Below are 288,358 nucleotides of genomic sequence, written 5' to 3'. Positions count from 1 at the left end.
AGACTGCAGGACGAGCCACATTTGGCTTCCTGTCCTGAATTTTCCTTGGCTTTCTCAGACCCTGTGTTTGAATATTTGAGGCTCCACATTAGGCCATATGTAATACGCTTTTTCCTCGAGACCACCAGCCCACAAATAAAGACACAAAGACTTATTATTAGCTAGGAAGGCCTTAGCTTAGGCTTGTCCCACAGTCTCTTATAACTTAAATTAACCAATATTTTTATTAATCTGTGTTCTACCACGTGACTTTTACTCCTCTCTTATTCTATGTGTCCAACTCATTCTGTGTCTCCATGGCATCTAGATTCTCCTCCTCTTCATTCTTCTCCCCAGAAATCCCACCTATACCTCTTGCCTAGTTATTGGTCATTCAGATTTTTGTTACACCAATCACCACAATCCACCTTCACACAGTGTACAAATATCCCACAACACCTTTGAAGATGTAATCAAGGTTAAATGAGATCACTGGGGTAGATCAGGCCCAAATCCAATACAAATGGTGTCCTTCTTAGAAAGGGGGGCAACTTTGTGAAGATAGGGAGAAGGGGCTTACTAGTCAAGGAGAAGAAACACAGACAGGACCAACTCTGCCACATCTTGACCTTGGACTCCTATCCTCTAGGACTGTAACAGAAGCTGTTTGTATTGTTGAAGCCACGGGGTCTGAGGCATTTACTCTGGCAGCCCGGGACTTTACCCCTCTGGTCTTCCTTTGAATAACCAGTAACTTAGGCCAGCTCAGGATTCTGTTCAGTGGTAGAACACTTACCTCCCATGCACAAGGCTCTACCTTCCATCCCTATACACAAAAGGTGTGTAGGGGAAGAGAGTGCTGAGGATTAACCTGGACCTGGTGTCCACATCTGCATCCCAGCACTTGGGAGATGGAATCTTGGAGGTCACACTGACTACCTAACCCATTCCAGGCCACTTAGGGCTGGGATACTGAAGACACTGCCTCAGAATGACACAAAATATCCTTGCTGTCCCCTCTATGATATTTTAAAATCTGCTGGTCTTATTCATAAGCCTCCATTTCCCCAGTTAGACAGTGAGTCTCCTAGGCAAAGGGATCAGGTCCTAGTATTTGTTGGGTTTTCTTATTTCCAGACTGAAACTCAGAAGTTGACAAATAAATGTTACCAGAATAGCTTTTAAGTTAAATGGGAAATGAGAAAAAGAAATAATTGGTAACATGGGGAAGAGCATTATCATACACCAAACTCCAATTTCTTGAAAGGAAATCATTCAAACACTCTTCAGCTCTTGAGAGAACATCTTCCTTCAGAGTTTGTTTGCCTGGTTTTTTTTGGGGGGGGGGGATCTGTAGTGATCTGTGATGTATTCTTTGTTTTAAATTTGTAATTTTGGGAGGGGGGGGGTTCGAGACAGGGTTTCTCTGTAGCTTTAGAGCCTGTCCTAGAACTAGCTCTTGTATACCAGGCTGGCCTCGAACTCCCAGAGATCCACCTGCCTCTGCCTCCCGAGTGCTGGGGTTAAAAGCGTGCGCCATCACCGCCTGGCCTTAAATTTGTAATTTTTAAAAAGTCTCTCAGGTTTGTGGAGATGGCTCAAGGGGTAGGTGCTTGCTCAAAAGGCATGAACATTTGTAATTCAGGTCACCCGTCCCCATTGGAAGGCACAACTTGCCTGTAATTCCAGCACCCAAGAGATGGCAGCGGGAGGGTCCCTGGGGCTTGCTAGCTGGCTGGACTAGCTCCACTGGGCAGCGCTGGTTCAAATGAGAGACCCTGCCTCAAAATATAAGGGGCAGCTCAGAGGAAGGCACCTGACACCAGCCTCCGGTTTCCAATGCATACAGAGTCGCACTTGTAACCCACACATATGTGTGCAAACACGAATACACATGAACACCACGAACACACACACACACACACACACAGAGGGAGAGAGAGAGAGAGTTAAAGCACAATAAATGAACACAATTCTCAGCAGAATGTGCTTCTTCTGGATTCCGGATGCTGCCGTATATCAGGATCCTTGATGTGAGATCTTGCTCCTGTCACACCATCATAGGAAATGCATTCCTTTCGATCTGTTTTGATGGATTTCTTGTATTTAGAAACAATGTGATTTTCTTTTTTTCTTTTCTTTCTTTCGCTTTTGTTTTCCAGAGACAGGATCGCTTGTCAGCAATGTAATTTTCTTGTCAATCAACAGTCCGCTGAAGCACAGCGTGAAGACTCTTCCAGATTGGTTTAACAGCGATTCTCAGCTGGCATGAGAGGAGGGGTCACCTGGAGCAGATGCCTTCAGGTGCCACCTGAAGGGAACCCACCCGTCACTGTGAGAAAGGTGAGACCTAGCCCCACCATCAGAAAGCCTATGCTCGCTCGCACCAGAGCGCACTCTCCCGACCCCAAGCTTCAAGACCCCAGCTCTGGACCCCCTCTCTAAATCCACGCCCCTTCTCCGGCACCAACTCCGAGACCCCGACCCCGCGTGCTGTTACGTCCCAGCCCCCCCCCCCCCCCAGGATCTCAGCTGGAGACCTCTGCCCCAAGACCCACGCTGGAGGGGACTCGGTGCTCTCGGGCGCCACCTAGCGCTGGCCATGTCGGCCGCCTGCGCTCTCGGATTCGCTGCCCCCACGCCCAGGAGCTGAGGCCGGAGCCCGCTGTGCTGGGACAGCTTTGGGACCCGCAGCCAGCGCTGGCAGCTAGAGACTGCTCCTGCCTTGGAATCCAGGCGTCTTTCTTTGGGGTCCCAGAGGCGCGGGGTGTGCAGAGGAGGGCACTGATGGGACAGGGGTATGGCCCAGGTCCCGCTTCAGTCCTTCCGCATCCGCTTGTCCCTGCCATGGGAGGGAGGCGCCCTGAGGCCGCGCTGGGCCAGCTTTGAAACCATCCCTGGAAGCTGCCCAGACTCCTGCAGTTTGTTAACCATGGCAGGTCGCTGGAACCTCTGGGAACTTTTAAGAATACAAGTATCTGGACCCCACCCCAGGCAGACTGACTTGGGGGTAGTAGTGCAGAAACGTGTGCATTTTTCACGCTCACCCAGTGAGTCCTAAGGCCCTCAGTGTTAAGAACACCTACTTAACTATGTGTGAGCTGCGGGTCTCTTTTGCACCAAGCCTTCTTAACTGCTTGTGCACACCCTCGCGTCCTTCTAAAGGCTTGTCTCTGCACTAACCTGACCTAGACAGCATAGGTCCTAGGTCTAGCCCGGGTGATCACCCTCACCCAGGAGGAGTGGGGGCTCTGTGTTCGGCACCAGAGGCCTACGAGGTGATTACCATTGTGCTTGCCTGGTTAAATCAGTCTCAAGACTAGAATCTGGATCCTTCCTTGAACTTCCTGTCCAGCTGGAGTTGCCAGGTCTAGCAAATAAAAGTGCAGAATGTTCAGTTAAATGTGTCTCTCAGATCAAATCATAAATGTTTTTTTTTTGTTTTTGGTTTTTTTTTTTTTTTTGGTTTTTCGAGACAGGGTTTCTCTGTGGTTTTGGAGCCTGTCCTGGAACTAGCTCTTGTAGACCAGGCTGGTCTCGAACTCACAGAGATCCGCCTGCCTCTGCCTCCCGAGTACTGGGATTAAAGGCGTGCGCCACCACCGCCCGGCTATAAATAATTTTTTTCATTTATCTCAAATATTGTGCAGGGAGGCCTGCGAATGCAGTATTTGTGAAGTGGGGGAAGAAAATTAGGAGTTCAGACCAGCTTTGGTGACCTAGTGAGTGTGAGGCCCGCTTGGGCTACAGGAGACCCCACATCTCAAAAAAGAAAAAAGAAAAAGAAAGCTCAAATATGCTAAATACTTGTTATAGATCTGGAATTAAGATGTAATAGGGTGTCCTGCATTTTGTCAGACACACTATGCCCAGGGGACATCCCCAGGAAATCCTAGCTGGGCCTACACAAGGCATATTTGTCTTCCGCCAAAGACTGAGAGCCCAGCTAGCCTGCCACAGGTTGCTTGCTAGAGACTTCCTCACCCAGCTTCAGTCCTTGCTTCCTGCTCCACCTTTAAGCTACAGGGTCATCGGGGAAACTTCCTGGTGGATGCAGAGCCGGGCAAGGTTGGTGTGTCTAACGCAGTGCCAAATATCTGAAAAATAGAATGGGCTTTGGCAACACCAAAACCCAGGTGTAGAGCTTTCCCTCAGCCTGGTCCTCTGGACTACCAAACCAATGTAGCAGGTGAGCTCCAGGTCCAGGGAGGGATCTAGTCTCAACAACAGCAACAACAAGACAAAGAAAAAGCTACAAAGTGGTGGGCTGAAAAGATGGCTCTGTGGTTAGAGTACTGACTGCTCTTCTGGGGGACCCGGCTCGGACTTCCGGCACCCATGCGGTGTCTCACTCCAGTGCTGGGGGTCTGACGTCCTGCTTCTGACCACCACGGTCACTGCATGCACACAGTGCACCACGCGCATAGAATGCAATGTCAAAGGTGAGACATGACTGACAAAGACGCCCAACATCAACGTCTGGCTCCCGTGAGAACTCACGCACCTTCGCTAGCTTAGGCGGGAACACGTTATATGCATTTTTAGGTCCCACAGATCTAAAAATGGCTTGCAAGCACGGCCAGTTCCTGGAGGATCCAACCGAACACTGGAAGTCTGGAACCCAATGCAATGACAGGTGTCACGAAGGTGAGCCGCTTCCTTCCTCCTTACCCTTTTGCGGATATTGGGAAACCTTATGGATATCTATATTGTGCCTTTCTTTTAGCTTATTATTTAATTTCATAAATTTACTTATTTCTTTATTGTTTTTCTTGAGCTATACATTTTTCTCCACTCCCTTCCCTTCTTTCCAAAATTTGTTTATTTTTATTTCATGTGTATGAATGTTTTGCCCGAATATATGTTTGTGTACTGCATGAGTGCCTGGTGTTCACAAAGGCCAGAGTACGATGTCAGATGCCCTGGAACTGGAGCTACAAGTGGCTGTGAGCTGCCGGTGAGTGCTAGGAAACAGACCCTGGTCAAACCAAAACAAAACCCAGAATTGCCAGCCTGGCCCGGTAGGTTTGCCTGTAATGCATGGGTGACTGAGGCAGGAGGATTGCTAAGAATCTGAGGCCGGTTGGAGATATAAAACAACACCTTGTGTTAAAAAAGCGAGGGAGGACTGGAAAGATGACTAGGCTTAAGCGCACGGGCTGCTCTTGCAGAGGGTTTTTGGTTTTTCGAGACCGGCTTTCTCTGTATAACAGCCTTGACTGTCCTAGAACTTGCTTGGTAGACCAGGCTAGGCTTGAACTTACAGAGATCCACCCGCCTCTGCCTCCTGGTGCTGGGATTAAAGGCGTGCACCACCACACCTGGCACATGCTGGTTTTAAAGGAAAAAAAGAGCTTCTAAATCAGGTACATAATTGCTTGCTGAAATTGCACATTTGTGTGTCCCAATTTGTGTTCTGTTGTTAGAGCTTGACAAAAAAAAAGTACCTAAGATGGGCACACCGACCACACTGAGAAGTTGTCACTCACTATGACAGGCACTGCCAGCCTAGACAGAAAGAGCCGCCATCCCAAGGCCATACAGGATAACACCTGACTCCCCCTCCCCATTTTCATGCCCAGGCTCTATTAGGGATAACAAGAAAAGGAAGCTGGTGGTGGTGTCCCAGGGTGAGAACAGGAAGGGGTACCTGGCCAAACCTAGAGAACCAGAGAATGGAGACCCCTCGAGATCAAGAGTTGTGGGCAGAGAAATCTCAGGTGTGCTGAGACCGCAAGCCCCCAGAGAATGCCACATCATCTCTTTCCTACAAAATGCAAGTTAGTAGCCGGGCAGGTGGCTCAGGTGGCAAGTGACTTGTCGTGCAGGTGTGAGAACCTGGGCTTGATCCACGGCACAGCCATGTAGCGGCAGCTCACAGCAGTGCCGTTAACCTATAACCCCAGAACTGGGGCAGCAGGAGAAGGGAAGGCAGAAACCCTGTCTCAAAAGATGAAATGAGACTAAGAATGACATTGAATGCCACCCTCCACGGGAACCCACATGTGTGAGCATCTGCACAAGTGTGTATTCAGGAACACACACGTACATTAACACACACACACGCACAAGGTTAAGACAGAAACATTAAGAGTTTGAGCTGGGGATAGCGGCTTTGAACAGGCAGCTGGCTTTGCTCAACTTGCAGATTGTTTAAGTCTGCCCAGGCCCAGCACAGTCCAGAATCTCTGCATTTAAAGAATTCCCAGGTTGACACTGCACATTCCGGAGACAGTGCTGAAGCCTCCAAACCTGACTAATCTTTAGATTCTGGCTCTAACCCCAAATTCCCACTTCTCTCCCCAATCCCAGGGAATTCCATTTTGGTTTTTGTTTGTTTTGTTTTGTTCTTTAGGAACATTCTACAGGGATTTAGTAAGCATCCCCTATGTGCCTTGCTTTGCTTATATGCAAAATGGGAGAATGGACTCTCTCCCTTGTGGACCCAGGTGAGTTACTTTACGCAGCATGCTTAGATGGTGTCCGATGCACCTCATGTGTGAAGCAGTGGTTGGTCCTTACTAAAAGCCGAGGTTCTGGGCCGTGTGCAAGAATGACTATTGCCTGCTTTGTTTTCAATTTGTTTTTAAATACAAATAAGGCCAGCTTCAGAAAAACCATAACAAAAAGAAAGAATTAAGCCCAACATGGCAGCACATACTCACTCAGGAGGCTGAGGCCGTGAGGCCTTCTCTAAAGCAGAGAAAAGCAGGGGAACGGGATGGGGGTTGGGGGTGCTGCTCTTGCAGAGGATTGGAGTCCTAGCACCTAGGGTAGCAGAGGTCCTTCCTCTTCTGGCCTCTGCAGCCCCCTTGTGCTCATTTGTGCATGCAAGCTCACACACACACACACACACACACACACACACACACACACATACATGAACTTGTGCACATCCCCCCACACACGAACTTTTAAAAATAAGTAAGATATTTGTAAAATATTAAAAATAAAAAGCTAAGTCGGGTGGTGGCGGCGCATGCCTTTAATCCTAACACTTGGGAGGCAGAGGCAGGTGGATCTCTGTGAGTTCAAGACCAGCCTGATCTACAAGAGCTAGTTCCAGGACAGGCTCCAAAGCCACAGAGAAACCCTGTCTCAAAATAAATAAATAAATAAATAAATAAATAAATAAATAAATATGCTAGCATGGTGGCAAATGCCTGTTATCAGCTATATGTTGAGTTCAGAGCCAGCATTACGTTCTTATGGCAACATAAGCCCATAGGAAAGCTCAAAAGGAAAACACACTGTCACCTGCTATGCCCAGGGAAGTGCTAGCCTCAGTAAGAGACTTTAAGCTGGGCATGATGGCAATACCTGTGATCCCAGCACTCAGGCAAGTGTGGGACAGGAAGACTTCCTGTTCGAGATTAGTCTAGGCCAGAGAGTGAGTTCAAGGCCTTACTGAGCCACTGAGTACTTTACCCAAGGCCAGGCAGCTAGAAGATAATGAATTGATAACCAAGCCGATCTCAGTCTAGTTCGCGCCAAGCTGCCTGTTCAGTCCCTTCAGAAGATCCCTCCCACTCCGCCTGCTCCACTCCGGGCAACCTCTGATCCCTGCTACCCCACCTGCTCTGGACAACCTCTGATCCTTCCTACTCTGCCAGCTCTGGGCAACCTCTGATCCCCTTCCTAGTGTCTGTTCCAGAGTCCGGATGACTGGAGTCGGTCTGCGAAGCCCTTTAAAGGTCTGGCTTCTTATTTTGTCCCATTTGGTTTTAGTTTTGAAGATAGGATCTTCAAGTGTAGCCCAGGCTGGCCTGATCCTCAAGGTCTTTCCCCTAGATCTCCGGGGAGCTAAGATCACAGGTGGCCTGGTTTTGCTCAATGTCACTCCAGACACGTGTTTTATGGATCAGCTCATCTTGTCCTTCTGATGGTGGCAAAGGATTCTGAGGAGCTCTTCGCCCCTCAGCAGGCATCTGGGTTGTTTTCAGTTTGGAGCAATCATGCTGTTGCTGTGATCATTCACGTCCCAGTCTCTCTGTGCAATAGATTCTCGCTTTCCATAGGTAAATTCCTAGAGGAGTTTCCGGTCAGAGAGAGGCATATGTTTTAGGTTCTGAGATGTTTTCCAGGGTGTTAGTAAATCACACTCTCGCAAGCAAATTTAATCATCTTGCCAGCTCCAAAACATCACCCACACTCAGTACTATTATTTTGGAGGGGTGCTCTTTATTTAACTTCTGCTACTCTTCTGGCTTTGCTGGATTTGGTTTAGGGGAACCAGGATTCCACTATATAGCCAGGCTAGCCTGGCGCTCTTGGAAAGCCTCCTCCCTCAGCCTCCAAGTGTTAGATTACAAGCACGTGGCACCACACCTGGTTTCCTTTACATTTTACTGTGCGTGCATGTGTGTGGGTGTGTGCATGTGTGCGCGTGTGTGTGCGTGTGTATGTATGCGCGTGCGTGTGTATGTGCGTGTGTGTATGTGTGTGTGGGGGTGCATACATGCGTGTGTGTATGTGCACGCGTGTGTATGTATGCGCGTGCGTGTGTATGTGCGTGTGTGTACGCGTGAGGGTGCATACACGCGTGTGTGTGCGTGTGCATATGTGTTTATGCACGTATGCGTATATGGGTACACAGATCTGTGTACATGTGCACAGAGGACAGAGAAGGATTATGGATGTCCTGATCTGCATTCTCAGCTGTATTCATGTGACCTGGGGTCTTGCCCTGAACCTGGGACTATAGCTAGGCTGGCGGCCAGCCCATCTCAGAAAACCTCTTGTCTGCCCCCACCATGCTGGACTTACATGCAGATTTGAGGCCATACGAACTCAGCTCTTCCTGACGTATGAGCTGGGATCTGAACTCAGCTCTTCCTGACGTATGAGCCGGGATCCGAACTCAGCTCTTCCTGACATATGAGCCGGGATCCGAACTCAGGTTCTCAAGCTTGTGCAGCCAGCACACTTCCCTATCCAGCAGTTTCTCCAGACCCTCTTTACGTTTTCTAAATGCTATCCTTTGCAGAGTAGACGACTCAAGATGATTCAAAATTTTCCTAAGAGGTGGTAGAGAGATGGCTTATGGGTGAAGAGCGCTTCCTGCCCTGGGGACCTGAGCTTGATGCCAGCCCTTACACTGGGCATCTCACAACCACCTATAACTCCAGCCCCAGGAGAGCCGATGCCTTCCTTTGGCCTCAGCAGATACCTGTACTTCTACAGAGGCACAGATACACAGACATAATTAAAAATAAAGATAAACCATTTTAAAAAACAAACAAACAAACATTAACCGTTTTAAATGGGAGGGTTGGTCTGGGATCCTCTACCAAGCCAAGACTTCCCCAGGCATGATTCCATTTCCAGATGTGTTGTAAGAAGTCGCCAGTGAGGATAAAACTCAGAGCTAAATTCCCCCCAGATCTCTCTCTCTCCCCCTCTCCCTCTCTCCTTCCTCTCTTCTCATACTGGGTACTGAACCTAGGTCCTGTCCATCCTAGCCGACCGCTCACCACCAACCCACATCTCCAGCAGCCCGGGTTTCTCTTAGCATGTAAGTTAGATGGGCAAAGTTGGTACCAGGGTCACTGAGCTGCAAGGATTCCCTGCTACACAGGGAGCAGCCCTTACCTAGGCAGGTGGACTGTTGTGTACAGGCCCAGAAACTAGAACATTAGTAAGAAGGCTCCTTCTCTGAGGCCTGTTTCCTTCTGGGCTCCAGTCATAGTCCTGGTCTCGGAACACTCAAGGTAACAAAACAGTCCTGAAAAATAGTCCTAGTGAGGCCAGGAGGGAGGACAATGCTGTGGATTTGTTTCGTTTGGTTTTGTCCTGTGGAAGTGGGACTTGGAGGTATCTCTGGTGGCCCTGTTCCTTGCCCTTCTGAATCAACAATGGCAAATTTGTGGCCTTTAGCAATCTTCTTGGGCTCAGTCCAGGCCACTCCCTTTCCTATGGCCTCTGTTAAGGTTTAGTTAAGCATCTGCTTATCTCGGCGAGGTGTGGTGGCACCTGCCGTGATCCAGCACAAAGAAGGCTGAGACCGAAGGATCTGGAGTTCCAGGCCAGCCTAGGCTACAAATTGAGACAAATTAGTAAGAGCAAAAAATAACAGAGACTAAAGAGATGGCTCAGTGATGAAGAACTTGCTACTCTTACTGAGGACCATGGTTTGGTTCCCATCACCCTTAGGGTGGCTCACAGCTGCTTGTGACTCCAGTTCTGGGAGACCCAACACCCTCTTCCAGCCTCCTCAGACACCACAGTCACATACATACATGCAAGCAGAACACTCGCTTATTTTATATATGGTCTTGCAGCACCTATGACAGTCTCATTCTGATAGGCGAGAAACATCCTAGATCACCGTTGTAAAAGATAGTCCATCTCTGGAAGATATACAAGATAGTTTACCATAAAGCAAATACTCGTCTAATCACTTCAGGCCCCAATGTGGTCAGTACCAGCTCACCAGAACCCACCGTGTGCCCTGTCTCATCACAGGCCTTCTCGACTCACATCCTAATTTGCATCCAATCCCTTCCTCGCCTAGATGTACAATTTTATGTACATATTTCTGAGCCCTCAGGCCGGCGTGGGTGGAAGCCCTGCTGGCTTGTCTGAACACTCTTGTCATTGCAGGCTGTCTGTCTGCCTCCTTCAGCCTCTGGACAGACCGCGGTTTGTTTATCCCTTCTCCTGGTGATGGGCTTTTGCATTGTTTTATTTTGTTGTAATTATTTTGTCACATTTATTTAGTTATATATTTTAAGTTATGGGGATTTTCACAGGGGGTCCATTCAGAGTGCAGACTAGTTTCAGTATGGATGTACTTACATAGTTGAGTCTCTTTGTCTATGAATGAATTATTTATTTAACTAATTTTTTTTTTTTTGGTCAGAGTTTTACTATGTAACCCTGTCTGGCCTGGCACTCACTATGCAGATCAGACTAGCTTCAAACTCATAACAATTCTCCTGCCTTGGTGCTGACATTGTAAGAATGTGTTACCAGGACCAAATAATTTTATTTTTTATTAACATGTACAAATCATGAGTGTATTATTATATTTCCTTCCTTATTTATTTTTAACTTTTCTTCTGACAAGGTCTTTTGGGGCCAAGACGGGTTTTGAACACTTCCTGATCATTCTCTCTCCATTTCCTAAATGCTGGGATGATAGGTGTGAGCCACCACCGTCTGGCCTCTAGTGGCTTAGCTCTGCACTCTGATCTTTGGGCAAGCTTTATTTGTTAAAACACAAATGAAATGTAACTACAAATTTCCTTCCTCTATTACCCAAGGAAAAAATGGCTTTTTAGTCTTTTCCTCCTTTCAACCCTTTGAGTCTTTTATATCTGTTTTTTTGTATTTGTTTGTTTATTTGTATGGGACGGGGTCAAATGCTATAGTCAAGGACAGTCTCTAAATCACTATGTAGCCCAGGCTGGACTCAAACTTAGAGGACCCTCTTGCTTCAGCCTCCCAAGTACTGAGCTTATGGGCATAAGCCATCTAAATCTTTTTCACCTAAGCAAGAGGCAAGTCAGTTAGCAATGGGCAACAGTGGGGTACCAGGGAGCAGTAGGGACTAGGGTGGCAATGAGTACTGGGGAGCAGTGGGGTACCAGGCAGCAGTGGGGTGCTGGGCATCGATGGGATACAGGGAGCAGTGGGGTACAAGAAACACACAGATATGTCACTGTCTGTTAGTTCTCGGCTCTGACCCCGGTTGACACCTGCCTGGTACATTGGGACTTCTACTGACAGTGCCCTGGGTCCCCCAGAAGTGCAGATTCATGGTCTCAGCGGTAGAGGTAGCGGAGATTTGATGCTAAAATGTCCACTAGGAAGCCAGAGGCTATGTCAACAGTGCATATCAACCATTGCGGTTTTTCATTTCCTCTAAGTTCTTCCCTCAAATCCAATCCACTACTAATTGTTCTTCATGTATAAATATGCTCTATTAAAAACATGGGTTCGCAGTCCTGACAGAATGCTCCTATAATACAGCTCATACCCAAGGCTCAGGGATCATTGTGGAAAGCTCGTGAGAGCCTAGGGTCAGGGAGCTTGCTGTGATTCTGTGTCTCCTAGGAATGTCAGATGCTACATAAAATCTCACCAACATGACTGCCTAAACATGAGCTTAACAGGAGAGCAATAAACATGCCAAAATTAACAAGGAAAAGCCCAGAAGGCCTCAGTCCTAATGAAAAACTCTAGGCAATGCTAAGAGTGGAATCTTCCTTAGGGATGAGCACACCAATCGCTACCCAATACCAAATGGTCAGTCCTGAAAACACATGGTGACATTACATAGACAGGGCAGACTATATTTATGTATTTAGGAGTACATATATACATGCATGCATGTAACAATGACTAATAAAAAAGAGGCCACGAATTTGAAAGAGAGCAAAGAGGGGTAGACAAGAGGGTTTGGCGGGAGGAAGGTAGAGGAAGCATGATGTAATTACATTATAATCTCAAAAAGTAGCTCTATCTTTTCTTAATTAATTAATTAATTAATTTTTGGTTTTGTTTTTTTTTTTAAAGCAGGGTCTCTCTATATAGCCCTGGCTGTCCTGGAACTCACCATGTAGACCAGACTGGCCTTAAACTCAGAGAGCCACCTTTGTCTGCCACCTCAGTGCTGGGATGAAAGGTATATGCCACCATGTCTGGCAGAATTTTTATTTTAAATGTGGGTTTTTCTGTTTGGTTTTGTTTTAACTGGATGTAGTGGCTCCTGCCTACAATCCCAGCACCTGGGAGGCTCAGGCAGGTAGAATGCCAAAAGTCAGAAACCAGGCTGGAGAAATGGCTCAGAACAGAGTTCTCTAGCAGGAACCCATGACAGGTAGCTCAAAAACACCTGTGATTCCAGCTCCCAGGAATCTGTTCCTCTCTTCTGCCCCCCCCCAAAAAAATTGGAGGCCAGCCTGAGCTATAGGCCAGCCTGGGCTACAGTATAATGCAACTGTTGCAAAAGACTACAACAACAAAAAGTTTCTTTTAAGAGAGTCACACTTCAGGAGCAGAAGAGGCTCTCTGTGAATTTGAGACCAGCTTCATCTACACAGTGAGTTCCAAGCCAGCCCAGGCTACATAGTGAGACTCCGAACAAGAGATCACAGCTGGAGAGGGTGCGGTGGTTAAGGGTGTGCACAGCTCTTACCAAGGACTGGAGTTTGATTCCCAGCACCCATGCTGGTGGCTCATACCTGCCCGTAACTCCGGCTCCAGGGGAATCCAATGCTTCTCACCTCTGAGGACGTAGACTCCCCCACATACACATCACTAAAAATAAACATTTAAATAAATAAATAGGATAGATAAAAAGAAAACTTTGAGTGCCACAGTTCAAAGCAAATTCAAAATTTTATGAAAAACAAAATATCTGGAGTATAATGGGGGTAAGGTAAAAGCTACGCTGTCAAGAGCATCCTTTTGCAGGAAAATATGTCCTTTCTTTACAAACAGACTGTGGTACCCAGCTTGGGGAGTGAAGACAAAAGGGCCAGGAGTTCAAGGCCAGCCTTGGCTACATAGTGAGTTTGAGGTCAGCGTGGACTATATGAAACCTGGACTCAAAAAGCAAAAGCTGGCTTGGGAAGATGGTTCTATAGGTAAAGTGTTCACTGTACAAGCATAAAGACCTGAGTTCAGATCTCCGGCACCCAAGTGGGAAGCCAGGTATGGTGGAGCACACTCTTAACTCAGTACTGGGGGCTGGAAATGGACAGACCCTGGGGCTGGCTAGTCTGCCAGTCTAGTTGAGACAGAAGGCTTCAGATTTAGTGTGAGGACCCTATCTCAAAACGTCAGGACAGCGGGGGCAATGGGGGTGCTGGGACGGGACAAAATGTATACAACAGACAGATGGACGGACTGGCTTAGGAGTTAAAAGCCCTTGTTGATCATTCAGAAGACCCAGGTTTGGTTCCCAGCACACACATGGTCACTCACAGCCTCCTGTAACTCCAATTCTAGATGATCCGATGTCCTCTTCTGGCCTCCCGGGGCTTCTGCACTCACATGGGGGAAGGGAAGGACACAGGAAGAAATGGAGGAAAAATACAATGTACCTGTACTTTGTGGACAACATGTTTGAGTGTGACCTCTCTCTTGGACAGAGTAATTGGAGTTTATCTTTATAGCTACACCTGGCTTCTCTTCAGCGCTCAACATACAGTGAAGAATTAGTTGTAGGAGGTTAGGATCCTGGGGTGACGGACGCTATTTTCCAGGGAGGATTTCTCTAGCTTTTTTTCGGGTGCCTGGTGACATCAGCCATCTGGCACCTCCTTTGTCAACATCTGGGCTACCCATGGGCTTGCAGCCAGGCTGTAGTCTTCCACAGCTGTGTTACTCCAGGGTACCCCTCCTCCTGAGGTGCTGCCCTTTGAAATCAGAGCCGGCAGGGAGAGCTGTGTTCAGCAGCCTGCGATTGTTGGCAGGCCTGGGATTCTAGTTCTCCCCTACAGCTCTGTGAAGTTATAGGTGGTGAGTGTCAGCCATCTCTTCAGATCAGCAAACAATCCCTAGACAGAAGCAGCTGCAGTGCTGGCAGGGGCGAGGGATGGGGAGGGTGGGAATGGCAGGCTACTTTGCTCTGTCTTGCTGACCCTTTCTGGGGGGGTTATATTGTGTCCAGGCTTTTTAACTGTTTTTGTTGGTCAAGTTGCTGCCAATTACATAGACTACTTTTATGATTCTACTTCTAGAAGCAGAAATAGCCACTATACCCAAATGTCTATTACTCCAACACTCAGGAAGCTGGGGTAGAAAGATAAAGAGTTCAAATCCAGCCTAGGTTACTTAGTGAGACAAAGCAAACACCCACAAATGTAGTGAAATCACCACCTTCTGTTTGTGTGTATGGGGGAGGGGGGGTGAATGTGTATGTGTTGGTTTGATTTAATCTGGGTTTGGTTTTGTTTGCTTTGATGCACATATTATATGCTCACTGTGTGTAAATTACTAGTTTAGAAACATAAAATATTGAAGATAAACAAGCAAGAGCTGTCTGTGTAGAAGCAGCTTGAAGCTTCTGGACAAGATACCCTTATATTCATCTTGCCCAGATAGAGCCTAGGACAGAGTTTCCAGTGGTAAGACTATGTGGCAGTGGGGAAGACTACATAGCTGTGGGGAAGACTACGTGGTCATGGGGAAGACCACGTGGCAAAGGTGGCTCAGTGAGTAACGCCTTGCTGTGCAAGCACACGAATGTGAGTCCGGCTCTCCAGCACCCAGGTAAAAACTAGTGCGCATGTAAATATCCATAACCCTGAGGAGAAGAAGCGGTCAGGTCCCCAGAGCTCATTGGCCAACCAGTCTGGCCAATGGTGAACCTCAGCTTTAGTTAAAGATGCTGTCCGGAAAGGTAAGGTAGAGGGTGATACCAGAAGAAACTTGACCTCGATCTCTGGTTTCCACATATCTGCTTTCATGCACACTCACGCACCTGCATATGAGTGTGCACACACACATGCATACACACGCGTGCACAAATGCACACAACACACACACACAGACTCCTGCTGAATGGGCCCCATGACAACCAGAACTTGACAGTTTCTTGTTTACTTATTTTAAGTTCATAGTGAAATTCAGCAGAAAGAAGACAGATGTGTGGGTAATCTCAGTGTGCTCCAGGTGACAGAGTGAGACCCTATCTCAAAAAGACAATAAACAAACAAATAAAAAGAAGGAAAATTAGAGAAAAAAACAGCATTAACAGCAGAAAAATAGAAAGACTCGAGGATGGAGTTGAGCTTGAGACACAAGCTGGTGATCTCAGATACTTGGAAGGTTGAGTCAAAAATTGCAAATTCCAGACAAGCATAGTCGAGTGTGTGTTCAAGGCAAACCAGGGCAGTTTAGTGAGACCCTTTCTTAAAAGAAAAGGAAAAGAAGTTGAGGGAGCACTAGGTTGTACCTCAGTGAGAGCCCTCTCACCTAGCGTGTGCAAGGAAGGCCATAGGTTCAGTCCTCAGCATGGCAAACTCCAAACAAGCCAAGCAAAATAAAGATCACAAAACCTAATTTTTCGTATACTTGGCTCTACTAGACAAGCCTCCCAGATGGTCCCAGAGCAGTGCATTTGTTCCAAAGGGCGAATCCATGTTGATGCATCGTTGTCTGTGGCCGCCGTCAAGTTACCTCTTGGTCATGTTGATGCATCGTTGTCTGTGTCTGTGGCCGCCGTCAGGTTACCTCTTGGTCATGTTGATGCATCGTTGTCTGTGGCTGTCGTTAGGTTACCTCTTGGTCATGTTGATGCATCGTTGTCTGTGGCTGCCGTCAGGTTACCTCTTGGTATTGTGTGGCTTTTGTCCCTGTGGTAGCATATTGAGAAGTTCACTGACCAAGCCCTCTCTGCTTCACCGATTCTCTCCCTTCCTCTGGCTCTGGTTAGCCTGAGCACTGTAACATCTCCAGATTGCTACAGCGTTTATCTTTGTCAGAAATTCTTGTCGTTGAAATCATCTCATCAGGCTTGGTAACAAACATTTTTACCCACTGAGCCATCCCACCAGCCATTTTGCTGTTTGTTTGTTTGTTTATTCTGTGACAGAGTCTCTCACTGTGTAGTTCTGACTGGGCTGTAACTCACAGAGATACACCTGCCAATGCCTCCCAACCTTTACTCATTGGGCTACTTATTAATTTTCTTACATGATTGCAAGCATATACCACCACACTCAGTTTCTTTTTTTATTTTCACGTGAGTTCTGGGATTGAACTCAGGTTCTTTTGGCACTTTACCAACTGAGCAATCACCTCAACTCTGTAAACTTTATCTTTTTTTTTCTTTTCAGAAAAAAAAACATAGTTTATAAATAATTTAAGTCTTTAAAGAAAAAATAAAATAACATAAAAAGGATAAGCCACGTAAAGCTGGAAAATGCACAGACAGTCTGGATCCTGTAAGGTGTTGTGCTTCTGGCTTTACATTTTTGATTGCTGATGAGCGCACAGTAGCTACCGAGAGACACTGAATTGTGAAAACCACTAAATTAAACCCTTGTTCTGTCTTGTAGTTGTTTCAAGTTTACTTCTTTCTGTCTGCAACTGGAATTTTCAGAGGGTCTTCCCTAGTCAGCTCTGATCTCTACTAACTTTGAAAGACTCCACAGCCTTTCATTTTCTGTGGAAACAAAAGCATAACCTCTTCCCCAATGTAATATATGTTTGAACATTCATCTTGAAGTTAAGACATTTGAAAAATGTATAAGTTGGCCAGGCGGTGGTGGTGCACGCCTTTAATCCCAGCACTCAGGAGGCAGAGGCAGGCGGATCTCTGGGAGTTCGAGGCCAGCCTGGTCTACAAGAGCTAGTTCCGGGACAGGCACCAAAGCTACAGAGAAACCCTGTCTCGAAAAACCAAAAAAAAAAAAAAAAAAAAATATATATATATATATATATATATATATATATATATATGTATGTATGTATAAGTTGGTGTACCCCTTATTTTAACAGTTATTTTAATAAGAAATTCCTAGCTGGGCAAGATAGCACATACCTGTAACCCCAGCACTTGGGAGGTAAAATCTGGAGGCCTACTAGTTTGACAGCCTTGGCTTCATAAGACCCCGGCTTAAAAAAGAAATTCATTACTTTTTTAAAAAAAATACTATTTTTTATTTCATGTATGGGTGATGTCGGATGACTCTCTGTATGCTGTGAATATGTCTTATTACCACTGGTTAAAAAGAATCTGATTTGGCCAGTAGTCAGGCAGAATCGAACCAGGTGGGAAACCCAAACAAAGACACAGGGAGAAAAAGGGTGGAGTCAAGGAGATGCCAGCATTTACCAGGGAAGCAAGATGTGATGTAAGAAACCACGAGCCTCATGGTAAAATATAGGATAATAAATATGGGTTAATTTAGGTTGTAAGAGCTAGTTAATAATAAGCCTGAGCTAATAAACCAAACAGTCTGTAATTAATATTAAGCCTCAGAGTTGTTATTTGAGAACTGGTGGGTGGAAGAGAAACCTGCAATTATAAATGGTGCCCAATGTCTGGCATGGATCAACTGAGACCTGAGGAAGCTTAAAATAGGTTCTGAATGCAAAGAAGTGGAGTCGCACTGGGCTTCCTAGTCTCACAGTCTCATGCCGGCAACAGTGCAGTGATGTGTCTCTCAACAACTGTGAGCCAACTGCCAGCCACCATGAGCTAAACTGCACACGGGTTTCTGCAGTCTCACACAGGCCTTGGTTCAGAGAGTCTAATCAGCCTCACACTGTGTGGCAGATTTAGCTTTTACTTATACAAACAAAAAGGGTTTATGGGCAGCATGCTACAAGCTGATTGGTGGCAGTATGGACCTGCTGCATCCCAGAGTTGGAGGGTAAGCATGGGTCCCAGAGCTGGCAGTGAACATACCTCTGCCATGTTGGAAAGCCAAATGGGGCAGAGTCAACAGCCGAATCTACCATGTTGGTCCTAGCCATGCCTGCTTAGCATTTTAAAAATTCTCCTGGTCAAAAAATAATTACAGATACACAATGAAAACAGATTCAGACAAAATAAAACGAAAACCTCTAAACAGGTCACAGTGTATATATAAAATGTACGTAGACTTGGGAGAGAAAGAAAAAAGAATAAAGACAGTTATATAAAGAAATAAATAGTTTTAAAACATAAAGCAAATTCTTTAAAGAGACAGTAAAAATAATATAAAAGAAAAAACACATAAAGATGGGAAATACACAGGGAGTCTGGATCCTGTATAATATTGTGTTGAATATGAATTTTTTTGATGGCTGATGGACAAAAAACAGATGCCGAGAGACATGGGATTAAAAGAGAGACTGATAAAATATACCAACCTAAATATTTTTAAAATGCTTTAGTTTGAAAACAGAACTCAAAAAAATATATTTGTAAAATGGAACTTAAAAGGTGTATTGCTTAGAAGAAGTGGTGTGGGAGAATTGTCTGTAATCTGCCAATCATGTTTTAAATAAACACTGATTGGCCAGGCAGGAAATATAGGCAGGAAAACCAGACAGGAAGTAGAAATGATGTAATGAGAACAGGAGAATTCTGGGAAGGAGGAAGTTGATTCCTCCCACTCCTGCCCAGATCACCGAAGCAGCAGGTTGTGATCTGCCCCACTGAAAAAAGGTACTGAGCCACATGGCTAACATAGATCAGAAAAATAGGTTAATCAAGATGTGAGAGTTATCCAGTGAGAGGCTAGAGCTAATGGGCCAATCAGCTTATAATTTATGGAGACCTATGTGTGATTTTCTTTGGGGCTAAACAGTTGTGGGGTACTGGGTGGGACAGAAACAAGCAGGCCTGGCCCTTCATGTTACAAAGAAGCATTTTTGCTTTTGTTTCCAAAGGAAACAAGAGGCTATGGATTTGTCAATTAGTATCTTTATCTCAGTTTGTGTGGTGCATGTCTTGTAATTCTCCAACTACTCTGAAATGATTGGTGTGGGCCAGGTAGAGTAACAAGAAAGAAATTTCTGGGCTGAAGAGGTGACTCCATGGTTAAGAGCACAGGTTCGTCTTCCAGAGGACCCAGGTTTGATCCCCAGAATCCATGTGTCCACTCACAGCAGAACCCATGGGCAGCTCACAACTGGCTGTAACTCCAGTTCCAGGGATCCAGTACTCTCTTCTAGACTCTGCTGGCACCAGTCACACAGATTACATTGACATACGTAATGGCAAAACACCCATATATAACTGGAGGTTTCTCTCCCACCCACCAGCTCCCAAATAACCACTCAGAGGCTTAATATTAATTAAAAACTGTTTGGCCTATTAGCTCAGATTATTATTAGCTAGATCATACAACTTAAATTAACCCAGTTTTATTATTCTATATTTTGTTGTGAGACTTGTGGCTTGTTACCTCACAGTTTGCTTCCCTAGTGACTACTGGCATCTCCCCCAACTCTGCCCTTTTTCTCCTTGTATCTGTTTGGATTTTCTGCCTGGCTATTGGCCTAATCAGCTTCTTTATTAACCAATGGTAAGAAAATACATTCACGGCATACAGAGAGACATCCCACATCATTTCCCCTTTCTGTCTAATCAAAAAGAAAGGCTTTAACTTTAACATAGTAAAATTATATATAACAAAACGGTTATCAAGCAGGAATTACAGTTACAATATCTAGTCTATTTGCATTTGACAAAATTAAAGAAAATACTCTATCATCTATTCTGTCTTTGTGAATCTAAAGTTTCATATCTAATTTACCTTTTATCATAACTAAGGAAAACTATAATTATAACTAGCTAGCCTTCAACTCCATCAAAAACCCCAGAAGGATATAATATTACCTGAGTAAACAGGAAGTGCATTGCCAGCAACTTCTACAACTCTAGAAATGAAAGTGACATCTGACTGCCCGGATAGTCACCTGTTCTATAATGTTGGGACTCCATCTTCAGCCCACAGGCCCATAGTATGTGTCAGAATTTTCAATGAAGCAGGAAATTTGAAAGACTTTCCTGCCTATATTAGCAGTTTGTTAGTTGCTTTCTTCTGTATCCTGCAGAATGTCTGGTAGTTTCTTCTGTGGAGCTGGAACCTGAAGGACCATCCCACCTTGTTTTGGCAAAGTTTAGTGGTAATTTTCCAGTGGGTCCTGTGTGTTCAGTTTATACAGATTATGGTCAAGCAGTCCAGGGAAGCAGTTTCTTGCCCAAATGGCTAGCCTTGACACATTGAAAGCAAACTCCATAAGGAGCTTCTCTGATGCTTTGAGCTTCAATTCCTCTTGAAGTAATTGGTGCTACCAGATGTGTCTCACAGTCGAGAAAATTTAAGTTCTTAAAACATTTTAAATACCTTATTCTGTAGGTCTTTGAAGTGTTTGAAGATTATCCATCTGAAATATGTCTCTGCATATCTAAAAAAAACTTAACTAACATGACTATAAGTTTGTCTATTACAGATGACTATTAATTTGTATTTCTTAACTATACATTAATTTTTAAATGAGATGTATAAACATAATACCTTAAACAATAGTATAAATATTCATATAACAAAAATCAACCTTAAATTTGTATCAATATACAAAAATCCTTTAAGCACAAATACAAAAATATATACAGTGTAACAAAATTAACTTAAATCTGTAACCACCACCATAATCAATTTTAGGATGTGTTTATTATGTTAGAAAAGTCCTCACTTTCCGAATCCTCTCACTCACCAGTCCCACCTCTCAACAGCCACTCCATGACTTCTCTATGACTCTCATCTTTCAATGAGCACATGTTCAACATTTATCCACATTGTATTGCCAATCAAAACTTCCTCTGTTTTTTATAGATGATTACTATTCAATTGTTTAGTGTGGTAGTTTGAATGTAGTTGGCCCCATAAGCTCATAGGAAATGGTACTACTAGGAAGTGTGGCTTTGTTGAAGGAAGTATGTGGGGGAGGGCTTTGAGGTCTCTTATGCTCAAGCTACACTCACTATAGACTCAGTTCACTTCCTGTTGTCTGCATATCAAGATGTAGAACTCTGAGCTCCTTCTCAGCACCATGTCTGCCTGAACGCTCCATGTCCAGCCATAGTAATAATAGAGTAAACCTCTGAAACTGTAAGTCACCCAATTAATGTTTTCCTTTATCAGAGTTGCCATGGTTATGGTGTCTCTTTATAGCACTAGAAACACTAAGACACAAATACACAATATTTTGTTAATTGAGCAGAGTAGAGACATGGGTTGTTTTACTCTGGGCTATAACAATGCTGCTGTGGATACTTACATACATGTTCATGTGCACAATCAGGTTTTTCATTCTTCTTTTCAAACAGGCAAGGACTTGTTGGGCCATGTCATAACCATTTTTGCACTTCTGAGACTATTTATCCACACATATTGCGCACTGTCACAGATCTGTATGAGGGTCTTCACATCCCCATCATCATTTCTTATTCTGTGCTCCTTTGATCATGATAATCCCAGTAAGTGTGAACTGGTGTCTTCCTGCAGGTCTTGTTTGCCTTTATAGTACTGGGATTTATTGAACCCAGCACCTCCTGCAAGTTAGGCACACATTCTACTACTGAACTATGTATTCATCCCTCTTTTTAGTTTTTATTTTGAGGCAAGATTTCAGCAAGTTGCCCCATTGGACAAAAATTTACTCTTGCCTCCAATTTGCAATCCTCCTACCTCAGTTTCCCAAGGAGCTGAGATCACTCACCTGCACCCTGAGCATGGCTCCCTGGGTGCCTTGCTTGCATCCCCCTGTTGAGTGGCACAGCCATATGCTGCCTTGCTGGCATAACAATGCCTTTTTATTTTTCTTTGGTCTGTTTTTTGCTCCTTTTATCACCCCATCCATTCACCAGGATGGAAGTGAATCCATGGAACTCATGCTGTAGAATGATGCTCCCAGCCTTTATCACCAAACCTGGCAAAGTTTCCAGGCATGTCCAACCTGTTGCCATGGGATATATGTACCCCACGGTACCTAATCAAGTAACCTAACACAATGTTGAAAACTTACTTAACATAGATTTAACTTTTAAGATGACATTTATTTAGTGGGGGGGCCTCATGTCATAACTGACATGTAGTCAGAGGACAACCGGCTTGAGTCAGCTCTCTCCTTCCACTGTGGGGATCACAAGGATCAAACTCAGGTCATCAGACATGATGACAAATGCCTTTACCCTGATGACCCCATTATGAGATTTTTTTTATTGATGTTGCTGATCATTAGATTGCACCATTTCTGGATGTGAACTCTGTAGATGACAACATCATGCTTCAGTATCAACAGACTGGACATTCCTGTGACTTACTCTTTGCTAGAATTTTCCCATTTTAGGTTTTCCATATGGGGTGCAAATTTTACAGATTGTTCAACACTTAAAGTCCCCGGTCTCATCTTTCCTCATCAAACATACACCCTACCCAAAGTGTATCATTTAATTTGAGGGTTCTTTTTCCTTTGAGACACATCACCTGGGCTGTCCTGTAACTATGTAGCACAGACTTCCTCAAATGTTTGACAGTCCTCCTAAAGTGGTCTTAAATGTTGAGATTACAGGGTGGACCAACATGTCTAGCTGTATACACACTTTTTTTTCCTGGAGAGATAGTACAGTAGCTAAGAGTCATATACAGGAGCTCAAACGCCAGCACCCACATCAGGTGGCTCACAGATGCCTGTCACTCCAGCTCCAAAGGATTCTATGCACTCTTTTGATCCAGGTTCAGTTCCCAGCACTTGCATGGTGGCTCACAACCATCTATAACTCCAGTTCCAGGGAGACCCAATGCCCTCTTCTGGTCTCCATGAGAACTACACACATGTAGTGCAGACATACACACAGGTAAAATACCCATAAAATATAATAACTAATTTTTAAAAATTTTAAACAAAGCAAAAATTTTCATTCCAAAGTGGTAAAAGACTACTCAAAATTATCAACAAAAACAATGACAACACACACATGCACACACACATGCACACAAAATGCCACCCTGGCACCTGCCTCTTGAGCTCCCACCTCAGCACAGGCTCTTGCCTAGTTCTGTAAGCCCACCTGCTTCTGGATTTTCCTAGTGGCTGCTCTTGGGGCATCCACACAGGGGGGCAAACCTGCCAGGGCTGATTGAGCTGCTTTCCTGTGTGCCAGCAGGAGTCCCAGCTAAGCCAGGAGAGTGAGCATCTCAGGGTTTCTTGAATCAGAGGCAAGGGTGTGCGTCCAGTCTGAACAGCGAGGGCCACTCGAACTGCTCTCCAAAGCAGAGGAGCAGCCATCCAGGACAAGCTGGCCAAAGCCTTCGGAGTTTCAACAACTGAAGAGCAGAAAAGGGAAGCGCTCCCACCCTTCCCTTTAACTGAGCCCTCAATGCATGCCCAGGAAGGGCTGAGAGTGCCTCGCCTTTATTTTCCCAGGCTTCTAATGAAATCCCTCTGGCTACTTTATTTAATCACCTTTCCACCTAGTTGTCAAAAGTTGAATATTTCCATGGCAGAAGGAAGAGTATAACAAAATAGAGGGAAAAAAAACCCACTTAGCGATTTGTTAGTTTTTTAATGGCAGTGCTCTCACCAGTTCACAAATACAGATCTCAGGCATGGGCTCAAAAGCAAGGGAAGGACTGGATAGCTGGCTCCGTGGTTAAGAGCACTGACTGCTCTTCTACTTTCTAGGGTTCAATTCCCAGCACCCACACGGCAGCTTACAACCAACTCTAATTCTGGTTCCAGGGACTATGATGTTCCCTTCTGGCATCCCTGGGCTCCGGGCATGCAGGTACGTAGACATGCATGCATGTAAAACACCTATACACATACAATAAAAAGAAATAAATCTTTAAAAAATTTACAAAACAAACCAAAAAATGGCAAAGAAAGGGGTGTCTGTGCCAAATAGGTCTCAGCCACCAAGGAGGCCTGAACACTTTGCAACTACATCAAGACAGTCAGTAGTCTTCACCGTGACAGGGGGGAGCCCTGAGCTCCCAGCATCATCACAACTCACAGTTCTGTACCTCGAGGGCGGGCTGGAGAGATGGCTCAGGACACATGCTGCTAGAGGAGCCGAGTTTGGTGCAGCACAGTCAAGCAGCTCACAATTGCCTGTGGCTCCAGCTCCTTCAGCCTCCCCACACCGTGTGCAAGTGCAGTGCGTGAGGGCCTGGTGCCTGTGGGGGCCAGAAAAGGGCAGCAGATGCCCCAGAACTAGAGTTGTCGACAGTTGTGGGCCACTGGAATTGAACCGAGGTCCTCTGGAAGAAGAGCCAGCACTCTTAACCACTGAGCTATCTCTCCAGCCCCCATCAGAGAAAGAGTCATTTCCTCAGACTCCCTTGTTCACACACCCCTAACAAGAACTCTCTGTGTCAGGGTGAATTAGGTTGGGTATGGTGGCTCACTATTGTAGTTCCATTGCCTGGAAAGCTGAAACAGGAGGATCACTGTGAGTTTGGAGTCAGTCTAGGCCCCAGAGTAAGATCTTTTCCAAAAGGAAAGAAAAGAAGGAAGGAGGAAGGAAGGGAAGGGAGGAAGGAAGGGGAGGGAGGGGGAGGGAGAATGGAAGGAAGACGGAAGAGAGGGAGGAAGGGGGAAGGGAGAGAAGGAGGAAGGGAGAGAGAGAAGTAGGGATGAGATGTATCCCTTGTAAGAAAGGTGGAAGGTCATTAATTTCCTTTCTTTCTTTTTTTACTTTTTTTTTAAATAACTTTTCAGGGGTTCCAGGCCTCCAGTTCTTTCAGAAGGGAACTGAAATGATAGCCATAGAGCTTCTTGGTCCCAAAACATTCACGGAGTGTTTGTGTGCCCAGCTCCCGTGGCAAGCATAAAGAACTCTGCTCCCATGTGTCTTTAATGCTGGTACTGGCTTCAAGCAAAGTACAACAACAAGATACTTTAGCTAGTAATAAAAATGATTCAATCATATGATAGACAGGACCCAGTGTGAGGTTCTTAGGTGGTAAGAGATTTGAACAATAGACAGGCCTTGAAGGCGTAAGTCACAAACAATGCCACACCAATTCGGGGTTATGATTATTAGGGTGGTATTTATTTAAAGGGGGAAAAAACTTACAGATCACTGTCCCAGGCAACAGCCCTCTTCGCAACCAGGAAAGGAGTCTAGTCGCAGGCGGAGCAGGAAGTGAAGAGAGGGAGGAGAGGGAAGTGGCCGCTTTTTTAAAGGGAGAGAAACCACGCCCCAGTGGGCTGGCACCTCAGCGGTGATAGGCTGGAGGAGTGGGAGGACCTCCTGCAACAAGGCCTGATGGGAAACTGTTTCACGTGGGAGAACATGTGATCTGACATGTTTAAGGGACATGGAGAGGATATGAAGGGGGTGTAGTGCATGGTCTTATAGCCATGTTAACTCGGATATTTTTACTCTATAAAAGGGGATTCTGTTGAACATTCGAGGAAGAAGTGGTATAAACTGGTTTTCATCTTGGACATCTCACTCATGTTCTGTATGGAAGATAAACATGAGTAGGGAGGTTGTACACAGAGTTGCCACTGGATCAGGTTAATTTCTTTGATCTTGTGTTTAAAAGAGAGAGCAGGCCTCCCCACCATGTACCAGGATGTTTGGTGGGCAAAGTCAAGAGCCATGCTGAGAACAAGGAGCCTTTCCATACACACAACCCACACCCAAACCTGCACCCTCAGGAGCAAGGGGTTTCTGAGACCTCAGAGTGGTAAGGCATTGATAAGTTGAGTCCCTTGTGCAGGTTAGCCCTGAGGTACTGATAAACACCCTGAGATGCATAAGTCAGTTGTCTGCTGCTGTGTAACAAATTCTTCCCCAAGATATGTTAATGTAGGATAATGAACTTTTAAAAAATTATAATTTTTTATTGATTCTCTAGGAACTCCACATCATGCACACAAATCCCACTCATTTCCTAGTTCCTCCATATCCACCCTTTATCCCTGTAGTGCCCCCAAAAGGAAAGCTTAAAAAGAGATAATAAAAATAAAAAATACAAATAAGAATATTAATTAAAAAAACAAAACAAAAAAGCAAGTAAACACTTTGCTCCTCCATCTTTCCCATCTCTCTGTCCCCTCTTCATTCATCTTGGTGGCACTGGGAGTGGTTGTGTGTCATGCAATAGACTTTTGTCCAAACAGCTTTACTTGCAAATGTTCATTGTGTAGTGTGTTGTTGGTTCAAGGCCTCTGGCTTGTGGTACAACGATCAATGCTGGACCCCTACTAAATCTCTTCTTCAGTATAAGATAATGAACTTTTATTATTTTATGGTTTTGCCGGAGCAGGAATTCCAAATCAGATTAGCTGGGGGGGTCCTGGCTCAGGGTTTTCTCAAGAGGCTGCTGTGAGGGGTGGTTGTTCTCAGGCTGGAATGGGGCTAGAGGAACCAAGCTGGCAGCCACACAGCTGTTGGTTGGGGTCTGTGGTTCTTCCCTTGCAGGTTCCTCCTCATGATGGCTCCTTGAGCAGGTGAGGGAAACAGCAGGAAGCCACAACACCCCTGTTGCAACGCTCAGAGCTCACACAGTGTCACTCTGATTTTATTCTATCTGTTGAGGACCGCGGCTGATTCTGGCCCACACTGAAGAGACAGGGAATTAGGCTCCACATCTTAGCAGGAGGAATATCAAAGAACTCGGGAATGTGTTTTGAAGTCCAGCAGGCAGCATCATTTACATCTAGGCCGAGTCTTTAATTAACTTGATGCTCATCACACTACCAGGAAATGACAGAAACAGGATTAGAACCCAAACTTCCAAAGTTGGAGTCTGAAACCATTGTACCTCTGTGGCAGGGGGGCAGTCACAGCCTGGTCAGTGAAGGCTTTGGCAGGGCCTCTGAGATGTTGTTCCCAAACACTGTCTCCACCTGGGCTCAAAGTGGCTGCCGCTGTCCCTGCAGGTCTTGCCCTTCCTCTCTGACAGCGCTGCTATCGTGGCCAGCACAGTGTTTGCACCCTGTTTTATGGGGTAAGTCAGCACCATTAGCTTTTATTTATAGCATGTCTGCCACCCCCTCTTTCCTTCAGCTCTCTGGAAATACCCAGCGAGTCTGCTGGGTGTCAAGTCATTCGACAAAGCCAACGATGCCAGTTTGACTCCCTGGTCTGACTTCTTTCTTGCTTAGCTGTTATTCTTTAGAATTCCTTTGGCCTCTACAATTAAGACCGAGGGTAGCCAAAGCTACCAGCTCAACATATGTCTCCCGAATGTCTGCATCCGCTCCTGGCCTGGCCTGGGCTTACACACTATGGTTTTCCCATTGGAAAATAGAAAGTGTAGCTGGGCAGTTTGTGCTTAGGACATTGAGGGGGTCTAAGGCAAAAACAGAGTTTAGAGACCACTAACTATGCTGTCGGGGCAAGAGACCTAGAGGGGGCCAGTTGACTATGGAGTCCCAGAGCACTTGACCAAATGGCCAGAAAATGGAGTCCACAGGCCTCTCCTGTCCTTCTCTCCCTGCCTTCAGCCCATTGCCAGGAAGTACTCGTGGCATCTTCAAAGAGCCAGGGGAGACTGGTTGTTGGTATGTGATAGAACTTGTCTGATCACTCCCAGCCATGCAATTAAGGGCAGATTCCCCACGCTGCGGGGATCCACCTTCCCAGCTGAGACAGTGCTGGGCCGCCATCTCAGCTGTGCTGTCTCTGGGAAGCTTCTGCGTGACGTGTGGTGAGACAGGACTCAGTGAGAGCATCACTTCATAGGATTACTGTGAGGCTTGAGCAGAGCAGGGATGGCGTGGGGGGTGGTGGTGAGGGAGAAGAAGCACGTGACTGGATCCTCCACACAGAGGCTCAATGGGGTGGCCCTGTTTCACTCATCCATTACCAGGGTGCTGGACATAGGACCGTCTCCATGGGGTGTGGCTATTCTGTTTCAGTGGGAGGGCACATCCTCACAAGTTCTGACCTCCACTGGTCCTAGCATGTGTTCTACAGTCAGACACAATGGGAGGGATGCGGCCGGAATTCTCGGGGGCAGCATGTTTCCACCTGCTTCCCATGGTAACGGATAGGAAGAGAAAAGGTTCCTTTGTGCTCATGGTTTTGGAGAGTTCAACCTCTGGTCAGCTGGTGTCCTACCTCTGGTGAGACAGCAAGCGGGTCACAGGACAGCCAGAGGACAGAAAGGGTAGAAGCATCCAGCAGTCCCACTGTTCTCTTCAAGGAAACACCCCCAATGACCCAAGGACTCCCCAACGGGCCCCACCTCTTAAAGGTTCCACCACCCTTTCATACCAAACTGGGCCAAGCCTCCCACACATGGGCCTGTGAAAAACAGTGACAATCCAAGCTATTAACAAGACTTGACCAGAACAACCATGGATCCAGAGGGCAGCCACTGACATCAGATTGTACCAAAGTCATTCATATGTCCCAGGAACTATTTCTATGCTCCAAGGAGGGTCTTGTAACTTATGGAGGCAAGGCAGCTTGTGTCCCTAGGAGTGTGTGTCTGTCCTGGGTACACCTGGACTGTTTAGAGCATTGAGAGTAATAAAGGTTTTATTTATTAAAATAAGTAAAAGCTCTCATCAAGGCTGGTGGTCAGATACAGGCATGAGCAAGCAGAGGAAGAGGGGAGAAACTGAGAGGCCATTAAGGAGCAGGCAACTGTGAGCCAAGGGATGCCAGTCCTGGACCCTGTCTCTGCATTCAGTGGGGAATCCAACATCCAGCGCGTTTAACTCTGGTAGTATTTGTGTACCACTCCAAGCAGGCAGCACGTCATTGCTATCCTTTCTCTCTCGACCACAATGAACAACTTGTCAACTTGTCTGAGGAAATCAAGTCTTGTACCCACTAGCATTCCCGGCCTCTGCTGTTAGGCACTGGCATTTAACTTTTTATCGCAAAGATTGAGGCGGTTCCACAGGTAAAGGCGCCTGCCACCAAGCCTGACAACCTGAGTTTGATCCCCAGAACCCACATGGCAGGAGGAGAGAACCAGATCCCTCAAGTTGGCCCCTGACCTTCACACACATGCTGTGGAACATCTAATCCCTCTCCCACATGCACACACAATTAAATAAAAATGTAAGGGGAAAACAAGAGGCCGGGCATGCTAGAGCGCACCTTTAATCTAAGCACCCAAGAAGCAGAACAGGAGGATCTCTGTGAATTCCAGGACAGCCTGGTCTATATAGAGTGACCCTGTCTCAAACAAAACAAGAATATACAAGGCTTGAGATAAATATTCAAACAGTCCCTGCATCTTTGCATGTGCAAAGGCTCAAGGCCTATGAGTGCAAATTAAGTGTTTCATGAGTCTGTGGATCAAGCATGACTTCACCCCTTATTAAACAGGACTCGCAGTTTTAGCTGGGGCTGGTCACAGACAAACCATTAAATGTTCTTGGTCCTCAAAGTAAATAAAAAGCATAAACGTTCAGTGAGCAGACGGGTGGTCAGAATCACTTCATAGATGCCGTCTTCACTGTGCCCTCCTGCCACCACCGTTACGACTGGTCCCCACTTCAGGATATTCAAAGTCCTGTCCCAGTCCCATGGCATCTTTCTGTGCCAACGGATAGTCAGTGACCCCACAGAAGGAGAAACATTCACACATGGACGTCCCCCAACATTCCAGGCACTGAGCTAGCTGCTTCGTGTGCTCTGGTGATCACCATTTTGTCAGCATAGCCATGTTCCTTGAACGGTCACTGTATCTGGTGTGTGTGGGGGGGAGATTCTGGGTTCTGAGATCCAGCTTGCCCAGAGTCACCCCATTTGTGGTGCCTCAGCTTACTACACTGTCTGTTGTGTAAAGACACTTTTCCTGGGAACACACAACATATATATTACTCTCCCCCAGATAGGGATCCCACGACAGATCAGTGGGGATACCTCCAAAGTTCAACGTGGTGAGCCAATGAGTTTTACTGGGGTTACTTACAGGAGTATGGGTGAGGGGTCACTTACAGAAGCCAAAATGACTCAAAGAAAGCTGCATCACCAAAGACCATCCAGCATGGGTGGTAGCTCAGAAAGTTGGGAACCTGAAGCACAGTGCGCAGCCTCCAAGCAGCTCAGCAGGTGGGAGAGTGTCCTCTTTGAGTGACTCAGGTGGTCTTCCAGCTGCTGATCTGGTTGCAGCTTTTATTACCTACTCTGGCAAGGAAAGGCCCAGAGGAACTTCCTGAAGCTGAGAGATTCAGGCACGGACAGACAGGCAGAGGCAGACAGAGAGAGCTATGCAAATCATATCCTCCCTTCCAAGGGCAAAACTTTTCTAGGACCCACCAACAGGTAGACCTGTATACCTGTATGCCGAAACATGTCTCTCCAGGCAGGGCATGTCCGCCAGTCATTGTCTTTGGTGAATCCCAACATATCAACTCTGTGGGCCCCCAGAAACATCTCTAGTTTCCCTGTAGTGTCCAGGGTCAAGAAGCTGCTGCTGGCTTCTCCCATCTTGCCCGAGGCTTTATTTGTTGCTTGTTGATGTTTTGGGTGGTTTTTTCTCTTTCTGTCAATATTTTGGGATCCCTAAAGCAGAGAGGAATATACAGAATCCAAATAGTGGTTCAAATGAGGTCCCATTTTATGATTTCAAAGTATAGATTGAAAGCCTGGTATAGTGGCACATGCCTGAAAACCTAGCCCTTCGGAGATGAAGGCAGGAGGATCAGGAGTTCAAAGTCATCCTCAGCTAATTTTGAGACACTGTCTCAAAACCAAACTAGATTAATAAGAAAGAATACTGCCGGGCGGTGGTGGCGCACACCTTTAATCCCAGCACTCGGGAGGCAGAGGCAGGTGGATCTCTGGGAGTTCAAGGCCAGCCTGGTCTACAAGAGCTAGTTCCAGGACAGGCACCAAAGCTACAGAGAAACTCTGTCTCGAAAAACAAAAAAACAAAAACAAAAAAAAAAAAAAGAAAGAATATTTGAGCACTTGGGATGCAGATGATGGGTTTGTTCTCAGCAGGCCCAGGCTCTGGGTTTGATCCCCTGTACCACAGAAGCAAAAGGGTCTCCAACAGCAGGGGGCTGAGGGCACAGCTCAGCCAGAAATAGCACTTGTCTGGCATACGGGAGGTCCTAGGTTTGACCCTTAGCACCAACAAACAAACACCCAACCAAAAACCCAAAAACATGTGGCCAACGATACTATTACTATGGTTGCTGTTTGCTTCTGTTTGAGTCAAGCTGACTAACTGCGTAGCCCAGGCTGGCCTCAAAGACAGGCCGTCTTCTGCCTCAGCCTCCTGAGTCCCGGAATTGTAGCCATGCCCTACCACGCCTGTTTGGTGTTTCCAGCTGTAACCTTAACAGCTTTGTGGATAGAAAAGAGTGATTCTCTCCTCTGTGGGAAGTTTCATAAAATGCTGGTCTTTCCCCTCCGTGGCCTTGTTAATGTCCTTTTACAGGTAGAATCTCCTGATGGCTACATATTTGGGGGTGTTGGCAGGGCTGTGGGCTGAGCCCCCTCTGTATATTCCATGGTGTTTTCAGCACCATCATTACTAGACAGCCTTTCCTGGTGGTGACAGATGGGGTTCTTCACGTTTTCACCCCATCTGAGGGACTCCGCAGGCCCAGAAACAACTGTAACCCAGATGCTGTCCCCACCTCCCTGGAAGCTCATTCTTAGCTATTCCTGCCGCTGTGGAAACAGAAGGGGGGCAGCGCTGGGGAGATGGCTCAAAACAAGCATAAGGGGGCCCAAGTTCGAATTTCCAGAACTCATGTAAAGTGCATTCCTAGTGTTCCTACGGGGAGGTGGGAGAGAGAGAGACTGAAGAGCCCCCAGAAGCTTCCAGCCAGCTAGCTTGACCTACCAAACACCAAAGGATCCTCTCTCCAACAAGATGGAAGATGAGGACCAACACCAGAGCTGCCCTCTGACCCCCACATTTAGGAATGGCATTTGTGCAGCCTCATTCATCCATGTAAACACACACACACACACACACACACACACACGTGTCACATATACACACAAGAGGAAAGAAAGAAGAAAGAGATAAAGGGAGAGAAAGGGAGGAAGGAGGAGGGGGAGTGAGCATTTGGACTGTTGCAGATGGAGTTTTGATCTCCCCAAAATTGCCCACTCTGGACCTCATACTGTGACCTTAGGCAGAGTAAGAGCCTTGGCAGATGAAATAGAGCTCCGGTGAATTATCCTGGAGGGAGGTGGGCTCTGGGCCCCAGGACCTGTCCTCATCGCAGGAGAGAAGACAAAAGAGACACAGAGGGGCCATGCAATGACGGAGATGGGTAGATTGGTGCAGCCACGAGCCGGGGAGCAAAGGTCTGGGGACCCCACAAGCTGTGGGAGCCAGAGGAGACCCTAGTTGGAGCCTGTGTACGGAGCTTATCGCTAGCTTGGGACTCTGGCCTCTAGAGCGGCGAGAAGAACTGCCTTCACTAGTAGGTTCCCGGTGGTGCTTGGCTGTGGCAGCCATAGAGAACCCACAGGAGTGCTGTAGCAGAAGATGCTCCAGGGGGAGATGTGGGTGTGACGTTTACTAGCAGAGAAGCATTTACAGGACAGGCTCCAGAGACAGGGATTGCAATGCCATCTCTCCAAACCTCACTGCCACTTGCTAGGATGGCCCTTGATGGCTGACCTCCCATCCCATATCATCTGCCTTGGGGACGGACCCCAGGAAGGAGATATGGGGTCAGAGAATTTTTCCTCCTCGGTTGAGGGCAATTCCTCACAGCGTTTCCGGCTATTGAGGTGTGGGAGGGATGGCAGCGGAGGGATGGCGGCAGAGTCCTGAAGGAGGGAAGCAGTGTCCAGCGGGAAGAGTCATTGAAGTTTCCCCATCTCTCCTAGGACTCTTAGGACAATAGATGCAGATGGTAGATGTTCCCCTACTGCAAGGCCCTGATACAAATGTGACCTGGAACTCAGTGTCCACTGTTTGCCACATTCCAGCTAGCCACCCCCAGCTCAGAGGCAGCCTCTTCCAGGCTCAGCTCACATCAGACAGTCACAGAGAACTAAGGTGTGTGTGTGCAGAGGGGCGCAATTTCCCGCCTCTCCCAGCCTCCCCTCCCCGGCAGCTGACTGCATATCCTTGCTCAACAAGACACCAAGATGGTTAATTACACGTGCTAGAGACAGACGCCTGACTGCCCAGTCACCCAGTGAACACCCTTCGGTCACCCCATAGAGGCCAGGAGGACCTTCTTGCAGACGGTCTCCCTCCTTCGGTGTATGGGAATCTGCTCTGAGCATCAAGCAAGAGAATGAAATGTGTTCCCTTCACCCCTTCCATGGCTCCCCAGGACTTGGGGAGTCCCTTCAGTGGCTGAACAGAGTTCAACCCCACCCTGGCACCTTTACTCAATCCATTGCTGGCCCAGCCCACAATGAGTCATTCCAAAGTGCCCAAGCGATGTCCAGGGGACTCCTCCAGTCTGTCCTTAGAGCCAACAGGGCTCTGTGGTAGGATTGGATCCTCACCTACAATGGCTGCCTGACTTACTGGAGTTTTCCTTGTGATTTTTAAAAACTACCTTTTTATTTGTAGCAATACAGAGAGAGAGAGAGAGAGAGAGAGAGAGAGAGAGAGAAACAGAGAGACAGAGACAGAGAGAGACAGAGACACACACAGAGACACAGAGAGAGACACAGAGAGACACACACACACAGACAGAGAGAGACACACACACACACAGAGACACAGAGAGAGAGAGAATAAAATTCCTGACCCTCACCATTTTAAGAGTTCCGTTTGCACGTGCCTTCATATCGTCATGCAAGCTCCGCCAGCCAGCACCTGTCATCAGATCTCGTTTCTTTTTTCTAAACTCAGTCTCTGTCCCAGTGGGCAATAACTCCCCATTCTCCCCTCCTCCTGCCACCCCCCCTTTCTCTCTCCATGTGTTTTCATCTTAGTGTGTGTCTGTGTGTGATATGCATGTTGAGGGCATGCTTGTAGCACGATATGCATGTAGAAGTCAGTCCTAACCTTCCACCTTGTCTGAGACCTTCACCGCTGCAAACACCAGGCTAACTGGCCTGCAAGCCTTCAGGGCTCTCCTCTCCGTGCTCCCCTCTCACCAGAGGAGCACTGGGATTACAGAGAGTTGCTAACTCGGGGGGCTCTAGCTGGGCTCTGAAGATTCTAACCCAGGTTCTCGATGTATGATGAGTGCCTTACCCACTGGAGCCTCTCCTCAGCCCCCAAACTTCTTTTGAAGTTTTTGTTTTTGTTTTTTTGAGGCAAGGTCTCATATATCCTAGGCTGGCTGCAAATGTATGTAGCCCAGAATAAAACTTATTCTTGATTCTCCTGCCTCCACCTCCCAGAGATTACAAGCATTCACTACTAGTCCATTGTGCGTGTATGTTTTCTTACCTTTGATCATTATTATTTTTTACGAAAAGGAAGAATAAGAGGCTTAAACCCGTGCTTGCTATTGCATGCTTATAATCCCAGCTGTTGGAGAAGGAGAGAGGGGAAGCGGAAGTTCAAGGTGATCCTCTGCTACACATCAAATCTAAAACCATCCTGGCTACTTGAGACCCTGTCTCAACTTTAATTATTATTACTATTGTTGTTGCTGCTGTTGTCATTGTCTTGTTTTGTTTTTCAAAGCAGGGTTTCTCTGTGTAGTCTGGGCTGTCCTGGAATTCACTCTATAGACCAAGCTGGTTTCAAACTCACAGAGACGTGCTGCTGCTGCTGCTAAACTAACCCCTCTGCACTGTGTGGCTAGAAATCCCTCAAAACAGGATCAGAAAGAGACAGACATGCATTTTCTAAATTGTCTTCTGTGCCCGTAGTAAAGGTGTTCTAGATAGCTTCAGTGGTCAACCTGATACAACCTAGAGTCGCCTGAGGGGGGAGCATCAGTTGAGGGGTTATCTAGATCAGCGTGACCTGTGGCCATGTCTGTGAGAGACTGCCTTAACTGGTGTGATGGCCCAGCTCCCTGTGGACAGTTTCCTCTCTGGCGTGGGGTCCTGAATAGCATGAGCCACAGAGCGAGGCAGTAAGCAGCATCCCTCCATGGTTTTGTTTCAGTTCCTGTCCTAACTTCTCTCAGGGGCTGACTGTGGCCCGAGAGAGCGAGCCCTAATCAAGCCTTTTTTCCTTCCTTTCTTGGTTCTGGTCAGTACTTATCACAGCACCAGAGAGAAAACCAGAAAAGGGGAACCACGTAGGACATTACAAACCTTTCGAGAGATGTATCCTCAAGCCCAAAGCAGATGATTTCACCGCGGACATTCAGTCCTCAGAGCACCACAGTGGCAGCCTCATTCCTACCAATGCAGGAGGCTGAGATCTAAACCAGGGCAGAGGGGGAGAGAGAGGCTAAGCTTGCGCTGCGTTATTTGAAAGCCTGTATTCAGGCTGCTGGCGCCAGAGCCTGCCACCATGCCTTCCCTGGTGCTGCTGACTGGACCCTCAAGCCATGAGCCAAAATAAACCTTTCCTTTCTGAAGTTGCTTTTCTTGGGGGTTTTGTTAGAGCAACAAGGATGGTAGCGAGGAGAGAGCTTTGTTATCTCACCTTGGGGAAGGCGCCCCTCTAGGCACTCAGCCACGGCGCTTCATCCTTTCTTCTGTGATCTGTGGAGAGGTGGCTCAGAGGTTAAGAGTATCAGCTGCTCTTCCAGAGGTCCTGGGTTCAATTCCCAGCACCCACATGGCAGCTCACACCTGTCTGTAACTCCAGTTCCAGAGGATTTGACACCTTTATACAGAAATACTTCCTGCAAAACACCATTACATATGAAATAAAGATAAATAAATCATTAAAAATGTGTTTGAAAGAGTCATTGACTAGGTACGTGGCTCTCTTGTCCCCGTAAAGCACTCGCCTAGGAGGGACAAGGCCCTGAGTTCCGTTCCTAGCGTCACAGGGGGAAATTGTGAGTAGAGAAGGGTGGCTAGGCCTGTAATCCCAGCATTCAGGAGGCAGAGGCAGGAGGATCACTTCCAGATGGTCTTTGACTGCATAGTGAGTTTGAAGTTAGCATGGGATACAGGAAGCCCTGTCTCAGAAACAAAGTTTAACTGTATATTATTGCTATAAATGTTACTGCTCATGCATGGCACATTTGCATGCGGAACGGCATGCGTGTCTGGCCGGAACAACAGAAACACCGCACTAAACTCACGCAAACTGGTTCTTCTTTACTAGTTCACTTGTTTGTTTTGTGGACTAATGCTGAACCTGGGACCATGTGTATTATATACAAGCATTCTACCACTGAGCTACATGGCAGGCGAGTTTTAGAATGTAATTCAAACTGGACGTGAACTCACTTTGTGGCCCAGGCTGGCCTTAAACTCACGGCAATGCTTCAGCCCCTCCTGCTGAGGGCTGGGATGGTAGGCATCTGTCACTGTGCTAGTTCAGATCTATTTTCATATCAGTCTGTGGGTTTCTATTGCTGTGACTGTACAGACACTAGCCCAGCCTCTGGGGTACGGGGCTGCAACGGCCTCTTTCTTTATAGAGTGTTGTTAAAAATCGGGGGTGGAGATTTGCTTTTCTTCTGCATATATTTAAGCTCATTTCTCTAGCAGATTTCATCTTGAAGGGGCATCCTCTAGGGTCCCCTAGTCTCCAGTTGTACTTAGGGACTGCTATGGCTTCATCATCTTCGATGTCCTTCACTCTTTTTGTGGCTGCATAATTCTCTGATAATCTCGTGGCTCTCGCCCTCCACCAAGCTTCTCTGGAGCATGGGCAGAGCCCCTAGCTCCAGGAAACAGATCCCCCACCCCCACCCCCACCCCACTCTCGGATCCATGTCGGAAGGAAGAACTATAGATGTGCCTGATGTTACTGATCAGTTGAGGTTTAGCTGAGATTTCTCCAGCCAGGCTGATCTAATCACAGGAACTCATTGCACATGGGGCTCTCCCCTGGCCCATGGTGGAAGTTGGGAGTCTGAAGTCACAGGTGGTAGCTGTAAGGGTGTTCTGCATAAGAAGGATGGGGGTAGCCTCCGGTCAGGGCCTGGGAGATGTGCCCACCATTGCTCTTCTGCAAGTGCAGGGAATAGCCTGAGGGTGCTGGGTGTGAGAAAGGAGCCTTCAAAGATTCCAAGTAGGGGACAGTGAGGTGGCTCAGCAGGTGATGGCACTTGTCACCTAGACTGACATCTGTGTTCCATTCCTAGGTCCCACATGGTAGGAGAAGAGTTGATATTTGCTCTTCCACGTGTCCCGCCAAGATTCACAATAAATATAATGTCAATTCTTTGTTTTGTTTTCTGAGACAGATCTCTATTATCCATCCCTGGCTATCCTGGAACTTGGTATGTAGACTAGGCTGGCCTTGCTATGTAGCCCAAGTTGGCCTTGAACTCACAGAGATCCACCTGTCTCTGTTGGGATTAAAAGGGTCCATAGCCATGCCCAGCAAAATATAATTTATTTTTAATTATGTACATATGTGTATACCTTTGTGAGTTTATGTGTAAGATGCGTATGCAGGGGACCAAGGAGGCCAGAAGAGGATGTCGGATCCTCTGGAACTAGAGTTGTAAGCAGTTTGAGCCACCTGACATGAGTGCCGAGAACTGAGCTTGTGTCCTCTACAAGAGCAGTACATGTCTTCAATCACAGGGCCATCTTTCTAGCTCCCTCCACCATATTTTAAAAGAGATCCCAAGTAGGGGACCTGTAACAAGTCTTTCTCTGTCCTGCCAACTCCCAAACAATGACACAGAGACTTCTTAGTAATTATGAAAGCTCAGTCTAGAATTTAGGCTTGAATCTAACTAGTTCTTAAAACTTAGATTAACCAATATTTTTAATCTGTGTTCTACTGCATGGCACTACCTCTCTTTCATCTTGCACCTCCTGTCTCTGCTCCATGTCTGGCTGGAGACTCTGCCTTTCTTCTTCCCAGAGTCCTCTCTGTCTCCAAAGTCCTGCCTATACCTCTTGCCTAGCTATTGGCCTTTCAGCTTTTTATTACACCAACCACAACAATACACCTTCACACAGTGTACAAACATCCCACAACAGGGACCCAGCCACTGCACGCTACTGATTTCTAATTTATGGAAGTAGGAGATTACTGTCCTGAACTTGCTACATAGACCAAGAGATCTTCTCTCCTCTACTTCCATAGCTCTGGGATTTAAGGCATGTGCCACCACGCCCAACTTGTTTTTTGGTTTCCTTCCTCCTTCCTTCTTTCCTTCCTTCCTCCTTTTTTGGGGACAAGGTGTCATGTACTCGAGGCTGTTCTGAAACTCTTGACCACAGTGGAGATGACCACCTTGAACTTCTGATCTTTTTCCCCAAGTGCTGGGACCTCAGGCACAGGTTACCAAGCTTGACTGTGGACAATGCTTTAAACTGAATTTGGGTTTTTTTGTTTGTTTGTTTTTTTAAAGTTATTTATTTATTTAAGGATTTCTGCCTCCTCCCTGCCACCGCCTCCCATTTCCCTCCCCCTCCCCCGATCAAGTTCCCCTCCCTCATCAGCTCGAAGAGCAATCAGGGTTCCCTGACCTGTGGGAAACCCAAGGACCTCCCACCTCTATCTAGGTCTAGTAAGGTGAGCATACAAACTGCCTAGGCTCCCCCAAAGCCAGTACGTGCAGTAGGATCAAAAACCCATTGCCATTGTTCTTGAGTTCTCAGTAGTCCTCATTGTCCGCTATGTTCAGCTAGTCCGGATTTATCCCATGCTTTTTCAGACCCAGGCCAGCTGGCCTTGGTGAGTTCCAGATAGAACATCCTGAATTTGGGGTTTTTGTTATGTAGCAGCAACCAGACAAACACAGCTGCGTGTGCTGACACATTCTTGAAATCCCAGCACTCAGGAGACTGAAGCAGGAAGAACCACAGTTTAAACAGTCTGGCTACAAACGCAGCAAGATCCTGTTTTTTTTTTTTTTTTGTTTGTTTGTTTTTTGCTTGTTTGTTTTTGCTTTTTGTTTTTTCAAGATAGGGTTTCCCTCTGCCTCCCTGGCTGTCTTGGAACTAGTTTTGTAGACCAGACTGGCCTCAAACTCAGAGATCCACCCAACTCTGCCTCCTAAGGGCTAGAATTAAAGGTGTGCACCACCACAGCAAGATCCTGTATTTGTCTTTTTGCTTCTAATCAAAATTCTCTGCTTCCTGACTGCCAGCCCTGTGGCCAGTCACCTCATGTTCTCACCGTCATGGACAGGAGCCTGTCTTACTGCTGTGTGGTCCCCGATGTGACAGACTGCTCCTTCTGAATTGTGAGTCAAAGTTAACCAACCACTGCTCTTTCTCAAAAAGCCAACGACGTTCTTTTGGGGATGGGGTGGGCTTCCATTCCTTCCCGGCCTCACCCAGTGCGCTGGGTTCTCTGCTGTCTTGGTCTCCTCCACTCAATGTAGCACGTCTTCTAGTAGCCTCTTGAGCCACATGGGTAGTCCAAGATTACAAGTCTGCCATGACCTTCCTTCTCCACCCACTCTGTGTTAGGCTGGGCTCTCTAAAGGGTCAGAACTGATAGAGTGTATGTTATAAGGGGGTTTCACTAGAGTGGCGCACAACCTATAGGCGTTGGTCCAACGGTGGCTGTCTACTCTGGAGGGGGTGCAGTGGAGTAGCTCCTCTGTCGTGAAAGCTGGATGCCTCAGTAGTCTCAGTCAGGTAGTGAAGGCCTGAAAGATTCCGTGAGAGCCACTGGTCTTCAGCCCGTGTCAGGCCTGGAGACACTGGTTTCTGATGTCGGTGAAGGGAAAGGGGGTAGCACAGACGCATGAGCAAGAAGCAAAGTTGGGCAGGCCAACAGCACTCCGCATCCTGGATCTCTCGGATAGGGGCCATCACTGGATTCTGCTCACTCTTGGGGAGCTTTCTCTCCTTAATCTTTCCAGACTTGCTCCATGCTTGCCTCTTAGCTTATTCCAGATCCTTCAAGTTGGAAATCAACATTTACCAACAGACCCGCTCAGCTGCGAGCGTGGCCTCTGCAGACAGGGTTCTAGGCTGTAAAGCATCTCCTTCTGGATTTGGAAGCATGGCTTTCTACCTTCGGCTCCAGCTCTGTGTTGGAAGAGTCTTGTCTGTTGTCATCCCGTTGTCACTCTGGCACTGACTCCCTAGATGACGCTATCTCCTGTCTGTCTGTCTGTCTCTCTCTCCCTTGCTTTCCCTTTCCAGGAAGTTTTTAGAACCTTCTCTTTGTCCCAGTGTTCTAAAAATTCACAATGATGAAACAGACCTCTTGGTATGGGTCTCTTTCATTCATCAACATGGAAGGTTCCCTGACACATGGGCAACAATGTCTACTGTGTTGGGCACCCCTCTTTAGGGAGAGCCCTGCTCATCCTCCAGCCAAAGACCCTTCCCACAGGACAAGGACTCCAGGACAGCTCCAAACAGGCCATGATAATAACCAAAGTATATACCTGGAGCCTAGAATCCATGGCACAGCTAAACCCTGGTTTCTAGGACCTGTGTTGGTATCTTTCATAGGTCTGTCCTCTGGAGGACAACAGATAACCCATACTGTTTATTCCTTTATCATATAGGGCTTTAATAACTGGCTGCTTATAGAAGATGTGACCAGAGCTAGCTGTGTGAAGTGGGATCCAGATCCATGCACATGGGCTCTTCATAATGTCAGCAGACCAGGACCTGGAGGAGAGAAGAAGAGGTACAGAGCTGTCAACCTATCTCTCACGGTGGAGCAGGACCGCAAGGAACATCCGTCTGTGTGTCTTTGTGTGTCTCTGTTTCTAGAGGAATTGGGGGTGTTCTTTCTGTCAAGACCCATGAGAGGGGTAGGAGGGCTGGAGGGAGCTCCTGTGTTCTCACCTGCTGGCAGTCAGCCTCACCAAGGCCTGGCTCAGGAGGGAAGTGCAGCTAAATTCAAACTCTAACAGAAAGGTCACCTGGGGGTAAGGGACGTGGATGGAATAATGATAAATTCTTCCTTGTGGATAAACCACAGAAGAACAAGCCCCTGCCTACCTCCTCCCCAGAATTTCCACGCCCGTGGACCCCAGACCCCACTTTGTTCTCATTGTGGGCCCATACTCACCTTGGCCCCCGCCTGGAAGACTGGATGGCCCACGATGCACACCCGGGCATGGGGGTGTCTCTGTCTCTCTGTATGCATGTGCATGCATGGGTGTATGTAGACACAAAATGTGCTTGGTTTCTTGATTTACTCTTCACCTTAATTTTTTATTTATTTAAAAAATTCCACTTTATTTATTTTATGTGTGAGTCTTTTTTTTGCATGTATGTCTGTGCACCAAGTGCATGCCTGTGCCCTCTTGTGCTCTTGGGAGCTGGAAGAGAGGACCAGGTCCTCTGGAACTGGAGTTACAGTTGTGAGCCTCCATGTGGGTGCTGGGAATACAGACCTGGATCCTCTGGAAGAATAGTGAGTATCCCTAACCAATGAGCCATCTTTCCAGTCCCTTATTGATTTGTGTTTGAGACACCATCTCCCTATGTAGTTCTAGCTAGCCTGGAACTTGATATGTAGACAGGCTGGCCTTGAATTCACCTGCCTCTGCCTCCTGGGTGCTGGGACTAAAAATATATGCCACCACTTTATTTTTTCACACCTTACGTTTTGACACAGGATTTCCAGCTGACCCTGGAGCTAATGGATTTACCAAGACTAGCTAGCCAGCAAGCTCCAGGGGTCCACCTGTCGCTATTTCCGCAGTGCTAGAATTACAGGTAGTTGTTATTGAACCTGTTTTTCTTCATGAATTCTGGAAATTTGAACTCACATTTGTACATCAAGCACTTTACTGACATCTGTCTCCCCAGCCCCAAGCCTGAGCATTCTCTCTGGAGTCTGGACCTGCAGGGAGTCAGGAAGGTTACTTGCTAAGGTAAGAAGATGACATGTATTTATTCGGTCATTGGTTAGATTCATTTGTGAAGTTTAAAGTTTCGTTGTAACAATGGTATCGCCATTGTTGTATATAGTCTGTTCTAGGATCCCCAAATGGCGAGGGCAGGCTTGAGGCTGAGAAGTGTCCTCCATCTGAAGTGTTCATATCATTTTTTTTTCTTTAGTTATTCTGGTTTCTCTGTAGCCTAGAAAGTTCTGGGACTTATTTTGAAGTCCAGATTGGCCTCCAGCTTTCTTCAGTCTTCCTGCCTCTGTCTCCCAAGTATTGGGATGATTACAGGCTTGCCTCACCATGCCTGGCCTGTTCAACTCTTTGTTACAAGCCAATGATTTTGACATATCCTCAGAGTTTCATAGCCATCACCACAATCAACTGGTTTGTTTGTTTGTTTATTTATTTATTCGAGCCAGAGTCTCATATAGACTAGGCTAGCCTCACATTTCCTCTGTATTCAAGGTTGGCTTTGAACCCCTGCTGCTCCTTTGCCTTCTAAGTGCTGGATTCACAGATGTGTGTTACACTGGCTAGAATCATGTCTTCAAATCACGTGATTCACAGGTGTATGCTGGCTAGAATCATGTTTTCAAGATTTATTCACGTTGTAGCAGTGAATTCATTCACTGTAGACAGTGCTCCATTCCTTTTTTGTGACTGAGTAATATTTATGAATTGTATGAATGATATACGTTTTTATTATTTTATTAATTAGCTAATGAACATGAGATATTTGGGCTTTTTAGACATTATGAATAATATCGCTAAACATATTTTTGTACAAGGGTTTTCATTTTTCTTGGTTAGAGAGCGAGGAGTGGAATTTGTGGAATTCAAAACTTAGCGTTTTTTTGTTTTGTTTTGTTTTGTTTTGTTTTGTTTTAAGACAGGGTCTCCTGTTCTCCAGGATGGCCTTGAACTTGCTAAGTATCAGAAATGACCTGAACTCCTAGTCCTCTACACCTCCCAAGGCTGGGGTTTTAGGCCTGTACCACCATGCTCGGGACTAACCATTTTAAGACATTTCTGACTATTTTCCCCAGAGACTGTACCAGCTCCCTTCCTCCCAGTGAAGTGGGAGAGTTCCAGTTTCTCATTGTTCTTGTCAACATTTTCTACTCTCTGTTTGAATATAGCCATCCTGAGGGCTGGGAAGTCTTAGCTCTCTGTGGTTTTGATTTGTATTTCTATGATGACCAATATTTCTTGTGTTTTCATAGGTTACTTGTTTGTTTTTACATCTTCTCTGAGGAAATCTCTACTTAGAACCATCTTTTTCTGATTTCAGAGCCAGGTCAGTGGCCTTCCTCCTATCGCTGTCCCGCACAGTGCTGGGTGACAGACACACCTGGCCAACCCAGCTTTTTGCAGTAATGATGGGGATTTGAACTCAGTTCCTCACGGGTTCGCATCAAGTGCTCTTGTCCACTGAACCAACTCCTCAGCTCTCTTTTTTCTTTTAGTTAGAGTGCTCAGCCTGTACATTGATAGAGTTGTTAAAATGGAGCAAGAATTAATAAAATAGAAGGCAAAGAGCCAATAAAGATCAATAAAAAACAAAGGTTTGTTTTATAAAAAAAAGAAAAACAAGATAGAGAAAGACCCTCTAGTAAGAAACAGTCTAAAGTAGAAAAAATAATTAAACAATACAGCAGCAGATGAATCAGACATGTTAACGATGCTGTGGGAATAACTCTCCCAGTGCTCTAATTGTATTGACTGTTTGTGCGGATGTGTATTGTATATGTTCGAGCACACTTTGGCCCACATGTGTAGAGGTCAGAGGACAACTTGATGGAATCGTTCAGTCCTGCCACCTTTATGTGGCTTCTGTGGCTGGGGCTCATTTAACCAGGCTTGTGTGACAAGCACTTTTAATGCTGAGTGTTTTTGTAGGCCCTATAACATAATGGTGTTTTTAAAGGAGATGGATTGGAACTGGGGATGTAGCTCAGTGATAGTGGGCTTGCTAAACTTGTGCAAGGCTCTGGGTTCCATCCTCAGCATTACTGAAAACAAAACAAAAAAGTCATTTTGAAAAATGACCCAATATACATATTCACTTATAACCATTCTGTCCTGTGAGACAAAATATGTATGGTAACAACACAAAACCAAACATAGAAGATGTGTCATAGGGCCGAGCACTACAGAGTTCAGGAGACCACTACAGCTTATCATATGCAAACTATCACAGAAAAAAAACAGTGCTGCTGGAAGGTGGTGGCGCACGCCTTTAATCTCAGCACTCGGGAGGCAGAGGCAGATGGATCTCTGTGAGTTCGAAGCCAGCCTGGTCTACATGAGCTAGTTCCAGGATAGGCTTCAAAACTGTAGAGAGAAATTCTGTCTCGAAAAACAAAACAAAACAAAACAGTGCAAAGCAACTCCTTCCTGTCAATTCAGGAGACAGGGGCAATTTGAACAGAGGAAATTACAAGGCAGTCTCATCTGTAAGAACAGAGGCAGAAATCCTAACTAAATATTAACCAACCAGACCCAGCAATATATTAAAATGATAACAACAGAAAAACAAACTCATAATCCAATTAAAATCACTGAAGGCTTTAACCCAAGAATAAAATGAAGGCTGAGAACGAAGTCTCTCAGGGAACCTCACTGCGTTGGCAGATTTGAGGAGAAAGAACTAGAGAAAATTCAGTGTCCTTTTTGACTGTTGTTACTGTTTTAGTTTCTTGAGACAGAGCCTCCTTTGGTCCAGGCTGGCTCCGAATTCCCTGTACAGCCAAAGGTAAACTCAGACTCCTGAGCTTGCTGCCCCCAGCCCGAGGATTGGGATTACAGTTTGTACCGATTCTTTTTTGTTTCAACTTTTTATTACATGGAGTGTGTGTGTGTGTGTGTGTGTGTGTGTGTGTGTGTGTGCATGCATTTACACATGTGTGATGGTGTGCATGTGGCAGGACACGCCTGGCAGAGATAACTTCCAGGAGTTGCTTTCTCCTTCCACTGTGTGGGTCCCGGGGATCAGTAAGCCTCTCAACACCCTTGCCCTCAACACTCTCTTAAATGACTTGCGGTAAACCAAGGCCAGAAAGGAGACCTCCCCTACCCTGAGAAACTGGATCTAGATTGGACCCTCGATTCCTGTGCCACCATCTGACCTCTAACCTTGCTTCCTAAATGCTTCATTTTGTCCTTTTTACCTCAGGGGACAACAGCTACGGTCTTCCACCTGCTTAGGTTAAACTCTGCTGCTTCCCTTGACTCCTGGCTTTTGCTTTCATCCATCCTATTTCTGATCCATCAGGAAATCTGAATGGCCCTTCCTTCAAGCTGTACCCGGCATCCAACCACATTTTCACACCTGCATGGCCACCCTGGTCCAAGACACTGCCACCTTCTCACTGTGGATGTCTCCTTCCTGAAGCTGCAGCGGGGATTGAATCCAGAGACTTAAATATGCTAAGCAATGGCTCTCCCACTGAGCTCCATCCCCAGACCCAAAGGAACTCTTTGTGTGCATACGTTCTTCAAGTGTAGGCTTGAACACATGTGGGTGAGTGCATCCATGAGTGTGTGTTGCTTGTAATGACCACAAGTCAGTCACAGGTTTGGTTCTTCACATTCTTTTTTGAAACAGGGTCTCTCACTGGCCCAGTGCTCACTAAGTAGGTGAGGCTGCATGGTTATCAAGCCCCGGGGATCTGCCTGTCTACCTCTCTGGTGTTGGGGTTAATCTCCCCAGTGTTGGAATTATAATTGCATACTATCATGCCTGGCTCTTTGATTGTCTGTTGATATGGAGATATGGCTATATATATATATATATATATATATATATATATATATATATCTTAGATACAAGTCCTCAGATAGATGGCTTATAGGTAAAGAAGTTAAATGTGTAATTTGAGCTGTGTGGTGATGTGCTCAGGTAGTCCCAGCTACTCAGGAGACTAAGGTAGAGGTCACTTGAGTCTAAGAGTTCAAGGTCAGTCTGGGCAACCTGGTGAGGTGGCTCCATTTCAAACCAAAACAAAACAAAAAACAAAGCAAAAAACCTAGATGTGCCAGTATATGCTTGTAATCCCAGAAGAGGCAGGAAGATTGTGAGTTCCTAGGCAGGAACTCGCTCTGTTGACCAGGCTGGTCTCAAACTCACAGAGATCTGCCTGCCTTGCCTCCCAAGCGCTGGGATTAAAGGCATGTGCCACCACCACTGCCTGGCTGCTCTGAAATGTCCTAATGGCTACCATCTCAAAAGAGTAAAAGGTAAACTCCATAATGTCTTACCTGGTTCTAGACCCATTGATCCATCCCCACTAATCTACCTCTCCCTCTCCCTTCAGCTCCCTCTGCTTTTCACCCTCCATCTTTCTGTTGTTTCTGGAGCAGGACTTTGTGACCTCCTTGACCTTGTCATTTTGCTCTGCCTGAGTTCCACCCTCGGGGTGCCTTACGCATCACATCTTTCCTTCTAGCCTGCTGAGACTTCACTTTTTGCTTTTTTGTTTGCTTGCTTGCTTGTTTTTGAGAAAGGTCTCTCTAAGTAGTCCCAGAACTCCCTAAGTAGATCAGGTTGGTTGAACTCACAGAGATTCTCCTGCCTCTGCCTCCCAAATGTTGGAATTAAAGACATGTGCCACCCTGCCTGGCTGACTTCACATTTTCAAGGTCCACCATTTTCTTTCTTTTTGAGACTGATCTGCTATGTAACCATGCTGGTCTCAAACCCCAAGCTGTCCTCTGCATCAGCATCCTGGATGCCAGAGTGACAGGCATGAGCCTTCTAGGCTGCTCTCTAAATCCTTCTGTAGCAAACGTTGACTATGAACTTCTGAGTCTCCTGCCCACACCTCCCAAGAGCCCAGCTTACAGTTCAGAGACACTGCCTGGTATGGTTTCTTTGCTCTCTTTCCCTCTCTGATTCCCTTCCTCCCTCCTTCCCTCCCTCCCTCTCTGGCTCCCTCCCTGCCTCCCTCCCTCTCTTCCTTCTTTGCTTTTATGTGGTACCAGGGATTGGACAAAAGATTTTACCCTAGTAGCCAGGAACTCTAAGCTCTACTCCCAGCCCTCTTTGAACTTTTTATTTTGAGACAGCATCTCATCAAGCTACCCAGGCTGGTGGTCTTGAACTCATTCTGCAACTCATGATCCTCCTGCCTTAGCTTCCTGAGCAGCCAGTATACAGGCTACACAACCAAGCCTGGCTCTGCCTTCTTTTTTTCTTTTTAACCATTCTCTGTGTCTTCGCAGCCACCACTTACCTTTCTCTCCCTTACTGTAGAATGTATTTGCTATAAGGATATTGATTAACTGTCACCCTAGGATCTCCCTACAAAGAATAAAGACTTTTTACTGTTCTGTTCACTGATGTATTGTAAGTTCCAAGAACAGTTCTGGGCTCAGGGAAGGCTCGTCATAAATAATTTTAAATGTAATATTTATGTGAATATTTTAGTGAGTGAATTGTTGTAAAAATTGGGGCCTTTGGCCTGACTTATATTTCTGAATACTCACTATGAGCACTGAGATGACAGACTGTACCAGGACAAGGTGGGGACAGGAGACAAATGGGGAGAATCCCTATAATCTAGATAAGATATGGCAGTCACTCAAACCAGAGAGAGTTACGAAGATGGGCTAGACTTATATGTATTTTTGAAATAGGGCCTTGGGATTTAAAATTTTTGTCTTTATTTTACTTTTTCAATGAGTTGCCAGGGTGACAGAAACAAAAGAACCAAGAATGTTGGCCTGGAAAGATGTACTTGTTCAGAGAGCCTGATTTCAGATCTGAGCTTAGGTTCCCAGAACTCACAGAGAGCCAGACACAATATCAAACATGTCTGTAATTCCTGCCCTCCTATGACAGGATAGGAGACAGAGGCAGGAGACTTCTTAGGAGCTTTGCAGCAGTGAGTGACAAGAGACCACGTCTCAAACAATGTGTAAGGTGAGGGCCAACACACATACACACACAACACACCCAGCACACACAAATGTACAACACATATATACATACATACAATATACATACACATATACACACATACACACACAACATATACAAGCATACCAAACACACCTACATACAAATGCATTCACAGAATACACCCATATACATACATACAACAATCATATACACTCAACACATACATACACATGCATATATACAATACACATACATACACACATATACCCAACACACACAAGCATACACACAACACACACATACACATCACACATAACCCAGACACATATACACATGCATACATATACCATACAAACACACACAACACATAAGTACACACAATGCACACACATACATACACATGTACACACATGACACAGAAGTGACATTGGAAACTGACATTCCACATTGATATTAAGTTGTGAGCCTTTAGATGCTGTTTAAAGATATGAAAGCCAGTGTCATGGTATAAGCCTATAATCCCAGCACTTGAAAGATAGAGTCAAGGTTGGCAACATATTCAAAGCCAGTCTGGTCTATATAGCAAGTTCCAGGCCTGTCAGGGCTTTATAGCAAGATTCTGTCTCAAAAGAGCCAAAATTAATTAAAGCTTTGAAGCCAGATAATATTGCCAAAGAGTCAGGCTTGCTGTCATATATCTGTAACCCCAGCATTTGAGAGGTGTATGCAGAACAAGCAGAGGTTCAGGATCATCCTTAGTGACATAGAAAGTTAAAAGCCAGCCTTAGATATATAAGATCATGGTAGGCTGGATAATAATGTCCCTCCCCCCAGAGTCATATATTTGAATATTCAGTTATCAGGGAACAGTATTATTTGAAAAGATTAGGTGATGTGGCCTTGTTAGAATAGGTGTGACCTTGTTGAAGGAAGTGTGTCACTGGGGGCAGGCTTTGAAGTTTCAAAGGCCCAACCCAGGCTCAGTGACTCTTCCTGCTGCCTGTGGATTCAAATGAAAAACTCTCAGCTACTTTTGCCTGGGTGCCACCTCCAGAGCTTAGACAATAATGGACTAAACCTCTGGAAACTGTAAGCCAGCCCCAATTAAATGTCTTCCTTTATAAGAGTGGCCATGGTCATGGTGTCTCTTCACAGCAATAGAACAGTGACTAAGACAGACACCCTGACTAAAACATGAGGCCAATGGTGAGGGGGCAGCTACCAAGGAAACCTGTATAGGAAGGGAAGGACTGAGCCCTGTGGTATCCCAGCATCCTGAGCTCAGAATGAAGGTGTGCATGTGTGTCTTGGGGGTGCTTGTAATCTAAGCTCTGGAGAGGCAGATCCAGGAAGATATGTGATAGCCTGCTGGATAGCTGGTCTAGCTGAATCAGTGAGCTCCAGGCTCAGTGAGAGACCCCGCTGCAAAAATAAGATGAAGAATGATTCAGGAGATGCTTGACATTGACCCCTGACTCCGAGGCATGTGCATGCAGGTGCAAATGCACCTGCACATACAAGTGTACCCATGCATAAAATTAGAAACAAGAGACTAGATGATTAACTACTGCAATTTGCAACTTTGTGGACACTGATGTCCTTACCAAGTACAGTTTTCAGTAGAACACTGAGAGTGGAATTCTTTCTAGAACTGGATTAAGAAAAAAAACTTGGACTTTCTACATCCTGCCATGATGGATCCTGAAAGAGTAGTGGCCTCCCTGAGATGAGGCAGGAGTAGTGTTCCCAACCTTGTATTAGGTGGAACACGTGGGGGTTGCACTGGGGAGGAAGAGGTTCTGGAGAGAGAAGACCCATGAATCTTGAAGGGTGAGAAATTCTACAAATCAATGACTGAAAGATGGGCTCTTCCTGGGTGGAATGGGATGTCCTCAGTCTTCCTAAAGAGTGCCTGTTGACTGAGGTTTCTATGTACCATCTGGTCCTTGTGCTGCCACGCCATTCTGTCCTGCCTGGTTTCTGTCCTCCCACCAGATCCCACAGCCATTTGGCCCCAAAGAAATTGGTCCACTAGCTCAGTCTTCTTATTAACTCTTATAACTTATATTAGCCCATTATTCTAGTATATGTTAGCCACATGGCTCGGTACCTTTTTCAGTGGGGACTATGCCCAAAGCAGGTGCCAGAAAGCCTTTCCTAAAAAGGCCGGTATTAAACACTTCAAGTTTTGTGGGTAATTTGCCTCTGCTGCAGTTTCTCAGCTCTGAGGTTGTAATATGAAAACAGTCATAGACATCCAAAATAAAATTGTGTGTCTGTGCCCTAGTACAATTTACTTTATATATTAAAACACCTCCCCCCAAAAAAATCCACAAGAAAACAAACCCAGCCATGGGCAGATTTGTGGTTTTCCAATATTTGTCCTAGAATAAGTTATCCTTTGTTTTGTAGTTGGAAATATTTCACAGTATGAAAATAGAGTTCATCACACCCGGAAGGCATGGCGGTAGAGCAGCAGGCTGCTGGTCACGCTGCATCTGCAGTCACAGGAAGCAGAGCGCAGGATGTTGATGCTTGGCTACCTCACTCTTCCAATTTTTCAGCCTAGGGTCCAGGCCATGAGATGGTGCCACCCATCTTCAAGGTAGGTCTTCCCTCCTCCAGTAAACCTCTCTGGCAATTTCTTCATAAATGCACCCAAAGGTGTGTCTCTTCCAAATCAAATCAGGTTGACAATGAGGGTTTCACGTTTTTAAAAACTGTATTTATTTTGTGTGATGTGTGCTCCGCTGTGTGCATATCTCCATATAGTCAGAGGACTCTTTTCAGGAACTGGTTCTCTTCTTTCACCACGTGGGTTCCAGGGATCAACTCAGACCATCAGGCTTGGTAGTAGGTGCCTTTACCAATGAGCTGTCTCACTTAACTCAAACACATCACTTTAAACCTGGTCCCCATAGGCTCGTGGGCATCTTAGAATTCAAAATGCACTAATTCCCACTCCAAAACTCCCAACAGCAAGCAGGAGAGCTGGCTCAGTAGTTAAGAGCATTTGTTGCTCTTGAAAGAGGACCCAGCACCACATGTAGGCGAATACTGTCTGTAACCCCTGTTTCAGGATATCTGATACCCTCTTGTGGACCTCCATGCATGTGGTACAAACACATACATGAAGCAAAATGCTCATACAGATAAAATTTTAAAAATTAAAAATCTTTAAAAAAACCCCTCCCAATAGACTAGTTTCTTTTTTCCAACTCCTATTTCTCCTTCTCTTATTTTAACATTACTATATTGAGGAGATTTATTTTATTTTTAATTACAAATATATCTGTGGATGTGGGGTGCCCTTGAAGGCTAAAAGAGGGTGTTGGATCAACTGGAGCTTGAGTTATAGGCTGTTATGAATCATCTGATGTGGGTGGGTCCTAGGAATGGAACTCAAGTCCTCTAGAAGAGCACCAAACTTTGTTTGTTTTGTTTTTGCTTTGTTTTGTTTTTCGAGACAGGGTTTCTCTATGTGTAGCCCTGACTGTCCTGGAACTTACTTAGTGGACCAGGCTGCCTCGAACTCAGAAACCCGCCTCCCAAGTGTTGGGATTAAAGGTGTGCACCATCACTGTCCAGCAAGCAGCAAATCTTCTTAGGCACTGACCCATCTCTTCAACTCTACTCATCTTTTTTTTTTTTTTTTTTTTTAGACAGAATCTCAGATAGAGCAGGCTCACTTTGAAGTTGCTATGTAGTTGAGGATGACTTTGAACTCCTGATTTTACTACCTTTGTCTCCTAAGTGCTGGGATTATAGGAACACGCCACTGTACCTGACTTTGTGTGGTGCTAGAGACTGAACCCAGGGCTTGGTGCTCGCTAGGCATGTGCTCTAGCAGCTGAGCTGCATCCCTCTTAACCCCTGTTCTTTTTATTGAGACAGGGTTTCGTACAGCCCAGGCTGATCTCGAACTTGCTAAGTCAGCAAAAGATGACCTTGAACTTCCAATCTTTGGGCTTTTACCTCTGAATGCTGTCACAATAATAAATAATAATCCTTCCCAGGAGGAGTCATAACACCTGTCCTTTCTCATAAGGTACCAGTGACAAACTGAGGCACAATTTCACCAAAGTTCATTTTGGGGAACCAGCGAATTTATTGGGCTTCCTTACAGAGCATAAGTGAGGGGTTCCGTGTGGGGCTGTGGGTGCTCTTCCCACAATAGCCAGTTAAATGGAACCTCCTTTTGCCAGTTCCTCAGTCTATGACTTTAGTCCCTCTCCATGGCCGCATAAATTTCGGGCAGAACAGCATCCAGCAGGTGTGGTAGAGAGAGACTGGGCACTCAGAGAGGGTCTCCTAACCCTCCCCACCTTCCACAAGGGCATGCAAACAGTGAACAAGTCCACTGGGGATGATTCTTCTGCAAAAGTATAACTGATCCCCCAGATGCCTGTTGCTTGGACCAGAGGATGGTTACTCACAACGCAGGTGTATACCACTGTGCCTGGAAGTTTTAATGGTTTCAACACCATTCAAAAGTCCAAAATCACTTCTGGGAGTCAAAACAGACTCTTAACTGTGAGCCTCTATAAAATTAAAACTTTACCCACTTCACTATCCAATGGCGTGAAATACACATTCTTATTCCAGAAGAGAGGAACAGGGCTATAGCAAGGAAAAACAAGGGCAAAGCAAAATCAAAACTCATCAGGACAAACTTCAAATCCCGTGCACCATGTCTGGCATCTGGAGCTCTGACTAGTATCATCTGGCTCCATTGGATTAGACAGCCTGCCCCTTCTGTTTTACTACTCTTACAGCACATGCAGCCTGTCTCTGGTTCCACTCTGTGTCTGCAACTTTTGTCAGTGGACAAACTCTGGTTCTGGTATCTCCAGCATCCTGGGATCTTCATTGCGAATTAAGCTTCTCTTTCACAGTAGTTTTTCAGGGCCTCCTTCCAGAGAATCCAACACTGCTATGCCTTGCCTAGCTTTCTGGACAGTTGTTGGTAGCTTTCTTCTTCCTGTAACTCTTGCATTTACCATGCTTGCAATACCACATGGATAATGCTGACGAGTTCTGCTGCCAACTTGAGATGTAGCCTGGCCCCATTTTGCCACAGCTCTAAGTGACTGGTACTCCTTAGCGACTGACCCTGTTAACTACTTCCCCATGCTTGTTTACAAGCTGGAAACCTGCTCAGTGACATTCTCAATTTAGTCTCTCTCCTTTGATGGGTGAACTCTGGACCTCAAGGAACCTTTCTGATTGTCCCAGAGCAAAGTGCGAGCTTTCTCCCAAGTTGCCCTGACCTCTTTAATAATTGCATCCATTTTCTCTGCATCCATTTGTTTGCATTTAAGCTTGCTCAGAAGCCTTTTCTCTCCAGATTGCTCACTTGAAGTCTTTCTGCTCCTTCTCACTGTAAAACTATCCAAGAGCAGTGAGCAGTAACCAGGCCACAGCCTAGATTTTATGCTGTCTTGAAATTTCTTCTACCAGTTCTTGGGGTCATCCACACATGCAATCCCAGCTCTTGCAGGATTCGGGGGTTGGGGTAGAGACAGGAGGATCAGGGTTATCCTCAACTACCCTATGAACTGAGCTATGTCCTCAGCCTGAGGCTTTGGGTTTTCAGAAGGCACAAGCAAGATGGGTAGAAATACGGGCACAGATGTGAATTCATAAGCAGATGCATTGTGGGAAACCGGTGAAAATTGTTTTGGTGTTCTCAGTTTACCCATTAAGGTAATCTAACCAAACCATGTGCTGAGAGTGCACATGAGGAAGGAGACACTGGAGGCTCCGGCAGAGAAGAGTAAGTGACCATGCAGCAGTAGGATTGTCCGGCAGTCAAATGTGTGACCCTTGGTGACACTGACGCCAATCAGATCTCCCACCTCCATTCAGACAGGGTCTTGCTATGTAGCTGAAGACAATCTGGAAATCACTATGTAGCCAAGGCCCACAGGAATCCTCCTGCCTCACCGTGCCAAGTAGTGGGATTACAGGAGTGTACCACCATATGTGACAATTGCTTATATTATTTTTATCCATGCATGGGTGAAAAGCAGCCAGATTTCACTTCAGTGTGGTTCTGCCAGGCAAGTATAATCACATCACGTGAATGAGGAAAAGGGAGTTAGTGTATAAGCAGACCATTATCTGTTATAGCATATAATGAAATTTAAACAAAAAGGCTAGACAAAGAGGTTAATATGAGAGAGCTGAAGATTCTTAGACAGTCAAAATACTGTTTAGGCCGGGATGCTATGGGGAATTAACAACAAAAGGAGGAAGTCAGGGATAGACTCTATACCTCCATTCTAGGCTTCCTGGGAGCTTATATTCTTGCTGTATTATAGTATGTAATATACATGTTATATATAACATATCTATATCTTTATATATCTTTATCGCTCAGTCTATGACCCTGAATTATAAAGAATATTTAAAAACGAGAGCCAGATGTGATGGTACACACTTGTAATCCCAGCAATAAGAAGGCAGAAACAATGGGATTGTGAAATGGAAGCCAGACTAGTTTACATAGTGGGACCGTGTGTGCGCGCGTGTGTGTGTGTGTGTGTGTGTGTGTGTGTGTGTGTGTGTGTTAGAGAGAGAGAAAGAATACTTCAGTAGAAGTTCAAGAAATTCTATGGAAAATGATTAGTAAGATTAGAATTAATTAATAAGTATATTCGTTAGATCGGACAAAGATGTACAGATTCCAGTGGGGGAAAAATCAAGACTAAAGAAAATTTAAAAATTTGATTAGTGATATGTTTGTGAGTAAAAATACTTATTCAACCAGTGAGATGGCTTAGCTGGTCGAAACAATTATCATCAAACCTGAGATCAATTCCTGGAACCAGCATAGTGGAAGGAGAGAACCAACGCGGACTTACACACACACACACACACACACACACACACACACACACACAGTGGAAGGACAGAACCAATGCTGACCTACACACACACACACACACACACACACACACACACACACCACTCATGTTGTTTGTTCCTGGCTTCCCAGAACCAAAATATTCACACAGAAACTATATTATTTAAATCACTGCTTTGCCAATCACTCAAGTGTATTGCTAGCTAGCTCTTTGGTTAACCCATTTTTATTATTTTATATTTTACCATGAGGCTTATGGCCTACCAGCAAGGTTCCTCTGGCAGCCTGCATCTTTCCCCCTCTTTTGGCTCCATGGCATCTCCCTGACTCCGCCTCCTTTCTCCCAACATTCAGTTTAGTCCCCTGCCCAGAGCTCTGTCTGCTTTGCTATAGGCTCAAAGTAGTTTCTTTATTCATTAACAAATAAAAGCAACATATACAGAGGGACTTCCCACACCATTTCCCCTTTTCTGTTTAAGTAAAAAGGAAGGCTTTAACTTTAACATAGTAAAATTACATATAACAAAACAGGTATCAAGCAAGAATTACAGTTACAACATTTATATATACTTTATCTTTTATCATAACTAAGGAACACTATAATTATAACTATCTATTCTTCAACTCCATCAAAGACTCCAGAAGGATATAATATTACTTAAGTAAACAGGAAGTGCATTGTAAGCAACTTCTAAAACTCTAGAAATGATAGAGACATCTCGCTTCCTGGACAGTCACCCAAAGTTCTGCTGTATCATTGGGGCATCCAATCTTCAGTCCACAGGCCCATAGTATCCAGCAGACATTTCCATGAAGCAGGAAATTTGAAGATCTGTTCTGCCTTGTTATGGCAAAGTCTATCAGTTGCTTTCTTCTGTGTCCTGCAGAATGTCTGGCAGACTCTTTCATGACTGTCTTACCTTCTTAAGGTAACTTCAGCAGTCATTTCTCTGTGGGTCCTGCATGTGCAGTTTATTCATCATAATATCAAGCAGTCCAGGCAAGAGAAGTTTCTTGCCCAAATGGCTAACCAATGCCATAAGGAGCCTCTTCGGTGCTCATCATCCTCTTGATTGGTAGTAGATTGGTGCTGCCAGGAGCAGATGTGTCTCACTGTCACAAAAAGTTCTAAATTCTTAAAACATTTTAAATGCCATATTCTGTTAGTCTTTGAAAGGTCTGAAGAATATCCATCTGAAATATATCTTTGTACATCTAGAAAACCTAACTAACATGACACAGGCTTGACTATTATAGATGACTACCTATTAACCTATACTTCTTAATTATACATTACACTTTTAAATGAGCTGCACAAACACATACCTTAACCAAGATCAGAAATTATATATACATGTAACAAAATTGATCTTAAATTTGTATCCATAAACCAAGATCCATACCAATGCAAATTATTTATATCTATTTCACACACAGTGTAAGGAGAGAACCAACACTGACCTACACACACACACACACACACACACACACACACACACAGACACACACAGTGTAAGGAGAGAGCCAACTCTGATCTACACACACACACACACACACACACACACACACACACACAGTGGAAGGAGAGAACCAACATTGACCTACAGACACACACACATAATAAAAATAAAAACCTTTAGTTATGGGGAATTTCATAATATACAAATGTACACGAAATTGAGTGGCAAATCTGCCTATGCATGCCATTGGGTTCAGTGACTAACTAGTTCCAATTGTGTGTGTGTGGGGGGGGGGTGCACCTGTAATGTGTATGCATATTCAAGCACGTGTGCTGGTGTGCATGCACATGGGTGGGGATGTGTGTGTAGGTCAGAGGCTGACATCAGGTCCTTTTCTCAAGCTTTCTTCACTTTGTTTAATGACGTCGAGTCTCCCACTAAGCCTGGAGCTCACTCATTTGGCCAGTCTAGCTAGTCAGTTTGATTCAGAGATTCCCCCCCCCCCCCATCTCAGCTTCCTGAGGCAGTGCCACATGACTGGCTTTTACGTGGGTTCTGGGGACCTAAACTCAAGTCTTCACCACTGAGCTCAATTCTTAGCCAATCTTATTTCATCTGTACTCCACCACATTATTATACTACATTATACATATTATACATTTTTATACATTATCAGATTGTAATATTTATAGATTGATAGATTTCTAAGGCTCAGTTATTGCTAGCATTGTTTAGCTGTTTTTGAGACAGGGTCTCACTTTGTAGCTCAATCCAGCTTGGGACTCATTGAGTAGCTCAAAAGTAAGCTCTGATTTGCTGTATATATCCTGGAACTTCTGATTCTCCTATCTCCCTTGAAGTTTTGGAATTATAGACATGTATCATCACACCTGATTGACTTGGTGTAATTTTGCCCTCATCCGTCTGTCTCCCCCTCTCCATTACCCATGGCTCTTGGGGGGACACCCACTAATGGGATCTTGTGTTCTTTCTTTTTGCATCACTGTTGGTGTTTATCTTCCTACTGCTCACTTGGCATTACTTAAAGACAAAGCCCAAATCTGATGTTTTCTTTTAACCTAGGCCTAAAAAGATATAATAAAGAACAAACTATACAAAATCTCATGTCTTAAACATTTTCTAACGCTCTTATGTCCCTTGAAAGATCTGCACCTCAACCTTAACCCCATCTTTCCTGTTGGTGCTTAAAGGAGTAGACTCCCAGTCAGGTCTAGAGTGGGGAAGTTCCAATGCCATCCCCACTAATTCCCTCCCACCTCCACTCCTAGTTTTACCAATTATATCTTGCTACTTTCCCAAGTGGATCTGGCTGGCCAATCTTGATGCTTTGCCTCATCCGTCATTTCATTCTTTCCAAGTAGATTTTTTTTAATAAGAAGCTTTATTAAAATACATATCCATTAAAAGTCTAAATTTGAAATAGCTCTATGGTTAAAGGTGTATGCTGCCAAGACTGAGGATCTCAGCTTGATCTCTGGGCCCCACATGGTAGGAAGAAGAGATCCAACTCCAGAATGCTATCCTTTGACATCAATACAACACCATTGCACATGTATGTCCACCCCACACATAATAAAATGTGATTTTATTTTACTTTTTAAGTATAATTATCAGCAGAACATGGTGGTGTATGGTTTTGAACCCAACACTTGGGAGGCTGAGACAGGCAGATCTCCATGAATTCAAGCCTAGCTTGGTCTACATAGTGAGTTTCACGCCAACAAATGTTATTTTAGTGAGATCCTGTCTCAAAAGCAAAACAAAACACAACAACAACAAAAGTGTAGCTGTCAGCCACGTGTGATGGTGCATGCCTGTAATCCTAGAACTCTAGAGGCTGCAGCAGGAGGATTACAGTGATCTTGGGCCCAACCTGAGCTACACATTGAGGTCAGTGCCAACCTGGGCTACGCACATACAAGAGAACTTGTCTCAAAACAAAACAAAATGTGTAGATGTCAACGGTTTTGAGTATATTTATAGAGAACCACGACTACCATTTTAATCACCAAGAGGAATCCCATGTCCTATCCGCCACCTCATAGAGCCCTTGGATACCATGAACCTATTTACTCTACTGATTTGCCATCCTGGACATATACATAAATGGACTCATACAACATGTGGCTTTTTGTGTCTGGCTTCTTTCTCTGAGCATGATTTTCTTTAAAAAAAATGTGTTCATTGAGCTATACGTTTTTTTCCCCTCTCATGACCCCCACGCCCCCAATTTACATAGGTGATCCTGTCTTTTTCACCTTCCTATGTAGATCTATGTATGTACCTCTTAGGGTCCTCTTTGTTGTCTAGGTTCTCTGGGGTTGTGGACTGTAGGCTAGTTTTTCTTTGCTTTATGTCTAAATGCCACTTATGACTGAGTACATATTATATTTGTCTTTCTGGGTCTGGGTTACTTCACTCAATATGGTTTTTCCTAGTTCCATCCATTTGCCTGCAAATTTCAAAATGTTATTTTTTACCACTATGTAGTACTCCATTGTGTAAATGTACCACATTTTTTATTGTTTCTTCAGTTGAGGGGCATCTAGGTTGTTTCCAGGTTCTGGCTATTACAAATAATGCTGCTATAAACATAGTTGAACACATGTCCTTATAGAATCATTGAGCATACTTTGGGTATATAGGCAAATAGTGGTGTTTCTGGGTCTTGAGGTAGGTTGTTTCCTAATTTTCTAAGAAATCACCACACTGATATCCAAAGCAGCTGTACCAATTTTCACTCTCAACAGCAATGGAGGAGTGTTCCCCTTACCCCACATCCCCTCCAGCATAAGTTGTCGTCAGTGTTTTTGATCTTGGCCATTCTTACAGGTGTAAGACGGAGTATCAGAGTTGTTTTGATTTACATTTCTCTGATGGCTAAGGATGCTGATAATTTCCTTAAGTGTCTTTCAGTCATTTGAGGTTTGTCTGTTGAGAGTTCTCTGTTTACGTCTGTACCCCATTTTTTGAAATTGGATTATCTGTTCTTTTGATGTCAAATTTCTTGAGTTCTTTGTATGTTTTGGAGATCAGTCCTCTGTCCGACGTGGGGTTGGTGAAGCCCAATCCCAGGCTGCTGTTTTGTCTTGTTGACTGCATCCTTTCTCAGCATATTTTTCACATTGTATCAGTGCCGGGATTCCTCTCTGTGACCAAATACTGTCACATGTGCCGTTTGGACAAACAGGTTTACACATCCACTAGAGGGTAAAGCAGATGAACTTTTCTCAGAAAACTGCCCTTGATTTATTCTGCACTTGTTACACTTCTGTGCCTCTGACCTGAGCTTTCTGTAAACAGGGACTCCTCCATCACTGAATGTGGTCTCTGGCACACAGAGGGTGAGGTTTGTGAGAAGAGGCAGCCATTTGGTGGCGTATCCCTTCTGGGCTTTTCCTTATCGTTAGGACTGTGGCAGGTAGAGGTGTGGCAATGGCCTGCCACACTCAAGACATTCTGAAATTGACAGTGGTGCCCAGCTAAAGGTAGGCAGGCGAGACCTGTTACTTGTTCTTTTACCCATGTTCCCCATCGAGTGTCCTCCGAGGAGACTCAGACTAAGGGAGAAACAGAAAGGAAACCAGATATTAACAAGACATCAACAGGGAACTGATAAATGACACAGGTCAGAATGGGTAGGGCAGGTGGTGCAGGGTTGGGCACAAAGGAGAAAGAGGAGTGAGGGGCTTGTGGCTAAGAGCTGTGACCCAGGTGCTGCCCTGCTGTGCTTACTCTGAATTGTGGGGACTGAGTTTCTCAGGATTCTTTGTAAATTGGAGTATGACCCAATACCAAAGTTGCCCACAAGCAGGGGAATGACTCAAGGTTAAGGACACACTAGTAGACAAAGTATTTACCAAGAGCTTCCTTTGGGGGAAGGCCTTGGATTTTCTAGGCGGCTAGACACCGTGTTCATGTTATGGAGTAGCAGCACGCTCATTCAGTTATAAAATCCACAAACTTACTTTTTGTTTGTTTTTGTTTTTTGAGACAGGGTTTCTGTGTGTTTCTGGTTGTCCTGGAACTCGCTTCTTGAACTCATGGAGAGCTGCCTGCCTCTGCCTCCCAAATGCTGCGATTAAAGGCACGACCACCAGCTGCCTAGCTACAATCCTACTTCTTAGTTGAAACCATAATTGTGATTGAGACACAACCACTGCCCTCCCTGAATACAATGCCTCATGATGAGACCAACAGCCAGGGCACTTCAGATGCAGTGATTCTGGCCCTGTCCCTCTGTGGCTCCACACACTTCCTCCTCTCCTATGAAGGTGGACTTTTCAACATTCTGGTTATGATTTCTCATGCTTGTTGCTTTAACTCCTCAAATAGAACTCACAGGAACTTCTTTATGTTTTTGCCCAGGGAATCAGTACAGCGGCAATACTCTGAAGAGTCTAAACAAACATCTGGTGAATAAAAAACACCATAAACGAACTGGACAAGAAACACCGAATGGTGTAATAATATCACGGCTTCTGATTTTGCCCAAAAGTGATCTCCAAGGACCTAAAGCGGGGTAGAAGGGTTTCCTGGAGCAAATGAGGTTTGGGCTAGGTTTGGCGGTGAATTTTGTGTTAGTGACAGGTGTTCACAGCACTGTGAATAGCATTGACAAAACTATAAAGTGTTTTATGATGAGAACTACCTAATGAATGAGTGGGTGTGGGATGCTGATGGGGACAGTGAGGGAAGAAGGGACAGATGAAGCAGGAGTTGTTTTGAATAGTGTAAGAAAAATGGACATCACTCTACCCTGGCCCAGTCACTGTTAGATGTGTGTGTTACACATGTATCATGTTTATTTTAGAAATGTTCTTAGTGTTTGTCCTTTTCTTTGTACAAGAGGAGCTAAATTATTTCAAATAGGTCTTCCTCTGGTTTTTTGAAGAAAGGTAATTTTGGTGCTATGTGGGGAAAAACGTGAAACCCAAGAAAAGCTTAGGTGAAAAGTTGCTTCCGTCACAGGATGGGCCCACGATGGACAACACACTGGGTGGCAGCGGTGTGGGAAGGAGGAGCCCATTCTTCAGGTAAAGACGAAGGAGACTGGCTGCGACATGGGTGGGTGGGAGGGAAGGGCCCATCTGACTCACAGGTTTCTGGCTTAGGAAACAGGTACTGGTGATTCCTTGAAGATAAGGAGGACTTCCGAGTCAAGCTGGCCGGTTGGGAGAGCTAGTTAACAGAGAAGGGAAAACTTTAGCTTTTGAGGTGTGAGACAGGGACTCCCTGCGATCCCATCCTTCTGGGCACCTGCCAGAGCCAGGGTCCTTGTCCGAGGTGGGGCACGCACCCCCACAGGGCACGCACCCCCAGGACACCGAAGCCCTTGGTCTTGGTACCAGGGCCCCTGTTCAGCGCCAGGAGAAAGCGCTCCCAGCCTCTTCCTTCAGGTGACAGCGTTGGACCTGGTCCCATCACGTTGGGCTTGAGAATGGGCGCTTAGGAACCTCGCGACGCCCTTGCTAAACTTGGGGAGAGCAAGGGCTCGAATCTCGACCTGTCATTTTCTTCCTCGGTGATCTTAAGAAAAGTTGCTTTGCCCCTTCCTGCCTCAGTTTCCCCATCTGCACACACTCTGGAACAGACCCGAGGACAGTCTGTAACCTGCAGACGCCACTTGGCCATCACTAGCGTGGAGCGAGGGGAAGAGGCACGAACTGCGCTGGCGTCTTCCTAGTCCGATGCCACCCCGCAGGCTCTCGAGCAAGGAGGCGAGGAGCCAGCAGCGAAGAGGCAGGGCTGTTGGGGCGGGACCGGACGGGCTGGGCCCGGACCAGCGCCGACTCCGAGCCTGGGGGCCCCAGCTCGAGCCCAGGGAGCCCTCCCGTCGCGTGCCGGGCCTCTGACGCCGTCAGAACAAAAGTGGCCGCCTGCTCTGCGCCCCCCACGTCCCGCAGGCCCGGCCCAGCGCCGCAGCCCTCCGCCTCACGCACGGCCGCCGCGCCTTCGACCCTTCCACCCGAGCGCGCTCGGCTCTTTCCGCCGCGGTCGGCGCAGGTGGAGGGGGCGGGGCGGGGGCCGTGCGTGGTGACGCCGCGGGGGGTGACGTACAGGCGTGCCCCGCCCCCTCCCCCTCCCCGTTCAGGCTCTGGAAAGAGAAGAAAAAAAACTTTCTTTTTTTTTTAATTGAGGAATCAACAGCCGCCATCTTGTCGCGGACCCGACCGGGGCTTCGAGCGCGATCTACTCGGCCCCGCCGGTCCCGGGCCCCACAACCGCCCGCGCACCCCGCTCCGCCTGGCCGGCCCGCTCCGCCCGGCCCTCGGCTCCCGCCCCGGCGGCCCCGCTCGCCTCTCGGCTCGGCCTCCCGGAGCCCGGCGGCCGCGGCGGCCGCGGCGGCGGCGGCACGGGGTGGGGGGGCCGCGGCGCGGCGGCGGCTCCGCTCGGCGCATTGTTTTTCCTCACGGCGGCGGCGGGCCGCGGGCGGGCGGCGGAGCCCGAAGTCTCCCGGTCGTCCGGCCGCGGGCGAATTCATTAAGTGGGGCGCGCGGGGGGGGGGGGGGGGGGCGAGGCGGCGGCGGCGGCACCACCATGTTCCCCGGCGCCGCCTGAGCCGCGGGGCCGGGCGCCGTCGCTGCCAGCCGGGCCCGCGGAGGCGGCCGGGCCGCTGGGGTGCCCGGGACGCGGAGTGTCGCGCTCGGGAGGCGGGCAGGGGATGAGGGGGCCGCGGCCGGCGGCGGCGGCGGCCGGGGGCGGGCGGTGAGCGCTGCGGGGCGCTGTTGCTGAGGCTGAGATTTGGCCGCCGCCTCCCCCACCCGGCCTGCGCCCTCCGCGGCCCGGCCCGCGCTCCTGCGCTCGCTCCTCGCTGGCTCGCCTGCTCGCAGCCGCCGGCCCGACCCCCCGTCCGGGCCGCGTCGCTCCGCCCGCGCTTAGGGCTGTTTCCGCGAGCAGGTGAAGATGGCTGAGAACTTGCTGGACGGACCGCCCAACCCCAAAAGAGCCAAACTCAGCTCCCCGGGCTTCTCCGCGAATGACAGCACAGGTGAGGCTAGGGCCAGGCGCGCTGTCAAGCGTCGGTGGCGGGGAGGGAGCTTGGGGGGTCGCAGTGGCGGGAGGTTCTGTCCCAGGCCCTGGACTGTGCTTCCCGGCCGGGGAGGAAAAGTAAAGCGGGGGCGCGGCCGGGTGTTCGCACGCGTGGCCGGTCGGGATGACAGCGGAGGGGACCTTGGAGGTTTGGAGGGAGAGAATGCTTCCGAGAAGTAATGAGGGCTTTCGGGATCGGACCCCCCACTCAAGGCGCTGCAGTCGCGGACACAGCTGCCACCGGCTTATGAGTTGCGACTAAGAAGTTTCTTGGAATGTGTTGCTTTGGAAAACGCTTAGTGGTTATTTTGAAACTCTTGATTCTTTCATTCCTTTTTTGATCACCTAGTCATTTTTTTCAAAACCCCAAACTTGATTTGCAAGATGTCATCAAAGTTGCTGTGGTGTTTTTCATTTACATACGTAACCTTAAAAAGAAGCTAGCAGGCTTTTAAAGTCCGTTTGGACTCTACTCTCCCTATGAGTTTGAGCTGGTTTTACCGTGGAGATGTAAAATTTAAAAAAAATTGAAGGACTGTAGGGCTTTCATGTTTTCAGAAATAAAAAGCAAGATACTGCTGAATCCCCTCCTCCCCCACTAAATAGTTTCCCTGCAAACTTTCTTAGGTGATCATATGCGCAGTTTTGTGTTGGTTAGTAATTCACACTTCTGGACAGCTCTCTGGTAGCATTTCTAGTTATTTGTATTTCCTCTTTTAAGCTGTCCTCTGCAATAAAAACTTAGGCGCTGCTGCGAACAATGCCGGCTCGCCGCAGCTAGCGTTCCTCCAGTACGGTTTGTAGTAGCGGCATCTGAAAATGAGTTTCTGATGAATGGGTCCAAATCAAATTACATTGCTGCCTGCAGATTGGCGCTAGACACAGCTGTTCAAGTTGTGGAAGTCTTTCTGTGACTTTACCAAGTGTATTAAAAAATATTTCTACTGTTGAAACAAAACCTAGATTTGTGGCTTCAGTTTGAATACGGTTCCTGGAATCCAATCACGAAAGGAGACGTGTAATATTAGTTAATGTAGAAACCAGAGGTGAGTGTTTTCCTCCCCCATCATTTTTCAGGAGATTTTTGTTTACTTAAAATTTGTTCAATAGTGGGAAGGAATAATTGATTGTCGGGGAGAGAAATCACTAATGGTACTTTTCATTTTAAATGACATATTGAGTTTGCCGTTTATTTTCATAAAAATCTACTTATTGGCGTGAGAAATGTGGAAACAGTGGTTTAAATGCCCTTCTGCAGAATAGAGCTCCCCTATTTTGGTAATCTTGCCATGTTTCAGCCAGAACACTGTAATCATGTGAAATATAGATCAGACTAGGCAAGTTTAGTCCTGAAACTTGTCCTCTGACACTGGTAACTTGAAGACTTTTCAGCTTTGCTGTTATTGAGTGAGGTTATTGTAGATTTTTTTCCCTTAAAAGTGGGGGCAAATTAACAGTAGGCCCACAAAAAGAATTAAAGTGTGGTACACATCCAGCTATTTACAAGTTGGAGTCCAAAAGATGGCTTTTCTTGTCGTAACTTCTGTTACTTAATGGTCAGATAATTTACTTAATGTTCTGCTAATCAGAGCAGAGCTTATCAGAAATGATTTTCTGAAATTAACCACTTTGTCCCCTTCCCTTTCCAGTTTCTATCCAGGAAAAGCAGGAGAGCACCGAAACATTTATTTCCAAATGTATGAAACAGAGATAGTTTCTAAGATTCTGACTTAAATGATGAAAAGGATAAAGATGACAGTTGTGTTTGAGTTGAGTGTGTGGTGACAGGAAATGCACCATTACATTGTCTTGAAAGGTGTATTGGGGTGGCTCCTAAGGAAGGGGCCATTAGTCAACACTTTAAACAAAGTGAAATCTTGTCAAGAATAACTATTAGTCTAAGATAGACAGATCTTAAAGATGTAAATTAAACAAATGGCTGAAATATTTACATTAAATATATTTAATGGAGTGATGGCTGGGATAGAGATGGAAAGATAACATTACTGAGAAATTCAATATTGTTTTAGTGAGGGGTTCATTCTTAAGGCTCCAAGAGAAAATCGGGCTAGGGTGGTCAAGATAAGTGTTCTGAGCATAAGATCAGATTTGAGGGAGGGGATGGAAGAAGAAGGAACAGAGAACCTTAGACCCTGAGAAACAGCAGCTACTTGAACTGTTGTGACACAGGCCACGTCTTTGGGAACTGTCTTGTGAAGTCATCAAGTGCATAGGTGTGTTTCTAGGGATGGTAGTGGGAGGAGAAGAGAGTACCCTTGAGCCTACCAAGCCTATAGAGTACTTGGAGTTCACCAAAGGGAGTGTCCATGTATGCATAATAAACCACTTCACTAGGGACCAGGCAGCATCTGAGTGATGTCCACCTTTATCACTTAAGATGGGGAAAGCATGTAGAGGAAGAGGGAAGGTGCCTGGAGGAGGGTAGCAAGAGGAAGGAGAAACCACTTCCACCCTACCATCTAGGCAGTTCTGAAGTGGCATAGAATCAAATGATATCAGATGTTGGCACAGTACTGTTTTCTTGTTCTATGTTGAATCGTTCAGCACTTTGTAAGAAGCTACCAATATATAGTTAGTTAGTGGTAGGAGAAAGAAATATTCAGTCAGGTAGTAGACTTTTTAAAAAAAACATTTATGAAAGTGTTTGTTTTAAGACAATATTGCTGGTTAGTTTAGTGTGGCTTAGAATTTGCTTTGTACCCAAAGCTGACTAAGAACTCTGGATCCTCTTGCCTCAGCCTTCCCAGTACTAGTATTATAGGCATACATCACCACACTTAGTGATTTGGGCAACTTTACGGCAAAATTTGTGTGTAACAAGCCATTTAAGAGGTATTAGGGCCAGAAAGATGGCTCAGTGGGTAGAGAGGTACTTGCCATGTAAGCCTGGTGATCTGGGTTCAATCCCCAGAATCCATATAAAAGTGGAAGGAGAGAACAGTCCACAGAGTTGTCCTCTGATCTTCAAGTGTGCCATGGCACGTACCACTCATCCCCATCTCCCTCTCTCTCAACACACACACACTTTGTAAAAAGTTTTAAATTTGTCTTTTGAAAAATCAAACACAGATGTTATGGCCATAAACCATCATGTTTGTATTTTATACCTGTGTCTTAAAAAATAACTTTTTCTCTTTCTTTTTACTTTGAGACAAGTGATGTTTTTAAGAATAGCATCAAATTGCCTCAAACCTGTGACTCTCCTGCCTCAGTCTCCTGAATGTTACTGGGATTACAGGAATGCTCTGTGATCACTAACAAAAAGTTAATTTTCCAAGAGGCATAGTCTCACTATGTTGTTTAGGCATCCCTCAACTCTTAGACTCCAGTGAACCTTCTTCTGTCTCCCCCTTCTTAAGTGGCTGTGAATCTGTCAGTGCAGTAGAGAAGTGTATTTAAAGAGAGCTTGTGGCGACTATGATCTGCCACCAACATCTTGTACTGCTAAATGGCACTCTTCATTGTGTGCAGCCCTTTCTGTATCAGACAGTGCTTTCCTCCAAGCCATCTTGGCAGCATTTGAAGAGAAGAAACATTTACTGCTGTTTTCTAAATGAGAACCTGTAACTTGAGTGGGATCTAGATTGGGTCAGATGGCTCAGCATGTAAAGGCCCTTGCCACCAAGCCCCTGAACTTAAGTTTGATCCCAGTCCTTCACAGTGGAAGGAGAGAAACTGACTCCTGCAAGTTCTGACCTTCATCCATGGATCATGACATATACATGCTCATGTACACACACACACTAAATATAAAATAGTATTTTTTTAAAAAAATGATCATTCTAGGCATTTTTATAAATTTGTTCCTCTAAAGAAGTTACTTGACTTGGGGACTAGAAAGATGGCTCAGTGGTTAAAATAGCACTGGTTGCTTCTCCAGAGGTCCCTGATTCAATTCCAGGCACCCACATGGTAGCTCATAACTCCCTGTAACTCCAGTTCTGGGGGATCTGAACTCTACAGACACTGCACACTCATGGTGCACGGACATAAATGCAGGGAAAACAACTACCCACATAAAATTTAAAAAGAGAGAATTTGCTTAACTCATGGGACAGTGATATTTGCCAGGTTTCAGCAGCATTCACTTGAGCTTGTGAGTTAAAGACCTGTGGAGGCCTATGGCACACACCTGTAATTCCAGCATTCTGGAGGCTACAGCAGGAGGGGGCTAGCCTAGACAACATTATGAGTTTTGGGCAAGCTTGTGCTACAAAGCAGGTTTCAGCCTCTCTGTCACTCTGTTTCTCTTCTTTTTCTCTCCCCCCCCCCCCAAACACACTCAAGCCATTCTTTTCAGAAAATTTATAATGTTTGGAGGTGGGGTGTAGGGTTTATAGCATGGAGTGTGCCGGGCCTTGTTTTCCTCTGCTTCTGGTGTTATTTACCCCATCTAACGATGGGCGCACATTCTTGTTTACTTTAGGGCATGATTGAGAAATGGTTCTTATTTTACCTTATTGTCTTGACCATAAAGGTAAGACTTTTGATTTTTATCATGTTTCGGGGTGTGAAGGGCTGCACTGGGAGCTCTTCAGAAGAGATGGTGTAAATGTGAAGCACACCAGTGCTGCCATAGTGGTGAAAGGTCGGGGTTCTATAATTGCTCTTATTTTTTATTTTCTTGAGACAGGATTTCATGTGGTTCATACTGGCCATGAATTCCTGATGCTTATGCCACCTCCTTAGTTGCTGGGATTACAGATATGCTCTATTGTACCCCACTTGATTTGGTAACCCTTAAAAATAATTGAAAATGGCTTATAAAGGAACAAGGCTGATTTCTGCTGTTGAGAATTGGTCCTAGGTTATAAGCTAGTAGTTTACTTCTGCCGCTGTGGTTGGCTCTCAGAGTACCTCATTACTTAGGGCTGTGCAAAGAAATGATCTTTTTCTTTAGTGTTTGAAAACAAAATAGCGGGGTAACTACCTGCCTTCCTTAGTGGGCTTGTAAAGATTAGGAAAGCTTGCTAGTTTAGTTCTTGGGGTTACATTAGCGTGGTTGTCACCTCTTTATCTTACATAAATCAGCACTTGGTGTGTATTTCAAGAGATTGCATGGGGTCTCAGTCGTCTGTGACTAGTTCCAGGAGATCTGTCACTCTTCTGGCCTTTGTGGGCACTAGGTACACACATGGTATACATATGAGCATGCAGGCAAATGCTCATAATACATAAAGTATAATTTTTTTAAGGCCAGGTGGTGGTGGCGCACACCTTTAATCCCAGCTCTTAGGAGACAGAGACAGGTGGATTTCTCTGAGTTTAAGACCAGCCTGGTCTACAGAGTGAGCTCCAGAACAGGCTTCAAAGCTACACAGAGAAACCCTGTCTTGAAAAACCGATATTGTTGTTATTATTATTATTTAAACAAAGTTTTGTGCTCCAGTAGGGTTAGTTTTAGTCAAGGAATTTTGGTGTCAGCCTCAGAGCATGTGTTGGTGGGCACTGTGGATCTTTAACTATTAGGACTGAACTTTGCACCATTCCCACAGCTCATTAGCACCAGGACCCCCTCCCCCCCACCCCCATGCAATGCTTAGATCAGTAAACAACTTCATAAAAGGCCAGAGAGGACATACTTCTGGCTCTGTGGGACATCTGGTCTCTTGTTCTAACCATTTGCCTTGGTCATTTTGGTAAAAACTCAGCCATAGACAGTATATGGACATGGCTGTCTCCTCTTAAACTTTAATGTAAAAATTGGCATCCAAAGAATTTTCTCTTGAGCCACAGCTTGATTTGAGTGGTATGGGACTCATGGTATAAGCACCCATTTGGGAATATTGGCCTACTGTGTCTGTTTCCAGTGGGGTACAACAGTAGCTCTGTAGTAATAGGGGCGGCGGGGCTGCATCCCCAGCACCCCGGCTGCCTGTTCGGCTAGCTTATGCCCGAAATAATTACACGGACACTGTATTCTTTTAAACACTGCTTGGCCCATTCTCTTCTAGGCTAATTCTCACATATTAATTTAGCCCATTTCTAATCATCTGTGTGTAGCACCCCAAGGTGCGCTTACCGGGAAGATTCTAGCCTATGTCCATCCTGGGTCGGAGCTTCATCCCGGGAGCAGGGCATGGTGTCTCTCTCAGGTGTCTGCTCCCGAGAGGAGAGCTGTCGAGACTGACTTCACTTCCTCTTCCTCCCAGCGTCCTGTTCTGTTTACTCCACCTACCTATGTCCTAACCAATAAAATGGGCCAAGGCAGTTCCTTTATTAGCCAATGACCTTCCTCCATCATTTCCCCTTTTTCGGTTTAAACAAAAAAAAAAAAGGCTTTAACTTTAACATAGCAAAATTACATGTAACAAAACAGTTATCAAGTAAAAGTTACAATAATATTTATCATAACTAAGGAAAACTATAACTATAACTAACTATTCTTAACTCCATCAAAGACTCCAGAAAGCTACAATACTACCTAAGCAAACAAGAAAAAAGCAACTTTTAAAACTCTAGAAATGACAGAGACATCTTGCTGCCTGGACAGTCACCCAAGGTTCCTCTGTACCGTTGGGGCATCCATCTTCAGCCTTCAGGCCCATGGTATCCAGCAGACATTTCCATAAAGCAGGAAAATTCAAAGTCAGTTCAGTCACTATCTGTTGTGTCCTGCAGAATGTCTCAGACTCTTTCATGAATCAGGAACCCCAAAAGATCATCTCACCTTAGGCAAGTTCAGTAGTCCTCTCTCTGCGGGTTCTCTGTGTCCAGTTTATGCAATAGTCCAGGCAAGAGCAGTTTCTTGCCCAAATGGCTATCAAACTCCATAAGGTGCCTCTTCGATGTCCATCTTCCTCTTGAAGTAGATTGGTGCTGCCAGGAGCAGAGTGTCTCATTGTCATGAAAAGTCCTAAGTTATTAAAACATTAAATGTCCTATTCTGTAATCTTTGAAAGACATGAAGAATGTCTATCTAAAATATATCTCTATATATCTAGAAAATCTAATTAACATGACTACAAGCTTTACTATTATCGATGATTATCCATTAACAACCTATATTTCTTAATTATACAGTACATATTTAAATGAACTACACAATCACAATACCTTAATCAAAATCAGAAACACTTATACATATAACAAAATTGACCTTAAATCTCTATCAATAAAGCAAAATCTATACTAATGTAAATTATTCATATCTATATCATATCCCCCTTTAAATGTAAAAGGACGTTTAGAAACCATATTTGGGAACATGGGCGCAGTTTTTTTCTCTCCAAACTGCTTCCTGCTGAATGGGGGCGTCGTTAATTAGGTCTTTCATGGTATAACCTGTGTGCTAGTTTCATCTCAGTTGGCAGTTGAGGGAAGCAATTTTCTGAAAATGTTCACTGCAACCCTTCAGGAGGGCGTGGTCCATCATACCAAATCGGAATGGAAGAAATGAACAGCGTCTCATCCTCTGTGAAAACAAAATAAGAAACTCTTTTCCAAAGTATCATATCCTTAGATCCAAATTCAAAATATCTATGTTGGATTAGTTCAGCAGCATTTATAAACAAATATCTTTTAGTAGCTTTTGCTCTTTCCTCAGCATTCAAACAATTCAAAGAGAGCATAATAGCATACAGTATCAAAATTCTCTGTGTATTTTCCATCTTTGTTCGTTTTATTTTAACCTCTATTTTGTTTATTTTTACTTTTACCTTTTTCTTTTTGATATAGGTTCTCTGTATCTTTGACCTGAAGTAACTCTGTAGACCAGGCTGTCCTTGAACTCTCAGAGATCTGCCTGTCTCTGCCTCCCAGGCATTGGGATTAAAGGCGTGTGCTACCACACCTTGAAGTCACAGAGGTCTATCTCCCTCTGCCTACCAAGTGTTGGGATTAAAGGTGTGTACCACACACAACAACTCTCTTCCTTTTTTTTTTGTTACTTTAAGAACTTTAAATTTTAGTCTGCATATATTTTTAACACACTTCAAACCATTTAGAAATTTTCTTTGTCTTTGAATCTCTCTTTACTGTATATCTTTTTCTGACCACACGAGCCTTTAAATTACTGAGCAATATGGGTAGGATTAAAGGCGTGGCTTTGCCAGCTAGATCCAGTCCATTCCTTAGGTTTCCAGCCTCATGGCTGAGGTACCGAGCTTCAGCAGCCTGTGCTTGCAAACCGCACGAACCGCCTGCGTAAAAGAGTCAGAGTTTGCCGTGGCAGGACAGCCCAGAAAGCTGGCATTTTTAAACGGTTCAGCTTTTTTCCTGCTATGGCTGAAAACCGAAAAGCATGCGTTCAGCTTTTCGTCAACACTGTTTAAGTGTTTCGTGGCAGGACCTCTTAATGAGCTGCAGGGTTTTGCAGCTAAAGCTGAGTCAGGAAGCCTCTCTTAGATGAGGTGCTTGCTTGCCTCTGGCAAGCAGAGTAGACCCTAGAACACAGCAAGTCTAGTTGCCATCAAACAAATCGTAGCACTTTACTCCAAATGCTCTATTCAAAAGCTCTGTCTCCCGCAGGAGCCAGACAGAGATTGTAATGGTGGCACAGCCCCAGGAAGTCGCGCTTTAAAATGACACAGCGTTTTTTCTGCTACTGTTGCTGAATCAGGAAATCTCTCTACAGCACGCCACCAACAAACAGCAAAAATCTGTGTTAAACTCTCTCTCCCTTATTTTTAAGCCTTCTCAGGTTTTTTAAGTGGGTTTAGTCCATCACGTTGGGTGCCAATCTGTAGTAATAGGGGCGGCGGGGCTGCATCCCCAGCACCCCGGCTGCCTGTTCGGCTAGCTTATGCCCGAAATAATTACACGGACACTGTATTCTTTTAAACACTGCTTGGCCCATTCTCTTCTAGGCTAATTCTCACATATTAATTTAGCCCATTTCTAATCATCTGTGTGTAGCACCCCAAGGTGCGCTTACCGGGAAGATTCTAGCCTATGTCCATCCTGGGTCGGAGCTTCATCCCGGGAGCAGGGCATGGTGTCTCTCTCAGGCGTCTGCTCCCGAGAGGAGAGATGTCAAGACTGACTTCACTTCCTCTTCCTCCCAGCGTCCTGTTCTGTTTACTCCACCTACCTATGTCCTAACCAATAAAATGGGCCAAGGCAGTTCCTTTATTAGCCAATGACCTTCCTCCATCATAGCCCAAGTTTTCTGAGACTGGTGTACCTGGCCTGCCCAGTGACCAGTAGCCAGGATGGGGTCAGCACTTCACAGTAGGAGGTGCTCGCTTACGTTTTTGTTGGTTTTTTTTCTGTAATAGTTTTATATACTGTATTTAAAATCAAATAAATTTAACAAATCCAGGTAAGGTGGCTTTGATCTTCTGCTGGCTATTTTACTTCTTGCTGACCCTAGTAGCCCGCAGCATTCTTTTCTCTGCTACTTTATCACCTTAGGTATTTTTTGTGAAACTAGATGCTGAGCGGTGCTTTTAGCTGGTATAGACTTGGTACAATTGCTGCACTGGCATTGAGCATAGCAGGAGGCTTACTTGCCCAGTAGGTACTTAGGAGATGTTGGAGACAAAAAGTGAGCAAATAAATATACAGATTTTGTCCTTGAAAATGCTTAGTTTTCTCCTAAGACTTTACTTTTAACACTTTGCCACTACTCTTTGTGTGTGTGTGTGTGTGTGTCCTGTTTTTGTTTGATTGTTTAAGACAGTGTTTCTCTTTGTAGTCCTGGTTGTTCTAAATTCTGTAGACCTGGAACTCTGTCCTGGAAACTCTGTAGACCAGGCTAGCCTTGAACTAACAGATCCACCTGCCTCTGCTTCCTGTGTGCTGGGATCAAAGGGGTGCATCACCACTGCCTGGCTTGCCCCCCCCCTTTTTTTCCTTCCTCCCTCCCTCCCTCCCTCCCTCCCTCCTTACCCTCCCTCCCCTCCCTCCTTCCTTCCTCCCCTCCCTCCCTCCCCCCTCTCTCCCTCCTTCACGCCCTCCCTCCTTCCTTACTTCTTTCCTTCCTTCTTTTTTGGTTTTTCAAGACAGGGTTTCTCTTAGCTTTGGAGCCTGTCCTGGAACTCACTCTGTTTACCAGTCTTGCCTCAAACTCATAGAGATTTGCCTGACTCTGCCTCTTGAGTGCTGGGATTAAAGGCGTGCACCACCACCACCTGGCATCCCCCTTTCTTAATTCTGATGTTTTCACCATTGATAACCTAGTTGGTGAGCTTTGGCTAGGTTTTAACTGTCTACATCAGTTTTTTCATCTGTAAAATGGGATGATTATTATATTATTACAGTATTATCTGAGGTGATGTCCGGGAAGTACCTGGCTTGTAGAAAATGCTCAATGAATAAGAGCTGGCAGTATAGCTACCAGGGCAAGTGGTTGTGGTTTGTCCTCTGAGGACTTCCTGGGAATGCTAATCTGATCAGACTCTGTTAATTGCTGAAAACAGCAGTAGCTGTGCACATGTTACCACAGAAACCCATGTGTAGTAGGGCTATGATGTACCCTCATGGATATAAAACAAGGAATTCTGTAATCAGCACTATTGATTTTTTTTTTTTTTTACAAATAGGATCTATTCATTTATTTTATGTGTTTTTTCCTGCATGTGTGTCTGTGCACCATGTTTATGCAGTGCCCTCAGATGCCAGAAGAGGGCATCAAAGCCCCTGTAATGGTTGTGAGCTGCCCTTTGGATGCTGGGAATCGAACCCAGGTCCTTTGGGAGAACAGCCAGTTCTCTTAACTACTAAGCCTTCTCTCCAGCCTCTTCTTTAAATTACAAAAATTTACATGCTCTGTAAACTCTTGATAATTTTGAAATGTAGTTCTTGGACTTAGTCTCAAATATGTGATTCTGTTTCTTACTACTGTGTATCTTAAACTTCAATCTGAAATGTCTTTTAGGCATTAACACTGTACAGAGATTTTGGTTGGTCCCTTTCAGAGGCTTAGAAATGTTCACACAACTCTGAAATAAAACTAAGAAAAGAATATAAAATACAGTTAAGTATGAAAATAACCTAAGAAGCAACCCAAAGAGATTGTATTTATTCCCTCCTGTTCTGAACATTTCAGTATGTAGAATCCCAGGGAGTTGAGGTGGGCCCGTGGTTAGGTGGTCTTCCCAACTCTGTTGTCTCCCTGGACTTTTCCTGCTATACCATAGTGCTTACCAGTCAGATGGGAAAGCCCACCTGTTTCCCAGTCTTTAGGGCTAGAAATAGGACCCTGGCCCTGAAAATCTTTTCTTCCTGGGTGTCACAGTACATAACAGCTCTTGTTAACTCCTCTTTTGGTTGTTTCCAGATGTCTCTCAGAAACCTTCATACTCCTGGGCATGCCCTCTGCCCTCTTATGTGATCTGATTTTAGTACTTATATTTTCACTGTTCACTCATTTCTGTTGCTGTTTTTGTTTGGAGACAGGGTCTCTACTTAGCCCTGGTTGTCTAGAATTTACTATATAGCCAGGGCAGAGTCTGCCTCCCACGTGCTGGGATTAAAGGTGTGTACTACAACATCTGGCCTCGTCTTTACCCACTCCCTCCCCCCTTATTGAAAATAGTTATTTTTTTCCTCACATAACTTATCTTAATTACGGCTTCCCTTACCTCTACTCCTCTCAGTCCCTTCTACCTCCCTGTCATCTGTACCCACCCCTTTTCCGTCTCATTAGAAAATAGGCTTCTAAGAGGTAAAATATAAAATAAAATAAGGTAACATAAAGCAAACACTAACATGTCAGAGTAGGACAAAACAAAAGGAAAAGAGCTCATGAAAAGGCAGAAGAAACAGACACAGACTCTCTGGTTTGCGCACTCAGGATTGCCATGAACGCACTAAACTGGAAGGCATAATATATATCCAAAGACTGGTGCAGACCCTGTGCATGTTGCCGCAGTCTTTATGAGTTCATATGTGCATTGATACTGTTTATTTAGAGGTCCTTGTTTCTGTGGTATCCTCCATCCCTTCTGGATCTTACACTCCCCCCCCCCCCCCCCCCAATCTTACACTCTTTATGTCACCTCTTTGACAGAGTTCTCTGAGCCCTGGGGGGAGGTATTTGATGGAGATAATCCCTTTTAGGGCATATTGCCTGCCTTCGGGTCTCTGTTGTTCACACTTGGTGGGCTGAAGCTTCACTGATGACTGAGCTAGGCACTGATCTTAGTATAGCACAATGGCCTTAGGAATCTTTTCATTGCTATATTCTTTTAGTAGAACAGTAGTATTTGTTTTTTACCCTAGGTCTCTGGGCTGTCTAGTCTCAGGTTCTTGGTCACCCAAGTAGTGTCAGATATGGGTTTTATCTTGTGGAGTGAACCTTAAGTCAAATCAGGTATTGGTTGGTGGCTCCCACAAGTTTAATGCCACCATTGCACTAGTGTACCCTTCAGTCAGTACACCATTGTAGAGCAGAGGGTTATAGCTGGGTTGGTGTTTACATTTCTCCTTTGGTAGCATGTAGAGTACCTTCCTGTGCCAAAGACACTAGCATATAGGAGTGAAGGCTCTGTTTAGGCACCAGCTCAACTTCTCCATGTTTAGTGAGTCATCTAAGTGTTGTTTTTAGCAATAGAACCTTGTTGTCAGTCTGTAGAGAACATCCTATAGTCTTGGCCTGGGGTTGTTTGGGGGTTCCCGTGGGACTCTTTTGGCCAATAACTCATTTAGATATATAACCCATTCCTGGTACTGGAAGCTTCATTTGGTAACAGATGTCCAGTTGGGGTTCTCTCTCCTCTATTATTTCATTCAGATCATGTGTGTGTGTGTGTGTGTGTGTGTGTGTGTGTGTGTATGTATATATGTATATGGAAGCCTCTATTGTGTTAGGTTTTCATACTACCCCTCAGATGGTTTTTAATTTTAGTTTTCTCCCTCATCTCCTTCCCTCCTCTTTTTCACTTGATTCTCCCTTTCCAGCTCTCCTTCCCCCATTCATTCATAACCATCTATTCTATTTAATTTCCCTAGGAAGATATATTTGTCCCCTCTAGTCTCTTACTCTACCTAACCTCTGTAGTTGGATTGGAGCTTAGCTATCATTAACTTAATGGTTAATATCCACATATACGTGAATACCTATCATATTTGTCTTTCTGGGCTTGGCTTACTTAGGATGCATTTTTCCTAGTTGCATTCATTTACCTGCAAATTTCATGATTTCATTTTTTTTTTTTTTACATCTCAAACAGATTTATTTTTAAAGGAATGGCCTAAGGGAGGGAAAAAAAGGGGGGAGGGTACAGAAGTATGGCATAGAAAATAAATACAAATGTAAGCTGTTTTACTAATTATTTTATAACCACAAACTCATACAGAGGATGATGCTCCGCACAAAACACAACAGATTCAAACGAGGTGTTCCCTTAGCAAAGCTAAAGAGTCAGTCTCTGGTATTTGGAATTTAGGATGCAGTCCTTGTTTTTGGATGGATCACTGGGTATTTGGCACAGTCCATGCTTTTAACCAGATTTGAACAGAAGAATGGCCACCTGACCCAGGTAGAAGTAGATGAAGTGTTTGGTTTCATGTGTCACATAACTACCGAAGTTCCGCCCCACAATGCAGTGCCAGGTGGGGTTGTACTTCTTGTCAAATTCCTTCTTGATATGGGCCGCAATATCCTTTTCTATGTTGTACTTCTCCAAAGCCTGAGTAGCGCACTCCACCGAGTCCTGTTGCATCTCTTCCGACATGTCTGCATTTTTGATCACCGCCTTCCGGTCGCACATGGTTGCCGTGGAGCAGGGGCCAGCAGGCTGCTGCGAGCTCCCGAGGAAGGTGCTGGCGCCGCTCAGGCAGCAAAGAAGAGCCGGTCGCTACCGAAGCCGCGGCGCATCTCTCATGATTTCATTTTTAAATGCTGTGTCATAGTCCATTGTGTAAATGTGCCACATTTTCTTTACCCATTCATCTGTTACTGGCCATCTGGGTTGTTTCTAGTTTCTGGCTACTAGGAATAGAGTAGTAGTGAACATGGTTGAGTAAATGTCTGCGTGGTAGGATGGAGCGTACTTTGCATATGTGCCCAAGAGTGGTATAGCTGGATCTTGAAGTATATAATTTCCCATCTTCCTGAGGAACCACCACACTGATTTCCATAGTGGCTGTACAAGTTTGTTGTCCTACCAGCCCCTTACATCCACATCCTTGACAGTATGAGCTGTCATTTATTTTATTGATCTTAGCTATTCTGACGGGTATAAGATGAAATCTCAGAATAGTTTTGATTTACATTTCCCTGATGACTAAAGATGTTGAACATTTCTTTAAGTGTTTCTCAGCCATTTGAGTCTCCTCTTAGGAGAATTTTCTGCTTAGATCTGTACCCCCTTTTTAATTGGGTTATTTGTTTTGTAATACATAGTTTTTTGAGTTCTTTATATATTTTGAGTATTACTTTTTTATATGTTTGGATATACATCAATTGGATCCATAGTTGGTATAAATCTTTTCCCATTCTGTAGGCTGCTACTTTGGCTGGCTGGCAGTGTCCTTTGTCATGCAGAAGCTTTTCAGTGTCAAAGGTTCCATTTATTAATTGTTGATCTTGGAGCTAATGATGTTCTGTTCAAAAAGTCTTTTCCTTTGCCAATGACTTCAAGGCTAATTCCCCACTTTGTAGTCTATCAATTTCAGTGTATCTCGTTTTATGTTGAGACCTTTGAGCTATTTGAAGTTGTTTTATGCAGGGTGATAAGTATGGATCTATTTGGATTTCTTCTACATTCAGCCATCCAGTTTGACCAGCACCATTTGATAAAGATAGTGCCTTTTTTCCCCAGTGTATATTTCTGGCTTCTTTTTGTTTTTGTTTTTGTTTTGTTTTGAATAAAAGGCAGGTGTCCATTGGTATGTGGATTTATGTTTGAGCCCTCAATTCAGTTCCAGTGATCAACATGTCTGTTTTTCTATCAGTAAGTACCATGCTGAGTTAGTTTGGGGTGTGTGTGTGTTTGAGAGACATGGTTTTTCTGTGTAACAGCCCTGACTGTCCTGGAAAACTCTTTGTAGACCAAACTGACCCTAAACTCACAGAGATTGCTTATCTCTGCCTCCCAAGCGCTGGGTTTAAAGGTGTTTGCTGCCACCACCACCCAGCCATGCTGTTTTGTTTTTGTTTGTTTGTTTGGTTTTTTTTTTTTTTTTTTTTTTTGGTTTTTCGAGACAGGGTTTCTCTGTGGCTTCTGTAATACAATTTGAGGTCGGGGATAGTCCTTACCCATCTTAAGCTTGCTTCTTGGAACATGGCCATCAGATCTGCTGTGTCCTGTTCACAGCTCTTGCGTTAGCTGGGAAAGGGATCTTGCTTTCCTAGTAATCTCAAGTTCACTTTGCTGAAATGTAAACCACTGTACTTTTGCATATTCTTTTTCTCTTGGGTAGTCCGCTTAGTGTCCTTCTTGCATGGGAGCTCTTAGACTTGAGCTTGAACTTTCTTGAAAGGTTCTGACCCAGGGCACTTCACACATGCACACAGATGCACATGTGCAGAAGGGGCCCTTTTAAAAGTTTCTAGGTAATATAAGAGGGACTCTTGTCTTTGAAAAACTGTTGAGATGTTTTCTGGTTCCCTTAGGTATCAAGACTATTTTTGAATTCTGTGTCTAAAAGTTGAATTCTTATTAAAACTTAATATTAAGAAATACTTGAATATTATCTCTAGTGACATTTCCCCCCGTGTTTTGTTTCTATTAATCAAAAAGAATATTTAGTTGAAGCTTTGCTAAGAATAGTAAAACCTAGCAATGAAAATCTTCTTCCAAATCTTAAGTGTCCCATCTGCTACTGTTTGGGAATCTCTTAATATGCCAGTCTTTACCTGTGTGTTGTTGTGTATGACAGGTATTTCTTGGAGCTGCACTTGAATTCAGTCTGTAGAACAGAGAATGATTTGCTTAATAGGGTTATATAATTCTCTTGTAATATAAATTATTTTTTTAATTAGAAAGCTTCCCCTCTTCCCAGTAGTTTTACGTTTTTCTTATGAGAACATTACCACCTATACATGTTTACTTATTTGATTACCTTGTGTGTGTTTGTGTGTGTCGGGGGGTGCATGTGTGCTATGGCACTTGTGTGGAGGTCAGAGGACACTGGAAGTTTTTTCTTCCCATGGTCCCATGGATTGAACCTGGGTTATCATATCATTTGTCAGCCTCCCCTTGTGTGTTTTAGCTTTATAGTTAGCACAGCTAATGAAATAGCAGAAAATTTAATTGTTCTTCATGATAACCAATGGAGAAGGCAGGGGTAACATTTAAATACGATAGATTTTGGTATTTGATTTTGAATTGAATGATGACACTCAGGAACTATAGAAATCTGTCTATAAGTAGGGTTTGCTTTGATAGTTATGGACTATGAAAGCTTGAGTGACCCAATTCTTTTGGATTAAAATACTTTGAGTATTTGCCACCTGATTAAAAGTAGAACCTTCTAAGCATGACTCAGAGTTGAAGGAAATGTCAGAATTTTTTATATTGGGAACCAGCCATGTGTGCACAGGAGAGAACCCTGGTTTTGTCTCAGTGGACATGAAGTCCAGTTTCCAGCTCAGCAGCTCTGTGACTGGGGCCATAGGCTTCACACGTTGGAGTCTTGGGGACAGAGGGGGGCGGTCAGAAATCTCTAAAAGGGAGTTTCCCCTTACAATAGTCTACTTTTGCTCAGTTTGATTAGCTTTTCATATATTAGGCTATTATGGAGCTTGGCATATAGCCAGTTGAGGCAGCTATTGTTTAAATAATTGAGAAACTAGCAAACATTACTTACCCCTAGGGCCAGTGAGGATTGGGTGATTGATGCACGGATGAGGCTCTGACCTAGACCTAAACCCATAGAAACTTCTCATTAGGACAGTGTGGGAAGTTGCTGTCTTTTCCTGTTTTACTTCCAGTACCATGGCCTAGGACAGTTTCAGCTCCAGTCACAGAAAGAATGAATTGAGAGCTAAGTACAGAAATCTTTTTTTTATTTTTATTTTTTTGGTTTTTTGAGACAGGGTTTCTCTGTGGTTTTGGAGCCTATCCTGGAACTAGCTCTTGTAGACCAGGCTGGTCTCGAACTCACAGAGATCCGCCTGCCTCTGCCTCCCGAGTGCTGGGATTAAAGGCATGTGCCACCACCAACCGGCTAAGATACAGAAATCTTACTAAACAAACAATTCTGTGACTCACTTTACTTGATCTGTGTTTGTTCTTTAGGAACAGTTGGGAAATGGAACTCTAAGTGTAGCTGGTCTCTAGTTGCAGTTTTAGAGCAAAGGCTTGTAATGGGTTAGGGTTTATAAAGTTAAAGGAAAAATGAGTACAGAGAAGTTGTAAAAGTTGTCTTTTATAGAAAGCATTAGCTGTACCGGGTGGTGGTGGCGCATGCCTCTTTTTAATCCCAGCACTCAGGAGACAGAAGCAGGCAGATCTCTGTGAGTTTGTGTCCAGCCTGGTCTATAAGAGCTAGTTCTAGGACAAGCTCCAAAGCTACAGAGAAACCCAGTCTCGAAAAACAAAAACAAACCAACAAACAAAAAAAAGAAAGAAGGAAAGAAAAAAGCAAGCAAGCAGTGTCTGGAGAGAGAGTGGCTGTAGGCTTTTTGAGAAGAGTGCCAGTGAGCCCTCATTCCCCTTTACCTCACTTATGGCTCTGAAGAGAGCCAGTTCGGTAATAGAGTTCAGTTTCTTCTTCCTGCACACTCTGTGATGGGAAGGTCTTTCATTGGAGGTCATGATTTTTTCCATTCTCTTTGATATTTTAACTATGGTTATTTATGGTTTTTTTTCTAGTAAAAATTGTCACATGGTGGACAAAGCATTTTCCTCTTAATTTGTGACTGTCATTACAAATGAGTCCTGTGACCTGGTAAACAGCTAATACTGAAAATAAAACCAAAGGTATAAACTATGGGTAGGGTCTTGTACTCTGGGGATCAGATGTTGTTTGTAGAGCATGACTTACCCACAGTTGACCTTTTCATGAAGCTTCCTCAGGGACCATTCAGATAAGAGGAAGAGAAACCAGTCTTGTTAGGATGGCCTTCTCTGTCTGAAGTGTGAGGAAAAGGGTTTTTTCTCAACAGAGAGTTTGGACGATATTGGTGATCTGGAGGTCAGTACTGTTCAGTAGGAGTTAATAGTCCACACATTCCATCAAGTACTTGAAATATGACAAATCTAATGTAAGAACTATTCAATTTAATTAAATTATTTATTTTTGTTTGTTTGAGACATGGTTTTTAGTAGCCTAGCCTTTTCTCAAACTCACTGTGTGGGTGAGCTTTATCTTGAACTTCTGGTTCTTCTGCCTCCATCTATCAAGTCCTTGGGATTACAGGCATAGGCCACCATGCCTGGCTAAATTTTAAATTTTTGCAAAAAATTAAGTAGATGATCTCTTTTAACTAGTAGTCATTGTTTTGAACAGTGCAGCTCTAAGTTCATTTGCTTCTTACATTTGTCTAGAGTTTTCCTTAAGATATTTATGACAAAGTCCTTTTAAAGATGCAAGATACTTTGAGAAATACTCATGGCTTAGGTTGCTTTTCCAGAGTTATTACTTGGTAAGACTTCTGCTTTTCCTTTTAAGGATTAAAGAATAATATAGTTTTTGAAAAATTGACCACTTCCAGAGTAATTAAGGGAAGACGTATTGCAATTTGGTTTTTTTTGCAAGTTTACATATTTTAGATCAAAACTTGTATCTGTGGAGTAGGCTTCTTTTATCTTAGCTCCACTTTGGTGAGGGAAAGTACCTACCCCCTTGAAAGCAGTATAAGAATTGGGACTAGGGATCTCTAAAAAATTCACATGCTAGGTCTTGAGTATGCATCTACACACACACACACACACACACACATATACACATACACACATATACACACACATCATATACAACATGGCCCATACTCGTGCACTAATACTACAGTAATTTAAAAAATTGAATGGGTAATTAATTCGTTCTATGTTTGAAAAGAATACTTGATGAAAGCCCTTCTTCTGTTTCTGAAATCACTTTTCTTTCCCACAGCCAGTCAGTTTTGACTGGTTCTTCTCTCTCATTTTAGAGCTATACTGTGTACCCATAAGCATATGTGGGTTCTTTACACACTACCCCAAGTGGCTCCTTTGTACATGCTGATCTATTGTAAGTGCATTTTGGACTGATGGATATCTTAGAATAATAGGAAGTATTAATATTACACGAGTAGGGCTCATTCTGTCTTTTTTTTTTTTAAAGATTTTTTTAAAAAAATATTATGTGTGTAGGGGGATGTGCATGTGAGTGCCACTGCCCAGAGGCCAAAGGCTATGGATCCCATTGGAGCTGTAGTTAGAGGTTGCTGTTAGCTGCCTAACTTGGGTTAGCTAACTTCACTTGGGTCCTCTGCAAGAACAGTGCATGCTCTTAACTGTTTGAGCCATCTCTCAGCTCTCTTTCCCTTTTTAAGGCTTATTTTATTTTTATTTATATGTGTGTATGGGTGCCTGAGGAGACTAGAAAAGGGTGGTAGATTTCTTGGAGTTGGGCTGTGAGCTACTTGACATTGGTGAACTTGGGTCCTCTGTAAGAGCTATAAGTAAGTACTGCTGAACCATCTTTTCAGCCCCCTCCGTTCTGTTGTCTTAGTTTAATAATGAAGTTTTGGTGCCATGCTTAGATAAATACCAATAATTTTAGTCTTTGCATTCTTAAATAAGAAGAACTGAAGTTTTAAGAAAATTTTTACCATCTCAGATATTAGGCATGTTACTGATATTAAAATGCATGCCATTTAGCCAGCATGCTCACGTTCTGTTTATGGTTTTTGGTTCCTAGAAAACTTTTTAAAACCTTTGGCTTTTGTTGCCTGCTTTATTAGGTGATGGATTAACTGCAGCTTATTAGCCACCTGCACTAAACAGAGTAAAAATCAATTTCTTACTTGGTTATCCTGAGAATACATATATTGGGTATTTTAATTAATTTTGAGATGATGAAAGACTGAAAATGACTCAGAAGTCTCTTAGGAAAGGGTTAAATCATTGAGATTCTCTGGAATATAGTTGAGCTCCTTGTCCTTCCAGATGTGCTGGAGAGTACTGGTTACCGCAGAGAGGGGTGGTTAATGCAGAAGGCAGCAATGTTTGAAAGTCATTAAATAAAAAGACAAAGATGAAAATTAAGACTCTTTTTAGGGATAAAAGATATATGAACATGTGTACGGTTTAAGTAGTCTCTGAAATTGTTTTCAGAAAATTGAAATAGGGATTTCTGAGGTCTTTCTTTCATTTTATATTCTTATAAATGCTTTTTAAAATAAATCAAAACCAGAATTTGCTATGTACCTTAGTGGTAGAGCACTGGTCAAGCATGTGCAAGGTCCTGGGATTGGCCCTCAGCACTGTGAACAGAATAAATAAAAAAATAAAGCAAAAAATGAAAAGCTAGTTAAAAACATAAGTCCAGATCAAAACATCTTATTTTGTTACTTGATTGATTCATTGGCTTCATTCCAGTAGACTGAGCCCAGGCCTTGTGTATACCAGGTACTGTACCACTGAACTACATCTGTATTTCAAAACATTCACTTCCTTAAAACAAAACAAAATCTCCACACAGGTCAGTGAGATGGCTCAGTAAGTAGAGTTTCCTGCTGCTAAGCCTGCCAACCTGGGTTTGATCCTTAAGATCTACATGTAAGAAGGAGAGAAACTGAAATTGAATCAGTATTAGCTTAAAATATTTTGTTTTCACATGGGTTTAAAATGATGGAAAAGGGGGAAAAATTAAAGATGACTTTTTTTTTCTTTTTTCTAAAGAAACGTGACAATCTACTTGTAACATTTTGTATCTAAAGTACAGAACTATAAAAATTGCTCGTGTCCAGAAATCTGACATTATTAAAAAAGTCAGACATTGATTCTTTCCAATAATGCATCAATCAGAAAATACTAATGCAAAGGCTATACAAGATTGAGATTGTAGCAAAGCAAGTGACAACCAAACCTATTGGCAGAGCACAATCACATCTTATCTCTGCCCCACATCTAATAGATTCTCCTAACTACAAATACCAAAATATGCGTGTGTGGATTTTTTATTTTTACTAGTTATGTATTTTGTGAATACATGTATGTGTGTGTATATATGCATGTAGGTGCATGTGTGGTGATCTGAGGTCAACTTGCAGCAGTTGGTTCTCTCCTCCTAAAGTATATATGCTAGTGAAGTCTTAAAGTCTTAAAAATATAGCGCATATGTGCTCAGTGTAAACGTCTCAAAGTGGTCTATATTTATTTGTTAACATAGTCTAGTAATTAATAATATTTTTTCTTTTTAGTTTTTTAGATACAGCTTTATTATGTTGCTCAGGCTGTCTTTGAACTTTTGGCGCTTCAGCCTCTAATTCCGAGATATTATGGGCATTAGCTAACACACATGGCTCAATACTCGGGTGCTTCAGCTGATGATTCTCCATTTTTTTTGTGCCTCTTAATTTTTTTTTGGGGGGGGGGACTTTTTTGAGACACAAGCTGATCTGGAACTTGTAACAGTCCTCCTGCCTCAACCTCCCAGGTGCTGGAATTACAGTCTTAAGACACCATACCCAATAATAGTTTCTTATGTACCCGTTTGTTATTGCTGTTAATATTTAGTATTGGGAATTGATCCCAAGGCCTTTCATATACTAGGCAGTCTCTATACCACAGAGACATTCCCTGTGTTTAATGGTTTATTTTTAAACCTAATGTATTGATTTCCTGTTTTGGACACTTAATAGCCCATATATATTTCTAAATTTGTTTGATTTCCAGAATATGCGCTTTGTCCTTTTCTCCTGACTTGATGCTGCTACCTGCTTGTTATGTTGATATGTAACTGCAGAGTCTGACATGGCCTGGGTCTCATTACTTGCTTCTTGGTCCAGTTCTGGCTGAGTACCCACATTCCTTTTCTTCCAGGATTGTTCTTGATAGGATAATCCTCTTCCCCCAGCAATTGGTTGAGTTGTAGCATGGCCAGGCAGCTGGTCGCATCCTCCTGGGATCTGAATCTCTTTCAGCCATGCTGGCAGAAAACAATGAACCCCTTCTTCCTACCCTTGTCCCAGACAATCATGGTAACCAGTAGGAGTTTCTAGGTTATACATGATAGATCTGGGGCCCTGCTCTTGTGACAGCTGCCTCCTGTACCATCCTTATATTTATGAAGGTTTTTCTCTATTCTGCAGGGCTGAGGGAGGTAGTGAACACACTGATGAAACAAACTTAAGCCACTTTAGTAATCTGGGGATGGCATTTCCCTTTGACTATTAAGTGTACAGAATTAACATAGCTAATGACTGTGTTACTAGGACTCAGTGGTTTAGGACATGATAAAGAACACTCAGATAAGTTGGTCTTGGGTTAAGTTTTGATTTGTTTTGTGCAAGTTCTTGTTAAATAGCCCAGTCTGGTCTAGAACTGAAGATTCTCTTGCCTCCATCTCCTTAGAGTGCTGCATTGTGGGCTTGTGTTACTGTCATACCTTGCTTGTCTTGAATTCCTCAAGTAGAAGTTAAAAAGTGTTCAGTGAAACAAGCTTTCTGCTATCTAGTGTGTAGTGGTCATGAAGTGTGTCTGTGGAAACAATAAAATGCTCACATTTTAGTAGAATCGTATGAAATAGTTTATCTTTTTCAGATCAGATAATTCTTGAAAATAGTATGATTTTCTTTTCTCCTTTTATTTTTACTTATTTTGAAACAGGGTATTACTTTCTAACCCAGGCTATCCTGGGACTTTGTGTGTAACCCAGACTGGCCTTAGCCTTTTTGGTAAGCCTCAGCCTCCCAGCTGGGATTTTAGCTATTAATCACTGTACCTGACCTTAAAGTGCATTAAAAATATTTTTTTACATTATTTATCTGTTTATTGTGTATGTGTTTGTACCATGTGGGTTCTGGGGAGCAAATTCAGTTTGTAAGGCTTGGCAGCAAACACTTTTACCCATACCGGTCCAGTTAGGAAGAAATAGTTTCTATGTTGGGGCGTATGGGCCCTGACAAGGAGCCATTTGCCAACCCCCTTAAAGCACTTCTTTTATTTGTTTGTTTGTTTGTTTATTTATTTATTTTAACCGGGTTTTTCTGTAGCTTTGGTACCTGTCCTGGAACTAGCTCTTGTAGGCCAGGCTGGCCCCGAACTCACAGAGATCCGCCTGTCTCTGCCTCCCAAGTGCTGGGATTAAAGGCGTGTGCCACCATCACACAGCTAAAAGTACATTTTTAAAGTTAGATATTTCTCTTTGATCTACATGATACTTTCTAAGGTTCTGCAGTTTTATTCAGTGGGTTTCAGTAAATACCTTGCTTGGTTTCCTTTTGTTTACTTCAAATAGTGCAGTGTGTCTAATGTAAATATTTTAAGTGCTCACTAGGTAGGTTTTTGCCTCAGAATGCCTTTGGATGAATGCTCCTGTAACATGACTTATTCAAGACTGAGATAAACCTGGCCAGTTTATTCTGCAAAGAGGGGCAGATGACTTCTCCACTTTAGAGGAGGGCTGGGGGAAGAGATGATTTTTTTTTACACAGATCACCACTATTCAGAATAAAAAGCTGGGCACGGTGGTGCATGTCTTTATTTAATGCCAGTACTTGGGAGACAGAGAACATGAATATCTGTGACTTCTAGGCTAGCCTGATCTACATAGTGAATTCCAGGACAGATTCAGAATTCTATTGTGAGACCCTGTCTTAAAACAAACAAACAAACAAAAAACCCAAATAAACTAAAAAGCAAACAACCCCCCCAAAACAACAAGCCAAATAAGCCAGAATGAATTAAAATATTAGTATTCTGTAGTAATTATATGGTAGTGTGTCTGCATAAAAGAAGCCAGAAATACACAAGATTTTAGAGAGACTTGCTTTAATTATGTCCTAACAATCACTGGGGGAAAAGTTCAGTATCTTTTGGGAACTCGTGTAATTGCATGGATAAACGTACACTGGCGTAGTTGCTAATAAAACTGCTCTTTCTCCTCACTCTGTCATTGGAGAACTAGTCCATTATATATTTTTATAATTGCTACAGATTTCCAAGGCTAAGTAAGCCTTTATTTCTTCCAAAATGGGCTTAAGTCATTCATGCTGATGTTATCGAGGCTGAGCTATAGAGAACATAGTAGTACCTAGGTCCTACAATGTGGGTGTGACATTGTCTTAAGTTGAGCTGTCAGCTTTTGAGTGACTGTGACAATAATAATGTTTATTGAGCTCTTATTACATGCGAGACTTGATGTATACAGTTTATTGTTGAGTTCCCTCAGCTATGATCCTGTGGATAGCCTGCCTGTATACTCTCAGGTCAGAAAGAGCAATGGTAATGACAGTTGTGATTTGAACTTGGAGTCACTGGTGCTCTTTCATTATCTCAGACAGCCCTTTATCTTTGTGTATCATTACTAATATTTGGATAAATAGATTGAGAAAGTATAGGATGGGTCCCAGTTCATTTAAAAATAGTAGCCCAATGAAAGTGTCTACCCAGATGTCTTTAAATGTGTTCTTTTCAGCATGTCTTGCCTCTGGTTTTTTGACAAAAAATTTTTTAATTGGGCTAAATGTATTGGCATATACCTTTAATTATAGCACCTGGAAGGCAGAGGCAGGAATATCTCTATGATTTTGAGGCTAACTTGGTCTCCATAGTGAGTTCCAAACCAGCCAGGGTCACACAGTAAAACCATGTCTCAGACAAACAGAAATCCAACAAACAAGCGCTACTTTGAAAAATTGACAAAAATCACATATTTTATCATATATAACATGATATCTTGATATAGGTATATTTATGTGTACGTGTGTGTGTGTGTGTGTGTGTAGTGGATTGTATTACCTCACATTGTATCTAGGAATGACTTGGGAATTAAAATTTTCTTTTTCTTAGTTTTTCCAAGGTAGTTGAAAAGAAGGGTTCAGCTTTTAAAAGATTTGAGAGGAACATTTGGGTAGTCAGTTATAGTACAAATGAATACCAAAGGGAAACCTAAAGGAAGATGTTTTTCACAGAGAGTAAAGGTGCTAGAAAGTGGTGGGAGGCAAAATACTCCAGGGAAGGGTGCTTCACTCTTGGAAATGGGGGAAATATGAATATAACAAAATAATATCTTGGGCTGGAGAGGTGGCTCAACAGTTAGGAACTTATGCTGCTTTTGTAGAGGACCACAGTTTGATTCCCAGAACTCATATTGGTTGGATTACAACCACATGTAACTTAGCTCTTAGATCCAGTACCCTTTTATGGCATCCAGAAGCACACACACTTGTGTGTACATACCTCACATACACATAATTAAAAATTCAACCCAGCATTTGTTTCTCCCAGTACCGTTTCTTCCTCTATGGCTAGCCTTTGTGTCAGCCTCTGGATCTGGGCTTAGGAATGCTGAGGTGTAGCCAGAGAGTGAAGGATTCTAGGATGCCAGAATCTCCCCTGGAACCTAGAGGGGATGTCCCCAGCTAGGTCCTTAGGCAGCAGAGGAGAGGGCGCCTGAATTGGCCTTCTCCCATAGCCACACTGATGAATATCTTAGAACCTTCATCATCATAGAACCTTCATCCGGTGATGGATGGAGATAGAGGCAGAGACCCACATTGGAGCACCGGACTGAGCTCCCAAGGTCCAGATGAAGAGCAGAAGGAGGGAGAACATGAGCAAGGAAGTCAGGACTGTGAGGGGTGCGTCCACCCACTGAGACGAGTGACTGATCTAATGGGAGCTCAACAAGGCCAGCTGGACTGGGACTGAACGAGCTTGTGACCAGATTGGACTCTCTGAATGTGGCTGACAATGAGGGCTGACTGAGAAGCCAATGATAATGGCACTGGGTTTTGATTCTACTGCATCTACTGGCTTTTTTTGGGGAGCCTAGTCTGTTTGGATGCACACCTTCCTAGACCTGGATGGAGGGAGGAGGACCTTGGACTTCCCACAGGGGCAGAGCACCCTGACTTCTCTTAGGACTGGAGACGGGGAGGAGTGGGAGGGAAATAGGAGGTGGAAATTTTTAATAAATAAATAAAAAAAAGTGGAACGAGAAAGATTAGTCAAAAAAATGTAACATTCCAAGAGAATTTATTAGTTTTTGTTCTGTTTTTAAATTGTAGTAATAAATGTTAAGGTTATTGTTTTATATATTTGACTAGATAAGAAGTTGCTAAAATTGGCTTTGTATAATTGATGCACTTATGCTGTTTATTGAATAACTGATCCTGGCATTTTACGCTAAGGCACTAATTTGACAGTGATGAGCCGGACATATAGCTTCTCAGTGCTTTCACAGAGCTTGTACCCGCCGGAGTAACAAAGTGAAGTTGGTAGTATAACTTTTTGGTTTTTTCGAGACAGGGTTTCTCTGTGGTTTTGGAGCCTGTCCTGGAACTAGCTCTTGTAGACCAGGCTGGTCTTGAACTCACAGAGATCCGCCTGCCTCTGCCTCCCGAGTGCTGGGATTAAAGGCGCGCGCCACCACCGCCCGGCTTGGTAGTATAACTTTTACAACTTGTTTGATACATCTGTAGAGCACAAGAATTCATTTTTTTCTAGAATTCATTGTGGCCAGTAGAAAATGGTTTGTCAACATGCTTTATACAGATGCCAGTTCTGTCAGTACAGAGAATTGGAGCCTCTAAATGTAAAAGGTACTTTATTTTTGATTTTTAAAGTTTGTATTGTGTTTGTGTATGTGTGTGAAGGCCAGGTATCAGGAGCTCTGTTCTCCCTGTTTTCGAAGACAGGAACTTTCTTTAGGCTCACTGACTTTATTTAGGCTGGCTGGCCAGTGAGCCCCAGATGTCTGCCTGTGCTCCTCAGTGCTAGGATTACTAGTATCTAACACTATACATACCTTCCTTTAAAAACAAACAAACAAACAAAACTTGAGTGCTAGGATTTGAACTTTTATAATTATCTGGCAAGTACTTTGCTGACTGAGCCATCTCCTTAATTTTTATTTATTATTTAATTTTGTTTTTTTGAGTTTTACAATAGTGTTTCAACAGAGTTGGCTGGCTTTGAACTCTAAATCATCCTGTCTTCACCTCCCAGGTGCAGGAATTATGTATGCCCTGCTTGTCAAGAAAAGAGGGTATTTTAGAAAATGCAAAGAAGGTGTGTTTTGTGTGTGATTTGTTGACTGGTGCGTATGAAACCTATGTCAGATATTATTGGCTGCACACATTGATTTAGCCACTTACTTGCTTTTTGTTGTTTGTTTGGGGTTCTAAGAATTTAATCCAGGACCTTGAATATGCTAGGCAAGTGTTCTACAGTTGAGCCTTAAGATTCCCCCATTATATTAATTTTAAATTTTGGTAAATTGCCCAGGCTGGTCTTGAGTCTTTGATTCTGTCTCAGCCTCCTGAAAAACTTGGATTACAGTTGTATATTTCTACACCTGGGACTTTTTAAGGACAGTCTTGATGCGTTGATAACTCTCTGGACTGTGCTTTCCAAGTGGCTAAGACTACAGTCACAGGTCTTTGTGCTTGGTTAATCCTGGTGATTGACTGTGTAAAATGATCTGCTCCCCCTCCCCCCTTAGTGTCTGTATTAGTATTAGTAGTTCATTGTTAAATTTGAGATACTGATGTTTCTATCTTGGTGTCTTCCTTTCCTTCCTTCACTCCTTTTCTCCTCTCCTTCCCTCCTACTTTCTCCTCTCCTTTTCTCCCCACCCCCTTAATATTTCTCCTTTTCTCTCTAGCCAGATCTAGATTTTTGTTCTGGCTCTTTTGTTTTGGCTCTTCTGTGTAGAATCTTGCTCTATAGCCCAGGCTATTCTGGAGCTTGCAACCTTGCATCAGCCTCTCGAGTGCTGTAATTACAGATGTCTACCCATCTCTTCTGGCTCACAGCTCGTGTGGGGTACCATTTATCTTTGAGCACTCAGAAGTGATTGGTTGGTACCTGAGCAAGTTTTGCAAACTGTTGATTTGAGTTTCTCAGCTAACAGTGAAGCATCCTTTGTTATTTTACTTGGTCTTCTGTCTTAAGTCCTTACACTTTCTATTTCCACATTTTACCTCCTTGACTTCACGGTGGTTCAGTGAAAATGGGGAAACTCATTTTCTAGCATATCAGCTTATTTAAAGATACGGATTTCAGGTTGGTAGACAGGAAACCTCAGTATTGGGAAGAAACATTCTTGTCTCAAGCCAGGAACTGTGATTGGAGGTGTTGGTAGATGTGTGACCTTGACTTCTATTGCTAAAGGCAAAGGCCCTTGATGGGCCTGTCTGCAGCTTCAGCTTTGTATTCTCCCAGGGCTCTGGTGTTTGGCAGAGAAAAAGAGGCTGCATGGGCTTTGAAGCTGAGCTGACCCTGTGGAACTTAAGATGGGTTAGATTATTGTTACTCAACACACTGTTGGGGTTTTATGGTGCACAGAAAGCCCAGGTGTGCTATGTCATGGTGTTCTGGCTTGTTGTCTTCACTTGCTTTTGAATTTTTAAATTAGAGAATAGGAAAACGTGGTGGAAACAGGAGTGATGGGTTGTTTGCAGACCATCTGTCTTTTAAAAGAGCCACACCCTGAGCCTGGTGTGGTGTCTCTTGCCTTTAGACCCAGTATATGGGAGGCTAAGACAGGCACATCTCTGTGAGTTAAGATTATCCTGGTCTACACATCTACGTTGTGAGTTCCAGGTGAGCCAGGACTACACAGTGAGAAGCTGTCTTAAAAAAACAAAACAACAAAAACAAAACACAAACAAAACAAACAGACAGAAAAAGCAGCACCTAAGACATTTGGTTGCGCTGGTTTCATGTATTTGAACTGGTAGATGAGGATGTAACAGTTGAACAGTTGATCAACTCTAGCTGCACCCAAACAGCTGTTAAGTGTGCTTGAATGGATGAGAAAAGTGATCAAGAAAGACAAAAGATAACAAGCTAGTAAAAGCTGAAACCAAAGTAATTATCATGGAAAACACCCTCTTGACAATTATAAAAGTGCTTGTGCATTTGATAAGAAGTAGAATACTATGTAAATGAAAACTGGTCCGATTGTTGAGTGGTAGAGTGATGGGCAAATATCAAAGGTAAATGGTCAAGTATTTATTTGTTTACTTTTTAGACAGGGCTTTGCTGTGTACCCTGGCTGCCCTGGAACTTACAGAGATCCATCTGCCTCTGCCTCCTGAGTGTGGTGTATTAAAGTGTGTGTCACCATACCTCGTTGTCTTCAGGTTGTTATAGATTAACCCCTATCTGTGGCACAGAATGTCGTAGTCCAGCTTTTATCATCATATATAATTCTTCCACGTGGTTATCTCTACTTTGTGGGTATGAGTTTTAGTATGAAGAAGAGTAGTTTGCCTAAAGGACATATGGCCAGGTGTTAAGTGGGGAATCTGAATTCCTGGGTTCCCCCTTTCCATTGTCCTCATCAAGGAGGGGTCCTGATATGGCCCAGTGAATTTACCTAAACATTTCCTTAGCCCCATTCTTTGACTCTGCCTTCCTCTTCAGGGAAGCGTGCTTGAGATGCTTAAAAAAGTCCACAGGAAGATTCTTAGGTTGTATTTGCTGTTTCAGTGTCTGACATGGTCTCCTCGTTCTATCCCAGGCAGATAGGAAGGAAACTAGATTTTGGCATACTTGACTTACTGGTTTGGATAAAGTTTCCTGTTCTTGCTCAAGGATTGAGGAAAACTACACTGAAAACAAGAGACTTCACACGCCTTTAATCCCAGCACTGGGGCGGTTGACGGCGGGGGAGGAGGGGGGTGTTTGGGGGAGAAGGCAGGTGGATCTCTCCTGAGTAAGCTAACATGGACTACAGAGCTAGTTCCAGGACAGACTTCAAAGCTACACATAGAAACCCTGTATCGAAAAACCAAAAAGAAAAAACAAAGTTCTGACTAGTCAGGAGAAGCTTCTGGGTTGTCTGCCCTTCCAGAATCAGATTCCTTTCTTGAAATTTACAATCCAGTGACCCTGAAGAGGTAGCCATATTAAGGACCTTCTGCAAAACAATTGACTGGAGAGATAGATTAGCTCAATTAAGAATGGGTACTGCTTTTACAGAGGAGTTTGGTTCCAAACACCCATTTCAAGTAGCTTACCACTGCCTGTTACTCCAGTTCTTGTCTAGTCCTCTGGGCACTGCACCAATGTGCACCCTTCACTCCCTGCCACACACACACATAAGTAAAAATCACCCCCTCGTAAAGCACTAAAATATGTGTGTGTGTGAATGTGTATGAGAGAGAGAGAGAGAGAGAGAGAGAGAGAGAGAGAGAGAGAAGCCGGGAGGGAGGGATTGAGTGCATGTGTGTCAGCCAGGATCGGGGGTCAGGAAGCAGTCTGGAAGGCAGCACATAAAATATTGTCTATGGAAGAGAGAGTGCTTATTGTGAACTTAAAACCCCCTTTCCTGTAGTGGAGCTCAAACTCGGGTCTTGATACACATGGTGGATAAAGCATTCTATCACCGAACTGCTTTCCAGCAGGTATGATTCGTACCTGGCAACCTTAGTGAATTTCCAAGTTTCAGATAATTTTGTAGCTGAGAACTATGGGTGGACCCAGTAGGAAATAAGAGAATCCTCTGGGTGGTCTGCTCTTTAAGGATAAGATCCCTTTCTTCAAATTGACAAGCTAGTGATCCCTTAGGCACCCTATATGAAGGACCTGCCAATAAATAAATAAATAAATGGCGGTGTTGCTTACTGAAACCAGTGGCTAACGTAGATTAAGATGACAGGGATATCAGGGATTCTAAATTTTAAATTGGCTTTTCATAAGGGAAAGGAATGTGATAAAAGGCATTGGAATAGCCATGAAGTTTGAATAGGATTAGTATGTTAATGTAACTCTATTATACTTTCTGAATTGACAAGTGTACTGTGGTTATATATAAAAGGGTGTGATGATTTTATGTGATACACACCGAAGTCCTGAGAGAAAATGAATTTTTTTATTCACATGAGTACTGCAAAACCCATGTGTGTTTATTCTGCATGTTGTACCTCATTTAGTATAGTCATGTGGGAAGCTATAGCATTGTGTTAGAATTGACTTGCTAGACTAGTAGATTCAGAGAATGTTGGGGAGGTCAAAGAAGGACTTGGCAGTTCTTCAGGGATAACCTAAGGAAGTCTGTGTAGTACTGTTGAATATCTGAGTGGAGCTGGAGTGTGGTTTCCAGCCAAGAGAGAATACAGAAGGATTATACACACCACAGCTTTAACTTGTGTTAATGGCTAAAAAAAGTGTGTACCCAGTGGTTCCAGCTGAAACATCTGAATTAGAAGTTAAGGTTAATGGTTAAAAGTATATTTTCTCATAAAACAAGACACTTGAAGGTAGGAAGGTTCCAGGCTGGATAATTTAGCAGTTTAGACTTTACCAATTCAGTTGTTAAAAATACTTATTTAGTTTCTTAATTATATGTAGGTGTGCATGTGTGTGTGTGTGTGTGTGTGTGTGCGCGCGCGCGTGCGCGCGCATGCATGTGTGTGTGTGTGCTCCCGTGGAGGCCGAAGGATCTAGATCTCCTTGGAGCTAGAATTACAGACTCTTGTGAACTGTCTGACATGGATTCTGGTACCTAAATTAAGGGTCCTCTGGAAGACCAGTATATGGTCTTAACTACTGTGCTCCATCAATAAATTTCTGTGCTCCAGCTCCGTCAATTAAATTTCTACCAATTTAGATGCTGCCTTTCTTTTTTTTTCCTCCGGGTGCCCATCCAGTGTGGATGGGTGGTGGTGACTTTTTTCCTGGTTGCAAGATGCTTTCAATAGGCTCATGAAGAAATTTAGTGATGAAAAGAGAGACTTTTTCGAATAACCCTTGCTAACAGAATCTTTTGGCTAACAAGCTTTGGTGGGATTGTCTCCTGCACTAGAATGTGGCCCTGGTGCTTTTCTTTTATCTGGCCAGTTTTCTTCCTATGGCCAGGGAAGATGCTACCTTTACTCAGGATACTCCCAGCCAGCCACCTCAGAGCTACATGGGTTTGTCTACAGTGAAAGGTGATGGTGGTAGGAGAGGATTGGGCAACTAGAATGTATGGTCTGCTACCCTGGCTTAAAGTTCTTAAATTTCTAAAGGATAGCAGGTAGCAGTTTTTAAAAAAAGAAAACCTCCCATACTCAACATTACATTCACTACCTCAATAATTTTATTTTTGACTAGTTACATTCTAGCCATTGTTCTAATTTACATGTGTGCCATTTGTATATGTTTTTCCATTTCCATGCTTTTCCATAATGTATATATATTCTTACATTCCTTACTATAGAAATGTAATTACTATATATAGTAATTATATATAATGTAATTACTAATGATTACTATATCGTAATTACTTAAAACATTTTGTAATGTACAGCTGTTTATTAAGCTTTGTAATAGTAATTGTTAGTTTTTGAGACAGGATTTCTCTGTAACTCTACCTGTCCTGGAACTTGAGATCCACCTCCCAAAGTGCTGGGATTAAAGGTGTCTGCCACCACCTACCCGATTATAATAGCAAATTCTTGTTAAGTTTTTATTACCCACAGACCTCAGTGATTTCCATTCATTAATTCATCTAGTACCCAGAACACCCCTACAAGTGTAGGAGTCATTATTGCTCTGTCTTCTAGATAAGGAGAGTATGAAGTACAGAGTAAGACACCCAAAGTTGTACAGTTGGCATGGAGCGCTAGTGTAGAAGAGTTGGGATTCTGGTGCAGGGAATCTCATCTGTTGAATCTCATTAGGTTGAATTGCCTTTGCGTGCTATTTTTTGGGTTTCTTTTTCCCTTCCTGTTACAAATAACATTGTGGTGGACATAGTTTGCACACTCTTTCTTTGCACATTCATAGACAGACTGCTAATTGAAGAGCACACTGGAGGTTGGGAAATGAAGGAACAGAGGTGATGCACATAGGATTACGCTGCAAAGGAGGGTTACTTTGAAAGGAGCCAGGAAAAGGAAATTTCTTGTATTTTAGTTTGTTTACTGACCTGTTTACTGTTTTATCTTTTTTGGATGGTTGCCTTGTTTATATGTCTTGTTATAACAGGAGTCATTATGCTCCTCATTTTCTGTGTGATCATCCTTCTCATGTAGTGCAAGGATAGCTAAGTTTGACTGTTTTAGCCACTTTTTAATTTCTGTATTTTGTTTGTTTGTTTTGTTTTGTTTTGTTTTTCTGAGACAGGGTTTCTCTGTAGCTTTGGAGCCTGTCCTGGAACTAACTCTTGTAGACCAGGCTGGCCTTGAATTCACTAAGATCTGCCTGCCTCTGCCTCCCAAGTGCTGGGATTAAAGGTGTGCGCCACCACCGCCCGGCTCTATTTCTGTATTTTTATACGTGTATTTTCAACCCTTTGAGAAACCACAAATGACATTTTTAATGTTTTTTTTTTTTAAAAAATAGTTTAACTTTCAGATATGCAGTTGCTTAGGTTGAGTTTAATTTACCCTAAATTGATCTTTATAGAATTCATATCTAGTTACTTTTTTTGCGCATCCCTTATTTATTTATGAGGGAGGGTTTCTCTGTATAGCTCTGGCTGTCCTGGAACTCACTTTGTAGACTAGGCTGGCTTCAAACTCACAGAGATCCACCTGCGTTTACCTCCTGAGTGCTGGGATTAAAGGCATGTGCCACCACCGCCCAGCTTCAATTTACTTTTTAGTTTTTAATACATGACTTCATGTAGCTTAAAATGGCTTTGAACTCTATATATTTATAATTACCAAGATTGACTTTGAACCTCTCATTCTCCCATTCCCACTTGCCAAGTGCTGGGATTACCTGTATGTATCACCTCATCTGGCTTCATGCATTCTTAAAAGCATTTTAACATTTTAATTTAGAAAATTTTTAAAGGTTCGTTATTCTTCTTTAATTTGTATATCTGAGTTTTCCTTTGTACTGTACTGTTTAATTACTGTTTTGGGATTTGATTTTTAGAAAAGAACTGGCCCTTCCTCATAGTTGTTTGATGATCCCTTTTTCTGAATTTGAAAAAAAATCTTTTTTCTTTTTTAATCTCCCCAAATGATGTTTCAGATCGGTTTGATAAATACTCTTGATGCGCTAGTGGTCTGTGTGAAACGCTCCATTAGATTAAGATCATAGTAACATGTCAGTTGGAGAGCTGTTATGTTTTGTTAGATTCTCATTTCCATTTCTGTTTAATTTCTAGATTTTGGATCATTGTTTGACTTGGAAAATGATCTTCCTGATGAGCTGATCCCTAATGGAGAATTAAGTCTTTTAAACAGTGGGAGCCTTGTTCCAGATGCTGCATCCAAACATAAACAACTGTCGGAGCTTCTTAGAGGAGGCAGTGGCTCTAGCATCAACCCAGGGATAGGAAATGTGAGTGCCAGCAGCCCTGTACAACAGGGCCTTGGTGGCCAGGCTCAGGGGCAGCCGAACAGTACAAACATGGCCAGCCTGGGTGCCATGGGCAAGAGCCCTCTGAACCAGGGAGACTCATCAACCCCTAGCCTGCCCAAACAGGCCGCCAGCACCTCTGGGCCCACCCCCCCTGCCTCCCAAGCACTGAATCCGCAAGCACAAAAGCAAGTGGGGCTGGTGACCAGTAGCCCTGCCACATCACAGACTGGACCTGGGATCTGCATGAATGCTAACTTCAACCAGACCCACCCAGGACTTCTCAATAGTAACTCTGGCCATAGCTTAATGAATCAGGCTCAACAAGGGCAGGCTCAAGTCATGAATGGATCTCTTGGGGCTGCTGGAAGAGGAAGGGGAGCTGGAATGCCATACCCTGCTCCAACCATGCAGGGGGCCACAAGCAGTGTGCTGGCTGAGACCTTGACACAGGTTTCCCCGCAAATGGCCAGCCATGCTGGACTGAATACGGCACAGGCAGGAGGCATGACCAAGGTAAGTGAGCTGAAGTGCTTGAATGCTTCTTGACTGATGGTGAGCATGTAACATGGCAGCATGGGGCTATATATGACTCCTTTTTATCCCTTCTGTTGAGAGTTGCACATGTCACATGAAAGAGACAGATTTTTTTTTTTCTGGAGTTTCTTTCCGATAAAAAAAAATCTCTACCTCTTGTATTTAAAATGAAGAAAAAAATTTTTTGAGATTGTATTTTGTTGAGTAAACCGAGGCTAGCTTTGAACTCCCATGCAGCCTAGGCTGTCTTCAACTCATGAACCTCCTGCTGCAGCCTTGTAAGTGCTGAGATTACAGATGTATGTCACCGATTGCCAGTTTTTAATCTTTGAGGAAAACATGCAGAAACGGGACCACACAGTTGAAGGGCAGTTTCTGCTGAGAATCAACATATTAATGCATCAGATGATCTGATAAAGGATGCTTATTTACTCAGCTGATGAAGTACATCCTCATGTCTGCCTTTTTCTTTACAACACTTGGCAATATGTTTATTGTCACAGTCTCTATTTTACTCATAAAGAATCTATGTTTTAAGGTGGTTAGCTCTTGCCACTGTTGATAGTGAAGAGGGACTGAGTAAAGCCAGGGGATTGTAGACCCTTGTGACCCAGTGAAAACATCAGAGCAGTGGTTCTCAAAGTGGGGGTCCTCAAATCAGCAGTACTAGCATCACCTGGGAACTTGTTGGAGAGGTTGACTCACTGAAGCCCAACACTCTGGGCTTTAATAACTCTCTGGATAGTTCCAAGGTTGTTCTGCATGGTCTCTATCTCTGTTCTAGAGAAAGGCCTGGGCTGGAGTTTGCAGCCAGCAGCCCTGCAACTCCTGTGTATAACAGGATCTGAACTTGGAGAAGAGGGAAGGATAGTAACAAGATGTGACGCAGCTAACAAAGATGGAGACTGATGAGAGAAGGATACACAGAGAGAAAAATACAGGCTAATTGCCATTGAAATACCAAACCTTTTAGAGACTATGTGACCCAAGACTTGTGAATGGCAGCCACTGGGTGCACCTATTTTGTGCAGTTCAGCAAATTCCAGGAGGACTGTTCTGTGAATTTGATTAGTCCTAAAGAAGGGCAAAGGAGAATTGATTAGAATACAATTTCCTAGATAGTTGAGAATATGGGCAGACGTGTAAATTCCTGAGGCTCTCATTGATAAGAAAATGTTTTGTTTTGTTTTTTAACTTAAGAAATAAAAGTGAAGTAAGTCCTAACATTAAAATTACACTTTTTTTTAAAGTTAGTAGAGGGCGAACATAAACTTACTTGTAGTTGTACTTGGCAGAAGTGTGTGTTGTACATCTACACCCTTTTCACAGTTGTATTGCAAGGAGATTTTTAATGAGCTTCTTGCCTCTAGGTAGATCAGTTATTGGACTCTTCTAATTCATATTGTAAACTACCCAGTTTAAAATAATTTTTATTTTTTAATTTTTTTGGAGAACTGGGATTATGCTTAAAATATAAAATTGTCATAACAACAGTTGTCAAACATTTTGGTTCCAGGATTATTGAGAAGTCTTAAAAATTAGGAAGGACCCCACTTGGTTTTTTGAGAGAGGGTCTCATTTTGTAACCATAGCTGGTCTAAACTGGTTGTGTAGAACAGGCTGACCTCAAACTTGTAACTGTCCTCCGCATGGGTTGCCTAAGTACTGTGATTACAGAGATTGCCATCATGCATGCCTAAGAGTTTCTTTAAAACTAGTATTTACAAAATAGTGTTTTAAAAATTTTGTTTATATATGGATGTTTGCCTGTATGTATGTCTGTGTGTCACATGTGTACAGTGCCCATGAAGGCCAGAAGAGAGTGGTAGATCTCCTGAAACTGGAGTTAGCTGCCATGTGGTCTGGGAATTGATCCTGGGTCCTTTGCAGGAACAAGTGCTCTTAATTATAGGCATCCCTCTAATTCCTATTTATAGAACAATGCAAGCCTACATTTCATTAAACTTGAGCTTCCATGGTATTACATACTGCAAAAGATCTAGACAAAGCCGGCAGTGGTGGCACATGCCTTTAATCCCAGCACTCGGGAGGCAGAGGCAGGTGGATCTCTGGGAGTTCGAGACCAGCCTGGTCTACAAGAGCTAGTTCCAGGACAGGAACCAAAAAAGCTACAGAGAAACCCTGTCTCGAAAATAAAAATTAAAAAAAAAAAAAAAAGATCTAGACAACTTTACTCTAAACTTGGTTAACCCAAGTTAGACACGATTCTTTTATTCTTCATAGGACCATAGTAGTATCTGGCTTGGTATAGGATATGTGCCCTATGGACGAGATACTTAGATTGTTTCAGTGTTTCACTGTTGCCATTGTTTTATATAATTTTGTACATTTATATCTTTGCGCAAGTGAATAAGTGCTATGGGATAATGCTCTTGTATACTGTAAAGATTTGTTACTAATAACTAATTTGTTTTAATAAACTACTATTGGCCAGTAGCCAGGCAGGAAGTATAGGCGGGGCAACCAGACTAAGAGAATTCGGGGAAGAGGAAAGGCAGAGATGCAGTCACCAGCCTGACACAGAAGAAGCAAGATGAGCATGCCTTACTTGGAAAAGGTACCAAGTCACATGGCTAGACAAGAATTATGGGTTAATTTAAGTTGTAAGAGCTAGTTAATAATAAGCCTGAGCTAATAGGCTGAACAGTTGATAATTAATATAAGCCTCTGTATTTTTGGAACAGAACTGCTGTGGGACCAGGTGGGACAGAAAATTTTGGAAGTGTGGTTAATTTTTTTTAAGTTTATATATGTGTTTGTCTCGTGTATATGCTACACGTGTGAGTCTCTCCAGAGGCAAGAAGAGGGCATCAGATCCCCTGGAATTTGAAATATAGGCTGATGTATGATACCTGTTGTGGGTGATGGAAACTGAACTTTAGTTCTCTGAAAGAGCAGCAATTGCTCTTACATTGTTCAGCCATCTCTCCAGCCCTAGTGAGGGAATTTTTAATGAAATAATACTGACATTTAAAATAAACAACTTGAGTGTTACGTTCTACTACTGTAATTCTAGCATTTACAAGGCAAGGAGGACTATTGCCAAGTTTGAGACCACCCTGAGATAAACAGCACTTTCTCAGCTAGCCAGGACTACAAAGTGAGGCCTTCTTTAGAACAAAAATAAAACTTTAAAAAGAAGATAGATATTACCAATATTTTGAAAAATATTGTGCAAATTTCAGCGTTATCCATGTTGAATGAATCTATCTAAATCCTTGCTAACATTAGATGTTAGATATTAGTATTCTTAGACTTGTAATTCTACTCAAATTATTTTTATTAGGATGTTCCATAAATTTACAAATTATTGTCTCAGATTATTTTTGTATGTACATGTGTGCTGTGTGTGTGCACATGGGTATGTGTCTGCTTGCCTGCCTAGCTAGTACTAGGGATCCAACTCTGGTATCTACATGTGTCCTACCTTTGAACTATAGCTTATTATTCTTTGTTTTGAGACAGTTTTACCGTACAGTGCTAGCAGGCCTTGAACTCATTGTGAAGGCCAGCTTTGAACTCAGAGATCTGCCTGTCTCTGTGTCTCTAGTGCAGTGATTAAAGGTGTGCACCACACCTCCTGGCCTTAGCTTATTATTCTTTAAGTATTGAAAGTTTAAGACTTTCAGTAGACATCTTTCCCTCTTTTTAAATATGTTTACAGTATGCTTGTTACATTTTATCAGGTGTATATTTTCAGTTTGTATGGAAACATCCATTTTTTCCCTTTTATTGCCTTATATTGTATATCACATTCAAAAGTACTTTCCCTATTCCAAACTATAGATATTCTTTTGTGTTGGATATGGTGACACTTGTAGTCTTAACAGCTTGGTACACAGAGGTAAGAGGGTGGTTTGTGTTCCAGAGTTGGAGACCAACATGGACAATTTAATCAAGATTATCATTGTGTCCCCTTAAAAAAGTAAAAGAAAAGTATTTTCTTATGTCTCCTTATTTCTTGAATCTTGACCTCACTTTTGGTTATGGCATAGCACTTGTTTAGTAAGCATGAGGCCCAATAAACCAAGATTTACCAAAAAAGTTAATTTTAACCAAAGAGCAATCCAGTATTTTTTTTCAACTGTTAGTTACAGTGCAGTCTGTTTAGATATTAGTAGTCCATCTTCCCTCAGCTACTGTCTTGTGTTAGTTATTAATCTTTGGCTGTATCTTTGGCAGAAAGACATCCTAGCTGTTCAGTTGCTTTTTGTTCATGAGGGCAATGGTCAACGCATACGTGGTTCTCAGCCCTGACCACACATTAGAATTACCTGGGGAGTTTTAAAGACACTTAATGTCTGAACCTCATTGCTGACCAACTAGGTTAGACTCTCTAGAACATGGCTGGACATGGTTAGAATTTATATTCCTCAGATGATAGATGATTTTCATGGCAGATGGGGATAAGGACCACTCTTATAGGTAAATGTAAGAACTTTTTCCATCGAGAAATAGGTTGGTCAATAATTTGCTTTCTGCACAAGCATGAGAATGTGAATTTAGTCCCCAGCACCCAGGCTGGGCTGGGGAGGTAGAGATAACCAGATCCCTAGGGCTTGGTGCCAGCCAGCCTAGTCTGATTAATGAGCATGAGACCAACAAAATACCGTCTCAGGAAAGTGAAGTAGACAGCTTTTGAGGAGTGACACTCAAGGTTGCCTTCTGGCTTCCATATGCTCCTGCACACATAAGTGCACTCTCTAAAGCAACACCCCCCCCCCCGAAGAAAAACAGATTTTTTTTTTTTTTAGGGGTGCAATGAACTTTATTGATGGTATTCAAGAGAGTAGGGCTCCCTAAGCCCCCTCCTGCTATTCTGGGGGTCTGGGATGGAAACTGTGAGGGAGATGCTCAGTGTTAAGGGTTAGTTAGGCCAGGGACTGCTCAGCAGCCGAGGACCTCTCTCTTGCTGTGTCCTTGCTGGGATGGGTGGTCCAGGGCGGGCTTCTTACTCCTTGGAGGCCATGTAGGCCATGAGGTCCACCACTCTGTTGCTGTAGTCGAATTCATTGTCGTACCAGGAAATGAGCTTTACAAAGTTGTCATTGAGAGCAATGCCAGCCCCATCATCGAAGGTGGAAGAGTGGGAGTCACTGTTAAAGTCACAGGAGACGACCTGGTGTAGCCCAGGATGCCCTTTAGTGGGCCCTCGGATGCCTGCTTCACCACCTTCTTGATGTCATCATACTTGGTTGCTTTCTCCAGGCGGCATGTCAGATCCACGATGGACACATTGGGGGTAGGAACGCGGAAGGCCATGCCCGTGAGCTTCCCGTTCAGCTCTGGGATGACTTTGCCCACAGCCTTGGCAGCGCCAGTGGACGCAGGGATGATGTTCTGGGCAGCACCACGGCCATCTCGCCACAGCTTCCCAGAGGGGCCATCCACAGTCTTCTGGGTGGCCGTGATGGCATGGACTGTTGTCATGAGTCCTTCCAGGATGCCAAAGTTGTCATGGATGACCTTGGCCAAGGGGGCTAAGCAGTTGGTGGTGCAGGAAGCGTTGCTGACAATCTTGAGGGAATTGTCATACTTGTCATGGTTCACACCCATCACAAACATGGGGTCATCGGCAGAAGGGGCGGAGATGATGACCCTCTTGGCCCCACCCTTCAAGTGGCCCCAGCCTTCTCCATGGTGGTGAAGACACCGGTAGACTCCACAACATACTCGGCGCCGGCATCCCCCCATTTGATGTTGGCGGGATTTCGCTCCTGGAAGATGGTCATGGCCTTCCCGTTGATGACAAGCTTCCCATTCTCAGCCTTAACTGTGCCTTTGAACTTGCCATGGGTGGAGTCATACTGGAACATGTAGACCATGTAGTTGAGGTCGATGAAAGGGTCTTTGATGGCAACAACGTCCACTTTGCCAGAAGTGAAGGCAGCCCTGGTAACCAGGCGTCCAATATGGCCAAATCCGTTCACTCCGACCTTCACCATCGTGTCTCTGGAACGAGGCTGGCACTGCACAAAAAGAAGCGGCTGTCTCTAGAACAGGGAGGAGCAGAGAGCCGAAAAACAGATTCTTAACGACAAGTGACTGTTTTTTGTATAGTGCACTTCTGTTTTTTGATTTATTATGGGCTTTCTTGTTATTGGGGGGCAAGTTCCATTTCATTATTTAATTGGCTCTTTTAGTACAGGGATTAATGTACAGATGTCATTTAGAGTCTGGCCACTTTGTGAACTTCTTAGTATTTCTCCAGCTGATTCTCTTGGTTTCCAAGTAGACATTCTTCTCCATTATTGGTATTTTTGTCTTATCCTTGCTGGTATTTTTATTGATGTTTATGCCTCTTAGGCTTCTGTGTTTTGGAAGTTTGTCTAGTGTTTTAAGGAGAATGTGAGCTTTAATTTGCAGCCAGAGGCAGCTATGTGTTTTAAAATTGGGACACAGTCTCTCATGTTAAATGTTAGGTTTTATTATACTCATTTCTTATATCTGTAGTAACTATTGTAAGATCTTTTTGCTTTGGTTATCAGGTTTCTTCATACTAAACTGAATCACATTTGTAATTGTAAAAATTAAAACTTAATGTAATTGCTGAATTTTATTAGTGTTTCTCTAGGTTTTTTTTTTTTAAAGATTTCTTTTGTTCATTTACTTGGTTTTTCAAGACAGAGTTTCTCTGTAGCTTTGGCTGGCCTTGAACTCACAGAAACCCCCCTGCTTCTGCCTCCTGAGTGATTTTACTAGTTCTAACTTCATGTATATATTTGTGTGGATATGTGCATGTTAGTGCAGGTATCTGGGGAGACTAGAAGAAAATATCAGATTTCCTGTGTGCTACCTGATGAGGATTCTGGGAATTGAACTCAGGTCCTTTAGAAGAACAACTAATGCTCTTTCCACTGAGCCAATGTCTCTAGCCCCTTCTTTGAGGATTTTTGTTTCATATTATTCATCAGTAAGATTGACTTGTGATTCTTTCTGTGCTTTTCAGGTTTTCTTTATTAGTGCTATGTTAAACCTATCAGAGAGATGAGACGTTTCTCCTGTCTCCTCCTTGGACAGTTTATGTTGACATGATTTAGTTCCTTGAACAGTATCATCTGTGGGGACCCAAAACTCTCCTCTTCTTTGTCTTCGTCTCTGTGGAAACTTGGGGCTTCTCCCCTCCAGACTGAGTTGAAATGTGTCAACTTTTTCTGGCTGCTTTCTGTTTTTGAATTTTGGTCTTTTGAATTAATGGAGCTGTCACTGTGTTTTTCAGAAAAGTATGAATTTACTCTGATTTTAAGAAAGATCCAACTATTTACTTCTTATTAAAATAATGGGCAATGGCTCAGTGTTTAAGAGTACCTGCTGTTTTTGCAGAGGCTTAATTCCCAGCACCTGTGGATGGTTTACAACCATCCATGATTCCAGTGCCGGGGATCCAACCCCTTCTTCTGACCTGACCTCTGTGGGCACTGAGCGTGCACATACAGCAGGCCAGCATTTATATACATAAAATAAAATAAATAAATCTAAAGTGTGTGTGTAATAGGTATAGTAAGGGTATATAGTAAATAAATCTAATGTGTGTATACAGTAAAGGCATTTAAATTCCACAGAACAGGTTAAGACAGTGACTAACTTCACATAATCTCAGTAAGTTGCAGAACCCTTTTATATTCTACTCAGCCTGACTTTAAGCCCTCTTAATCATGAACTGTGCAGTCTGAACCATGGGTCAGTTGAACGATTTATATTTTAACAGAAATTCTCTTTCATTTATTAAAATTAATATAATTCTTTGCTGGAGAGATGACTCAGCAATTAAGAGCGCTTGATGCTCTAACAAAGAACCCAAGTTCAGATCTCAACACTCATTTTAGGCAACTCATAAATCACCTGTAGCTTCAGCTCCAGGTGACCTGGCATTCTTTTCTGGCCTCTGCTGGCACCTATAAACACAGAGATACACACAGGCTTAAATAAAAATAGTTGTAAAATTTTTCTTATAATTATTAAGCATTAAGTTATTTCCCCTCTATAATTGTGTGTGACTGATTAAGACTATGCTGTAGGATTTTGTTGTTTTTGTTTTTGAGATGATATCGGTCTGTAACCTAAGCTGGCTAACCTGAGACCCCAGGTCTTCCTGCTTCAGTCTGCTGTGAGCAGGCTTTATAGGTGTGCACTACCAGCAAGAAACAGTTAGTTATAAGGATAGGGAAAAGAGAGAGTAGTTTTAAAACAAACTGGCAGTGATAACACTGCACGGCACAAATCTGGAGCAAATGGAAACCATGTCTCTATTTGACTGTGGCAAAGCCTGATGTGTTACTGTGTTTTAGGGAGTTGTGTCACTGTTTATTGTATGTGCATTAGTGCTTTACCTGCACGTGTGTCTGTTTAAGGGTATTGGCTCTCTTAGAACTAGAGTTAGACAGTTGTGAGCCACCATGTGGGTGCTGGGAATTGAACCTGGGTCCTCTGGAATAACAGCCAGTGCTCTTAACCTTTAAGCCATTTCTCCAGGTTCCCCTCCCCCCTTTGTGTGTGTTGTTTGTTTGTTTTGTTTTTCAAGACAGGGTTTTTCTATGTAGGTCTTGACTGTCCTGGAATTTGCTCTGTTGACCAGACTGGGCTCAAACTCACAGAAATCACCTGCCTCTGCCTCTGAGTGCTGGGAATAAAGGTGTGTACCACTACTGCCCAGCTTTCTTGTGTCGCTTTTGCTGCTGAAAATAACCCAAATAGTTGGCCTGCGTATAGAAGGAAACCAAAAAATAGGAATTTCAATGGGATTAGAAACCACACAGACACTGAGATTAATTTTCTTGTGTGATACGTGCTGAGAGATGAGATGTAGCTTTGTGCAGAAGGTTGCAGAAGAGAGTGGGAAGTGTTTTGTGTTACTTGATGTTCTAATTTGCTTTCTATTGGCTTTGCTTTTGCTGACTAAAAGCAGTTTAATGGAGAGGAGAATTTCAGCTCATATTTTTAGGTCACAGTCCTTTGCTGGGGAAGTCAGATCAGGAACTCAAGTAGAATCCATGAAAAAACACTTTCCTGGCTTCCTCAATGGCTATGTTCATTTAGCTTTCTACAACCCACCTTCCTGTCTAGAGATGGTGCTGCTTCCATGAGCTGTGCTCTCCCATATCAGTCGCCAGTCAACACTCTCTCATAGACATAGTTCATGGACCAATCTGACCTGGGCAACACCTCAATTGAGGAGTCCTCTTCAAGGTTATGTCAGATTTACAATAAAAGCTAACCAGCAAACCTGGTCAAGTGATCCAGAGTCTTTCTGATTTTAAAGTTAATAAAAATTTACTATTGTGTGTCACCCTAGAAATCATTTTTGTTTTTTCTCACACACCTGAAAAGATACTAAAAATAAGTAGATACTGCAAACAATTTTCATAGAGGGTTAAGAAAGAGTAGGCCCTTTTTGATGTGTGAGGAGACTTTTGAGATGCTGCATCTTGATGGAGGTTGATACTGCTTGGGAGTCTTCTTCCTAGTCCTAGAGTAAAGGTTTTCACATAGATGCAGGTTCCAGCCACAATCAGCTGGAACTGGTGATTTAAAATCAAAGCTGGGCTTTTACAAACTGCTCAAGAGCCAGGCAGAGCTTTGTTCAGCAATTTTGGGGTGTAGCATGAGAATTTGCATTTTTAACAAGTTCTTTGAAGGTGAACCTAATTATACCAATTAGAAGTTGCACTCAAAATATGAGTTCTAAAAGAATAGATTAACAGAATGTAGTGATTAAAGAGTTAGCAGAATCAAGTTGGTTGTTAAAGGAATGTTGAAGATGTTAGTCCATCTTCATTTGGATAGTCCAGTCGGGAATCTGATTTAGTAGTAAGCGAAACAATACTATATGTTTATCTGATGTATAGTGATATTTTATTTATGTTTTAATAAATAAAGCTTGTCTAAAGATCAAAAGGGCAAAGCCACTAGAGGCCAGGCAGTGGTGCCACACACCTTTAATCCCAGGATTTGAGAGACAGAGACAGACTGGATCTCTGCGGGTTCAAGGCTACCCAGGGCTACACAAGGTCAATGCAGAAACAAATGCAGGTGGTGGTGCCTCACACCTTTAATCCCACCACTAGGGAGTCATGCCTTTAACCCCAGCACTAGAGGGAATATAAAATGAGAGGAGAGAGAGGCTCAAGCTTCTTAGTCTGCTGAGTCTTCTTAGTCTGCGGTCGCCCAGCCTTGGTAGAGATAAGACTTGGCTAGTGATTTGGCTGCTTTGCTTTTCTGATTTTTCTGATTTTTAGCTTGAATCCCAATTTCTGTCTCTGGGTTTATATTATTCGTTCTACACTGATGTTTTTCACTTTGTGTACTATCTCATTTTTTTTCCCCTTAAAATAATATAAAGAAAGGAAGGTAGCAAGATTTCTCGGTGGGTAAAGGTGCTTCCTGCTAAGCCTGATGGCCTGAGTCCATCCCCTGGGACCCATATGGTGGAACTGACTCCTGCTGGTTGTCGTCTGCCTCCACATGAACATCATGGCACATGTGTATATTCAGATACTCACTCACACACAATCATCCCCAATTAAAAATGTAATTAAATTTAAAAATAATGCAAATAAAATGAAATTTTCTATTCAGAAAAAAATTATTACTTCATCTCTTTTAGAGGATCACAACAGAAATAGTTTGTAAAATGACATGCCTTAGCATAGTGAAGTACAGTGCAGTGTGGGATGTGTATAGCCAATGGAGGGAAAGCTTTTGGGCAGAAGTGCAGAGCAGTTTTAGGTACCTTACCATAACTGCAGAAGAAAATAATTCTTCTACAAGTGGAGTTTGGACTCTGAAGTGAGCTTCCTGGGTTCATTTGCAGGCTCTTAGTTATTACCTGTGTGAAAATCACTTTTCCTGTTTCTCCCTCTCCCCCCCCTTTTTTATATGAGGTTAATAATAGTACGTACCCCAAGAATTGTTATGTCAATTATGAGGGGAGAATACTCATAAATGAAATGTATATGAGCAGCTCTTACACACTGTCTAGTTGTTTTTGTTTGTTTTGTAGAGATTGAGGAGTGCTACTTTGCTGCAGGACATGAAATAGCCATAAATGTGTGACATAAACATTGAGACTCTTTTGTAATGTTTTGGTGAATGTTGTTTAAATCATGACAATTGTTTGTCTTTTTTGAGACAGGGTTTCCTCTGTGCAGTTCTAGCTGTCCTGGAGCTCACTGTGTAGACTAGACTGGCCTCGAACTCAGAGTCCTCCTGCCTCTGCCTCCCCAGTGCTGGAACTAAAGACATGTGCCACCACTGCCTGGCAAAAATAGTTTTTTATTGTATAAAATTTGAAAGCATGGGATTTTCTAGAGAAGAAAACATAATTCCATCCATACCAGTCTTTTGTTGATATTTATTTATAGTGTGTGTGAGCTTGAGTGTGGAAGTCCCAATTGCTGTAACAAAAACACCTAACAAAAGCAACTCAAATTAGTAAGACTTTATTTTGGCTCACAGTTCCAGGGTCATACTGGCAGGAACTTGAGGCAGCTGGTCATTTTGCATCTGAAGTCAGAAAGAGGAGAGTGATAACTGCTAGTTCTGTTGTCGGGGCTTTCTGTCCTGCCTGGTCCCCTCAGTTTTTAAGTCCCAAAGAAATCATACAGAGGTCTACATTAGTTATAAACTGATTGGTTCATTAGCTTGGGCTTCTTATTAACTCTTATAATTTATATTAGCTCATTATTCTTATCTGTTGGCCACGTGGCTTGGTACCTTAATCGGTGGGACAGACACATCTTGCTTCTTCTGTGGCTGGGACAGGACTGCAGAATAGGACTTCGTTCTTCCCAGAGACTCAGGACAATAGTTTACTCTAACTCCTTGTAAAATCAAAAAGCGTATTACACACTTCCAAAATAGAACATTATAGACTATACATTACCATTCTCCAAAGGCAGGAGTAAAGACATCAAAGTGAGGGAATACTGGATGGAAGTAGTATTGAAACCCAGAAGGGCAAATATCAAATCTTCTAGTTCCATGTCTGATGTCAAAGTACTTAAATGGTTCTGCCTTTCCAGCTTTGATATCTGCAGTCTACCATCCACCCGGGTCCACAGCTCTCCTTGGCAAATATCCCATGGTCTGGCATTGCCAACGTCTTGGAGTCTTAAGTGCAACTCAAGCTTCAGTTCTCAGCTTCACACATTGGCCTCTCGGGTCCTCCATGCAGAGACCCCCCTTGTCATATAGCTAGCTTTAGCAGCTCTCTGAAAATTTCATGGAGGAAGATTCCATGATCCCTTGACTTTCATGATTGTAAAGTTTGCCTGCCCGCTTGAAATAGAACCTGGTCCCATTGAATCACATGCACTTTTGTTTGTTATTTCTTTCTAGGAGCAGACAATTCTTTAGGCCTTTTTCTTTCACAAGTTAGAAGCTTAGCTGTGTGTTAGATCTTGCCTTTAGGTCACCTTTCCCTTTATTACATTGAAAATCAGGCTTCTCCTTAATGTCTCCATTTCTTTAAGCACGAACCTTAGCTGTAACATTAAATTTCCTGATGCTCTTTTTCTCTTCAAACTGCAATTTATATCTCTTTCTGCCCTGTTTGTACCTTTTCATCGCAGACCTGCATAAGAGTTGTTCCTAATAACTATTTGTAAGGATCAGTTAGTGGTTGTCTTGAAATCTCTGTCAAAGAAATTAGTCCTGTATTTAGCTTCAGGTAAGTTTTTAGGATAGAAGTAGAAAGCAGCCATCTCCCCTCACCCCCCCCCCTAAATATTACAGAAACATTCTCTAGCCTAGTTGTTAATATTGTTCCTCTCTGAGACCTCTTGAACGGGAGCCTCCAGTCCACATAACTCTCATTACTACTGTCTTCCAAGCTCCTGCTAAGCATCCCATTAAGTTCTAGTCCAGAGTTTAAAGTCTCCCACTTGCTTCTGAAAAGCAGCACCATTAGACCTTTAACAGCAGTAGCCCACTCCCAGATAGTCACCCCATCCATGCTGATATTTTAATTGGCTTGATCTTGTGTGTGGAGGTTATCACAGCTGCTGTGATATGTAAGGGCAACAGCCATGCCATGTCAAGAAGACAGAATTTCACCATGCTCGTCCCTATCCTCCCGCGCTTTTAGCTTTTTCACCCCTCTTTCCGCAGTGTTCCTTGAGCTTTGGGTGGATTGATTAGGGCTGAACACTCAACAGTCTCTTACTGTTCTTGGCACTTCAGTTAGTTTGAGTTTGCATTAGCCACTGACTATTGAAAAGCTTCTCTTTCCAAGGTTGAGAACAGCCTGAGTTTATATGTATTGGCATAAATATTTATTTAGAAGATAATCTGATAACATGACCATTTAGTTTGATAACAATAGCAGATTCTACCTTTTTTGGACCTGTGACCTTCCCAACTGTGGGCTTTTGACCAGGATCACAGTACCAAGCATGAAATTCCCTCCTTTGGAGCAGGCTTCAGTCCAGTCAGAAAGTGATTAGTCACCCCTAACAGTCCTGCCACTGCTGCATCTGTAGGCTCTACAGTATGCAGTGTCCAGTGCTGGGAAAGGAAAAAAGCTTCTGCTTGCCCTTACTATCTCTGGCAAATTCATCCACCCTGCTGCTGAAGAATTACTTCGCTGATATTAGAACTGTCTTTTTTACCCCCAGCCTGCAGAGCACTTTCTGGCATCATGAAGGCTAGCCAGCAAGGAGGAAGTTTCCTGGTTGGTTTGAAGTTAATTTCTGTATGTCCAGCAGTCAAAGTATTTGAAGTCTTCAACAATATATATCTATGATGGATAGCCAAGGCCAGTGACAATAACTTGTGTAATCTGGAACTTCCTTGACCAGTAACTACTAGGGAGGTGTATTTGGGTTCTTTAGAGGAACACAGGTGTGTGTGTGTGTGTGTGCGTGCGTGCGTGCGCGTGCCTGCCTGCCTGCCTGCTTGTCTGTCTATTTGAAATTTATTAAAGTAGCTACAGTGATCCAGCTAGTCCAATAATATGTCTCTTGACTGACAGAACCTCAAGAATCCAGTAATGGTTCAGTCCATGAGGTTGGATATCTTAGCTGGTCTTTAGTCTACACTGGAATCCTAAAGAAGTTAGTTCTAATATCAGCGAAGTAATTCTTCAGCAGCAGCGTGGATGAATTTGCCAGAGATAGTAAGGGCAAGCAGAAGCTTTTTTCCTCCATGTCCTTTATGTAAGCTGCCACCAGAAGTTGTCCAGATTTAGGGTGGATCTTTTCGCCTCAGGTGATCCAATCAAGAAAGACCTTCGCAGGTGTGCCCAGCAGCTGGCGGTTTTGTTGGTTTCTGGTGTAGTCAAGTTGACAACCAGGATTAGCCATCACAGGAGGCATCCCATGCCTTGTATTTTTGTTTTTTCATTTAATAACTCCTGTTTTCTGTATGCAACATTGTGTACTCAAGCAAGCCAATTCTGTTTCAACTATCTTTTAAGGTTGTATTTTGAAGTTAAGTTTATTAATCAAGGCTTTTCAGATATTCCTGTTGACTACCTACTTGCCCGTCTTTTAAGGCTTAACCCTTTAGCCCTCAGTATCCCCTCTTTCTTTTCATGTGTGTCCTACTATCCCTCACTTAAAAAAAAGTTAGATTATGAGATAGTAGGCATCCGTTTGGCTTTTTATGCTTTCTTTTAAATTTATTATTGGATCTATTAACTAAAATGAGTTTTGTGCGTCTGTTCATGAGGATTGTGAATCTGATCTCGTGTGTGTGTGTGTTTGTATGTGTATGACAAGGTGGGGAAGTGATAGGATATAGGCCAACTTGGGTATCTTCTCACTCCTCCATCTTGGTTTTTTTTTCTTTTTTTTTAATATTTATTTATTTAGTATACAGTATTCTGTCTGCTTGTATGCCTCCAGGCCAGAAGAGGACACCAGACCTCATTACAGATGGTTGTGAGCCACCATGTGGTTGCTGGGAATTGAACTCAGGACCTTTGGAAGAGCAGGCAATGCTCTTAACTACTGAGCCATCTCTCCAGCCCTTGGTTTTTTTTTTAATATTTATTTATTTATTATGTGTACAATATTATGTCTGTGTGTATGTCTGCAGGCCAGAAGAGAGCACCAGACCCCATTACAGATGGTTGCTGGGAATTGAACTCAGGACCTTTGGAAGAGCAGGCAATGCTCTTAACCTCTGAGCCATCTCTCCAGCCCCACCCCCCACCCCCCCTTTTTTTTGAGACTGGGCTTCAGTCATCAAATCTGTAGTGTGATTGGTTAGATTTGCTGGCTTCGGTCATCAAATCTGTAGTGTGATTGGTTAGATTTGCTGGCCAGAAGGCCTCAGAATCCTCGTGCTTCTAATTAGTACAGTGCCCAACTTCTTACATGGGTGTTAGGGACCTGAATTCAGGTCCTCATGCTTGCACAGCAAATACTTTGCATCACTCCAGTCTTTGCTTGGATTTTTGAACTAGGATTTCACCCTGTAGCATGTAGGATTTCACCACAGTATCATGGAACTCACAATATGGCTCGAGCTGGCCTCAAACTTAGGCAGTTTTCATGCCTAAGCCTTCTGTACTCTGGAATCCACCACTGCATTAAGGCTTTTTTTGTTCTCATTTGATTTCAGTATTAAGAAAATACTGGCTTTGTGAGATAACTTGGGGATTGCTCCTCTTCCATTGTTTTATTTTTTTTAAAAAAATTATTTATTATGTATACAGTATTCTGTCTGTATGTATGCCTGCAGGCCAGAAGAGGTCACCAGATCTCATTATAGATAGATGATTATGAACCACCATGTGGTTGCTGGGAATTGAACTCCGGACCTCTGGAAGAGCAGCCAGTGCTCGTAACCTCTGAGCCATCTCTCTGGCCTTTTCCATTCTTTTCCTAAAATTTATCTAATATTAATGTTATTGGGGGTTAGAGAGATGGCTCACAAAAGCACTTTTTTTTTTAAGCTGTTCTTTCTAAGGAACCAGGTTTGATTCCCAGCACCCACATGATAGTTCACAGTTGGGTACAACTGTCTACAACTCCAGTTTTAGGGATCCAGTGACCTTTTTGGTCTCTGGGCACCAGGCACACACATGATACACAGGCATACATACAGACAAAATAAACATATTCAAAAAAGTAATTAAATTTTAAAAGTTCACTGGTAAAGCCATCTTAGTCTGCTGTTTTTCTCATTGGGAAGGTTTAAATTATTCATATTAGTTATTCACAGTCGCAGAGGTGCTCTTAATATTCTTTTAAAAACAATTATTGCAATTATGTGTGTACGTGTATTGGCAAGGCACATGTGTGGAGGTTTTCTATCCTTTCGTTTTCTAAATCCTGGGGGTGAAACTTAGGTCTTCAGACTTGGCTGTAAGCACTTTACCCACTGAGTCGGGTTGCCAGCCCAATATATTTTTTTTTAGCTTGTTTTTTGTAGAATATGTTTACTGTCAGGTTTTCAGTGTTTTTTCTCTTACTTTCCCCTTAGAATTTTTAAATTTAATGGAATATTTTGAGTCAGGGTCTTAAACTCAAGCTGGCCTCACATTTGCTATGAAGATAGCCTTGAACTTCTGGTCCTTCTGCCTCCACCTCTTAATTGTATAAATTACAAGTGTGCTTATGTGGTGCTGAGGATTGCACTAAGGGCTTCAGCATGCTATGTGAGCTCTCTGCCTGCTGAGCCACATCCCCAGTCACCTCTGTTACAGATTTGTCCTTTGAAAATTCATTGAACCTTAAAGACTTTATAACCCAGCAAATGGCTTTTTTATAATTAAATTTTTTAATTAGCATATGAAATAGTTTTTCATTGAGTATTTTAATACATGCATGCCATTGTTTTTCACACATTCATACTCTCCATTACCCTCTTCTTTTCTTCCTTTCCCTTTTCTCCCAAAGGAAGTGTGTGTGTGTGAGTAACAGTTATGTGCATGTGTGTGTGGTCACTTATGCTGTAGTGCACAGTCTGAGGGTCGGGGGACAGCTTCTAGGAATTGGTTCTCTTTTTGCACCATGTGGGTCGTGCTGATTTGGCATCAAGTGTCTTTGCCTATTGAGCCATCTTTCCAACTTTATAAAGTACTACCAATATGCTTTCAGTTTGATGGTTGCAGGACCCTGCCCTTCAACACTGTTTTGGACCAAGTACCCCATGCATGCTGGTCAGTACTCTACCACTGACCAAGCTGCATTCTTCAGCAGTGCTTTTGTGTATTTAGAAAAAAAAATTATATCTATATTCTACATGTGAGAAAACATGAAGAAACAAAACAAGCTGTTGTCCTCTCTCATTCCTGCCCTCCCATTTGACCTTTCTTTGTGTAGTTTTTTGGTAGATGGTCTATATACATCCTTGAAAGATAGTGCATCCTACAGTTGTAAGGTGTAGTGCTTTATAAAATATCTACTAGAATAAGTTGGCTACTCTTTTAGAATCTTTGCTGGTTTTTGGATGGAAGGGTGTATTATATCAGTTATTAGGAGAGGAATATTTAAAATATGCAATTTAATTATAGACTTGCCCTTTTCCCCCCCAGAGTGAAGTCTGTTTGTTTCATACATTGAAGAAGAGCTTTAGAACTTTTATTAGGTTTTTGTTTTGTTTTGCTTTGAGACAGGGTCTCTCTCTTACAGCCTTGGCTGGCCTAGAACTCACAGAGATCCACCTGCCCCTGCCTTCAAGGACTGAGATTAAAGGCATATACCACCATTCATTAGACAGATATGTATTTTGGGTTGTATTTTTCTGATACATTGAAACCATAATAAAATACCCATCTTGCTATTTTAATATTCTATCTTAAAGGCTACTTTTTTTTTTTTACTAATATAGCCATTCCCATTTTCTTATCAGCATCTCCAAATTACATGTCACCCTTTTAGTTTTCTTGTGTCTTTGTATTTAAAATGTGTCTTTTATAAGTAGCATTTAGGTAGATCTTACCTTTTATTTATTCTGACAATCAGTCTTTTAGATCTTTCATTCAGTACTCTCCTAATGGTATCTATCTACTGTTAATCTTTTAGCTGTACTGTTTAGTATTTAATGTTGATAACAGAATTGATACGCACACCCTTTTGTCTCTTTGGTGTTTTGCTCCTTTTCTCTCTTTACTTTCTCATTATTTTGTTGAAGTCTGATTCCAACGTCTCTATCATTTCTGAATCTGGTTTCTTTTGCAGTCTTTTGCTTGTTGAAATAGATTATTCCTGACTTATCAGTCACATTTCCCTGCCTTTGTGCATGCCCAGTAAGTTTTGAGTGTGGTAAGCACAATGGATGACATGTTACTGAATGTGGTTTGTTGTTAACTGTTGGGGAATGTGACTTTTTGTTCTCTTAGTTTCTTTTGGTCTTTTCATGGCTAGTGTTGTCCTTTCTTATGACAAGGCTTGAAAGAAGCCTTAAACATGTTCTTTTGAAAGTTGGGCTAATTAGACTGTCTCTGGTGATGTATCTTTTCTCTTCATTTCACACATCCTGAACACTCTATTCCTGCAGTCAGCTTGACCAGGCTCCAGGTGGAGCTGGTGCTGTAGTATCTCCAGGGACACTCAGTTTGATGTGTGATCATACAATATGGACTGCAGTTAGTAGCCTGTAGTGATTGTGTGCTTCACACTTTACAAATGATTTCTTTTTTCTAAGTTGTCCACAGAATAATTTTAGTGTACCAACCTGTAAAGTGCTGTGCTTTTCTCAATGTATTTGAGCCAAAATATGATGACCAGCTTTTCCAAAATGTTTCTTCTGTATTTTGGAAAGAGTTATATTTACCATAGACAGTAATTTGTTGTCCATCTGCCACTAAGTTAAAACACTTAAGGGTTTTTATGCTGATTGTGATGTAATATTTTTGGTCTTTTTCAATATGTATATATATGCTTATAGCATAAATTTTTTAGCATAGTCCTAAATTACTGTTTTTAACTCTTAGTGAGTTATGGTGCATGCGAGCAGGACCAAGATGCCTCTGTGCTGGTGCTGGTGCTGTGCCAAGAGTTCTGCAAACAGGGTTTCTTGTTGTTCCATGTTTAATAACCTTCTGAAAGTGGGCTGTATATCTACTTTCCACAAAAAGTAACCTGTCCTGAGCCATAGTCTTGCTTGTACAGGACGTTGTTCAAAATGACACATTAGAAAGTAGCTGCTTTTACTTATACCCCACCTGTAGTTGACTCAAAATTATATTTGTTTACCACTTGTCTATACAGACAAGTATATAATGTCTTGGGTTTTTTTTTCTGTATAGGTTTCCCCTTATACAAAATTTATAGAAATTAATAGCTGTGAGTCATTTCCCAGGACTACTTTTTATTAAAGGATCTACTTCTTACAGTCTAAAAAAATGCATCCCTGTGCACTGCGATTTGCCTGACATCTGAGCAAGCCATAGTTCTGTAGTTAAAGTATCTGTTCAGCCAATCAGGCTTTACAAGGCCCATAAGAAAGTAGACTTTTCTCAGAAGTGTATGTTTGTGTTTAATGCAGGTAGCCACCATACTTATGTCTCTATACATTTTGAGTCTATAGAACAATCTGCCTCTGAAATATCTTTTTATTCTTTCATGTTTTTGTTTGTCCTGGAACTCACTGTGTAGGCCAGGCTCACCTCAAACTCACAGTAATCTGCCCAACTCAGCCTCCTGAGTGCTGAGGTTAAAGATGTACACCACCATGCCTGGCTAAGTATCTGTTTTTTTTATATATATTTAAATGGGTACTGTTTGCTTTTATGTATCTCATGCATGCAGTTTTTATGAAGGCCAGGAGAGTGTGTCAGATACCTGCTATGACTGCAGTTACAGAAGAACCTGACCCAGGTCCTCTGCATTAGCAAGTCCTCTTAGCTGCCGAGTCATCTGTCTTTCTTACATTGTGATAGCAAAGAGAGGTTTAATTTGTAACTTTCTGGGTGTTACAAATTAATTTCTGGGTGTGTTTTCTATTTGTTTTGTTGGTTGTTTTGTTTTCTTTTTTAATATTTACTTTATTTTATGTGCATGAGTGTTTTGCGTGCATTTATGGATGTGTGCTACATTCGAGCCTGGTGCCCTCAGAAGCCAGAAATGGGTATTGATGCCTGGAACTGGAGTTACATGGTGTTATGAGCCACCATGCAGGTGGTAGGAACCAAACCCAGATCCTCTGCAAGAGCAGTACCACACTAAACCACCACCACACCATCTCTCCAGCCTCACCTGTTCCACGGTTTTTAACATTTTTAAAAATAAAACATAGAATAATATAACCAATGTCTGTATTTTTATATCTTAAAATTATTACCTGTTGACATTTTTTGTTGATTTGCTTTTTATTTTAAAGTCATCTTTATTTTTGAGCTGTTTTAGATTCATAGAGGGTCTTTTTAAATTATAAACTGATTGGCCTAGTATCTCAGGCTTCTTATTAATTCTTATAACTTATATTAACCCATAATTCTTGTCTTTGTTGCCATGAAGCTTGGTACCTTTTTTGGTGAGGCAGTCACATCCTGTGTCCTCTACATCTGGATCACGACTGCAGACCGAAACTTTCCTCTTCCCATAATTCTCATTGCCACACCTCTAGTTCCTGCCTGGCTACTGGCCAATCAGTGTTTATTAAACAAGTAGAAGAAACAAATCTTTACAGGGTAAACCATTGTCCCACAGCACTTGCTCCCCCTTATTTTTTCAGAAACAAGAACTCTGAATCTAATATCTTTCGTTTAGCTTTTTGTCCAAACCATTATTCATAACATATTGTTACGAACACTCTAAACAAAGATAGATATTCATAATCCATTTTTTTGGGAATGTGGGGATAGTTTTCCGGGCTGCTTCCTGCTGATTGGGGGCACTGATAATCTTATAGGGACCTAAAGAAAATTTATAATTTTGGTCAAGTAGTGATTGGAGTATCCTGTGAGGCTTGATCATTTCAGTCAGCAGTCTTTGAACTGTTCTGGATGTAGAACTCAGACATCTGGGCCATCTATTCCTGCCGGAGATTTCTCAGGGGGTCTTCCTTGATGAAACCTGATTTTTCTTAACCCAGAATAAATCCACGGCCTCTCATTTCCTGTGGAAACAAAAGCAAGACCTCTTCTCCAAAGTAACATATCTTTTGACTTCAATTTTGAAGTCAAGGTACTTTCTTGGATTAATTCAGCACTTATAAACAAGTGTATTTTAGCAGCTGTTGCTCTTTTCTCAGCATTTAAACAATTCAAAGAGAACATAGTAACATATAGTATCCAGACTCTCTGTGTATTTTTCATCTTTACATGGCTTTATTTTAACCTCTATTTCTTTTATTTCTATTTTTAATTTTTGGCTTTTTGAGACAGGGTTTCCAAGACAGGGTTTCTCTGACTGTCCTGCCACACACTCTGTAAACCAGGCTGTCCTTAAACTCACAGAGATCTGCCTGCCACTGCCTCCCAAGTGTTGGGATTAAAGATGTGTGCCACCACATCCAACTACTCTTTTTTTCTTTTTTCTTTTAAGGACTTAATCCTTTTTCTTTTCTCTCCCAACTCTACATATATTTTTAAACACACTGCAAACTGTTTAGAGGCTTTTTCATCTGAAATTATCTTTACTGTATCTCTCTTTCTCTGACCACATAAGTCTTTAATTTGCTAAACGATATGACTAGGATTAAAGCTGTGGCTTCGATGTCTAGATCCACCCCATTTCTTTGTTTTCTGAGAAGCTAGCTTCATGGTGGAGGTACTGGCTGGAGCCATGTTTATTGCCACAATTGTATGGCGTTTCAAGATCCGTGCACCACCAAGATTAGCCTATAATTCTTGTCTGTGTTAGCCACACGGCTTGGTACTTTTTTCTGCGAGGCAGTCACATCTCGAGTCCTCTGCATCTGGGTTACGGCTGCCTCATAAAGGATTTTCAAGATAGTACAGAAGTCCTGTGTTTGTTCTTCACTGTTAGTCCACTGAACCTTCCCTGTTAATGTCTCATATTCTTGTGGTACATTTGTCACAGTTATTGAACTAGTACTGACACACAATGATTGACTGACAGCAATACTTGAGTCCGACTTTTGATTTTTTTTTTCTTTATATCCTCCTGTTCTTGGTGCCCATCTAACATATTACTACATGTAATAATCAGAGTTCTTTAGGTTTTTCTCAAAGGCAATAGTTTTCCTTATTGTTTCTTGTGTTTTGATGACCTTGACAGTTTGAAAACTGATTAGAGATATTGCTGAATGTCCTTTTTTTGGTATTTCGCTGATGTTTTTCTCATAAGAATAAGATCATAAGGGCCGGAAAGATGGATCAGTGGAAAACATTTGTTGCTTTTGCAAAAGGCTGGGATTAAAGGCATGCACTACTACCACCCGGTTCCTATGGTGGGATTAAAGGTGTGTGTCACCATTGCCTGGTCTTGTAAGGCCAGAGGGACTGTTTTACTCTCTGATCTTCAGGCAAGCTTTATTTATTAAAATACAAATGAAATATCACTACATTTCTCCTTTTTGTCTAACATGAAAAGGTTTGGTTTCCAGCTCCCATGTGGTCCCAACTATTTGTAGCTTCAGTTCCATGGGATCTGACGATACAGGCACTAAACATACATGTAGTACATATACATACATGGCAAGAAATACGCTGATAAACATAAAATAAATCTTTTTCTTTTTTAAAGAATAGGGTTATAAGAATCTGTAGGAAAATAAATTTGGTCAATTGCTATTTTACTCTCACCGCATCAAGGATGTGCACACCACCAGCATGACTCATTATCACCTGTGATGTTGCTCTTAATGCTTGGCAGAGGTTTGATCCTTAGGTTTCTCTGCTGTAACACTATTCCTTACCTCCCTCTGTACTGTCACACACCTAAGGGTAGGGATGATGTTCCCCTTCCTTTAAGGTAGACTGTCTATACAGTTTATTTGCTCATCTTTGTCTCCTCATAGTTTTTCATTAAATTTAGCTTAAAATATACATGCTTCATCTTGTTTAAAAACTTAGTGTTGGCTGGGTTTGGTGGTACATATCTTTATTTTTTTTATTTTTAGTTATAAACTGATGGCCTACTAGCTCAGACTTCTTATTAACTCTTATAACTTATATTAGCCCATTATTCTTGTCTGTGCTAGCCACGTGGCTGGGTACCTTATTTGGCGAGGCAGTCACATCTTGCTTGCTCTGTGGCTGGGTCAACTGAGCTTCCCTCTTCCCAGCATTCTCATTGCCCTGCCTCTACTTCCTGCCTGGCTACCGGTCAATCAGCATTTATTTAAAATATAAGTGACAGGGTACAGACCATTGTCCCACAGCACTCCGCCCCCCTTAAAAAAAAAAACAAGAACTCTGAATCTGATATCCTTTGTTTAGCTTTTCTCCTGACCATTATGCGTAACAGCTTGTAACCAGCATTCTAAACAAAGAAAAATATCCATAGTCCATTTTTTGGGAATGTGGGCTTAGTTTTCTAGGCTACTTCCTACTGGTTGGGGGCACTGATAAATAATCTCTACTCAGGAGGCAGAGAGAGGTGGATGGATGTCTGAGATCAATATTAGCCTAGTCTACATAGTAAGTTTCAGAGCAGACAGTTACATAGTGAGATCTTGTCTCAACACAATAAAAAAACTAGCAACAATAAAATTAACAACAAAAGCAAAAAGCTTTGTAACCATTAAAAATTATGCATATTGACTTGATTTATTATAACTTTGTTCATGACTTTTTGAATTACTAGTTTTTTGTCTATTGCAGTTTTCTATGTTGATTCTTTCTGTTTCTGAGGGTTTACAACCACATTTTCATATGAAAATTTTGATATTTACAAGAGGTTCAGATAGGGGTATGGGTAAATTTATTTTATTGATTTTTATTGCGCTCTACATTTTTCTCTGCTCCCCTCCCTGCCTCTCTCCTCCCCTTCAGACCTCCCCCTTCAGCCTTCCCCCAAGGTCCCCATGCTCCCAATTTACTCAGGAGATCTTGTCTTTTTCTACTTCCCATATAGATTAGATCAGTGTAAATCTTTCTTAGTGTTCTCATTATTGTCTAAGTTCTCTGGGATTGTGGTTTGTAGGCTGGTTTTCTTTGCTTTATGTTTAAAAGCCACCTGTGAGTGAGTACATGTGATAATTGTCTTTCTGTGTCTGGGTTACCTCACTCAAAATAATGTTTTCTAGCTCCATCCATTCTCCTGCAAAATTCAAGATGTCGTTATTTTTTTCTGTTGTGTAGTACTCCATTTTGTAAACATACCACATTTTCCTTATCCATTCTTCGGTAGAGGATGCATTAGGTTGTTTCCAGGCTCTGGCTATGACAAACAATGGTGCTATGAACATAGTTGAGCATGTGTCCTTGTGGCACGATTTAGCATCCTTTAGATATATACCCAAAAGTGGTATTACTGGGTCTTGAGGAATTTGTTTCCTAATTTTCTTTCTTTCTTTTTTAATATTTATTTATTTATTTATATAATATTCTGTCTGTGTGTATGTCTGCAGGCCAGAAGAGGGCACCAGACCTCATTACAGATGGATGTGAGCCACCATGTGGTCGCTGGGAATTGAACTCAGGACCTTTGGAAGAGCAGGCAGTGCTCTTAACCACTGAGCCATCTCTCCAGCCCTGTTTCCTAATTTTCTAAGAAACCATCACATTGACATCCAAAGGGGTTGCACCAGCTTGTATTCCCGCCAGCAATGCAGAAGTGTTCCCCTTTCCCCCACAACCTCTCCAGCAAAAGTTGTCATCGTGTTTTTGATCTTGACCATTTTTACGGGTGTAATATGGAATCTCAGAGTTGTTTTGATTTGCATTTCTCTGATGACTAAGGATACTGAGCATTTCCTTAAGTGTCTTTTAGCCATTTTAGAGTCCTCTGTTGAGAGTTCTCTGTTTAGGTCTGTACTCCTTTTTTTTTTTTTTTTTTTTTGATTATGTGATCTTTTGATGACCAGTTTCTTGAGTTCTTTATATATTTTGGAGATCAGACCTCTGTCTGATGTGGGGTTAGTGAAGATCTTTTCCCATTTCGTAGGCTGCTTTTTTGTCTTGCTGACTGTGTCCTTTGCTTTACAGAAGCTTTTCAGTTTCAGGAGGTCCCATTTATTAATTGTTTCTCTCAGTGTCTGTGCTACAGGGGTTATTTTAGGAAGTGGTCTCCTGTGCCAATGTGTTCAATTGTATTTCCCACTTTCTCTTCTATAAGTAAGGTTCAGTGTGTTTGGCTTTATGTTGAGGTCTTTGATCCATTTGGACTTGAGTTTTGTGCATGGTGATAATTATGGGTCTATTTTCATTCTTCTACATGTTGATATCCAGTTATGCTAGCACCATTTGTTAAATATGCTTTCTTTTTTCCATTTGATATTTTTTGCTTCTTTGTCAAAAATCAGGTGTTCGAAGGTGTGTGGATTAATACCCGGGTCTTCTATTCGGTTCCATTTGTCCTCCTGTCTGTTTTTATGCCAATACCAGGCTGTTTTCAGTACTGCAGCTCTGTAGTAGAGTTTGAAGTCAGGGATTGTGATGCCTCCAGAAGTTCTTTTATTGTACAGGATTGTTTTGGCTATCCTGGGTTTTTTGCTTTTCCATGTGAAGTTGAGTATCGTTCTTTCAAGGTCAGTGAAGAATTTTGCTTGGATTTTGATGGGCATTGCATTGAATCTGTAGATTGTTTTTGGTAAGATTGCCATTTTTACTATGCTAATTCTGCCTACCCAAGAGCATGGGAGATCTTTCCACTTTCTGGTGTCTTTTTCAATTTTTTTCTTCAAATATTTAAAGTTCTTGTCATACAAGTCTTCCACTTGTTTGGTTAGAGTTACTCTGATATATTTTATGCTGTTTGTGGCTATTGTGAAGGGTGTTGTTTCTCTGATTTCTTTCAGTATGGGTGAATTTCAACAAGAGATTTTTGCCTTAGTCATTCTTTCAAAAATTAGGTATACTATACCAGCACAGATCTAACAGGACTGCAAGTTCAAGACCAACCTGGGCTCCCTATTAAAATGCTCTGTCTCTCACACAAAAACATACTTAAAAATTAGCATTACCCTGAAGCAGATTTGCTTATCTTAGATAAGCAAATTTACTTTGTATAATGTGTATTCTGTCTATGTAGAAATTTTGTCTTGGTTTTTTTTTTTTGTTGTTGTTGTTTTTTGTTTTTTCGAGACAGGGTTTCTCTGTGGCTTTGGAGCCTATCCTGGAACTAGCTCTGTAGACCAGGCTGGTCTCGAACTCACAAAGATCCGCCTGCCTCTGCCTCCCGAGTGCTGGGATTAAAGGCGTGCGCCACCACCTGTAGACAGAGTTTTGAGCTCTTGTATATTTTGAGACAAGTATCTAAAAGTCTGTTCCTTGTTAGGAACCAGTAATTTGCTGAACGGCGTGGTGTATGCCTTTAATCCCAGGCCTAGGGGCTGGGGGTGGGGGGCAGAGGCAGGTGGATCTCTGTGAAGTCAAGGCTAGCATGGTATACAGAGAGAGAGTTCCAGGACATTCAGGGTTATACAGAGAAACCCTGTCTCGACAAAAAACAAAAGCCAAAAATTTAATGTGACATTTTCTTTTCTTTTTTCTTTTTTTTTTTTTTTATTTTCGAGACAGGGTTTCTTCGTAGCTTTTTGGTTCCTGTCCTGGAACTAGCTTTTGTAGACCAGGCTGGCCTTGAGCTCCCAGAGATCCGCCTGCTTCTGCCTCCCAAGTGCTGGGATTAAAGGCGCGTGCCACCACTGCCCTGCAACTTTTTATTCTTTTTTTTTTATTTTTTTATTTTTTTCTATTTTTTATTTTTTTTAATTTTTTTTAGTGACATTTTCTTATTAGGAAAAGCCAATATTTAGTCAGTAGATAATGATGTCAAACTTATATGCACATCACCTATTAAGGATAAGAATGTGGCTCTTACCTTTGACTTTTGAAAAATAGCACAATCTCTGTAGTAATCTCTGTATACAGTCAGGATTGCAGTAATTGCTTTATTTTCTAAGTGGAAATTCATGTGCTCAAAACTGAGCTGTACTCATTTTGTATTTCTCTCCCAAGTAATAAAGAATGAGCTGTAGCATAGGCCATCTTAAATGTTTGACACAAAGAGAAAGGTAATGCTGGGAGATGCAGACTTCAAACATTATCTTGCAGTTACTGATTTTAGTTTTTGCCTGTCTTTTTAAACTTAGAAAGTGTTCATTTCAGATAGTCCTGGTTGCTTTGAGAGATATCCTCGTTCTATTTTTGGAAAGAGATCTTAAAGCCACTTCAAGATTGTACAGTGCCTTGTGGTTTTTCAGATTGTTTTCTTAAGTGCTGTCCCATTCAAATCAGCATATCATGTGCATTTGCAAGTACATATTCTCAACCATGAGCAGGTGTCCTTCTTAGACAGGCATGGGCTACAGAGATAAGGATGGATAAGGAGGTTATAGTGTGCATGTATACATGTGCATATGTAAGTGTGTGTTTGTGTATGTGTGTATATTTTGAGTGATTTTGGGGGGTCATTACCTTTTTGGCAACAGTGCTCTCTGGGTTGTATGACTTAGCCTTTGTTTTATCTACTGCTGTTGCTACTGTCACAGAGGGTTCTGTAAGCCAACGGGAGGGAAGCAAAAGGAGATGGGCAACTCTAACTCTTTGACTAAGTCCTTATGATTTGATTGTCAGATTTGAGCAACTTTCATCTTGTTGTCATTGTTGTGAATGCTGTTTTTCCAAGATGGTGTTTTTAGCTCATAAACATTGATAGCCAGCTCATTCTTGTTTTTTTCCATTCTCTCTATTTTGTTTGATATCTCTCTCTCTCTCTCTCTCTCTCTCTGTCTGTCTGTCTCTGTGTGTGTGTGTGTGTATGAGAGAGAGAGGGAGACACACACACACACACACACACACTGACTACTGACTATATAACCTTGTCTAGTTTCGAACTTGTTCTATTGACCAAGCTTGCCTCAGATAAGCTAGCAGATGAAAGTGCTTGCTGTGAAATCCTGGTATGTAGTAATAAGGGCGGCGGGGCTGCGTCCCCAGCACCCCAGCCGCCCGCACGGCTAGCTTATGCCCCGAAATAACAACACACAAACTGTATTCATTTAAACACTGCTTGGCCCATTCTCTTCTAGGCTAATTCTCACATATTAATTTAGCCCATTTCTAATCATCTGTGTGTAGCACCCCAAGGTGCGCTTACCAGGGAGATTCTAGCCTAGTCCATCCTGGGTCAGAGCTTCATCCCGGGAGCGGGGCATGGCGTCTCTCTCAGGCTCCTGAGAGCAGAGCGGTCGAGACTCTGAGCTCACTTCCTCTTCCTCCCAGTATCCTGTTCTGTTTACTCCACCTATCTTCTAACCAATAAAATGGGCCAAGGCAGTTCCTTTATTAGCCAATGACCTTCCTCCATCACTGGTACTTGAGTTTGATTGCTAGAACCCATGGCAGAAGGAAAGAACCAATTTCCTTTTTTCTTCTTGTTGTTTTTCGAGACAGGGTTTCGCTGTAGTTTTTAGAGCCTGTTCTGGAACTAGCTCTTGTAGACCAGGCTGACCTCAAACTCACAGAGATCCGCTTGCCTCTGCCTCCCAAGTTCTGGGTTAAAGGCATACACCACTACTGTCCAGCAAGAGAGAACCAGTTTTCAAAATTGTCCTCTGACTACTATACATGTGGTGTGGTAAGCATGCACCCACACTCACATACATTCTACACAAAGAAATAATAAAAGATCTTTTATAAGCTAGGTGTGGCATATGCATTTAATCCCAGGATCGCATAGTTTGAGGCTATCATTTGATGCTATCCTAGTGAGTTCCAGACCAGCCAGAGCCAGAACTACCTAATAAGATCCTGTTGCAAAAACACAAAAAAGTCCCGCCTTTCTCTGGACAGATGGTTACATACTTGTGATATTATAGATGTTTAGGTTACTAGAGTAGAGATAAACTTTGAAGCTTCTTCCAGTGTCTTGTCACGATTTCTTTCTTGCTGATGATGTTGAACATTACTGGTGTTTTATAGTGGGTATTCCAGGCCCAGTTCTGGTTTGGTTTGTTGAGACTGGCTTCTTGGTCTGGAAATCCTCTCTCCACCTAGAGATCCATCCATTTGATGAGGTGAAAGCACTCATCTGATTTCTTTGGGTCTTATGTCTATTACCCTGGTCATGAGAATACTTGCCCTTCCTGTGTAGTACTTTTACCACTCCACAGTACATTCTGAAAGATAACTAGCGGATACTTTGTTCTTGGTTGATAAACGTGTGTAGGACTGCTGCCTTTTAAAATCCCAGCAACAGAGCTGAGTGAAACTGGTAGGCCAACTGGGTGGTGGTGTACACTTTTTAATCTCAGCACCCAGGAGGCAGGTGGATCTCTGAGTTTGAGGACAGTCAGGGCTACACAGAGAAACCTTGTTTCGGGAGAAAAAAAAGGAAAAAAAGGAAACAGCAGCAGCAGGTGGGACTATATAATAGGCCCCATATAAGTCTCATTGCTGGCACAGTCTGTTCCTTATATAAGGTGGCTCCCTTCTGTGTTTTTTATTTGTTGTTGTTTAGTGAATGTAATGACATCTTACTGTTTGAACTTGGAAGGAAAATTTGACTCCAGTCTGTTTTGTAAGCTTTCCAATTTTCAGGTACCAAATAAATCCTAATGAAGCAGCATCTCTGGCTGCCACAATTGAACCACAGTTCAAATTGCAGTGATAATTGAACCTTTGTTTTACCAGGAGCCAGCACATGATTGCTGAAGCAGTAAACATAAGCTGTTTGAGCTTGACACTTGTTTCTGTTTTCCCTCCTTCCTACCTTTTCAGCAGAGACTGGTGGTAAAGATCTGATAGTGGTGGCCAAATCTCATTCATTCAGTTATTTTCCTAGTTACACTATCATACATTATTAGAGCAATGTGTGACAGTTTACAGTCTTGTGATAAAATAATATTTGGTGTAGATGTTTTAAATAATTCAGAAGTTTTAAAAGAGAAAAACCTGGGGCTGTTGAAACAGTTAAGTAGGACTAGCCATGCAAACCTGATAACCTGAGTTTAGTCCCTGGAACTCCCATGAAGGTAAGAGAACTGACTTCACAAAGTTGTCTTTTGACCTCCATGTTCACTCTGTTAACACACACACGCACATACACACTAATACATAAAATAGAGTTTAAAGAAAGAAAACCCTCCAGATTAATCACTAAATGTTTTGAGGTTGTACTCCGCCCCCCAACACTTGCTCTGTACATGTTTCTTGAGGATTATATACTTTGTGGTCTGCCCTTTTCATTTTACTCTTACAAGGTGTTTCTGTCACTAATCAGATGCTGTTTATACTGTGAAAGTTGTCTCAGTAGCCCGCCAGTCATTTGACTCTGCTTCTCCCTTCTTTTGAGCTTCTCTGGGTCTCTGTGTTTCAGGTGCTACAGCTTTTAGCCACCTCCAAGTCCTCTGACAAGCAGGCATCACTAGTCAGAAGCCCTTGATGTAAGAGTGTCGTTTGTCCATGATCTTTTTGATAGTGCTTTTTACAGTTAAGTATTTGATATGTTATAGAGTTTTGCACATGTCTTAAAATGCAAATGACAGTCACCTTTGAGAGTTCTCGGTTTACCTTTACCCATTCCAGGCCTCCTGTTGTCACCTATGTATAAAGCTCGTCAGGAGTGAACAGCACAGAACCTGTTTGTATCCCTGTAGTTCCCACCTAGAGCTCACCCCACATACTGTTCTCTCATTGTCATGATAAAGCTAACAGCCTCTTTCAAGAACTTGTTCTTGCGGCTTGAGAGATGGATTAGTGGCTAAAGAACACTTGGCTGCTCTTCCTTTGGGACCTGAGTTTTGGTTCCTAGCACCCACTTTGGGCAGCTTATAACTGCCTGCAACTCCAGCTTCAGTGGTCTTCTAGACTCTGTGGGTATCCATATGCATGTGGCATACACATGTACAAAGCACGCATGTGTGCGCATGCACGCACGCATGAAAATACATACCTTTCTCAAAGAGAGCTTGTTTTTGTTTCATGCCCTGGTGTAGCAGAGGTGCATTTCCTGTGCTTGCTTTCTTTTGGGTCCTACTCTGTCCTCCTTCCCATTGTTCTGGTTCTTGCATTATTGATGCTTACATTACGTTGCTCCTTTGAATTTTCCTCTAGTATCATTTGTCATTTTCATCAGTGAGTGGACTGTGAATGGTGAAGGATGGCATATCTGTCCTTTGTGTGTAGAGGGTTTGGGACACGTGTAGTTTATCCAGTGATGATCAATTCTGCTTGTCATATAGCTGAGTTACAGTTTGAATTAAAAATGTGTTGATAAAGGAAAATGATATTTTCCCTCATGTCTCCCATTATCTTCTCTTTCCCTTCTTCATTGCTACCGAGGGCCAGTCAGATTTGGGATCCCAAATTGTTCCTCACTGTGAATACCTGCATTTCCCAGAGTGTAAGACTGTCCTGTAATTTAAGCACTGATTGAAACTTTAAAAAGGCATAAAACTTAAAATATGAAAGAATTGTGAAAGTTTCACTGTGGTCACCTGAATGTTCCTGTTTTACGTATGAAAAACAACTTAAGGGAGGCAAGAGGTTCGTCCCTATCATGTGGCTAGTTATGAGCAGGATTAGAAACAAGTTTCCAACTGCTCCCAGTCCAGTGTTTTGCGTATCAATGAACATAGATTGCATCCTAAAGAGATAGTGTCTTCAAAGATCATGGCCTGCTGATGCATAACACTGGTACTGAGTATGACTTCATTACCAAAAAATTCTAGTGTCCCAGGCCTGGAGTTCTTACTGCTCTGCCAAGGTGCCAAAGGAAACACGAGAAATGTTTTAAGTACTTTTGCAAGTAGGGTTGGTAGCAAGTGTTAAGATCTGGGGCTGTGTCTTCCTCAGTGCTCCCAGGATGGCACTGTTACCGACCCGTATCAGCTCCCGCATTTCTGCTTCCCAGGTGTACTCTGGTTGGTGAATGTGCTGCCTATGGCATTGCCATTACTGGTGTATGTTCCTTAACTTTCCATTCATCAAGTTGAGGTGCTGGAAGGATTCCAAGAGCAAGTGGGTGATAGCTGCCAACTGAATACAGCCATGTCTTTCCATGAAAACTATTCTTCTTGACTCTTTTCTAGCAGTGGTGGGTTGCCAAGAGAGAAATGCTTTTGCTTTACAAATGATGTAGCCATAGTCTAGAATAATAATGGTTCCTCTTTCCATTAGAAAGAATGAATATTACTGGCCCTTAAATTATTTAATTTTTTTGTTTCGAATGTACTGAATCATATTTTCGTTGTTGTTTTTTGTTTTATTTTCTTTTGGTTTGTTTTTTCCAGTCAGGGTTTCGCTTTATAGTTATAACTGTCTTGGGAACTCGCTGTGTAGTCCAGGCTGTCTTCAAACTCACAGCGATCCACCTGCCTCTGCCTCTGCCTCTGCCTCCATAATGCTGGGATTAAAGGTGTGCGCCACCAGCATCCAGCTGAATCATACTGTTTTTTATAAAACTCATTTAAATCTGTGGTTTTATGTGTATTTCATTGCATAGAGAAAGAATGTGCTGCCTATGGCATTGCCATTACTGGTGTATGAAATGTTGGTGTAGAGAAAGGTTGAAAGTGTAATGGCATTTCATTTGTATTTTAATGAATAAAGCTTGCCTGAAGATCAGAAAAGTAAAACAGCCAGCTACTGGCTCTTTACCTCTACTTCAGACTGAAATGGCGATCATGCCTCCATGAATCTCAGAGTGAGACTGAGACTGAGAGCTGTCTCCTCCTGTTTTATAATCCTCTCTCGTTCTGGGATTAAAGGTGTGTGTCATTGCTGCCTGATCTGTAAGGCAGGCCAGTCTGGCTGTTATACTTTTCTGATCTCTCTGCTTAACTAACCTGTCATATCATAATGAAGATGCACCAAGTGGAGCAGTTGCTGTGTGGCCCACATGCTAGCAGGAAGCACCTTAGTTTCTTTATTCATGAGCATTATTGTTCAAGTTTTTGTTCAAATTTTAGCTAATGTGCATTATGCCAGTATATTTTCTGTTTCTTTATGTTTCTTGAGATAGTCTTCCTATGTAACTTAGTCTGATTCTCCTGCCTCAGCTTCCTAGGTACTGGGGCCATTGGTGGGTACTACCATACTCAATTGCTTCTTAATATCTTTTAAATTGGGATGAACAAAGTCTTCAAGTTGAAAATATTTATGATTTACCTGGATAGTTTGAAAATAATTGTCTCTTCATGGTATTTCTACAGGTAGTGAGCCCTAAGAATGCTCTCTCTCATCCTTGTGTTTTTCATAGTCCTCAGAACATTTCTCTCAATCTGATACAATGATCCCGCTGCCCTTTTGCTGCCAATTTGTGTGTAAGCTGCTCCCAGTCACTTGACATTCTCAAAATTCTGCTCCTTTATTTCATTATTATTGTAGGCAAACTTTGGAAAGAAGCCATATTTAGTGGAATTTGACCCCCAAAGCCTCAGAATAATCATCAGAGTACAAGTAGTCAGCATTTGTGTACTTTCTCTATGGTAGCTCCAATTTGGAATTCTTCATGAATATTTTTTTTTTTCAAATCCTTACACAGCCATTAGAAGGAGGTATTTTCATCACCATTGTACACCAAAACATGGAGAGACTTAAGTAAACTGCCCAGGAAAGGTCACACAGATAACAAGTGGCAGAGCCACCATTCAGACCCCAAAGCTCACAGGCTCAACTACAAGAAATTCCTGCTTCTGTAAATGGCATCTTACTTGGGGCAGTGTGCTAATATTTGTACGCCCCTTACATCAGACATTGTATTGCCATTGTCCTGCTGGCTGTAGTTTTCCAGGTCTTTGTGGACAGAGCCAGTGTCTCTGTTCAGTGGTTCTCATTTCAGTGTGGTATACTTAGAAGACATAGTTATATGCAGTGGGGATGGACAGTCATGTTCCTGGTGTAGGACAAATGCACTGTGGTCACCTGAATGTTCCTGGTGTAGGACAGTGCCTCTGGTTTGAGTATATGACACTTAGGGTGAGGTCTTGAGCTGATCTCTGATGTTCCTGAGCTTTCTAGGCAACCCTTTGCTTGTCTGTGAAGTGACAGGTAGCAGCTTTGACTAAAAGTCATACTTTTTTGGGGGGTATGTTTTCAGGTCTCCCTCCCTCCATTTGTTATGGTATGTGGTTTAAGTGTATATAAAATTATGAGGAAAACTGAAGTCTACTTTTGGAAAAATAACTCCTGGTCTTACTGAAATCATACCAAACTTAGCACTTGTCACTGGAAGCATTCCCCATGGTCCTGCTGAGTCCTTGTGAGCTCCTGCATGGCTGCATGTGTCTGCTTGTATTCCCCTTCCTGGTGCTCACATAACCTGTCCCATTAGATTTGGTCATATCTGTCTGGCATTTCGTTGGACCTTCCTTTCAATATTAGAATGGTCATCTGGAGATGCAAATGTACTGTGGTCACCTGAATGTTCCTGTTTTGTGCATTTGTTGTGGGATGATTGACTTCATGAGTGGTTATGTGTGCAGTAAAACTCTGACATGAGGAATGGGGTTCTTTGAGGTCAGGGCTGAGCTGCTTGTTCTCTGAGTATTGCATTAGCTTAAATTCATTTTCTCATGGGTAAGCAATATTCATTCTTGGAGCTCTTAGGAATTGGCCTCCTTTGAATATCTAATAATATATCTTTTAACACACACACACACAACACACATGTTCATATCAAGTGTTAATACTTTAAACAAAAATCCTCTGTTCTGTCCCTACCGACAATTCCAGTTGTCTGCCCATTGTTTCAGCCCAGTGGAGTGTGGACTGCTCTTTTGGGAGAGGAGCTATCACCGGTGTGGTCTCAATATGGAGAAAATGCCTCTCTCTGCTCCTGTCCTGCAGAGAGGCAAGAAGGTAGATGTGTGGCATAGCACTCCTGTAAAGCCTGCCCTGGGAAGGGGCCTTCTTCAATGTCAGTGCCATTTGCCTTAAGCCCTCTAGCTTTTGTATTTCTGTGACTTGTCTTTTTGATTTGATAGAGATCTTGTTTGATGAGTTTGGAGAGGAAGGTGAACAGTTAGGATGCTCTCTTGGTTAGTGTAGTACAGAGAATCTTTGTGTTCTTTTGGAGCCCAGAGCTTGTTTTATTATATCATTATAAGTAGGAAATAGTACTTGTTTCCCATTGAAGCAAACTGAGAAGGCTTTCTGCAACCAGAGGTGCTCATTGAGGCTAATGGGTTAGTGTTCTGGTGCCCAGATTTGTTTGGTTTTGGGGGGAGAGAGAAGTGTGTCTCTAGGTTAGAACATAATGGGGTCTTACACCAGAGCCAAGGTTTGTTGGCATAGAAAGTAAGGCAAGAGAATTTGCTTTATTGACAGATTGTTCTCCTATTTGTGTTGTGATCAAATACAAAACTGCCATCCTGTAGAAATCAACTCTAAAGTGTCTTCAGCATTTTTAGCATGACCAGGTGACTACTATCTAGTTATTTTTATACTGTTTATTATTATTTGTTTGTGTGCATGGTATAAGTATGTGTTGGTGTGATTATGACTTACAAAGGTGTATGTTATTGTGCCTGGCTATTTATTTGTTTGTTTGTTTGTTTGTTTATTGGGAGGAGTGTTGAGACAGGGTTTCTCTTTGTAGTTCTGACTGTCCTGGAACTCACCCCTTGAACTCGCAGATTGCCTGCCTTTGCCTCCTGAGTGCTGGGATTAAAGGCGTGCACCACCACAGCCTGACTCGGTTCCCAGTTTTTACATTAGTGCTAAGGATCTGAACTCAGAGATCTTCAAAGCTTGTGAAATCAACACTTGACCAGCCTTCGCTTCCAAAATTTAGAAAATAGAAAAAAGACAGCAGCGTCTCCCCCTAACCCCTTCCCCGCATCATGCTGTGCTGTTGTGCCCTGGCTTCAGTGACTTGCTTTCTCCAGGACTGACATATGCTCTTGCTGGGGGAGGGGAGGTCTTAAAGTGGTGATGCCTTTGAGTGGTCATTTTTTGAGTTCTCTCCCCAAAAATTAAGCACCTTCAATGTGAGATAAATGTTTGAGGGAAGCAAGATCTCCTGGTTTTATGCCCAAGACAGACTCGGCATGGATTGGCATAAGTACTGTTGGCAACTCTGTAGAGTTGAACAATGCTCTGTGCTTTCCATCATCTTTTTATGATGGTATCTGTCAGAAGGATAGCCCATCCTTTCTTCCATTGTGTTGAAGGCTGTCAGTTGATTGTGGTTGTGCGACCCAGGACCTGAGCAGCTTCTGTCTGGTTGCTGGATAATTGCCAGTTTGCCATGAGTGCCCTTGTGTCAGTGAGCAAAGCTTGCATGGGATTCTCCCTAGCCCACAGGCCCTTCCCGAGCTCAGTGGATCTCCTACCTTGGCTGCACAGACTCTCTTACCTACCTGTTGTGTACATTTCACTCATTAGGACTGCAATTTGCATAATTTTATTCTCCTAGTGAAGAAGGACATTGCCAGATAAGCAGATTCTTAGGTGACTGATTGGCATACATCATCACTGTGCTTTTTCATGGCAAGTAGATAGAGCTGTGAAGCATTATTTAATAGATTCCATTTTAGGAGAGTTCTTGTTGGTTTTTTTAATTTTTTTTGTTTTTTTTATTTTTTTTTTTGTTGGTTTTGTTTTTGACTCCTACTTTACTTTTCTGTCTTTTGAGATGAACTTGAATTATCACTGACAGTTCCTTTTTTGCTTTGGGTTATACTCAAGAGTTTCAGTAGCAAGTTTAAACTAAATCTGATAAACTTAGCTTTAAATTTATTAGATTATTAACAAGTAACTATTAGGAAATTAAAAGGACTAAGTATTTTGATTACTGATTGGTTTAGACATCTCAATTTTATTGTTTGATTGTGAGCACTGGTGCTAAGTATTAGCCTAGACTTGGCGGCTATAAATAATTTGACTTGATCAATGAAGAATGGATACAGAATTGGTAATCCAGAAATCTAGATATTCTAAAGTGAATGGCTTTTCCTTAAATGTGCAGCTAAGGTCATTGATTTCTACTTAATCTGTCTCTCTCTCTTTTTTTTTTTTTTTAAGATGGGACAAGCCACTTGATACGAACTGTGGTGGCTTCTTGGAGACTTAGGTCTACGTTTTTGACTCAAAATTTAGCTACTAGCTCTGATCTGACTGAGAATGGACTGGTGCAGGAAAGGGTGTGGTGCCAGATGCTAAAGTTTGGACCTCCTTAGTTAGTCTGTAGTTTTTTGTTATAGGTTCAGGATGGGACTTTTGCCCTAACTTTGAAAATGTGTAGTGAGTTTCTTTGAACTGGATGCCTGCGGTGTGCTGTCTATGACCTAAGACTTTGCCTATGATTCTTAACCTTTTGGGACTTGAAGCCATGCTGAAATGGTCAGCTTGTCAAGGAGAAAAGATGTGAAGAAATTTCCTGAAGAAAGTTGAGTGTGCTAATGTACACAAGGCTGAGATGGGAGGATCATGAGTTCAAAGCCAACCTAGGCAACAAATGCAGCAAGACGATATCTTAGTAATTTAAAATTAAAGAAAGGAGTTGAGGTAATTGGAATAGAGAGGGAGGAAGACATTTTCTAAAGAAACCTATGAGAATATTTTGAAATACAGTATTTTTCCTTAAAACCAACCAGCTAGAAAGTGCTAGAGTCTAATCAGGCAAATACTAACCTATCTGACCAGATACACACTCCTGATGTTTACCTTGGCAAGGTGGTCTTTGGAATGGTTCAAGAATGTTTGCAGTTTCAGAAAAAGACTTTTTTTTTTTTTTTTTTTTTTTTTTGGTTTTTCGAGACAGGGTTTCTCTGTGGCTTTGGAGCCTGTCCTGGAACTAGCTCTGTAGACCAGGCTGGTCTCGAACTCACAGAGATCCGCCTACCTCTGCCTCCCGAGTGCTGGGATTAAAGGCGTGCGCCACCATCGCCCGGCAGAAAAAGACTTTTTAAAAGAATAGTTCAGGGGCTGGAGAAATAGCTCAGAGGTTAAGAGCACTGACTGCTCCTCCAGAGGTCCTGAGTTCAATTTCCAGCACCTGCATAGTGCCTCACAACCATCTATACTGGATCTGGTGCCCTCTTCTGTCACGCAGGAATACATGCAAATACATCACTCATATACATAAAATACATAAATAAAGAATGGGTTAGGTATGCTTTCAGAATCATAGAGAGCCCTTGGGGGAAGTTTATTGTTCTGGTACTTGTGGTCTCTTTCTTCAGTGCAGGGTCATATGATGGCACTGGACCTTTCCCATACCCTGCATGCTACCTACTTTGGTTCTTGGTGCTAATTATTCTTGCTGTTGTATTCTAATTAATCTGGAAGCCTCTCGCCAACATTGGTTGGTTTTTTTTTTAATGTTTGTCAAGTTCAAGTATATAAGAAGCCAAGTCCTTGGAGAGTCGGAAAGCTCTATACATTCTTAACTGGGCATGGCTCATAGCAGACATTGGCAAATACTCGTGAACAGTGAGGGTGGATTGATTGTGGCTGAAGGAAAGCATGCGCTCAAAAAGGTTTGGTTCAAAATAGAGAAATTTAGAAATGGGAAGTTTTACTTCTGTGAGTTTTTGTTACTGTTTTTTAAATCCCAGGCCCTTAAGAACAGTACGTGAGGGCCAGTGAGATGGTTCAGTTGGTAAAGCACTTTTCCATCAAGTGTATAATGGCCTGCCTGAGTTATGTAATAAAACATAGAGTAGTGGTTGCTACTTGAGTTAACCTAGTGTGTTGCTTTCTGAGAACAAAAAATTCTGTTTGTTTTTCTGAGTTTGAGATGACAGTTGGAGTCTTGTTCCAATCAGGAATGCCCTTTGTACTCACTTAGCTACTGCCTTGACCTAAGTCTCCTGAACTCGGGGTTGAGCCTCATTGCTGGGTTTGGTGAAGGATTTGTGTTTCTGATTACTTACATTAAATACCTAGTACAAAAGTTGCAGCTAGAATGGGTTCACTTTCAGATAGGTGAGAAAGCTCAGGTGCACATAGCAAACTCCTCTTCCCTTCCCCTTTGGCATGTAGGCATTATTAACATTAGTTGGAGTTAGTTGTGTTGTGTGTGGATTTGTTTGCAACCTAGACTTTTAGAGCTAAAAGAAATTAAGTGATTTAGAGACCTTGGAAGCAAAAAGATTGACTGCCATGAAAGGAATATACATTATACAGAGTGAGCTTACCAGCTGAGTGTGGTAGTGATTTCTTAGGTAGAAGTTAACCAGTGTATGTTGTTGGGTATGAAACCTATGACCTAGAACATATAGTGAAATTATCTTCTGAGCATCCCCAGTATAGGTGGAGTTTTTCCTGTCTTTTTGGCAGCTGCTTCCCAAATAACCAACGCAGAGGCTTAATATTAATTGTAAATGCTCGGCTAATAGCTCAGACTTATTACTAGCTAACTCATTTTAAATTAATCCATATTTCTTATCTATGCTTTGCCACATGGCTTGGTACCTTTTCTCAGTACAGCACATTCATCTTGCTTCTTCCTACATGTTTGCAACCTTCCAGATTCCTGACTCTGTCCTTCTTCCTCCCAGCATCCTTAGTCTGGTTGTCTTACCTATACTTCCTGCGTGCCTTTTTTATTAACTCAGTTAATATTTTTTTATTAATGAGAGCAACACATTTTCACAATGTACAGGATTATTCTACAGCACCCCAGCTTACTTGTAATTTCTTGAATAGAACTTTGGCCCTTGGAGGTCTTCCTGCTCAAGATTGTTCTTCCCACTCCAAACATCTAACAAAATATGATGCCAGACATGCAGAGCAAGTAATAGACATCAGAGAAGAATGTAAAGAATATAAATGTAAAAAATGTAAAGCTCTGTTAAAAAAAAAAAAAAGGTGGTCAACGAGAGCACCCTGTTTCTTTATTCCTCCTCAAGGGGACCAGGTACTTATTTGGACACTATTTTGGGGTTTCCCACATATACTCAAGGATGTTGGAGCTAATTGGACCTGTGTGTGGCTGGCCTGGAAGCAGAGGTGGGAGTCCCTCCTTCCTGACCTAGCCTTAATTTACTGGATAGTTGGTTTTATTTCAGCTTAGTCTAAAAGAAAAAAAACTCTATTAGAGAAAATATTCAGCATGTGTAATAATGGGTGTTACAGTCTCTACTGTTGTGAAGTTGGCAGTTAGTGTGCCTTCAGTTTTCACCCTCCTCACTCACCATCACCTGCCTGGCTGGATCATTTTTAATGCAGAGCCCACATATTTTATCCTTTCGTTGCTAATGTTCCTACTCTGCATTTTGAACTAGTTGAAACTTAGTTAAAAATCCGATGAGTAACCCGAGAGAAGCAAAGCACTTAGGGAGTAATTAAAGATTCGCTGGAGAAGCCCCCATGATCAACTGGGGCCCTCTGCTGTGTAGGACTTGCTGGTGCTGGACAGGGCTTTGGCCGGTAGGGAGGGGAGGAAAGTGCTGCCTCTTCTGGGATGGTGGTTAGGATGGGGGTCGTTTAAGCCACTTTGTTAGCTTTCTATTTGTAGAATTAACTTTGTAAATGAAACTCGTCTTTCCACGATTCTAATAACAAACTCTGATAATGAGGCTTTTATTTATAACTGGATGGAGGGGTTAGAGGAGATCATACCTTGTCCTCAGTGGTCAGGCTAGCATTTCTAACATCTTTTTTTTTTTTTTCATTTGTGATTGATTGTGTCATGACAGATGTTTGTTCTTGGTTTTGTTTCAGATGGGAATGACTGGTAACACAAGTCCATTTGGACAACCCTTTAGTCAAACTGGAGGGCAGCAGATGGGAGCCACTGGAGTGAACCCCCAGTTATCCAGCAAGCAGAGCATGGTCAATAGTTTGCCTGCTTTTCCTACAGATATCAAGAATACTTCAGTCACCAATGTGCCAAATATGGTAAGTTGCCCTTGGTTTTCTGTACTTTGGGTCTTTGTGGGTGCTTTGGCATATGGATTTTATGGTGCTTATATTGAAAAGCTGTAACTGAGAGTGTGCTATTGGTGATAGGAATGCAACCCACAAAGCTGAAGAGCACAGTGAGCTTTGTATTTTCTGGTTGAACTAGCAACAAGATGGGTAGGGAAGGTTGATTTAGCTGCTTTTTCCAGATTCCTTTTGTTGATGGAATTGTGTGTGAATTATTTTACTTTTGCAAAATTCTGAGTATCATCAAGACTGACTTACCTTGCTGTTTGTTAGTAGGTTGAAGCTGTCAGTAGAAGATTGATTTTTGTTACAGTCAAAAGACATTTGTATTACAAGAATTATGTAGTACTGATGAGGCAGATGTTGGGTATGACTTTATAGATGATTTCACATCTTCATCCTCCCCCCCCCCCCGGCAGGGTTTCTCTGTGTCTTTGGAGCCTGTCCTGGAACTAGCCCTTGTAGACCAGGCTGGCTTTGAACTCACAAAGATTCGCCTGCCCTTGCCTCCCGAGTGCTGGGATTAAAGGATTAAAGGCACCACCACTGCCCGGCATCTTCATTCTTCCTAAGAGTTCCCAGTTATAACAGGAATTTGTCTGTGGAATCTCTAACCCAACAAACCAAGGTATTAATGGAAGTGTCTCCTTTTGCCCAGAATAGAATCTGTTAGTTTAGAACACTGAGGGCTGGCCTCTGGTCCTCAGTGGTAACATCTCAACAGCTGAAGGCATAATGTGCAGGTGGTCACTTCCCTTCTTCCTTGTGTTTTTTGGTGACAGTGAGCCTTCCATATGTCCATATACTTCTACAGTAATGATTTGACAAGTCTTAGCAAAAAGTTGACCATGCTTTTTAGAAAGTTGTCTTTTGGCCTTGAAAAGCTAATTTTGAAATACTAGCACAAAGAGTTCCTGAGTGTTGTTTATTTTTCTTCCCCCCTGTAAGAGCTTCTCTAACTTTAGTATATCCCAGAATTAAGAGAATAACAGTGTTTACAGTGTTAGAGCACTGTTCTGAAGCTCTTGGGACGTAAGTGTTGAGGCCTTTCTCCACTAAGTGCACAGTCAGAAAGTAGAAACAGTGGGAAGAGGCTATCACTGTTAATACTTGTCTTTCTTTTCTTTTCTTTTTTTTAAAGATTTATTTATTATGTATACAGTGTTCTGTCTGTCTGTATCCTTGCTGGCCAGAAGAGGGCACCAAATCTCATTACAGATGGCTGCGAGCCACCATGTGGTTGCTGGGAATTGAACTCAGGACCTCTGGAAGAGCAGTCAGTGCTCTTAACCTCTGAGCCATCTCTCCAGTCCTCTTTTCTTTCTTTCTTTTTTTTTTTTTTTAAAGCAGTAAAACCCGCCTGTTTTCAAAACCACTCAGTGATTTTTCTGATTTTTGTTCTTATGACAGTCCCTTTAGCTCTCCTACCTTCCTTACAGTAGCTTTTGGTTGCCAGAGTTGTCTAGGGTTATGGGAACAGTGTTAGCCTCTGGGATCTGGAAGCCACATATACTGCCTGACCTCTCTCATGTTTTGTTATTAGTTCTCCCTCAGAAGACAGTGGCATGAACTCTGGGTCCAGCTGTCATTGCCTGTGCCTGCTTGGTACCCAGGCACACATTTAGGCTTCATTGAGTTATTTTTTTCTTTTGTTGTATTCTATGTTTTAAACAGGGGAATCCCTTACCTAATGTCCTCCTTCCTTTCCTCTTTCAATTTTTCTCTGTCTTCTTGTCCTCTCCTTTCCACTCTACTCCAGAGTGACAGAATCCCTGTACTCCAGGACCCTCTGCCAGCCTTGGCTGCTACTTTGGAGATCTAAATTCTCCAGGTATAGTGTCCAAGGGTTTCACAGAGGGACTCAGCAGAGCTTTCTCCTTTCAGTACTACAACAGGGCTCCTTTCAGCCTCTGCAATAACAAGTGTTTTCCTACAGGGCCACCTGGAACCTTGGTAATGTTTGACAGTAACCTATGACCCTTCCTCTGTACTGGTCATTACAATCTAGTATTGCCAGGCATTAACAAAATATGTTCCCTGGGGTACAACTGTCCCTGTTGGGAACCTCTGCTTTGAAGGATGGTCAGGAGGATCAGTAGCAGTATGCCTTGTTCTTTTATTTTCTGGAATATTGGACGAATTCAGTCAACACTGTTTCCCTTGGCTCCCTCAATCACAGTAAGCTAAGGAAACATTTTTGTCTACAAAAGCTGTAGTGCTCACTCCAGGCAGTTTTCTTATAAAGGCACATGTGAACTTTTGAGAAAGATTCTTAGATACCTTTGGGGAGTAAACTAGGTCCTTTACCTGTACTGTTTATTCTGGTGGCACAGGATGGGCCAGGCAATGTCAAGCCATGTGCCCATGAACATTCTGGAACAACTTTCAGTGGAGCATTGAAGTAAAGAGGTCAAGGCACAGACTGCATGGCATCTTTTTCAGTGTGTATTTACCTTATTCCTGCAATGACTTCTTGAGAGGCATCATTCACAGATCCCATTTATTGGCGTGGAAATTGAGGTTCTAAGGGAATTTGGCTTGTTCATGGCCATGCAGTTTCCTTTTCGTGGGGTTTTAATTGTATCCCAATGTTTTAGCTGCCCTGAGCTCACTTGGGAAAGGTTTCCTTAGCCTAGGCTTACACAGTTTGTTTGCAGTTCCTTAACTGTGTATTGTGATCTTTCTTGAATTTTTCTTCATTATATCTGGTGTCTTAAAATGCATAGATTTTACATGGCAAGGAAACATTGATATAAAAAACTAGATCTGCTACATTAAAAAAGAAAAATAAAATGCCCTGAACTAATGACCTTCTCCCTTTTTGGAGGAACCAGGGTTGGAGGGAATTATACTTTGAGAGTTGTTTCTGTGTTAAACTACCAAAAGCATCTTGGGGAGAAAAAGTTTTAATTGGCCTACACTTCCATATCACTGTCCATTATTGAGAGAAGTCAAGACATGAACTCAAGGCAGAAACCTGTAGTCACGGAAGCAAAGATCATGGAAGGAATGCTACTGCTTGTTTCTCATGACTTGCTCGGTGTGCCTTTTAAAACTCAAGTCCACCTTCTTAAGGGTGGCATCCCCCACATTGGGCTGGACCCTTTCACGTCAATCATTAATTAAGAAAATGCCTCACAAACTTGCCTAGACACCACTCTTATGGAGGCATTTTTTGGAACTGAGGTTCGCTTTTTTCAGAACCACTTGAGCTTGTGTCAAGCTGACAAAAACTAACCAGCACAAGAGGTAATTTTTAGGAGCCAGTAGACTTTGGTTCCAAACAGTTCACGTTAGGGACACTGATGCCAAATTACACAGGTTATGTTCTTCATGGGCAACTGAAGCTTCATAGCTGTGGGCCAAGGGACTCTTCTCCCTTCCCTCATGATCTCAGCATTCCGTCTGGTGTTGAGAATGGAATGATATGCAGTCATTTGTTTGATTCTTTCATTAGGTTTGCTGTGCCCTGCTATGGGCCCAGGTATGGTAGGAGCCCTAGAGGGGATTTGTGAGAGAAGGCGAGCTTGCCCTTTAGTGGAAAACAGAAAACCCCAATGGCCTGTGTGCCTTGCAGTAGTTAAGATAGAACCATCAGACAAGGCCTCACCAAGGCAAGGAGAGGTGAAGGTGATGCCACAGAGACCTTATAGTGGTTCTCAACCTTCCTAATGCTGTGACCCTTAATACAGTTCCTCATGGTATGCTGACCCCCAGCCAGAAAATTATTCTTGTTGGTTTTATAACTATAATTTGCTACTGTTACGGATCATAGTGTAAATATCTATGTTTTCCAATGGTCTTAGGCCATCCCTGTGGAAGAGTTGTTCCACACCCAGGTTTTTTTTCTGTTAGCCCCTGCCCATTTCCAAGAAAAGCACCTGATTCCTGGTGACATTTTCTCCAAGCTTTGGATTGGACTTGCAGCCATTTTCATAGAACAAGTGTTTGAGGTAGAACTTACTTTTCTTAGGCAGAAAATGTTTAAGAAATAAAAGAACTGCATCTCCATGGCCTAGCAGGTCCCTGCAGGGTTATTTTCTGATAGGAAGTTCCTATATGTGAGTTTTTAAAATAAGAAACGTTGGAAACAACACTATAGAAGGGATTTCAGTATTCTTAAGGATGTAATGGAGATTCATTAGGTATGCTGCTTAGCTTATTTTAAATTGCTCATGAGTATGAGGTTATAATTTGTTTTTGTTGTGTGTTAAAATTTTGAGGTATATGTTTGGACAAGGCCAGGACAGCTGCTGATAGACACCTCTCTCTAAATGGGAGGGAAATATGGCCGGTCAGAGGATTTTTCAGGCAGAGGAGAGTTACAGTGCTGCATCCTGCCAGCATAGCCTGGTGGATACAGTGAGGCTGGTATCATCTGAGTGCTAAGACATGAATGCTAGACTTTCTTGGACTGTGTCCTGAACTTCAGTAAGTAGTTGTGCATCTCAGTATGCATGTCAGTGATGGGGCATCTTGAACCTTACCTGGTTTACCAGATTCAGAGTCCTCCAGGAAAAAGGCAAGAAATCTGTTTTTGTGGTCACCGAGAGGTTTCAGAATGTTTCTTGCTTAGTTTTCCAGCTTATGGCACTTTTCCTTAGAGAATATAGGAGATGTGTATAAGTGTGTTCCCTTCTTACCACATGCTGTTCCATTGTCTCTGAGTGATTTTTCCCTTCTTCTAGGAAATAGCTGTGGTGGTTTTGTTTCGACAGGTTCTTAATATGTAGCCCAGGATGGCCTTGAACTCATGCCTCAAACTTCTGAGTACTGAGGTTACAGGCACATGGCACAATGCTAGGCTTTGATAGCTGTGTCTATTTGATACACACTTTCTGTTTTAAGCCTCAGCTTTGTATTCTCAGTGGTTGCCGGGTCCTGGAGGGAATAAGAGCAAATAGTATTGCAGAGTGTTGTGTTCTGGCTCCTCTGGTTTTTGCTTTGAAGTAATTTTCAGAAGTTACAGAGGATTGTGTTTCAAGGTGTTGGAGTAGTGTTCAAGAAGCAAAGACATGTAGAGTTTGGGTGTGTCTAGATCTCAAAAGCCACCTCAGAACCAAAGCTCACTGCATGCATCTGCTTGGGTCTGTGAGTATATGGAGGGAGAAAACTACTTCTTTCTTGATCCTTTCTCCTTAATGTTTAAGACAAAATTCTTTGAAACCTTGCTTATTCTTGAACATTTACTAGAAATAACTTACTTTTCTAAGAGGAGTGTCAGGGTAAGCTTGTTTATATATAAACAAATATATATTCTTTTTTCATATCTCTGAGTATATTCTTGGGATAGAATTAGGTTTTTAAAACTTCATCCATTCAAGACCACATTTTCGTTCAAGAAATGTTCATGTGACCGTGGTAATGTAGGTGTATAAAATAGGTCTACAAAGCATTTCTGATAACATAAGTTCATAAATTTACTTTAGACCATTGGAATATATATGTATATATGTGTGTGTGTGTAAAAGCCTTAACATTTATGAAAATGAAAGTTAATTTGCATATGAGAGATTTACTTGTTTTTTTATATAAAATTTAAACATCTTAATGTTTGACTTCTGCAGTTTATAGAGCATTTTCGATGATTTTTGTAGTTGATAGTTTGATTTTATAATTGTCGGTGCTAAGAATGCTGCTTTGTATAAATGTATTGCAAAGTGTATGTGGGGACATTTTGGAAATTGTTGGAAATTCAGTACTAGTCCCAAGCCACAATTTAATTTGATGATTTTTTTTTAATTGGAACTCAAGCCAGAAACTCAATTTTAAAATCAAACTTTCTGATACATTGAAACTGGAGATATCTCAGAGGTTAAGAATACTGGTTGCTACTCTTCAGAGTACCCTGGGTTCAGTTCCCAGTGCCCTAATGGTAGCTCACAACCACCAGTAACTTAGGTCCAGAAATGGGACAGCCTCTTCAGGCACCAGACACGCAAATGGTGCAGACAGTCAGTCATCCAGGCACAACACCCATACACACAAAATAAAACAAATTCATAAACATTACTGCTCAGGAATGACAGAAGGGAACTATTCAGTCTTTGTTTTCTGTAATTAAATCGTCATGTCTCTTGAAGAACAGAAAAATTTGTATGTGCAGAAAAACATGCAGTCTTGAGCCTCAGGTGTTTTAGGTAGTGTTAGTGTTGATTTGGCATGATGTATGTGCAGTGCAAAGTACACACATTGTGTTCAGAGCTGAGGTTACTACGGTGGAGTCATGTGATATAACACAGTGAGCACTTCCAGACAAAGCTCGGGGTTGTTTCCCATTTGATTTTGAATTAATTTTTTGGTCATTGAATGTTCAGTAATGTTTTCCTGTTGTCAGATGTTCTCAGCATCCATACTCAGGTCAAGTGGTGTCTTGCAGTGTCGCTACCATATTAGCTCACCACTCCAGGCTGCAGAACAGACCAACAAACAAAAAGCAAACTGTCAAAACTGACTACCTGCCACAATGTCTAAGAGCATATGGTCATGTTTAGTGAAGCCAACTAGTATATGAATGGGCTATGCCTTGATGCATTTGTGTAGTGATATTTCATTTGTATTTTAATAAATAAAGCTTTCCTGAAGATTAGAGAGTAAAATAGCCCCACTGGTTAGCCTTACAGACCAGGAAGTGGTGACAGTGCACCTTTAATCCCAGTGGTGCACACCTTTAATCCCAGTCCTTGAGAGGTGTATAAGATGGGAGGAGACAGCTCTCACACACAGTCTCATTCTGAGATTCCTGGAGGCAGGTTTGCACTGAAGTAGAGATAAGAGCCAGTGGCTGGCTCTTTTGATTTTTCTGACCTTTAGGTTAAACCCTAATTTCTGTCTCGGGGTGTTTTTGTTTGTTTGTTTTTTGTTTGTGTTTTTATTAATCGTGCTACACATCTGGATCAGTGAGTTTTGATCGTGTTCTTAGTGGCTTGGAATCTTCAAACCAATGTATGCTCTTACTCTATACTACCTTGTGTGTTTACCTATTTGATATGAGTTAATTCTTGTTTTAAAAGGTTTATATTTGCCGGGCAATGGTGGCACACGCCTTTAATCCCAGCACTTGGGAGGCAGAGGCAGGCGGATCTCTGTGAGTTCGAGACCAGCCTGGTCTACAGAGCTAGTTCCAGGACAGGCTCCAAAACCACAGAGAAACCCTGTCTTGAAAAAAAAAAAAGGTATATATTTGGGGGCTGGAGAGACATCTTAGTGGTTAAGATCAGAGAGCCTGAGTTCAGTTCCTAGTACCTTCCTCTCAAGAAGAGAATCTGATGTTTTCCTTTTGCTTCTGCAGGCACTATCACGTATGTGGTACCCATAAATACATGCAGGCACACACTTACACGTAAAATGAAAATAGATGTTTAAAAATACTTACCTTGCTTGCTTATCCATCCATCCATCCATCCACCCATCCCTTTTACCTACCTACCTACCTACCTACCTACCTATTTATTTTGAGACAGGGTATCTCTGTAGTTCTGGAACCTGCTCTGGAACTTAACTATGTAGACCAGGCTGGCCTCAAAACTCACAGAGATCTACCTGTCTCTGCTTCCCAAGTGCTGGGATTAAAGACATGCACCACCATTGCCTTCCAGCAATGGCTGTGTACCTGGTCCCCAGCACCACATCGTCTTCCCAAGAGTGGGAACACTTTTGTAGGAGTAATCATGTCATCATCTTTATTTTCATTTGTGTTTCTTTGATTATTGGTAAGAATTAAAGTTCTTATATTTAGGAATATGGTCATTTTTTTTATTGAGTTATTTGATTTTTATGCTTTGCTGTCTGTCCTGTTAGGGGCCTCTTAGCATGTTTCATTAGCAAGGTGTGACTTTGTGAAAGAGGAGAGCAGAGAGGTTCAGGGTAGGGTCCAGCTGTGACATAGCCTCCTCACAGCCTAGCCAAGGTGCTTGCCCCTGGACGTTGCCTTTTCTTATCATCTGGGACCCCTGAGTGAGTCCCTGCCTTGAGGATGGATAAATACTACAAGAGCCAATGGTTATTGGACCTTGAACTAATCCTGTCACTGGGTACCTGTAAAATGAAGATGGCCAAGAGGAAGAGAAACATTACTCTGTTATTGTTATTTGCAAATTATGATGTACACTTCAAATCTTTTTCCTAGTTTATGGATCATCTTTACTATTCCACTTGTTTCCAGTTGCTTTAGTGAGAATGAGCATCAGTTTTGTTTTTGCTTTTTCTCTCTCATGTAGCCCTGGCTGTCCTGGAACTCGCTCTGTAGCCCAGGCTGGCCTGGCACTCAGAGATCCCCTCACTATGAGTGTTATTTCTGTGAAGTATGGTCTCACACTTTGTCATTGGCGTTCTTCTTTCCAGCATGACAGTTAGCCAGGAGGTTAGTCATCTTGAATGTTTTATTCCTATTGTGAAGATTAATTTTAGAATATTAATCTATTGAAACATTGATCTAAACCGATTCTAGTAGTCCTTTGGAACTTTAACCAGTAGTACCTGTGCCCCTTAGCAAGTGTCTCTGAGGAAAACCGGGAGGGATGAGGATTATTGCCTTAGGTTTCTTAACTAATAAGGCTTTTACACATGTGCATTACAAGCTACTAATTTCATCTTCTAGTACTTTTCTTTATATACTTTTAAAACATTTTTATTCTTTGAGAATTTGATTAACAGTACATATTTCTTGCATACGCTCATACAGACACATATACACCTCTTTTCCCCATAACTCCTCTCACTCACCCATCCCTAACTCAGCTTAGTGTCTTTTATTTTTTAATGATCAGTCAGCTCCAATTTGTGCTCCCATATGCTTCCACTGGAGTGTGATTGACCTACCACATTCTTTAAGAAAGCCTGTACCAACTGTCCATAGCTCTTCAGTATGGACTCATGAGCCCTTTCACACCGTGCTAGAATGTTGACTGGCTTGAGCCTGTGCAGGAAAACCATGGTCTCTGAGTTTATGGGTGTAGCAGTCCTGTCGTGTCCAGAGGACACAGTTTCACTCTAGTTCCTCCTCAGCCTCTGGCTCTTACAGTCTTTCCTCCTGTCTTTCATGATGGTCCCTGAGCTTTATGAAGGGAATATGATACAAATGTCCTACATGTGACTGGCCACTCCACAGCACTTATTCTCTGCACTTTACACAGTTGTGTTTTTTTTTTTTGTGCTAACGGCTGTACTCTTAAAAAAATGATTTTGTGTGTGTGTGTGTGAGAGAGAGAGAGAGAGAGAGAGAATAGGCACAGATTGTGTAGGTACATGTGTACATGTGTCCAAAAGAGGCTTTCATTTGTCTTTTTCTGTCACTGTTGACAAGATATTTCTCTTTAGCTGCCACTTGCATTTTGTTGACTAGGCAGGAAGCCAGCAAGTCCCAGCAATCTTCCTGTTTTCATCCCTCACAGAAGTGGGGTTACAGGTATGCACCAAGTGTTTGGCTTTTTATATGGGTGCTGTGTTCTTAACCACTGAGCCATTTCTCTGAGCCTGTCTATTTTTTATACTTAATTTTTCATCATTTTCTTTTTTTCCTCTTTTGGGGTATGTAGGGTATATGTGTGCGTGTGCATGTGGAGGCCAGAGTTTAGTAGTTAGTGTCTTTTTTATCTTTAATTACTCTCTACCTTGTTTATGTATTGATCTCAGAGCTCACTGTTTTAGGTAGGTTAACTAGCTGGCTAGCTTTGGTAATCCTCCATCTCTGCCTTCCAGTGCCTACCTGGCTTTTTATATGGGTTCTAGGGAATCCAAACTCCATGCCTAACACTTGCCTTCAGCAAGCTCTTTACTACTGAGCTATCTCCCCAGCTCTAATTCTTTATCATTTTCTATGATTCTTCTAATTTCATTTTTCCAGTAATTTCTCTCCAAAGAGGAATGTTTTGGTTATAAAAATAATGAGCCAGGTTGTGGTGGCACATGCCTTTAATCCCAGCACTCAGGAGGCAGAGGCAGGTGGATCTCTGTGAGTTTCAGGCCAGCCTGGTCTACAAGAGCTAGTTCCAGGACAGGCTCCAAAGCTACAGAGAAACCCTGTCTCGAAAACAAACAAACAAACAAAAGTAATGAATACTTTCTGTAAAACATTGACCAATACATTAGTTTTCAAAAAGTAGGTAAAGCTGGACCTTGAAAGATCCACTTGTTGTTATAGAACTATGCTTTTTGTGAAGGTTTTTCTCAGAAAAGATACAAAGAGTTAATAAGAAAAAACTGAGTGACTTTATAGATTTCTAAAAACTAAGTTCTAAATATACTTCAAGTAGCTTTTTGTTAAAGCTGACAAATCTACTCTGATGTTATTATTTGGTGCCTTAAGCGTAATAGTCACTTTGTGTTGTATTCTAATTTTTTTGTCTATCAGATATTTTAAAAAAGGGTTATTCATCTTTGATTAGAGTTATTTGAGGTCTGTCATATACTATAGCTCTATACTATTTCAATATAGTCCTGTGACAGTGTTTAATTAGGCCATCTTTTATAGGCATTTACATTTTTCATTAATTGATGTGATACTTAACCTTGTATATACATTTTAGCGCATCTTTGTCTGGTTACTTCCTTAACAGTGGGTTAAAAGAAGTGGGTCTACAGAGCCAAAGAAATGTGTATTTGGTCTGTTCATTAACTCAGCCATAAAGCACATGCTTAAAATTCTTGAGGCCATGGGTTTAATACCCAGTGCCTTGAAGAAGAAATGAAAGGGGGGGGGGATGAAATGCAGTTGGTAATGGTGGCACCTTCGTATAATCTCATCATTCTAGAGGCAGACTTGAGGACAGCCTGGGTTGCTGAGCATTGTCTCAACCCCTATCCCACAACCAAGAGTGCACATTTCCTTTGATAGAGGTTCTTTCCCAAGTCTGGAAGTTTGTCTTTCAAACATTACTCTAAGCTGTACTTTTACCAGACACTTGAGAGTACTTTTCTTAGATACCACCAACAACCGTGGTGATTATTTTTCTGTATTGTCTATACTGACAGGTGAAAAGCATCTGTTTTATTTTGATGACTTTGATCAATGAACTAAAGCTTTAGAAACAGATTTATTGAGCTGGACATGGTGACATACGGCTATAATCTGGCACTTGGAATGTGGAGGATTAGCCCAACATAGACTACATGAGACCCTGTCTTAGAATAACAAAACTAATCAAACAAAAATCAAGCTTTTATTAAGATATAATTCATATATAATTATTTTCTTATACGCTGCTCAGATAAGTGGCATTGTGTGACCATGGCCTTGGTCAATTTGGGACATTTTCATTATCCTTAAAGGAAGCCCTATACCATTAGCAGCTACTCTGCAATTTTTAGGAATTTTCGTTTCTAGCCAATCCCAGGTCTGTGTTCTGCTCCTATTCATTCATGAACATAAAACAAAATGGAATCATACATTGTATGTATGTTTTTGTTTTTTTTTTTTTCTGCCTGGCTTCTTTCACTGACTGAGTTAAAGTTTTCGAAGTTTACATTGTAGCGTGTGCCATCTTTTTAATGGTGGGAAAAATATTCCAGTTTGAATAGACCACATTTTAGTCTTTCCTTGAACACTTGAATTGTTTGTGTTTCTGGCTGTTATAAATAATACTCCTGTGAACTTTTATTTTTTACATGTTTGTATATGAACATGTCCTTTTAATTATCTTGGATATGTGCCCAGGAGTGCAGTTACAGAGTGATATACTGTTCTTGTGTTGAGGAACTGCCAGATGGTTTCCCAGCATTTAGGTTCTTGCCAGTGATGTGTGTCCAGTTCTCCACATCCTCCTCCTCTGGATCAGTGTTGTTGTTTAGAATCTGTATTCTTATTAATAACCACCTTGGTGGGTTGTATGCTGTACTCTGTGGCTTTGATTTATATTTTTCCCTTTCTCCCCCCTCCCTCTCTCCCAAGATAGGGTCTCAAACTCTCTGTAGACCAGGCTGGACTGAAACTCAAGGAGATCCCACCTACCTCTGCCCTCGTAGTGCTGAAATTAAAGATGTGCACCACCATGCCTGGTTTAATTGACATTATTGTAATAGCTAGTGGTGCTTAATGTCTGAATTGGTGGGGTTTTTTGTTGTTGTTGTTTGAGAAATGTCTAGTCAGATCCTTAAGTGTAAGAGTTTGTGGGGTTTTTTTCTTAATGTTTTGGATTCCAGCTGGGTATTAGACCTATGATTTACAACTAATTCCCCCATTCTTTTGGGATTTTGTTGTTGTTCGTTTGATTGTTTAGTTTTTGTTTTTGGCTGTTTTTTTTTTGTTTTGTTTTGTTTTGTTTTTTTGAGACGGGGTTTCTCTGTGTAGTCTTGACTAGCCTCGAACTCACAGAGATCTACCTACCTGCCTCTTTCTCCCTAGTGCTGGGATTAAAGGCTTGTGTCACCACTGTTTGTCTTAATTTCTTCTGTTCTTTAGGCTGAGTTTTATTTTATTTTTGTTTTGCTTTGTTTTTCTTGTCATGTGTGTATGCATGTGGTGTGTGTGCACATGTACATACATGTCTGTGATCCTATCTTTGGAAGACTGCAGCTGATATCAGTAAGGGAATCTTCTTTGAGTTCTCTACTTTATTCTTTTTGAGGCAGGGTCTTTGGATCAAACCCATAACCTGTTGATATGGCTAGTATTTTTAGTCAGTTTGCACTGGAGTCCCTTGTCTCCACCTTCTGAAGCAGGAATTACAGTGAGCTGCCACAGCCACCCAGTATTGTGTGTTAAGTATCTAAGCTTCAGTCTTCTGGTTGTTTGGTAAGTGCTTTAAATATAATGCCATGTTTCCAGCCCTCCTTTGTTTTTGAGATAGTAGTGTCTTACTCTGTTGCTCAGGCTACCCTGGAACTCAATTTGTAACCTAGGCAGGTCTTGATCTTACTGTAATCCTCTTGCCTCAGCCTCTTTTTTTTTTTTTAAAGATTTATTTATTTATTATGTATACAACACTCCTTCTATGTATGCTCACATGCCAGAAGAGGGCACCAGATATCATTACAGATGGTTGTGAGCCACCATGTGGTTGCTGGGAATTGAACTCAGGACCTCTGGAATAGCAGTCAGTGCTCTTAACCTCTGAGCCATCTCTCCAGCCCTTGGCTCAGCCTCTTGAGCACTGGGATTACAGATGTAAACCATTATTCTTAGATGAAGAAAGCTTTCTTATTTCAGTATTAGAAAAAAATGGTTTTTTTTCTAGTTTACTCTACCCTTTTAAAAACCCTACTTTATCCCATGTGTAATTTAGAATTGTGGGGAACATAGCGATCAAAAGTTGTTCTTCCACCCTCAACTTGGTCCCTCTCCTTTATCTTAAACTACCAAGTGCACATAAGTCTACTTCTGAACTTTAAAAAATCTATAGATTGGGGCTCAGCAGTGAAGAGCACACACATACTGCTCTTGCAGGAGGACCTGAGTTCAGTTCTCAGCATCAACATGGCAGCTCACAACTTCCTGTAACAACAGCTCCAAGGATCTTAACCCTCTTCTGGACTGCACAGGCACTACATTCATGTGTACATGCCCTTTCACCACATAAGTAAAAAGAAAAAATTAAAAATATACTGCTAGACTATTTCCTAGTATATGACCATGTAGTTTTCCCTCCCCCCTTTTTGAGAGAGGCTCTCAGTATATTGATGACTGGCCTGGAACTTGCTATGTAGACCAGGCTGGCCTTGAACTCAACAGAGATCTGCCATCCTCTGTATCCTGAGTGCCAGAATTAAAGATGTTTATCACCATACCCTTTAATTTTTTAAAATAAAAAATTAAAAATATGTGTGCTTTAACTTTATTAGTATGTATATATACATATATGCATATGTGTACATATGTATAGTACACACAGATGTGTAGTGTGTGTACACGCCTGGATCCTCTGGGATTAGAGTAAGGCTTTTATGAGCAGTCACATGCATGCTAGAACTCAACCCCCTGTCCTCTAGAAGAACAGTCAGTACTATTAGATGCAAAGCCATTTCTCTAATGCCCCCCCCCCCTTTTTTTTTATTTTTGAGACAGGATTTCTCTGTAGCTTTTGGTTTCTGTCCTGGAACTAGCTCTTGTAGACCAGGCTGGCCTCGAACTCACAAAGAGCTGCCTGCCTCTGCCTCCCGAGTGCTGGGATTAAAGGCGTGCGCCACCACCGCCCGGATGCCCCTCCCATTTTTAACTGTTTTTCAAACATTTTTCTAAACTATTATGAAAATCGTGTAAAATGTATGGATTACTTTTGAGAAACAATACTTAGTTTTGTGTCATGTTCTTTTTAAAATTTTGTTGTGTGTGTGGGTGCAGTTGCACGCAAGTATGCTTATATACTATCTCATGATGCATATATGGAGGTCGGACGGCAACTTGGAAGATGGTTCTCTCCGTCCACCCTGGAATCTAGCATTTGAGCTTAGGTACTTCTACTTAAGACAGATATCTTCTCCCACTGAGCACATCTATTTTGTGCTTTAATGGGACAGTCCTGTCTAAGCTTTATTCTTGGTGTCTGCCTGGGCAGTAGGGACTAGATGTGTACGCTGAAAGAGCTTCTGAAGAGTGCTTTTGACAGATTCTAGGCCCACCTGCAGCCCCTGTTGCTCCTTAAACGCCAGCCTGGGAGAAGCAATTAAATCTGCCTCTCGGTTCCTAGGAACTTTGTAAAAATTGGACCAGACAGTGCTGGGGTTGTGGCTCAGTTAGTAAACTTGAGTTTAGATACCAAGGACCCACATTTTAACAAGCCGTGTGTAACCCCAGTGCTGATGGGGCGAACAGGGGGCTCCCTGGAACTCACTAGCCAGGCAATCTACCTGATAGCTTCAGGTTCAGTGAATAATGTGTCTCATTAGATAAAGTAGAAAACACCCAGGGTCAACCTGGCTTCCATATACACATGTGAACACATACACACTTAATATTTTTATAACTTTTCCTCCCAATTGTGATTACATACTTATGGTTCTTTTAATAAATATTTTTATTGGGGCTGGAGAGATGATTTGGTGGTTGAGAGCATTTGTTGTTCTTTTTTTTAAATATTTATTTATTTATTATGTATACAATATTCTGTCTGTGTGTATGGCTGCAGGCCAGAAGAGGGCAGCAGACCCCATTACAGATGGTTGTGAGCCACCATGTGGTTGCTGGGAATTGAACTCAGGACCTTTGGAAGAGCAGGCAATGCTCTTAACCTCTGAGCCATTTCTCCAGCCCGCATTTGTTGTTCTTAAGAGAGGATGCAGATTTGATGTAGCACCCCACAGCAGTTCACAACTCCAGAGTATTCTTCTGACCTTTGTAGACAACAAGTGTGTGTGTATATGGTGCAGATATACATGCAGGCAAAACACTCACATGTAAAATGAATAAGCCTAATTAAAATTTTTTACTTTTAATTGTTATATTTGTATGTATGGAGGTCAGGACAACTTGTATGTTGGTTCTCTCCTCCCACCATGTGGGTCCTGCGGTTCTAAAGCAGGTCATCAGGCTTGGCAACAAGTTCTTTACCATTGAGCTATCTCACCAATTCCAATGATTCTTACATTAGAATAAAATGGAGAAGATAAATGACTCTAATTGGGAATATCAGAATATTTTGGAAGATCCTTGATCTTTGCTTGATAGTGCGTATTATAAGCATTGTGTTTATCTTTTTTGGTAAATCTGTATATGTGTGTCAAGAGTGTTCGTAATTCGTAACCCCACAGGCCTCTTTTTATTTTTCCTGTAGTTGAGAGTTACACCAGGCAAATTTGCTTCAGACAGAGAAAAACAAACCAACTCAGTTTCTGGAGTTTGTAGCAGATTGCCAACTATTTTTTGGAAAAAAATTATTACAAGTGGCTGGATGTGTTGCACTGGTCTTTAATCCCAGTTCTTGGGAGGAAAAGGCAGGTAGATTTCTGAGTTTGAGGCCATCTTGGTCTACAGAACGAGTTCCAGGTCAGCCAAGGCTACACAGAGAAACTCTGACTTGAAAAATCAAAAAAAGAAAATCTTATAATTGGAAATTTTAATGAAAGACAATTTCTTTCTTAAAATAAGAAAGCATTTTAAACATACTTGATGTTGTGTTTCCAGTAAGTGTATCATGCCTTTCTAAAGGCTGACCACAGTGAAACCAAAGTGCATGTGTTACCCTCTGAGTGTGCTCCAATGAAATATCAGTGCAAGGTGGTACAGAGACACACCACCGAGCAGAAGTTACCTCTGATCCTTAGCTATGTGCTACAGTGCACCAAGGCAGTCTTTCATTAGGTTGAACCATATGAAATTGCCAACATTTCGCAGTGGCATCTTGTGGGTCAGCTGACACTAATGGTGCTTATGGTGGGGTGGATTGAGTTTGTGTTGCTGCAGCCCAGAGCTGGTGTCAATTTTGTTGTTGTTGTCATTGGATGATAATTGTATTCAAGTGAACTTGAATCAGCTTTATATCTGAGTTAAACTCATCTTGTGTTTAGGATCTTCTCAAAGTTTTTGGTGGATTAAAGAAAGTATTCCTGTTCTTTTGACCATGTTATTCATGAGCTTTCCTAATAATTAGAATGAATCAAAACTCTAAACACTTAATAAGATATTTTGTTACTTTGTTTTATTTTAGTCCCAGTTGCAAACATCAGTGGGAATTGTACCCACACAAGCAATTGCAACAGGCCCCACAGCAGACCCTGAAAAGCGCAAACTGATACAGCAGCAGCTGGTTCTACTGCTTCATGCCCACAAATGTCAGAGACGAGAGCAAGCAAATGGAGAGGTTCGGGCCTGCTCTCTTCCACACTGTCGAACCATGAAAAATGTTTTGAATCATATGACACATTGTCAGGCTGGGAAAGCCTGCCAAGGTAAGTGCCCTTTTCTGAACCTAGTGGCTGTTGTTAGGGTGGAATTTGCCTTTATTATTTTTAGCAGCTTTCGTGGTTGGAAGCCTACATGGCATAGGTGCTGGCCTCCTTTTGGCATGACCTAGAATATGTTGTTCCCACAGTCCCCATATCTGACAGTCAGCTGTCCCTGAAAAGCTCACCTGGTGAGGAGGCAGGTGATTTGGTGTTCTGATGCTCTGAGCTGCCCCTGAATGAGGCGGTGTCCTCAGTTTGTTCTTTTTCTTCTTCCTTTCATGAAGGACTTCTCTGTAACTTCTTGAGTACTCCTTGTTAATGTCTATGTTGTTGTCTAGGGCAGTAATTCACACAGGCAGGCACAACTTTCCTGGTACCCCCAGCATCTTTCTTGTGGTTGTTTCATGGATTCAGGCTATCAGTAGCTCCTCTGCCCTCTCTGTCTTGAGACTGTTCTAATGGTACCCAAGTTATCATTCCTAGGGAGGGGGGAAATCAGGCACATGCATCTTGTGCTATTCTTTTTTTTAAAAATTTTTATTCATTTATTTTGTTACTGTACACTTCAGTTTCACTGAAGGAAGTGTTTCCTGTTAACAGCCCTGCTTTCTTGTACTCTTTCTTCTCTTACTTCTTGTGTTCATAAACCTTGGGGGAAATAGCTTCCTGGTCTCCCTCTATACCATGTTACCATTGTGAATCCCTAGAATAACTCTGATCATGATGGAAACATGGAACAGGGGAGGTTAGACTTTAGAGCATGAGAACTGGATATATTCAGTATCAGTCACTCTCTCCGAGTACTTTACTAAGTACCCCCGGTGTCCTTTCAGAATTCCTACAGACTTCTCATTGACTTCTATCTCTGTTTCTTCAGTGGTAGTTCTTAGCTGGTTTCATCCTTAAATATAATTTAATGTTTTTATTTTTAATAGTGGCATTGTAGATCTCCATTCTATCTTCTATTGTAGGTGCTCAGTATTTCAGAGGTTGATAGCTTTTGTTCTGTTTTGTGGGCAGAACCTTAATCACCCATCATTCATAACATTGCTTCTATGGGAAGTTTTTGGCTGGTATTACTGACAGTCAACTTACAAACTTTTTGGATAGTCTGTTTGTAAGTTAAGGACTGCCTGTACTGTATTATGGTTACACTTGTTACCATTGTTTTTTAATGGAATCTGGCATTATAATTTAGGTGTAATTGAAGTGTGACGATTTGGATAGAAAAATAACATCTCGTTGTTTTTCTGGTCATAGTTGCCCATTGTGCATCTTCACGACAAATCATCTCTCATTGGAAGAACTGCACACGACATGACTGTCCTGTTTGCCTCCCTTTGAAAAATGCCAGTGACAAGCGAAACCAACAAAGTAAGTGAGCACGGGGCAGAGAAGCTTGGAGATGAGAATAGAAACTGTTCTTAAGAGAATGCTGAGAGTAGGTAGGTAGTGGGCAAGGGTCACCAGCACAACATGCTGGGTGAGGTAGGGCTAGCCGTGACTGAGGTGCAGCCAAGCTCAGAGGGTAGATGGGCTTCCAGTGAACTTTGTGAATAGCCATGGCCATAGTGGGCTTTCATTTACCTCCACCAAACTGCACACATGGACTTGAAGGCATGCCAAAACAGCAAGGTCACTTCCATCAAATAGCTGTCAGGAAGATTTGATATTTTCTGACAGATACTTAGTATGAAGATTTGAATGTCAGGTCACCTACAATGACCGTGACATCATGGGGGCAATAGAGGGGAATTTTTTGTGAAGAGCCTTTTAGGTTGTATCAGTGTTAAGAGCCTGGTAAAGGTTTGCTTATGCAGTTCCCATACCAGCTGGCATAACAACTTATTGAGGTTTAGTCTGGGAATCTTAGACTCAGGGTTGACACATTCTGCTCATCCCCATCATTTTGTTGTCTTCTGAATCATCTGTGTAGTCTTTGATGTGACCAGTTCTCTACTGGCTGCTCTTTACTGCATCTGGCCCCTGGATCCCTGTTGTTTTTAGACCCCTGGCTTTCTGCTCTTTTTAGGCATCAGAGCATTGAGAAGGACATGAACACCTTTCCCCAGATTTAAGACTTTATGCTGTCATTTCAGAGGCTAAATTGTGGTCTTTGGCTATGTTCCCCATTTGGATGTCTAAGAAGTGCCCTTGGGTCTGTCATCCTCTAGTTGGAGGCATGCAGTCCTCTAGTGATCTTTCAGGATGGCACAGTCTTTTTCATCTTTCACCATCTCTACTTCCTGATATTCTAAGTGTTCCTCACTTAGAGCATCTTCTTGAACATCTTCAGAGGTTCCCCTTCTGCCTGGTGCACATGTGCTGCTTTCTTCCCTACTGGCTACACATGACAGTCCCCCTATCTAAGAGTGCCATGGAGTAGAGTGCCATTGCTGGCTGTTTGATCTCCTCTTAGGAATCTAGCTTTCCTTCCTATAAACTGCCTCACACTTCACAGCATGCTTCATTGAGAAAAGGGGTAGGAGTTGGGGTTTGGGGCCTTCTTCCCATACAGAGGCACCACAATTAAGTTTCTTTGAATCAGTTAAATTGTTCTTTGAGTGCAGGTGTAGGGGTGCGTATGTGGGGGTGGGTGGGTGGGTGTGAGTGAGTGTGGGCACTCACTTGCCACAGCTTGTACTAGGTCAGAGAACAACCTTGGATGTTGTTCCTTCCAATTTGTTAGAGACAAGGTCTCTGTTGCTTGTGTGTGCTGTAAGCTCTAGGTATTCTTCTTGCCTCCACTTCCCATTTCCTATAGTAGCACTGAAATTCCATGCATGTTACCATGCCTGGCTTTACATGGGTTTGGGAATTTGAATGCAGGTCTTTTTACTTGCATGGCAAGTGCTTTAACAACTGAGCCATCTTTTTTTTTTTTTTTTTTTTTTTTTTTTTTTTTTTTTTTTTGATTTTCGAGACAGGGTTTCTCTGTGGTTTTGGAGCCTGTCCTGGAACTAGCTCTGTAGACCAGGCTGGCCTCGAGCTGCGCCACCACCGCCGGGCCTGAGCCATCTTCTTAACCCCTGAATTTTTAGTATATAATTTTCTTGGGCATCTCTTACATTAAATGAATTTCTGGGGTAGTGGGTCTTAACCTATATATTTGAGATAACAGATGTAGTGAAATAAAGTCTGTTTTTCCTTCAGCTTACTATAAACCCCACCCCCAATAGTAGTGATGAAATTTCTTGTGCTTTAGGATACTTTTTAGAAATAGGCTCTTGATATGCCAAAAGATTCATTGTTGAGTTTGTACTTCTATGACATTAATTCCACGAATAATGAGCTAGGATTTCATTCTTAACTTTTAGTTTAGAAGTGTGCCTTACATTGGCTCCTTTGAGCTTAATATGTACATACTGGTGTGAAAATTGTAAACCTTTGTGATTTTCTCCTTTTAAGAAATACTTATGTGGTTTTTTTGCAAGAGGAGAAGAAAAGGAAAGAAATGTGTGGTTTGTTTTTCTTAACATCCTTATAACTGTCTAAGTGTGAAAATTGATTCAGTGCATGCTTTCTTAAGTGGTAAACCACAGTGTTTCTGCTAGTCATAATATGAGATGTTACCGGGGGGTGGGAATTGATGATAAAAAGTCACAGGGAGTCTTGACATGGTTTTTGCACAAGGTTTTGGGGGGGGGGGGCACTTTGTAAAAACTTAAATGCTTTTTAAATTTGTAATTGTGTGTTTGTGTGTCCGTGTGTCTACAGGTACTTTTTTTTTTTTTTTTTTTTTGAGACAGGGTTTCTCCGTAGCTTTTTTTTGGTTCCTGTCCTGGAACTAGCTCTTCTAGACCAGGCTGGCCTTGAAGTCACAGAGATCCGCCTGCCTCTGCCCCCCCCCCCCCCCCCCCCCCCCCCCCCCCGTGCTGGGATTAAAGGCGTGCACCACCACCGCCCAGCTGGTACTTTTGCTTTTATATGAGCCTGTGGAGACCAGAGGTCATCTGACGTCTCCCTGTAATCACTGTCTACCTTGACTTGCTTGTTTGTTTTGACGTAGTCTCTCCCTGAGCCTGGATCTCATGGTTTGGGCTTGATTGATTGGCCAGTGAGCCCCTAGAATCTGCCTCTTCAGCATCACAGTTATGGGCACATAGTACCACCATAACTGGGTTTTTTTTATGTGACTGTTGGAGATCTGAACTCAGCTCCTCAAATTTGATTGAGCAAGAGACACTTTTCCTACTGAAACATTTCTTGCTTTAAATTACTTTCCAATTTTGAGTGTAGATGTCTGAGTATAGAATTGTTTCATGTCATCAGTGAGAATGTTTTAGCAATCTCCTTTCTTCTCAAGAAAATTGTTTTTATGGTATATGGATCCTAGTTTAGGAACTAGAGAAAAAATATTAACCCTTCAGTATTATCAGTTTGAGTTCTAGAGACTGAAATATATACATTAACATTGGTGTGGTTGGGCATTCTAGTAATCTATAAGCTGAGGTAGGAGGATTATGGATTCTGGGCCATTTTAAGAGAATATATATTGTCCCCTCAGAAAAATAATAACAAAAAACCACCATTGTTGAGTTAATTTGTGCTTATTTGATATTAATTCAGTGAATAGTGAGCTTCAGTTTCATTCTTATCTTTTAATTTAGAAAAGTAACTCTTCTAGGAATTTGCATGTTTACTGCTCTATCATATTTTTTAAAGTGGTAATCTCTCTTAAAGGACCTAGTATGGGCATGAAGTACTCTTTGTAGTCCTTATGGGGATAATCAGAATATGCCTAGACTACTTCATAGAAAAAAGTAGTGCTCATGGAACCCAGGGTCAACAAAATTACAATGAAGTAGCATCCCAGATGGCCGCAAGATAGCCTGTCTATGAATAAAGCTGACTGGGTGTGGTGGTTTGAATAAGAATGACCCCATAGGTTCATATATTTGAATGCTTAGTCCTTAGGGAGTGACCCCTTTGAAAGGAGTAGGAGGTGTGGCTTTGTTGGATTAGGTGTTGCCTTGTTGGAAGAAGTATGTCACTGGGGGGTGGGCTAAGATGCTGGTCCTATTAAAAGGCCAAGGCAGTTTCTTTATTTGACCACTGAAAGTAACACATAGACAGAAGATCTTCCTAAACTACTATTCATCCTTGTTTGTCCTAGAGGTGCTCAGAGCGAGGGGCAGATGGCTGTAGATCCCCTGCACTGTGTATTGTGGCACTGAGTCCTCCCAGTAAACCTAGTCTGTGGTTAGGAGTAGGTGAAGAGTAGACTGAGTCTTACAGAGTCCCAACTTCCAGTGATGCTTGGGTAAGATGAGATGAACAAGATTTTCTCTGGTCTAGGTTTCAAGCTGTGTTTTGGTGTGCATTGAATGGTTATTAGATCACTCTTGTTTTTCCCAGCAGGTCTAAGCTTATAGAGTACATAGACTATGTACTAACCACTGTTCCAGGAACCCCCTAGTAGGGTGTAGTGTGAATGCTGGAAGTATGAATGCCTAATGATAAGCAGACCCAGTGGGCCCTGTGGGAATTTAGAGAAGGATATGGAACACTGGTGGCCACTTTTATATGACTCTGCTCTTAGTCCATCACCCCGTAGGAGTTAGTACTTTTCATACAGTAGCATTATTTGAAGCTCTTGTTGAGCTGTATGTCAGTGTCAAGTCTGTTGTTCATAGTTTCCTTTTTCTTGGTTCTGGATTGTTGAAAATGTCAAGTTTCAAATGTCTGCCTGTTTTCTGCTAGACATATTTTGTTTCAAAATGAAAATAGTATTTTTGTTTAGGAAACATGTTTTTAATGTAAACAGAAAATAGTTTATATGTTAATAGCACCTATGAGAGGCTCTAGTGAATGAGACTGTTTATCCCATATGTAGCCCTGATTTATCTTAGGGTGGGCATTTTGTCCAAATACTGACATTTTGGGTTGTGCAGATAAAAGAATATAGTAAGGCAAAGTCATTAAAACACAGCCTTCACCTAGGAAAGGAGGCCACGTAGACACTGTTTCTTCAGATCCTGGAATAATTGACTCACTGTCTATTCTTTATGTCTAATGTGAGAGGAAAGTAAATTGTTCCAGGCTGGGGTTGAGCACCTTAGTAATATGTGTGAGAAGACATAAGTGGAGAGAGAGAGGTGGGCAGAGTAGGGAAAGGAAAAAGAGAAGGAGAATAAATATCTTGAAGAAGAGGCCTATGAATTTTGTCATACAAGGGAACACTGGGTGATTATTTTCTTTTTCAGTGTCATAACTCTTTGAAAAAGTACTATGCAAGTTGAGAAAATATGATGGGTACATGTTTATAGTTTCAAGGACTTAAATATTTAATATACCTTTAAAGATACTAGACTTTTTCACCTACACTTGTTGTCAAGGTGTACCTTGGGAATTGTATTTTATTTATTATGATGAGATGTTTGCTGTATTTAATTGTTTCTAATGAATACTAATGAGTTTGAGACTGACTATCCTTGTTAGAAAAGTTAATAGTATGGAATGGCTAATTACCAAATTTGTTTTTCTTTCTACACATTTCAGTTTAATTAAGTTGCACTGATAAGCATTTCAGTTGTATAAGAATACTACTAATTGAAAGAAAGGCTTTGTGAATATTTCATATGTCAGAAGATCATATAATGTCAACTTTATAGGCTTAATGTATAAAACATGTCTTTGATTTTACATCTGACATGGCTCTAAACTTCGTACAGGTTTAAAATAAAGGACCACTTAATGATAAGAATAAATAGTGTGTCAGAAAACCTCTGCCCTATAGAATCTTTACCAAATGGGTGAATTGTGTTGGTGGGTATATGGGTTAGACTTGAAATGACCAGAAAAGTGAGTGAGCATTACAGGTTATGTCATTTCATCTGAAGTCTTTTAGTATGAGTTTCTTATGTGGACAATGGGTTTTCCTTTTAATTTCCTGGGATTAGACAGCTGCTCTGCATACTGCTTGTGAGCTTGGGTCATGGTGGCTGAAAGCTACATGAGGCACTTCTAGGTCCTGGATTGCAAGGATACTGAGGTGGCATCTAGATAAATTAAAGCTCATTTGGAATCTTGAAGCTTCATTCCATCTCTTAATTCTATCCAGATCTGTCAGTAAATCAAGTGTAGTACAGCTTAGCATGGTGCTCTTGTTAAGAAAAGCTTGTTGCTAATGCTCTCATTATACGAGTGAGTTTAGAGAAATGTCATTTTGTAATGTAGAGGATCACCTCATAGATTTGTTGAATAAAAATTGTCCAACCATGTTTCACCTTTGCTATTCCTCTCAGTTTACAGAGGTGAGTACCAAAAGATAGGTGGGGGCAACAGCTTAGGAAGGTTCCTTCCTTCACTTGAGAGGTAGTTGTTGGACCATACAGAATGATGTATTATTTAGACACTCTCCTTGTATCTGACTCTCTAGGTGTGTCTAGATTTTAATACATACTAATTTTTTACTAAGTGATCTCTTCATTTTTTTTGTTCTGTTGCTTTTAAACTCAAAAAGTGGATTTACTTTAGATTTTTGTTCCTTAACTCCTGCTAGACAACATAGAACAATCCAGCACTACCTCTTTCCTTGCTGACTTTAAAGCTTCCCATACATTCCTAGTCTTTGAAAGACATATTCGCCTCACATTATTTACAGTTCGTTTGTGGGCATCTCCCTTTTACTTAACTTCTTTGCTTGTCTGTCTGTTTGTTCTTCTAGCCATCCTGGGATCTCCAGCTAGTGGAATTCAAAACACAATTGGTTCTGTTGGTGCAGGGCAACAGAATGCCACTTCTTTAAGTAACCCAAATCCCATAGACCCCAGTTCAATGCAGCGGGCCTATGCTGCTCTAGGACTCCCCTACATGAACCAGCCCCAGACGCAGCTGCAGCCTCAAGTTCCTGGCCAGCAGCCAACACAACCTCCAGCCCACCAGCAGATGAGAACTCTCAATGCCCTAGGTAAGTCAAGGAGCATTCAAGAACAACTTTCTCCAGATTAGGGTAAAGATGATAATATTTGTTAGAACCTAAGGCTCTCTTCAGTTTGTGTTTTGACTTCAGATTCATTGCTTTGGATTAATGATCTTCCAGAGAAGACTGAGGTGTATTTTTCCAGGGCAAGAACTACATTTTCAAATGAAACAATTATTTGCTTTGTGTGTACCACTTTGTCTTGACAGTTTATAAAGGTCATCCTTGTGGCTTATATTGGAGAATCTAACCTGTGTGGACTCTTTAAGTATACCACTTGTTTAAGGGCTACATACGTCTTTTTGTTTGTGGTCTTCCCATCATTGGAAGTGACCATGTAGAATAAAGCTAGTTAGCAGTGGACACTCAGCAGCTTCCATCAGTTAACCTTTTCTCTCTGTTCTTTTAACTGCCGCTGTTCACAGTGTGGGCAGTGCTATCAGTGATGGTGGCACTAGTGAGTCAATAAAAAATGATGAGTTAAAGACTAGGGATGTAGCTCAGTAGTAAATCACTTGTTTAGTGTACATGAGGCCCCAAATTTGATATCCTGTAATGCTGAGAGAGATTAAGAGATGGACCAATTAAAACCACCCGTGTTATTTTTTTGAAAAACACTGAAATGATTATCAATTAATAATGGCTGGGAGAATGGGTTGAAACCCTGATATCCAAATTATATCTACTCTCCTCCTTATTGATAGTATACTTTGGGAATTCTATTAATCTCACTGAGTTGCATCTTTTTCTTTAATATGAAGATTATAGACAAACTGGCCTTTCTCTGTTTTCCCCCTAAACTTAGATTTTGTAAGTTTACTTTCTGACAACCCCAACACACAGGTATGTGCCAGGCAAGTCAGTATAGTTGTTGAGAATTTGCCAGTAATGAAAAAGAAAAATTGGAAGACTGCAAATGAGTAATGATCATTTTCTCTGCAGCCATAGAGTACATTTAGGGTACTAGTCAGCCTCTATACTGTTGTAGAATATTATTTTAAGGTGTGTTATGTTTGTTTATGCTCTGGAACATTTGTTTAATGATATAAAGTATGTGTTTGATTAAATAAAATTCGCCTGCCATCAGGAGCCAGGTGGAGAAGGGTGTATAAGGAGGGGCGAGAAAAAGCACAAGGACTTCTTGGGAGACATAAGGGATGAGCTAGGTGAACTGCTTGCCATTCAGTCTCTCTGGAAAGCAGGATTCTTTGAATTTGGGATCTTTAGCAGGACAGAGATTCAGATAAGTTCTCTTAGTAACTTTGAAAGGGTCGGTGCCTGAGAGAACATAATTTCCTCTGTTTGCAGCTTCTGCAGCCTAGCTGCTGCTGGCAGCAGCAGAGTTGCAGTTGCTGACTAGGATAGCCATAGCATAAAAAGTAGCAACCATTAAAAAAGAGAACAACACCAGTCACATTTTATTTAGACCGTAGAGTAAAAATAGGAAGGAATTGACAGTGACAGTGGAATTTGTTGAAGTTAGTCACCACTAACAAAAAATACAGCTTTCTGAGTTTCTGTCTTGCCTTACCTTGGTATCCTTCATATGAGTTCTTTATGTGGTCACTTGCTTATTCATTATAGGAACTTGGAATTGTGTATATAATGTAAGCATTGATTTCATTTTTCTTTGTCTTTAAAGGAAACAACCCAATGAGTATTCCAGCGGGAGGAATAACAACAGATCAGCAACCACCAAACTTGATCTCAGAATCAGCTCTTCCAACTTCCTTGGGGGCCACCAAGTAAGACTGAAGATTCAGATAGCTTGTATCTGCAGAACAAGTGGGCATAGAATGGGTGGGGGTTACATAAAACTCGGTATGTGGCAGAGAAATCACTTACTGAGACGGTGGGAATGGATTTTGGCTTCTTTAACCATTTTTTTTAAATTGTGTGTGAGTAAGTGAGAGAATTACATTTATGTGCATGTATGTGTGAACACTCATGTTGCAGTGCACAGTGTGAGGGTCAGGACAACTTCTAGGAATTGGTTCTCTTCTTACACCATGTCCTGGTGATTAAATGTAAATTGTCAAGGGCCAAAAGAGGGTGTTGGATTCTCTTGAACTAGAGTGACTAGCAGTTGTGAGCTGTTTTAGTGTGGGTGTTGGAAACTGAAGTCTGGTCCTCTGAAGGCAAAACAAGCCCTCTTAACAGCAGAACCATCTCTCTAGCCTATTTTTCTTTTAAAATGATAAATGTAAAACAGAAACAATTTGAATTCTGGTAGATATATTTTACGTTTCTCTTAAACTTTTAAGTCATATATTGTTGAAGAAGATGGGCTGCATTTCATTGGTTCACCTGAGCAGCTGGATGAAGTGTTGTTATTTCCCTCTCTAGTCCACTGATGAGTGATGGCTCAAACTCTGGTAACATTGGAAGCCTCAACACGATACCGACAGCAGCACCTCCTTCCAGCACTGGTGTTCGAAAAGGCTGGCATGAACATGTGACTCAGGACCTGCGGAGCCACCTAGTGCATAAACTGTACGTAACCCTCATCAGTCAGATTCACATTTTGTGACTGAGGATATTGTTGAGTCTTTGTGGGTGCCTAGATGTTTGATTTTGTTTTTCATTTGCATGTTCAATCCCAGTTTATAGCTCATAGCTGCTGAGGGTCCATGCTTGTTTCAGAAAGCCATCCCCACTGTTAAAAGACCTAGGAAGAGCCGGGCGGTGGTGGCGCACGCCTTTAATCCCAGCACTCGGGAGGCAGAGGCAGGCGGATCTCTGTGAGTTCGAGACCAGCCTGGTCTACAAGAGCTAGTTCCAGGACAGGCTCCAAAACCACAGAGAAACCCTGTCTCGAAAAAACAAAAAAACAAAAAACAAAAAAAAAGAAAAGACCTAGGAAGGCTGAATTTCCCCTACTCTGGCCCCATTGAATAGTGGCATCAGAGAGCATAGAGATGTGACCTGAAGCCTATCTTCTTTGGTTTTGAGCTCAGGTGTGTTCAATGACTGAGACTAGTTATAGAGTTCCCTACAACTTGGGGGGAATTTGGGTTTGGAGGTTTACTGATGAGGGTGAGTGTATATGTTATCACCATATAGTTATCTAACATACAGAAAGTTAATGTTTCAAGCTACCTAAGTTGAAGTGAAGTGAATGAACTGGATTCCTCCTAATTTTGTTCTGCTTATAATGAATAGTTGCTAAATAGGGGTTTAGAATCATATTTTTCTTAATATAGCACATATTTGTGTTTGGTGTATAGATTAAAGGTTAATATTGTTTCCCATATTCATGCACAAGGCAAAGAGAGTTTTCCTGTGACCACCTTGAAAGCAAGTTGATAGAGTATTTTGTCCTTGCAGTGTCCAAGCCATCTTCCCAACTCCCGACCCTGCAGCTCTGAAGGATCGCCGCATGGAGAACCTGGTCGCCTATGCTAAGAAAGTGGAGGGAGACATGTATGAGTCTGCTAACAGTAGGGTAAGTTGTGAAACAGTTGTTGAGCCTGTAGGTAGGAAGTGGTATTTGTCTAGTTAGTTATCCAGAATTAGGAGAATCTGTGGCTCTAGGAGACTCCTTATCCTGAGGACCATAACACATGTCCCAGTAAGGATGAGATCCCTGTAGTCTCTTAGGAGGACAAAGGATGCATAAAATAAAGTATGTCCCCCTGGGTCATCTTTTTTCACAGTGGGTATTCTTTAGAATTCTTGTAGTAAGTTACTGCTAATGTCAGTGGATACCCAAGAGAAAGCTTCAGTTGTGCAGAAAAAATAAATAACAGTATTTAGCACCTTCAATTTGATGTGTCCAGTAAAGTCACTAGTTCAATAAAGAGGAAATTAAGGGTTATGCTGGCATCACTAGGAATTTAGAGGCAAAAGTGATTCTTTGGTTTATCAGATGTGCCAGGCCTCTGTTAATGCACTTAAAATGTACTTACTGGTGTAGTAACTGCTTAGTACACCGAGGCCCTGAGTTTGATCCCCAGCAGCAACATGTGAATGTGTGAATAAATGAATGAGTGAATGAAGAGTTCATTTTCTGTTGGGATATACAAAACAAATGAATGGTTCTTAGATTTTTTGATTCCTTAACATTGAATATTATTCCTTTTAGGATGAGTACTATCATTTATTAGCAGAGAAAATCTATAAAATACAAAAAGAACTAGAAGAAAAACGGAGGTCACGTTTACATAAGCAAGGCATCTTGGGAAACCAGCCAGCATTGCCAGCTCCGGGGGCTCAGCCCCCTGTGATTCCACCAGCCCAGTCTGTGAGACCTCCAAGTAAGGACTATTTTTCTTTTTACCAGCTCTTATCCTGCTTGCTTAGTTTTCCTCTAATCTTTGGGGTATATTTCTAAGAATGCGCAGTTATGATCTCCAAAAGTTTGCACTTGGGAAGCTTTTTGTATGGCTGTGTCCTATGAGGACATTGAGCTTCCATCATGGGAAGGCTTTGCTGTGTTTTATTCATTTTTGGTTTTTTGAAACAAGGTTGCTCTGTGTAGCCATGGCTGTCCTGGAACTAACTTTGTAGACCAGACTGGCCTCAAACTTGGAGATCCTCCTCCCTCTACCTCCTGAGTGCATGTGCTATCACTGCCTGGCATGGGGAGGCTTTTTAAAGAGTGTGCTGGCAAGTTCTTTTTAAACTTGAGTATATATTTCCTTTTTTTTTTTAATTAATTCAAAATTTTTCCCCTTATAGATGGGCCCTTGCCTCTGCAAGTGAATCGCATGCAGGTTTCTCAAGGTATTTAACTATTTATTGTCAACCATGTTTTAGTTTAATTTTCAATGGCGACAAATCCCCCCATTTTCCCTTTTGTATTCTTTTTTACTCTTTTTATTTCTTCTTTCTGATAAGAATGTGAGTCTCTTGTTTTTAAAAATTTGGAAATTAGAGTTTTCCAAAGAGGTCAAGAATGGGGTTTTGACCAACAACACCCCCCCCCCCCAGGAGAGATTTTATTAGGAAATTAAATAAAAGAAACAATAGGAAGGAAAAGGCCTTTCTGAATATTCATCAGGAGAGTCTGTGAGCCTATCTGTGACAAGCACTTATGGGGGACTGAGAAGGTACAGTACTACTCTAGGCCATCAGCATTGAAGCTGGCAAGTTATCAGCCACAGGAGGCTAAATGCAGAGCTCCGTGCCTCACTAGAGTAGTGATAGCTGTCTATCACTACTCATGGCTCAGTTCAGCATTACTTTGGGAAGTTGGAGTAGGCATCAGGGCTGCAGGGCATTTGTAAGCTTTTCAGCTCTTGATATACTGAGACCTGAACAGCCAGGGTATTGCTTCAGATTGTTAAATGAACTGGGGACATCATCCAAGTGGTAAAGAAAGGCATTGCAGTATACAGAGCAGTTTGAGAGGGATGGGTAAGTGATTTGAATTTGTGACAGTGTTACTGCATACTGAAACAGACACTGAATAAGCTTGCCAAGAGCTTGTTTGGGTTGGATTTGAGGGGTGGAGGAAGTCAAGTGGTTGAGAAATTGAGCCATAGCAGTGTAGCTGAATGCTTATGGGTATATGGGCATTGATTTAGATAGGGAGCCACAGACAACATGGTAAGACATTCTCTGGGTCAGTACTTACTAGCCTTTCCTGCTGGTTTCTCTGTGGCTTTGGAGTCTGTCCTGGAACTAGCTCTTATAGACAAGGCTGGCCTCGAACTCATAAGATCTGCCTGCCTCTGCCTCCCAAGTGCTGGGATTAAAGGTGTGCACCACCACCGCTCTGTGCAAATGCAGATTTCTTTCAGAGCTGTTTTTCAGTATCTGCACAAAATTGTCATGGAGAGGTGCCTGATAAGGCCTCTTGGGCCTTGTTGGAATTTGGCCATTTGAGGTTGGCAGTTTTGGACAGTCACTGCAGGGATAAGGAGATTCTCTTGTGGCAATGGCAAGGCAAGACCTCTCAAAAAAACTTGCTGAGGGATTCTGTTAGATTACAGTGTATGACAGAATAACCACTTACACTGGGATTTATTTTGAGCCCACAATTTGCATAGTTTTGTAAAAAATTAATAAGATTAGTCTCTGTTATCTGAAGATACATCCCAATGAAGTCTTTGTCATTGGTGTGTTTCTGCAAACAGATGGAGACTTAGGGTAGCCCTTGGCACTTCCTACTGAAGGTACTTGGAGTATTGAGGTGGTATTTTGAGTCTTAGCACAGATTCTACCAATATCAACCTAGCCAAGAAGCTTTGAAGCCTGGACTAAATTGCTGCTAGGGTTGTTAAGTGAAGGTACACTTAGGTAGTCCTAGGAAATATCTCCTGTGTAGATGGGCAACCTCATTCCTTCACAAGACCTCCTTGTCTGCTTTGTTCTTCAATGCTTCGTGCACATTAGATCTGGTTTGTTTCAACCTTTCCTCATGTCTACTGTCTGTTCTGATTTGCTTGTGAGTTCCTCTCTGTTGTCTGTTATCCATGTGTTCTGTCTTAGAATGTACTTGATGAATATATTTCTTTTCTTGTGGATGCTTTTATTAATGAACTATCATAACTGTTTCCAGGGATGAATTCATTTAACCCAATGTCCCTGGGAAACGTCCAGTTGCCACAAGCACCAATGGGACCTCGTGCAGCCTCCCCCATGAACCACTCTGTTCCGATGAACAGCATGGCCTCAGTTCCAGGTGTAAGTGCTTCTCTTCTTAGTCTTTGCTTGGTGTAATGTTCTCTGATCAGGGATCTCCCATTATTAACTGAGGATTCTAGGGTGTTTATTCCTTTGATTTTTGAACTGTGTTTTATTTCCTTTATTTCTCTTAAACAAGCAAACAAAACTGTTGCTGCAATGAGAATTATTTGACTGTTACTTTTTGTTTTTGTTTTTGTTTTTTGTTTTTCGAGACAGGGTTTCTCTGTGGCTTTGGAGCCTGTCCTGGAACTAGCTCTGTAGACCAGGCTGGTCTCGAACTCACAGAGATCCGCCTGCCTCTGCCTCCCGAGTGCTGGGATTAAAGGCGTGCGCCACCATCGCCCGGCTTTACTTATTTTTTTTTTAATGGAATAAAAAATCTGTAGGAATTAATGTAAAGGGTGGAACAGGCATCCAACAGCTCCTGTTGTCAGTGTCAGTTGACTTGAGCTTGACCTGAAACAACTTTAACTAATTAAAGGCATGATAGAATTCTAAATTATAGTATGTCACTGATTGCTATTCAGGAGACAGTTGAACATTGGCTTACTTAAGAGATAGCTTAAGAAGGTGTAGAAAAGTGCCTAGGAATGAGGGAGTCCTTAGCAAGTACTGGCCCTTAAGACCAAATGTACTAGATTTGTAAGGCTTTTGGTTCTCCATTGCACTGCATATCTTTAAGACTCTATCCTACCTCATCTGTACTGTAGTACTCCTGATTCTTGTTTTATAGATGGCCATTTCTCCTTCCCGGATGCCTCAGCCTCCAAACATGATGAGCACCCACGCCAACAACATGATGGCCCAGGCACCCACTCAGAACCAATTTCTGCCACAGAACCAGTTCCCATCATCCAGTGGGGCAATGAGTGTGAACAGTGTCAGTATGGGGCAGCCAGCAGCCCAGACAGGCGTTTCACAGGTACATTCAGTGTGGGAACCTGGACAGCCCCAGCCTCTGTGACAAGATCCTGTCTTACTTTATTTTATGGAAGTTAGAGTTCTAGAATATATATCACTTCATTGTTCTCCACTTTGTCCTGTAATTTTTAATTTTTCGGCTCTCTCTAGGTGAACTTCACACAAAAAGTAAAATGATTGGGTTTTTTGTTTTGTTTTTTTGCTTATGCTTTATGTTTTGATCTTTGGATTTTGGTTCCTCTTTGTATATTTTAGAGATCTAAGATTAACGTGTCACCCTGAGAAATGCTGTTACTTGAAGAAGGGTGAATTTCCTCTTAGTGACTCGGTTTGTGTGCTGCCTATGTTGGGGTGTCAGGCTAGCAGGATCATTGAGAATAGCACTCTCCTCATTGAGTATGTTTCAGTTATTCATTTAAAGCTGAAGATACTCCTTTTCCATTCATTTTGCTGCTTTGGTTAATTGCTGTGTATCAAATGTCAGCTACATACAAAGTATTTAAAATAGGTCAAATCTTTCCCAAAATATAAGATTCATGTCTTTTTAGACAATGGGCTAATATTGAATGAGTTAGATTTACTCCATAATGATTAATTTCTTTATCATTTCTTTAGAACAGAGGTCAGGAAACCAATTCCCCTTCTTCCTACAGTCTCCCCATGCAGCCCAGACTGCAGTCTTCCTTTCTCAGCCATATGCCACAATGACCAACAGTAGACCTTTCTATAAAAAGCCAGATAGTAAATATAAGTATGTTCTTAACTCTTTAGGTCTGCTTTTATGGTGTACAAGTAGTTATAGGCAGTACTTCAGTATTTGGCTGGTTGTGGTTGTCATCCTGTGAAACTGTTCTGGGTGCCTAGGCCAAACTTCTGTGTGATGTTGATTTTTTTTTTTTTTTTGAAAGGTCAACAATTCTCTAGTGTCTCCGCAGTTGAAAACCACTGTACTCACATGATCCAGTGTTTCAGCTCCCCCCAAAAGAAAAAACCCACTTTTTTCTGTGGTCCAAGTTACAAGTAGATGTGACAAAACATGAAGTCAGTAAGCTAAGTAATCACCTGTCTAAGCCATGAATATTGTAGCTAGATATTGTAGTTGTACAACTCAGAGTATGAGAAGCAGTTGAGTGTGAACTTTATTACATGGTACGGTGTATGCTATAAATGTTTAGTCTGTGAATTTGTACAAGTGAAACAGCCCCATGAAACTAGCAGAACTAATTAAGAAACTGTGATTAAATTTTCTTTTTCAAGTCTCTGATGTTTTCAATTGGGTAACGTACTTTTAACATACACTCTCTCTGTTTCTTTTAGAGCCAGGTGCCTGGTGGTGCTCTTCCTAACCCTCTGAACATGTTGGCTCCCCAGGCCAGTCAGCTGCCCTGCCCACCAGTGACACAGTCACCTTTGCACCCAACTCCACCTCCTGCTTCCACAGCTGCTGGCATGCCCTCTCTCCAACATCCTACGCCACCTGGGATGACACCTCCCCAGCCAGCAGCTCCCACTCAGCCATCCACTCCTGTGTCATCTGGGCAGACTCCTACTCCAACTCCTGGCTCAGTACCCAGTGCTGCCCAAACACAGAGTACCCCTACAGTCCAGGCAGCAGCACAGGCCCAGGTGACTCCACAGCCTCAAACCCCAGTGCAGCCACCATCTGTTGCTACCCCTCAGTCATCACAGCAGCAGCCAACACCTGTGCACACTCAGCCTCCTGGCACACCGGTGAGCCTCTTTCAGTCTGTCATTATCAAGCTAAACTCTTAGAGAATACTTTCCCATAACAATGTTCTCTCAGGCACTCGAGAGGCAGAGGCAGGCAGGCAATTCTAAGCATGAAACTAGCTAGAGCCACAAAGTAAGACCTATTGATGATGATGATGATGATGATGATGATGATGATGATGATGATGATGATGATGATGATGATGATGGAAGGAAGGAAAAGAAAGAAAGAATACCTTATCAGGATGCTGTGGCATTTTGCTCTGATGCTAAAAAGTGTGTGTGTTCCTGATGGAACTGTAATAAAGTGTGCTTTGTTCTTACTATTGACCCTAAAGGAAGGCCTGGCTTAGAATTACCCTTGGTTGAAGTACTTTACAGAAATTAATAGTCATTGGTATATCACAGTAAAGACAAATTGAACTGTATGTACAACAATTATTTTCCCTGTTTTCTGTTCTAGATTAATATCATCTAGGTTTTAATAGTTTTTGTGCTTAGATTCATTGGTTTGGTAAACATGCCAAGCTCCAAACTACAGGTTCTCTAACCTGACTCATCAGCCTTCTTTCAGAATGGAAGACTTTTCTTGTAGTGATGAGCTGAGCAGGCCTGTTTTTCATTCTGCTCGGATTCCGCACGGCTAGCTTTACCCTGGAAATATCAACACACAAATTGTATTCATTTAAACACTGCCTGGCCCATTAGTTTCAGCCTCTTATTGGCTAATTCTCACATCTTGCTTTAACCCATATTTAGTAATCTGTGTAGCACCACGAGGTGGTGGCTTACCGGGAAAGATTCAGCTTGTCTGACCTGGCGGCTGGCTCCATGGCGGCTGCTTCACTGCCTTCTTTCTCCCAGCATTCTGTTCTGTCTACTCCGCCTATCTAAGCTGCTGTCCTATCAAAAGCCAAGGCAGTTTCTTTATTAGCCAATGAAAGTAACACATAGACAGATCATTTTCTTACTCATATTGAAACAACAGCGTGAAGGCTTGTACCTTCTGTGGCTCTAACCAGCCCATTCTTTTCTGTAGGTGGCTTTGGAAGGATGGGAGGTGTTCCCTGCATCATCCCAGGACTACTGGCCAGTGCCTAGCCAAGTGCCTTTCTAGAAATACAGAAATCTTAGTATCGTTTTCTTTTGAGTCTAGTCTATAGATTCCCCTCCTCTCAGATTTATGTTAATTCCATTCTGGGATATTCAGAATATTTGTAGAATGACAGAATTAATCAAATGACAATTCCAAAGATGACATTATTTTTCTTTCTCCATAAGGACATATACTTTCTCTGACACTGCATTTTGTCTCTTAAGTTGTTTCCTACCTTCAGACCAGGGCGTAAGGCAAGCACTCTGCCACTGACTGCATCCTGTGCCCTCTAAAGAGATTTCTTTCTATCTCCTTTATTAGTTTATGTGGTACTTTATTGGGTAAAGTCTGTTACATGGCCATGGAATGTTTGTTTACTCCAACACCATCATTGTCCTGTGTTAACACAGGCTTATTGGATATTCTGCTTCACATAGGCCGTTAGTTCTCAATCTCCTCATAACTACTTAAGTGTTTATCATGAGCCTGAATGCTAATGAAGGGAAATAATGGTCAAATAATCCAGTAGAAAACGAAGAGAAAATAATTTTATGTTAGAATTTAGAAAACTATTCTGGCTCTTCATTTTTGGTAAGAAGTAAATCATGTTTCTGGCAGTGACTTCCTCTAGAGTGCCTTCCAAGAGCTTCTGTTCTTTAGTGTTCCTACTAGGTGCTTAGGTTGTATAGAGAAATACTAAAAAGAAAGCCGGGGTTGAAAGGGGAGGAGCTGAAGGCATTGATGTGGTCTGCTTTACAGTGATGAATGATTATTATCTTTGCAGCTTTCTCAGGCAGCAGCCAGCATTGATAATAGGGTCCCCACTCCCTCCTCTGTGACCAGTGCTGAAACCAGTTCCCAGCAGCCAGGACCTGAAGTTCCCATGCAGGAAATAAAGACAGAAGTTCAGACCGATGATGCTGAGCCTGATCCTGGTGAATCCAAGGGGGAACCTAGGTCTGAGGTACATGTTGTTCCCCAGGTGGCAATACATGGCTTGTGTGTGGTAGCTTTACCTATATATCCTCAGGACCTACCATGATGTTTGGATATTCATTTTAAATGTTGGCATTTTCTAGAAGTCTTTTTGGTGATGTTCTTCATTCATTTCTAGTTTTGTAGAAGGGGGTGATATATTCGTTTACTAACTTATGGAAGAACTTGAAATCTGGGAGCCAAGAGCTGAATCTAGCCTGTGAATTTGTGGTTTTGGTTGAACTGCTCAGTATTTTAAAAATCAGGAAATTGCAAATAAAACTTTTGATACTTGATTTTCCTCAAAAGATGAACAATTCTTCCATCAGTACACTAATATTTCTTTATGGCAGGCAGTGTCCCACCTGATGTGGGATGTGTCCCTCAGGTGGAACAAGGGTTTCCCAATTAGTCCAAGCCTCATATCACACTCTTTATCTCAGAGCATGGGGTTTTGATCCTTGTTCCAGTTTTCCAAGATACTTTTACTTCCCAACTAGATGTATCAGTATTTCACTGAGCATATAAACATACCCCCCCCCTTTTTTTTGGTATTTGGAGATAAGGTTTCTCTGTGTGGTACTGATTGTCCTGAAACTCTTGTAGACCAGGCTGGCCTTGAACCATAGAGGTCTACCTGCCTATGCTGGGATTAAAGGCGTGCACCACCATTGTCCGGCTATAAGCTTACTTTTATATTGAAAAAATTTTAATTAGAACTATGATTGTATCAGTGCTGTATGAAGTGATTCAGTGGACATGGGGTATTTTGTTCCTTTCCTTAACAAGAAAAAAAAATGGACGTGTACCTTTAACCAAAAGAACTCTTAGCAAACCCATGTATGCAAAGAGACTTAAGAGTAGAAATAGACTAGGTTATGGGGTCTGACAGTTATCTATCTTCTGTGGCTCTATTTTTCTCAAGATGTTGGAAGAGGACTTACAAGGATCTTCTCAAGTAAAAGAAGAAACAGACACAACAGAGCAGAAATCAGAACCAATGGAAGTAGAAGAAAAGAAACCCGAAGTAAAAGTAGAAGCTAAAGAGGAAGAAGAGAACAGTGCTAATGGCACAGCCTCACAGTCATCATCCCCTTCCCAGCCACGCAAAAAAAGTAGGTCACATTTTCTGTAACTTAAGACTATGCTGTGCTTCCACACCGCAGATTGAAAGCTGTGGTGGGAAAATGATTACAAATTTCTTTTTATGCTCTTTGCCTGTCATTCTCTAAGTTTTACTTCTGAGAATGGAGACAACAGGGACTGGAAAAATTCAGTATGCTGGGCAAACATGAGGACCAGAGTTGGGATCCTAGCAATCCTATAAAATGCTGGGTGTGCACTGTGGGAGGCAGAGACTTGAGAAGCTGGGGCTTGCCAACCACCAGCATAACTCCAGGTTTTTTGTTGTTGTTGTTTTTGTTTTTGTTTGTTTGGTTGGTTGGTTTTGGTTTTTCAAGACAGGGTTTCTCTGTAGCTTTGGGGCCTGTCGTGGAACTTACTCTGTAGACCAGGCTGGCCTCAAACTCACAGAGATCCGCCTGCCTCTGCCTCCCGAGTGCTGGGATTAAAGGCGTGTGCCACCAGAGCCCCGCAACTCCAGGTTTAGTAAGAGACTTCTTAAAGGAATAAGGCAGGACTCCAGTTGTCCCCCTGGCCTCCATGAATGCATGCAGAGGTATACACGCCTGTACACACTGAAGTACTGCATATGCCCCCACCCCCACCCCCATACATATGTAAGAGAAAAATAACAATAACAGGCTATGGCTGTCTTCTGAGGTGAGATGTTGTTCTGGATTGTTGAACATGCTAAGGGTTGTAGGCTCTGCAGAGGCAGATATAAAGAGCTGTTGGACAAAAATGCTCTAATTTGAGGCAAATGATTACTGTCCGTGTGTTGTGCTTTCAGCACATATGTGTGCGAATTAGAGATTTGTGCTGATCAGGAGTAAGGGGCTGTCTAGCTGCTGTGACTTGGCCTGGCATGGGAATATAAAGTTCCAGATGTATGAGGTTAGCTCAGGGCAAGTAGAAATTGAGTGTACTCCACTGAAGATGTGTCCACGGTAAGAAACAGTAGGATGCTGGAAGATTGTTAAGTGACCCTTGCTTGACCTTGGAAGTTGAGAAAGTGCAGAGAATGTAGGTGACTGAGGCAGTAAAGCTCCACATGGGAAGGGAATTCCTTGTATAGTGGGTTTTTGATTATGTTGGACTATGTTGTCATTGCTTATCCTTTGAAGAAGTAAAACTTTAATTCATTTAAATTAATGTCTGTTAATGGTAACATTTACCCCGCTCCCATCCCAAGAATGGGATATCACTACCTGTGATATCGCTAACCTCAATGAACACATTTTTACAAAAATTATCTTTCCAAACAAAAATTGTAAGAAAGTGACATTATTTTGTGATCCTGCAATGTTTTGAAGAGTGTTACGGTGACTTGGACTATTGAGGTCTGTCTGTCCTACACTCTGTTGAGATGGTATTGTTTGAACTGGGTGAGGAATTCTTCATGGCCCTTTCAGGTAACTAGGAGTACTCTGCTCTGACAGATACTTCAAAATTCAACAAGCAGAAACTCTTGAGGGTGAGTTAATGTCATCCTTTGGTCAACTGCAAGGTACTAGGTCATTGAGTTATGAGCATTTTCTAAGTGCTGACATACTTGATGCTGTATCAACCCCTTCTCCAAAGACTCACAGTTTCCAGTATCACTGTCAGTTTCATAAAACAAATCTTAAAAACTTTGAGAAATAGCAAGCTCATGTAGCAAAAGTTTTCCAAAACATTTTTGATGAAGGCCAGATTTTACCATTGGCCACAAATATTGTCATTTGTCCTTGAAGTAACTGGCTCACTTAGTTGATTTTTTTGGGACAAAACTTTGCCACAGACAAGAACTGAGTAACAGCTTTGGTTTTTGTTTGTTTGTTTTGTTTTGTTTTGTTTTTCAAGACAAGGCTTCTCTGTAGCTTTGGTGCCTGTCCTGGAACTAGCTCTTGTAGACCAGGCTGGCCCGGAACTCACAGAGATCCCCCTGCCTCTGCCCCCCCCCTCCTGTGCTGGAATTAAAGGCCTGCGCCACCACTGCCCAGCTGAGTAACAAGTGACAGCTTTGTATTTATCACCCTTGTAAGTTCTCTGTCTTCAGGGGAGAGAATCAGTTCCTGCTGTCATCCCCTGTGCTGACCCCGCTGCTGGTTCCCAAGGCTGCTGCTCCACAGCGTGACCTCCTGTTGTATTACAGAGTGGCCCCACATGTGGGAAGATGAGATTTATCGAGAGCATTGATGCTGCTACCTCATCAAGGATGTACTGTGTTGGCTGGCATTCTTTTTCCTCAGAGTAGTGTGGCCACAAAGACTGGAAGAACCTCCCATTCATTGCCTCCTCAGTGCCACTACTAACATAGTGTGTTTCTGTGTTAGGGGTCATTGGATCTCAGAGACCCCAGAGAGACCTAGGACAGTGCTAGGACATTCTTCACTGATTAGTAAACTGAATTGTTCAGTTTATGTAAAACTACTTTGTTGAATCTTCAGTACTATATATTGGGCTGCATGAGTGTTATAAGCCACACACTTGAGAATTGTGTATAGTTTACCATTCTTACTGAACGAAGCTTATGATGCTTGCAAAGTGTAATAACATTCTGTACCACACCAGCTAATTAGTCACAGGGAACTTGATTCTGATATAGTTACCGACTTCTCTTTCCTTATGGAGTCATATTACACAAGCATGGTAAAGATAGGAATTTGAAAATACTTTATTTAGCATAGGCTTTAATTGACAAATTAAACAGAGTGACACACATTCAGACACTTTACTTACCACTGGGGAGAAGAGTGAGAGTGAGCAGACCTTTTCTTTAAGACTGTGTATCTGTGTATGTCTACAGTGTCTAGTAGATGGAAGGATCCCCTGGAGCTGAAGTTACAGGTGGTTGTGAGCTACTCAACATGGGTGATGGGAACTAAACTCCAGTCCCCAGGAAGAGAGCAGCAAGTGCTCTTAACCACTAAGCTTCCTCTTTAGCCCCTAAAATTGCCTTTTTTCTTTTCTTTTTTTTGGAGGGCATGAGGGTGCCCACACACGACACATACGGGTAAGTGGAAGTCAGTGCAAAACTTGTAGGAGTTGATTCTTTGCATCATACAGGTCCATCCCACAGATTAAGCTCAGGTTGTCAGGCTTGGCAGCAAGTGGCTTTAACTAGTAAGCTATCTCATTAGCCTGTAAGTAGGTTTTTTTGTTTTTTGTGGGTTTTTTTTTTTTTTGAGATGGGGTCTCCCTATGTAATACTAGCAGACTTACAGAGATTCACTTATCTCTGCCTTCTGAGGACTGGGGTTAAAGGCATGTGCTGCCATATTGACTGAGGTTTTCTGTCCTACCCGGTTCCCACAGTCGTTAAGTCCCAAAGAAATCACACAGAAGTCTACATTAGTTTTAAACTGGTTGGCCTAGTGGCTCAGACTCCTTATTAACTATTATAACTTAATAGTAGTCCATTCTTGTCTATGTTAGCCACGAGGCTTAGTACCTTATTTGGCGAGGCAGTCACATCTTGCTTCCTCTGAGGCTAGGTCAAGACTGCAGACTAGGACTTCCTTCTTTCCAGAATTCTCCTGTTCTCATTGACCCGCCTCTACTTCCTGTCTGGTTGTCCTGCCTATACTTCCTGACTGGCTACTGTACAATCAGCATTTTATTAAAATACAATTGACAGGGTACAAACCATTGACCCACAGCACTGCCACACCCAGCATGAGCAAACTTTTTAGATAAGGTCTCCCTGTGTAGCTCAGTATGCCCTGCCACCGCTGTCTCCCAAATGCAGGAAATAGATCTTGTCCTGTCAAGACCCACCTATTAGCAGGTGTTTTCTTTGACAGGCTAGGTAGTATTTCAGGCTTTATAAGGTCTCTGTTAAAATTGACTGCCTCAAAGACAGCAGCAGATGATATGCAAATAAGTGAAAATGACTATGTGCCCATAAAAGCTTTATTTTTTGACACTCAAACTTTAATTTCTTTTCATTTTAATTTGTCATAAAATATACTTTTCCTGGTCATTATAAAAGGTTAAAGGCCATTTTGAGACCCTGACTCATGGAAAGTAGTAATTTTCATGGTAATTTGTCAACCTCTTATCTATTGGAACGAAAAAGCTTTTGGTTAGATGTTTTCTAATAAAGAATTATTTAAGGGGCTGAGAAAGTTGCTTAGCAGTATTTGCTGTACAAGCAGCAAGCATGGGGACTAGAGTTCAACACTCGCAGATCCCACTTAAGGGACAGGTAGGTGTATTGACTTGCTTGTTATTCTAGTACTCAGGAAGTAGAAGAGACAAGGGGTCCTTGGAACAAGCTAGCCAGCTAGTTAGATTAGCTATTCTTACAAGTTCTGAGTTTGCGTCAGGACCTTGACTTGAATAAGGTGAAGAACAATGAAAAAAGAGTGTCAGCTTTGGGCCTCCCACATTCTGCACGTGTGCACACACTACCACCACTATATACCCATGAAACTAGGATAACCGCATTGCTCTGGATACTGGATAGAGTTAGGCATGGTGGCATAAGCCTATAATCCTAGCACTTGGGAGACTGGGGCGGTAGAATAATGAGTTCAAAACCAACCTGGGCTATGTAGTAAATTTCTAGCCTATACATACCAAGTCCCTGTCTCAGAAGATAAAAACACAAAAGCACATTACCCCACCCCCACCTCACATCCACAAAAACAAAACAAAAAAAACAAAAACAAAAACCAGGTGCTCCTTTGTAACTGTTTTATAAAAGAAGAATGAAGTTAGCAGAAAGAAAGCAAGAATGTTCATTATTTACAAGGTTACTGGAGCATGTCTTGAGTGGACCTTTATGTTACTAGGTGCTGGAGATGTTATAATGAGTCTTCTCTGTTCATCTAGACCTTGAGCCAGTAGTACAAGGACAAGAGCAGCCTGGTGTCCTGCGAAAGAGGCAGTGTCTGTCAACAAGATAACGCAGGATACCTGGACAGTCCCTGCTCTGATAAGGATAAATTATGGAGAACCTTGGGGCATGTGTTTACATGCCTAAACTGAGGATGTTAAGTTGAATTTCTCTGTTAACCTTTAACCTTTTGTGTGAAAAAAAATGATCAGATAAATTCCCAGAATTTGACAAGTTAGAATCCCCAATCAGAAATGACAACACACACACACACACACACACACACCCCATGACCCAACTGAAACTTTTATCTCACTGTACTCACTGTGTATTCTTGGCTGGTATGGCCTGGCTTGAAACTCACTGTGTAGACCAAGCTGTCCTGAACTCACAGAGATCAGTTTGCTTCTATCTCCCAAGTGCTGGGATTAAAGACATTCGACATCACAGTCAGAAAAATACAAAACAAACAAACAAAAAACTCATAAAGTTTGGATCACTCACAACATCAGCCACCAGAACTGCTTCAACATACATTTTTCTGTTCATTTTCTTTGTGGAGGAAATGCCAAGGTTTATAACATACTAACCTACTCCCTGAGGACTAGAGTAGGGTGTGTTCTATCATCTAATGACTGTCCTATTTTGATGGTATTTGGGAGCCTGTTTGTTTGCTTATTTGTTTACTTATTTGGTTTTCAAGGCAAGGTTTCTCTGTAGCTTTGAAGCCTGCCCAGGAACTAGCTCAGGCTGATCTCGAACTCACCTCCTGAATGCTGGGATTAAAGGTATGCGCCACCACCACCCAGGTTTATTTACGTATTTTGTTTTTTGAATTTTTTTTTCTTTTTTGGATTTTTTTCGAGACAGGGTTTCTCCGTAGCTTTTTGGTTCCTGTCCTGGAACTAGCTCTTGTAGACCAGGCTGGCCTCGAACTCACAGAGATCCACCTGCCTCTGCCTCCTCAGTGCTGGTATTAAAGGTGTGTGCCACCACCGCCCGGCATATTTATGTATTTTTAATTGTTTATTTTTGGCTGTCTGACTGGCTTACTTTGAGATAGAGTCTCGCTCCCATAGCCCACGCTGGCCTGGAACTGAAAGCAGTCCTTTTTTGCCTTGCCCTCCTGAGCATTGGAATTATAGGACAATAGTAACCACAGAATGGTGGGAAATGTGATGGCTAAGAGGGGAGAGCAGTAGGCACTGGCAGATGTTAAAGAAACACCATGAACTTTCAGAGACTTTCTAATTTTGTAGTTATTGTTTACATTTGTGTATGGGGGTGCAGTAGAGAAAGGTATATTTCAAGTGAGTTGAATTTAACTGAGCCAAACATAGAAGAGCATCACCAGAGAATTCACAAAAGGTCCCAGCAATGAAATGGCTTTATTTACTGCCTAGCTTGGTCAGGGAAGCAGAATTAGAAATTAACTTCGTTTTCTGTTGCAGCAATATTTGAAGATTGGGAATATTTGTTGAAACAAACTCCTCCATGCTCTATTTTGTCTCATGGTCTGAGTGTCAGATTTAAAGGCCACACTTTACTATGTTCAGAAACCCCAACTTAAGCCTCTAGTTCAAGAATTCCTCCAGTGATGAATAAAATGTCAGAGTGCTCAGAAAGAATTGTGGGTGGGAAGTAGAAGCCACTAGGCTTGTAGTTTGAATGTGATGATGGATGTATCTGAGTGCCCTTTATGTGATTTATCTTCCCGATGTTTTTCTCCCTCTAGTCTTTAAACCTGAGGAGCTACGCCAGGCACTTATGCCAACTCTAGAAGCACTCTACAGACAGGACCCAGAGTCTTTACCTTTTCGGCAGCCTGTAGATCCCCAGCTCTTAGGAATCCCAGTAAGTTAATATGAAGGATGGGTTAGAACATTGAGTATCTATCTATTGCTTCAATTGTTAAAATTAAGTAAAATAATTGCTTTGAGGATTTTCCCCCTCATATAAAAATCTCTGTCAGCTATTATTGATGGGTCAGAAGCATTTACTGTTCTGAAGCCCACTTGCTTTAGCACAGAGCCCCTTTATATTAGAGGCTTTGTGTACAGTTTGTCTACAAGAATTGGCCTAAAGAATAAAAATGCCAACTATGATATACAAATCAATCCCTATTTGATATCCTTGGGAGACTTGGAAAGGCCATGTGCTCTTTCAAAATTAGTGTTTGTGTTAATCATTAAATTGCATTTTGTTTCTGTAGAAGTATGCATTTTCTGATGCATTTGTTTACCATTTTTATTCAGCAAATTAAACCCCTCATTTTCATTAAAATTGTGTTCTAATATTCCCTTTATTGTTTGCTTTAGCTTTGCCTTTGCAGTAATTTAGTCACACATGCACATTATCAGTCGCCATATTAGCGAGTCAAATCAGAGGAATATTTGCAGTTATCTTCTTTTCACTTCATTTTTTACTCTTGGGAATAGAATGTCTGATTTTTTTATTGTTAAACTTTGGGGGATTCACTCATGAGGTTGACTTTATTTTTTAGGATTATTTTGATATTGTGAAGAATCCTATGGACCTTTCTACCATCAAACGGAAGCTGGATACAGGGCAGTACCAAGAACCCTGGCAGTATGTGGACGATGTCTGGCTTATGTTCAACAATGCGTGGCTATATAATCGTAAGACATCCCGGGTGTATAAATTTTGCAGTAAACTCGCAGAGGTCTTTGAGCAAGAAATCGACCCTGTTATGCAGTCTCTTGGATATTGCTGTGGACGAAAGGTATAGTATTTCTGGAAAAGAAATTTTTCTGGTTAATCCAACCAAGATGGTGTTACACTAAGATTCTGACCATAAACATGTGCTTGGGAGCTCTAGGGTATATTGCAGTCTTCGTAACAGTTGCCTTGTTGATGTGATATCATGGTCAAAGTGAGAGGTACTCACTGGCAGATCTCTCTCAGTGTCCTTTGGCCATTGTATCTGTCTGTAATATCTGAAACCAGAGATATGCCAATTCTGTCATATTAAAAGTAAAAAATTTCCTGAAACAGCTATGAACATTGGCAGAATATTACCTCATGTTCTAGTTAGTAACTTACTAGTTGGGTATGACTCCATAGCATGCTAGATACTTGGGGATGGTAAGTGGGATATACGTTTAGTATTTTCTCTTTGTTTTTGCAGTATGAGTTTTCCCCACAGACTTTGTGCTGTTATGGGAAGCAGCTGTGTACAATTCCTCGTGATGCAGCCTACTACAGCTATCAGAATAGGTAAGCATCATGTAAGTCCCTGTATTCCCAAAATAAAGGAAGGTGTTAAGACGAGGATTGTGCATTTTGTCATAGCCTGAATGTGTTACATATTTCCTGAAATTCCTATAAAAAAAATGCTACAATTTCGCCGGGCGATGGTGGCGCACGCCTTTTATCCCAGCACTCGGGAGGCAGAGGCAGGCAGATCTCTGTGAGTTCGAGACCAGCCTGGTCTACAGAGCTAGTTCCAGGACAGGCTCCAAAGCCACAGAGAAACCCTGTCTCGAAAAACCAAAAAAAAAAAAAAAAAAAAGCTACAGTTTCTGTGCCCTTTGGTCTCCTTATTTTAAAACATACATTTGCTAAACATGGGGGCTCAGACCTTTAATCCCAGCACTTGAAGGCAGAGGCAGGCAGATCTCTGTGATTTCGAGGCCAGCCTAGCCTACAGAGTGGGTTCCAGGCAGCCAGGGTTATGTAGAGAGATCCTGTCTCGGGGGGGGGGGGGGGGGGGACACCATACATTTATAGTAAAAAATTTAATGTTATTGTGGGCTAAGGCTCACTAGTAATTACTTGAAATACAAAACTGTAGCCAAGAGGCCAAAGTTAAGACTAACCTTGGAAAAGCCTGAAATGACTTTTATGATATTCAGAATATAGGAAGTTGGATTTATTCTACAGAAAATACATACCTACATCATTTGGCCTTGCTGGGTCTGGTAGACTTGTAGGGGTATTTGTTTGTTTTTGGTTTTGCTTTGTTTTTTGAAAAAGAACACAAGGGTACTCTTTGCTAACACTGCAATGTGAGGACTAGTGTCCCTTAATGAATTCAAGACTAGCTCTCCTGAGACCAGTGGGAGCACAGCGAGACCCTGGTGTTTGTTTTGTTTTTATTTGTTTTAAAAACTACTTTGTTTTAGATGCTACTGTCTTTGAGAGTGGTAAGCCTGCCTGGAAAATAGTTGGCATCCTTTTGGAATGTTAGGGTGGTTAGACTCTTATGTAGAGGGACAATGAATGATGATGATATACAAATAACCTCTGTAGTTTGAAGCTTACTTTGAAAATTAAATTCCTTAATGCTAATGTGCTTTTTTGCTAAGATGAAGTGAAATTCCTTTCTGTCAGTTGTATTATGAGACCTCTTGTTGCCTTGTTAAGACTTCGTGCCTTAAAGAACAAGCTGTGACTTACACTGAAGTCAGTACTGTTGACTGCACTTTGTAAACCAGCAATGGGAGCCTCTATGTGACTTTTTTGCATTTGTTCTCCATCTTGGAGCTTGAGCATTTACATCATGGTTTGGCCCTTTGGATATTTAGACTCTCGCTTATTTGGGCCAAAACAAAAAAGGACTGTTGACTTATACAAAGATACTTATACATAGGTTTGACAAATTTGGAATTTTGAATTTTTTTCTTAAGTATATTTTTTGGAGTTGTAATTATAAAAGAAAATGTAACTATCTTCATGATAGCTCCTATACAATTGCTGTTTAAAAAAAAAAAAGAATTTGATGGCTGACAAGGCAGCTTATTGGTGTAGGGCATTTGTTGTCAAACTTGATGACCAGAGTTTGATCCCTGGGCCTACATGGTAGAAGGAGATTATGGACTCTCCTAAGTTGCTCTCTAATCTTCACATGCACACATGTGCATACAAATAAATAAATAAATTTTTAAAATAATCAAAAAAGAAAGACTCCTAAATCTTGTGTGATCAGTCTATAATTCTCCAGCTTTGATGACCCTTCCCAGAGTCATCTCTAATAGAAGTACAGCCTGAACTACTTGTCCTGGTGAAAACAACTTAACTAAACATTCCCCTTCTTAAGTAGAAGTGTTTGGTGGGGGTAGTTGTGCAGGTGTCTTGTTTTATGGTCTGTGGTGTTGTTTGTAGTTACTAGTACTGTGGATAGACTCCAGAACATCCAGAACATTGCTTATGCAGTGTCTGTCACCCTTGGCCTTGCAGTAGAAACATTGAGAGACAAAATTGAAAAGGATGCCATAACCCCTCAGGGGATCCTCCCACAATGACCATGTATTATGCCTTGTCCCCTCCATTTATTGTCTTAGCCCTGTGATACATTTCATGATGTATCAAACTTAACCTTGTTCAAGATACAAGCGCAATAGCATCTCTCCTAACTGGCTCTTGTCCTGTCTTCAATGGGATAGTGCATAGGAATGTACTTTGAAGACCATTGTGATTTATAGAAAGTTGTAAATTTGTTTATATGGTTGGCTGGTTTTGCTTTTTGTTTATTCATTCATTTATTTTTGGTTAGTTGGTTTTGTTTTGCTGAGCTAGGGTCTCGCTGTAGCTCAACATGACCTCACATTTGATTTTCTTGCCTCAGCCTCCTGAGTGCTAGAATGACAGGCAGAGACCACAACACCTGGCTTCCCCTAAGTATTTGGGCCTTTGCATTGTTTCACTGTTCTTGGTGGCTTAGGGACTTCTTGTAATGACTTACACAGATCAGATACCATCCTCTGAGAGCAATTAAAGGTCAATTGAGCTGGTAGGATCAGGAAAGTTCAATGATAGAGGACAAACACTAGGATTATTCTGGAAGTGCTGAAATGCCTAGTTTTATTTTTTGTAGAACTTCACTTTTACTAAACAAAAGTATAAATACAATACAGGAGTTGTATCCTATGTATGATACATCTCAAAAGTTTTAGCCATTTGTACCCTCTGTGCTCTTAGAAAAGTCCATGAATTGATCATTACCCTGTAATTCTAAGAAAGCAGCGACCAAATTCAACAATTAGCATTCTGATTGCTCATCATTATTTTCAAATTGACTGAACACTATTGTGTTCCAAATAAATTCTGTTGTCACTTGTGCTAAAGTTTTAGGCACTTAAATCAGTAAAACATGCTACAGATCATTAAAACAAGTGAAATTCTTAATGTTTATGCTAGTGGATGCTTACATTTTTAAAATTGGAAAGTAACTTACTTTGAGGAAACTGTTAAAGCTTTTCCAGTAATTATTTGAAGATAATGTGGAAATTATCTATAGATACTCCAATTTATAAATACTGATAGAGTATTTAAAACAATCTGCATTTGAAAATATACAATAAACTACTTTCATTCACAGCTAAACTCTATAGTTACATTGCTAACTTAGCAACCCAGATTTGTACTATCATTGGATTACGTGAACTGTTTCTCCTTCACGGTCCCATGTTCATCACACTACTTCCTTCACACAGACAGAGTGTTATCCAGATTGGTAATGGTTAAGAAGTAAACTTCTGAACCTTTATTTTTAGGGAGAATGAAGTGTAGACTTTGTCATAATAACGACTGTCTACATAAAATTTCATCTTCATTAGAAAGCTGCCTTGTTCTGCACTCTCTTCATCTCAGTGGAGGTTGATGGAGTGAGGCTATCGGCCCTGTCCTCTCAATGAACAGGCTTGATTATGTGTAAATTTACTGCCAGTGCTTTGGGACAGACTCTAGAGTCTTAATACTATCCCTCAAATTTTGTGACCTTGAGCTTCTCAGGAGTGGGAATTGGTCACCACACACAGAGAGCTTAGGTTTTCTTGGCCATTCCCAGACTGGCTCTCATCGGTGCTTCTCTGTGCGTTAGTTTCCACACTGGAAACAATGGGTGTGTGTTCTCGTGTCTTATGTGTTGTGAAGCTTTAATGACTGACTGAAAACGCTAAGAGTTTTTCCAAGTTCTTAAAATCATCAAGACTCAACTGCGATTATGGTAGTTTCACTTCAAACTGCCCAGCAGTTCTTGCTGGCCCCCAGTAGTACATTTGCTTATATGATGAATGGATTACTTAGTTCTATGCTTTATTTTTAACAGAGTTCTTGGCTTGAGAGAATGTTTGCTTATACTGTGCCCTGCTGTATGTGGAAGAATTTTAAAGGCTCTATAAGAATATTTACAAACTTGTGAATGACAAGGACATTACTATGGTTTACTCAAATATAGACAAAACTGTCTGTTCCTAGTCAGTTTTTAATCTTATCCTGGCAAGAATCTGCCCTGTTCATCAACAGAATGTGAAAAATTGGATAACCTGAAGATATTATGAATGTTCTGAATGAAGTTTTATGCTTTAAATTGGCTACATGTGTCAGTTAGTGAAGTCTGTGGACAAAATGCTCAATGTTTTAATGAAGGTGAAAACTGGGACTTGTGGGGGCCTCTCCTGGTGGCTCATGTCTCGTTCTGTAGCTGAGTGAGTGATGAGTGAGTGAGCATGTGGCTGAGTGATGAACGAGTGAGTGTGTGAGAGCATAGTTAGTGCCTCCTGCTCTGCACTGGGGGTCAGCCTGTGCTCCAAGTCTCATCAGTGTCCTTAATACTAATCCTTCTTGGCATCCTGTAGATGTAGTTTTGAGCGCTAAACCCACATTTTATTGTACTGCTGCTGCTAGCTTATGCTCATCTTTTTGCCTGTGTAATTTACCTCTGTTCAGCTTGTTTATTTTATAGTATTTTTGTGTGCTCATCTTGTTTTATACAGAATCTGCCTTTTTGTTAACTTCTCATTCATGTCCTTTCCAAACATTTAAGTCTTTATTTTAATTGTCACTTAACAACATGAGCCCTGGCTCATATTATATCACATAAGAAATTGGGATGATGGATAATAAATTTTCAAATGCAGATTGTGCTATTTAAAGATCACCTCTCTAAATTTGCTTAACTTGGGTTGATACCAAGTCAGAACACTCATTCGCCATGTATCTCATGAATGATTGGTCCCAGTACCAAAATTCAAATCACAGCTTAGAAGTGAACCAAAACTTTTCCAAAATTGTTTGTGGGTTTGCATATATTGTATTGTATATACAATATATCACATTTTTTTTCTCTGTATATTCTTATTAATAAATGGCTGGAAAGTCTTTGACCCTGACTGCATTTCTGTTAAGTGTTTGTCTAGAATATGGATTTGGTTTCATTTGTATTGTAACACAATTACTATTAACTGAGTTGATTAACTTGAGAAAATAGCAAATAAACAGTAACAACAAAAAATGGTTCCAGGTGCTCAACATTGTCACACGTTGGAAGATCTGGCTTAATATTGGAAGTAAAACCTCATGATGCTGTCAAGCATAAAATTTCCATTTTAAAAAAATGAAGCTATTCCAGTTTAACTTGCTTTTAAAAGACTTTCTTCTCATACTGTTGTTCAAAGTAAAATTTTCTATTTTAAACCCTGGCTCAATATTTGATTTTATGACAAAATTCAGCTTTCTAAATTGAGGCTCCATGCAATTCTAGTATTAACTCCTTGAAAACATTTGCATCTTGGAGCCGGACCAAACCTGTCGTTATTAGTGATGATGGCCTATGATGCGTGCAATGAGACCGAATGCTAATCAATGCTTTGCCTTGGCTTTCTGCTTTGTGTTGTCTGGTGTTTGCGTCTTACCTCTGTGTCTGTGCTATTTGTTCCCTTCCCTGTTCTCTAATTCTGCCCTTCCCCACCTGCCCCCCTGTTCCTTTCATTGTCCTCACTGACCCATCAATCAACCAACAACGCCCCCCCTTCGTCGTGGTGCTCTGCCCTGCTCTGATTGGTGGCTTCGTTGCTTGGGTGGCTGTATGTTGTGATGGACCAGTTCACCCAAGTATGGCCTTCTTGCTGACAGGTATCATTTCTGTGAGAAGTGTTTCACAGAGATCCAGGGCGAGAATGTGACCCTGGGTGACGACCCTTCCCAACCTCAGACGTAAGTATGATCTTGCTATACTTCCTTGTGTTCATGCCTGAAGAAGAAGCCAGATATATCATTTTGAGTTGTGTGCATTTTTGTGTTGTGTTTTTCTTCATATATTAACTATACCCACATTTAATGGAAACATGGTTTCATGGGCATAGATATTTATACTTAAAGATACAGGTGTCAGCCAAACAGCAACACCAGTTCTCCATCTTGCTCCGTTCAAGGCAAGATTAGTTCAGTTCTTGACCTTTGTACATTTCACCAACAAATAGCTTTTCCATGGTGGTGGGTTCCCTGCTTCAGTTAGACCTGAGAAGCCAGCTAGCCTTATCCACAGAAAGTGCATGTTGTGTACATATCACCAACACCGCCCTTTAAGAAAAACAAAACAGTCCTGGAGAGGTAGCTCAGAAGTTAAGAGCACCGACTGCTCTTCAAGAGGACCCAGGTTCAATTCCCAGTACCTACATGACAGCTCACACTCTCTGTAACTCCAGTTCCAGGGATTGACACCCTCACACAGACATACATGCAGGCAAAACCCAGTACACATAAAAATAAATTATGTTTTTAAATAAAAAATTTGGAATTGACTTTACCTTTTAAACCTTCATCTTTTAAGTGACTAAGATACTGCAAGTTAGATTCCAATCCTCTCTCCACTTCTTCTAGTATAATATAAAAATGCCTGTCATTCCTTGCTGGTGGTCTGACTCTTGCTCCCTAGATGATTCCAGCATGTCCGTTAGTTACTCCTTCTGAGTGGCAGCAGCATAACCAGCAAGAGAAATGAAAACTACAGTGGCTACTTGACTCACTTGCATTTGTAAAATGCCCAAAGTCATGCTGGCCTGCCCATCTGCCCTAGCCTGCCAAGTATTTTATAGTTCCCTTTTCTGCACACCCAGTTCCAAATCTTTCATGCTTCTGGTCATGTTGGGAATCTGGCCTCAAAATTAACAGGTCTCACAGACAGGAAAACTGCTTCAGAATTTATTTCATTACCCTTGTCATCTTAATTCTTTGATCTGATTGTAGTTCATCATTGAATTGTAGACAGTAGGGATGGGGAAAAGCTTTTCAATAAATGTTAAGGTTCAGTTATATATACACAAAAGCTATGGATTACTCTTGACTGTCAATAACAATTATGTACTGTGCTTTTCAAAAAGCTAGAAGAACATATTTTGAATGTTTTTTATGCCCCCCTCCAAAAAGGTAAGTGTTGGAGGTGGTTAGTATATTTAGCCTAAAAAAAGCATTATGCAGTGTGCACAAGGGTATACCATTAATATGTACAACATTAAGTTTTGTATGTCACTTAGAATAAAAACTAAAGATGCAGAAAGGGGGCCAGTGGAATGAATCAGTAGTTACAGGCACTTTCATTGCAAATGTGGCAACCTGAGTTCTCTCCCCAAACCCACATGAAGGTGGAAGGAGAGAACCAACTTCACAGAGTTGTCCTCTGATCTCTACAAGAGTACTGTGACATGTGTCTACACATGCACATTATGTTTACTCATGTGTGTGTGTGTGCGCGCACACACACACACAGTATGTAAACTCTTTTATTTAAAAGAACATCAACAAAGAAAGTTATATCGTTCCATGTGTCAGAAGTAATTCACATATGCATGGATTGAAACCCAAATACTCCACCCTTCCAAAGTGGGAGTCCTCGATGGAGTCTTACCTTGCATTGAGGGTGTATTGGCATTTAGCTGTGATCTTACCAATGTCAGTAGCTGTTTGACATATGAACTTGACTGAAAATAAACATATTTAAATCTCAACACAATTTTGCTATCATAATCTAAATTATAATAATTATCTTACAGTAAAGCAAATAGTAGTTTAGAACAGATATTTTAAGAAAAAAAAGTGGTAGAGGAGTATACGTAGGTCAACTAAAATGTTTCTTTTTCTTTTAAAAAGGACAATTTCCAAGGATCAATTTGAAAAGAAGAAAAACGATACCTTAGATCCTGAACCGTGAGTATATATACATACACACAAACACACACACACATACATGTAGTTTTCTCTCTGTCTCTGTCTGTCTCTTTCTTCTGTTTGTCTTTTGAGATAGGTTCTCTCTGTATGGCCCTGGCTGCCCTAAACTCACAGAACCTGCCTGCCTCTGCCTCCCGAGTGCTAGGATTAAAGGTGTGTGTCACAATGCCTGGTTCTTTTTTACTTAGAGTCTTAGATGAGGAAAGTTATTACTTGTGATTAGATTATGGGAGAATAAAATAAAAATAGGGTTTCTTTTCAAATTATCAAAAAGTCAAAATAGATGTCTCTGTAACATGTTCTCCAGTTTCTGGATTTTAATAGTGATAAGATTATGTGGATTAATGGGCAGGAAAGATGGGTCAACGGTTTAAGGCACTGGCTTCTCTTCCAGAAGTCCCAGGTTCAATTCTCAGCAACCTCATGGTGGCTCACAACCATCCATGTGAAATCTGATGCCCTCTTCTGGCATTTAAAGGCATACATGCAGAGAGAGCACTCACATACATTAAATAAATGAATAAATAAGATTATGTGGGTGAACCAGGTAATGGTGGCACATGCCTTTAATCCTAGCCCTTGGGAGGCAGAGGCAGGAGGATCTCAAGGCCAGCCTGGTCTATAGGGTGAGCTCCAGGACCCTGTCTTGAAAAGTCATTAAATAAAAATTAAATAAAAATAAAATAAAAATAAAGATGATGTGGATGTTTTAGTTCTGATGAAACCTCTTTAAACCTTGGTAATAGGCATCTTTAAGGATTGCTTAGTGTGATTCCATAAAGAATACAGGCCATTATCTGAAATGGTACTATTGTCCCAGAGAAACTCCAAAAATAAGACATCTTAAGAACCACTTTCTAAAAAATCTGCCCTGTGAACTATAGTATATATTCTTAACACTGCCATTGCTTTACAAAGTTGGCTCTTCAAGGTTGGGACAAGTCTGTCACTTTTGCTTTGTTCTCTTGGCCCCCAATCCTAGTTCCAGAGAGGTCAGCTACTATAATGGAAAATACTCAACTTGCCACAGATCAAGCTTTCCTTTTGGGAAGGTTACTATGTCCTCTAGCCTACTACTGTATGATACTTAAGGACAGGATTTCATTATAATGAATGCTGGGGCATATAGAGACTTCCCCCAAGGAAAATTCAGTTTTGTTTCTGATTCTCCATGCTATGTTGTTCTGTTGCCTATCATGGTCATCCCCAACCCCAGTGTTAATGATTCATTTGTATGTATCAGTGTTTGCCTAAATTTATCTATATACAGGACATGTGTGCCTAATGCCTGCAGCAGCCAGAATAGGTCAGATTTCCCTGAACTAGAGTTACAAATGGCTTGGAGGTGAACTTAGGTTCTTAGTGTTCTTCACCACTGAGCCATCTCTCTAGTCCTTTTTGTGTGGGTTTTAAGTTTATTTTTGCAGCAACAGATGAGTGCAGGCAGCAGGAGCCACAGTGTACATGGTTCCATGGATAAGAGCTTTTAGCATGGGTACAACACATCACCACTGGAGTGAACTTCTTGGTGTTGGTATTTCTTATCTAAAAGCAGGTGTTGGCGAGAGGGACATAACATTCTGAGCACAAAGGGCCTGAGTAAGATTGCTCAGTGGGTAAAAGCACTTGCTAAGGATACAGGACAACATGATTTCATTCCTAAGAATTCAAATAAAGGTAGAAGGAGAGAACTGATTCTACAAAGCTGGCTTTTGACTTCCATTTGTATACCTGCATTTGTGTACATGCCTTCCCTAACCCACACACAAAGGGAAATGGGGAGAGAAAAAAAATAGAGAAAATCCAGGAATGGTAGTACAGGCTTCCAATTTTAGCACTGAGTAGACCAGAGATGGATCATCTGTTCAAGGCCAGGCTGGACTTACATGGCTAGACCTCTTTTTACTCAACAGAAAAAGTAGGCAGGGAGGGGTGAAGGTGGGATCCTGTTTCTTATTAAGAAAATTAACTAACATAGGCAAGCACGTTAAACATTTCTGCATTAGTCAGCACATACATGGATGCCAGAGCTTCTGAAAGTAGCTCAGACAACAGTGTGTGCCATATACTTAAGCTCCTGCTGAAAACTGCATATGTGTGGCTCCTGGTATATAATTGTGCTTTCTTGTCTCCCAGCTTTGTTGACTGCAAAGAGTGTGGCCGGAAGATGCATCAAATTTGCGTTCTACATTATGACATCATTTGGCCTGCAGGGTGAGTGATTTGCTGTGATCTCTGGAAAAGGGGAGCAGCTGTGCACAAGTCATTGGTGTCTGTGGTGCTGAGTCTTGTTCATTGTCAGCAAAATTTTGCAATTAAGGAAGGTGGCAGTTGGCTCTAAATTTAAATCTTGTGTTTGCCTGCTTTACAAATTGTAGACTCAGAGCCGTCTGTCTCTTCACTTTTCACAATGATGTGATTTAAACTGCCAACAAAGTATTTCAGTGCTGCATCTTACTGTTGAGTCTAATCTTATCACACCCATTATTTGTTGTACAGTTTTGTGTGTGACAACTGCTTGAAGAAAACTGGCAGACCTCGGAAAGAAAACAAATTCAGTGCTAAGAGTAAGTTTGCTAAAAATTTCTGTGTCCTGGATTGTGTCCTTTGAACTTCTGTAGTTGCTCCCCTTTCTTTGTTACCTGTCACTGTGAACTTTGAGAGCTCAGTGACAGCAGCTTTCATGTGGAAGGTTTTCATTGTAGTGATTCAGCTTGACCCTTTATGACCAGCTCATGTTTTCAGTAACGTTTTAGAGGGCTGAAAAAGTAAATTTCAGAAGAGCAAAGCTTCAGGTACACGGTGGTGGCACATCTCTTTAGTCCCAGCACTCGGGAGACAGAGGTAGGTGGATCCTTATGAGTTCCTGGACAGTCAGGGCTACACTAAGCCCTGTCTCAAAAAACAACAACAGAAAAAAAAAAAAAGTAAATTTCAGGACCTACTGAGAGAACATTGGTTGGCAGTTCCTTCTCCAGTAGCTTAGAAAGAATCGGGAGTCCTGTCCAGAAAAGACGTTCAGGCTCTCAGGGTTGTCTCCTGGGCTTAAGACTTGCTGTCCCTCAGTGCAGGATTTCCCTTGGGGATTTCAGCAAGAATGGTGGTTGTCTTCTGAATGTCTTTGTGCCTACTTCTGTGCTTGTCAGAACAATCACTCAGCTCTGAAGACTGCTGGGCACAGAGCCTGACAAAACTTAGGAAGTTTGATGTTCACTAAAGTATAAAACAGATCTCTAATCTACTTGTTACTACTTTTAACTGTACAAATCTTTATTTTTTCCTGAGTTTTTTTTCTTTGCTATTGGATTTTGTTTCCTTTTGGGGGGTGGATTCAAGATGGTTGGTTTCTCAGTGTAGCCTTGGCTGTCCTGGAACTTGCTCTGTAGACTCAAACTCACAGATTGGCCTGCCTCTGTCTCCTGAGTGATGAGATTAAAGGAATGTGCCACCACCACTGAGTATTGGTTATATCTTAATATACCTCCAAGGTACCACTCTTGTTATATTTATTGCAGAAAAATGAAGTTTATAAGAGATGTAAATTCTCAGATATTACTTGAGACAACAGTAAGGAATCTTCTAAGATTTACTTTTAAAAACATTAATTTATTAATGCCAGGCGGTGGTGGCACACGCCTTTAATCCCAGCACTCGGGAGTCAGAGTCAGGCAGGTCTTTGTGAGTTCGAGCCCAACCTGGTCTACAAGAGCTAGTTCCAGGACAGGCTTCAAAGCTACAGAGAGGGGCTGGAAAATGGCTCAGAGGTTAAGAGCATTGCCTGCTCTTCCAGAGGTCCTGAGTTCAATTCCCAGCAACCACATGGTGGCTCACAACCATCTGTAAAGGGGTCTGGTGCCCTCTTCTGGCCTGCAGGCATATACACAGACAGAATATTGCATACATAATAAATAAATATTAAAAAGCTACAGAGTAACCCTGTCTCAAAAAAATGAAAAAAAATATATTAATTTTAATAGTATATATATATATAATGCACACAGAGACCTCTGTGTGTGTGTATGTGTGTGTGTGTGTGTGTGTGTGTACCTTCTTTTTTGTATGTACACCAAATGCATGTAGTACCCATAGAGGCCCAGAATAGTGGATATTAGGTTCCCTAGAGCTGTAGTTTGAGGTGGCTGTGGGTACCTGATACTGATGTTGAGACTAAGCACAGGTTCCTTGCTAGAGTAGATGTTCTTAACCACTGGACCATCTTTCCAGACCTCTAGATTTACTATCTATAAGCAATTTTCATTATTGTAAAAAATATTTAAAAGTCATTAAAGAAGAAATTTTACTTAATTTTATCATCTTAAACTGGTTGTGGTGGCTCATGCCTGTAATCTCAGCTCTTGAGAGGCTAAGACAGAATTCCCTTGAATCCCATGCCAACCTGGGCTATATAGTGATACAGACCCTGCCTTTTAACAAAAGGAAGAGGGGGAAAGTCCATCACCTGACATGGGAGATGGGGTGGAATATCTATTTAATATATGTTGAATCCTGTATTCAGTTCCCCAGCACCACCCCTCCAAAATACATTCATTTTTATAACCGATGAATCTTTGATAGATCTCACATTCTAGTCCTCTTTCCCTGAAAAGCAGTTCTCCACAGTGATGTTTATTCCTGGTGGCTTTGGTCACAGTGGTCATATGGGCTATCTCTTACGCTATGGCCAGAGCCAGCACAGGACAGGCCACATAACCAAGATGAAGTTGCCTGATGCTAAGGTCATGCCTGCTCTGCCTCCCAGCTGAGCACTGTGCTCAGAAGGCAGCAAAAAGTCTTTGGCTAATGCTTGATGACTTGGCCCTAAGTGTTCTAAGCTCCCTGAACTGAACTAGGTGGAAGAAAACCCCGTCATTGACTGGGTCAAGGGTGTGCCATATTCCTTGTTGCTATAGGAGTTCCTCAAGTGTAGTTCTGGGGAGTAAGCAGTCTGCCTGTTGGCATTCCTGAGATAGCCCTCCGCGCAGGAGACTTCTGCTCAACATAGCCCCAGGGCAGGGCTTGTCCCACAGCCACTCATCTACCCAGGACCTGATGTGAAGGGCAAGAAGCACAGTGTCCTCAGTCCTGTCAGATTCAGGCCATCTTTGTGTCTCTCCTGTCCCTTACTATTAGAAATGGACAGAAGTGTGAGCAGATAAATGGCCAACAAGGAGCAAAGTGCCTAAGCCTGCACACCTGCTTTCCTAAAGAAGATGCTTGTGTCACGGGGTGGAGCTCTTCTATTCTTACAGAACAACTAACTGTTAGTCCTTGGAAATAACAGTGTGAATCAGCAGCCTCAACAGCTCTGCCTGATCCTGTTCATTCTGAACTTTTAGGGCTTCAGACCACACGCTTGGGAAACCACTTGGAAGACCGAGTGAACAAGTTTTTGCGGCGCCAGAATCACCCTGAAGCTGGGGAGGTTTTTGTCAGAGTGGTGGCCAGCTCAGACAAGACTGTGGAGGTCAAGCCTGGGATGAAGTCAAGGTTTGTGTTTTTTCTTCCTGTCCTAAACTGTGGGGTAGGCCCCACTCCTGACTCTGTAGGACTTCAAGTGTGACGTACTTAATGCAAAGGCTTGTGGTAACTAGGATGTAACCTTCTTTTCTGAATTTCAATACATTATCCGAGATGGTTCCCTTGCCTAATAAACAGGACCAGGAAGAGCTGCAGCACAGCCCAAAACTACTCTGGCTGTCATTGCAAGAGGTTGCCGAACCTTGAGCCTTCTACACAGGACAGGCTTTGATTTCTGTTTCAGGTTTGTGGATTCTGGAGAAATGTCTGAATCTTTCCCGTATCGAACCAAAGCACTCTTTGCTTTTGAAGAGATTGATGGAGTCGATGTGTGCTTTTTTGGGATGCATGTGCAAGAATATGGCTCTGATTGCCCCCCACCAAATACAAGGTAGTCCCATGTTACTTCTGAGTGTGCTTTTTAGCCCCATTCTGGGTGTAACAGACAGAGGCTCAGGTGTCTTAAAACTGTGTACTTTGCTACTGGATTCAAAAAGTTACCTGACTAAACCAATTAGCTTTGTTTTCCTATAAACTGTCAGAAAACAAAGGGTCTTGGTGGTAATGTGGCATGCTTGTGTGTGGCCCTAGCTTTGCTTTGTCTTATCAAGATGATCACTGGGGAGCAAGAGTAGCAACAGCTAAATGTTCTGTCACCATCTAGTCAGGTGGCCTCTGTGGTGGCTATCAAAATCTATTTCTGGGGGGCTTTGGGATGTTAGTATTTTCAAAGTTAAGAGGTACCCTGAATTAGAAATAAAAATGACACCCCACCCACCCCTGCAGGCGTGTATACATATCTTATCTGGACAGTATTCATTTCTTCCGGCCCCGCTGCCTCCGGACAGCTGTTTACCATGAGATACTCATTGGATATCTAGAGTATGTGAAGAAATTGGGGTGAGTCTTGGTTTTTCAGAATCAATTAAAACGTTTTGTCTATTTTGTGAAATAGTGTGTTTTTCTCGTTTAGTTTTATGTGTTTTTATTCTAATGTATTGAGAGTGGTTCGGAAGTCTGCTGAGCCTCTCACATATGTCTGACTCCAAAGAGCAGTGTCTTATCTTTGCCTCTGCTTTCTTTTCATTTTCTTTTTACTTTATTGAGGCATAATCTGCTTATCATGTGTTTTTTCTGTTTCAGGTTTTGGAGTCAGTGGTTTTTAAAATTATTGACTGGTGTAACCATTCCATAAGCCGGTCTCTACACACTCTCCTCTGCTACTACTCCCTGTCCTGCCCCTTGCTCCAGACAGCCACTAATCTACTTTCTGTCTCTATACATTTATCTTTTCTACTCTTTGATTGGAAATCACTGATTGAATACACAAACATTGTCTTTTTTTCTCTGGTACTATGTGTTTATATACCACACCTGTTACATTCTTTTCCTAGACCTGAAAAGGTTTGCTAAAGTGCCTTGAACAGAGCGGATAAGATATTTGACATTAATCCTCTAAAGAGAGTTACTTGCCTGAGCTGCCTTTCCAGTCACAGGAGGAAATAGGCAGGAAGCTGGTGCTTCACTTCCTTTTTCCAGGCCCCGGCAGGCTCAGCTCCATGCAAGTACTTCTGAGAATGAAGTATTCAGTGCTGAATATAGGGTTGGATTTGTAAATGAAGAAGATAATGCTTTTACACACACACACACACACACACACACACACCATTCACATATTGTGTTGGAGCCCAAGTATTTTATAAGACCTACCCAAGCATTTATGGCCATTTCTTTTGTTTTCATCTTCTCTCATTAATTTCTGTTCTTGCTTTAGTTAACTATTCTTAAGCTGCAGTTGCCTCAAAAATAGATAAGAGTTCACTTATACCTTCTGTCTGGCTTGTTTTGTATGTTCTTATAGGTATGTGACAGGACACATCTGGGCCTGTCCTCCAAGTGAAGGAGATGACTACATCTTTCATTGCCACCCTCCTGATCAGAAAATCCCCAAACCAAAACGACTGCAGGAATGGTACAAGAAAATGCTGGACAAGGCATTCGCAGAGAGGATCATTAATGACTATAAGGTACTCCTGTTGAAGGAAGATGTTGACTTTGTCACAGCTGACTGACATGTTTTATGTATTTTCTTCTGGCATTCATGTGCTTTATAACTATGATAAATTACAAGAAATAGAAAGCAATAGCCTGCAAACATCTGATGAAACTGCAGAAGCAACTCTGCAGTTGGTCAAAGCAGTGGGCCTTTTAGTCAGTTGATGTCTAGTTTGTGTATGTGGTCCCCAGTAGCCTCTCTAGGGGACCTCACCTCACCTCTCTTCTGCTTCCTCTTAGGACATCTTCAAACAAGCAAATGAAGACAGGCTCACGAGTGCCAAGGAGTTACCCTATTTTGAAGGAGATTTCTGGCCTAATGTGTTGGAAGAAAGCATCAAAGAGCTGGAACAAGAAGAAGAAGAAAGGAAAAAAGAAGAAAGTACTGCAGCTAGTGAGACCCCTGAGGTACAGCCCAGCTAGAGCAGTGCCACCAGAATGGCAGGCTGAAAAGCATACATTTGCTGTTGGCTTCTTCCTGTGGGTGTTCTTGTGCACACACATAGGATGTCACCATAATCAGCAATAAGCAGATGTGGGGCCTACTGGTTAGACCTGGAGAGATGGTGACCTTTTGGAACCAGGGCAGTACATGGAGATGGGTAGAAATTACTTCCTAGAGAGACTGAAGTGCCTTGTGCTGCGTATTGTGGCAATTCCTCATTTTGTGGGGTTTTTGGGGGAGGGGCGTTTTTTTGCTTTTTTGTTTTGTTTTTTGTTTGCTCTCAATCTGTTCACTGTTTACTATCCCTGTGTACCAGGGAGTGCAAAGTGTACTAAGCAAGACCTTGTCCCTGCCCCAAGAGGTATCTTATACTAGGAGAAACACCAAGGACCTGGATAGCTTCATGATGTGTTTTCATGTGGTGGGGCAACTCTGAGAAGAAAGGAACCTAAGGTAAAGAAGACAAGAGGTCTGAGGGTGCCTTTGGAAACAGTAACATCGGAGCTGAGATCCCACTTGAGTTGAGGGGAGGAAGTATGCTGTATCAAAGGTCACAAGGTACTACTTGGTCAGGTAGAGCTGACAATGGCATATATATTGATTGTAGTTGTAGGTCCGGTAGGTATGTACAGTGACTTCTGTGGAGAATGTTTGTAGAATATGAGAAATGATGAGTTAGAAGAATGTCTTGTGTAAAGCTTGAACTTACTTTGGCGAGGGAGAAACAAATAGTGGGTTGCATTGCTCCATAGGAAATAGTCAGACTGGATCCCAGCAGGGCTAGAGGTGCTGGCAGCATGTGGCAACACCTGAAGCCTCAGATAAGCATGCATGCTCAGTGTACACGTGATCTGTTGAATCAATGTGCTCAACACTGAACATGTTGCGTTTTATGTCTTCAAAAAGACAGCTGTAATATAGAAAGCACAGACCAGGATGATAGAGAAGCTTATGTCCCTGGTTGTTCCCAAGATCTCCCAAATTGTCCCTATTGTCTGACTTTCTTTCTCTCTCTGTCTTTCTCTGGAACCTCCAGAAGTTGGTCCATCCCTTCACCTTCTCAGGAACTTGGCTGTTCCTCATCATGGTTTGGTTTCCTACTTGACTGCAAAACAGTTCCCAAGAAGCTAGAGAGAGTAGGCCATATTCAGATTGGACTTAAAAGAACAGGCATGTCTCAGTGGCTGACTTGGTACTTTGCAGTGGAGACCAAGTGATCATGAGCATAGGTGACCTGACACAGAACCATTTGTCTCAGTTTGTTAAGGACAGCAGTGGTGGCGTCACTTGAAGAAGTGGAAGTGGGCCCACCTGTGGGAGTCACTGGTGCACAACGCAGCAAAGCACAAGGACAGTCCTGCTACTACCAAGGAAAGGACTCTAAAGGAATGCAGAACAAACTGATTCATCCAAGTTGGTCTCTGGCATGGTGTCAGTGAAGCTGTTCAGACGACTTAGGTGGCTTGTGCCTGAGCCCTCCTTCACTGTATGCTAGGGAAAGTGTTGACAAGTAGATTTGTTGTTTTCTGTGTATGCAGTGTAGATGCTGAGAGCAAGGATTCCCCTTCCTAAGGTTACCTAGGACCTCACAGTGGGATTAACTTTAGTATGGCTCACACTTTGTAGGGGACATTGCTTTGCTGCTAAAAATTAGATTCTCCAGGGAGGAACTAGAAGAGAGGGAATGGGGGTAGGGTGCTTCGTTAAAACATATTACATGCATGTATGAAATTCTCAAACAGTTTAAAAAACTGAAAAATTAGAATTTGAAGTTAATTGAAGTAGAGAAGAGTTTCTCATGGTGTTAAATGAGGGAGACAGGATACCACATCATGTATTCAACCCCAGCTACCCTTAGGCACATGCACAGATAAAACTTCACTAGAAAAATAACCAAAGTGCGTGTTTCCAGGTGACCAAATAATTTCTCTCTCTCTTTTTTCTCTTCTTCTTTTTGTTGATTTTTTGAGACAGGGGACTCTCTGCATAACTTTGGCTGGCCTAAACTCAAAGATCAGTCTGACTCCTAAGTGCTATGATTAAATGTGCGTACCATCATGCCTAGCTCAAAAACAATTTCTTTAAAAACTTTATTTAGCCGGGCAGTGGTGGCACCTTTAATCACAGACTCAGGAGTCGGAAGGCAGAGGCTTCAAACTCAGATGCCTAAGCTTGGTCTACAGAGCGAGTTCCAGGACAGGCTCCAAAGCTATGCAGAGAACCCTATCTTTTAAAAAAATAAAATAATAATAATAATAATAAACTAAGAAGTTTATTTGAATTCAAGCATAGTGACACACCTTTAATCCCAGCACTCAGAAAACAGAGGCAGGCAGATCTCTGTGAGTTCAAGGCCAGTCTACACAGTGAGTTCCAGTACAGCCAGAGCTGTCTCCAAAAAAAAAAAAAAAATTCAAATAATTAAAATTTATTTGAGGGGCCATTAAGATGGGTCCAAGTAAAAGTGCCTGTTACTGCCATGTGTGATGGCCTGAGTTCAAGTCCCAGGGTCCACATGCTCGAAGACTCCAATCTTCCGTTAAAAATGAAAAAAAAAAAAGACCTCCACATGGGCACTGTGACACACTCACAAATACACATAATACATGCATGTAAGTAAAGTAATTTTAAAAATTATTTGATTTAGATACATGATGAGTTTGAAACCTAGGTTATGCAGCATCACATGGAAAAGTGACCGTGTGGAGCTGAGGGCATAGTTTAGTGGTGGCGCACATGCTTAGCTTCTGTAAGGCTCTGGTTTCACTCCCAGTACTGCAGGATAAAGAAGTTCTCTGGGTCAGATCCGATTAGCTTTTCTTGGTTGTATTCTAAATGGATGATGCCCCAAGTTCTTTTTATAGTAGGATCATTGAAACTCTTGAACTGAGGAGTGAGTCCCTTTTAGACCTCAGCCAAGTAATAATTAAAAATAATAACAACAGGTTGCAAGACAAACTTGGACTTTACCCTAGTCCAAGTGTTGAGTGGGACCTGGAAAAATCAGGGTATGCCTGCTCCTCCTGGTGCTACCTTCATTTGCACATTCCCCAAGTCTTTTGAAAATTCATACAGCCGGCCTTCCCAAGATAAAGAACCAGGTACTGAGAATGCAGGATGGAACAGCTTAGCAATCCTGTCCAGTGGGGAGTGATAGGAAACTTCCTCTTAGAATCTAAGCTTAGATTCTGAATTAACATCCTTAAGAAGAGCCAGGCACCCACCTTTAATCCCAGCACTGGGGAGGCAGAGTCAGGTGGATCTCTATGAGTTCAAGGTCAGCCAGGTCTACCAGAGCTAGTTCCTGGACAGGCACCAAAGCCACAGAGAAATCCTGTCTCGAAAAACCAAAAAAAAAAAAAAACAAAAACAAAACAAACACACACACACACACCACACACACACACACACACACACACACACACACACACACACACACACCCTGAAGAAGTAAAAGGACATACAGGTGCCAGCCAGGCTTGGAAGATTCAATTTTTAGCCCTTTGATGGCAGCCTATGGCCCAGGTGCATATGGGATCTCTGGAGCCCCACAGATTAGGAAATGATGTTGTTCTGACAGTTTTGCATGTGGTTACAGGGCAGTCAAGGTGACAGCAAGAATGCCAAGAAAAAGAACAATAAAAAGACCAACAAAAACAAAAGCAGCATTAGCCGCGCCAACAAGAAGAAGCCTAGCATGCCCAATGTGTCCAACGACTTGTCCCAGAAGCTATATGCCACCATGGAGAAGCATAAGGAGGTAATGGCATAGTCTTGTGGGAGTTTACGGGGATACTCAGAATCTGGAGGAACAACTGGCACCAGGCCTGCTCTGTTGAGGCTCCCTGTACAAGTCTTTGATAGAAGGGAGGACTACCTCTGTAGAAGGTGGAACAGTGGTTTCTTAATACATTGTATGTCTTATCATTAGTTGTTCCATCCCAAGAAACCAGGGCCTCAAGCAGGCTCTGGGTTTGGTTAAGTAAGATGTGGCCCGGCACTTGGCACAAGCTGTCTCTCTGTGGGGTTTAATGCAGCTCCTCCTTTCAGGTCTTTTTTGTGATTCATCTGCATGCTGGACCTGTTATCAGCACTCAGCCCCCCATCGTGGACCCTGACCCCCTGCTCAGCTGTGATCTCATGGATGGGCGTGATGCTTTCCTCACTCTGGCCAGAGACAAGCACTGGGAGTTTTCTTCTTTACGCCGCTCCAAATGGTCCACTCTGTGCATGCTGGTGGAGCTGCACACACAAGGCCAGGACCGCTTTGTCTATACTTGCAATGAGTGTAAACACCACGTAGAGACACGCTGGCACTGTACTGTGTGTGAGGTAAGCCCCACCACCTCCCTTCTGACCTTTCCCCATAGGTAGATGTAGAATTCCAGCATCAGGAATGGATGTAGATGTTGTCATCTCTACACAACACTGTTTGTGCTTTCTCTCCCATCATGGGGGGCCAGGCATGAGTGGCACCCTTGTTGTCCTCTTATTTTGTGCCCTTGTCCGCCACAGCTACAGGCCATGTGCTGAGGCAGCCTGACTCTGGACAGACTTTGGAACACTTTGATTCTACAGGAATTCCTGTGTATTTATCTCTTCCTAGCCTTGCTAAGGGCTTAGGGATGCCTTTTGTTGACACCTTTGATCAGGTCTAATGGCAGGATCTTCATGTATACCACTGGTAGGCTCACTGTCTCCTGCCCTGTGTGTAGTTTGTCTTCAGCATGTAGAGCTTGTCCTGGTCAGGGCAAAAGCTGTCTAACTCTTCCTTCTTCACTTACCTTTCAATTCTTGTTTTTCCCGAGCTTTCTCCGGGCTTCTCTGTCCTCTTTCTACTTCACTATTTTACGATTTTATGTGTTTTCTTTGAGCACAATTTTTAGACCCAGCCTTAGGACTTCATCCTCAGATTTGTTTGTGGGTAGATTTGTTTGGATGTGTGTATGTGAACTGTTTGTGTGTATGCATACAGAGGCCAGAGGAGAATTGCTCTGTAGTTCTTTACCTCATTTCCCTAGAAAAGATATGTCACTGAACCTTGGGCTAGGCTGGGGACCAGCAATTCCCAGCAGTCCACTTACTTCCTCCCTGTCCGGTGCTGCAGTTATAAGCAGTGGATTTTTGTGTGAATGCTGAGGATCCAAACTCAGGTCCTCATATTTGACCATCACCTTATTTTACCCAGTGAGTGCTCTCCCAACCCCATCCTTCACATTTAATGCTTCCTTTTTAAAAGTTCCTAAGTTCAAGTATCTCTCAGCCACTTGGGCTTCTGTTTTGGGGGAGGATCATTTGATGCCTTTCTCCCCGGGATAGTGTCTGACATCCTCTGGTAGCACTAGGAGGAAATGACCACGGTGTTCTTATTTCTCACTATTAAGTCTCAAGGTAAGGTCTTGATGCTTTTCTCAAAGCACATGGAATAAGGAAGTGGGTGGGGGAAGGAGACCACTATAACTGCTCAAGCTTTGGGCCTATACTCTGACCCATGCCCAAGAGTGTCTGCTCGCTCATACTGGGCCTATGCTGATGTTGGTCTGTCCCTTTTGCTTCTCTACAGGATTACGACCTTTGTATCAATTGCTACAACACAAAGAGCCATACCCATAAGATGGTAAAGTGGGGGCTGGGTCTTGATGATGAGGGCAGCAGTCAAGGTGAGCCACAGTCCAAGAGCCCCCAGGAGTCCCGGCGCCTCAGCATCCAACGCTGCATCCAGTCCCTGGTCCATGCCTGCCAGTGTCGCAATGCCAACTGCTCTCTGCCATCTTGCCAGAAGATGAAACGAGTTGTGCAGCACACCAAGGGATGTAAGCGCAAGACTAACGGAGGATGCCCAGTGTGCAAGCAGCTCATTGCTCTTTGCTGCTACCACGCCAAACACTGCCAAGAAAACAAATGCCCTGTGCCCTTCTGCCTCAACATCAAACACAAGCTCCGCCAGCAGCAGATCCAGCATCGCCTGCAGCAGGCCCAGCTCATGCGCCGGCGAATGGCCACCATGAACACCCGCAATGTGCCTCAGCAGAGTTTGCCTTCTCCTACCTCAGCACCACCCGGGACCCCCACGCAGCAGCCCAGCACACCCCAGACACCACAGCCCCCTGCCCAGCCTCAACCTTCACCTGTAAACATGTCATCAGCTGGCTTCCCTAATGTAGCCCGGACTCAGCCCCCCACAATAGTGTCTGCTGGGAAGCCTGCCAACCAGGTACCAGCTCCCCCGCCCCCCGCCCAGCCCCCACCCGCAGCAGTGGAAGCAGCACGGCAAATTGAACGGGAGGCCCAGCAACAGCAGCACCTGTACCGAGCAAACATCAACAATGGCATGCCCCCAGGGCGTGCAGGTATAGGAACCCCAGGGAACCAGATGGCTCCTGTGGGTCTGAATGTGCCCCGTCCCAACCAAGTCAGTGGGCCTGTCATGCCTAGCATGCCACCTGGGCAGTGGCAACAGGCACCCATCCCCCAGCAGCAGCCAATGCCAGGCATGCCCAGGCCTGTAATGTCCATGCAGGCCCAGGCAGCTGTGGCTGGGCCACGGATGCCCAGTGTGCAGCCACCAAGGAGCATCTCGCCAAGTGCCCTGCAAGACCTGCTCCGGACCCTGAAGTCACCCAGCTCCCCTCAGCAGCAGCAGCAGGTGTTGAACATCCTCAAATCAAACCCACAGCTAATGGCAGCTTTCATCAAACAGCGCACAGCCAAGTATGTGGCCAATCAGCCTGGCATGCAGCCCCAGCCTGGACTTCAGTCCCAGCCTGGTATGCAGCCCCAGCCCGGCATGCACCAGCAACCCAGCCTGCAGAACCTGAGTGCAATGCAGGCTGGTGTGCCACGGCCTGGTGTGCCTCCACAGCAACAGGCGATGGGAGGCCTGAACCCCCAGGGACAAGCTCTGAACATCATGAACCCGGGACACAACCCCAACATGGCAAACATGAATCCACAGTACCGAGAAATGGTGAGGAGACAGCTGCTACAGCACCAGCAGCAGCAGCAACAACAACAGCAGCAGCAACAACAACAGCAAAGCAGTGCCAGCATGGCCGGAGCCATGGCAGGACACGGCCAGTTCCAGCAGCCGCAAGGACCTGGAGGCTATGCCCCAGCTATGCAGCAGCAACGTATGCAACAGCACCTCCCCATCCAGGGCAGCTCCATGGGCCAGATGGCTGCTCCAATGGGACAACTTGGCCAAATGGGGCAGCCTGGGCTGGGGGCAGATAGCACCCCCAACATCCAACAGGCCCTGCAGCAGCGGATTCTGCAACAGCAGCAGATGAAGCAGCAGATTGGGTCCCCAGGCCAGCCGAACCCCATGAGCCCCCAGCAGCATATGCTCTCAGGACAGCCACAGGCCTCGCATCTCCCCGGCCAACAGATCGCCACATCCCTTAGTAACCAGGTGCGGTCTCCAGCCCCTGTCCAGTCTCCGCGGCCCCAATCTCAGCCTCCACATTCCAGCCCGTCACCACGGATACAGCCCCAGCCTTCACCACACCATGTTTCACCCCAGACTGGTTCCCCCCACCCCGGACTCGCAGTCACCATGGCCAGCTCCATGGATCAGGGACACCTGGGGAACCCTGAACAGAGTGCAATGCTCCCCCAGCTGAATACCCCCAACAGGAGTGCGCTGTCCAGTGAACTGTCCCTGGTTGGTGATACCACGGGAGACACACTAGAAAAGTTTGTGGAGGGTTTGTAGCATTATGAGAGCATTGGGTGTTTGTTTTTTGTTTTGGGGATTTTATTTTATTTTATTATTTTCATTTTTTTTCCCCTTCCCCTTTCATGTTCTTGGACTTTTTGTACTGAAAATCCAGGCATCTGGGCTCTTTTTATTAAGCCTAGATGGGACTGTGACTCCCAAGCATGGAAGGGTGGATTGATGTTTAAAGAAACAATACAAAGAATATATTTTTTGTTAAAAACCAGTTGATTTAAATATCTGGTCAGTCTCTCTCTTTCTCTCTTGGCTTTTTTTCTCTCTTTTTTTTTTTTTTTTGTTTCGGGGGGTGGGGGGTTGTTTGGATTCTTTTTGTCGTCATTGCTGGTGACTCATGCCTTTTTTTAATGGGAAAAACAAGTTCATTATATTCATATTTTTTATTTGTATTTTCAAGACTTAAACATTTATGTTTAAAAGTGAAAAGAAAAATAATACTCAGAAACTGGTTCCAGAAATAATGCATCTTATAATGTGTCCCGATAACGAGCTGATGTTGCGGGAAGATTTTTTTTCTATAGTGAACTCTGTGGGCATCTCCAAGTATTACCCCTGGACGATAGGAATTGACTCCGGCGTGCACACATGTACACACCCACACACATTTATCTATACATGCTGGCTTAAGCCAACCTCTTGTCTTGCAGATGTAGAAATTGTTGCTTTGTTTCTCTGATAAAACTGGTTTTAGACAAAAATAGGGATGATCACTCTCTTAGACCATGCTAATGTTAATAGAGAAGAAGCATTCTTTTCTTTCTTCTATGTGAAACTTGAAATGAGGAAAAGCAATTCTAGTGTAAATCATGCAAGCGCTATAATTACTATAAATAAGAAAATTCAAGAAGATTCAATCACTGTATAGAATGGTAACGTACCAACTCATTTCTTATATCATATTGTTAAATAAACTGTGTGCAACAGACAAAAAGGGTGGTCCTTCTTGAATTCATGTACATGGTATTAACACTTAGTGTTCGGGGGTTTTTTTGTTATGAAAATGCTGTTTTCAACATTGTATTTGGACTATGCATGTGTTTTTTCCCCATTGTATATAAAGTATCGCTTAAAATTGATATAAATTACTGAAGTTTTTAACATGTATTCTGTTCTTTAAGATCCCTGTAAGAATGTTTAAGGTTTTTATTTATTTATATATATTTTTGGAGTCTGTTCTTTGTAAGACATGGTTCTGATTGTTCGCTCAGAGTGGAGAGGTCGGGACTGCAGTCATAGTTGCAGTATGGGTGGCAGCTGGGAAGTGTCCCAGGCTTGTAGCCACCAGGTGGGAGGGGGGCTCCCTGTGCAGAGAGTGAGGAGGTAGCTCAGCATTGCCTTGCATATTCAGTACTCACAGGTGAATGTCACCCATGCCAAGAGGGACAATCGCCACTGGGTCAGAAACAGCACTTTGCCTCTAGCCTACTCTTCCTGTCCTCCTTCTTGTTGGCCAGCTGCCCTTGTGTGAGGGCTCCTGCCTCCCCCTTTTCAGACAGCCCCCTCTTTCTCTACCCAGATCCCACAATCAATGCAAAGGGTGCTCCAGGGACTTGAGGTGGTTCCTGACCTCTCCTCCCCAAACGTTAAACAGGGAGGTTACCTCCATCAGCCTGCCTCATGTGGCTCATTAGGGCTTTGCAGGTCTGGTGCCACCCTGGGGGCTGCTACTTCATGGCCTTACTGGCTTGTGAAGTCCAGTAACAGGTGTCCTTTCTGAGCAGGGGTTGGTAGCTCCTATATACTGTAAATGTCACATCTAAGAGGAGGACCACTGACAGGGGAACTAAACCCCTAGCCTCCTGCTCCCAGGGACCTTTAAAAAAAAAAAATACCTGTCTTCCAACAAAAGAGTGGTCTAGATGGGGGAGGGGTAGCTAAATTTAGAAATCATGACCCAAATATCCTTCCTTTTGGCCTTTTAAGTTCACAGAAGTATTTTCAAAATTCATGATACTTGGAAATCTAAATTTGAGGAAGCCTTTCAAGATTAGAGTTTTGAATGTAGAATTTTGAATCTTGAATTTTTTAATACTGTGGATAAGACCAGGTAAGGAATAGACCATCATCTAACATCCCCAACTAAGCCCTGTCCCAAGTCCTCCAGAGGTGATGCTCCGTCCTTGCTCAGCTTGATGGGTCCTTGCACATTCTCGGCTCTTCAGAATTCCCTTGCTGCCATTGGGAAGCCCCAAGCCATGTGTTCCAACAAGAAGAGGAACTGGAGCCTCAAAAGAGCTGCTCTCCACCCACCTCAGAAGGTGGCACTTGGCAAGGAGTCTGCATCCTGTGCCGTTGTCCAGCTGGATGTCAGAGGATGTGCCTGAGGATGTGGGCTGTGGATAATATCCCTAAGTTTGTCCTAAGGAAATTTCTGTAAGAGCTGGAGTGCCCAGACACTGTGTCTCATGCTGTATACTTAAGAGGAGAAGAAAAAAGTCCTATATTTGTGATCAAAAAGAGGGAACTTGAAATGTGCTGGTGTTTATAATAAAAGCTGGTAAAACTGCTTGGATTCAAAGGTGGTTCCGATTGGCTAATGATCCCCTTAGCATTAGCTCAACTGCTAGTCACTAAACTACTGGAGATGCCAGATGTCAGCCCTGCATGCATTTAAGGACTGAATGCAGATGACGTGCTGTTCTGCACTGTTGGGGTAAAGACATGTAAATTGCCTTTTGATTTCTATTAAATGGGACTAGCAGGGCGTGGTAGCTCATGCACTTAATCCCAGAAAAGCTAGACCTAGAGGAATCAGGAAGACCTCCAACCCAGAGACCACATAGGGAATTAAAGGACAGCTCCCTGGCTACATAGAGACCTGTCTCAAAAAAGGAGAGGTCACATTTGAATCAACATTTAATCTAGTGCTGCATGACAAAATAAGCTGGTGTTAATAACAGAAGGAAACACTTCTCATCAAGGTGATTGTGTGTTTGGTAGCCACTGTGATGCCAGAAAATACAGGATAGTGTTCTGGGAGGCAGTCCTGTGTCTAGACACTAGCAAGCTTGGGGAATGTAGGAATAAGTCTGGCCATCTAGGACTGACAATACACAGGAGCCTGATAGGTAGTGGGTGCTTTACATGCGTTGGTTATTCATTCTAGGTACAGGGTGGGGAGCAGTGATAACATACTGAGGGAATGGTCCTGAACCCAAACTGAAAGCAAACCCCAGTGAGTTTGGGTGAATGGGTTTGCAGTTGATGTAAATTGTCTAAAACACTGCTGTCGCCATGTTCACACCAGTTTGTAGAGGATTTGTTAGAAAACAATTCACTTTTCGCTAATCAAGTTCAGAGGGAGTCTGGCGAGCTTAGCCACAGAATTGAGTTCCTGTCATGTCTTCTGGGTATTCTCCCGCCTGCTGATACTGCCCAGGACTCCTCAGATGTTGGCACAGATAAGGGCCACTAAGACAAGACAACTTTCCATGTCCCTTCCTGGAGTGAGCATTCAAAGAAATTCTAAATGTCCCAAGCTGGAAAGTGGGCCTAGACCCCTGTTTGTCAACCCCTCTAGCTTGGACTGGAGTGTACAGAAGGCCCTGGGAGTTTTGTGGGAAGTCGTTTGCTGTTCCTGGCCCTTGGTAGATACTACGTAGATCAAAAATTTTCTCATGGGAGAGCTTATGTTTGGTTTACAATGGCAGAGCCTACATCCCCATCCTTAACTACAAAGCCCAGGTTCCTCTTCCTTTGTCAAATGCCACTTCACCTTTCTAAACTTCTTCCCCAAGCCAGATCTGGTGTTCCATAGATGCCTCTGTCAGCTCTGACAGAGAGGTGATTCCAGAATGGAGAGTTAAAGGGATAAAACAGAATGAGACGTGGGGCCTCTCAAGACTCCGGGGAAGCTATTCTATGTGGTGACATAAATGGGACATAAGCAGGGTGGGGTAGGTAATACAGGGCCTGTGAGCAGAGGCAGAAGCTAGAAACTGTAAGGATCCAGGAAAGGGCATGGTAGGACTCTTAACAACGAAGGGTGGGGTTGGTTATGGAGGATGTGGGCCATGCAGCAGAACTGAGGGGAAGGGAATAATCATGAGGTGCACAGTGAAATAATGTCTTATTGCTCCTTTCTACCTTCCATTTTGAAACAGTCTTTCCCGTGAACCTGGGGCTAACAGATTTAGGTAGATTGGTTGGCCAGCAAATTGCGAGGATTTTCGGTTCCCTAGCAGTTGAGATTACAGGCACACAGTGCTCTGTCATTTTCTTGGGGATATCAGGGCATCAAGCACTTACAGACCGAGTCAATCCTCCAGCCGCCTGGATCTGTACATTCTTTTTCTATTTTCCATCTATAAAATCAAGCATGGGAGAGCTATCCTTGACATATTCAACCTGGAACCTATGCCGACCTTTAAAGTCTGGCAGGAGCGGTTACCTACCCCACCACAGAGACAAGAGTTTCTCTGTGTAACAATCCTAGCTGTCCTGGAACTTGCTTTGTAGGCCAGACTGGCCTCGAACTCACAGATCCCCCCTGTCTCTGCCTCCCAAGGGCTGGGATTAAAGGCATGTGCCACCACCTCCTGACTTTACAAATCTTAAGTAACTGGTTTTGTGTGGTGTGTATATTCCAGCAGTTGGGACTAGTGTCTAGTAGCAAGCTAAGTAACCGCGTTAACGTTTTTTAACTTTTGATTTTTTGTAAAATTTGATCATAGCAAGATATATTTAGAAAGTGAGAACCTGTTACAAAGGAGTCTGGGCCTTGTTTTGAGATTACGACAAGCAATCTGTGGCGGAGAGTTTGGATCCAGACCACGTTTATGGCCTGGATCCCCAAACAAACTACCAGTAGGGAGAAAGTCACAATAAACGGGTAAGTCCAGTTCTGGAGGTGTTGGTTACTGATTTCACGTTTTGGGAACAGTGAAACCTAAAATCTCTTTGTCACTAGCTTTTTTGCATTGCTGTAGGAGATTCTTCCAGTGGCCCAAACGCATAGAAGCACATGGGTACCGGGTAGGTCCGCTGGATCCACACTCCAGTCTCGAGAATGGGGTGCTCCCGCCCAGCGCAACTGCGGCTCCGGGGACAAAACCCCCACACATTCCACGCCCTTGTCACTGTCATCCAAGGTCAAAAAGTTCGGTCCTCAGGCCCCTGCGCTGGGGTTTTGCTCCGTTCACGTTCCCGCACAGGCAGAGCCTTGGGCAGCCTGAGCTCGTCGCTCGCATTGACGTCACCGCGCCGCCCCCGCGGAAGGCCTCCCTCGCCACTCGTGGCTGTTCGCGGCGCTGGGACGGAGGCATGGCGCGCGAGTTGCGGGCTGCGCTGCTGTGGGGCCGCGGGCTGCAGACTACACTGCGGGCTCCGGCGCTGGCGGGCGTCCGGCGAGGTGAGCGCGGCGCGAGAGCCCAGAGGCGGCGTTCGAGGCCGCACAGCGCTGGGGCTGCCGCGCTGGGACAGGGAAGTGTGGTCGCTTCTAGGCGGGCTCCCCCAGCCTGGGCTGGTCAGTCCTTGGCGTTCCTGATTGGGTTCCGCAATCAGGACCCAAGTTCACGCGGTCGTTGCACATGCTTAATTCCCGCAGAGCTCAAGCCCTGGAGTAGAAACTGTGAACAAAAACAGTGGTCACCCCGGACTTCAGTTCAGTGAACTCCCAGTTTTTGGTCCCTGCATTCCTAGCACCTGCAATTAGAAGATACAAGGAATGGGGTGAGGGGAAGACCTTAATCTGTGCTTTCCCACCCCCACTCGAGTAACGGTGACGGTGTTAGCGTTACACACACACATATGGTATATGTGTTTACAACTATTTAAATAAAAGGGCCCAAGCCCAATATGAATTGTGCTGAAGAATCTCCAAGCTTTCCAACATTCCGTCCACAACTTCTCACGTTAACATATACCGGCTTTCCTTCGGCTACTGAGTTCTGTAGCACTCATCAAAAACTGTTACAATGTGGTAAAGGTTGAAGGAGTGTTTAATCTTTAGGCACATGTATCAATTTTAGAATTGATGTTTCAGAGTGCCTTTTTTGTTACATGATTTTGCCCAATTGTGTCTAAATTTATTTGTTTGTTTGTTTAATTTTGAGGCAGGGTTTCACTGTGTTGTTCTAGCTGGCCTGGAACTTGCTACACAGGCCAGGCTGGCCACAAACTCAGATCTGTCTGCCTCTGCCTCCCAGAGTGGTGGGATTAAAGGCGTGTGCCAACGTTGCCTAGTGCTCAGAATACTTTTTGTCATTGTATGTATCCTCATACCAAAACTGCCTATTCCATAGTATCTTCTCCAACATTTGAGTATGTCTTAGAAAAAAAACCCAACAAAACAAAACAGTGCCCCAAAGGCCAGTGTGTAACTCAGTCATATAAAGTTTGTGCTTGGTTTGCATAGGCCCTGAATTGGTCCCCATCAAGAATACTGAAAAGAACCCACTATAGAAGACACCTTGTTTAAGGCTGGATTGGTATCTTCTCTAAGATTTCTTCTTTGTATCCTTGCATAATGCTCTGCAAACACCTTCTCAGCCTTGGCTAGTTGGCCCAGTCTGTTCACAAAGGCTGATTCCAGGGTCTCATGGAAGCTAATCTGCAAAATTTGGTGCTGCTTTTCACCGACTGGGATTTCCCTGGGTCTGTTTTAGGGGGAGAAAACATTTACTTAGTATACATTTTCTATTGGCGATTTTGCTACTTCATTAAAGCTCGGATTTTGGTCTGCTTTGATGTTGTATCAGCCCTCCAGGACCCCCTGCTGTTAACTGATTGATTGTTTCTGTCTTCGGTGGTTGTTCTAAGTTCACGGTTGTCATCTATAATAAACTTGTCATGGTAGGATGCAACTCAGCCAGACAGGAAGTGGCACTCCGTGAAAACTAACTCTCACCTGTGTCATTGCGATTTTCTGATTGAGATTTGTAACTCCAGAAAACATCAACATATCTAACAACTTACAACACTGTTCACCTCTGAGGTGCCGTTATGAATCAGAGCTCTAGTAAGAACAGTGAGAGATCTGGAGGAAAGCTGGGCAACCTTTCTGAAGTTGAAGCCCACAGCTCATGTGTAGTTTACTTGTGTGGCTTCTGTGGTGGGGTGACTTTTTTTTCCTCTTGAAAGCTAGTCTGAAAAACCTCTACAGGGCGCCCTATGCCCCTGGACCAAAACCTGCTTCTGATGGAACATAGTGACTACTGGGTTTATATTCTCAGGCTGAAGAAAAATCTACTCTTATCGTAGATGCTTTGGCTTATAAGAATTTGTTACTAGGAAATGAAAACTTGTCCCTGTTGTGATTTGGTGAGAAATTATATATTAACAAATTAATAAAAAGAATGTCCAAACCAGCACACAACATTAATTTTAAATGAGTACCATAGGAAATTCATAGTGGAAAAGATTACTGTGAACAGTAGGCAGAGGAAGCCAATATTGTGCAAATGGTGTTGTTTAGTGTCTTGTTCAGATATTATATTTATTTTTCAAGTCACAGAAAGTTTAGCTAACCTGGAATCAGATCTGCCCCCCCTCCCGTTTTTTTGGAAAAGACTTCTTAATAGATATATTTTACAAAATACACAGGAAAATCGTGCAGTGCTGTTTGGATTGGGTATAATTCTGGGCCACAGGTTTGCACAGTCCTTAACAGCTGGCCCTATGACGGCAGAACATGTCATCTCATCTGTACTGTGTACTGTGTCCTCTGCTTTTATCTTCAGAATAAAGACATGGCCTCTCTTCTACCATACACTTATTGCTGTCAAATTACCGCTGCTGGATGAACCTTTTTTCTTAGTTCCGGTTTGTCTTAACTGTGGGCATCACCATGTCCCCCACACTAGGAGTAGGAAGTCTGTTCAGCTGTCCGTTGGTTCCCTTCACAGGGGTGATAGACAAATTTCTGACTCTGTTTAAAAAGGTTTGTCTGTCACTGTCATAGTGGGGAGCATGGTGTAGGCATCCACGGGGCTGGAGCAACAGCTGAGATCAGTTCACGTCTTATCTACAAGGTGTAGACAGAAAGAGCTTGATTGTTTCCCTAATGTAGCACAGGCTGGCCTCAAACTTAGAGTCCTCCTGCCTTAGCTCTCTAAATGCTTGTATTGCTGCCATGTACTGCTTAAGTGTGTGCAGAGGACAGCTTTTGAGAGAGCAGTTTTCTCCCACTTTTATGTGCGCTGCAGGGATCTAACTCAGGTCTCCTGGCTTCTGTGGTAAACACTATACATTAAACCATCTTGCTAGTCCCCTCAAATCTTTAAGAAAGGATCTCACATAGCTCAGGCTGTTCCTTGAACTCTTGATCCTGTATTCCTGATTTTGGTTGTATCTCCTCTGTCTTCTGTTCTTTCTGAGCTCCCTTCAGTCAGTCAGTCAGTCTGTCTAGAATTCCAGCCAGTGATCTTCTAGGCTGTCTATCAGATTAGGGATTATCTAATGTTTTCTTATGATTAGATAGAGATGCAATTTTGGCAAAAAGATACCAGAGGAAGGATGGTGTGATACACTATGATGCTGGCAAGTCTCTTATGTGGGAGTTACTTAACTAAAGGGATCTAGCCTTCCCTGCCCCCAGTAAAATTACTGACTTTCTCTTTGAAATCAGCAAATGGTTTTTCAGGATGCACGAATATTATGTAGTTGTTGTTTTTTGACATCTGTCAGTAATTTCTGTCTGCCACAGATATATTTGTTTTCTGTTGTTCCATGGCAGTTTTCATATATATATGAAAATATATATATTTATTTATATATATATATTTGTCCCTTCTCCCTGTACATTAAAAAATGGATTAGTATTTGCTAGACTGAAGTCTGTAGTGTAGTCAGTGTTACTTTTTTTGCTCAGATCATCCCAAGGCTCTATCACTGAAAGAACCTTCAGGTTGCTGAGTCTGGCACCACAGAGTTCTAGGCTCACCTGTGTGCCATCACACAGAGCACTTTTTCCTTTTATTTGGGGATGACAGAGTAATTCCAGTTTGCCCAAGACTGATACGTTCCTAAGAAAGGGGCTTTCAGGAGTGACTGCTAGACAGTTAAGAAGGCCCTCCTAGCCTAGTAGCGATTGTTGCTCCCAGGGTAGATCTGTCTATCAGCCAGTAGACAGGGTTAGGGAATGCACTCACAGGCGCACACACTGGCCTACAAACAAGGGATCCATCTCATGGTCGTATGGTGTCTGCACTCCAGGGCAGACTCATTCACAGTGTTAGTGTGCTTGATGTCAGTCTGTACTCAGGACAGTTTCAGACTTGGCACTGGACTGGTGAATAGATTTACCAAGCTGAACATGTGTGTGCAATCCTTGTAGAGGTTAGCTTTATGACCTGCAGTAAAAATGGCATTTCTGGTGAGGGCTTTACACATTATGGTCATCTTCAAAACCATTTTTAAAATCATGCTGGAAAACTAATTACTTGTAAACTCATATCACGTTTACCAAGTCTACTCACAGGGGACTGCGGCTTCTAACCATTGTTGGAGAAAGGTGCACTGTTTCTTTCCTTATCCCTTGTGCTTACATGGTCTGTATCCTGAGTGACAGGTGATGTACCTTCCATGTCTTTGACAATGTTTTTCAATACTGTTGTCTTCCTGTTTGTAGCCTATAGCAGTGAGGTTCTTACAGGTTCTACATCTCTGTAGAGGTTCTTCAAGGAAGGATCCAGCAAACCCCATTCTTCATGAGTGTCTTAGTTAGGATTTCTCTTCTCTGTGAAGAGACACCATGACCACAGCAACTCTTATAAAGAAAAACATTTAATTGGGTCTGGCTTACAGTTCAGAGGTTTAGTCCATTGTCGTTACGGTGGGAAGCGTGGTGGCACCTAGGCAGGCATGGTGCTGGAGAGCTAGATGAGAGTTCTACATCTGAATCATCAGGCAGTGGGGGAAAAGTGAGACACACTGGACCTGGCTTGAGCTTCTAAAACCTCAAAACCCACCCCCAGTGGACTTTCTCCAACAAAGCTGCATCTCCCATAGTGCTGTCTCTTGAGCCTATGGGATTATTTCATTGAACCTACCACACTGAGTGAAGTTCTCATGCACAGCCTCACTGGTCACATCTTCCAGGGATGTGTGAGCTCCCTGGCTGCTGGGCTTCACTGTGTCTATTGGCATAGTAGCTTGTTTACGTTACTATGGATCTAAGATACAAAAAAAAAGTGTCTTTAGAGGTGGTTCAGCAGTTAAGGGTGTTTACTGCTCTTGCAAAGGACTTGAGTTCACTTCCGAGCACACCTACCTGTGGCAGCTCCAGAGGACCTCTGGGAACATACACTCATGTGTACATAACTCATACACAGATGTTGGGAGCACTAGGGAAACTCAGAATGTTAAACATGAAGGGTTGTCTTTTCAAAGGAAAAGATGTATAGCCTGCTTTTCCACACAGAAGACTGGGATTGAGGTCAGTAGCCCTGTGATCTGCACTCTGCACAGCCAGGTCATACCAAGATCCCACCAGCAGGTCCGGAGGTGGCTGATAGTTTAGGTAACCTTTCTGTTATCTGTATGGCAAGGGGGTCCCCCATACTGCCGCAACCAGGACCTGTTGTGGTGAATATACCCGAATGACCACTATACTGTCTGTACTGTATGACAGACCACAGCAGATCCTCCCCAGGGCCCTAAGGTAACCCATGCAGCCTGTCTCGAGAACACATCTCCATGGGAAAAGTGACATGTGCTTGAGAAGGGTTTTGATGTGATTATGCCTCGCTGTGCACAGGGGATTGTTACAGCAGGAGACCCTCCCCAACTACTGTACTTAACTGTGCCTACAATAGACTCCCACGGTCAGACTCTAGAAGTTTGAACCAACACCGGCTACTGAGTCATGTTGAACCGGATTTCCTTCTTGCCCCTCACGGATCTTTACTCTGCCCACTATGGTGTTTCAGAGACCCCACACACAGACACTCATAGTCATTATTTAAAACAGTAAAAAAAAGATAGTTACATTTAGATTTGCATGTTTGGGCATTTGTGTGCTGTGGCACATGTGTTGAGGTCAGAGCACAGCTTCCAGGAGTTGGTTCTCTCCTTCCATCATGTAGTCTCTAGGGATTGAATTCAGGTCACCAGCCTTGGTTGCAGGCATCTTTACCTGCTGAGCCACCTCACTGGCCCAGATATATTTGTTTTTAAAAACTATTCATTTCTGGATGTTCTTTATTCTTACTTGTATTAGAATTAAGGGTGAGCAGTAGCTGGCAGGAGGGTCTCAAGTCCTTTCAGTCCACACTATCTTGAGGACTTACTGTACTTGGTGGATGCCTACTGACTTGGCCCTTGGCTGCTGAGAGATAGAAACCTGGTCCATGCCTCTGGCTGAAGCACAGCGTCTGCTAGGTTTTTGTGGCTGTGAAAGCTTAGGCTGATCCCACCAAGTGGAGACACCTAACATCTAGTTCTATGCTAGAGGTTTCAGGACCCACCAGGCTTGCCAGGAAGTTACAAAAGCAATTCTGAGTCCCTTCCTGGCTAAACATAGACCAACCTTTTGGTAAATTCCATTTGACAGCATGTGAGGGAAGGCCACTGTGACTACCTGCTCTGTAGTTACAACTGTGCCTCCATTCTCGTAAGGATGGGATGGCCTTAGACTTTGGTCTCCACTACAGGCACAGTGTGAATGAGCTGGGGCATCCACCTTACAATAAAATTCCCATCCATTTTTCACAACTGTCTGTTCAGGAAAGCCAGTTCTGCTCCTTCAGAGGACCACAGTCCAGTTTACGGGCTCCGCACAAAGCCTGACTTCAAGGATCTCTGCAGGACAGTTATACAGCACACATGCAGCCGAGGACAAGAAGGAGGAGGTCCTGCACTCCATCATCAGTAGCACCGAGGCTGTGCAGGGTAAGCCTAGAGACTTGGCTCTTCTGGGACCAGTTCACCATCTCAACTCCTGCAGCTCCTGACTGTCACCTGATGTGGTTGGCCCCCTCTGGTGGACACCCGGAGAAGCTGCCAACGGGCACTGAATGACACATCTGGTAGTAATCACTGATGTAGGGCAGGAAGGCGCTTTTCAGGCTTGAGGGCTCCACCTCTGGCTTTTGATGGAAACACAGACAGAACTGTTTATGTTGACAAGTGAGGCTTTCTTATAATTTTGCTTTTTGAATAATTTATTAGAGCACATTCTTTTGGAGAATATACTGTAGAACCTGGTAGTTGAGGCTAACTTGAAATTCCCCACCACACACTCTGGGAACCGGCCTCCCCTCTTACTGGACCCTGCCTTAGTTCCCACATGACCCTCTCTGTGGCCACAGAGTTGCTCCGTATTCTTTATTCTGAGAGAGTGTTACATGTCCACTTCTCTTAGTCATTGCTTGGAACCTTAAACATCCTTTCAAAAGCTACATAGTAGCGTGTTCTTCCACAAAAATGAAAATGCAATTTTATTGATTGTATCTATGATTCATTACCAGGTTCTGTCTCTAAACATGAGTTCCAGGCAGAGACAAAGAAACTTTTGGACATTGTGGCCCGTTCCTTGTACTCGGAAAAAGAGGTAAGATGTGTGCGCTCTCCAAGCTAGAGCTGCTGCTGTGTTGAACCCAAGGCCTAGGCTTGTAGCGCGAATGATAAAACCCAGAGACAGAACCTGGAGTTTAGCCTGAAGGCCAGAAAAACAAACAGCCAGCCACTGGCTCTTACCTCTACCTCAGACCAAAATGGCGATCCTGCCTCCAGGAATCTCAGAATGAGACTGAGAGCTGCCTCCTCCTGTCTTATATTCCTCTCTAGTGCTGGTATTAAAGGTGTGGACCACTACCATCTGGTTTCTATGGCAGCTAGTGTGGTTGCTGGGATTAAAGGTGTGTGTCACCACTGTCTGGTCTGTAAGGCTGACCAGTGTGGCTGTTTTACTCTCTGATCTTCAGGCACGCTTTGCTTATTAAAATACAATTGAAATATTACTACGCATACTTGCTGTCGGAAGACCCAGGAGTGAGCTGTGACAGGCCCACTCTGGATCTCTAGGAAGAGGAGTTCTTTCAGTGTTGTTTCCTAGAGGTTTATTCACATGATTCTTCGGACAAGATTAACTTTGGGAGTTAGTTAAAGCTTGCTGATAATTTTTAAGTCTCCCAGATACTGGGCTTGGGCACCCACTTTGGTCTGTTTTTGCTTTGACCGTCCTCTTCCACTGCACATGGCCCACACCTGTGTGGCACAGGTCAGAGAGCTGCTGCAGAAAGAACTTTAGTTCTTTTTTCCAAGACAGGGCCTCACATATATAGCTGAGGGTGACCTTGCACTTAATGTTTTTCTTACATTTATTTATTTGTTTTGTGCATGGTTGATAGTAGCTGTCGTGTGGGTCCTGGGATCACACTCAGGTCATCAGGCTTGGCACAAAGTGCCTTTACCTATGTAGCTATCTTGCTGGCCTGACCTGGAATTTTTGTCTGTTTGGTTGGTTGGTTTTTGAGACAGGGTTTCTCAGTGTAGCCTTACCTGTCCTGGAATTCACTATGTAGACCATACTGGCTTCGGACTCACAGAGATCCAACTACCTCTGCCTCCTGAGTGCTGGGATTAAAGGTGTGCGCTACCACTGCCCAGCCTGGAACTACACACACACACACACACACACACACACACACACACACACAGTCTAAGGCTTTCATTTGTTTTTTTTGGACTTTAAGCCTGACTAGGAATGTCCATCAGGGCCTCAAATACTCAGGGCCACTGACTTTTAAACAACAGAGGGGGCGAGAGAGGTTAGGTAGGAGCTCAACAGGCCCTGGCAGCTCAGGCTCTTCCTGATAGTCATTACTTCTCTGGGTGCAGTAGGCCAGCAGTTCAATTCAGCCTAGGTGCCTTTCTCTTTGGCTTCCTTTTTTTCCTGGCCATTTTCCTTTACCCCTGTCAGGAAGCTGTGTAAGCTCTCAGAGAGCTTAATGTGTTCAGTATGCACAGTCATTCTCTTGGCAAGCTTGCCTTGAACATGTTTACAACAATGCTAGCAGCGTACTAGGTGACACCGTAGGCTCTGGTTTTGCCGCAGTAGGTGTTTATGCGACATTCCTGTCTGAAAAGTGCTTGTTCCCCTGATGTTTAGAGTGGCACCCTTCTTGTAGACGTGCATGTGTATGGCCAAAAGAACGGTCCGTGGAGAACATGTATCTGGTGCTTCTCCTCTTTCTCTTTGTGTTTGTCACTTGGAAACATTCCTGGAAGATGGCAGGTCATCCACATCCAGCTCTTAAGTACTAGCATTACAGACATGTATCCCTTTAAAAATCTTTAAATTTTTAAAGATTCTTTTTGAGGGGATTAACATTTATTTTGGGGTGCTAAGAATCATACCCGATGTCTTAGTTCTGGGGGGAAGTAAGACAAGGATTGTGAGTTTGAAGTCAGCCTGGGCTATGCAGAGAGACTTTGTCTCAAAACCAAAATCCATTTAGGAGTGACAAGGTCACTTCTGTCTTGGAAAGGTAAAAAAAAAAAAATGCTACCCTCAGGGGTGGTTGTGCACTGTAATTCTAGCACTGGGAGGCTGGGACATAGGAATCAAAGGAAGGAAAAGCTGAAAAGGAGACACTGTTGCTTGCTTAGTGGTACTGATGTTAGCCAAGGTTCTGAAGTAGATGAGCACCCAGTGGACAGAACTGAAGGATCTTCAGGGGCGCACGTGTTGATCGCACTTTAACCAGCTCCTTGTCTCCTATCTGCTCTCCTGAGCTCTGTGTGTAGTCAAGGCCTCTGACCTCCTTCTCTATGGAAGGTCGAGGCTCTAGTGTCTGGTCCCCACTAGATGAAGTGAAGCAGTAGTTTTTGTTTTCACGGAGGCAGAGATTGAAGCCAGGCTCTTGTGTGCGGCAAGCTAGTGTTCTATCTGTATTCCTAGCCTCCCCTCCATTGGGGGAGGGGTGCAATGTCTCACTAAATTACCCAGGCTTCCTTGCGCTCATCTATTGTATTCATAGTCCTCTACCTCAGCCTCCCAAGTAGCTGAGACTACAAGCCTCTGCCACTGAGCCTGGCTTATCAGTGTCTCTTTCCTCATAGAGTAAGAGAGACAGATATTTGGAGAATGCTTCCTATCCCATGCAAGTCAGTTAAGAAAGGGCCCATCACAAGCTTCTTAAAGTCTGGGTTCTCATGTAGCTTCAGGCGTCGTTGAACACCCTGAAAGGAAAGGTTTGCCCCAGAGCATGGACTGAGGACACACCGTCCACAGTGGGAGACTGGGTACTGCGCGCGGGCCTCGACTGCAGCAATTGCAAACTCACCAGGCAGATCTCAGGCAGTGCCACTCATCTTGCTGCCTCTTGCTCCATTCCCTAGGTGTTTATACGAGAGCTCATCTCCAATGCCAGCGACGCCTTGGAAAAACTGCGGCACAAACTAGTGTCTGAAGGCCAGGTGTTACCAGAAATGGAGATTCACCTTCAGACTGATGCCGAGAAGGGCACCATCACCATCCAGGTACTTCTGTCTTGACATCACCTAGCTCCTCTTCAAGAAGCAACAAGGCTGACCAGACTCAGGAAGGACTGCATCCCAGATCAGCTGAACTCAAGTGCTGTGCTGAGCACTCTCCTGCTCTGAGGACTCTTGCTCTCGCTCACTCACCCCTGGGAGGAAGCTTAGAGGCACTTGCAGAAGAGAAGGAAATTTACTGTTACCCAAAAGGCTGTGGTTTGCCTTTTTATTATTTCAGTGGTCTTTTGAAGAGTGCGAGTGGTGGAGGTTTTATTTTCACTGTTTGTGGTGCTGGGAGTTAACCTGGAGCCTGCTGTACACTAAGTTCTCTGTCATTCATTTCTGCCTACCCTCAGGTCTGACTTTATCATTTTTTCTCTCTTTTTAAAGGTATATTTATTTTTATTTATGCGTGTGTGTGTGTGTGCGTGCATGCGTGCGTGCACACACGTGTGCACCAGCATGCATTCAGATGATGAGGAGATGAGAAGTTTTTTTTTCTTAGCTCTTCCATTAACATCTGTGATACTTGCAAGTGAACTTACATTATGATGTGATGAGGACTGAAGTTTGCCCTGTGTCCATGGTTATCAGTTCTGCACTGTCTTAAGGATTCTACCCCATTGCATTATCCTGGGACCATGGTCAGAAACGCAGTGGCCTTCACAGACTCCGGGCCTGTCAGCATCCCAGAACACTCTGGTTTTGCTAGGACAACTTTATAACAAGTCTCAAAATGAAGCAATCTATTTTTTCCAACTAGTTCTTTTTAAAGATATCCCAGGTTTTGTGTATTTGTATAAATTTTAGAGTCGGTTTGTCATGTTGTATAGGACTTGAGATTTTCATTGGACTGTGGCGGGTCAGTCTGGGAAGAAAGCAACAGCAAGTGAAAAGCACGAAGTCTTAGATACATTTTCTCCTTTATATCAGCCTAACATGAAATTTTTCTTTAAAGAATCTGTCGAAAGTTCCAGTGTGTCTGGGTGAGATTGCATACCCCTATAATAGTATATATATAATATAGCCCTGGGGAGACTAGGGAGAGCCACAAACCCAAGGCCAACCTGGGCTACATAGTGAGACCCTGTCTCAGAATAAAGCAAAGCCAAACAAAAGCAGTTTTTAAAATCCTGGCATACTAAGGTAAATATTGCAATGTAAATTGTATTTAATGACCAACTAGAAATCAAGTTTTATATAATTTTGTTGGCATAGTTATATATAAATTATTTTAAAATCATTCTTTAGTTATTATTTTTTATGTTCTACAATAAAAGATTCAAATTATATCTTAGACTCTTTCTTGGAGAGAATTAGCTAGCAGGTTTTTTTTTCTTGTTGTTGTTGTTTTGTTGTTTTTTGCCTGTTTTTGGGTTCTGGCCCATGCAACAGGCATGGATTTGCAGAATGACAGCAGTGAGGCTCTGTCCAGCAGTATTGTGCTGCACACTGCTGGCACGGCCTCTTGTTACAGCTTGATTGGCAAATGTGGTTTTGTTGCCTTATTTGTTAATTTTTACTTACTTGGTTTTTGAGAATTTTGTATGAGAACCATATTTACACTGTTTGTAGCCCCTCTCCTCCATCCAGCCGCCTGTGCCCCATGTCGAAGTTCTTGTCTTGCTCCTGTCTTTGTTGACTTCATTGCCTGAGCCCTCAGGGGAAGCAGTTTCTGCGGCTGGCTGTGCTTTTCTCAGTTGAGGAAGCACCAGTGTCTAGAGAACTCTTCAGTCGTGTGGTGGGCAGCAGTGAGGATGATGTTTTGAGGAAAACAAAATTGTTTTGTGGTGGAAAAGTGAGGAGCTCAAGCAGGGAGTGGCGGGACTTTGAAGGAAGAGAGCCTGTGATGGCCAAGACCTTGGCTTTCACAGATGCAGTGGCCTGAGTCTCTCTGCTCAGAATGCAATCTTCTGATAATTTATGAACATAGAGAACGCCATCATGGTCTAGACATTGTGTAGCCCATGACCCCAGCACTAGCACATTCTGTGTCCTAGCTAGCTTTATGTCAACTTGACACAGGCTAGAGTCATCTGGAAGAGGGGAACCTCAATTGAGAGAATACCTCCATAAGATCCAGCAGTAGGACATTTTCTTAATCGAGGGGCAAGACCCAGCCCACTTTGGGTAGGGCCACTCCGGGCAGGTTGTCCTGGAGTCTGTTTAAAAAAAAAAAGGAGGCAGAGCCAGCCATGATAGCAGCTCCTCCATGGCCCCTGCATCACGTCCTGCCCTCACGGCTTTTGATGATGAATGTGCTATGGAACTGGGAGTGAAGTAAACCCGTTTCTCTCCAAGTTCCTTTTGGTCATGGTGTTTATCACAGCAGCAGTAACCCAAGACACTGTGCTAGTAGGCCCCTCCGGCCTCTTTTTGGAGTGTGAGCTTGGTTTATGTCTGTGTGGTCCCAGAGATGGAACCCGACCTTGAGCTTGCCAGACAAGCATTCTGTAACTTCTGTAGCCCCAGCTGGTTGGGGCTCACCATGTAGCCCAGGCTGGCCTCAGACAAACATCAATCCTTCTGCCTCATCCTTGCAAGTTCATCATCACACCTGACTCACAGGCCTTTTACTTTTATTAGTATTGTTTTTATGGGCACTGATCTGGTGTGTAAGAGAGTTCTTATGACCTACTCACCTCCAAATGCCCACATTATCCCTTGGGGAACAGAGTTTAGCGGAGGCCTGCTGCAGGAGAGAAAGACCTGTGGCCCACGTGAGAGTTGCAGCTATCCAGGAATGCATGGGCCGGGGAGCTGCAGGATTTCCTTCCTACTTAGAGGATTAAACTGCCCCCAGAGGACCCCACAGCTGTAATCAGCTGGGTCAGAGGAGCCACTGGAGGATGGACTCGTGCCTGGCCTGGGTGTGGCCAGGTTGTTCCTCCCCGACTTGCTGACCTGCTTCCTTCTTCCCAGCATTGGTTTTGTTTATTTTGTGGAACTGAGGATGAAACCCAGGCCCTCCAAAAATGACTAAACTACTGCTGCAGCCTGGGCCTGGGGTGTTTCCTGTGACAAGACCTCTGACCCTGTGATACTGTGAACTGACAGGACTGGACTTTTGTTTTGTTTTGTTTTGTTGTTGTTTTTAGAGACAGGGTTTCTTTGTGTAGCATTAGATCCTATCTTGGCACTGACTCTGTAGACCAGACTGGTCTTAAACTCACAGAAATCCTCCTGCCTCTGCCTCCCAAATGCTTGGATTAAAGGTGTGCTCCACCAACACCCAGCTAGTACTGGACTTTGTGATGAGCTTGTAGTATGCGTCGTCAGCCCTGCCTAGCCAGTGTCACAGAGACTATCAGTATTCCTGGTTCTGTACATGTGCTTTGGCCTAGCTACACAGGGACTCTGTGTAACGGTATCTCTCTCTTCAGGACACTGGCATTGGGATGACACAGGAGGAGCTGGTGTCCAACCTGGGTACAATCGCCAGATCAGGGTCAAAGGTAGGTATAGCCTAGAGCATTGTCCCTCCACCCAGGGCAGGCACTGTGGGACCATAGAGAAGTTGAGTTAGTGGTGTCTTGTAGAGCGGAGGCTGAAGTCACACTCCTCAGAGCTGCAGCACACTGAGTGGACACTCTGAAGCCTGCCTGTCCAAGTCCAGGAGGAGCTGTTCCATTTCCTGACTTGTCTTCGAGTTAGCCCTCAGCCACCCCCTGAGCTACAAGGCCTGACCCAGACAGTCAGCACAGGTAGCCATTTCTCCCAAGCAGCATTGCTTTTAAGAATGCCCTTGGGCCACCCTGCCTGCACATGCTGTGGTTCTAAGGACATTTTATTCCCAGTGTGATGGAAGCTGCTGAAAAGGCAAGATGTCTCTGTCCTGGGGTGCTCAGCAGAGGCCAAAGGGCTGCATGGCCCTCTGCATCCTGCGTGGTTTTCTGTGTTTCTGCTGCATAAATGGCACCGTTAATAAGAAACTAAGTCTCACGACAATTTCTGCTTTAGTACTTTTCTGTGCTGTGACTTCTACCCATGAAGGTGCTTATGAGTTTTTGTATAAGGTAGTTTGCACTGTCTCAGAGACAAGCTGTGAGCTGCACATGCTCGTTTTGGATGAATTAAAACAAAATGAGATGTAGAGTCAACTCATTGATCGCACTAGCCAAATGTGCTGGGAGCTGCCGTGTTGCGTGTATGCGGAGAACAGATCTTTGCAGATGTTCTAGGCAGCCAGCTTAGGCCAGAGCAGTGGACAATGACAATGTGAGAATAGCCAGTCAAGTCCTGGAGTGTAGCGCAGAAGCGTGTGTTCATCCTCTATGTCTATGGGACCCCAAAGTGAAAGTATTTTTAAAATGTAGTGTCTGTCCTGAACACACTAATTCTTTAAACAATACACTCTGGCTATTTATACTGGGTGCTGTAAGCAGTGATAGTCTTCAGTATGGGACAGAGAGTGTAGGTTATATAGAAACCCCTGTAGAGAAGATGCTTAGCATCCATGGATCTTGTCCCCTACCCTGGTCCTAGAACTATATCTCGGGGCACTAAGGGACAGTGGAACCAGGTTTGTACTATTTCTCACAAGGTATAGAGCCCAGGAGACATGATACACAAGACAACTGTAGCAGCTCCTCAACCTGCTGACCCACAAGGTCAAGTTTCCTCTTTCCTCGTCTGATATGACCTGAAGTTGTTGGCAACAAACAGTAAATAGGGTTCAATACTGGCCCTGTCTGGGCCGGCTGGTGGCTTTGGGCAGCTTGTTCCAGCTTTTGTTGACCTGGTCTTTTATGAGAATGCAGGGAGGTAGAGAAGGTATCAGTGTGCTTGCTAACTACACTTTTGGCATATGCTAGAGGACCGTGCTGGGCACAGCACAGACGGGATCAGCCTCTCTGAGCAGTCTTTGCCACCACAGGCCTTCCTTGAAGCACTACAGAACCAGGCAGAGACCAGCAGCAAGATCATTGGCCAGTTTGGAGTGGGTTTCTATTCAGCCTTCATGGTGGCTGACAAAGTTGAGGTTTATTCCCGCTCTGCGGCCCCAGACAGCCCAGGTTACCAGTGGCTTTCAGATGGGTAAGTAAGAAGGGGCCCACCTCACATGGGCAATGTCCCTTTCCCTCATGGCACTCAGTCTAATGTCATCTGGCATGCAAACTAGAGATTCCCTGGGTGTTTGCAGAACTGACTCGGGTGCTGAGACAGGATCTTTGTATTTATTTAGCACAAGTTATCCTGGAGTGCCTTGTAGCTAAGGTTGTCCTTGAACCCACCACAGTCCTCTTGCCTTAGCTCCTGAGTGTTGGATCACAGATGTGCACCACTGCATCCAGCAAGAGTTAGAAGTTCTTAAGATGCAGTTGTACAGTTTGTGGGCTGTTTCCATGAAGCCTGACTTTTCTGCTTTGGGAAGCCGAGTGGCCTTGGGTATGGGTTACCTGGCTCAGTGGTTTGTCGTGTTTGGGTTAGGCTGAAGGAACAGGCCTTCCTCTGGTGCCCTTGCCTGCAGCTATGCAGCTAGCTTTCCCTGGCCTTGATGCTGTGGGAGCCCCTTTTCCTACTGACCTTTATGCTTTCTAATCTTTCTTTTTCCCCTCCCTCCCTTCCTCCCTCCTCCCCTCCCTCCCTCCCTCCCTTCCTTCCTTCCTTCCTTCCTTGTTTTTTGAGGCAGGTTTTCCTGTGTAGCTGTAGCTGTCCTGGAACTTGCTCTTATAAAAACAAGGCTGGCCTTGAACTCACAGGGATTCACCTGCCTCTGCCTCCCAAGTGCTGGGATTAAAGGCGTGTGCCACCATCACCCGCCCTGCTTTCTAATCTTGACACAGTCCACCTACCCAGCTCGTTGGGGGCGGGGGGGGGGGGGGGGGGGGGGTAGCCTGTATATGGCCTTTCCCAAGACAGGACTGACCTTGTCACCCTCTTCTGTCTGGCAAGGGCATGTGCTCTCAGATAGTTTTCTTCCATATACATTTTGGGGTGATGTCTGACAAGGTGATAAGTTGAAACAAATTCAGACTACTTTCGAATAGAGTGGAACCTCAACCAAACTGAAGCTTGCTTCCATTTTTCCCATCTTGATTTCTGAGTCTTTGAGAATTTCTTACAATGTGTTTTGATCATAGTCACCCACACCTCCCAGACCTACCCCGCCGTTGTCGTCCCCTCCCAATCCAACTTTGTGTTCCCATTTTTTTTTTAAATGCATCCAATTCAACTTGTGATGCTCCTATATATTCTTAGATGCCTTCATAGTGGTCTACCTGCGAAATGACCTTAGAAGTGGTTTTCCCTTCTGAGCAGGTCTACCTGCGAGATGACCTTAGAAGTGGTTTTCCCTTCTGAGCAGCTCTCAGTTGCAAAGAGCTCCTTAGCCAGTGCCCACCTCCCTGCCCCATGCTGGGATTTTGTCTGGCTCGAGCTTTGGTCAGTCTTGTGCATGTTGTCTCATCTACTGTGAATTCATATGTGTAACTGGCTCTCCAGTCTTTCCATCCCTCATCACAGTGACCCCTGAGCCTCAGCAGGAAGGGCTCTCCTGTGTTCTATCGCTGTGACAAACACCACAACCAAGACAGTGTATTAAAGAAAGTTTGTACTTGGGCTGATGGCTTGAGAGAGTTAAAGTCCATGATAGTGGAGGAGAGGCATGGTGGCAGGAACAGCTGAGCTCACATCATGCTCCACAAACATGAGGCAGAGAGGGCATGCTGGGTTGGTGCAAGTCTTTTGAAGCCTTCAAGCCTGCCCCAATGATACCCCTCCAACAAAGCCACACTTGCTAATCTTTTCCAAACAGTTCCACCAACTGGGGACCACGTATTCAAACATGAGCCTGTGGGAGCCAGTCTCATTGAAACCACCACATATTATGAACAAAAGGTTTTGTGGTAAGGATTGTCAGAAGCTCTATCTGTGGGTAAAGCTATAGGTTACTAGAAGTCAGTTTAACACTGTCCATTTAGTAGAGCAGTAGTACCTGCTTCTCCCCTAGGGCCTCTGACCTGTCTGGCCACAGGTTCTTCCTGCTCATTGTGCCAGGTAAGGGCTTCACTTGTGGAACAGACCTCAAGACTGATCAGACAGTAGTTGATTACTCTCATGACATTCATGACACTATTGTGCTAGTGGGTATATCTTGCCAGTGTAATCATTGTTGCAGCTTGCAGGGTTCACAGCTGATTAAGAGTGAACTTTTTTCCTTGGTAGTGTGCACAGCACTTTCCAGCTCTGTGAAAGCCAGCCAATAGGGATGAAGCCTCCAATTGAGTACCAGCTTTATTTTTCATGTTCTATGACTCATTGTATGGTGTCTTCAGCAGTAAGGTCTTAATGTAAACATTGAAGGGTAATCAAGAGCATTGACAGTAACCTGTAATGTTGGGGATAGGGAGTCTGTGGATCCTCACTAGCTAACAACTCCAGAAGAGGTGATCTGTTCCTGGCACTGGGCATTTTGTTATCCTGTGAATTAAGGGGCATGGGTGCCTCAATATAGGGTAAATGCATTTTTATTCTTTTTGCATGTGTATACAATGCAAATATATTTTAGGAAGCATGAGTAGTAGTAGATTTCCATAGGACTTTTTTGAAATGTCCTAGCGTTAGTTATTCCTTTCTGTATTCCCTCCTCTACCGTATCCATCCATCCCTCTTCCCATTTAACCCTTTATGGCACTGTTCTGTCTCCCCTCTTGAAATCCACCCCGCCTGTGGCTCTTACTAATTTCCTGACCTGTGTGTATTCTACAGTGAGCACACACTGAAGATTCAAAGCTAACACAAAGGAGAGAAAGCAGAAGACATTTTGTATTTCTCTTCCTGGGTCACATAGGTTTTTGTTGTTTGCACATTTGTTTGGTTGGGTTTTTTTTAATATTTGTTATGTGTGGTGTTCTGCCTGCACACCAGAAGATGCCACCAGATCTCATTACAGATGGTTGTGAGCCATCATGTGGTTACTGGGAATATAACTCATGGCCTCTGAAAGAGCAGCCAGTGCTCTTAACCTCCGAGCCGTCTCTCAAGCCCTGTTTGTATTTTTAAGGGCAGACTAGCAAGGTTTTAGTGAGAAGTGGAGTAGGAGCTCCCTGCAGGGTCTCTAAAACGGGCTGCCCTGAGTTAGATATTTTTAAATGCATCTGCACACTCCCGGTCAGGAAGCTGGCTGCACACACCCTTCTTTAGTCTATTTCAGCAATTCCCTGAGAGTGGTTCACAGTGGGCACTACACAGCGTTGGCAGGGAGCGGTTGGGGGCAGAGTAGAGGATATTCCCTCCTCTTGCATTTCTGAAGTTGTTTCTGCTCACCTTGGCGGTCCTCTTGCCATTACTAGTCGTAAGTCACATGGAGTCAGCCCATTCCCCAGCATGCTGTGCTGATGTGGGGCTAAGCTAGGCCCACTTTTCAGTCCCGTGCCAAGGAGGTTGTCATAAAGGATGGCTGCGTGACTGAGGAGTCCCAGTACTCATATCCTGTACCAGTTCGCAGCTGTCCTTGACCCTAATGTCTGTTCACTGACATAGGGATTTTGCCAGAGTTGGAAGCTAGAGAGCTAGATGGGATGGTGCAGATCTGTATTCCCAGCATGGCAGGAAGGTTGTGAGTTTGAGTCTAGCTTGGGCAACTTAGCAAGATTCTGTTTAAAGGAAAACAAGGGCAGAATGGGGCGGTCTTTGCTTTTCTTCCACAATCTAGTATGTGTTCCACTTTTGAATATTAGGGAGTGACTGGGTCTGCCACATAGTGACCAGCAGCTGGCTGTGGAGCTGATCTTGCTCTTCTCTGTGTTTTAGTTCTGGCGTGTTTGAGATTGCCGAAGCTTCAGGAGTCAGACCTGGGACCAAAATAATCATCCACCTCAAGTCGGACTGCAAAGATTTCGCTAGCGAGTCGCGGGTGCAAGGTAAGGACAGCCAGGCCTGCAAGGCAGACATGCCTGGGTTAGGGGCCTGGGCACAGCATGGATGGGTCAGGAGAGGACTCAGCTTCCTACTCAGCTGCCACATCTGTGGAAAAAGAGTTCTCACCAGCCCTGTTTCAGGAATCTTGATGGCAGGGCTATGTAGCCCTCTGTCATTTCCTGCTGGGGTTGGAAGTCTGTCATGCCCTGAGATCTATGACTCTCACTTTCTGGGCAAAGCCTTCTAGGCCTTCTGAGAGCTAAGGAGAGATGAGTACTTCCAGCCACTGTTTGACTCACCAAGAGCTCTTGAGGGCGCTGAGCAGATCCTTTGCCACCAGATGGCCTCCTGTTCCCATGGTGGATGTGACCTCCCTGGAGGCTTTTGGTCCTCACTGTGTGTCTTTCTCCTGCAGATGTGGTGACAAAGTACAGTAACTTTGTCAGCTTCCCCTTGTACCTTAATGGAAGGCGGATTAACACCTTGCAGGTGAGACCCTGGGCTGCCTGTGAGGCTCAGGCAGCTGCAGAAACCCTCCTCAGGGATGTTGAGGGAGATGAGTATAAGGGACATTATATTATATAATATAATCAGGGGGTTCCTGATTATATTAGATTCACAGGAGAGATGAGAGCTAGGGGTGCAGACAGTTTTCCTTGAGGTATAAGTCACATGTCACCAAGTGCTCCTCCAGTTTATTGAGTGGCAGTTGTGTTATACAAGCCAGTTCCATCTTCACAGCTGGTTTTAGAACGCTCTAGCATCCTGGAAAGCAGGCCTGTCCCCACTAGCAGTTCTCATCCCCAGACCTTACAGCCACAATCAACTTTTTCTATCTGGATTTGCTTAGTTTGGGCGTTGTATATCAGTGGAGTTTGTGACTGAGTAGTGTTCCATCTCAGATAGATCACATGTATTGACTTACCTCTTGTCTCTGCTGAACATCCTCATGTCTGGTCCCCTGCTGTCTTAGTTCTTATCCAGCCTCTTGTCACGGGGAGGTACCCTTGCTCCAGAGCCTCTTGTATCTTATTCCTTATGTCACCTAAGCCTGCACCAGCATGGGGGTGTCCTGATTCCTGTGGCCTGTGTATGGGTCTCATCCCAGGCCCCTGCAATCATTGAGAAGCATGTTTTGGACATGACACCTCCCCTTTGATATCAATCTTCAGGCCATCTGGATGATGGACCCAAAGGACATCAGCGAGTTGCAGCATGAGGAATTCTACCGTTACATTGCTCAGGCTTATGACAAACCCCGTTTCACTTTGCACTATAAGACGGACGCACCACTCAACATCAGCAGCATCTTCTATGTGCCAGAGACGGTGAGATGTTTGACTGTTCCCAGCATAGCCCTGCGTCCAGAACCTACTCAAAACACCCAGGGGGTTCCCTCAGAATCGCTGCATATATAGAACTGCATGTATTTGCCATTGTGGTGCAGGGGTTGAGGCTTCTGCAGGCTGTTGCTGCTCCACTTCCCTCTACCCCGCTGCTTTGCAACAGCAGCTCTGCCAAGTCCACAGTGCAGAAGCCTAGGTGAGTTCCACTCCCCTTTCCTCCCTCAGTGGACCCTGGCAGCATTCTGTTTATTTTGCTGTCTGGAAAAGGACTGGGCCCTCCCTAACTGTGAGTGAGGTGTTTTTTTGTTTGTTTGTTTATATTTATTTATTTATTATGTATACAATGTTCTGTCTGTGTGTATGCCTGCAGGCCAGAAGAGGGCACCAGACCTCATTACAGGTGGTTGTGAGCCACCACGTGGTTGCTGGGAATTGAACTCAGGACTGAGTGAGGTTTTTAAGCAAGACCGTTGATATCCATGGATTAGCAGAAATGCTGAGTCTTAGCTCACTGGGGCTTCCTAGATCAGCCTGCACTGCAGCTGCAGCCAGTGCTGAGATAGAGTGGGGAGCTCTAGGAGGGTGGCCAGTGAGGCTGCAGGCCATGGGAACTCTAAGGCTCAAATTCCCACTGCATGTCTTCCTGTGTCAGGAGATAGTCCTGTTTTCCCACAACCATTTCAAAAATGTAAAAACCATGGCCGGGTCCCATCTTGCCATGGTGGTGGGGAAACTCATACTGACTTTGGCGTGGAGGCTGTGGTTTGCTGGTTCTGACTCCTGGTAACATGTGACTGTTTGTGGGCATATAAGACTTGTTTGGTGTCCTTGCTTGGTGCCCATCCCTCCAGAGCACTCACGGGTTCTAGCAGAGCTGACACATGAGGGGCTCGTCTGTGTGGCCCAGGGAGGGCTTGGCTCTCAGACATGCTGTCCTTGATCCTACCTTCCTTTACCTGACGATTCTGCTGTTAGCACCTGGTCATATCCTTCCTTTCTTCCAGAAACCATCCATGTTTGACGTGAGCAGGGAGCTGGGCTCCAGCGTGGCACTTTATAGCCGCAAGGTCCTCATCCAGACCAAGGCTACAGATATCCTGCCCAAGTGGCTGCGCTTTGTTCGAGGTACTGTTGCTGCCACCCAGCTCTGTGGATAATGACGAGTGCCCTAAGTCGTGGTCCTCTGTCCTCATGCGTCTTGCTGCGTCTGCGTCTGCTGTCTCGGCACCTCTGGGGCACAGCAGAGTTCTTCCATGTTTAGACATTTGTTTTGAATTTCAGATTTATGCCTGAGTTATGCTTGACCTGAGATTATACTACAGTACAGAGTTGAGCATTCACATTTACAGCACAAAGGCCAACCCTGTCCATGATACAGTTAGAAACTTTGTGTTTTGAGACAGTCTTATATGTAGCCCAGGCCTGTCTCCCAAGTTCTGAGATTACACACTAGCTTACTTAGTACTCTGAAACTGAATGCCCGGATGTGTTTGCCGTGTGCCCCAAAGGCACCACCCCAGCACAGGCCATTCCTGCCCTGAGACAGTTTTACCCTGGGACTTGTCCTGCCCACCACCCATGGGCAGGACTGAGGAGTGATGCTCCCCTACCGTTCCTCCCCCTCTTACCACCCATGGCACACATAAGGGGAGGCCAGTTCAGAATGTGAGACCTCAGGTAATGGTTGAGGTCCCATTTGTACAGGGGTTCTAATGTTCCCTGTCTCCTCAGGTGTGGTGGACAGTGAGGACATTCCCCTGAACCTCAGCCGAGAGCTCCTGCAGGAGAGCGCACTCATCCGGTAAGCCTAGCCTGCGCTGGTATGGCATTCTCGTGAGGACTGTCCTTTACTTGGTTCTGCCCTCTGCCCTGGGTGTAGCTTCCAGGAGCCAAGAGCAGAGGAGGGCAGAGAGAGGCCTGAGAGCAGGCTCCCCCTATGACCTTCTTGAGTGTCCTGACCTCTGAGGTCTACTGTTGAACAAATCATCCTGGTCAGGAAGAATTTAGGATTGGCTGGGTAACTGCTGAGGTTGAGCCTAGAAGTAGTGGAGCTAAGCCAGGGCCAGGCTGGGCTGTATTAACCGGCGTCATATTGTCCCCTTTGGTTACCAGGACCAGGCTGGGCTGTATTAACCAGCATCTCAGCTTTGTCCCCTTTGGTTACCAGGGCCAGGCTGGGCTGTATTAACCGGCGTCTCAGCTTTGTTCCCTTTGGTTACAGGCACTCCAAGGAATGTTTTGCAAAGCACTTGCAACAACTGCATAGTACGTATATATTATTTATCCAGGCTCTTAGGGTGGAACACAAGGGACTTTTCCCATTAAATATGAAATGTACAATGAAATAAAGAAAGAATTTGATCCTTTTCTCTGCCCACTCTGATGCTGCTAACCCCAGAGTGCAGAGTGCATGCCAACAGTGCAGGGCAGCTGTGGGCCCCACGGTGCTTTCCCATTGCTGGTGGTGCAGGTGTAGGCCTGAGCTCCTGATATTCAGGAGCTCCTAAGGAGTTGCTCTCCACTAATGAAGAGGGCTGTGGGCTATTTTTGAAGAGTTACTGGTCCCGGCTGTGGCCCATTATTGTCCCCTGCCCCAAACCCACCCAGGTATGGCCACAGTTGGAGAGATTCTAGACACTGTGTCTCAGAGTTGGATGAGGCAGGGGTGACCATAGAACAAGCACAGAGCTGAATTGGGTCTGGGAAGCTCTTCTGAAACTAGGAAGTCAGACCTGCCGCTTGTGTGGAGAGGTGGGTGGCTGTGCATCAGTGTCCCCAGTCCGACTGTGCAGCTGTGTTAGGTGTGGTGTGCAGCCAGCGCCTCCTTCCTGCTGGGTAGTCAGACTGAGCTCACCCTGTACAGAAGTGGCCACCTTAGCCAGAATGTTAAAGGACTCAGAATCTTCCCGAGTTGGGAAGTAGGCTAAAAACATGTCTGCTGTGGACCCTCTGAGATGGAGTCATTGTCTTGATGCCATTTTCCCCTGGGTGTTGATCGGGGTGTCGCCAGCCTACAGAGACGTCTTTCTACCCAGTAAAACTTCAGTAGCAGCAATTGGCTTTGCTCTATCATTGCTATGGTCTCTCCTCAAGCCCCACCGGGGCTACAGTTTTCACCCCTCAGGTTGTGAGCATGTAGGTTTTGTGATGTTGCATGTCTCCAAAAACAGAACAGAGAGGGAACTGGCAGCGGAAATTAAAGACTGTTGGTTCTGCTTTGTGGGGAAGATTGGGGCTACCTCATAGAAGCAGGCGACTCACAGGTAGCTGTACCAAGTCCACTTGAGCATCTCTAAGACTGTGTGGCTGGGCAGCAGAATGACTGAAATCTGCCCTGAGAAAGTTTTATGAGCCCCTCTCTCCTGGGAAAGGACAGTAACCACGCCGGGGAGCTGTTTGTCGTATGGTTCTGTTTCTACACTGCCGAGACTGCAGACCACTGCTTTGTTTCTGGCGGCAAGGGTCATGTCGAGCCCAGAGGAAAGTCTCAGTTCACTGCTTTCCCGGAGTCTTATGGCATCAGGCCATGCATTCTGTGGAGTGGCCCTGCATTTGGAAATGTGTGACACTCTCAGGAAAGAAAGAGGCTGGTCCTGTGGATGGGGCAGGGTTTTTGACTTATCCCTTGATTAGTGGTGTTCTGTTGGACACTGGGTAAAGGGATGTCCTCCAGGCCTCTCTCCGTTTGATGACCCTGCTGTCTCTCGGAGGGTGTCATGTAAAGTGGTGAGCGTGAGTTTGTGCGCACATTAGTATTGTTTTAGGGTTTGTTTTGTTTTTACTGCACTGGTTATTGCCAGGCAAGGATTCTACACTGAGCTACTTCCCCAAACTTGGGGCACTTTCCTATTTAGAAGAATGTAGATGTAATCTTCAGCAAATTTTCAATATTTCACTTACTTATGTTCTTTTAAAATTGGTGTTAGGATTGAACTGAAGAATTCCTACATGCTAGGCAACCCTTTCTATGGTATTCAATAGTATTTAAAAATATTTGCCACTTGTCTGGACTATAGACTGTTTACCCGTTTTAGTCAGGGAATGATCTATTCCTGTCTTATATTATTCTGGTTTGGAACTGCCTTTGTGCTGACCCAGGCACACCAGACACTGCAGGTCATGGCTCTGTTTTGATCACAGCATCAGAGAACCTAACTAAGACAGTGACTGTCCTTTACTAAAGCCCACTCCTGTGCACTTGACCCTGACACCATTAATAAAACTGCTTTCGGCCTTTATGTGATAATACAGTAAAAATGTCCATTAGAGAATCATGTTGTAACTTTGCCAAGTTACAGTGTGTGTGTAATCTACTCAGTACATTTCAGGTTATAAGTGTGTAATGCAGACAGTACTTACCTAAATATGAGGACCTCTGCAGTATAAGTATAACCTTTGTGCGCATACATGCTGTGCATTTGTGCTGTAACCTATCCCTGTTGGCCTTTTCCTAGATTTGTTTTTTTTTATTTTGGGGATGGAGGTGTTGGATTGGTTTTGGTTTTTTGAGACAGGGTGTTACAGCTCTGTGTTACAGTTCTGGCTGTCCTGGGATTCATTTTATAGCCCAGGCTGGCTTTGAACTCACTCAGATCCTCCTGCCTCTGCCTCCTGAGTGCTGGGATAAAAGGCGTGCGCCACCACAGCTCTGTTCTAACTCAGACATCTCTTCCTGCCTCTAGCATAGATAGAGATAGGTGGCTTCAGCGAACCCTGAGTCTGCTCGTAGTTAATAGACATATTCTATAGTGGAAGTCACCCTCTTATCTGCTGGTGCCCAGGGTAGACGCCTCAAGATGTCCACTGCTGGTTGTCCTCTTGAAGTTTGTCCTGCCATCTTCCTGCAGGGCACAATGAGCTTCTCCTCTGGGGACAGCGCAGGGTCCCTTTGGTTCTGTAGTTTCCATGGCTCCAGGTGTGCTGCTGTGCCTGTTCCTTGGGGCTCTGGTGGATTGTGCCTTTCTCATGCCCCTACGGCCCTGGTAATACACAGAAAACCCTGTTCACAGTCAGTAACTTCTGTTCTGTAGGAAACTCCGGAATGTTCTACAGCAGAGATTGATCAAGTTCTTCCTTGACCAGAGTAAAAAAGATTCTGAAAAATATGCCAAGTTCTTTGAAGATTACGGCTTGTTCATGAGGGAGGGCATCGTGACTACTGCAGAGCAAGACGTCAAGGTAGGACTTCTGGTCCTTGCTGTCAGACAAGGCAGGTGGGCACTTGCCCTCTGCTGCCAGGGGCCAGCAGTTGAAACATTGGGCTCCTGGGGCTCCTGATAGACGTAGCCTGTGTCCTTAACTGTTTAGTCAAACTCAAGTGACTGACCGGATACCTGATAAAGGCAACTCAAGGGCAGATTTCTCTGTTTCCCTTGGGTGTGGAGGGGAGGATGTGGCTGGAGTCCAGACAGAGAATTCCTGTGTTTTCTGACTATCTCTTTTTCCCCTCTTATTTTTACCTGGGCCCCCAATCTGTGGGATGGTGCCATTCACACTCAGAACAAGTGATTCCCTTCAGTTAATTGTGGCTCCTTCAAGTTTTCAAGTGAGGGCTTTGTTTGTTTGTTTGTTTTTGGTTGGTCAAGACAGGGTTTCTCTGTGTAACAGCCCTAGCTATTGATTTTCCTAGGGCTTTTGTTAGTAAAGGGAAACTAAAGGAAGGAGAGCTGAGATCTGTACAGAGCTGCTGGAATCCTTTGGCGCTAGGTTAAGAGGTTGGACGTGCCCTCCCAGACTCTCCCAGAGGTGCACTTTGCCTATGCGTGTCTCAGTCCAATCAAGGTGACTGTCAGGATCAGTACCTTTGTGCCACAGGCATTATGCTCTTAGCTGTAAAGTCTAGCCTCTTGTCTCTTGACACACTGGCCCCAGCAGCTGGAAGGAAGAGGGGTGTTGTGGGGTTTAAGGAGACTACAGAAAATCAGGGGTGAGAATGGGGTACAATTATTGCCTTAGTTACATTTTTCTTAACTTTTCTTTTTTTTTTTTTTTTTTTTTTTAAAGACAGGGTTTCTCTATGTGGCCCTGGCTGTCCTGGAGCTCACTCTATAGATCAAACTGACCTCAAACTCACAGAGATCCACCTGCCTCTGCTTCCCATGTGCTTGGATTTAAGGCATGTGTCATCAACACCTGGCTTGACCTGCCAGGACCACTTGCCCAGGGTTGGCACCCCACAGTGGCCTGGGCCCTCTCACATCAATCATTAGTGGCTGTAGACCACCCTTGTGGAGGCTTTTTCTCAGGTGGAAGTCCTTTCCAAATGACTATAACTTCTGTCAAGTTGACAAAAAGCCTAGCCAGTAGTCATGGTCCTCTTGGTAAAGTCTTTTCACACCACCACTACCGGGGCCAGGAATTTAGCTGATTTGGTCCATTTGTTCCTAAACGGCCTGGGACGTTTCTTATTGAAGTATCACTTGGATGCTGTAGAATCCATCAGTGTCACTGCCCTAAAGGCCACATGTAGCTCCTGGGTGTGGCATGTGGCTTTTCTCTGAGCTCCCCCCCCCTAGACTGTCAGCACGTTCGAGCAGTACTAGTCCACTCACCTTCGCCATTTGTTCCTTGTCCGTCGCTGTGGCAAAGAGACGATCAGCTTGAAGAAGGAAAGGTTTATTTTCACTGAGTGACCTTTGATATTTGGGAGCTTTGATGAGGCATTAGAAGCATGTGGTGACAGGAAGGGGCTGTGGACAAACGCACCTTTAAAGGAACCCCCCCCCCTCCCAATGATTCTACCAACTAGACCCCGGTCCTAAGTCCTTCCCCCTCACTTCCTATTAGAACTCATCAGCATGCCAGAGCCCTTGTGATCCAGTCAGCTCTCGGCCTCAACGGTGAATTGCTGCTTAGGGCACCCAGCTCATGAGCCCCTGGGAGCATTTATGGTCTATGATCCAGTGTGTGATCCATCACTCTCTTCCATCTCAGTTTTCAAGATTTGTTCATTTGTGTATGCATCTGTATGTGCACATATGTGTGCAAGTACAGCCATGACGGCCAGAGAGTGTCGGTGGCCCTCTGCCACTCTCCATCTATACCTTTCTATGGCATTCTATGTCCCTAAACTCAGAACTTAGATTTTCTCAGCTTGGTTGGAAGCCAAAAAGCCCCACCTTGGAGCTGGGGTTACAAGTGTGTGAGACACCCAATTGTGTGAACGCTGGGGTCTAAATTCCAGCCCTCCTGAAGACAGCGAGCTCCTGTAACCACTGGCCTTCTCCAGCTCCTGATCTGAGAACCTTTAGCTAACAGCGTGTAATAGCATTTATTGGGCCAAGGCCTTTTCCTGATGCTTAGTACACATTTTCATTAGGTGTATTTGTGTACAGTAAGAACCAGATGTGCCTTGCCTTGGCAGATCTGAAAACCTTTGTCTCTGTCTGCTTCAGTCTCCTTTGTGTCCAAGGCACAGCATATAGCACGTTCATTTGGATCTGCCCAAATTGTTCTTCATATCCTTTCCTCAGGTTTTTGTGCTGAGATGGTCAGAGGTGACAGTGGTTTAGATAAGATAGCTTCCAAGCTGGTAGCTCCAGGACCTGCCTTGCTGCTGTTCCTTTCTGCACAGCCCGTATGGGCTGCATGGGTCATATCTTTGTCCTGTTCCCTAAAGGCCCTTCTCTCTGCTATATACTCAAGAACAGGTACCATGAACACTCCTGGGTCTGAGGAGACTGGGAAATGTGGAATTTTTGTCTGTGTCCAGTTGTCACTGGAGAGAGAGAAGATACTAGGCACCAGAGTAGTGTCTGCATGAATAGGGCTGGCAACCCTGAAACAGTTCACCCAGCTCTTCTGGAGGCCCTAAGTCACCTAGGTCCTATGTCTACAGTGGGACTCCTGGGCCTGTCTGAAACCGCAAGTTCACCATTGTGTCTGGGGTCTTCAGGCTTCACCAAGAGTTGGGGATGATGCTCAGATCTTGGCCCTGGGGTAAGCAGTGATTTACCCACATATTTGCAGGAGGACATCGCGAAGCTGCTACGGTACGAGTCTTCAGCCCTGCCTGCTGGACAGCTGACCAGTTTATCAGACTATGCCAGCCGAATGCAAGCTGGCACCCGTAACATCTATTACCTCTGTGCCCCTAACCGGCACCTGGCTGAGCATTCACCGTACTACGAGGCCATGAAGCAGAAACACACTGAGGTGGGTGGGCTCCGGCTCTTTGCTGGGCCAACATTGGTATCTTAGAGGGTCTGAGCTCTGAGGAAAGGGCTTGAACTCCCAACTCTGTGTGGGAGAAAATGACTGAATGTGTTTGAGGGCCTGTAGGCAGTGCCCGTCTGTGATGTGGCTGTTGTGAATAATGTGTGTATCTGTCACTAAGACAGCCAGAGCCTCTCTCAGAAGCTTCTGGTAAGCCCCGTGTCCATGGTGTCCCCTCTGTACTGTGGGTTGACAGGCTTGGCTGCCCACAGGTGCTCTTCTGCTACGAGCAGTTTGATGAACTCACTCTGCTGCACCTGCGAGAGTTTGACAAGAAGAAACTGATCTCTGTGGAGACGGACATTGTCGTTGACCACTATAAGGAAGAAAAGTTTGAGGACACATCTCCAGGTGACTCCCATCTCTCTCTGGGGTATGGTCCCATGTGAATGTTGGGCAGAAGACTATCGCTTGACCCACAGGGCCATCTTGCCCTGCCCATGAACATAGAGCTTTCTCTTTCACTCGCATTCTGGTTCCCCAGCCTGTGCAGGAGGCTGCTTGGGAAATATCCAGGGCCCAGGCATTGCTTTGCTACCACCCCCACCACCCCCTTGTTTTTTTCCTGAGACAGGATTTCTCTGTATAGCTTTGGAGCCTGACCTGGAACTAGCTCTGTAGACCAGGCTGGCCTTGAACTCACAGAGATCCGCCTGCCTCTGCCTCCCAAGTTATCGGGGTTTATGTTGGGGTTAATCCCACTAAACCTCTTAGGATCCAGAAGGATCACTATAGCAGGCAAAAACTGGCTAAAGATATCTAAGGGTAAATAAAATAAATTAGCTCACACAAGTCTTTTATCATGTCCCATTTATTCTTCCTGCGCCCTCTCCGAGACTCTCCATCTTCCCCTTTCCTGTCCCTTGCTGTTCTGTGACTGCTCTACCCATCCCACCTGGCTTCCAGGTAACAAGCACGTCTTCACAGAATCACCAAATAAGTAAAGGAGGCACCTATGTCTCAGAGAGGGTGTGGCTGTGAAGCTCCCCAGCATCTATCAGGGGGATTAATTTAAGTATCAGTACAAAATTCTAAAAAGTTTCTGTGCACTAACTGTATTTCTTAAGTGTAACTAGTTAATCTAGAAGTTTGTGAATAATAATCGTAGTAAACACATCAGTGCTGTTGTACTTTCTGAGCACCTCTGCTTCCTTCCCTGCCTCTGAGAACACAGCCTCGGTAACCATAGTAACCAGCAGGCCTGGGAGGAAGGCAGAAGTGCTTGATTTGCGTTAGAGTCTTGCTAGCTGAGTTGTCCAGTCCCAGCAGGGTGCCTGCAAGTGCCCAGGTGAGGAGTTTCTTTCTCTGGGGCTGTTTTAGTGACTCAAGGCCTTTTCCTGTATCTCTAGGGGTAAAGGCATAAACAGATAATTTCCTGGGCTATGATCATGTTAGTTGAAATGAAGGGTAAATACAGAATATTAATAGCTTGTTAGGTTAGAGCAAAAGACCAGTGGATTACACCTTCCTGAGTCTGCTGTTTGTCAGTGAGAGCAGACATACTCTCTCTCTGTTCAGTGCCTCCTACTTGGGGCTCCTTTCTTGTCAATGAGTCCTGTCAATAAGAATAATTGTGGAGGCCAGGCAGTGGTGGCGCATGCCCTTAATCCCAACACTCAGGAGACAGAGGAAGGCGAATCTCTGTGAGTTCTAGGCCAGCCTGGTCTACAAGAGCTAGTTCTAGGACAGGCTCCAAAACTGCACAGAGTAACCCTGTATCGGGGGGGGGGGGGAAAACAAATAATAATAATAATCGTGGGGGACTAGCTTATGTAGATTTGACTGTTAGAACAAAGGGTTTGGGTTTGGCTGAGTGAATGCTTTTACACCTGTGCCCCGTGGTGGAAGTCATCCATTTGCCAGTACAGGAGAAGTCAGGTTTAAGGAATGATTTCTACACTGCTGGGATATTATGGAAGGGAGAAACGTCATGATTTCACAAGATTTCTACAGAATTGACAGTGGCAATCCAAGAGACAAGTATTCCTGAAGCCCTGCAAATTAGCTCCCTTCTATGGAATGTACAGTCCCATAAGTCTGTCTAGTGGTCCATCAGCTTTTACTGTGTAGTCTTGTGGGCTCACATCACTAAGGCTGGGATTAAAGGCATGCACCACCACCACCCAGCTCCCTCCCCCTTTTTTTTAAGATGGGAGTTCATTTTGTAGCCCAGGTTTGCCATGATCCTCCTCCCTCACTGCTCTGAGTACTGGATTACAGGTGTGTGTCACCATGGTTGGGCTCAGACTTTTTAAAGCCCTGAAAAATTCGCAAAGGACAGGGACGCACCAATGTTTTCCAGGTTTCTCTATGTCGGTGAAAGGCCTTTCCAAGAGCCTCCGTCCTAGTTCCTGGCAAGGCAGTGTGGCTAGACTTGGCTCAGGAGTGTGCTGAGTGGAGCCCACAGAGTGAGACCGTGGTCAGCCATCCCTAGGCTCACTCTCTTCTCTCGTGCAGCTGCTGAGCGCTTGTCCGAGAAGGAAACAGAGGAGCTAATGGCCTGGATGAGGAACGCACTGGGGTCTCGTGTCACCACCGTGAAGGTAAAGCTTCCCTGCAGTACTGTGGAACTTAGTGTCTTCCTCAGAGCCCGGCTGTAGCTGCGAGGGTCCACAGGAGGGTACTGAGCCAGGATGGAGACTCCACCAGGCCCTTCGCTATTGGGTTCTTCCTCATCCTGAGCCTTGCTTGCAGGTGACTTTCCGCCTGGACACCCACCCTGCCATGGTGACGGTGCTGGAGATGGGGGCTGCTCGGCACTTCCTGCGCATGCAGCAGCTGGCCAAGACCCAGGAGGAACGCGCTCAACTGCTACAGCCTACTCTGGAGATCAACCCCAGGTATGCCCAGGCTCTAGCTCCCACCACAGATCGTGTGATATGGATGTACTTCTGAGAGAAGCCCTTGGAGCTAAGCAGAAGTTAAAAGGTCTTACTGGAAGTTTACACGGAACATTGCTGGTCTTTCCCCATCTTTGTACCCTGAAAACCACTTTTGGAAGTTGCCATTTTTAACTTTATGGGTCGGTTCCTGGTGTGTGTGACAGAGGACGTTCACTGGGTGGACAGATTTGTGTGACTTCTAGTTTGGAGCTGTTGGGAGCAGGGTAGCTATGAGCACATGCTTCTCTAGGCTGTACAATCTTCAGTGGTCCAGGCAGTCCCCAGAGTTCCCAGGTCTGTGATGGGGTGAGCACCTTACATTTTTGGCCTGCCATAGAACCTGTCTTCCCAGACTTCTCTCCTGCTGCTTCTCTTCTTCGGTGTTCCTTTATAGTTAGTTTGTTTGAGATGGTCTCACCATGGAGCCTTGCCAGACTGGAACTTGCTATGTAGACTAGGCTGGCCTCTAATTCACAGAGCCCTTCTGCCTCCCGAGTGCTGGTGTTATAGGTGTACACCACTATGCCTGGCTTTAGTTTCTAATGGTTATTATCTTAACGTATCTTTTGATGGTGGTATGATCTTAGTTTTAATGTAATTTATAAATCTTAGCTGCTTTAGGGTTTCTGCAGAATCACCTCTTTCTAAAAAGCTCTCTAGTTTAGACTTTGGGTTAATTGAGAGTTTGTTTGATTCTTTTTGTTTTTGAAGACAGAGTTTCTCTGTGTAGCCCCAACTGTCCTGGAACTCACTCTGTAAACCAGACTGGCCTTGATCATCGCCTCTGCCTCTGCCTCCCAAGTGTTGGGGTTAAAGGCTGCACCACCTCTGTCTGGTGATACTGACACTCTTATGGTGATTGTTATCTGGGTGTTTTCTAGAATCCTGGTATTTTTTTGTGCTAGACAGACACATTGTAGTTTTTAGTGTTCTAATAATGATAACATAAGGGCAGCAGCTCTGGTTAGAGATGCTCAGTTTGAGCTGGTTTCCCTCTTTGTTTCTATGATGCAGGCACACACTAATAAAGAAGCTTAGTCAGCTGAGAGAGCGTGAGCCGGAGCTGGCCCAGCTGCTGGTGGATCAGGTGAGGAGGACCCTTTCTCTTTGTCTGCCTGGGGTAGGAAGCTGCTCTCTTCCCAGAGGTCACATGTAGGTCAGACTGGACTTGAACCCCCATCCTGATTTTTATCTCCCATCCCTACATTTCAGATCTATGAGAACGCCATGATAGCCGCAGGACTCGTCGATGACCCCCGGCCCATGGTAGGCCGCTTGAACGACCTTCTGGTCAAGGCCCTGGAGAAACACTGACAGCCCAGAGACTGGGTCTAGTGTGCAACCCAGGCCTTCTCAGTGACAGATGGAGCTGCCTGGGGAGGGAGAACTTGATACATGGATGCTACCACCAATTGCTCAAGTTCGGCTTTATTTACCTCAATTAAACAGTATAGCAGTCCACATGGTAGGCTTCTGTCTGCTCTGAGACAGAGGGCTGGAGTACTGCTCATGTCTGCTGGACAGGTGCAGTCTCCCCCACCAGAAGCACCTGCTGCACTGCCTGATGGCATCAGGTTTACTTGAGTGTCACCTCCACCGGGAAATGGTCACTGATGGCTTCAGCCTGCAGAGGTGGGGAGGCAGGGAGGGCATGAGGCCAGAGCATGACCTAACCCCCCTCCGCCCACATCTCGTGTGGGAAACAGTAGCAATGTCGGGAATCACCAAAGCCAGCTCCTGTTTGGCCTCGGGCTAACGCAAACCACATGAAGGAGGGACACATACCAGCTTCTGGGTAAGTTTGTAGGCTGCTTGGAAGTCAAAGGGAGCAACTGAGTTGGGAACAACAGCACTCTGGAGCTGAGATCCAGCAACCACGATCCTGTAGGACATCAGGGGACAAGGTTCCTTCACCCTCTTGTCCCACATAGACTCTTAGGTAATGGTTTCCTGGCCCTGGGGTCCAAACTTGGTCCACCCAGGAGTATTAAGAGAAGGCCCTGCACTGGCAGGAACTGGCAGATTCACTGATTCTGAGTCTGGACGAGCACGTGCTGGCTGCTTACCTATCGTAGGCACACTCTGTGGTTGTGACCGTGGTGTCTGCACTGTCAGGGATCAGCCACTGGAAGAGAGAGCTTGTCCGAAGGCGGATGGAAGACCATTGGGAGGAGCTTACGTAGCTGCAGCCAGCATTGAAATCGCCCATGAACATGACGTCCTACCAGGAAACATGACTGTTAGTCCAGGGACAGTCAGGGCCAGTAGAACCACTGTCCCTAGGATGGGCTTACCTCTAGGTCCCATTTTTTTTTGATATCCAGGTAAACATCATAGAGGGCATCAATTTCAGTCACAGCATCTGCTGGGGCTGCGTGCAAGGGCACAATCGCAAACTCTCTGACCGCTGAGGAGACAGTAGATAGACATGGATCCAGAGACCAGCCTGGACTGTAGCTGGGGCCCTCAGCAAGGCCTGGCTTAGCTCTGGAGCAGCAATAGATTGTGTGACAGCCTCCAGAGGGTAGGCAATGTCCTTGTAGTTAAATGTAAATTAAGAGCACTGGGACCTGAGGGCACTCCCGCAGGAGTGAGTGGTGGGAGGGAGTGGCGGGGAATGGGGCAGCCCTGCCATAGGCTTCTAGATGTCTGGATGAGAGCTGCCAGTTGTGACTTCCCTTGGCCTGGGCAGGGCTGAAAGTGGAGCACAGCAGCACTCACTGGTGAATGGGGAATGGAACTTGACAATGGTTGGCTCTCGGCTGAAAGTGTCAGTTCCACAAGGCTCACAGCCATCGTCATAGTAATAGCTGTCTACAACAGACACCTGGTCAGGCCTAAGGAAAGACGAGACAGGAGGTGAGTTCAGGGGTGAGCCACTCTCCAGCCTTCTAGAAACCTTTCCTGGGAACTCACCATAACACACGGCTAACCCAAGTCTTTCTTGTCCTGTTACAAGCTGTAAGAGGCGCCAGAGTAGATGCCCACCCGGCCTTAACCTTATCCCGTGGTCCTGTGCTCTTGTCCTGTAATATACATTGCTACCCTACTCTGTAAGGGCCTCCCAAGTTAAAGGGGGTACCCTGGGCTTTCTAGACCACCCTCAGCCTCTGCAGTACAGATTTGGGGGTCCTATCTACATTTCATGCTTGTATTCTCGGGAGTTGACAGCATAGGTCTTTACCTGTACAAGAAAAGGTACTGTTCCTTGTAGCTGTTGCGGCCCAGCGGCTCACTGACCACATAGCGATAGGTGTCAGGCACGTCCCTGGATAAAGGAAACCAAAGGTCCTTTGGGGCCACAGAGGGAACCTCCTGGAATCCGATAGCAAGGTTCCATCCATGGAGCACAAGGGGTTTGAGGCTGTTTCCCGAGAAGTGGTTGTGCTATCCACACTCCAGGACCCCGGCACTGTCACCCACCGATTGAGCACATCCAGAAGCTTCCCAACAGCCACCAGGTGGGTGTCTCTGACCTCTTGGATAAGGACGATGTCATAGCGCCGCACGATCTGGGGGTAGGGTCACAACAGCTTAGCAAGGCAGGCTAGGTGGACAGTCCTGCCACCAGCAGCCCAGGGCTGTAGCTTACACTCTTTGGTTTTTCTAGACAGGGTTTCTCTGTGGCTTTGGAGCCTGTCCTGGAACTCTTTTTTTTTTTTTTTTTTTTGTTATAAAGGGATTGGTGACCTTGAGAAAGATCCCACCCAAGTAGGTTTTCTTTTTTATTATTATTATTTTTTTATTATGTATACAATATTCTGTCTGTGTGTGTCTGCAGACCAGAAGAGGGCAGTAGACCTCGTTACAGATGGTTGTGAGCCACCATGTGGTTGCTGAGAATTGAACTCATGACCTTTGGAAGAGCAGGCAATGCTCTTAACCACTGAGCCATCTCTCCAGCCTGTCCTGGAACTCTTGTCAGATATCCGCCGGCCACAGACAGTGATCTGGGCTGACAACCCGGGGACTGGTAAGGCCTGAGGTTCACTGGCTTCTGTGGCCCTTAGCAATGCTACCACCTCCCCTGGGGGTCTGTCTGCTCTTGGGCATGGTCCACCCTGAACTTACTTCCACAATGTAGCCAGAGATGGTAGCATTGGACATTTTAGTGTTTCCAAAAGACCGGATGTTGAAGGCTGCGATGTTTAGAGTCACAGCCAGCTGCAACAGGCTGAGCAGGGTGAACAACACCCCCATCAGCCCTGCGCCTCTCATCCTGTGAGATTGTAGGTGGTCAGGACAAAGAGGGAGTGACCTTGTCACCCTTTTGTAACGCTGTGCTGGCTCCAGCTGGGAGCCATCAGTCCTCTCCCCCATCCCTTCCCCCCACCCACCCACCCCTGTACCACAGGAGAGACCCTGGCTTCCTCGTTCACTCACCTGGAAGCCTGGGTGGGTACAGTGCACTCTGAAGTGACTGGTCTAGCCAGAACAGATCTGCTCTGCTGCTGGGGGTGAGTCCCTGAGTCCACTCTAGGACTGGCTGATGAACGAGGGAGCTTGCTCCACTGATGACCAAGCCTGGTACAGAAATGCCTGTAGAAATTCTGCCAAAAACCTGGAATATTCTGATACTAATTTCTCCTTTTACTTTTAAAGTAAAAAAAGCAGCGTGCAATTGCAGAGCGGCTACCTCTCCAGGTCGCTGCTCAGGCAATGCCAGCCTGCCCTGCCCTGCCCTGCCAGTTTTAAAGGCTCAGGCAGTTATGACCTCCCCAGGGCACATGTTTGCCCTTCACCCAAGAGCACAGAACAATGGGGCTGCCTATGTGGCCATCCCACTGGGGCCCGGAGCAGGCCAACAACACGTACTAACTTCAACAGACATAGAGCCTCCTTGCTGCTGTACAAACAGTGTCTGATAATGTTTGTGCGTGGTTATAAAATGTCTGATAGTGTCCTTTGTCCATCCGGTCTTCACCACCAGGGATGGGCAGTAAGTATGCTGGCTTATCTACTTGTGTCTGGGACACCTTAAAGTCACCTTATAGCCAGAGGCTAATTTCCAGATGTGTTGTACATGGACAAGACAGCTGCTCTGCTCTGTGGCTTAGGATGACCCCTTACCTCCCAAGCTGGTAAGCTGCTACAGGCTCTGGGTAGGAATTCTTCCTTGGGGAACAAGCTCTGAGGGACCCCAAGTGCCTACATCACAAGACAACATAACTCAGGGCTGGGTCTTGCGTCTTTGTGTTCCTATTCTGGGGCTTCTGGAACAAAATACCCCAATCCATGAAAACTGTAGCCAGAAATCCAGCACCTGGCGGTCATGTGCGCCCCACTCTAGGGGAAGGTTGCTGTCACTCCAGCCCCTCGCCTTCAGATAAGTCAGGATACTGTCCCACCTCACAGCCCTGATCACATCTCTGCCCTCCCCCCGACTGTGAGTCTACGTGCACATACGGAGGCCAGAGGCTGATAAAGGATATCCTCCTCTGTTGCTCCCCATCCTATTTTATGAGACAGGGTGTCTCACTGAATCTAAAGAGCACCACGTTGGCTAGAGCGGCTGGCCAGCAAACCCGTGCCATACTGATGTTACGTGAATGCTGTGGATCTGACTTGGATCCTCGTGCTTCTGGGTGGGTACACACTTTGCCAAGTGTTAGGATGTGAACCTTTTTCTGGGTGCCATCATTTACCCCTCCATCAGAAGCTCTGTGCAGGAGGGGTTGGCTCTCCAAGGACAACACTGCCATGTTACAGGGACAGAACCCTCCTTAGGAAGGAAGATCTTGCATACTCAGGGAGACGTGAAAATAAGATACAGGAGTGGGCAGCTACAGGAGGTTGGGTGAATTCCAGAGCAGGGCGGCCTAGAGGGCAGGAGCCAGAAAGGCTAAGGTCAGCAACGTAGAGCGGATCTGCCAGCTGGCCAGGCACCTGGCGTGCAGGACTAGAAGGAATTAAGAGTACAAAAGTAAAGACACCTCCAGGAAGCCGGCGTGGCACTGGTGCACATCTCCGCGTCTCACGTGGACAGTCTCACAGGTAGGGTCACCCACCTGCCTCTTCCGCTGCCAAAAACCCCACCACCATCCTTTTGTTGAAATGGGGTCTCATATACCTCAAGGATGTGTTTGTAGTTCAGGACGGTTTTCATCTTCTGATCCTCCTGCCTCTGGCTTGCACTTTCTGGGCTCTGTACTGAGGCTGCAGGCATGCATGTGCTGGTTATGAAGTGCCGAGGAGCAAACTATGATCCAGCCCCACTCACGTCTTCAAAAGTGTGCCTGGCCGAGCTTCATTTCTCAACCTGAAGCTGGACTCAAGTGGACCAACACCCCGTTCCCACACACCCAGCAAGGCAACACAACTCATGTTTCTACCTCATTCACACATCAGAGAAACTAATGGCGGGAATGGGTGCACACCTAGGGGCAGCCAGTGTGCAGAGAAAGGTGGCCTGGACCAGTAAGATCTGGCACACGTGGCTTTCAGTATAGGGCCCCATCCCACTGGTTCTCAACAGGTGGTAGGTGGCTGAAGGTAGTGGCTAGCCTGTCACCTGCTCCCTGCTCCTGGGAGCTCCCGGGTACCCTACCGTCCTTCCAGCCAACAAAAAAGTTAGCATAGGCCTTAGGCAGCAGCTGGGTCCTGGGCACCAATTAAATGTCATGGCCCCCACAATACGGCTCCCTAAGCAGCTCAGCTTGGGACCACCTGGGCTTGAGTCAGGGCCATTCACTTGGGATAAGGGCGTCTCTGCCTGCTCTATGGTTTGAGGGTCAGTGGGCACAACACTAATCAAATGAATTTGCCCCTCTTAGAAGGAAAGAAGCCTCTGCACAGTCTTACTTGCCTTTCCTGTTTTCTGTGTCAGCCATAGCTGTGTAGTGAGTCTTAAGTGGCCTCAAGACCCAGCATACACAATAATGGTTGTTTTCTGGTCTGTGGGCCAGGTGGGATATCTTTGTCCCTGGGACTAGAAGGACAAAAAGGAGGGAAGTCCACCAGATAAACAGGGTGTGTGGTGCTCTCTCACCTGTATCTCTCTCTGCCGTGCCCACATCAGCAGGAAGACATGCCAGAACCCACTTTGGAGATGTACCATGGCAGGCAGAAGCGGCTCGGTGCTTCTGGAATTTTCAGTCCTATCAACAAGGAAGTACTTGTTGACAGCCAGTAGCTATGAGGAAAGCTGGCTACTTTCTCAGATCAGGTGAGCTTTCTTTAAGGTCATCTCTTAATCTACAATATTCTCTTTTCAAATTACTCTTGTCACTGATACTGAACGGGGAAACAGCGAATGACAATGATTTACTGGAGTGGGAGCCAAGTCAAAGGATATGGAACAAATCCTCTTAAGCACCGTGACCAGAAACAAATAACCCCAGTGGGGCAGGCCAGGTAGGGCTCTGTGCCACAGCTGGTGTGCAGGCCCTCACTGGAGGAGCCAGAGGAACTGCAGTGAGCTTGCAGGCCGGACGTGTGAAGGAAGCGGTGTTAGCAACATTGCTGTGCACCATGCTCAGTGCAGGGCTGACCCGCGATGGCTGCTTTAGTCCTTCTTAGTGGTCTGTGTCTGTCTGTAGGCCTCAGCTGCAGAAGCTACTGAGAAAGCATTACTGTGAAAACTGACACAGACCAAGACAGGGTGGTACTATCTCTGGCAAGTTCACGGATCCCAGGAATAATGGTTAAAAATAGAGTTTGTCTCTGGGTAGTGGTGGCACACACCTTTAATGCCAGCACTCAGGAGGCAGAGGCAGGTGGATATCTGAGTTCAAGGCCAGCCTGGTCTACAGAATGAGTTCTAGGACATCCAAGACTACACAAGAAACCCTGTCTTAAAAGACAACAACAAAAAAATCAATAAAAATTCATGTTTGCTAACTTTTCCAAATGTTTACTATAAATTGTGAGGTCCTAAGTACTGTTTGGGTTTGCCTGCCTAATAAAAACACATCTGACAGTGATTTCCTTTGACCTAAGGGCCTCTTAAAGAATTAATACTGAATCTTCACTAAGTGTTGTCTACACTAGAGGAAGTCTAGGAAGCTCTCATGTAGTGAGCGGGGTCTGGCCTGAGCAGGGGTCATACAGCCTACCTTCCTTAATACTTCATTTCTCAGTTCTATCATTTACAAGAGCTTATTCCATAAACTGTGCCTAAGAACCCAATGCCATACATTAAGTGTTTTATTTGCTTTTAAATACATGCATTTGTATTGATATAAGATCAGCAGTGGGCAGTGAGATAGACCACACCAACCTGACAACCGGAGCTGTCTTTGGAACCCACATAAAGGTTTAGGAAAGAACTGACTCTCAAAGGTTGTGCTCACACACATTATAAGGGGGAAAGATATTAGCAACCTCTGCAGAGTGCTAGGGAACAAATGTTTCTCCAAGACAAGATCCAAGACTCAGCAGCTGGCCCTGCCATTCTCCTAAGTGGGGCCACTGAGTATCACTACAGGAAAAAGTCTCCCACAGATAAGAGCAAGGAGGGAGAAGACTTTGAACCTGGGTTCTACAGTCCCGAGTAAGGGCCAAGAGCCAGGGGCCACTGATATCACAGAAGGCAACCACGATTCTCAGCTTCCTTATTAAGGAACAGAGTCGCATACGGGAGGGGTTTGTGTCCAGACAACCTTGAGTCTGATGGGACCTCTGTCGGGAGGGTCTACCCTGTGACACTGGCACAGCAGGTCTATAAATGTGTTGGGCTGCATCCATAGCTGTCCTGGGATGCGTGGAGGTCACACCCGTGCCTGTATCTAATGCCAGCCTACAACAAAGAGAGGAAATGGGGTGGAGTGGCCATTAGCGCCCCCATGAACACACACAGCTGAAGCAGACTGGGAATGGCACCCGCTAAGGACAGTATCGCCAATAAATTTCATCCAAGAGAAACGAGAACACTGGGAAGAGAAACTGGAAATAAGCTGGAAACTGCAGTGGTGCTGTTTATTCAGAGCCTGTAAAGCAGGGGGTCTGTTGATCTTATAAACATGTGGCAGACCTGCAGGTACAGACGTACAGTCCAGAAACTCAGGAGGCTGACACAGGAGTATCAGATTCCAGGTCAGCTTGGGCTGCACTGTGAGGTCAGTGCCAGCCTGAGACTGTGACTTAGAGCCTGTCTCAAAAATCAGCCCAGTGGTAGAGTCCTTGCCAGCATGTTCACGGTTGTAGGTACCCTCAACATATACCGGAGAGGCAATCAAGTAGTTCTAAATTTAAGTTCCCCTTGTATTCAAAGTTATAACTTTCCAAAGAATGGGGAGCTAGTGAGGGACGAGCAAGCATGTGGGCTCCAGATTTGGTTAACGGCACTGGGGCTGCACGACAGCCATGAGCCGCAGTGTGGCAGGGTGTGCCCCGAGCCTGAGAGATAGAGATACTGAAGGTCCTTGATTTCTGTGGTCTGGATATATTGACATTTTCCATGATTAATTTTTAAATTTTATACATCAAACGAACAAACAAAACCCCCAAGGAACCCAAATCTGTGTTCCTGGGATGTGATCACCCATATTTTATTCAAAATAAATGTTTTTATTTCCATAAAAAGGAAAAACATTGAGTCATACAAGCAGATACAGTGTGGCATCCAAAAATAGACTTGAGAACGAAAGCTCAAAATTGTCTAAGCCTGAGGTTTGCATCTCAGAGTGCTCCTTGATAGGGAGAGGTATCTGGCACACAATGAGAGGTGGCCTCTGGGCAGATGGTGGGAGGGTGAGAGGTGGTAGGCACCAGCGGCGAAGTCATGTGGACCATGAGGAAGGGAGTTTCTTAGCTGCTGTCAGGTTGGGGTTTTGCCTGCGCAGGAACTACTCTTGGGGTTTCCTGAGGCAGGGACCTCATCTCAGACCTTACTGGGCTGGGAATGCCACCCCTAAACTCTGATGGGCATCCTAACCTTCCAGCCATTATGGACCCTAAGTGGTACTCCTGTTGCCTTCAGTCATGGTGGCCCTACCCACCCAGGTTTTCAGCCCCTAACACTGTCCCCTCAGCTTCTCCAGATGTACCTAGCTTCTCTGCTTCTCCCTCAGTGTGCAGTCAGTACATCCTATTACCAGGGCTTCAGGGTCAGCTTCTCCAGATGCGCCCAGCTTCTCTGCTCCCCCCTCAGTGTGCAGTCAGTACATCCTATTACCAGGGCTTCAGGGTCAGCTTCTCCAGATGCGCCCAGCTTCTCTCTCTGCTCCCCCCTCAGTGTGCAGTCAGTACATCCTATTACCAGGGCTTCAGGGTCAGCTTCTCCAGATGCGCCCAGCTTCTCTGCTCCCCCCTCAGTGTGCAGTCAGTACACCCTATTACCAGGGCTTCAGGGTCTCCCCACTCATCTGGACTCACCACACATCCGCGGGCTCCCAGGACACCTCATAAATTTGTAACCAGATTCTTGGTCACGTTTTTCTCCTCCTCAAACTCTGTCATCAGGTTCTCATTGTCCCTCCTGTGAAATCCAGTGCTGACCATGACCTGCGGGATTCGAGCTCAAAGCTTTCCATTCAGCCTTAGCGGCCCCTTCTCGTTGTTCCAGGTTTGGGTTAAATGTGACCTCTTCTGGAGAAGCTACTCTCTCCCTGTAGCCCCATCCCTAGCAGCCCTGCTCTCGTTTTCTCATAGCCTAGGTAACCTTCTTATTTTAAGGTGCTCAGCAGTATTTGCTCCTGTTTCCAGCCAGCTTCTTGGGAACACCAGCTTCCTGAGGCAGATACCATGTCTCTCCTGGCTGTGGAAGTCTCTAGCACCTTCAGCTGCGGGATGGCTGGGAACAGGCTCACTTCCAGACCTTTGTCTAGGGATCCTCCAGAGAAGCCCAGCAGAGAGCAATAGGGGCACCAAATAGCACTTGCCAGAAGTGGCACTGGCCAGAAGCTCCCAGGGGGTTGGTAAGTTCCTATAGCCACAGGGCCACTTCCTCTCAGCCACTGAGTGCTCCTTGGGGTCAGTGTGCACTGGTCCCATAGACATAGCATCCTGGGGACAACAGCAGCAGCTTTGACATTGCTTTGTCCCCAGAATGGGCCCCAGGTAGTCCTAAGTTTAGCAAGCTGCTCTTAGCCTTCCCCAGTATGGGCTCACCAATACTGCCACTGGAAAGATGCCATTAACCCAGAGTGGAAAATTCCTCAGAACAACAGCACCTGGTTTGCCGAGTCCCACAGCTGCTACACAGTCGCGCTTGGCCAGTCATGCTGTGCCCCGTGGACCAGTGAGCATATTCAACTGTACGGCATGTGAGATCAATGGCACTCCCAGGCAGACCCTGCTGTGTCCTTGCTGCCACCACCACTGCCCTTTCTGCCCTCTGCGTCTGGCTGCTAATGTCACATTTACACCATCTGGTGTGCATTGCCTATCTGGTCCCATTTCTATTCTCTCTCCACTAATTGTAAAAGGAGAGAGGGTCTGCTTGTTTGTTCTGGCCGCCCGACTAGCTTACACCTGAAATAACCACAAAGAAACTGTATTAATTAAAACACTGCTTGGCCCATTAGCTCTAACTTCTTATCGGCTAACTCTCACATCTTGATTTAACCCATTTCTATTAACCTGTATATCACCATGTGGCAGTGGCTTACCAGGTAAAATTCTAAGCATCTGTCTCCAGTGGATCCATGGCATCTCTCTGACTCTGCCTTCTTCTTCCCAGCATTCTGTTTAATTCTCCCCACCTACCTAAATTCTGCCCTATCAAGGGCCCAAAGCAGTTTCTTTATTAACCAATGAAAGCAACACAAAGACAGAAGGACCTCCTACACCAAATAATGGCATCTGACATACATACTTGTGACTGATGAGTCTGGTCCTCAGAGGGGTGCAGTAGTTTGAATAGAAAGAGCCCCCCAAAACTCATAGATTTGAATGCTTAGTCCTCAGGGAGTAGGGATTGTGTGAAAAGATTAGAAGGATTGGGAGGTGTGGCCTTGTTGGAGGAGGTGTGGCCTTGCTGGAGGAAGTATGTCACTGGGGGTGGGCTTTGAGGTTTCTAAAGCCCGTGCCAGGCCCAGACTCTCCCAGTCTGTGGATCAGGATGTAACTCTCAACTTCTTCAGTACCATGTCTACGTGCCACGGTGCTCTTCACTGTGATGGTGAGGGACTCACCCTCTGAAACTGTAAGCAAGCCTCCAATTAAATGCTTTCTTTATACTAATTGTCTTGGTCCTGGTCTCTTCACAGCAATAGGACAGTGACTAAGACAGAGAGTAATGTAAACTCGTAAGAGCTAGGACATGGTTAGGGCACCTGGAACGCCACAGAACACCAGAACCCACTCCCGGGTGAGACAACAGCACTCCAGCACAGACTACAGCGTAAGCACCTGACCTGAGGCATGCTGGCTCAGTCTTCTGTTCTTAGGCTTCCATATCCACAGTCCAGCTGGGTGACAAGTGACCCAGGGTAACTGCGGAACTAGGAGTGCTGTTATTACTGAGAGAAGGTAAAGGAGGCCTTCGGGGCACTGCTCAGATGAGGATACTTTGAGAAAGCAGAGAACCTGACATGGTGTGCTTGCTGGGCAAACACAGACTGCAGGGCAACGCCCCATCAAGGAGCCATGTGCCCGTTTCTGTAGGGAGGGAGGCTTCCTGCACCCAAACGTGAGTCTTGTACTGGCCAGCAACCCGGAGGCTAACCACCAGCCACGCTCTAGCCACGGACCCTCAGACTAGCACGTGCTGCGTTCTGTCTAGCTCTGCTCACTCCTTCCTGGAAGAGGCAGTTGGTCTCAGACTTCCCCACCCTGGCCCTATCCCTAGCTCTGCTGATCTCCGCTCTTGTTTTTTGTTCTGTTTGGTTGTTTTTTTTTAAAGACAAGGTTTCCCAATGTTTCCCTCGATGGCCTGGAATTTGCTATGTAGACCAAGCTGACTTTGAACTCACAAAGATCCACCTGCCTCTGCCTTCCAAATGTTGAGATTAAAAGCATATGCCACCACACTCAGGCACTCTCTGCTCTTTGCAACAACAGAGAGGCAAGGTAGCCCCTGCACAGGCGATCCTGTCTCAGAGACCATGGCTCCCCAGGTCTCCAGAGTGCTTCTCCCACATTCTTTGCCCATGACCTGCCTCCCCTCAGATTTATTTATTTATTTTGTTGTTGGTTTTTTTGTTTTGTTTTGTTTTGTGTTTTTGATTTTTTCAAGACAGGGTTTCTCTGTAGCTTTGGAGCCTGTCCTGGAACTGTCTCTTGTAGACCAGGCTGGCCTCGAACTCACAAAGATCCGCCTGCCTCTGCCTCCCGAGTGCTGGGATTAAAGGCGTGTGCCACCATGCCCGGCTATTTATTTATTTATTTTGTATACAATATTCTGACTGTGTGTATGCCTACACACCAGAAGAGGACACCAGATCTCATTACAGATGGTTGTGAGCCACATGTAGTTGCTGGGAATTGAACTCAGGACCTCTGAAAAAGCAGTCAGTGCTCTTAACCTCTGAGCCATCTCTCCAACCCCCATGTTGTGTCTTAACTGATCTTATCTCTGGCTTGGGGACATGCACACAAGACATATTTTCCAGGTGAGCTTATGGGAGATTCATCTTCTCACAGGACCACAGTGATAGCCTTCAGGACATTCATCTCCCAAGGCTTGCAAACAGGAAGTGGTCCCAACTCCCTCCCATCACCAAGGTGGCCCTAGGGACACAGACATAGCCCCATGCTCCAGCCACAGGTCAAACGGAGCTAAAGCATGGAGTCCTGGCTATGGAACAGGAAGGCACCCCTGGAGGAAAATGGGAAAGGCAGCTGTCCCGTGTCAGCTCCAGATGGAGTCACACTACTCTGAGCAGCGTATTCTCGCCATGCATCCATGTCCGCTCACCTTGCAAGGGTGGCATTCTGGACTTCTCTCCATGACCTGTGTGGAAACACAGCTTCCCATCAAGCGTCAGCCCTTCTCCAGCTTAGGCAGGAACAGCAATAGTACCTGGGAGCTGGGCTAGGTCCAGCTTTTTGTCTTCTGCTCAGGCCAAAGCCAGAGTTGGCCAGACATGTAGATTTGTCAGGCCTGTGGGGCTCCTGGGGCAAGGCAGTAGCTCTGCCTTCAAGAACAGCTTTTTTCCTTGCTTCGGCTCCTGGGAGGAGGCATGAATCTACAGAGGCGCCTCACCAATGGCCCAGCAGCAGCAAGCTGGGAAGCTGGCTGGCCGGGAGGCCACCACTACTCTACAGACATCTTGATATTCTCATTTACATGGTGGCTGGTTATGAAGGAAGAAATAGAGTATTAGTGGGGTCAGTTATCTTAGCCGCTAGGCACTACCTGCTTTTTGATGTTTATCACAGTCCTGACACACCGGCTCCTTTGTTCCGGCTGCATTTGAGAGCCTGGATAACTGGACAGAGGCAGAGATGGTACAGCCAGCAGTTCTTACCAGACCAGGACAGGAAGCTCTGTGAAGGCAAATGAGCAAAGTGGACCTAAGACTTCAGCAGCTCCAGCTGGAGGGAGGTTCCAGACTTAGTGTGGATAGGGGGCCCTTGAGTTCAGAAGACAGGCTACACTTAGCAGGGTAATGGGTTGGGGAGGAGGCTGGTGCACAGGTTAGCGCTCCAGGGTCAGGGTCTGCAGAGGGCTCCCTCAGCCACAGCTGGGATTTAACTGGTGAAACTACACAGGAATAAAGAAAACATCAAAAAAGGGAGGGTTTGTTGGTTTGTTGGTTTGTTTTTGTAAAGCAACAGATAAACACTCTCCAGAGACGAAGCAGAATAAGGACACTGGGTACCCACAGCCACCTTGCCAGCTCACAGATACTGGGTAGACTACCCAGAGGGCATCACCTAGGAATACGGTAAATTAGCTGTGGATTCAAGGCAGCTCTGGTCTGCTTGACCTAAGCTTAGAAGCAAGCCGCTGAAGTCCAAGGAGTTCTCTCTGCCAAGCCAAAATCCAACACAGTTTCAAGGAATACAACACACTTCATCACTGACAATTTAAAATTCTGACACCCAATAAAAGGAGCAGATCATTAGTGGGGGTCTTCTCGGAAACACAGGAGACCATGCAGTGAACCGAACACCAGAGGTTTCGTAGGGAGGACCATTAAACATGAACGGGAAATGCACCCGGCAGACACGAAGATGCCGTGGAACACCTCAGGATGGAGCCAGGTGCCAAGGGAAGGAATCAGACCCAGTATCACTCCCTACGGGATGGTGAAGACCCTCAACAGCCGTAGGCCATAGCTGGTGGCCAAGTACCCCTACAAAGATGCTGACAAAATCAGCCAGAAGGCTGTTAATAGACGTGGTGGGAAGACAAAGACACCCTGGTGTGGGGTGGGGTTTACTTACAGGAATCCAATGTGAGATGACTGTAGCCATTTTGGGTGTTACGCCCCTAATGCCTACCACGACTCTGCCCCTTAACCTACCCCATATAGGATGCACACAGTCGTTAAGATAGTCATTTACCAACATCCAAACTGATTCTTTTCTTTTTTCTTAACCTTGATTTACTCATTCAGTGCACACGCATGTTTGCATGAGGACATGCACACCAGTGTGTGCAGGTGCCTTCAGAAGCCACAGGAAGGCACCAGACCCCCGAACTGGAAGTATGGCAGTGAGTACCGGACATTGGGCTGGGCACCACATAAACCTTCTGGAAGCAGTAAGCTCTCTTACCTACTGAGCTGTTTCTCTAACCCCCTTAGAAATTTAAAATATTGATTATTATTGTGTATAGAATGTGTGTATGGGTGTCAGAGTACAATTCACAGGAATTGGTTCTCTCCCTTCATTATGTGAATCCCAGGAACTGAATCAGGTCGCTAGACTGACAGCAAGTGTCTTTACCCACTGAACCGTCTAACTGGCCCTAGACTGTTTAATTGACCTTTGAATATGTCAAGAGTCTTTGAGAAAGCCAAGAGTATTTCAGTTGGCTGCAGCTCCTTTGTCTAGCTTGGCATATAAGCTCCTCTTCCTGCCTTAGGATACGGGGACCCTTGTCTTTCCACTGTCCGGGGCACACTTCTGCTTACTGAAGTCTCCAGCAGAGTGGCTTTTTGGCTTTTGGAAGCTGGGTACAGTGGTACTAAAGTATGACCCCAGCACCTGCCAGGGTGAGGACGACACAAGCCGAGGCCATCCTAGGCTGCCTAGTGAGTATCGGGCTGGCCGTAGCCCCAAATCTAGGCCCTGTCTCAAAACAAATAAATAAATAAGACATCGTACGGTACTGAATTCGCCTCTTCCGTCTTTGTCAGCTAGTTCTTACACGCTAGGACCAGGGTTTCCAAAACACAGGGCTACCAGCAGCCAGCTGGGTTGTGTGAACTGAGGCAACCTCTGGACTCCACATGCCAGTCCAGATCAGAGAACAGCATTAACAGAGCACACAGAACCAAAGACAGCCTTTCTCCTCAAGCACGCTCCACAGCTAAAGATCAGCATCAGCACAAGAGAAAGGCTCATGTCCCCAGCAAGCCACGCAGGAAGCATTCAGAGCTGACAGGTGACAAACTAAGAATTTAATTTATCATAAATTTTCAGAGGAAACACAACCTAGAAGCAAATATAACTATGCTTCATACACTCAAGAAGGTAGGAGAGTGTGAGAGGCCTAACCTGACTCCCTCAGAGGAAGACTAATATCTGAAGTGGAAAAATAAGGCACGAGGGCCGGAGAGATCACTCAGTCGCCAAGAACACTGGCTGCTCTCGCAGAAGACCTGGGTTTGATTCCTGGTACCCACACAGTGGTTCACAGCAGCCCATAACTCCTGTCCACGGGGTCTGACCTCTTCAGACTGCCATGGTGACCAGGTACACATGTGAACAGACATACGTAGGGCATACATATCACATTCATATGATAAAAATAAAGATTTATTTTTAAAAAGGTACTCCAGGTGGGATTAACAGCAGATAAACATGGAAAAATAAGAGGTCAGCAGTTTGAAGACACAGCAGCATAAACTATTCAAATACGTCCAGAGAGAGTCATTCAATATCACATAATCCCAGACAAATGAGTTTGAATGCATCTGAAGAAACAGCTGAAAACTTTATTAAATTAAAAACTACAAGCGCACAGACCTGAGCTCAGTAAAACTCAAGCAGACAAACCTCTAAGAACTGCTCTATGCTGATTCTTAGAAACCTCTACACAAGGGCCAAACTGAGAACCAAGTGTGCAGGCCAAACCACAGGAGCAAGATGAGGCGGAGGCAGAGTAAGCCAAGAAGTAAGTCTGTGTGCCTGAGCAAGGACCACAGGAGGCAGGGATGTGGACACAGCTAGCTTCTTGTCTCTGCAGGTCTGCATCTTCCCTCACCACCCCTGACTGGCCCATCTTGCCCATATCAGAACAAGCTATGTATGCAATAAATCACCTCTTCTACTCAAACCTTCTGTCCCACCAGTCAGCTCCCAAAAAACCACATGGAGGCTTAGGCTTCCTACTAACTAGCTCTTACAACTTAACTCATTTTTATTAATATACTTTTATCTTGTGGCCTCCTTACTTTTTATGTACTGCCCATGCTCCATCTTGCTGGCTACTCCTCCCTTCTTCCCAGCATCCTGTGGACCTGAAAATCCTGCCTAGCTACTGGCCATTCAGCTTTTTACTAAACCAACCCGAGTGACAAATCTTCACAGTGTACAGAAAGTTATTCCACAACACAGTCCTAAGAGGCAAGTTTACAGCACTTGCTACATCTAAAGACTGGAGGGGCCTCATGTTAGTAAGGTAAGAAGGCATCTGGAGGCCTTCTCAAAAGCAGGGGTGAGAAGGAGGAGGTAATTAGACATCTATATGCCACTGAACTAGAAAATCTAAAAGAAATTGAATAACTTCTAGATATATATGCCCGATCAAAATTAAATCAAAATGAAGCAAATCATTTAAATGGAGCCACAGTAACCAATGAAATGGAGGTAGTCATTTTAAAGTTCCCAATTGAGAAAGGCCCAGCACATGGATACAGCACAGAATTATTATTATTATTATTATTATTATTATTATTATTATTATTATTGGTTTTTTGAGACAGGGTTTCTCTGTGGTTTTGGAGCCTGTTCTGGAACTAGCTCTTGTAGACCAGGCTGGTCTCGAACTCACAGAGATCCGCCTGCCTCTGCCTCCTAAGTGCTGGGATTAAAGGCGTGTGCCACCACCGCCCGGCTACAGCACAGAATTCTACAAGACCTGCTTGGTACCAAACCTGATGACCAAAGTTTGATGCCCAGAAGCAAGAGGGTAGAAGACAAGAACACAGACCTAAAGCTGTCCTCTGACCGCCACACTGGCTTATGAATACAACCATGAGCATGTATGCAGTAGTAGTAACTAAAGTAAAAAGTTTATTTATTTATTTTTGGTGTTTTTGTGACAGTGTCTAAGAAAGTGTAGCACTGGCTGGTGTGGACCAAGCTGGCCTTGAACTCACAGAGATCCGAGTGCATCTGCCTCCTGAGTGCTGGGATTGAAGGTGAGTGTCACCGCCTCCAGATCTTTATGTTTAAGATTTATTTATGCATAAAAGTGCTCTGTCTGCATGTATGACTTTATGCCAGAAGAGAGCATCAGATCTCATTACAGATGGCTGTGAGCCACCAGTGGTTGCTGGGAATTGAACTCAGGACCTATGAAAGAGCAGCCAGTGCTTCTAACCTCTGAGCCATCTTCCCAGGCCTCACATACAATTCTTAAAATAAAAATTCAAACTAATACCATGTAAACTTTGTTAAAACTAAAGAAAGGAAGGAAGGAAGGATGTAAAGAAGGAAGGGGGGAGAAGGGAACAAAAGAAAAGAAAAATAGCAAAGCTTGTATATTGCTGGTGGGAATATAAATGGTAAGGTCTTTATGTGGAATAACATGGTGATTTCTGAGAGTTTTAAAGCAGAATGATAATTCAGCAATTCTGCCTTTGGGTCTCATAGAGGTATTTCTACACCCATGTTCAGAAAAACATTATTCACGATAGTTAAGATGTTACATAACCCAAGGTCAATCCATAGATATATGGATAACCAAAATATGAACGTGTTGTATAGATACACCATGAAATTCAGTTCAGACTTCCAAAGGGTCTTCTGATACAGGCTATGATTTGGGCGCACACGTATGTATGTTATGTGTGCGAGTGTGTGGAGCGTGAGTGGGCATTTGTGTGCCTTGGCAAGCATGCAGCGGTCAGGGGACAAGATGCAGAAGTCAGCTTCTCCTTCCACCATGGGTTCCATGGCTCGGACTCGGGCCAACGGGCTTGGCAGCAGGTACTTTTGCCCACCAAGCCGTCTTGTTGGCCCTCACATGAAGGAATCTCGAGGTCATTATGTTAAATAATACAGTCACAGAGAAATACTGATTCCACTTCTAGAAGATTCTTAGACTGTAGATGGCCGAGCACCCAGAACACAACCCCTGTAGTGATGCACGATTAATAAAAACCCAGAGAGAGAAATGGGGTTCAACCTGAAGGTCAGAAAAGCAAAACTGCCAGCCACTGCCTCTTACCTCTACCTCAGTCTGAAATGATGATCCTGCCTCCAGGAGTCTCAGAATGAGACAGTGTGTGAGAGCTGTTTCCTCCCATTTTATATTTCTCTCTAGGGCTGGGATTAAAGGCGTGCACCATCCAGCTTCTATGGCAAACAAGTGTAGCTACTGTGATTAAAGGTGTGTGTTACCATTACCTGGTCCATAAGGCTGACCAGTGGGGCTGTTTTGCTCTCAGATCTTCAAGCAATCTTTATTTATTAAAACACAATGGAAATATCATCACACTGTACCTAGCAGCACTGCGGAGGCTAAGGGAACGTCAGAGGTGAGAGGTCATACACTGGCAAAGCCAGTCTACCTGTAATGACTCCATCATGGATCTGACCTGCTACCCGGGGAAAGCTGCCAAATACGATGACTGTCCTATTAGGGTTTCTATTGCTGTGAGGAGACACCATGAGCACTGCAACCCCTATAAAGAAAACATTAAATTAAGGCTGGCCTACAGGTTCAGAAATTTAGTCCATTATCATCATGGCAGGAAGCATGGCAGCATGCAGGCAGACATGTGCTGGAGAAGAAGTCAAGAATCCTCCAGCTGAATCAGCAGGCAGCAGAAGAGAGAGCGGCACTGGGCCTGGCTTGAGCATTTGAAAACTCAAAGCCTTCCCATAATGACGCACTTCCTCCCACCACACCACACCTACTCCAGCAAGGCCACACCTCCTAATAGTGTCACTCCCTGTGAATCTCTAAGGTCTATGCTCATTCAAACCACAGTGGCATCAAGAAGGTAGTGACACAGTCATGAGAGGACTAACAGCCACTCGATGCTGGAGCTGGCGTCATCCGCAACAACGATTTTGTCAAGCTCATTTCCTGGTAATGAAACCAAATCTGACTATGGCAGTAGTGTAGTGGAACCTCAGCGTCCACATGGACTCCAAGGAGTAAAATCCCTGAAACCCCTACCCCAGAAAGACAGAACAGCGAGACCCTCGACTGCTGGGGAGTCTGTGCCCCAACTCAAAACCCAACACAACTAGCAGTTTCCATTCCGGACCTGTAGAAAGAGAGGAAGGACTTCAGAGAGCCCTGTCCTCCAGAGTATCACCAGTATAGTTCAAGGTGTGTGTGTGTGTGTGTGTGTGTGTGTGTGTGTGTAAGGCAGCACTATTAACAGCAAACAAGTAAAGCAGACTATATTAACAAAGAAAATCACCAGTAATAGAAGGACATTACAAGATATATGAGACATTTTCTCAATGAAAGAAGTGTAAAACCAAACCGAAAGACCAATTTTTACTCTTCAAATAGTCAAAAAGTGAAAGGTTTCACAATCCATTCTGTGTCAAAGCAAAATATGAGTAAAACAGCATATCAATCATTGTCAATAGAATAGAAATGATTCAGCCTCTTGAGGGGGTAAAATCTAGTAACAACTGAAGGGGGTTGGTGCTCCAACTTGTGCATGACCACGCTGGTGGAGAAGTCACACCAGTCTGAGCCACTGCAAGGTCAAGCAGGCTTGTGCTAGGAAATCTTGGGAGAGGCTCCAGCTCACTACCAATGTAGCCACCGCTGTGGACAAACTGAGAAGTCAGTGGATTTGGTGAGACACCTGGGAAGTCCTTAAGGAGGGAGAGAGTTAAATCATATTAAAAAAATCTTTCCCATGTTAAGGATGTGAATAATAATAGTGTAGAGAGTTAGGACCCTGTATAGGCTTACAATAAATAAAAGGATAAATGACTGAGCAAAGATTGGCAATGCTGATTTTTAGAAGTACTATCAGTCTAGTAATTCATATTTTAACCGTCATAGCCACAGTGGTTTTTTATGCCAAATACAAAAAGTGGTTTGATCATTGTGTCAAATATGAAAAGCTGACTGATAGGATACAAGCTTTAGAATGACATACTAATGAAAATAAGAAAGATACTCAGACACAGACAGAGGAATTTAGACAAGAGCCTACTGCGCCACCACATAGTGAAACTGAAAAGGGGTGGCCAGGTTGTTAGAAAACCAACCTTAGTTGATCCAGACCCTGCACACGAATAACCAGCAGATGATAAGCATCCCCAAGGTTATGAGTAAGTTAAATGGGATCCTATAGAAATATTTAGATCTGAGGAGATTTAAGGAAGCAGCCCTTTCATATACCATGCCCTATGTGAAGCAGATGTTAAATTCATGGGTGACTCAGAAAGAGTTATTTCTCAAGACTGGAAAGATTGGCCACAGCAATACTGGAAGCTGATCCTCAGTTACAACGGTGAACATGGTGGAGAGAGAAGGCCATAAACAATGAGCTAGGGTTAGAGGTACTGATATTTCCCAACATTCAGTCACCAAATGAGGGTCAATATTGCACAGGCAGCTTGAATTTGACAACCACATTTTGGTCCTATGGCATTTAACATCTATAAATGCTTGGGACAAAATTAAAGATTCAGGAAGGAAGTTTGAGTCATTTACTAAAATTATACAAGGCACAAAAGAAGCTTTCAGTGATTTTTTTTTCAATACTGACTTCAGCTGTAAATAAAACAGTATCAGATCTAGAAGTCAGACAAATATTATTTGAATCTTTGGCTTTTGAAAAGACTAATTTAGGATGTAAAAGGGTGATCAGGCCTTTAAAGACAAGATCAACACCAATAGGTGAATGGATCAGAAATACGACTAATACTGCTCACATGCTTATGAGGCTGTTTTCATAGGAGAAGTGACTTCTAGAAATTTTAAGAAAAATCAAAATATCAGGTGTTTTAATTGTGGGAAAAGGTCATTTGAAATGGGATTGTAGATAAAGTGTTTCTAGAAACAATGTTTTTTTCTTCTTTTTTTCTTTTTTAGAAATAATCTAAACAGAGTGCACTGGCTTGGCTAGATCATAAGCAGGTGATAACTATAACTATCTAATCTTCAACCCCATTGAAGGCCAGAGAAGGGAGATAATATTACTTGAGCAGGCAGGAAGTGCAATCAAGCAGTTTTTAAAGCAAGCAATATATGACAGGGACAATTAGCTACCTGAGCAATCACCCAAAGTCTCATTTTGCAACATTGAAGCAATCAACTTTGGTTAAGGCCCTAGCGTAACTGATAGAGCATTTTTAGAGGCAGGAAATTTTTTATAACTGTCTTACCCTGTCTTGGCAAGATTTGACAGTCTTTTTCCTTATGTCCTGCTTAGTTTCCAGCTACCATGTACTTTGTCAGTGGTTGAGGTATGGGCAGTTCTTGTCCAAAGGCCAATGGTGCCAAGAAGAAAACAAACTCCGAGTGGAGTGTCTTTGGTGCTCAACATTTGGTGCTAGAATTCTATATGAACAGATGGCTCCGAGTACAGGCCGTGGCCCAGGCGGGCTGCGCAGGGTGCGTTCCAAGCCTGGTGGTGTGCAGCAGAGCCGGGGTTTCTAAAACCAAACGGTGATGGAAGCCGGATGATGATGGAAGTCACAAAATAATCCCACACCGGTTTAGAATCATGAATAATAAAAAGGTTATTTAGGGAAATTTACAGATCACTGTCCTAGATAACAGTCCTCTGCACGAACAGGAACAGAGTCTAGCAGCCAGAAGCGGGAGCCAGAAGCAAGAGAGAGCGGGCACACCATTTATAACTACTTTTAGAGTATCAGAGACCACGCCCACATGGGCTGGTATCTTAAAGGCTATTGGCTGAAGGGGTGGAATATGCTCCCACAGAACAGCCCCACCCTGTATCAATATTTTGTACAACAGCTGTTATAAATAACACCTAAACAGCTTCCTCAATCTATAATTTACCACTACAGGGATGATTTCTTACTGACTGATTCAGAAGCAGACACATTAGAAAAAGTTTGATAAATTAAAGACAATTTTGCCTTGGTAGGAGTTACATATTGCTCCTGAAAAATACAAAGAGGAGACTGTATTCATTACCTAGGATATAAGATAGGTTTTCAGAAATTTCAACCACATAAAGTACAAATCAGGAGAGATCAATTACAAACTTAATGATTTTCAAAATTGCTGGGAGGTATTAACTGGCTACAGCCCAAAATTAGATTAGTTACTCAAGAGCTAAGTCATTTATTTTAAACCTTACAAGGTGATAAGGACTTAAACTAGTACAAAAATATAATTATCGTCTGAGACGGAGAGAGAATTGACTCTGGTAGAAAATAAATGACAGGACGCACATGTGGACCGCTTGAATCCAACGCTTGACGGGAAGTTAGTCATTCTACCTTCTTCTCTCTCCCACAGGAATTCTTTCTGTTTGTTTGGGACAGGGCTTCTCTGTGTAACAATCCTGGCTGTCCTGGAACTTGCTTTGTAGACCAAGCTGGCCTCGAACTCACAGAGATCCTCCTGCCTCTGCCTCCTGAGTGCTGGGATTAAAGGTGTATGGCCCCACGGCCCAGCTCCTCCCACAGTAATTTTTTTATGCAGAGAGAAGATTATGTCTTAGAATAAATATTTTTAGCACACAAACAGTAAAAAAATGAAAGACCTATGTAGAAAAGGTTTCTGAATTGATTCTTAAAGGAAAATTGACTTTATCAATTAGCAGAAATAGACCCAGGAGAAATTGTGGAAATTTTACTAATTCTGAAATTGCCTCATTATGGGCAGAAAGTGAACATTGGCAAAGAGATTGTAATAATTTTTAGAAGAGATTAACAACAAATGTCCCAAAAGCAAGAAACTTCAATTTATTAAAAGAACCAATTAGATTGTCCCTCATATAATAAAAGTGCTGTGGAAGCTCCCTCAGCCAATAGCCTTTAAGATACCAGGTCACTTGGATGTGGTCTCTTATACTAAAATTGCCAAGGTAAAGTGAGCTCATGTTCTCACTTCTTGCTGCAGGATTCAGTTTCTGTTCCCCATTTGTGCAGGGGACTGTGATCTGTGAGTCTCCCCCTAAATAAATAACCCTTATTATATGTAATATAATATCTCACACTGAGCTAGTGTGAGATTATTTTGTAACTTCTGTCATCATCTGGCGCCCAAATGTGGTGACCAGTCCACCCTTTTTGGGATCAGTTTGGCAGCCATGTGGTGTATTGGGCACTGACTCTCCTGCCCATGGCTCCAGCTGGCACTCAGATGCAGCACACTGCTGCTTGGTGCTTCCCCGCTCGTGACCCATATGCTGCTGCTTGGCACATTACACACTGGCCCACACTGGAGCACACAGTCCATGACTCGCACTGACAGAAAGCTTTGGGTTTACTCTTTATCCTGGTCACCAACTCTTGGAATCACTTTGATCACCTTAATAACTGCTCTTAATTTGTTAAACAAAGCATATTTTTCAGTACCTAAGTAAGCAATACATGCTGTTTGCCACTACTAGTGTCTCTCTGCCACGTGACTACAACTACGACACCTGCTGGCCAATAATGATTATTACACTACTCCAATTTTACTGTAATTGCCTTACAACAGATAAGATCTGAAAAACTACAAAAATTACCAATAATATAACTATCAGGGAGGTCAATAATTATTTTGCTTATGCTGTGCATGGTATTCTGCAAGGCTTATGTGATTTTCCTTCTACATCCCTTTATTTGATTCTAGGGATTAGTTTTGTTTTTCATATTATCTCAGTAAGAAAATGGTTTGATAACAGGGCCAAGGATGAGGCACTTTTAGAAATGATACAGTCTTTACAGACTAATAATGGAGAGCTAGTTGAGAAGATCAATACTATGGAGAGGGATATCATCAATTTGATAGAATTATCTGAAAGAATTTGTGCTATTAAATTTAACAATTGGAATCTGTTGAAAAGTTAAGATATATTAATGGATAACATATCTTTCCAGGAAGGTAATAAACACACCATCAAAATTATGTCTAAGAATGAAACATTATCTTTATTGGATGAGTTTAATACCTTGGAATCCCCAATGAGGGTATTAGAACAGAACATTGGACAGTAGATTCAGATTTTTTTGTTTTGTTTTTTGAGACAGGGTTTCACTGTAGTTTTACAAAAGGAAGTAGTAAAAAGATTTGAAAAGATTGAGGAATTTGTTGAAACTGATGAGCAGGGACAGAAGGTACAAGGACAGGATTCAGCTTCATCGGTATGTGCCAGACCCCAGGTTGACTTACCCAGAGTTTTAACTGCATATCTGGTAATTTCCTCGGAAAGACCATCTTGTATGAAGTACCTTAAGGAAGTAAAAAAATATACATAGGAACCAATATGTATAAGCGATCTAACAGAAATTAAACAAGAAATAGTATCTTATGGACTACATTCACCTTTTGTTAAGTCAATGGTGAAAATGTGTGCTTCAAGCAATAAGGCTACCCCAGACAATTGGCTTTAATTAATCTCAGCGGTCCTAGAAGACAGACTTCAGTTGCTTTGGAAGTGTTATTGGAGAGAAGAGGCAAAAAGTTTAGAACAACAGGGGAAAGCAAAAGGATTTGAGACTTCCCAAGATCAAATTCTTGGTGAGGATCTTTACTCTGATTCTCAGGACCAGGCTCTCTATGATGAGCACACCTTGTCACTATTTAGCACAGCAGCTTTAAATGATTGAAACAGGATTCAGGAACTAGGAAAGGGAATTGAATCCAATATCAGGGTTAAACAGGGCCAGAGAGAACCTTTTAGTGACTTTTTACAAAGATTAACTAAGGCTGTAGAAGTAGGAGTAACAGACTCAGAAGCTAGACTTGAACTTATTGAATCTTTGGCTTTTGAAAATGCCAACTTAGAATACAAGGGGATCCTTGCACCTTTACAGGTCAGATCAGCATCACTAGATGAATGGATCTTACATACAATGAATGTAATGACATTTGACTATAGTACTGAGGGTTGGGTAGGAGAAGCAATTTCCAATGTTATGAGGAGACACCAAAATGCAAAATGTTTTGATTGTGGTAAAATAGAACACCTGAAAAGGAAATGTAGATAAGGAATTCCTAGGAATAATGTCTCCTCTAGGAATGGCAAGAATAGGAGGACTCAGCCTTCTGCTATCTGTAGGAGGTATGGCAAAGGCCGACATTGGACTAATGAATGTAGGTCAACAAAAGACAGACAAGGCAACCTGATACCATTGGGAAACTCTTTGGGGGACCTCTCACAGACCCCCATGTCAAACAAGGTCCAGTCATTCCCAGTCACTATGGAAAACATGGCTCATCAGGAAATTTAAACAATCTAGTGCCTTTTGTAAAAAACCATACTGTTCTGGATAATGGAATAGATATAGAAGATGAATCAAAAACTCCAATAAGAAGTAGGAAACGTGTATTTTGACAGACTTCTATAAATGATCAAATACCAAAGCTAAGAGTACATATAAATGACATTGTAACTGAGAAATTACCATTCATGGATGTGGATGTGAGTATCATTACTCCAGAATCCTGACATCTGAATTGGCTTCTTCAAGAGGCAAATGTTCAATCCCTAGAAATTGGAACCCTATCTCAAATGAAAGAAACCACGAAATGAGTTGAATGCATAGGGCCAGAAGGACAGAAAGGAACTCTGAGGCCATATGTAGCTAATATTGCACTGAATGTATGAGGTTGTCACCTATTACAGAATGGAATACCCAGATTAACATTCCTGCAGTCCCAAAAACTCATGTTTCTGGGAAGGATATTATAAGATATTATAATCAAAGATCACCAGCCATTCAGGCTGTATAAGAACACAAAGCAACTAGTAAACCTTCAGAGGTACTAACAATCTTGCCTTTAAAATGGTTGACTGAGAAATCAATAGGGGTTATACAATGGCCTTTAACAGAAGAGAACCTGCAGGCTTTAAAACAGCTGATACAGGAGCAACTAGATGCTTGCCATATTGAAGAATCTACCAGCCCGTGGAATTCTCCTGTATTTGTTATTATAAAGAAATCTGGAAAATGGAGAATGGTGGCAGATCTAAAATCTGCCAAGAAGGTAATTCAACCTATGGGCCCTCTACAATCTGGAATTCCTCTGCCTTCTTTATTATCAAAAGGATGGTTTCTTATAGTAATTGATTTAAAAGATTGTTTCTTAATTACACTTTGCAAGAAAAGGACAGAGAAAAATTTGCCTTCACAGTGCCTACTTATAATAATTCTCAGCCTAGTAGGAGATACCAGTGGACTTTCCTCCCACAGGGAAAACTCAATAGCCCCACCTTGTGCCAATACTTTGTAAGTCAGTCACTGGAAATAATATGTAAACAATGTCCTAAGTCGATAATTTACCATTACACGCATGATATTTTGTTATCTGACTCAAATGCAAATACTTTAAAAAGAATGTTTGAAGAAGTAAAGAAAGTTTTGCCTAAATGGGGATTACAAACTGCTCCTGAAAAAATACAAAGAGGAGATTCTGTCAATTACCTAGGTTACAAAATAGTCTACAGAAAATTAGAACACAAAAGGCACAAATTAGGAGAGACTGACTGCAGACTCTTAATGACACTCAAAGACATTTCCAGTTTATGACCGGCTGTTGGATAATACCTGATCTAATAATTTGTCTAAACAAAGCGTTAGATGGTTACAAAGACTTAAATAGTCCCAGGGAATTAACAACTGAAGCAAAAAAGAATTGATGGTCATTGAAGAGAAATTATAGGAGGCACATGTGGATAGGGTGAGTCCAAATCTTAATTGTATTCTAGTTTTACTGCTTTCCAGAATTTCCCCTACAAGAAAATGCAGAGGGAAGATATTATCTTTAAATGGATTTTTTTACAACATAAACCAACTAAAAAAATTTAAAAACTTATATGGAAAATGTCTCTGAATTAATTATAAAAAGAAAGTTGATACTTTGTCAACTAGCAGGTATAGACCCAGCAGAGATTATAGTGACTTTTACTACTGATGAAATTTAAAAAAAAATATGGGAAGACAATGAACCATGGCAAAGAGCTTGTACTAATTTTGGAGAGAGAAATTAATAGCAATTATTCCAATAGTTATAGAATTAATCTTATAAAGAGAACTACTTGGATTCTTCCCTGAATTGTACATGACACACCAATAATTGGAGCCCATGCATTTTATACAAATCAGGGAAGGCAGGTTACAAATCAGAAGAATTAAGTAAGATGGAACAAAGCCCTTGAAATTCTGTCCAATAAGCAGAATTACATGCTATTCTCATGGTACTAAGGGATTTTAAAGAACCTCTCAATATAGTTACTGATTTGCAATATGCAGAAAGAGTTGTCTTGCATATTGAAAATGATGAATTTATAACAGATGATACAGAATTGTGTTCATTATTCATTAAGGTTCAAGACATAGTCAGGAATAGGCTTTGTCCCATATACATAACACACATCTGATTCCAGACGGGTTTGTCAGGTCCCCTAGCTCAAGGTAACACATAAATTGATTGATTATTGATTGGAAGTGTGCTGAAGGCCTCAGAATTTCATAAGAAACATCTTGTCAACAGCAAAGGCTTAAAGAGTTTTCTATTACATGGCAACAAGCTAAGGAGATTATAAAGCAATGTCCTACTTGTTTTTTCTTCAACCAAATACTGTTACATGCAGGGAGTAACCAAAAGGGTACTCAAAGGAATGAAATCCGGCAGATGGATGTGTTCCACTTTATAGCATTTGGAAAATTAAAATATGTACATCACATCATTTACATTTATTAAAGTTTTCAGTAGGCAACTACCTTGAGCTCAGAAAAGGCTGATTCAGTAATCATGCATTTATTAGAAATTATGGCCATCATAGGTATACCTGCACAAATAAATGCAGACAATGGTCCAGCATATGTGCCTAAGAAAATAAAACAGTTTTTTTTGCTTATTATAATATAAAGCATTTTATAGGTATTCCAAACAGGCAGGCAGTTATAGAAAGATCAAATCGAACCATAAAGGCTATGCTAAACAAACAGAAAGGCATAGAAAATACCAACTAGAAATAGATTGCATAATGCTTTATTAACCTTGAATTTTCTTAACACTAATGAGAAAGGAATAATGGCATCAGAGAGACATTTGATAAAAGAAAAACCTTCTGAATTAAATCAGCCGGTGTATCTCAAGGATGTGTTGAACTCACAATGGAAACCAGGAGATGTGCTGTGTTGGGGAAGGGGTTACGCTCTTGTTTCCATAGAAGAAGAAAAGCTATGGATACCATGAAAATTAATAAAGATTCAGTTTGAAAAAGAGAAACCTCTTGAGAAAGAGAAACGACAGCTCATCCACAGAGGTGACAATCATACAGGTGGTAAGAAAACCTCAGAAGGGTTGGGGCAGGGTTCTGTTCTTGTCTTTGCAGAAAAATACTCACCTTCAAAGAGTCGAGAGACCTTGGACATCTAGATGCCTAAAGATGAAAAGATAGTTATCCAGAAAGAACCAACAAGCAAAGATAAATCTGACTTATGATGCTGTATTATCTGCATGGTAAAATTTGATTATCTGGACATGTATACATCGCTACTTAAAAATCAGATCTGGCTTTAGAGATGGACCATGGCTATTCTTCTCTAAATCTAAGCATGTTGTTGAAAGAAAAATTCAGAATTTCTGTTTCATGTCAGGAGCTGTCTGGTATCAGACAGAAAGAAGGTAGATTTTTAAGAAAATACTTTATTTTCTCCATGCCCATTTTGTCTATATTGTATCTTTCATTGAATATACATCTATATGACCAATGTTTAAGTTTTCCACAATAAACAGTAGATTTTCTTGCAGTAATCTTTGAAGTTTCCAGGAAGAAGATGGGGCCCCACAACCTCAACTCCACCTGGTCAACATAACATCATGATGCTGATAGCACTACTATGAGACTGGTTTTGGGGTACCAGCTATGAAAATGGTGCACCTTCTTACAAAGTTCTGGCCAGGACTCCAAATAAGAACTTCAGAAAAACCCTATCGACTACTCAGAGACCATTTGCAATCATTCAAACTAGCAATCTTAAAGCTTAATCATCATTTTACTTTTAAAGGATTCCATAAAAAGAACATTGCCCTCATGACAGCTAGAAGCAATTCTAGAAGACAATGTCCCCTCTCCCAACAAAGTTTGTCCTCAGGGTTAGGTACACCATTTAGGGTTTGATCATTACTCATATAGGGTTAGGGTTGGGTTGGAAATTATGTAGGCCCAGCGATCTCATAAATAGAAAAGTGAAAAAACTGAATGGGATAATAGGTAGATTAATGTGAATAATAGTGCATAATAGAGTGAATAATTGTGAACTATTATTTATGTTCAGTTTACATTGGTATAGATTTTTGTATATTGATAAAGTTCAAATTATATTTGTTATATTGAATATGCTCCTATTTCTGTTTACAATATTTGTACACCTATGCAAAGTTATTTTGTCAGATTGTATGCATGCACATTTCTTCCTCTGTTTAAGACATTTTGTATAGTGATGCTATTTTAGGATATATTTATCATATTGCATTATATATTTCTACTTCTGATGAAGATATTTACACATTGTTTATATTTTGAGGTCATTATCCTCCTTTACTGCATGGTTGTTTAAAGATTGTTCAATATTCTGATATGAAGTCTTAATCGTTAAATTATATAGGTATTAAATATTATAGGTCAATAGTCATCCATGTTTGTTACATTTTTAGTCAGACTAATTAGGTTATTTAGATACATAGAAATCGTGTTCTGCATAGATAGGTAACCTTCAACCACTTCAAAGATCTGTAGAACATGGGATTTAAATAACTTAGGATTCTGTTGACATGAGACACAATTGCTCCTGGCAGCAGTGATCTATTGTGTACCAAGAGAGTACTGAACACCGAAGACACTTGGAGTTTGTTTTTTTCTTGGCACAATTGGCCTTTGGGCAAGAAATTGCCCATGTCTTGACCACTGACAAAGTGCATGGTGTCCAGACTGGACAAGCAGGATACAAGAAAAAGACTGCCAAACCTTGCCAAGACAGAGTAAAACAGTTCTGAAAATTTTTCTGCCTATGAAAATGATCTGTCAGCTACTTTAGGCCTTAGCCAAAGTTGGCTGTTTCAACATTGCAAATGAGACTTTGGGTGATTGCTCAGGTAGCCAGTTGTCTTTGTCTTTTACTGCACATTTTAGAAGCTGCTTGATTGTACTTCCTGTCTATTCAAGTAATATTATCTCCTGTCTCAGGTCTTCAATAGGGTTAAAGATTAGATAGTTGTAATTACTTTCCTCTTGTGATATAGCCAACCATTTCTAATACAAAACTTAGGCCCCCTTAGGATAGAATGTTTATTAAAACATTTAGCATAGTGTATATAATTTCATATTGGGTTTGGAACTCTCTTATTTAAACAAAAAGGGAGGTGCTGTGGAAGCTCCTTCAGCCAATAGCCTTTAAGATACCAGGCCACTTGGGTGTTGACTCTTATACTATAATTGCCGAGGTAAAGCGTATGCTTGCGCTCTCGCTTCTAGCTGCTGGATTTGGTTCCTGTTCCATTTGTGCAAAGGACTGTGATCTAGAACTGTGATCTGTGAGTCTACCCAAAATAAGTAACCCTTTATTATACATAATTCTGAGCTAGTGTGGGATTAGTTTGTAACTTCTGTTATCATAAAAGGATCACCAATTTCTGTACCCCCTACATTCTATACTGATATAAATAAATCAGGAAAGACAAGTCATAAGTCAGGTAAAATAACTAAATTGGCTCAAAGTCCTTATGATTCAATTCAAAAATCAGAATTATATGTTATTCTCATGGTATTATTAGATTTTCCAGAACCTCTTAATAAAATTACTCTCAATATGCAGAAGGAGTTGCTTTTCATATTGAAACCACTGAACTTATTCCAGAGGCTTCATAATTCATAATTATGAATAATAATTAACTGTATTATTTATTCACCTACAAGAAATAATCAAAAATTGGTGGGGAATCTCCTTCAGTCAATGGCCTTTGAGAGGCTGGATCAGGTAAGGCATGGCTTTGGGTACCAAAAAGCCTTGGTCCGAGACACAAGCGGCAGACACCGGTGCACAGATGCGGCAGACGTGGGATAGTCCAGGCATGAAACAGTGAAGCCCACACTGAGAGCAGATCGCCACGCTACAATTAAATCAAGTAGGTTTCTTGGGGCCTGGCCTCCAGAGTGATAGGCCTTTTATTGGCGAGGTCCACGGGCTAACGGGGAGCCTGGTCCTGTCCCTGAAGACCCCCCCTGAGTGGGGAGAGTGTTCTTGGCCCTCGGCGGGACACAGGAAACGGAGCGGGGGCATTCCCCGACCCCTTTGGCCCCCCAGTTAGCCTGCATGGGCTGGTACCCTCTGCTGGGGCTGCTCCTCCTCTGCTGCGACCTCTCTCTCCCTGGCACATCCCAGCTTGCGTCCAGGGGCCTCCTTCACTCACCCTCCCTTCCACGGGGACCCAGGATCACCCAGTTTAGCCTGTTTGGGCGCTGGGTTGGGAGCTCGGGGCAGAGGGCAGTGGGAGTTTCTGTTTTGGTGGCTGGCCTGCAGAGGGGTAGGCCTTTTGTTGGTGAGGTCCCTGGCGAACGGGGAGCCTGGGCCTGGTCCTGAAGACCTTTCTGAGTGGTGAGAGAGAGATCTTGGCCCGTGGTGGGAGCCAGGAAACAGAGCGAGGGCATTTTGTAAGCGGGGCCCCTGGCCATCAGGGAAACCTGTTCCTGTTTTAAAAGACCCATTAGATAACATCGATAGGAGGAGATGGGCAGGCGCCAAGGCAAGAATTCCCCCAACAATCTAAAAAACAACATGAAAACACCAGAACCCAATGATCTTACAACAGAAGGACTTGAACATCCTAACACAGAAGAAGTGGAAAAAATTGAATTCATGAAAGCAATAGAGTCCCTTAAACAACATGTAAAAAACGCCCTTATAGAAGTGGATGAGAAGTATAACAAAAAGTTTGAAAAAATGAGTAAATACATAAATGATATCCTGGGAAATCAAGAAAAAATGATCAAACAGGTAACGGAAACAGTTCAAGAATTGAAAACTGAAATGGAAGCAAGGAAGAAAACACAAACTGAGGACCAGCTGGATATGGAAAATTTGGTCAATGAGCAGAGACTAAAGAAACAAGCATAATCAATAGAATACAAGAGATAGAAGAAAGAATCTCAGATTCTGAAGACACCATAGAGAAAATAAACGCACTGATCAAAGAAAACAGCAAAGCCAACAAATTCTCATCACAAAACATTCAGGAAATATGGGACACAATAAAAAGACCAAACCTAAGAATAATAGAGATAGAAGAAGGAGAAGAGTCACAGCTCAAAGGCCCTGAAAATATTTTTAACAAAATTATGGAAGAAAACTTTCCCAACATAAAGAAAGATATTCCTTTGAATAGTCAAGAAGCACACAGAACACCAAACAGACTGGATCAAAAAAAAAAAAAAACAAACATCCCCTCGCCATATAATAATCAAAACACAAAATATACAGATTAAAGAAAGAATATTAAGAGCTGCAAAGGAAAAAGGACTTATAAAGGTAAGCCGATCAGACTTACACCTGACTTCTCTATGGAAACCATGAAAGCCAGAAGGTCCTGGATAGAGGTACTGCAGAAGCTAAGAGACCATGGATGCAAACCCAAACTACTATACCCAGCCAAGCTATCGTTCACTATCAATGGAGAAAACAAGACATTCCAGGATAAGAACAAATTTAAACAATACGTAGCCACAAATCCAGCACTACAGAAAGTAATAGAAGGAAAATCACAACCCAAGGAATCCACCATATCCAACACTGCCTACAATAACTCAGGCATCTAGCGACCCTTCACCAGCACAACTCAAAGAAGGGAGACACACAAACTCTACTACCAAAAACAATAAGAATAACCAGAGTAAACAACCACTGGTCATTAATATCACTTAACATTAATGGTCTCAATTCCCCTATAAAAAGGCACAGGCTAAGAGATTGGATATGAAAACAGGATCCAACATTCTGCTGTTTGCAAGAAACACATCTCAACCACAAAGACAGGCATCTACTCAGAGTAAAGGGTTGGGAAAAGGTTTTTCAAGCAAATGGTCCTAAGAAAAAAGCAGGTGTGGCCATACTAATTTCTAACAAAACTGACTTCAAACTAAAATCAGAAGAGATCGAGATGGACACTTTATACTCATAACAGGAACAATTCATCAGGATGAAGTCTCAATCCTGAATATCTACGCCCCTAATATAAAAGCACCCACTTATGTAAAAGAAATATTACTAAAACTCAAGGCAGACATCAAACCACACACACTAGTAGTAGGAGACTTCAACACACCTCTTTCACCAATAGACAGGTCAATCAGACAGAAACCTAATAGATAATTAAGAAAATTGTTGGAGGTAATGAAGCAAATGGACCTAACAGACATCTATAGAACACTCCACCCAAATAGGAAAGAATATACCTTCTTCTCTGCAGCTCACGGAACCTTCTCAAAAATTGACCACATACTCGGAAACAAAGGAAACCTCCACAGATACAAAAAAATATCAGTGTCCACCTGTGTCTTTTCAGATCACCATGGATTAACGTTAGAAGGCAAAAACAATGCTACCCCCAGAAAGCTGACAAACTCATGGAAACTGAACAGTCAACTACTGAACCACCCCTGGGTCAAGGAAGAAATTAAGAAAGAAATTAAAGTCTTCCTTGAATTTAATGAAAATAAAGAGACAACATACTCAAACCTATGGGACATGTTGAAAGCAGTGCTCAGAGGAAAGTTCATAGTACTAAGTGCCCACTTAAAGAAAACAGAGAAAGCATACATTGGGGACTTAACAGCACACATGAAAGCTCTAGAAAAAAAAAGAAGCAGACACATCCAGGAGGAGTAGAAGACTGGAAATAAACAAACTGAGGGCTGAAATCAACAAAATAGAAACACAGAAAACAGTCCAAAGAATCAATGAAACAAAAAGTTGGTTCTTGGAGAAAATCAACAAGATCGACAAACCCCTATCCAAACTAATTAAACAACAGAGAGAGAACACGCAAATAAATAAGATCAGAAATGAAAAGGGGGACATAACCACAGACACAGAGGAAATTCAAAGAATCATTAGATCTTACTACAAAAGCCTGTATGCCACAAAACTGGAAAATGTAAAAGAAATGGACATTTTTTTAGATAAGTACCATATACCAAAGCTAAACCAAGACCAGGTGAACGATATAAATAGACCTGTTAGTTGCAAAGAACTAGAAACTGTTATCAAAAATCTCCCTTCCAAAAAAAGCCCAGGACCAGATGGTTTCAATGCAGAATTCTACCAGAATTTCCAAGAAGAGCTAATACCTATACTCCTTAATGTACGTCACAATATAGAAACAGAAGAGTCATTGCCAATTTCCTTTTATGAAGCTACAGTTACCCTGATACCAAAACCACACAAAGACCCAACCAAGAAAGAGAATTACAGGCCTATCTCACTCATGAATATCGACGCAAAAATTCTCAAGAAAATACTGGCAAACCAAATCCAAGAACACATTAGAAAAATTATCCATTATGATCAAGTAGGCTTCATCCCAGAGATGCAGGGCTGGTTCAACATATACAAATCTATCAATGTAATCCACCATATAAATAAACTGAAAGAAAAAAAAACATATGATCATTTCATTAGATGCTGAAAAAGCATTTGACAAAATTCAATACCCCTTTATGATAAAGGTCTTGGAGAGATTAGGGATACAAGGGTCATACCTAAATATAATAAAAGCTATTTACAGCAAGCCGACAGCTAACATTAAATTAAACGGAAAAAAACTCAAAACCATCCCACTAAAATCAGGAACACGACAAGGATGTCCACTCTCTCCATACCTCTTCAATATAGTGCTTGAAGTTCTAGCAATAGCAATAAGACAACATAAGGAGATCAAGGGGATTCGTATTGGAAAGGAAGAAGTTAAGCTTTTGTTATTTGCAGATGATATGATAGTATACATAAGCGACCCCAAAAACCCTACCAAAGAACTCCTACAGCTGATAAACACCTTTAGTAATGTGGCAGGATACAAGATCAACTCCAAAAAATCAGTTGCCTTCTATACACTAAGGATAAGGAAGCAGAGAGGAAATCAGAGAAGCATCACCTTTCACGATAGCCACAAATAGCATAAAATATCTTGGGGTAACTCTGACTGAGGAAGTGAAAGATCTATTTGACAAGAACTTTAAGTCTTTGAAGAAAGAAATTGAAGAGGACAGCAGAAAATGGAAGGATATTCCTTGCTCTTGGATTGGGAGGATCAACATAGTAAAAATGGCAATTCTACCAAAAGCAATCTATAGATTCAATGCAATCCCCATCAAAATCCCATCAAAATTCTTCACAGATCTGGAAAAGAAAATAATCAACTTTATATGGAAAAACAAAAAACCCAGGATAGCCAAAACAATCTTATACAATAAAGGAACTTCTGGAGGCATTACCATCCTTGACTGCAAACTCTATTACAGAGCTACAATATTTAAAACAGCTTGGTATTGGCATAAAAACAGAGAAGTCGACCAATGGAATCGAATAAAAGACCCTGACTTTAACCCACAAACCAATGAACTCTTGATTTTCGATAAAGGAGCTAAAAGTATACAATGGAAAAAAAGAGAGCATCTTCAACAAACGATGCTGGCAAAACTGGATGTCAATCTGTAGAAGAATGAAAATAGATCCATATCTATAACCATACACAAAACTCAAGTCCAAATCGATTAAAGACCTCAATATTAGTTCGAACACACTGAACCTGATAGTAGAGAAAGTGGGAAGTACTCTACAACACATGGGCACAGGAGACCACTTCCTACGTATAACCCCAGCAGCACAGACATTAAGGGCATCATTGAATAAATGGGACCTCCTGAGACTGAGAAGCTTCTGTAAAGCAAAGGACACTGTCACTAAGACAAAAAGGCAACCCACTGACCGGGAAAAGATCTTCACCAACCCCGCAACTGACAAAGGTCTGATATCCAAAATATATAAAGAACTCAAGAAACTAGACCATAAAAGGCTATTTAACCCAATTATAAAATGGGGCACTGAGCTGAACAGAGAATTCTCAACAGAAGAACTTCAAATGGCCAAAAGACACTTAAGATCATGCTAAACTTCCTTAGCGATCAGGGAAATGCAAATCAAGACAACTTTAAGATACCATCTTACACCTGTCAGAATGGCTAAAATCAAAAACACCAATGATAGCCTTTGCTGGAGAGGTTGTTGAGAAAGGGGTACACTCATCCATTGCTGGTGGGAATGCAAACTTGTGCAACCAGTCTGGAAAGCAGTGTGGCGGTTTCTCAGGAAATTCGGGATCAACCTACCCCTGGACCCAGCAATACCACTCTTGGGAATATACCCAAGAGATGCCCTATCATACAACAAAAGTATATGCTCAACTATGTTCATAGCAGCATTGTTTGTAATAGCCAGAACCTGGAAACAACCTAGATGCCCTTCAATGGAAGAATGGATGAAGAAAGTATGGAATATATACATTTTAGAGTACTACTCAGCAGTAAAAACAAGGACGTCTTGAATTTTGCATACAAATGGATGGAAATAGAAAACACTATCCTGAGTGAGGTATGCCAGACCCAAAAAGAGGAACATGGGATGTACTCACTCATATTTGGTTTCTAGTCATAAATAAAGGACATTGAGCCTACAATTCGTGATCCTAAAGAAGGTAAATAAGAAGGAGAACCCAAAGAAAAACATATAGGCATCCTCCTGAATATTAACCTTCATCAGGCGATGAAAGGAGACAGAGACAGAGACCCACATTTGAGCACTGGACTGAAATCTCAAGGTCCAAATCAGGAGCAGAAGGAGAGAGAGCACGAGCAAGGAGCTCAGGACCGCGAGGGGTGCACCCACACACTGAGACAATGGGGATGTTCTATCGGGAACTCACCAAGGCCAGCTGACCTGGGTCTGAAAAAGCCTGGGATAAAACCGGACTCGCTGAACATAGCGGACAATGAGGACTACTGAGAACTCAAGAACAATGGCAATGGGATTTTGATCCTACTGCACGTACTGGCTTTGTGGGAGCCTAAGCAGTTTGGATGCTCACCTTACTAGACCTGGATGGAGGTGGGTGGTCCTTGGACTTCCCACAGGGCAGGGAACCCTGATTGCTCTTTGGGCTGATGAGGGAGGGGGACTTGATCGGGGGAGGGGGAGGGAAATGGGAGGCGGTGGCGGGAAGGAGGCAGAAATCTTTAATAAATAAATAAATATAAAAGAAAAAAAAGAAATCAGATCATCTAATAAAGAAGTGTCCCATTCTTAAAAAAAAAAAAAGCCTTGGTCCCATCTGCCCATCTGCTTGCCCCTCTTTTTCCCGAAAAAAAGGAGGAAATTGAATGGAATTATAGGTAGTATAATTATAGATAATAAGTATAGCTTACTCCACTAACAATGATAATAGTGAGCAATAGAGTGAAAACTTGTGACCTATTATTTATAGATAATTTACATTGGCATAGATTCTTGTATATTGATACAAATTCAAATTATATTTGTTATATTGAATATGCTATTTCTGTTTACAATATTTGTATACCTATGCAGTTATTTTGTCAGATTGTATGCATGCATGTTTCTACCTCTGTTTAAGAGATTTTGTTTATTGATGCTATTTTAGGATATATTTATCATATTGCATTATATATTTTTACTTCTGATTAAGATACTTATACATTGTTTACATTTGAAGGTCATTGTTCTCCTTTAATGCAGTTGTTTAAAGATTGTTTAATAGCCGGGCGGTGGTGGCGCACGTCTTTAATCCCAGCACTCGGGAGGCAGAGGCAGGCGGATCTCTGTGAGTTCGAGACCAGCCTGGTCTACAAGAGCTAGTTCCAGGACAGGCTCCAAAACCACAGAGAAACCCTGTCTCGAAAAACCACACACACAAAAAAGATTGTTTAATATTCTGATATGAAGTCTTAATCTTTAAGTTATATAGGTATTAAGTATTATAGGTCAGTAGTCATTCATGTTTGTTATATTGTTAGTCAGACTAATTAGGTTCTTTAGAGACATAGAAATTGTATTTCGCATAGATAGGTAATCTTCAACCACTTCAAAGATACGTAGAATATGGTATTTAAATAACTTAGGGTTTTGTTGACTTTGTTGATATGAGACACGATTGCTCCTGGCAGCACCTATCTATTCCTGAGAGAAGGTTGAGCACCAAAGACACTCCACTTGGAGCTTGTTTTCCTCTTGGCACATCTGGTCTTTGGGCAAGGAACTGCCCATGCCTTGACCACTGACAAAATGCATGGTGTCTGGACTGGACAAGTAGGATACAAACAAACAAACGACTGCCAAACCTTGCCAAGACATGGTAAGATGGTTTTTAAAAATTTCCCTGCCTCTAAAAATGGTCTGTCAGTTACTCTAGGCCTTAGCTAAAATTGGTTACTTCAACATTGCAAATGAGACTTAGGGTGATTGCTTGGGTAGCCAGTTTTCTCTGTTATCTACTACGTATTTTAGAAGCTGCTTGGTCGCACTTTCTGCCTACTCAAGTAATATTATCTCCCATCTCAGGCCTTTGACAGGGCTGAAGATTAGATAGTCATAGTTACTTTCCTCTTAAGGTTTAGCCAAGCCATTTCTAATACAAGACCTAGACTCCTTAAGATAAAATAATTATTAAAACATTTAGCATATGCTCCTTGCTTAATATTGTTTATGCTGGTTGTAATTCTAATTTTTATACTTGATTTCTGTTCTTATTGTATATAGCTTTGTATTGGTTTAAAACTCTCTTATTTAGACAAAAGGGGAGGTGATGGGGAACATCCTTCAACCAATGGCCTTTGAGAGGCTGCACCAGGTGGGGCATGGCTTTGGATACTAAAAAGCTGCTGTCCTGCCGGTTTGCCCCTCTTCTTCCTGCACACCACACCTGGATGTTAGACCCCATTCCTATTTCCTCACTGTGATCTGTAGTTTCCCTTTTAATAAAGAAAAACCTTAGTATATCCTCTCCAGAGCTAGTGTGGGATTATTTGATTCACATTTCCCCCATTTGATGCATTCTGCTTCAAGAAATAGAAATTATCCATTGTATATAACACATATCTGATCCCATAAGTCTGACAGGCCCTCCAGCACAAGGCAATGAGGAAATTGATCAGTTATTAATAGGAAATATGCTAGAAACCTCAGACTTTTATAAGAAATACAATGTTAATAGCAAAGGTTTGAAGAAAGATTTTCCCATCACTTGGCAACAAGCCAAGAAAATTATAAGGAAATGTCCTACTTGTTCTTTATATAACCAAATTCTATTACCTGCAGGAAGTAACCCAAATGGTACTCAAAGAAATGAAATTTGGCAAATCAATGTGTTTTATTTTGCAGAGTTTGGAAAAGTAAAGTATGTACACCATACTATAGAAACATATTCAGGAACTCAATGGGCAACTGCTTTAAATTCTGAAAGGTGGATTTTGTAATTACACATTTATTTATAGGGATACCTATACAAATTAAGATTGACAATGCTCTAGCATATATCTCTAGTAAAATTAAACAGTTTTTTTTCATATTACAACATAAAGCATATTACAGGCATACCACTGAATTCTACAGGACAAGCAGTCATAGAGAAATGTAATCATACTTTAAAAGAAATGCTTAATAAATAGAAACGGCTAATAATAGATTATACAGTGGTTTATTAACTTTAAGTTTTTAAAATGTTAACGAAAAAGGAACAACAGTTGTGGAAAGACACTAGATAGCAGAAAAAACTGCTGAATTAAATCAGCCTATATACTTTAAGAATGTGTGGACCTCAGAATGGAAACCAGGATATGTGTTACATGAGGAAGAGGTTTGGCTTTTGTTTCCAGAGGAGAAGAAAAGCTATGGATACCATCAAATTTGATAAAGATTAGATTCAAACAGGAGAAACTTCTTGAATAAGAGAGGTGATTGTTCATAAAACAGCTTGGTCATTCAATCCAAACTAACTTATAATGACCAACAAATGTCTTTCATTTGATCAGGTATGAATGATAACTTACCTTACTGGCATGAAAGGAAAAAACGGTTTTCTTAAACCACATCTTAATTTCATATTAGAATGTTAGACTGCATATTGTCATGTGGCCCACACCATGTTGGACATCACCTTTTAAGTTTCCATCTTAAATAAAAAAGATATTTTTGTTGCTTGTCATTAAACATGCAGTTAAGAGATTTAAAGTGTTTTAAGTAAATTCAAAGGGTTACTACTACAGTTGAAGCTGATTTTCTAAATATCTAAGAGGTAGAATGATTGGGAGCTGAGAAAAAATATTTGAGCAGGTTAATGTTAGCCCATACCTTTAATCACAGTAAAGATAGACAAATCTCTCTAATAAGCTGGTTGTTTTCTAAATTCTAGCATTACAGTAAAAAAGGTGGTGGTGGTGGTGCACATCATTAATCCCATCATCTAGAGACAAAGTTCAGATATAGCTCCTAATTGGTATGTTTTCATACTAGAGAAATCACATACCATATTTACAGACTATTATAAAACCCTCTCCGGGGTTACTAGAAAGATGGGCTATAATTCAGAATGAATTTCCTTTGTGATCTAAAAATAAATACACTTTAACCTTAACTATATATATATATATATATATATATATATGAATAGAAAGGGGAATCATGGGTATATCTATACACACATACCAAGGTACATTTAATTTCAAGATTAAAAAAATAAGCAAATAAAAATAAAACTTTTAATTAAAAGAAAATACTTTTTTTGTTGCCAAAATTTTTTCCTTAACAAAGATAGCCTGCCAAAAAGGGAACTCCCCAAAGTTAGGGTTGGGACAGGGCTTTTTGTCTTTCCAGGAGAATAAAAGCATCTAACTAAGGAATGTGAAGACTTCTGAAGAAGTGCAAACACCCCGAAAAAAATGTCACAAGAAAAAGAGTAAATTGGTCTAATGGTATAGCATACCTCCAACAGGGTAGAATTTCATAAATCTTCCCAAATGCTTGTTTTTGTTGCTTTCTACAAACATAAAGACAAATGGTCTTTTTGTGGTCCCAACTCAATTAGTAATCAAAGCTGGCTTTGGAGTTGGAGCATGGCTCTTTCTTTCTCTAAACTCATGCATACTTGTTAAAGGAAAATCCAAAATCTCTGTTCCAGAGCCACCTGGTCTGTGACAGAAGAAAATTAAAATTAAGAGACTCTTCTATTGCCACTAATCTCATAAATGACTCTTTAAAATTTTTCTTAAGGTACAAATATTCTCTCAAAATCTATAAGATTATTATGTATATATAAATTTTCTGTCATGATATTAATGGTTATATAAAGTACTAATTCTAGAAATAAGCATCATCCAGCTTTCTGTATATGTTTTCAGGTTTGAGTCTGAAGCAGGCAACTAGAAACTAAGTTTGTATACCCCAGGTGTATTTAATAGATTGCGGATGTACCAATGCACCAATGCTGCAGAACCTTGGGTTATTGTCCAGCCAGCCAGCTGTCTCTTGTCATTCCTACACTTTTGGAAGTTGCTTTTTGTTTACTCAAGTAATATTTTATTATGTCTCTGATAGGGTTGAAGACTAGATAGTTATAGTTTTACAGTTTTCTTTGCTACCAAATCCAAAAAAGAAACTTACAAAAAATATGTAAAGTTTATAAATGTTGTTTATCTAAGAAAATGTTTTAAGGTTTAAAAAGATATTTCTAGGTTGGTAATACAAATTATGATAGGAAGTGATTTAGGTACAAAACTTTGGATTCACCAAGATAGGACAAACAATAGAGTACTTTCTCCAAAGTTGCCAAATACAAATGGACTGGACACTATGAGTGTAATTTATGCTGATAATTGTTTTTATTGTACATAGTTTTGCTGTGTAAGAGTTAAAAACCTTTCCTTTTTATTTAGACAAAAAGAGGGAAATGTTGCAGGATATTCAATCACACTGTGAACTCTGAGACTATGTTAATTAAATATAATCAGTCTTGGGTCAGGAAGTGGAGCCAGCAACCAGCTGACAGAAAGTAGTGATAGAGAGTTCGAGGGAGTCCTGAAGATGGAGAGAGAGGTGTGCAGAAGTAGTAGGGTGAGACTTTGAGTGTGGCAGTCTTTTCTGTTTGGGGCGGTGGAAGGCCACTCTTGCTGGGTCTCCAGCCACAGAGGAAGGTCAGCTGGTTGCCTCTCAGCC

The 288,358-nt window shown here is 43.2% G+C and overlaps 4 protein-coding genes across 5 annotated transcripts; 2 read left to right on the top strand and 2 right to left on the bottom strand.

Annotated features, from left to right (window-relative positions):
* The first annotated feature begins 62,978 nt into the window (after window positions 1–62,978).
* LOC121463856 (CREB binding protein) lies at window positions 62,979–210,466 on the top strand. 2 transcript variants are annotated; one of them, XM_041676376.1, is made up of 31 exons: window positions 62,979–63,455; window positions 97,613–98,322; window positions 138,998–139,174; window positions 155,782–156,022; window positions 157,280–157,393; window positions 163,689–163,931; window positions 165,586–165,688; window positions 166,290–166,436; window positions 167,271–167,388; window positions 168,028–168,199; window positions 168,624–168,668; window positions 170,449–170,573; window positions 171,310–171,498; window positions 172,815–173,228; window positions 175,109–175,288; window positions 176,225–176,414; window positions 182,979–183,097; window positions 183,747–183,986; window positions 184,392–184,480; window positions 190,118–190,198; window positions 192,131–192,187; window positions 194,345–194,422; window positions 194,708–194,775; window positions 197,545–197,695; window positions 197,970–198,116; window positions 198,512–198,625; window positions 199,587–199,752; window positions 200,021–200,188; window positions 203,824–203,985; window positions 204,276–204,557; window positions 205,789–210,466. In XM_041676376.1, exons 1-31 carry the CDS (start codon window positions 63,371–63,373, stop codon window positions 207,937–207,939), a joined length of 7,326 nt encoding a protein of 2,441 aa, XP_041532310.1. In that variant the 5' UTR covers window positions 62,979–63,370; the 3' UTR covers window positions 207,940–210,466. The 2 variants fall into 2 exon arrangements, with proteins under 2 accessions (XP_041532310.1, XP_041532313.1); XM_041676379.1 differs by lacking the exon at window positions 157,280–157,393.
* Window positions 76,853–77,256, bottom strand: LOC121463858 (dynein light chain 1, cytoplasmic). The gene has a single exon (XM_041676380.1). It carries the CDS (start codon window positions 77,170–77,172, stop codon window positions 76,903–76,905), a length of 270 nt encoding a protein of 89 aa, XP_041532314.1. The 5' UTR covers window positions 77,173–77,256; the 3' UTR covers window positions 76,853–76,902.
* A 2,712-nt stretch (window positions 210,467–213,178) lies between the features above and the next one.
* On the top strand, window positions 213,179–246,145 carry Trap1 (TNF receptor associated protein 1). The gene is made up of 18 exons (XM_041676606.1): window positions 213,179–213,310; window positions 219,625–219,789; window positions 220,368–220,450; window positions 223,243–223,383; window positions 226,764–226,835; window positions 228,257–228,417; window positions 232,135–232,244; window positions 232,658–232,731; window positions 233,415–233,570; window positions 234,593–234,713; window positions 235,320–235,389; window positions 238,619–238,766; window positions 241,557–241,742; window positions 242,015–242,153; window positions 244,260–244,345; window positions 244,497–244,642; window positions 245,699–245,771; window positions 245,897–246,145. The coding sequence occupies exons 1-18, from the start codon at window positions 213,223–213,225 to the stop codon at window positions 245,996–245,998; spliced, it is 2,121 nt and encodes a 706-aa protein (XP_041532540.1). The 5' UTR covers window positions 213,179–213,222; the 3' UTR covers window positions 245,999–246,145.
* Dnase1 (deoxyribonuclease 1) lies at window positions 246,097–249,350 on the bottom strand. The gene is made up of 9 exons (XM_041676608.1): window positions 249,068–249,350; window positions 248,756–248,903; window positions 248,108–248,196; window positions 247,869–247,952; window positions 247,406–247,521; window positions 246,979–247,091; window positions 246,751–246,905; window positions 246,470–246,566; window positions 246,097–246,308 (listed from the first exon to the last, which is right to left on the bottom strand). Exons 2-9 carry the CDS (start codon window positions 248,900–248,902, stop codon window positions 246,261–246,263), a joined length of 849 nt encoding a protein of 282 aa, XP_041532542.1. The 5' UTR covers window position 248,903; window positions 249,068–249,350; the 3' UTR covers window positions 246,097–246,260.
* Window positions 249,351–288,358: the final 39,008 nt, after the last annotated feature.

Source organism: Microtus oregoni, unplaced genomic scaffold (genome assembly GCF_018167655.1).
Source record: "Microtus oregoni isolate MIOR12 unplaced genomic scaffold, Mior012 000027F_ref0000203, whole genome shotgun sequence".
Taxonomy (NCBI): domain Eukaryota; kingdom Metazoa; phylum Chordata; class Mammalia; order Rodentia; family Cricetidae; genus Microtus; species Microtus oregoni.
Note: the sequence above shows the minus strand (reverse complement) of the source record. Positions and strands in the feature narration are given on the sequence as shown.

Excerpts from the sequence above, each read along its gene's own strand:
- Trap1 (XM_041676606.1), top strand. The coding sequence starts at position 213,223 with ATGGCGCGCGAGTTGCGGGCTGCGCTGCTGTGGGGCCGCGGGCTGCAG. Across the intron at positions 242,154-244,259 it reads GTTTGAGGACACATCTCCAG|CTGCTGAGCGCTTGTCCGAG; the intron begins GTGACTCCCATC and ends TCTCTCGTGCAG. Across the intron at positions 244,346-244,496 it reads CTCGTGTCACCACCGTGAAG|GTGACTTTCCGCCTGGACAC; the intron begins GTAAAGCTTCCC and ends CCTTGCTTGCAG.
- LOC121463858 (XM_041676380.1), bottom strand. The coding sequence starts at position 77,172 with ATGTGCGACCGGAAGGCGGTGATCAAAAATGCAGACATGTCGGAAGAG.
- Dnase1 (XM_041676608.1), bottom strand. The coding sequence starts at position 248,902 with ATGAGAGGCGCAGGGCTGATGGGGGTGTTGTTCACCCTGCTCAGCCTG. Across the intron at positions 248,197-248,755 it reads TCTCTGGCTACATTGTGGAA|ATCGTGCGGCGCTATGACAT; the intron begins GTAAGTTCAGGG and ends CCCTACCCCCAG. Across the intron at positions 246,567-246,750 it reads ACAGAGTGTGCCTACGATAG|GATCGTGGTTGCTGGATCTC; the intron begins GTAAGCAGCCAG and ends GATGTCCTACAG.
- LOC121463856 (XM_041676376.1), top strand. The coding sequence starts at position 63,371 with ATGGCTGAGAACTTGCTGGACGGACCGCCCAACCCCAAAAGAGCCAAA. Across the intron at positions 197,696-197,969 it reads AAGCCTGGGATGAAGTCAAG|GTTTGTGGATTCTGGAGAAA; the intron begins GTTTGTGTTTTT and ends TTTCTGTTTCAG. Across the intron at positions 203,986-204,275 it reads CCATGGAGAAGCATAAGGAG|GTCTTTTTTGTGATTCATCT; the intron begins GTAATGGCATAG and ends TCCTCCTTTCAG.